The sequence below is a fragment of the Erinaceus europaeus genome, chromosome 12 (assembly GCF_950295315.1).
Source record: "Erinaceus europaeus chromosome 12, mEriEur2.1, whole genome shotgun sequence".
Classification (NCBI taxonomy): domain Eukaryota; kingdom Metazoa; phylum Chordata; class Mammalia; order Eulipotyphla; family Erinaceidae; genus Erinaceus; species Erinaceus europaeus.
The window spans coordinates 78,602,913-78,851,477 of record NC_080173.1 but is presented as its reverse complement, the minus strand read 5'-3'; the positions used below and the strand labels follow the sequence as shown (position 1 = coordinate 78,851,477).

Genomic DNA, 248,565 nt, shown 5'->3' with positions numbered 1-248,565 from the left:
TATATTTATTTATTTATTCCCTTTTGTTGCCATTGTTTTTTATTGTTGTAGTTATTGTTGTTGATGGCATCGTTGTTGGGTAAGTCAGAAATGGAGAGGAGGGGAAGACAGAGAGGGAGAGAAAGACAGACACCTGCAGACCTGCTTTACCACTTGTGAAATGACTCCCCTGCAGGTGGGGAGCTGGGGGCTCGAACTGGGATCCTTATGCCAGTCCTTGCGCTTTGTGCCACCTGTGCTTAACCCGCTGCGCTACCGCCCAACTCCCAGGTGTCTCTTTCTCTCCCCCTGTCTTCCCTCCTCTTGATTTCTCTGTACTATCCAACAATTACATCAATAACAATAATAATAATAACCACAACCATGATAAAACAAGGGCAGCAAAAGGGGAAAAAAAAATGGCCTCCAGGAGCAGTGGCTTCATAGTGCAGGCACCAAGCCCCAGCAATAACCCTGGAGACAAAAACATAAAAATATTAATTAAAAAGAAAATAAAAACTCCCATGAAGTATAGAGCAGATTACATCAAGAAGTTTGATTTTGGGGGTTGGGCGGTGGTGCAGCAGGTTGGGCTCATGTGGCGCAAAGCGCAGGGATTGGAGTGAGGATCCTGGTTCAAGCCCCTGGCTCCCCACCTGTAGGGGGGGTTGCTTCACAGGCAGTGAAGCGGGTCTGCAGGTGTCTTTATCTCTCCCTCTGTCTTCCACTCCTCTCCATTTCTCTCTGCCCTATCCAACAACAAGGATGATAAGCATAACAGTGATACAATACAACATGGGCAACAAGGGGGGGACGTTTGATATTTAGTGGGTCTCCATGCCTGTTTTTCCATTTTTGGTCAATAATGTGGACATTGCTGAGAGACTAATGACTCAAGAGTTTCGAACTAGCAGTGATATCATCATTCACTACCAGGCCCTTGTTCTGGGTTGATTATATCAGTCTCTGAAATTATTCATTGAGACCTTGACTTAAATAGCCACTGTTTATATATAACAATAATTTACCTCTCCTATCTTTTCTGGTGAAATAACTGATTAGAAAAAAGGCAAGATTTGATATCAGGTGATTTTTTTTTTTATACCCTTTACCTCTGCAGATACTTGCAGAGTATCTGTTCAGAAAAGAAACTTGAGTTAAAAAAATATATGGGCCAGGCAGTGGTCAAGCACACACATTACAGTGTGCAGGGATCCGGGTTCAAGCCCCTGGTCCCCACCTGCAGGGGGAAAGTTTCATGAATGGTGAAGCAGTGCTGCTGGTGTGTCTCTGTTTCCCCTTGCTTCTCCCTCCCCTCTTGATTTCTCTCTGTCTCTGTCCAATAATAAATAAGTTAAAAATCACTTCGGGCTGAGTGGTGGTGTGCCCAATTGAGCATACACATTGCCATGCACTAGACTCCGGTTCAGGCCTCTGCAGCAGGGAGGCCTCATGCATCATGAAGCAGTGCTGCAGATGTTTCTTCCTCATTTCCTCTTAATTTCTCCTTGTCCTATCAAATAAAATTAAAACATTCAGGGGCTGGGTGGTGGTGTGCCTGGATGAGTGCCTATGTTACAGTGCACGAGGACCCAGGTTTGAGCCTCTGGTCCCCCACCTGCATGGGAAAAGCTTCATAGGTGGTGATGCAGCGCTACAGGTGTCTGTCTCTCTCCCCATCATCCTCTTCCCTCTTGATTTCTGGCTGTCTAGCCAATAAATAAAGATAATTAAATAAGAAAGGAAAAACAGTAAAAAAAACATTTCAGGACAGGGGTAGACAGCATAATGCTTATGCAAAGAGACTCTCATGCCTGAGGCTCCAGAGTCCCAGGTTCAATCCCCTGCACCACCATAAGCCAGAGCTGAACAGTGCTGTGGTAAAAAAAAAAAAAAAAAAAAAATCATAAGATACTGTGTTCGAAATGTCATGATAGGTTTTTTTGCATAAAAAACCCCGAAAATATGGGGGTCGGGCAGTAGCGCAGCGGGTTAAGCGCACGTGGCACAAAGCACAATGATTGGCAAAAGGATCCTGGTTTGAGCCCCCAGCTCCCCACCTGCAGGGGAGTCACTTTCACAGGTGGTGAAGCAAGTCTGCAGGTGTCTTTCTCCCCCCATCTCTGTCTTCCCTTCCTCTCTCCATTTCTCTGTCCTATCCTACAACAATGACATCAGTAGCAATGATAATAACCACAACAATGATAAAAACAACCAGGGTAACAAAAGGAAAAAAATGGCCTCTAGGAGCAGTGGATTAGTGGTGCAGGCACCGAGCCCCAGCAATAACCCTGGAAACAAAAACAAAACAAAACAAACAACAAAAGAAAAACACGAAAATAATCAAGCCTTTTCTGACAACAAAAAAGTTCCTATAAGAAAGACTAGAGCACAACAAGTACCCCCCTAACACTTCCTCTCCACTATTCCAAGCTTTGGGTCCATGATTGCTCAACAATTTGTTTGGCTTTGTATGTTAACTCTTTTCAGTGACCAGGTTCCAGATGCCATCAGGATGCCGGCCAGGCTTCCCTGGACTGAAGACCCCACCAATGTGTCCTGGAGCTCCGCTTCCCCAGAGACCCACCCTACTAGGGAAAGAGAGAGGCAGACTGGGAGTATGGACCGACCAATCAACGTCCATGCTCAGCGGGGAAGCAATTACAGAAGCCAGACCTTCCACTTTCTGCAACCCACAATAACCCTGGAGAGGGATAGAGAATGGGAAAGCTATCAGGGGAGGGGAAGGGATATGGAGATTGGGTGGTGGGAATTGTGTGGAGTTGTACCCCTCCTACCCTATGGATTTGTTAATTTATCCTTTCTTAAATAAAAAATAAATTAAAAAAAAAAAGACTAGAGCAGGGAGTCGGGCGGTAGCGCAGCGGGTTAAGCGCAGGCGGTGCAAAGTACAAGGACCAGCGTAAGGATGCCGGTTCGAACCCCCGGCTCCCCACCTGCAGGGGAATCACTTCACAGGCGGTAAAGCAGGTCTGCAGGTCTCTCTCTCCCTCTCTGTCTTCCTCTCCTCTCTCCATTTCTCTCTGTCCTACCCAACAACAATGACATCAATAACAACAATAAACTACAACAATAAAACAAGCACAACAAAAGGGAATAAATAAAATTAAAAAAAAAAAAAAGACTAAAGCATACTCTGGTACACGCAGCTCTGAGGATCAAGTCAGGAGCTCAGGCATACAAGTCCCACATTTTATCAGGGGAGCTATTTCCTGAGCGCCAAGAAGCTGAGTTTTAAAATCTTTAGGTGCCCTCCCCCCTTTTTCCCACTAGCTTTCTGCTAGTTTTCCCTTTTTGTGTGTGATGAGCTAGGTAGCGTGGTCTCACTGCTCTGACTGCTTTCTCATTCAAATAGATAAAACACTGGGAGTGGGCTTCCTTTGATGCCATAGATCCCCTGTGGTTCCAGGGCTCAAAGCTGAGCCATGCATATGCAGGACAAGCACCCTACCCAATGAGCTATCTCTCCAGTCTTGCTAACCCTATTTCAAATACCACTGTCAGTCCAATGTAATAATTTGAATTATTATTTGACATTCCTCCTCCCTCCTGCATACAGTGAACAGTTTAAGAAAATACAGGTGCTCTTGGAGGGCTCCTGTCAGGGGAGAGAGGCTGCAAAATTGGGGTTCTTGGGCACATTGGGAGTCTTTCCGCTGCTCATTCAAGGAAGCCCATTGAATCGCTGTAGCCCAAGAGAAACCACGGCCCTTTTCCTTCCCTCATTTTGCTGTCTTAGCTCGTTAGTAGAACTTCCTTTCAAAACATTTCAAGGGAAACTCCAGAGGTGGTGAAACAGTGCTATGGTGTCTATCTAAAATGAAAAGAATGAAAAAGTTAGCCCATGGTGCTGGGCAGTGGCACACCTGGTTGAGCACACACAGGTTGCCATGCACAAGGATGGGTTCAAATCTCTGGCCCTCCTCTGGAGGTGGAGAGTTTTATAAGTAGTGGGCAGTGCTGCAGGTGCCTCTCTCCCTATCTCCCCCATTCCCTAAAATATAAGTAAATAAAATTCTTTTTTAAAATTTAGCTCAGGAGCTGTGGAATCATGCATGTGTGAAACCCTTACACCACAAAAGAAAAAATTTAATTCTCAAAGGACTAAACATGAGATTGCTTGGCATATTTGAGGAGAAGGACCTCTGCAGGGACAATTTTCGGGCTGCCCTCCCAGGCTGCCTGCTAGAACCGCTGCTCTGGTGCCCCACCCTGGTTTGGGTCTGCCCAGGTGCCCACATGTGTTTGATGCAAGAGGCCCACAAAGTTTTCTGGTGACCCTCCTTGTGCTTTGTACTATGTGCGCTTAACCCGGTGCGACACCTCCTGGCCCCTCTCTGTTTTTTTTAAATTCCCTTTTGTTGTTTTTTATTGTTGTAATTATTATTGGTGTCACTGTTGTTGGATAGGACAGAGAGAAATGGAGAGAGGAAGGGAAGACAGAGGGGGAGAGAAAGATAGACACCTGCAGACCTGCTTCACTGCCTGTGAAGCAACTCCCCTGCAGGTGGGGAGTTGCGGGCTCAAACTGGGATCCTTAAGCAGGTCCTTGTGCTTTGCGCCACGTGCACTTAACCTGCTGCGCTACCACCAACTCCCTCTATTTGTTTTAAAACACAAACAAAATGGCAAACGCTTTACCACTGTATGGTAAGAGCAAATTTCCCTTTTAAAATTGATTATAGAGGAAGCAAATGATAGTGGAGTTGTTTGCTAAGTGATATTAGAAAGTCACTGTCAAAAAAGGACAATTACTGCCTTGAATTCTCACTTCTTTGGAGGCCAATATTTTTTCTGTCAGCGTTTTCCCAGGAAATAGGAATAGAAAGTGGACAGCACATGATTTAACTGCTAGAATGCAAGTTGCTCTGGCCACCCGGCTGCCTTTGTTTTGAGCCGTGCTGAAATGTGAGTTCTACCACAAGGTGGCAGCAACACCTTAAAACCAATCCCAAGTCTTGGAGGGTGGGAATTTCTCTCCTTGTAAGTTGTTGAAGAATGGAGTCAAAAGACACCCTGCATGATACAAGACATTTTTCAGATTACTTGTGCTTAGAGCTGCTGAAGGTAGAGTCCTCCAGAGTGCCATTCATCCTGTTGGCAGAATCTCAAGTATAAGAGGACATTAGATCCAAAGGCAAGAAGGAAATGGTCAGAAGTAGGCAGTGGCTGCTGCAGAAAACACAACTTTTCCCTTTGAAGCCCCCAGAAAGCAGGGCTGGGAAAATGCTGACGTTCCTACAGCCACCTTGCCCACTGTTTAGAGCTTCGGGGCAGGGGGATCTGAAACTACTTCCCTTCCTCCATACCACCCACCACGTGGGACTGGACCCGTTTCACAGGAGGCCTTCTGCCGCTTGCCCCAAGCTAACAGCAACAGCAGATGCCATCACTATCCAAGATCAGCTTCTTTTAGTGGCACGTGGACATTCTGCTTCAAGGAAAATCCTGGGAGCAGAAGCTCACCGTAAGGTTTTTTGGCATGGCTGAGAACCCTGTGTTGCTAGGAGCATGCTGCTTGGCTCAGCCGTCTCTGTCTTTTGCAGGAACAAGACTGACCTTTCAAAAGAGATTTATTTTTTAAAAGAAGTATTCTTGGCTTTATATGTTAACTCTTTTTGTCAGCCACCAGGTTCCAGATGCTACCATGATGCCAACCTGACTTTCTTGGGCAGACAACCCCACGAATGTGTCCTGGAGCCCGGCTTCCCCAGAGCCCTGCCCCACTAGGGAAAGAGACAGGCTGGGAGTATGGATCAACCTGCCAACACCAACATGTTCAGCAGGGAAGTAATTATAGAAGCCAGACCTCCCACCTTTTGCATCCCATAATGACCCTGGGTCCATACTCCCATTAGGTTAAAGAATAGGAAGGATATCAAGGGAGGGGATGGGATATGGAGTTCTGGTGGTGGGAATCGTGTGGAGTTGTACCCCTCTTATCCTGTTTTTGTCAGTGTTTCCTTTTTATAAATAAAAATTTAAAAAGAGGTATTCATGGAGGGGACTTTGAGGTAGCTCACCCAGGAGAGCACACATTTTGCCATGCATGAGGGATCAGGGTCAAGCCTGGGCCCACATAATGGGGAAGCTTCGTGAACAGTGGAGTGATGCTGTGATGTCTTTCCTCTGTCTATCCCTCTGCTTTTCATCTGGGGAAGGAAAAAAAAGTCTGATGGCAGCAGTCGAATCATAGGCTCAAAGCTCTAACAGAAAAACAAGACATATAGACACCTTTAAACTCCAAATTCTTATTTCCTTAAGTACACTAAAAAAAGTAAAGTAAGCTACACTAAAAAAAAAAAAAGTAAAGTAAGCTACACTAAAAAAAGTAAAGTAAGCTAAAGGCCAAATTAATGAGTGAGCTGATATCTTGCCCTGAGTTAGGTTGGCTGTTACGTTGGAGTGGCTGAGATAGCAGTGACAGGCCAAGTCCTCACCAAAAACCTCAGGAAGGTGCCCAGAGGCCAAGTGTGACTGAAAGTCTGAACACACTGCTGATGATGTCAGTTTTATCCTTAACCATATCAATTTTGTAAGGAAAAGTGACTGTTTTTTTTTCCCAAATGAAACTTCCTTATAGTTGTAGAGGTTCACCACCAAAATTACTGCTTCTTCAGAATCTGAGAAAGGAACAAAGGCTGCTGGGAAGGAGAGCTGGCTGCAGCAGGATCTCATCTCCCAGCCTCCTATGCACCTCCAATGGGGAGAGGGGTGCATATATACTGCAAGCTTGAAGAATCTCTCCATTGTTGGAGTACTTCCATATTCTCTATGGGAAACCTTTGTTTTTCAGCCCGTGTAGATGATTTCCACACAGCCCTTGTGGAAACTGAGCACCAAGGAATCTGGGCCTGCAACCTCTGCCTCCTTTGGGCTGCATGCTAGCTGACAGGCCTAGGGGCAGAGGCTTTTTTGTGTTAGGTAATTTAGTGGAAATAAAACATTATCTCAGAACCAGTCTTACCCAAATCTAATGACACATTTTCTGACCTGGGAAGTATCCCAAACACCACAGAGTTAAGATACTTATGTACTGAAAAGAAGTATTTTTACTTCTCTCCATGCCATCAGATTTAAGGTATGCTAGATCATTCTGATGCCACGTTTTCCTCAGTAGGAGAAACTGAAGCCATCAAGCAGATCCAGTATAAAATGCTCCTCCATGCAAGTCTTGTTTCCAGTAAAATATTTCACTGCATGCACCTACACCACTAGCACCAACAACAGAGGCTAGTAAAAGATAGCCATTTCTCCCCAAAGACTTTTCCTCAGCAGCCTGTTTGGAAAAAAGCAGTGGATGCTCCTGTCTCTGATGCATGAGCAAAGAGGGATGTTACTTTGTCAACACAAGAACTCCAGGTCTTCTGTTCAGTCCTCTGCTCAAACATCACCTACACAGAAGCTGCAGGGGGCGCTGATGAACCTCCTCACAATCTGTGGAGCAGAGGTGGTGGTTCAGTCCTGTAACAGGGCCAGGAACCTGCCCAGGTGCAGGGGTGTGGGGGTCCCAGAAAACAGAGCACACAAGTCCAGTGGCCCAGACAGTGGCTTGGGCCCTCCTAGCGCTGTCAGCCCAGGGGTACAGCATATCTGCATGCAGACACATGAGCTTGCTTCCTAAACTGAAGGTCAACACCTTGTCAGGCCCAGTTGTTTCTCTGCTCCAGCCTGCTGTCTGTCATTGCAGAGTTCAATTTGCTTCCTTGGAACAAGGCAGCAGCAGGAGAGACAGCTTTCTAGTGTCTTTAATTAGGCAACAGGAAAAAACAAAGTCTGGCTGAGAATTACCACTTCAAGCTTAAATGATGCCAAAAAAAAAAAAAAAAAAAAGCAGCTCATGCTCTTTATACTCAGATAATCGAGAACTACTGATCACTTACGGGCATGTGGGTAAGTGGGGGAAGGCAGCCATTTCACTCTTAGCAAAAATCATAGGTTCTCAGTGACCCTTACATTTCTAGCTGTGTGTATAAATCGCAAACACGATGCCTGTTTTCCTAAGCAGGTCTTCATTATTAGGGACAGTTGGAAACACACACACACACACACACACACACACACACACACACCATCTTTGTTGTGGAAAATGGGTGGAATCAGATCTGGAAGTGATTGTGGTGAACACAAATCTGGAAGTCCAGGGTGGCATTTTTATAGCCACCATCCTTGTCTCAACCTGTAAGGCATGTTTTCCCTCGCTGCTGGCAGAAGCCCTTGAAAATGTCGCAGCTGGTGTTTTAACCTGCTTCCAATTAGTGACAAGAATTGCAAGGTATTTTGAAGCTGCTTAGTGGAAATTAAGAAGCCACCCACTTCGTCTGCATCAATAACCTTTAAGATCCTTTATGCTCATGAGCTGAGTTTTTCTCTGGCACTGGCCGAGTGATCCTCCCGTGTCTCCCAGCTCCTCACCGTTAGTCACCACTCTGTGAACATATCTCACTTTATTGTGCTTCACAGATTCTGCGTGTGTGGGGTGGTGGTGGTGATGGTGTTGTTGGGGTGTTTCTAAGCAATTTGAAGGCCTGGAGCAGCCCTGAATCAAGCAAGTCTCTTGATGCCATTTTCCCAACAGCACACACTCATTTCAAGCCTTTGAGTCACATTTAAGTAAGTTATGTGTATCTATGTTGTGTGTGTGAGCTTTTAAAAAAAAACATAATGCACATTAAATAGACTACAATGTAGTAAAAACATAACTTATTTGTACCAGGAAACAAAAAAATATATAAAAAGTGCATGTGATTAACTTTATTGTAAAATCCGTATTATTGCAATGGTCTGGAACCAAATTTGCAATATCTCTGAAAGATGCCTATATAAACTTAAAGCACCTTCTTAGTAAACCTTTCCCCCAGTGATCTTAACTAACCCACACACCCACTCTAAAAAAAAAAAAAAAAAAAAGAATAAGGGATTATGATGTCAAAGACCCAGTAGACAATAGTGGCAAGTAGTCTAGTTAGTTAGTCCTGTACAGACCACAAAAGAATCACAGATGACCAAACCTCTTTCAGATGCAGTGACTTCCAGTGACTTTTTACTGGAATTAGAGCCTGCTGACCCAGAGTTTAAGTAATTGCTTAGAGAAACCACCTTTCTTACAAGACATTACCATATAGGGCAGACAGACATTCTGTTCACATTTTGAGCAAGATCTCACCTTGTCCCTCTATGTGCCCCACCTCCTCCTTTGGGATACTGGCAGGGTTCCCAGAGAAGTTCTGGGATAGATAGAGCTGGGCTAAAGGGGCTCCAGCTACTGCCCCAGTCTCCACAGGGCTTCCTTGTCTTTCTCAGGCTTCAGAGCACTTGCTTGCCTATAGCAAGGATGTCTGTCATCTGAGAATCTACTTGCCAAACAGGGAGAGATCGGAAACCCTGCATGGGGTCTCTGCCCCTGGCCAGGGTCTCAAGAATTCCGAAACACAGCTGCTAACTGTTGCCAATGAGAACTAAGAGTATCTTTTATGTCCCACCCCAACCCCCTTATGCGGGGAAAAAAAAAAAAGATGTGTTATTAGGTATAGGAAAAGCCCAGTGGCTGATGCTGCCAGAGATGCCTGCTTTATTTTACTGGGTGGCTGTATTTCAGGCTGGTGATACCAAGTAAGTAATGGTCTACTTAACAACTAATTTTTGTACCTCTGAACTACAAATCTACAATCCTTGTATCAACAGCTAATTAGGGGGGCTAGGTTGTCCAAATTACTGGTCTTGGTTGTCAGAGTGCTCTAAGTGTAAGGTGTAAGGCCTGGGATTGTTCAAAACAAAACCTAACACCTGATGAACAGACTAAATTCCCTTGAATCCCTAGAATCTCCATTCCAAATCCTAAGAACACAGTTGTTCTTATTTCTCCTTTTTGTGGTCAGTTCAGGCTAAATGAGATGCTGGGTTACTGGGTCCAGCAAAGCAGTTCCAAGGCCTCTTCTTACTTGAAATGTCCTCTGCCCTCACTCCCACCCCAGGGCACAGCTCTTCCTGTAGATTCTTAGGGAAAAGTGAGACTTCTCGTCATTTTTCTCTTCTTTAGTTCTGCTTTTAAAAAGAGGAGGCAATGGCAAGAGTAGCCCAAAGGGGACTCAGACACCTCAGCAGAGCTCCAGTAGCCCAGGGGTCGGAGGTGTGTGTTGGCCAGTTAGTGACCCTCTAAGAACTCAGGGCTGGCTGCATATATCACCTCGGAAAGGTCTTCAGAGGGAAAAATTTATTAGCAAAATTCCAAGATAGTAAGGGGCTGTTTCTATGACAAGAAGGCAGAAACCTGGAGGTCAAGGTCGAAGAAGGGAGAGAGATATAAAGTAGGGTGGAGAAGCTCTTATGTAGGAGCTCAATAAAAGTAAGCACTTGCTATATGGTTCATTACCGTGCCTACTCTCTCATCAAAAAGCAACATCCAGTTCCTTTGAGACCTGGAGATCGTCTGCCCACACAGCAACTGATATGAGAGGCTGAGTGGCCTAGGAAAGGCTGTTGCCAGCAGCTCTATGATGAGGTTGTTGAGGCTGTGGCTCTTTGCCTGCTTCACTGGCTTGCATGTCACCGAGCACCCTTGGGTTCTGCGTGTGTGTGCCCACACAAGGGGCAGAGCCAGAGCACCAGCGGAGCATCCCCTTATACCCACTTGGCACAAGAAGCTGGCAAACCCTTCAATGAGAGCTAGTGACCGAGAGAGTCATGTAGCCCCAGTTCTGGCCCAGTAATGCCAGCCCAGTGAATCTCCAGTAGAGCCCCCAAATGCGATAGGTCCTTCTGTTGCCGAGAGGATGTGCACCCGAGAGTGTAGGCCGAGGAGTTAATGCAGAAAACAAGGCACCACAGAGAGGTTGGACACTTGGGTTGTGTGATTCCGGACACGCTGGAAAAGTCCAGGGGTGGAGGGAAGGAAGAAGAGGAAGAGGAGACTTAGTCTTAAATAATGTCTCAAGAGGCTGGGACCCCACTAGATGGGCTCTGGTTTGAGCTTTTCTGCTAGGAAGTCATTCACAAAGGCCTCCACAATGGCAGGAGTGATCTCCTCCACGTCCATCACGTACTTGGCCCGGGCTGACATGTCCAGGATGGTGAGCAGAGGGGCAGCCTCGGGCAGGTTAGTGTAATCACGCAGGGAGTCGGTCATGTCATCCTGGAAATCACCAGAAGGGAGAGAGAGCATGTTAGTCAGTCTGCCTGCCTTCCTTTCTTAATTTAAAAAAAAAATTTTTTTTTTTTTGCTTCCAGGGTTATTGTGGGCTCGCTGCCTGCACTACGAATCCACTGCTCCTGGAGGTCCTCTTTTTTTCATTGTTGTTGTTCTTTTTACATTTTTTTACTTGTGATTATGGTGGGTTACAAGATTGTAGAATTACAGGGTATAGTTCCACACCACACCTACCACCAAAATTCTGTGTTCCCACCCCCCAATCTCCCAAAGAGTAAACACTTTAATTCCCACAAGTCTTAGAAACCAACCTTTCTCTCTTTCCTTCTCTCCCCCCCAACCCCTCTCTCTTTCAGAGAACCAGAGTATCACTCTGGCACATTAAGATACTGGCTGTAAACCCTGACTGATATAGGGCAGAGGGTAGATAGCATAATGGTTATGCAAACAGACTCTCCTGCCTGAGGCTCCAAAGTCCCAAGTTCAATCCCCCGCCCACCATAAGCCAGAGCTGAACAGTGCTCTGGTAAAAAACAACAAAATAAAACAAAACAAACAAACAAACAAACAACCCTGATATAACTTGAGACCACATGCTTGAGAGTTCAATGCTTTATCTACTGTGACACCTCCTAGTTCCAACCTATTAGTTTTAGCTTTGAAAAATTAATTCTATTTGTTTTTTATTGCCACCAGGGTTATCAGTGGAGCTTAGTACCTGCATGACAAATCCATTGCTCCCAGCAGCCATATTTTTTCTCCCTCATTTTGTTTTTTAATTTGATAGGACAGAAACTGAGAAAGGAGGAGGAGACGATAGGAAGAAAGAGATACAACAGCAGCACATTTTTCCACTCATGAAACTTCCCCTTTACAGATGGGAACCAGGTCATTGTGCACTCAGCTGGGTGTGCCACTGCATGGCCCCCAACCTATTAGCATTTGAGAAAGAGTACAGAGAATTCCCTGGGCCCAGAGTTCCCAGGGGACATGCAGTGGGAACACTCCATCATCCTGAAGGGTAGTCTACCACCCGGAAAGATGGGTTTTTGGAAGAGCAAGCCTAAAAGCCCTGCCTTGGGGAAAGGAAGGCTGTGTCAAAAAGTTCTCTCTTGCTCTCTTTTGTTAATCCCGGGGATTGAATCCCTCAGGCTTGAGAGTCTAACACTTCAGCTACTGCACCAGCTTCCAGGCTGCTATCCTGGGTTTAAATGCTGGCATGTGGCAGTGGTGCACCTGGTTGACTGCACACAATACCACATTCAAGTCCACACTCCCCACTTGTAGGGGAGAGAAGCTTCACAAGTGGTGAAGCAGATCTGCAGGTGTCTTTCTTTCTCTTCTCTAATGCTTCTCCCCTCTCAACTTCTCTGTTATATCAAATAAAATCTTGGGTTGTCATGAAAAGTCAGGACATTTTTTTTTGCATGGAAAAACACAGGAAAATATGTTATAACTTTTTTGGAAACCCAATAGAAAGAATAAATAAAAAAAGAAAAAATAGCAGAAGCAGTGGGTTCTTAGTGCCAGGAGCAATGGAATCTTAGTGCCAGCACTCAGTCCCAGTGATAACCCTGGTGGCAATAGAATAAAATAAAATAGAGAGGGCCAGGTGGTGACACACCTCGTTGAGTGCACATGTTACAATGTGCAAGGACCCAGGTTCGAGCGAGCACCTGGTCCCCACCTGCAGGGGAAAGTTTTGCAAGTGGTGAAGCAGGGCTGCAGGTGTCTCTGTCTCTTTACCTCTCTATCATCCCCATCTCTCTCAATTTCTCTCTGTCTCTACCCAATAATAAATAAAGTAAAATAAAATAAAATGCTGAAGGGGGGCAGGAGGTGGCCTAGTCGGGTAAGCACACATATTACCATGCAGAAAGACCTGGGCTCAAGCCCCTCTTCTACACCTTGGGGGCTGGGGGAGGGTGTGTGGAACACTTTAGAAGTGATGAAACTTGTCTGCAGGTGACTTTCTCCCTCTCTCTGCCTCATCCCCTTTCAATTTCTCTCTGTCCTATCACAATAAAACAGAAAAGGGGGGTGAAGGGGGGAGAAGGAAAGGAAATATAGCTGCCCAGATCAGTAGATTTACAGTGCTAGTACCAAGCTGCAACGATAACCCTAGTGGCAAATATACATTTGAGATGCATGTGATTTACAGTCTGCCACTCTGAGACATGTAATCTCCGCTTCTCCAAAGCCACATCTCCAGGCAGATTACCAGTGACTTTCTCTTCCCCATGTTGCCTACTGTCGTCCTCCAGACAGCAAGCACTTCCCAGCAACACTGGGTGACTCAGCATCTGCCCTGTCATCCAGTGCAGGCCCTGCACATAAATTAATAGACAGTCATGATAGACAGATGGGAGACATTGGGACAAATATTGTCCATCTGATTTCCATTAGGAGGTCTGGGTCAAACCCAATGCCTCCCTCCCTTCCCTCTGAGCAAACTATAGGGAGTTCAGATTTTTTTTTTTTTCTTACCAGAGCACTGTGCAGCTGTGGCTTATGGTGGTGCTGAGGATTGGAGGTCAGCTTTAAGGTCTATTAGGGCTTCAGAAAGAATGCCTTCTGCCTGCCTGAAGGGGCTGGATCAAGACTGGGGTTACTACAGTCCCGGGTGGACTGTGAAAGGGTTGAAGACCTGGGTGCGGATGCGGAGAATGCCCGATGTGCCATCCCCATGCCAGTTGCTGTGCTTATCAGCGCAAGGACAGAGAATAGGGACAACAGGTCTGCCAAGGCCAGGAGCCCTTGGGGGGAATGCACTGGAAAGGAGCAGCCAGATGGGGCGCTGAGCCAGGGATTACACAGGTTCCTGCACCCAGCAGCCTGCTGTGGACAGTCTTCCTGGGAATCCCAGTGTGGCTCCAATTGGCAGCTTCACAGATAAGAGTGAGGACAGTGTGTCAGGTCCTACAGGCTTCATGACCCCTCTTCTCTCTGCCACCTACTAAATGGCATGGTTGTGGCAAGGCATGTTCAGCCAGGCCTCGTCCCTTGTAAGATAAATTTAACAATGACTTCATGGGGCTACCTGTGGTTTGCGAGGCAGCCAGCAAGAATTAGAGCCTCACTTTCCTCACCCTGAAGTGATCTTACTTCCTCCAGGCCAGTGGGATTGTGCAGATGAAGCACTTGGCTTAGTGCTGGGAATAGAGAAAACTTGCAAGTGCTCCTTTTCGGCACATTTCTAGAGCAGTTGCTGACGTCGTCCAGCCCTCAGCCCCACCCCCAGTGCAGCTCTTTCTGCGCTGGACCCATCTTTTCTCTCAGAGAAACAGGCCAGAGTTTAATACATTCAGAACGGCCTCCATGTGTGCTTTGTGTTGAGCAGCTCCCGGAGCTCCAAGGCCGGGTCCTGTGAACCTGCTTTGTTTCTTCCACCCCGGGGGCTGAGCAGGGTGACTGTGGTCGCCTGGGAGGGGCCCAGCAGGATTTAGTGGGGGGGCAGCTATTGTGAGGAGGTGATGAATAGGTGGTTCAGGGTGTCTGGCTACCACCACTGCCTCTCGTGGGGTCCAAACATGAACATGAGGCGCTGACCAAGTGGAGGAACAGAGCGCAAGTGCAGAGGGGCTTCAAGAAGCGAGCCTGTGGCTGACCAGCTGCGCCTGGGTGGGTGGGGTAGGCGGCGGTGCATGCGTGAAGCCTGGCTCCTGGGGCGGGCCTGAGGCAGAGCGTCTGCGCAGACCAAGGCCATTTTGCAGTCCCATATCGGCAAAATGGAGGTTCCTGTATCTTGGGAGAGGCAAATGCCAGCCAGAGGAAGCTCAACTGATGGGCCCAGCTTTTGCAACCTACTCAGGCCAGTCTAGCTGTAGACCTTTAGGGGACAGGCACCGGGTGAAAGAGACCGGGAGGCCAACAATTTCCAGCCTCTGAAGGCTCCCAGAAATGGCTTTCTGTGACTGTTCACACACCTTTTCATACCACGTTTGCCTGTAAGTCTCATCCTAGACTCTGGGGCCTCTTTCAGACATCCCCAAGGGCCCATCACTGTCACCCTAAAAGTTAGCCAGATGAGCCAACACCCCGGGGCACTCACCTCCCCAGCCACAAAGAACAGGAGCGGTGCCTCTTCCTCTTTGGCTTTGTACTTAGCAATGATCTTCTCGGCTATTGGCTGGATCAGCTGCTTGGCTGCCTCAGACTCCCCATCATCCTCAGAATCTAGGGGGTGTGGTGGGTGGGTGTAGAGGGAGGAGAGAAAAAAGCACAGACACATCAGACTGAGTGACACCCCCTGAGGGTCCAGGACCTGAAACCCCTTCTGAATAGTCCCTGAACAGAGAAAGAGCTCCCCTGGGGCCTGAAACCCCATCTGGGCAGTCTCAGAAGAGAGAAAGAGCTTCCCTTGGCAGAATGCAGGCCTCCCCTCCCCTGTGTTTGTGGGTGTGTGTGCTTTCTTGCTCCATGGTCATCAGGACAACTTGTGTGTCGCTAGCAAAACTGATGCCCTGATGGCCCTTTCTACAGATTCTTCACAAACGCACTCCTGGAAGCCGAGCTTCCCCTAAGCCAGGACCTGAGGTTTCTGGTAGAGTTTTTTCAGTCACAAAATGAGATGTCATCATCTCAGGTTTACAACCTCCTAACAGAGCAGAACTGGCAGTGGGCTGAGGAAGCAGCTTTGGTGGCTGCTTGGAGGTACCAGGCTGCAAGGAGACAGGGTCCCCTGCAGCCCCACTCCAGGGCCCATGGACTTGCTCCTGCTGAAACCTTCCCCAAGTGCAGTCTCCCTGAGTGGCAAAGCAGGGGAGGGGAGAGCTGGTGTCCACAGCAGGCTTTCACCCAGAAATGTTATGCCCATTAAGTGGCCAGTGCTGTGCAGATTTCGTGGAATCCTCATCTAAGTGTGTGCCCCTGTGATAGAGGGAGCTCTGGGGACCCTGTTTCTATGCCTGCCAGTGAGGTGTGCAGCTGTCCAGAGATTCAGAATCCTGCCCTGGGGGTAGGTATGTATACCCACAGCAGGTGAAAGCTCCAAAGGGCTGTGTCCCTAGAGCCATCTCCCCAGTGAGCCTCTATCTTCTAAGCAGAAGGCCAGCCTATGAGTCAGTCTGCTTAGGAATGCCCTTGAGTCTGCATATAAGGTTCCCCGAACTAGATTACCAGAGAACGGGGGCAGAATGCAGCATACCTCACCCTGCTCCCTCAGAGAAGCGGGTATGCTAGCATCACAGCCGTGATCCTCACATCCAAAATCAGCCTGAGCCTCAACCTGGAGCAGCAAGTCCCAAGACAGAGGCTTGAGTGACCCTTGGTCACCAGCGACCCCATTTGCAGCAGGAAGCAAGTCCACCTCCCAGAGCTACAGGGAGCCTAGAGATGTTCCCGTGCTCTCTTGCTTGGTGAAGCATCACCCACTGACTCTAGAGTGGGGAGTCCCCAAGGGACACTTGGTCACAGAGGTGCCCCCCAAGGGTAGGTCAGCTCCAACAGCACAGGGACAGTCACCATCACCCAGGTAACCAGTGCAAGCAGCCTTGTGAGCCTGGGCAGGAAGGGGCCCAATTCCCACAGCTGCCGTGGTGATGCTCTGTTCCCTTCCAACAAAGAGGCTGTTCATGGGGGCCCAGGGCATCTGCGGGCCTGACCTGTTCTTCCCAGCTGGCAGTTGGGAGCAGCTAAGAAGGAAAGCAAGGCAGCTCCCAGAACACCTCCCACGGGGGCAGGAAGGCCATGAATAAATCATTGGGGTCAAAAGCAAGGCTGCTGGGAGAGACAAAGGCTTGGGCTTGGCATTGTTTTCAACAGAAAGAAGCTGCAGAGAGACACCTCCACAAGAGAGGGAGTCCTGTTCTGCCCCCCACCCCATTTTATCTGTCTCCCCCTTCCACACACACCCCAAATTTCATACCTACAAAAAGGACGAGGCAGGGACCCTCGTTGAGCTGCACGGCATTGGAGTCTGAGAGCTCCAGCACGGGCTTGGGGTGCCAGGGGAACTCCTGGCAGTCCTCGTCATTCAGCACCTCCACCCGCCCCTGCCGGGTGATCACCTCGCCCTGCGGGTCCAGCACGATGAGGGTGGGGATGCCTGCAAGAAAAGGAGAGGCCTGACACAGGGTCCCTGGGGGTGGGCTGGGGTGGGGTGTGCAGGTCCCTGAAGTATTCACAGGTCCACACAGGCTCAGATGCTGGCTCTGAAGTCATGGAGTGCAATCCAGGTTCAGCTATGGAGGAGCCACTTAACTCGTGTGTCTGCTTCTCTGTGGAAGACTGATGAAGTCACTGCATCTCTGGGCCTCATACACCACCTCACAGCACAGTGACCATGGCACATTGAAATGTTCCTCACCAAGTAAGGACCAAGGAGGTCATGCATTTAAAGAGCTTAGCATGTCATATATATTATATGTATGTAATATAATATATATTTTTAATGTATTTATAACTGGATAGAGACAGAGAAATTGAGAGAGATGGGGGAGATAGACAAACACCTGCACAGCTCTATTTCTCCACTTGTGAAGCTTTCCCCCTGCAGGTGGGGACCAGGGGTTTGAACCTGGGCCCTTGCACACTGTAGTGTGTGCACTTAACCAGCTACATCACTACTTGGCCCTGGCATTTTTTTTTTCCCCACTAGGGTTATTGCTGAGGTTTCATGCCTGCATGATGAATCCACTGCTTCTGGTAGCTTTTTCTTTCCTTTCCTTGCCTTTTTTTTTAATACTTATTTTTTATTCCCTTTTGTTGCCCTTGTTGTTTTATTGTTGCAGTTATGATTGATGTCATTGTTGTTGGATAGGACAGAGAGATAGGGAGAGAGGAGGGGAAGACAGAAGGGAAAAGAAAGATAGACACCTGAAGACCTGCTTTACCACTTGTGAAGAGACTCCCCTACAGGTGGGGAGCCAGGGGCTCGAACTGGGATCCTTAGGCCGGTCCTTGCGCTTTGTGCCACCTCCACTTAACCTGCTCCTCTACCACCTGTAGGGGAGTCTCTTCACAAGTGGTAAAGCAGGTCTTCAGGTGTCTATTTTCTTTTGGATAGAGACAGAAAGAAACTGAGAAAGAAGAAGTAGATGGAGAAAGAGAGACAAGTGCAGTCTTGTTTCACTGCTCATGAACTTCCCTTGCATGTGGGGAACAGGGGATTGAGCCCTGTCCTTGTGTGTAACAATCTTAAATTTTTTATTGTCTTTATATAATTACTGGATAGAAACAGCCAGAAATTGAGAGGCAGGGGGAGATAAGAATAGAGATAGAGAGACACCTGCAACACTGCTTCGCCACTCACAAAACTTTTCCCCTGCAGGTGGGGACTGAGGGCTCGAACCCAGGTCCTTGCACATTGTTAACATGTGTGTTCAACCAGGCGCAGCACCACGCGGCCCCTGGCATCTTACACAGTTGTACATAGTGTCATCCTAACACAATCTCAAAGCAGGAGGATATGCTTTTCCCATCTGTAGGGAGTCTAAACCCACCAGTGTGAGGTGAAAACACACTGGCTACAGACACACAGGTCAACAGGAGGGCTGCACCATGGTGGCACAGGGACCATGAAGGGTGGGAAGGAGAAGCCTGGGGCAGGAGCTGGGAGCAGGCAGGACGGCAGCTGGCCACCATTTCTGGTCCTGTTGCCTGAGGAGGCTGCCACACTCACTTGGAGGGAACTTGCTGATGGCAGTGAGGGTGAGCATGTAGAATCCCGAGTTTGAGGGAAGAAAAGCAAAAGCAACGCTCCCATGAAACACAAACACACACTATAGTCACATCTGGGTTTTCCACTTTCCTGCTCTCTGCACTCCACCTCCCTCTGCTTCTGCTCCCGCCTGGGCTACCCCCCACAGCCACAGCCCACAGAGTCAGCCCTGCTCTTGAGGTACATTAGTCTCTGCGCTGGCAGTCCCCTCCCCTCTCCACCCCACCCCACCCCACCCCACACCCTAACCAGCTGCCTCTCCTCAGGAGCTGACCAGAGCTTTCATTTTATATGGGCCAGTGAAAGCCAAGGCAATTTAATATTTATAGGTTCCAAAGCATTCAGCCAGTAATTTGGTCCACTGACATTTTACTTCTTCATGGGGGGGATGAGGGGGGGAGATGCTGAGGGACCTGAACTAGTTGGCTCTGGTGTTTTGTAACCTGCCAAGGCAGCCAGCACAGCAGGCGTGCAGTGGTGGGCCTATCTTCAAAAGGAAAAATGAATCCATTATGTTCACACATATTAGAAGACGTGGCTTGGTGTGTTAGGGAACATGTCCAGAGAGGAACGGGCTCTAGACAGCCATTCCCACCGAATCACACACAGAGTGCAAGGCCTATGTTGCTGGGACTTTCTAACATACAATCAGAGAGGTTCAGGCCTCAGGAGACTTGGGGAATTGCCCACCTGCATCCTCATAGCTGCATGTTGGCCCCCAGATGCCTAGACCCACGTGTGTCCCAGTCCCCAAAAATTAAGGATTGGGTTGGGCTTTGGTTAGCAGCCTTAGTGGAGGCTGAGGTTAGGGCCACAAGAGGCCAGCTGTCTGCCTCCCCATGGCCATAATGCCTGACAAAAATCTTTAATCAGAGATCTGGCGAGTTTCTGAAATTGGGCAATTACAAGTGCCAGGCTAACCCAGGGCCCACCCACTGCTATGATTAGACACAGCAGCAGGCCTGTTTGGAGCCTACATGTGGGGTGCTGACTTGTGCTGTGGAGGACAAGTATGCACAGAGGACAGGCGAGGCAGGAAAAGCAACATCTGATGGCAGAGATGTCTACATCTGGGCTGAGTGTTTTAGCTACTCCAAGGGGCTACTCTGAGGGGCTTTTTTGGTGACCATGGCTACAGCCCTTGGAGGCCAGAATGGTAGGGCAAGGAAGGGTATGGAGGAGTCCTCAACTGACCATCAACAACAGCTCCCTTGGGCCTCAGGTCTCCCTAGCACCTTCCCCACATCTTGGGAAACTGAAGTTCTTGCTGCGTTAGAGGCTTTGTGCACTGCAGCCCCTTTGTACGAGCTCATGATAATGAGCTTTTTATGAGCAGGCTGCATAAACAGAAAGCAACTTGGTAACATAGCCACAGTCAGACTTTGATCCAGAAAAGCCCTTTTCTGCCATGTGGACAAGATGGGGCTGAAGGGAATCTAGTACACCAGGCCAGGGACCCTTTCCATGCCCAGTCCTGAGTCAACTTGACCCTAGAGTCCCAGGCAAGGGGTTTTCCTCCAGGGATGAACCCAGCAGTGCACCTGCTCTGTTTGTTAAAATCGTTATGAGATGGGAGTTGGGTGGTAGCGCAGCAGGTTAAGCGCACATGGTACAAAGTGCAAGGAGCGGCGTGAGGATCCCGGTTCGAGCCCCTGGCTCCCCACCTGCAGGGGAGTCGTTTCACAGGCAGTGAAGCAGGTCTGCAGGTGTCTATCTTTCTCTCCCCCCTCTGTATCTTCCCCTCCTCTCTCCATTTCTCTCTGTCCTATCCAGCAACAACAACAAGAATAACCACAACAATAAAACAACAAGGGCAACAAAAGGGAATAAATATTTAAAACAATCATTATAAGATATATGCCTGTCTGTCCTCCTTTTACTTGGCCAAGTTACATTCGGTCAGTACATAGCCAAGTTGAGTTCAGAACCCAGGTTGCTTGCTGTAAGGCACGTTGCCCTTTCTATCAGGATACCTGTTGGAGGGGGACTCCCAGAGCACCTAGGATGGGGACTCGGTACCAGGACAAGGTTAGACACCTGTCTCTGCAGCCCTCCACACCAGCCATTCCCTGTGTCTCTCTTCCCAAGGTGTTGGGGAAGGAGGCTGACACTACAGTCTTCCCTCTCCACTACCCCCACCCTGCCCTCCATCCATCATGCATTCCCTGCTTTCTCCCTTGAAGGAAGTTCCCTAAAGCAGAGACTTCTAAGGGAAAAATAGGGCAAAGGCTCTAATGGGAAACTTAAAGGGAATGAAAAATTTCTAATCGATGCCTTTCTACAAAATAACTTCCATACTGGCAAGGGGGCTGCTTTGAAGGGAATGGAATGAGCGGCTCACTTCAGCCCCACCTGGATTTTCAGTCCTTTTTGCCTCCAGGGTTATTGCTGGGGCTCAGTGCCTGCACCATGAATCCACTGCTCCTGGAGGCTATTATATATATATATATTATTTATAAAAAGGAAACACTGACAAAACCATAGGATAAGAGGGGTACAACTTCACACAATTCTTACCATCAGAACTCTGTATCCCATCCCCTCCCCTGATAGCTTTCCTATTCTTTAACCCTCTGGGAGTATGGACCCAAGGTCATTGTGGGATGCAGAAGGTAGAAGGTCTGGTTTCTGCAATTGCTTCCCCGCTGAGCATGGGCTGACAGGTCGATTCATACTCCCAGCCTGTCTCTCTCTTTCCCTAGTGGGGCAGGTTCTGGGGGAAGCTATTTTTTTCCTTTTTGTTGCCCCTTTTTTTTAAAATTGTTGTGGTTGTCACTATTGTTGTTGTTATTAATGTCGTTGTTGGATAGGACAGAGAAAAATAGAGGGGGGGAGACAGAGAGGGGGAGAGAAAGACAGACACCTGCAGACCTGCTTCACCACCTGTGAAGTGACACCCTTGCAGGTGGGGAGCCAGGGGTTCGAACTGGGATCCTTGTGCTGGTCCTTGTGCTTCACGCCATGTTCATTACCGCCTGACTCCCATGGTGAGAAGTCTAAGGAAAATCAGCCACAACTTTTCAGTCTCCTTTCCATGGCTGTCAGATGGGGACAGAAAAGAGGGTTTCCTTTCTTTTCTTTCCTTTCCATTTTTTTCTCTTTTATAGGTAGAGGCAGAGAGAAAGAAGAAAGAGACAGGGAGTCTGGTGGTAGCTCAGTGGGCTAAGCTCATGTGGTGCAAAACTCAAGGACCGGCATAAGGATCCCTGTTCTAGACCCGGCTCCCCACCTGCAGGGGAGTCACTTCACAGGCGGTGAAGCAGGTCTGCAGGTGTCTGTCTTTTTCTCTCCTCCTCTCTGTCTTCCCCTCCTCTCTATTTCTCTCTGTCTTATCTAACAATGACAACAATAATAACTACAACAGTAAAAAACAAGGGCAAAAAAAGGGGAAATAAATATAATAACAAAATTAAAAAAAAAAAAGAAGAAAGAGACCAGAGAACCAAAGCTTCCTTCAGTGTGGTGGGGGCTGGCTTAGATGTGGATAGCCGTGGCAAAGCAGCACACTACCCAAGTGAGCTACTCTGCCAGCCCAGACAGTGAAAGCTTCTTACCTGCTTATTATGAGGAGTAAGATGAAAAATACAGTTGTTTTCCCCCACAGAGTAGCTGATGCACAATAAGTACTCCACAAAGATGACTGCTATAAATAAGCCCACTACGTATCTATTTTAAAGCACTCCTTTGTTGATTATCTGGCTCATGTGAAGGCAGAGGTACAGAACCCAGGTGCCTTGCTTGAATGAGATAAAGAGAAACCTCCAAGCTGAAGAAATGGAGCACAGACAATGCCACCAGCACAGTGAGAGTTCTGTAGCAGGATGGTACCTGCCAAGTGAGGGGTTGGCATTTTTTGCACCATCTCCAGTTAAGACTTTTGGGTATAGAACATGTACTCAGTGGGGGTGGGGAAAGCAGGGCAGAAAGTGGCACATGGCACACCCAGTAGAGCGCACATATTACCATGCATAAAAATCCAGGTTCAAGTCTCCAGTCCCCAAATATGGAGAGGGGCAAGGAGAGAAAGCTCCATGAGTGGGGAAGCCGTGCTGCAAGTCTCTCTCTTTGTCTCTGCTTCCCTCCTTCCCTCTCAATTTCTCTTTGTCTCTATCAAAAAAAAAAAAAAAAAGAAGATTGTCACCAGGAGTGATAGATTTGCCATGCAGGCACTGAGCCCCAGTGAAAACCCCAAAAACCCTGGTGGCCAAACAAACATGGAGAAAGGGTCTCAGGCCCCAGGCCCCTGCCTTCAATATTGCACTAAACCACAAGCAACTTAAGAATTCCCTCACCATTTCCCTAAAAACAAAGAAAGAACAAGGCCTAAAAAGCCCATTTGAAAACATTTTCTTCTGGGGCCAGCTCATTTGTGAGTATTAAAAACAACCCTAAAGCTGTACACTGAGCCTGTCCCCTGGTTTAGCTTGTTTGCTTTTATACTGTTATGGCTATAGGGAGCTCTGAAGGAGGTGGCCATGGGGGGCACCTTGGGGAAGGGCGAGGAGGTAGAAAGAGCTTTCTTCTTTCTTTTTTAGCCTTTTAAAGATTTGTGTGTGTGTGTGTGTGTGTCAGAGAGAGGAAGAGGGAGAGGGAGAGAAACATCAGAACAACAACCTGGCTCATGTAATGCTGGGGATCAAACTTGGAATCTCAATTAAAAAAATCATTAATGGGGGTTGGGCAGTAGTACAGTGGGTTAAGTGCATATGGCGCGAAGCATAAGGACTGGCGTAAGGATCCCAGTTCGAGCCCCCAGCTCCCCACCTGCAGGGGAGTCACTTCACAGGCGGTGAAGCAGGTCTGCAGGTGTCGATCTTTCTCTCCCCCTCTGTCTTCCCCTCCTCTCTCCATTTTTTCTGTCCTAACAATGACGAATAACAACAATAACTACAACAATAAAAAAACAACAAGGGCAACAAAAAAGGGGGAGGGGAGTCTCCAGGAGTTCGGATTTGTGGTGTAGGAGAAAAATATATATATTAACACTAGAGACAGGAGAGAGAGAACCAGAGCATTACTCCAACACATTTTGATTCCAGGGAGCCAACCTAGGACCTCCTGTCTTTTAAGTCTAACTAGCTAGCCACTGTTCTGCCTTCTGGGCCACGTGTGTGTGTGTGTGTGTGTGTTAGTGTGTGTGTGTGTGTGTGTGTGTGTTTGTGTCTGGGACACTCGTGTGTGTATGTGTGTGTGTGTGTGTTTGTGTCTGGGCCACTCGTGTGTGTATGCGTGTGTGTGTGTGTCTGGGCCACTCGTGTGTGTGTGTGTGTGTGTGTGTGTGTGTGTGTTTGTGTCTGGGCCACTCGTGTGTGTGTGTGTGTGTGTGTGTGTGTGTGGTGTGTACGTATTTTTTTTTTTTTTTGCCTTCAGGGTTATTTCTGGGGCTTGGTGCCTGCACCACAAATCCACTGCTCCTGGAGGCTATTTTTTCCCTATTGTTGCCCTTGTTGTTTTATCATTGTTGTGGTTATTATTATTATTACTGTTATTGCTGTCATTGTTATTGGACAGGACAGAGAGAAATCGAGAGAGATGGGGAAGACAGGGGGGAGAGAAAGACAGACACCTGCAGACCACCTTCACTCCTCCTGAAGCGACTCCCTTCCAGGTGGGAAGCTGAGGGCTCGAACCAGGATCCTTACACTGGTCCTTGTGCTTCCTGCCATATGCACTTAACCTGCTGTGCTACCGCCCGACCCCCTTGTGTGAGTGTGTGTGTGTGTATGTTTTTAATTTTATTTATTTTATTTTTGAGACAGATGCAGAGAGATAGACACACACAGAGAAACACCAGAGCACTGCTCAGCTCTGGCTTATGGTGGTGCAGGGGATTGAACCTGGGACTTAGGAGCCTCAGGCATGAGAGTCTGTTTGCGTAACCATTATGCTGTCTCCTCTGCCATTCTTGTACATTTTTAAGACTAGTGCCCACCTCCAGGGCTGCAGAACTGGGGATTTTCTTTCTCTGCATCTAGATGGCAATATGATCTCAGGGCAATGGGAAAAATTATTCAGGCTGCTCTGAGCTGGGAAGAGAAATGGTAGAAAAACAGACCAGAGGACAGGAAGAGCAGGCGGGGGCACATCAGCAGGGAAAGATATTACAGCATGAGAAAACGGTCATGTGCACGATGGAGCAAGATGGAAAATGTCTGTGATGTAAAATAGAAAATGCATAATACGAAGTGCTATGTGTAGGATTACAGCTTTGTCTAAGCGCGCACTCATATGGACGGAGACCAAACAGACTCAGAAAACCGGCAACAGCTGTGCGACAGCAGTCAGACAGGAAAGAGGTCAGAATGGATATGTAGTTGAGCTTCTTTTTTTTTTTCCTCCAGTTTTTAAAAATTTACTTACTTATGAAAAGAGAAAGAGAACCAGAATGTCATTGTGGGGTATGTGGTGACAACTCAGTACCTCATCCTTGAAGGCCCAGTGCTTTAATCATTGTGCCACTTCCCAGATCATATATCTAAGCTATCCCTTTCTCCTCTCTCTCTCTTCTTCCTTACAGAGAGAGGTTGAGAGGGAATGGATATATATATATATATATATATAGAGAGAGAGAGAGAGAGAGAGGGAGAGAGAAAGGGCTGGGCAGTGGCACACTTGATTAAGTGCATGTTACTATCAGCAAGGAACCAGGTTTGAGCCTCTTCTCCCATCCACGACTGGTGAAGCAAGTACTGCAGGTGTCTGTCTTTCTCCCTCTCTATCTTCCCTCCCCTCTAGATTCTCTCTGTTCAATCAAAGAGAGAGGGGGTGGGAATCGCCACCAGGCGCAGTAGATTTGCCTTAAGGAAAAACAACAAGGGCAAAAAAAGGGAAAATAAAAAAAATAGATTTGCCTTAAGGCACAGAGCCCCAGTGGCAATTGAGAGAAACAGAGAGGGGGAGAGGGACAGGGACAGGGAAAAGAGCTGTGGGAGGGAAAGGAAGAAGGCAGCTTGTCTGGGTGATGAAGCTCAGAGAGACCCAAGGGAACTCCAAGGGATGGTTATGGGCCTACTTGAACTTGACCAGCAGGTCTGAAATCTGTTTGGCACTTGTCTGTGTCAGGCTACCGGCATGGATACATTTATGGCAACATTCTTGTAATACAGAAATGCCAGAAGTAACCAAGGCTCTAACAACAGCTGAACAGATAAATATACTGTTATCTGTCATATAATGAAATACTTTTCAGCACTGAAAAGAAATAAGCCAGATATGAGTATCACCGGGAAACTATCTTTTCTTTCTCTTTTAAAGAAAAAAGTCTGATCTCTGTTCTGTTATTATTTTTTTTTAATTATCTTTATTTGTTTACTGATAGAGACAGACAGAAATTGAGAAGGATGGGGCTTGAATCTTGGTCCTTATGCATTGTAACCTGTGCGTTCAACCAGGTGCACCTCTACCTGGCCCCTGGGGAACTGTCTTGAGAACATGATATTACATGAGAAAAGCCAGCTGTGGAATGGTCCTACGGCATGTCAGCATGAAAATGTGCATCTAAAAGCATGCCTCCACCACTATGTGTTATTTATGGATTTGTATACATGTAGTGCAAATATGAAAACAGATTATGAAGATAACACAGGAGATGAATAGCTGGCTCCCCTGGGGAAGAAGGAAGGAGAAGGCACTGCAGAGTAGTCAAGGGAACTCACTTTTGTCTGTATTAATGCTCCCATTTAAAAAAATATTTATTTTCCCTTGTTCTTTATTGTTATTATTGTTGTTATTGATGTCGTTGTTTTTAGATAGGACAGAGAGAAATGGAGAGAGGAGGGGAAGACAGAGAGGGGGAAAGAAAGACCGACACCTGCAGACCTGCTTCACCGCCTGTGAAGCGACTCCCCTGTAGGTGGGGAGCCGGGGGCTCGAACCAGGATTCTCATGCTGGTCCTTGCACTTCGCACCACAGGCACTTGCTACGCTACTGCCTGACTCCCATTGCTCCCATTAAAATTTTTTTTTATTTATTAAAATTTTAAAATATTTTATTTATTTATTAGTGAGAAAGATAGGAGGAGAGAGAGAAAGAACCAGCCATCACTCTGGTACATGTGCTGCCAGAGATTGAACTCAGGACCTCATACTTCAGAGTCCAATGCTTTATCCACTGTGCCACCTCCTGGACCACTTTATTAAATCAAAAAAATTTTTTTATTATCTTTATTTATTGATTGGATAGAGACAGTCAGAAATTGAGAGGAAAGGCAGGGATAGAGAGGATGAGAGACAGAGAGACACCTGCAGCACTGCTTCACCACTTGTGAAGCTTTCTCCCTACAGGTGGGGACTGGGAGCTCAAACCCAGGTCATTGCACATTGTAACATATATGCTCAACCAGGTGTGCCACCAACTGGCCCCTTAAATTTTTTACTATCTTTATTTATTTATTGGATAGAGACAGCCAGAAATCGAGAGGGAAGGGGGTAATAGAGAGGGAGAGATATACAGAGACACCTGCAACATTGCTTCACCACTTGCAAAAGCTTTTCCCCTGCAAGTGGGGACCAGGGGCTTGAACCTGGGTCCTTGTACATTATAACATGTGTGCTCAACCAGGTACACCATCACCCAGCCCCCCATTTGTTGTTTATCCCCCATTTCTCTCCAACCCCCTCTTTCCTGTGCCCTCATCCCCTCCCCCCCTTTTCCTTCTTTGTATACCAGAGCACTGCCCAGCTCTGGCTTATGTTGGTGTGGGGGATTGAACTGTAGAGCCTCAGGCACTGAAGTCTTTTTGTATAACCATTATGTTATGCCTCTTGCCACGACCCAATTCACCCCCCCCCCACCATTTTTCTAAAATGTTATATTCTTGGAGAGAATAAGAGAGAAGGGAAGACATCTAAACAGTGCTCCACCACCTGTGAAGTCCTACTGTGTCTCTCTTTGGTGCTCTCGTGTGGTGCCAGGCGTCAAACCCAGGGCCTTATGGATACAAGGAATGCACTTGCTCTGCTAAATTACCTCCTGGGCCCCTCATTTCTTTTTTTTTCCCTCCTCCAGGGTTTTTGCTGGGCTCGGTGCCTGCACCATGAATCCACTGCTCCTGGAGGCCATTTTCCCCCCTTTTTGTTGCCCTACTTGTTGCAGCCTCATTGTGGTTATTATTGCCATTGTTGATGTTGCTTTGTTGTTGGATAGGACAGAGAGAAATGGAGAGAGGAGGGGAAGACAGAGAGAGAGGGGAGAGAAAGATAGACACCTGCAGACCTGCTTCACCGCCCGTGAAGCAACTCCCCTGCAGGTGGGGAACTGGGATCCTTACGCCGGTCCCTGCGCTTTGCGCCACGTGCGCTTAACCCACTGCGCCACCGCCCAACTCCCGGTTTTTAATCACTGAAGCAAAAATGTTCACTCTAAGTAGTGGCCACATGAATGTTTATTAGATCATCCTCTTTGCACATTCCTTTCTCTCTTTTTCATGTTCTCAAAATAAGTCAAGGCAAACAAAACAGAACATTGAAGCTGCTAATAAGTCCCCTGTCTTTCTCCAAGGTCACATTCTGAGACCTGCCTCCCAACAGCACAAGCATTGGCAACTCATCTTTACTTACTGAAAAACACAATGTCCTATGGCCCAGGAGGTGGAGTCTCTGACCTGTGAGCATGAGGTTTCAGGTTCAGCCCTTGGCTTCACAAGTGTCAGAACGATGCTTTGGTTCTCTCTTTCTCATTAACAAGTAAATTTTAAAATGAAAAGTAAAAGCACAATGTTCAAATGTTTCTATACAAAGGAGGTTCTACCTCATACCTACTGTGTATTATTTCTTAAAATCAATTTCCATATATTTTCACTAGTTTTAAATTTATTTATTTATGTTCTATGAGTAAGAGAGAGAGACCAGAACATCACTCCACTCTAGCAGATGCAGTGCTAGGGACTGAACCTGGGGTCTGATGCATGCAGCTGTGTTAGCCTCTATTCTTTGAGCCACTCAATTTCATTTTTTTTAAGGGGCAGAAAAGAGGGGGAAAGGTAATGAAAATGAGAAGTGGAATGTGGGCAATGCAAGAGAAAGGAAAGAAGAGAAGAAAGAGCAGAAATTTCTTCCTTTCCTGTCTAGACCCAGCAAAATGGCTCCTGCAAACAAGGGCGCGAAAAGAAGGGCCTCTCTGCCATCAACGAGATTGTGACGCAGGAGTACGTCAGCAACATCCACAAGCTTCAAATGCTCCCCAGGCACTCAGAGAGATCCGGAAATTTGCCACGATGGAGATAGGCACTCCAGATGTGCGCACCAACACCAGGCTCAACAAAGCTGTCTGGGTCAAAGGAGTAAGGAGGGTCCCCTACCACATCCGGGTATGGTTGGTTGTCCAGAAAACGCAATGCGGATGAAGATTCACCAAGCAAACTGTATACAATGGTTACCTATGTACTTGTCACCACTTTCAAAAATCTACAGTCAATGTGGATAAGAACTAAAGAGGTGGGAGTCGGGCTGTAGTGCAGCGGGCTAAGCGCAGGTGGCGCAAAGCACAAAGACTGGCATAAGGATCCCGGTTCGAACCCCGGCTCCCCACCTGCAGGGGAGTCGCTTCACAGGCGGTGAAGCAGGTCTGCAGGTGTCTGTCTTTCTCTCCTCCTCTCTGTCTTCCCCTTCCTCTCTCCATTTCTCTCTGTCCTATCCAACAACGACAACAACAATAATAACTACAACAATAAAACAACAAGGGCAACAAAAGGGAATAAATAAATAAAATAAATATAAAAAAAAAATTAAAAAAAAAAAAAAAAGAACTAAAGAGGTGAAAGTTGTGAGCCAGGAGGTAGCACAGTAGGTAAAGCACTAGACCCTCAACTAACAGGTTCTGAGTTTGACCCTTGGCATTGCGTGTTGTAAATTTAACTTAAAAAGGGGGTTGGTGGTAGGGGCTGCTTGCCCAAGTAAAAGGATTCACAGCAAGAGCTGGGAACTGGTTTAAATAATACAAAGTTTATTAGGGTGAAACAGTTAAAAGGCAAAATAAGCACTTATCATCATGGGTTAAACATACGCTAGGTCTATAAAGTCTGAATATGGTTATCAAAGTTTAGTCCCATAAGATAGATAATTGTAAGCTCTGGTAAAGGTTGCTCATGGTTGTAGAGGAGTCTAAAAGTTTAGCGGCTAGCAGAGTCACACATGTTCAGTTCCCAGGATATTCGTCGAGATGCGGCATCATCTAAGTTCATTTCCCATGTCTACACTCGACCGGACCTGCCAATATACGCGGATATCTTCGCCCACCCTGTCCAACGCTTGACGTCTCGTCATCCAATCTGGTCTCCTACGCCTACACTGAACTTCTCTGTTCCAGACTCTTGGAAACAGAGTTGGCAGTCAGCCGAGGTAAAGAACAAACACCTCATCACAGACCCCTGCAAGCGTCAACCCAGCTTTGACCTAGCACGTTATGATCGGGCCCTCCTCAATCGCTATCAAACAGGCCATGGCCGGTGCGCCGCTATGCTCCATCGCTGGGGAGCCAGAGACGACCCGAACTGCCCCTGCGGCTCCAGACAGACTATGACCCATATAGTCAACGACTGCCACCTCTCCAGATTCAAAGGAGGTCTCGAAATTTGACATCAGGCTCAACCTGACGCTGTTGACTGGCTATGGAAGAAGGGCAAACGCTAGAAGAAGAAGAAGTTCCCAGGAGAAGCAGACATGGGGGATGGATGCCTGGAGCACCACCGCCAAGATGCTTCTGACCAGGAGAAGAAGCTGCAGGCAGAAAAAGACTCACGTGCTCAAAGTCCCTTGCTTTTATACAGTCCCTTCTCTGAAGCACCTCCCTAGGGTGAGGTCGTTTGCATGCTAATAGTCCCAAACTCCTGCTGGGGTCAGCACAATTGCGTATGCCAGAGTGATGCTCTGGTGTCCCCCTCCCCTCTCTCTCAAACAAACAAACCTATTTAAAAAAGAAAAAGCAGAAGGTTAAGGAAACAACAGAGAAACAGAAGACAAACAGTGGGAGAGTAAAGGCCCTCACACCGCTGCCTCCCTGCATTGGGCTACAGTACTGTTTGCTCTCTGGGCAGGGCTCATAACAACTCTAAGCTGTCTGCCCTTCCCTAGGGGGGGAGTGGGGGACAGGAAGAACAAAACCAGCGAGGGCCCCTTACCTGAGAAAGAAAGGGCCCAAGCCTTCCTGTAAAGAACATGCTGTTCACTGACAGACAGGATTAGTTAGGCAATTGCTAATGGGATTTGCCTCTTGCCAAGTGTGTCTAAACCCTTTCCTTAGAGAGGCATTTTTAAACAGCTTATAGGGCTGCAAATTCCCCAGTCTGCATAAAGCACTGGGTGGGGGGAGGGGGCCGTAGCACCCCAGGCAACCCAGCTACTTTCCTAAAACAAAGAAATGTATGCAGGTCAAATGCCAGGGTCGTGGTGAACACAGGTGACCCCATGAAAGGAACTTGCCTCTCCAGAATACCCAAGGGAGCCAGTGACCAGGTCACCAATGCAGCAAGACTTCTGGGGAGCCTCAAGATATCTGCTCTGCCCACCCCCAAACCCCCCACTGAAACCAACAGACAGCTTAGCAAACTGTCAGCATTTTATGCAAAGTCTCCTCTGGTAGGCTGGGTGGAGACCTGGACTCCAGTGTTACTCCAAGTCCTACTCCCAAGGTGCTCAGAGGATTCTGGGTTGTTTGTTTGTATTACCCATTTCCACCTGAAGCTGGCAGGTTAGCACAGGGACATTCACAAAGGGACTGTCTAATCAAGTGACTGACTCACTAGAAGGCAGAGAGACAGGTCAGGTGAAGGAGGATTACTGGTGCTGGGGAGAGAATGTATCTGACACTGCTCTGTGCAAGCACCCTCTCCATCTCTAAAATATTTTTTTAAATTTATTTTTGGATGGAGACAAAGAGAAATTGAGAGGAGAGAGAGAGAGACACCTGCAGCCCTGTTTCACCACTCATGAAGCTTACCTCCTGCAGGTGGGGTCCAGGGGCTTGAACCTTGGTCCATGCCCACTGTAATGTGAGCACTTAACCAGGTCTGCTACCACCTGGTCCCAAGCACTTCCTCTTAATGTTTTAGGAGGAGATGAAGTGGAATGAGAACCCAGGACACAGAGGGGAGAGTCAAACGGAGAATGAGCTCCCACCGTCAGTACTAGAGGATTTTCCAAAGGCTGCACAGCAGAACCCTCCACTGGTGATCTTTCTCTCTCTCTCTCTCTCTCTCTCTCTCTCTCGTGTGTGTGTGTGTGTGTGTGTGTGTACACAACAGGATATTATAATATAACAGGAACTAGGTTTTGGGTCTTCATCCTTGCAGTAAGTCTGTCTTTCTTTCTCTCTCTCTCTCTTTCTTTCTTTCTCTCCCTCCCTCCCTCCCTCCCTCCCTCCCTCCCTCCCTCCCTCCCTCCTTCCTTCCTTCCTTCCTTCCTTCCTTTCTTTCTTTCTTTCTTACCAGAGCACTGCTCAGCTCTGGCTTGTGGTGGTGCAGAGGATTGAACCTGGGACTTTGGAGCCTCAGGCATGAGAGTCTCTTTGCATAACCATTATGCTATCTACCCCCGCCCACCTGTCTTTCTTTTTTTTATTGTTGTAGTTATTGTTATTGATGTCATCGTTGTTGGATAGGACAGAGAGAAATGGAGAGAGAAGGGAAAGACAGAGAGGGAGAGAAAGACAGACACCTGCAGACCTGCTTCACAGCCTGTGAAAAGACTCTTTCGCAGGTAGGGAGCCGGGGGCTTGAACCAGGATCTTTACGCTGGTCCTTGCACTTCAAGCCATGTGCACGTAACCCGCCATGCTACTTCCCCGCCTGTCTTTCTATATATTGATGAGATGACTGCTGGCTGGGGGCCCCTCAAGAGCTTGGGGTAGGGGTGATGGCTGGTGGTCAAAAAGACATGATTAGAAGACTGGAGGGAGTCGGGCTGTAGCGCAGCGGGTTAAGCGCAGGTGGCGCAAAGCACAAGGACCGGCATAAGGATCCCGGTTCAAACCCCGGCTCCCCACCTGCAGGGGAGTCGCTTCACAGGCGGTGAAACAGGTCTGCAGGTGTCTATCTTTCTCTCCTCCTCTCTGTCTTCCCCTCCTCTCTCCATTTCTCTCTGTCCTATCCAACAACGACAACAACAATAATAACTACAACAATAAAACAACAAGGGCAACAAAAGGGAATAAATAAATAAAATAAATATTAAAAAAAAAAAGAAGACTGGAACATTCAGCCCCACTCCTACCCCTAGTCTCTGGGGGAGGAAGAGGAGCAGGAGGCTGAGTGAGTCAGATATGTGCATATAGGAGAGCTCCATAAAAGTCTTCAAACTGGGGTCCAGAGTGTTTCCAGTCTGGTGAACACATGAAGTTCTAGGAGAGTAGTGAGCCTGGGAGCCCTGTGCCCTTTCCTATCCGCCTTCCCTTGTGCAGCTGTTCCATCTGGCTTGTTGTGAGTTGCATTCTTTATAATTCAGTGGTCACAGGAAGCAAACAGTTTTCCTGAGTTCTGTGGGCCATTCTAGCAAACTACGAGCCCTGAGGAGGTGTGGGGGTGTGTGTGTTTGTGTTCATAAACTTGTGATTAATATCTGGAGTGGAATGGAGGGGGGAGGAATTCTGTAGGACTGAGCCTTTGTTCTTAGGGATGTGATACAAACTCCAAGTAGACAATGTCAGTGTTTCATTGACTTAAAGGACTCCCAAGTGGTGTCAGAGAACTGACTGGTGTAGAGAACAAAACCCACATACTAGGTGTCACAAGTGTGAATAGAAACAGCTCAGACGATAGAAACACACTCATGGAGTGGCTCTGCAGATTTTTAACCACAAAGTTGCACAAAGCTCAGACATGTTCAGAATTCAATTTAACATAAGTCCCAGAGTTTTGTGCTACTGTGAAAAAATAGATAATTCTTTTTTAAGTTCAAAGGTATCTAGAGCTAGGTTGGAAGTGTTTAAATATCACAGAGGCAAATAAAGGTGGGATTTAGTCACGGGATGATGTGCAGTCTGCCTGCTTCCAAGACAAGAGACAAGAATTCAGAAAAGACATGACCTACAGAGGCTCCAAAGGTGAGACTATTCAATCTGGAGGGGAGCTGGAAATATATACGTATTATATATTTACAGTTATTTTCTTTCTTTCTTTCTTTTTTCCTCCAGGGTTATTGCTGGGCTCGGTGCCTGCACCATGAATCCACTGCTCCTGGAGGCCATTTTCCCCCTTTTTGTTGCCCTAGTTGTTGCAGCCTCGTTGCGGTTATTATTGCCATTGTTGATGTTGCTTTGTTGTTGGATAGGACAGAGAGAAATGGAGAGAGGAGGGGAAGACAGAGAGAGAGGGGAGAGAAAGATAGACACCTGCAGACCTCCTTCACTGCCCGTGAAGCGACTCCCCTGCAGGTGGGGAGCCGGGTTCGAACCGGGATCCTTATGCCGGTCCCTGCGCTTTGTGCCACGTGCGCTTAACCCACTGCACCACCGCCCGACTCCCAACAGTTATTTTCTTAATAATTAGTGGGCATTTTTGAGACCAAGGAAGATATAGAAATGTGAATAGAATTCATGGTCTTACATGTTTCTGTAGGAGAGTAACAGGCCAGTTCTGTGACTCCTACATTAAAATTTGGAGCTGAATAACTCAAGTTTGATTTTTTTTGTTTTCCTCCTCCAGGGTTATTGCTGGGCTCGGTGCCTGCACCATGAATCCACCGCTCCTGGAGGCCATTTTTTTTCCCCTCTTTTGTTGCCCTTGTTGTAGCTTCGTTGTGGTTATTATTATTGCCCTTGTTGACGCAATTCGTTGTTGGATAGGACAGAGAGAAAGTGCGCTTAACCCACATGCGCCACCGCCCGACCCCCCTCAGTTTGATTTTTGATGCTTAAGTTGCAACTCTACTAGAAGTACTGCTGCATTTAAGAGTCCTTAAGATTCACTAAGTATTTATGGGAGTTGGGCAATGGTACACCATGCAAGGACTAGGGTTAGAGGCCCCACTCCCCACCTGCAGGAAGGAAGCTTCATGAGCTATGAAGCAGGTCTGTATAAGTGTCTTTCTCCCTCTCCCCACTTCAACTTCTCTGTTCTATCAAATAAAATAGAAAAGGAGGAAATAAATAAAAGAATCACTAAATACTTATGAGTTTAATTTACTAGAGATAATAATATTGTTTTTATTGAGGGTGTTAATGCTTTATGGTGCAATCATTGACATGTGCATACAATGCCATTATATAATAGGCCCCCTGGAGTTTCCTTCCTGTCCACCGTCTCTCTCCCCCCTCAGAGTCCTTTGCTTTGGTGCAATACACCATGTTCAGTCCATGTTTCATTTTTTAGAACTCAAAAGCACTCTGTCCATCAGATATGCAATTTTAAAATTTTTTTATCATATTTATTTATTGGGTAGAGAAGGCCAGAAATCAAGAGGGAAGGGGGCTATAGAGAGGGAGAGAGACAGACATAGACATCTGTAGTACTGCTTCACTACTTGCAGAGCTTTCCCCTGCAGGTGGGGGCTGGGGGGCTCGAACCCAGGTCCTTGAGCACTGTAATGTGTGTGCTTAACCAGGTGTGCCACCACCCAGCCCCTAGATAAGCAGTTTTTTAAAGGTTTACATTTATAAGCCAGTTGAAAATGCTGATGCTCATTTTTCCTCCTCAGCTGCCTGAAGACCTGCAGCTCTTATGAGTGACACAGCTAACTGCTAGGGCCAGGAAGTTCATGAGAAACCTACGGCTTCATCAGGAACAAATGGTCCCAGACTTCCTTCATCCTAGGAAAGCAACACTATGTAGGATGGAAATTTGGGGAAAATTAGCTAAAAGGCTACTCTACCTGTCATCTTGGTATTTAAACTGAGAACTCACTTTGGTAGTGGTGTAAAGCAATTAGTTCTGGCTTGCTTTACAATTCCTTGCATTATACAAAGGAAAATGAACTCCAATGGAGACCAGCAAGACACGGCCTGTATAAGAACAAAAACAGGCAAGCACACAGCAGAAGGAAAGCAGAGACAGGCTGAGAAAATACAGTGGGTGTGCGAAGGCCAGTGTTGGTACAGGCAAGAAGGAGTCTAGAAGCTGAAGTGACTCTAGTGAGAGCACAGATTTTTCATGAAGATTAGTATGTGGAGACAATGTTTAAGGGAGTTTAATTAAGTTTGTAAGCGGGTCCAACCATTAATCACTTATTCCTTACAAGAAGAGACTAAGATCCTAGGTATACAAACTGAATCACACGATTCAAAGATCAACATTCAAAGTATTAAGATTCAGGTTTTTCAAATTTTATTTTTATTATTATTTTATTTATTTATTGGCTAGAGACAGAGAGAAAGGGAAGATAAGAGAAAAAGAGAGGCACCTACAGTACTGCCTTACCTCTTGTGAAGCTTCCCCCCCCCGCTACCCCCCTGTACAAATAGGGACCAGAAGCTTGAACCTGGGTCCTAGTGCATCGTAGCATGTGTGTTCTGTCATGAGCACCACTGCCCAGCTCCCCACAGTGTGTATTTCAAAAAGTCAAATATGACTTTAAAATCAAGTCACAGAGCAATCTTTTTAAAAAAATATTTGTTTTTTCATTCCCTTTTGTTGCCCTTATTGTTTTATTGTTGTGGTTATTGATGTCATTGTTGTTGGATAGGACAGAGAGAAATGGAGAGAGGAGAGGAAGACAGAGAGGGGGAGAGAAAGAGAGGAAGACAGAGAGGGGGAGAGAAAGACAGACACCTGCAGACCTGCTTCACCGCCTGTGAAGCGACTCCCCTGCAGGTGGGGAGCTGGAGGCTCAAACTGGGATCCTTAAGCCAGTCCTGCGCTTTGCACCATGTGAGCTTAACCCGCTGCGCTACCGCCCGACTTCCAGAATGATCTGTTTTTATTGATAAAAGCCTCCCAAGAACCTCACAAGCATATGAGATTTTCTGCATGCAGATGGTGAGTGAAGTAGAGGAAGACCAGTTCTTCCCCAGCACAGGGGAGACAAAAATTCCCATGGGGTCCCCAGAACTGGCCAACTTCCATATAGGCTTCTCAGCTTCTGCCTCAAGATCCTCCAGATTAGGAAGCCTGGAGGCACCACAGATCCCTCCCTTTATCTGACCGTGATCTTTGGGCGAAGCACCAGAGACCCAGAGAGGGAAGTGACTCGTGTGGTACCACACAGATGCTGAGGGTCAGAGCTGAGACCAGAACTGCTAGAGCACTCTTTTCCTGGCCCCACCTGTTCTCAGGGGCAGAGGCTGGGGCGGCGAGGAAGCACAGATGGGTGGAGGCATGCTCTATGGCTGAGGCAGCACAGTCAAAGGCCCTGGCCTGGGCACTCCCACCACACCCTCAATCTCCTGGGTTGTCTCTATGAGCTGCTTGAGGGCAGGTGCCAGTTATCTCTGCCTCTCAGCAACTGGCTCAGATCCAGGTACAAGGCAGACACCCAAGACATGTTTCCTGAAGAAAAGCACAAATGAACAAGAAGAATGAACAAAAGAATAAACAGAAGATAAAAGAAAGCTAGGAGGAGACAAAATCCTGGCTGAAAATCTATACACACCACTCCCTGTCCTAAAGAAGCAACCAGTCCAGGAAAAAAGAAATGGACGTGACATATATGTGTGTGTGTGTAGATCACAAGAATAAGAGTTGACTCTGGCTAGGGAGATAGCACAGTAGTTTATGCAACAGACACCCATAATGAAGACTCAGAGGTTCCAGGTTCAATCCCTGGCATCACCATAAACCATGGCTGAGCAGTAACAGGAAAAGACAGATGACTCTGAGAGAAGATACTGTAGACAGATGACTCTGAGAGAAGATACTGTTGGAAGGGTGGGGAGGCTCGCTGTGGAGGGATGGAGAGAGGGACTTTGTGAGATGGCAGAGAGGGGGAGTGCTGGGAAGCTGTGCAGTGTCTAGAGTACACAGGGGGAAGTGAGAAATGAGGCTGCATATGAGACCAGGAGGTAGAGGCCTCAGAATACCAAGCCACTGCTGCTGAGGGCTTCTTTTTTTTTCTTCTTTTTTAAATGTTTTAAATATTTATTTATTCCCTTTTGTTGCCCTTGTTGTTTATTGTTGTAGTTATTGATGTCATCATTGTTGGATAGGACAGAGAGAAATGGAGCGAGGAGGGGGAAGACAGAGGGGGGAGAGAAAGACAGACACCTGCAGACCTGCTTCACTTGTGAAGCGACTCCCCTCCCCCCCAGGTGGGGAGCCAGGGGCTCGAACCAGGATCCTTATGCTAGTCCTTGCGCTTTGTGCCACATGCGCTTAACCCGCTGTGCTACCGCCCAACTCCCTACTGAGGGCTTCTATGCAGATATGACCACCACCAGGAGGTTCTCTGGGAGGTGCTCTTCCAAACACAACACTGACACAGAAAGGGTACCTGCACAGAGAAAGGAGGCATCCCAGGTCTCATGGAATCACTGGGCCAATGAAAGGGAAGCTTTTGAAGAGATTTTTAAGGGAAAGAATGGGATATAGCTCAGAGATGGAACATATACTATGTAAGGCCTTGGATTTGATTCCAGGCATGTGCACAAGTACACACGGGGGGGGGGGGGGAGGGGGAGGGGAGGGGAGGGGGGAGGAGAAGAGAAGAGAGGAGAGGAGAGAAGAGATAGAAGTGGATAGAAGATAAATCTAAGAACCAGGAAAGCAGGGGTAAACCAGGAGGAAAAGAGATAATGTGGCAGAAGAGGACAAAGAGGAAGAGACATTAGCAACTGCCCCAAGAGTCAGAGGACAAAAGCAAAGGAATCAGAAAGAGAATAGAGTATCTGGACTTTGAATATTTCTATTAGCTCCTGTGGTGGTCTCAGTTCTGGGCTATGAAATGTAACTACAGGACAACTGATAAATAAATGTGAATCTCAAACTTCACCTCTCTCTTAATTCCAGACCACTGAATCCACATCACTACTTGAGTGTCTGATGGGCATCTTTATACCTAGCATGGTCAAAATCAAGCCACTGTTAAACTGATCCTGTCCACCTCCACTGACAATGAGCAGCCTAATCTGGCCTTAGTCGCAGAATGTCCCAAACACCTTATTTAAACCTCATATATTCTTTAAGATCCTGCTCCATAGTCACCTCCTCCAGGAAGTCCTCCCTCTTCAAACCCAGGTCACACCTATAGCAAGGCACATGCCTGCCTCAGTGAGCTATTTCTCCAGCTCCTGATTTGTCTTTTTCGCTGCTCCCCCGCCCTCAAGTAGCAAAAAGAAGAGTGATAACTCCACTATGAACAGTATCTGTCTAGGGTGCTATCTCTACAAAAGGAATGATCTTAGCTCTCCAAGACTGGCTAAGTGTAAAGCAGCTGACTGGAGGAAGGTTAGGAAGGAGGTTTTAAAAATTTAAAAATAAAATTGCAGTTTACTTCACAATTAAGCATTCTTTTTTTTTTTAAAGAGAGATTTTATTTACTTTTTAATATTTATTCCCTTTTTGTTGCCCTTGTTTTATTGTTGTAGTTATTATTTTAAAAAATTTTCAAAATTATTTATTTATTTATTCCCTTTGTTGCCCTTGTTTTTATTGTTGTAGTTATTATTGTTGTTATTGATATCATTGTTGTTGGATAGGACAGAGAGAAATGGAGAGAGGAGGGGAAGACAGAGAGGGGAAGAGAAAGACAGACACCTGCAGACCTGCTTCACCGCCTGTGAAGCGACTCCCCCTGCCTGTGGGGAGCCGGGGGAATTAAGCATTATTTCTAAGAAAATACTGATTAGTGCTTCAGGTCCCAGTTTTCAACACTTTCAGGAAATACATTTTCTGGGAGTTGGGCTATAGCACAGCGGGTTAAGTGCACATGGTGCGAAACTCAACGACTGGTGTAAGGAAATACATTTTCTAACCTAGGAGGTAGTATCCATCAGCCCACATTATTAATGCTTCAGGAACCAGGGGAAGCACCTTATGGATATTCTCCCAGTAGTTCTGTGTGGGAGAACCATGCCATTATTTATTTATTTATTCCCTTTTGTTGCCCTTGTTGTTTTATTGTTGTAGTTATTGATGTCATCATTGTTGGATAGGACAAAGAGAAATGGAGAGAGGAGGGTAAGACAGAGAGGGGGAGAGAAAGATAGATACCTGCAGACCTGCTTCACCACTTGTGAAGTGACTCCCCTGCAGATGGGGAGCCGAGGACGTGAACTGGTATCCTTACTTAACGCTGGTCCTTGCGCTTCGTGCAACGTGCACTTAACCTGCTGTACTACCACCCGAATCCCCCATGCCATTCTTGTTGAGCAGATGAAGATACCCAGGCTCAAAGAGGCTGAGTGATGGAACCAAAGATCACTTTCTTTCATTATTATCTTTTATTTATAAAATGGATAAGAGGGGTAAAATCCCACACAATTCACACCACCAGAACTCTGTATCCCATCCTCTCCCCTGAAAGCTTTCCTATTCTTTATCCTTCTGGGAGTATGGACCTAGGATCATTATGGGATGCAGAAGTTTTGGCTTCTGTAATTGGTTTTCTGCTGAACATGGGTGTTGGCCAAAGATCACTTTCAGGCCTGTCTGACAGAGGTCAAGTCATTTGAGAGTGTGTCTTTTGTGGTCCAACCATGTATGAACCCACAAGGCCATGTTTTGAGACGTAGGAGTCTTATAGAAAAAAGTTTTTTGGTGGTGGTGGGGCTTTAGTAAGGCCTAGTTTACATACCAGAAAATACTTTATACATATGATCATTAAGATGGTGAAAAAGTTGATGACTGGATAGAGAAGTTATGAGACATGGACTCTATGGAATACTACTCTGCAATTTAAAAAGATGATATTCTGTCTTTTGAGACAAGATGGATGGAAGTAGAGGTGATTATGCTTAGTAAAGTAAGAAAAGAGGAGCAAGACAATTACTGGAAGGTTTCACTCACATGTGGAATCCAGAGAATTAAAACATATGAACTTGTAAATCAAAAGCAGAAGCAACCAAACTGTTTCTCAGACTTTGTGAGAACCATGATGGTTATTGTTGGGAGGGTGGGGGGCACAGAACTTGAATGTTGGTTGTGGTGCAGAACTATATACACTGTAATTTTTTAATCTTGTAAACCACTATTAATTGCTAATAAGTATTAAGTAAATAAAATTACAACAATAACAAAAGAAATCTACATCCATGGTACTAAAGATCCTCCTTTCTCTCTAAAAAGAAAGGCAAACACACTGTGAGCTCAGACATGCAGGTTTCCCAACAGCCCCCGGGGCTGCAAAGCCTACCTTGGATTCCATAGAGCCGGTTGAGGCGTGAGCGCCGGGCCTCATCAGTGTACGGAACAGCGAGCCAGGGCATCTCACTGAAGTACTGTTTGAATGAGTCCTCTGATCTGCAGAGATTATAAACACAAAAACAAGGTACAGTTATCTCTAGACACACCATCACTGTGTCCTTCCTACCTTCTGCCAAGCTGTGCTTCGAGCTCTGAATGTCAGGGCTTCTAATCTCTGTGATCCTCAGAGACCAGGCTAGCAATACAGGAAGAGGAAAACCTACCCATTCCAATTTACACAAAGAGCAAGTGCATCTACACATCAGGCAATGACAAGCCATCTGAATAGCCTTTCACTATAACTTATGTTCCCCTGTCATTTATTTGCTTGTTTGCCTGGCAGGATACTGAATCCAAGACATCTAACCTGTTTTAAGGTTTTAAGACGTGATTACAAACCTAGGCAGGTGTTAGAATGCAGAAATTTCAAGGTTCGGAGTTTAATCCCTGATGCCATATATGCCAGAGTGATGCTCGGGTTCTTTCCCTTTCTCTCTTTCTCTCTTTTTTTTGCCTCCAGGGTTATTGCTGGGGCTCAGTGCCAGCACTACAAATCCACTGCTCCTAGAGGCCATTTTTTCCATTTTGTTGGCTAGGACAGAGAGAAACTGAGAGGGGAGGGGAAGACAGAAAGGGAGACAGATACCTGCAGACTTGTTTCACCAGTTGTCAGGTGACTTTCCTTCAGGTGGGGAGCCAGGGGCTCGAACCAGGATCCTTGCACTTCATACCATGTGTACTTAACCCAATGTGAAGTGTGCCACCACCCAAACCCTGGTTCTTTCCCTTCATTCTCTCCTGTTAATAAATAAATCTTGGGCTGGGGTAGATAGCATAATAGTTACGCAAACAGAATCTCATGCCTGAGGCGCCGTGAAGTCCCAGGTTCAATCCCCTGCGCCACCAAAAGCCAGAGCTGAGCAGTGCTCTGGTTAAAAAATAAAAATTTAAAAAAAAATTAAAAAAACAAAAAACAAAACTTGAGCTCCACTTCCCCAGAGCCCTTCCCCACTAGGGAAAGAGAGAGACAGGCTGGGAGTATGGATCGACCTGTCAACGCCCATGTTCAGCGGGGAAGCAATTACAGAAGCCAGACCTTCAACCTTCTGCAACCCCCAATGACCTTGGGTCCATATTCCCAGAGGGTTAAAGAATAGGAAAGCTATCAGGGGAGGGGATGTGATACAGAGGTCTGGTGGTGGGAATTGTGAGAAGTTGTACCCCTCTTATCCTATGGTTTAGTCAATGTTTCCTTTTTATAAATAAAAAAATTTAAAAAAGAAAATTAAAAAAACTTGAAAAAATAAAAAACTCTTCTAAAATAAATAAATAGATAAATAAATAAATAAATAAATCTTATTTAGTTCAATTTATTTTTGTGCCAAGGTCTCATGCCTACACAGATCCATAGCTCCCTGTGGACTCTTTCTAATTTCAGATAGACAGAGACAGAGACAGAGAGACAGCATAGACTGCTTCAACATGCATGAAGGTTCCCTGGTGTCATGCATATTGTGCCAGGATAACTAGCACACTGTGTATACTCAACCAAGTGGTTTTATCCAGTCTTTCAAAATTTCTCTTTGATTTTTGCTTCTTAATAAAAATCTACTTATTGGGGCTGAGTGGTGGCACACCTGGTTGAGCATACATGTTGTAATGTGTGAGGACCAGGGTTTGAGCCTTTGGTCTCCACCTATGGGGGGGGAGCTTTGTGAGTGGTCAAGCAGTGCTGCAGGTTGTCTGTCTGTCTCCCTCTTTATCACTCCATTCCCTCTCGATTTTTGGCTGTCTCTATTCAATAAATAAATAAAGATAATAAACCTAAATAAATAAATAAATAAAATTTATTTATTTCATTAACCAGAGCATTGATAGGCTCTGGTTTTTGTTTGTTCCAGGGACTTCAGAATCTCAGGCAGGAAAGCTGTTTTGCATAACTATTATACTATCTCCCCAATAAACCAATCTTTAAAAATGTTAACAAATTTTCAGTCTCAGGAGTGGTACAGTAGATAGAGAGCCAGACTTGTATACATGAAGTCCCACGTTTGATGCCTGGATTTGCATATGTCAGAGTGATGCTCCGGTTCTCTCTCTATCTCTCATTATTAAATAAATCTTTGAAAAATATTTACAAAGTAAAAATACAATTATTTCATCTGGCATGCCTTCCAGCTTGCTCCCACCCACACACACTGAGACAGGTAGCTAGGGAACAGCAGGTGGCACCAAGAGCCAACAAGACCAAGACTGGATAGTGCAGACTTCAAGGAAATGACCATGCGCAAAACACCCCCAGAGTTCACACCTCAGAGCCCTTTCTGTGAACAACTCTCTAGAGAAGCAGATGTGTCTGGTAGCTTGTCTGAACTGGGAGTTCAGTTAATGGGAGGGCAAGAAGCAGGGAAAATTGAGAATAAGGGACCTGAAACACTCCAGGAAGAATGTCTGTCTTTCTTTTTTTCTTTTTAGAGACAGGGAAGCAGGGAGGGAAGGAGAGAGGGAGGAAGGGAGGGAGAAAGGGAGAGAGAGAGAGAGAGAGAGAACCACAGCACTGAAGCTTCCTTCAATGTGGCAGGGACTAGGCTTGAACCTGGGTCGTGTACATGGTAAGCAGCACACTACCCAAGTGAACTATTTTGCCAACCCCCACTTCTGCTTTTTGTGATAGCTCCCAATCAAAGCATGTGGCAAGAGCTAGAACAAACAAATGTGTAGTCTTACAAGACAGGTTCACACTCCATCAGCATCTGGATTTTCCCTTTCCATCCATCCTCCTCCGTGCTTCTTCACCAGTCTGAAAAACTGAATCAACCAGAGAACTACATCCTAGTCTCAGGTGCAGGTGTGAACTGGCTCACTGTTTATAGTAGAAACAGATGGGGTTATTTTGTTTCTGTTTATTTTTGTTGTTTATGCTCCCCTGTGGGCTCGTAATTGCGGAGTGTAGCCACCCTCTGCAAATAATTCCAGATAATGTCTTCCCTAATCTCTACATCCTCTATCACATTCTAGAATAAAGATATGAGAAGTATAAAGAAAAAGAGAGGCATGCTAAGCACATAGAGAAGATAGATGCACACCACCACTTTCCCCAGTCTACATTACCTGTCTGCACTAACAAAGATGATCTCAAATTTCTGGCCTGCCTCCTTGATCTTCCGGTAGGATTCCACCAGGACCCGGGTGAGGCTTCGGCACGGTGGGCACTGAAAGACAAAGTGCGAACCTACAGCACAGCAGTGCCCCTTCCACATTCCATTCCCACACATTTATCACCAGAGGCCAGGTAAGCAAAACCCGAAAGAATCAGAAATAGTGGTTGGGGAGATAGCTTAGCATCTATCCCTGGCATTACGCATGTTCAGAATGGTGATCTGGTCTCTCTTTTCACATTAAACAAACAAATCTTTTTTAAAAAGGCGTGGGTAGATAGCATAATGGTTATGCAAAGAGACTCTCCTGCCTGAGGCTCCAAAGCCCCAGGTTCAATCCCCCACACCACCGTAAGCCAGAGCTGAGCAGTGCTCTGGGGGGCAGAGGGGGAGAGGTAGAAGTGCAGATGCCTCTCATAAGGGTACGTGTCCAACATGGACTCTATCCCATGGCAGCAGTCAAAAAGACATTTTCAAGGGGCTGGGGTGGTGGTGCGAACACATCACAGTGCACAAGGACCCACCTGAAGGGGGAGGCTTCACAAGCAGTGAAGCAGTGCTAGGTTTCTCTCTGTCCCCTTTCTCCCCTCTACCTCCCCCTTCTCTCTCAGTTTCTCTCTTACCTGTCTAATAAAACAGAAAGGAGAGAAAAAAAAAAAAAAAAAGGAAAAAGTGGCCACTAGGAGCAGTGGGTTCATAGTGACAGCACCGAGCCCAAATGATAATTTTAGTGGCAATTAAAAAAAAAAAGTTGACTTTTAAAGATATTACATTAAAAATGGGTCTTTGCCATTACCTTTAAAAATATTTAGAAGGGGCAGGGGCTGGGTGGTAGGGCACCTGGCTGAGTGCACACATTACCATGCAGAAGGACCCAGGTTGGAGCCCCTGCTCCCCACTGCAGGGGGTTGCTTCAGGAGCAGTGAAGCAGGACTACAGGTGTCTTTCTCTTTATCTCCTGTTCCCCTCTCAATTTCTCTCTGTCCTATCAAGTAAAATATTAAGAAAAAAGTGGCCGCCATGGATTCATACCAGTACCAAGCCACAGTGACAATCCTGGTGGCAATAAAAATAAAAGATACGGGAGTCGGGCAGTAGCACAGTGGGTTAAGTGCACATGGTGCAAAGTGCAAGGACCAGTGTGAGGATCCTGGTTCGAGCTCCCAGCTCCCCTCCTGCAGGAGAGTCCCTTCACAAGCGGTGAAGCAGGTCTGCAGGTGTCTATCTTTCTCTCCCCATCTCTGTCTTCCCCTCCTCTCTCCATTTCTCTCTGTCCTATCCATCAACGACGACAACAAGAAGAACTACAACAATAAAACAACAAGGGCAACAAAAGGGAATAAATAAATAAATATTTAAAAAATAAAAGATACATATGTATTAAAATATATTTTTTAAAGAAGATGACACATCCGTACCATGTACCTTTCATACTAACCAGCATTTATTGTATGCCAGAAATACATGAGCACAGGAAGAAACCAGAATGCCAGGAAATTTTGCTGGATTAGTAACACCTCCAGAAGTCACCCACAGCTGATGCTGGTGGCAACCTCACTGTTTCTTTCCATCTGGATTGAAGAGGGAGGGAACACTTACCCAGTGTGCAGAGAAATAGACTCCCACATGCGACCCTTCCAGGCTGCTGCTCTCCAGGGACTGCTCATTGTTTCTGAGCAAGGGCCCTGCAATGACTTCTCTGAAGGGTTTAGGTCCCCATGGGAATTCCAGACCTAAAATGGGTGACAGATGGCAGGAATGTTCATTGTAGCCTCTGACCCTAAAGACCTCAGGGTTGCAAGGCACTGACACTTTTATCATCAAACAACTTCATCCTACCCAAAGGACCTGTAGATAAAACAGCACAAAAAGGATAACTCAGGGACAGGGTGGTAGAGCACTTGCTAGAACATCCACACTACAATGTACAAGGACCCAGGTTCAAACTCCTGGTTCCCTCCTACAGAGCGGAAGCTTTACAAGTGGTGAAGTAGTACTGCAAAAGTGTCTCTTTTTCTTTCTCCATTTCTAATCCCTTTCCCTCTCAATTTCTCTGTCTCTATACAAAACAAACAAACAAACAAATAAGCAAAACAAAAATATAGGGAGTCGGGCGGTAGCGTAGTGGGTTAAGCGCACGTGGCACAAAGTGCAAGGACCGGAGTAAGGATCCCGATTCGAACCCCCGGCTTCCCACCTGCAGGGGAGTCGCTTCATAGGCGGTGAAGCAGGTCTGCAGGTGTCTATCTTTCTCTCCCCCTCTCTGTCTTCCCCTCCTCTCTCCATTTCTCTCTGTCCTATCCAACAACGATGACATCAACAATGACAATAATAACTACGACAATAAAACAAGGGCAACAAAAGGGAATAAATAAATTAAAAAATATTAAATATATATATATATGTATGTTTTTTTAAAAAGCAGAACTCATCCATAGCAGAATACATCCAACCCTCACAGTGATGGTTCTATAACCAGGGTGATTACAGTGTTTGTGGCATTTGAAAAGCACAGAAGTCCTGGTCACAACCAAATCTTGGAAGCCAGGGACAAGGCTGAAGATGGATGTTTGAAAACAAAGCAAACTCGATGCTTTCAGTGATCATGATGAGGGGCTGGGTTGAGGAATCCTTGTCATGGTTTTAACTGTGAGTTTCTTCTGTTGCAATTCCAGAATCAGCAGGTCCACCCCCAGATATTCTGCCTTAGTCTGTCTGGGTTGGGGCCCAGGGAACTCAATAAGAATCTGTCTAGTGAGAAGTAAAATTTACTAAGTCCAGATGGTCTATGCTCTGACACTTAAGCCTCAGGCAGGAAGAGCAATGATATGTTCCCAGCTAAAGGGAATAGTATTTTCTCACAGGGTGGTCCAAGGACCACTGCCTCGAAATTGCCTAGGGTGGGTGGGTGGGGAGCTGGGGAAAGCACAGACTGGTTAAAAATTGCAGGTGGCCAAGCCCACCCTGAAATAAACAGACCTCCGAATCTCTAGAGGTGGGGTGGGAGGTCTGCGTTTAACAGTCTTCAGAGGGTGTGTGTGTGTGTGTGTGTGTGTGTGTGTGTGTGTGTGTGTGTTTTACACTTGAGAAGATAAAGAGTTGGTTCCACCATGCCCTCATTTTTTCTTGAGGGAAATTTTTTGAATCTAGTGAAATCTGTCCTGGAAAAATTTGGGATCAGTGTTGGTGCTTCTAACTGGAGCAACGGGTTGCATTGGATCGACCTTCTCGTGGTGCATCCCGTGAGTACCCATTCATTGGGGAAACTGACGATCCTTCCTAGCCGACTGAATCCACATGGATCCCAGTCACTTTCAAAGCCAGCAACAAGCAGCTCCTGACAGCTTTGCTGTTGACTGGCTACGGAAGAAGGGCAAACGCTAGAAGAAGAAGAAGACTGGAGCAACAGGTGAGGGAGGGAAGGTTTTTTTTTTTTTTTTCCCCCCATACCAGAGTACTTCTTAGTTCTGGCTTATAGTGATGGTGGGGACTGAACCTTGTACTTCAGGTATAAAAGTTGTTTTGCATAACCATTATGCTATCTCCCTAACCAGGGAAAAATCTTATGACCCTTTCATGATTCCAGAATAAGGGAGAAAGAAATGGACCTTGGTAGCCCAAGAGGTGGTACAGTGGACAAAATGTTGAGTTCTCAAGCATAAGGTCCTGAGTTCAAGTCCTTACATGGCATGTGGCAGAGAGATGCTCTGGTGTCCTCTCTGTCTCGAAAGAAAGAAAGAGAGAGAGAGAAAGAAAGAAGTGCACATGGAACGAAGCCCAAGGACCAGCGTAGGGCTCCCCACCTGTAGGGGAGTCACTTCACAAGTGGTGAAGCAGGTCTGCAGGTGTCTATCTTTCTCTCCCCCTCTCTGTCTTTCCCTACTCTCTTAATTTCTCGCTGTCCTATCCAACAACAACGACATCAATAACAACAACAAAAAACACAACAACAAGGGCAACAAAAAGGGGGGGGGAAGCCTCCAGAAGCAGTGGATTTATGGTGCAGGCACTGAGCCCAGCAATAACCCTAGAGGCAAAAAAAAAAAAAAAAAAGGAAGAAAGAAAAAGGGAGGGAGGGAAGGCAGGAGGGAGGCAGGGAGGGAGGGAGGGAGGAAGGAATGAAGGAAGGAATGAAGGAAGGAATGAAGGAAGGAAGGACAGTTGCTGAGCTGTGTGGTCTGGATGGAGGTGCCTAGCTAAGCCATGGCCAGCCACCTAGTCAGGCAGCAAAACAAAGTAAGTGAGGTTTGTAGGACTGGGGTCAGAAACCAGGTGTTGTCACTGCTATGGCCAGGAAAACAACACAGAGATTGAGACTTGGCTACATGAGATTTTAAAGGGAGTGGGGGAGAAGACTCTTTAGCCTGTCTCTAATCATGAAGGTTACAGCTGCTGAGAAACTACTATAAGAAGTCAGCATCTGAGCTTTAGTTTCTTCTCAGTGACCTTCTTTGCCAGAGATGCTGAACTTCCTTATTTCAGATCCCTTTGGTTCATGAGTTAAAGTCCTTCGGAGAGACATCCTGATCTCTTTAAAAATCTTAACTGTGGGGAGTCGGGCGGTAACGCAGTGGGTTAAGCACACGTGGCGTGGCGCAAAGCACAAGGGCCAGCCGCAGTTTGAGCCCCGGCTCCCCACCTGCAGGGGAGTCGCTTCACAAGTGGTGAAGCAGGTCTGCAGGTGTCTATCTTTCTCTCCCGCTCTCTGTCTTCCCCTCCTTTCTCCATTTCTCTCTGACCTATCCAACAACAATGACATCAAATAATAACTACAACAATAAAAAAAAAACAAGTACAACAAAAGGGAATAAATAAATAAGTATTTAAAAAAATCTTAACTGTGTTTTGGAGAGTACTGAAATTTCATCAAGACAACATTCTCTAGACAAATAAAATTCACTTATAAATATTTCATTTGTGTGTACTCTAGCGATGGGGTGGAGGCCACGGCGGGGAGGGGCAGTGGGAAGGGTGAGATGGATGAGCCAAGGACTCACCTTCGGGGTCATCTCGGATCACTAGCAGTCCATTCCTGCACACAACCTTCCCAGTGGTGGCGTCTAGGAATATTAGTGATGGAATGTTGGAGATTCGATATTTGTTCCAAAGTTTAAGCTGCAAGAAAAATAGAAGGTGGTTACATCCAAATCTGCTTAACTGCAGAGTTCTTTCAAGTCCCTCCAGCCCAAAGTTGAGAGGTTAAATGGGGTAGATGGAATGGAAAACACTAAAACAGAGATAAATTATTTACTGACATAAATCAGGGCAGGTTGGGCAAGAGTGATGAGAGCAGCTCCAATCCCAATGCTCTGGTGCTTTGTGATTGCAGGAGACTCCACATCAGAATCTTACTCAGGCTCTTGTAACACAGACTGAGAGGGGACCCTACTCTTGCTCAAGGAGAGCTTTTTCATCCCATACCTCTCCCAAGGGCACTTTCTTTCTCTAAAAAGCACAAAGATGAAGAAGGGTTAGACCACGCAGCTCAGCGACTGTCCTAGGACTCCTCCATCCCTCCCTTCTTTCCTTCCCACCCTTTCTATTTCTTTCTTTCCTTCCATCCTTTCTTTTCTCTTTCCTTCTCCTTCTTCTTCTCCTCCTCCTCCTCCTCCTCATTTGCCATTAATGATAGAGATAGAGACAGAGAAAATGCCAGAGCATCTCTCTGCCACGTGCTATGTGAGGAACTGAACTCAGGACCTTATGCTTGAGAGCTCTACATTTTATCCACTGCACCACCTCTTGGGCTACAAAGGTCTATTTCTTTCCTCTTTATTCTGGAATCATGAAAGGGTCATAAGATTTTTCCCTGGTTAGGGAGATAGCATAATGGTTATGCAAAACAACTTTTATAATTTTTATGCTTTTATGATTCAGTCAGGAAGGGAGATTTTTCATTGATATCTGCTCCCCTTACCAGCAGCTAAGGTCTCTATGGCTTTCCAGTCTCCAAGAAAGGACAAGGGTAGTGAATAGAAAGTCAAGCAGTTATAATCCACCCATTTCCTCATTCCCCTCTGGTTCCCACGCTTGGAATATCAGCAGTTGTTAGAGGCTAGTGCCATTCAATTTGCAAATATGGGGGGAGCAGTATCTTGAGCTAGCCCAACCTGCAGTTCTCAGTATCACTCATAACAATTCATGGGAGGCAAGTTCTCAAGGCTGACCCTGTACCCATGAGGGAACTAGGGTCTAAAGGGGGGAACGAGGCTGAGAAAAAGTGAATGTGACAGCCCAGGAGTAGGAGGCAATTATGTGCAGACTCCCTTTTCTGCCCCCTCCTGCTTTTGTGAGCACAGTTTAGGTGGGCAACTGGGTACTCTGGACCTTAACTGCCAAGCTCAGGAAGTGACATAATTACATGAAATGTTGAGCCACTAATGCAGCCATAAAGAAGAAAGACACGGGAATCGGGCAGTAGCGCAGCGGGTTAAGTGCAGGTGGCACAAAGTGCAAGGACCAGTGTAAGGATCCTGGTTCGAGCCCCCGGCTCCCCTCCTGCAGGGGAGTTACTTCACAGGTGGTGAAGCAGGTCTGCAGGTGTCTATCTTTCCCCCTTTCTGTCTTCCCCATCTCTCTCCATTTCTCTCTGTCCTATCTAACAATGATGCCATCAATAACAGCAATAATAACTACAACAATAAAACAACAAGGGCAACAAAAGGGAATAAATAAATATTAAAAAAAAAAAGACAGAAAGACACGGAGAAACCAAAGAGTAGTCCACTGGTGATTTAGCTGTAGGTCCCAGGGACCAGCTGGGAGGGCTGGCTACTTGGGCACTGGCCGAAGAGAGTACATGTGTACCAAACAGGAAAGGGCTGCAGAAGCCCAACTGCTTACAGCCAGGAGGAAGTTCTGTGTGGTTATGACTATTTTTGCTTTAATTCTGCCTTAAGTAGTGAGAGTTGGGCAGGATACCTGCCAAGAGATGTTCGGCTTTCTTTGTCAGGGGAGACCTGCATCTCTGCAGGAAGGATTGATTGGGAGACCCTACTTCAAACTGGGTGAGCTTTGTACTAGTGCTGCTGCATGTCTTGCCAGGTCTGTTTCCAACAGGCTCCCCAACTAGCCACAGGTCATCAGAATAAGAGTGAATCTGCACATACAGTATTAAACAACTGAAGAGAACTCTGATGCAGGATTCAGATTAAATACTTTTGGGAGAAGTTCAATAATACAACACAGCCATTTGCCAAAGGGGTTACCTACACAAATGTGCTGATAAAAGGATAAGAAGTAAGAAACTCCAAGATTAACCATCTTTAACTAAAAATAAATAAATTAATTAACATATACATATACATGGGCTGGGTGGCAGTGCAGCGGGTCAAGCATACATGGCATGAAGGGCAAGGACCAGAGCAAGAATCCCGATTCAAGCCCCCAGCTCCCCACCTGCAGGGAGGCTCACTTCACAAGTGGTGAATCAGGTCTGCAGGTTTCTTTCTCTCCCCCTCTGTCTTTGTCTCCTCTCTCGATTTCTTTCTGTCCTATCCAACAACAACAGTGGCAGCAATAACAATAACAGCAACACAGCAACAAAAATGGGAAAAATGGTCTCTGGGCACAGTGGATTCATAGTGCAGGCAATAATCCCCAGCAAACCCTGGAGGCAATATATATATATATTTCATTTATCTCATGAGACAGAATACATGTTGGGCAGGGGCGACTGCATAATGGGTATGCAAAATACTTGCATGCCTGAGGCTTTTAAGTCACAGGTTCAATTCCCCACACCACTGGAAGCCAGAGCTAAGCAGTGCTCTAGAGAAAGGAGGAGGCATGGGGATTGAATGAACCAGAAACCCCCAGACATACAAGTCCTGTGCTCTACCAGCTGTACTATTTCCCCGGTTTTTTAAAAAATATTTACTTATTTATTTATTTATTCATTCCCTTTTGTTGCCCTTGTTGTTTTTACTGCTCAACTCCCCTTTCCCCAGTTTTTTGTACAACTCTTCCTCTGTCGCATATACTGTTAAGAGGTCTCTACTATCACATCTTGTGATAGTACATGGCATCTTGTAACAAGATTCTCTTCCTGTGTAGCTAGACTCTTGCATAAAGTAAAATACTGTCTGTGAGCTGAAAATATGAGATGGAAGATAAATCATAATTATAATAGACCAGTTTGAATGTAAGCCCCAATATTATACTTGAAATACAGCATACAGCTGAGTCTTGGCTAGATGTTTTAGTACCTGGGAAACTAGTCCCTAAATACCTGGCCACCCAACCAGTGTCCCTGAGGCTGGCAGGGCTGGTTGGGACAGTCTGAGGACATTAGTGTAGTACTTTGGACTTCTGCCTCCCCCTCCCCCATCCAAGCAAACTAAGGAAGAAATTCCCTTTTCCTGGGTTCCTTGTATAGGTAGGACTGTAACTCCCTCCCCTACCCCAACTCAAATTACCACAGAGAGTGAGAGTTCTCTCAGGATCCTCTCTTTAGAGAGGTAAGAAACTGCAACCCTTAAAAACCTCATCTTCTCTCCCTCCTGAGAGATCCTTCCCTTTTTCTTTCCCACTGTGTCTCAGGAAGACAGGTCCTGGCTTGTGTTTTACCCACTGTTGTTGGAGCTTTTGTTTCCAAGTAAAGATCTGCTGATTTGGTGAGGGGGAAAGTATGCTTCTAGACTTAGTCCGACATTAAAAAGCTGGCCCTTTTGTAACACAGCATGGCCTAATTTTATATGCTAGGAGTCTCTTTAGGAATGCATGCCATTCATTAGCAATTTGTAGATTGCATGGACTATCTTAATTACAATGTAGTGTCAAGGTTACTCTGTTCTGAAACAGCACAGAAGGCATAGGAATAATCATTCCATTGTGCCAATTTTGATGACTGAGTCAGAAAGTGAATCTTACATTGGAAAAATCCTATAGTCACTTTAATGATGATGAATCTCTCTCTCTCTCTTTCCTGGGTCCTCAAGCATTGTAACATGTGCTTAACCAGGTGCACCACCACATGATCCCAATAAATAAAATCTTTAAAAAAATTTTTTTAGTTATCTTTCAATTTTTCTATTTTTATTAATTTTTTATTATCTTTATTTATTTATTGGATAGAGACAGTCAGAAATTGAGTGGAACGGAGAGACTGAGAGGGAAAGAGACGGAGAGACACCTGCAACCCTGCTTTACCACTTGCAAAGCTTTCCCCCTGCAGGTGGGGACTGGGGGCTTGAACCTGAGTCCTTGAGCATTGCAACACGTGCACTCCACCAGGTGCACCACCACCTGGCCCAAATAAAATCTTTATAAAAAAAAAAAAAGAAGTGATCACCAAGAGTTATTTACTTTTGTGTCTTTTCAAGTACATGTGACATCTCAAGCCCATTAAAGTTGTTTTTCTTTCTTTTTCTTTTTCTTTTTTTTCTTTTCTTTTTTTTTTTTTTGCTTCACAACCATTTTGGGTTACAGACACTGGAGGCTAGAAGCTACAGATTTTTTCTCCAGAGGAAAGTGCATATACAAAAAAAGTCTGTGGTGGTCCAGGAAGTGGCATAGTGGATAAAGCATTGGACTCTCAAGCATGAGGTCTTGAGTTTAATCCCCAGGAGCACATGTACCAGAGTCATGTCTGGTTCTTTCTTTCTTTCTCTCTCTCCTCCTATCTTTTAAAAAGTCTACGTGCAATTTCATAAAGTTCATGATAAGTCTATTGTTCCCTGCGGCCATTTTCCTTCCCCCCTCCCCCTGTCTTTTTATTTGCTAGAACAGGAATTGAGAGACAGGGAGACAGAGAAGATAAAAGAGACACCTGCAGACCTCCTTCTCTACTCATGAAAATTCTCTCTGCGGGTGGGGAGTGAGAATTTGAACCCAGGTCCTTGAATACGATAATGTGTGAACTCTGCCACAGATACCACTGCCTGGCCCTCCCAAATGATTATTTTTCCAAAAGACAGTACTGAAGGCAAAGGTAAAAAATAAAGTAAGGGCCTAGGAGATAGCACAGTGATTTGTGCAACAGACCTTCATACCTGAGGCCCCAGAGGTCCCAGATTCAATCCCTTGAATCAGCATAAGTCAGAATTGAGTAGTGCTCTGGTCTTGGTCTCATTCTCTCTCTAAAATAAAAATTACAATTTATATTTAAAAAAAAAAACTTTATTCTTCCTTTGGAGGAAACACAGTAGTGTGGAGGGTAAGTAGGCACCAGGGGCCTGGGTTTATAGCCAGGTCTAATATAATATCTCTGTAGACTTCAGCAGGTGACAGGGTACCAGGCCTCAGCAGGTCAGGCCACCTTACCTAGCATGGTAAGAGGCCCATCCCAGGATGAATAATGGACCTAAGATGCCATGATGCACACAGAGATGCTCTGAAAACTACAGAGCTACTCCAGGGGACACATCATTAATAGGTGAATCAGTTTATGCCTATTTCTCCCTTGTCTTGTCAGCAGCCCTTTCAAAAGTCATTCTCCTGTCAGCTTAATCCTAAAGTGAATCAATCCGCTGTATCGTCAATCCGCTGTACGTGAAGCTCCTCGGAAAATGAGGGTTTCCTGCTGTGGCCAGTTGTACTTTTGCCATAAGAGCATTCTGCAAAACATAGACACATTTTGGGGACCTAATGTGGCCTGACTGCCTCTGGTCCCTTTTTTTCTACCTTCTCCCCATCTGTGATTTCCAAATTTTAAAGGAACATCTGGAAAAAATTTTCACTGACAGGAATCCCTACTTTCTGGTTTAGATGACTGTAGCATGAAATACAGCACAGCCTGATACATGGTCTGGAAGAGGGAGAAGGACTGAGTCAAGCAGCGCCCAGCACAGCAGCCTCTGAACCAGGAGACTGGGTGGGTGGGGAGCAACTGAATATCTCCCAGTGGACACTGTGAAGGAAAAAGGTGAGTGGGGATTTAAACAAGCACTTGAACTGGGCTCACTGGTCGGGTACCTCTGCTGTTGGTAAAGACCAGATGACTTTAGCTGTCTCCAGTGCTCTTCCAGCAAAAAGTTCACCCAAGATTCACTTTGGTGATACCTTCAACTTGCTGAGCCACCTCCTTTCATAGCCACCCCAAGGTCAAGTGACTTCAGCTGACTATGTCCTTGCAAAACCTCAATGCCCAGACATGTTAAATGTTTGTTCACCAAGTGCAACCAAGATGAAATAGAACAGAAGAAAGAGGAGATGATGTTAGCTCAACTTGGCGAAATCAAAAAGGATGACAAAATGGGCTATTGAGTTACTTAAAAGTAACCATTCCTTGGCCTGGCGGCTGGTTCTGGTTAGTGATTCCAAGGCTGTGGTTGAAGCTATCATCCTAGGAATGCTGGCCAGAAACGCTTTCATAGTGACCCATGGAACAATGAAGCAAATATCAAGAGGGTCAGGACTGGGAACTGGCAGACTGTAAAAATGCAACCGCCAAAGCCCAGCTAATCTGAAACACTGGTGGGGTCAGTCAGCACCCACAGATGCCACAGGGAAATGCAACGTGGAGATTTCTGAGAAGTTCCAGCTCCTGAGGGTGACACAGAATCTGCCTCGCATTCTGAGGACTTGGTTTTGCACTTGACTGGGCTGAGTTTTTATTTCTCAACAGCTGCTACAAATCTGTGGGATTAAGCCAAAGCTAACACAGATGCAGGATTAACCAGGGAGCTGTTTGGCAAGGTCAGTCAGTGCGTTCTCAGGCAAACTTTACCCTGGTACCTTCCACCAAATACTAACCACAGCCAGCACACCATGCTTTCTGTGAGTAGCATGTGAAAACAGGTCCTAGAAAGTGTTCCCACCCTTCCTAACCCAAACACCACTAATGCACCCTATACATGAAGTCTGAGAGGAAAAGTTCTTGCCACACCTCCAGAGCCAGACTCTTCCACTCCAGCTACTGGCCAGTTGGTGATCTCAGGCAAGTTACCCAATTTTCTCTCCAGTTTCCTCATCTGTGAAGTGGGACTGTTGCGATTATATGAGTTAGCAAGTGTGCTCAGAACTGGGCATGGCATGAACTGGCTGCTGTTAACTGCTACAGTTATTATTGTTGCTATTATCACAGCACCATTCTAAAGCAGCTACTTGTCTCATGTTCCTGGAGTTAAGATCAAATCTTACTTCTGTGGCATGGTTTTTCCACTGTGTGATACAGCCTGCGACTGAATTCTTCATAGCCAGGTAAGGCTGTTGGTCAAGTACAGTATTTGGCACCTGTCATAGGTTCAGTAAATGGGTGAACAAATGGGAGGAGTGAATGAATGGAAAAGAGAATGGAAACACTGTCTGCAGGCCGGCTGACTGGATACCTAATTATGCAATCAAGTTCAACTGTGTAAAACTGTGTAAAAGGCTTCTTTACGGCTGAAATTCTTACGTGTCTTTGGCATTGTTGAGGGCTTTCCAAGTTCCAGAATGAAGAACCTAAGACAAGTGCCAGTAGAATTAGATCTCTTCTAACAGTACACCTTGACTATGTTTCCTATCGCTCCTTTTTCAGAACAGAAACATGGTGAACAGACCAGTCTAAGAGACCATGAGAAAGATGTGGGTGAATTGGCCAGGCTGGTGAGAACCATCACAAGCTTATGAGCAATCAAAGCTAGCAGATTTATGGTCAGGATGCTGGGTTAAGGGTTGATTTTCCCATCACTATAGATGGCTCAGAAAGAAGGCCTTTGCCCCAGAGGTTTCAAAATTGGCATGTCTATTCTGCTTCCTACAGACAAAGGCATCAGGCATAACATACACCATATGTTCTCCTCCTGTGTCCACCTCTGATACTCCATGTTGATGAGCTCAGGAGGGGAGGAAGAAGAGGGTGGAGAAGTGAAGGCAGTAGACTTTGATGCCTGAGGCTCTGAGGTTCCAGGTTCAATTACTGACTCTACCATAGACCAGAATTGAGCAGTGATCTGATAAAAATAAATAATTAAATAAATGAAAGACAGAATGGTAGAAGGAACATGAAAATTTTACTCTTCACTTCTCTAAAATCTCAGAATATTGAGTTTTCTAATCAATTTATAGCTACAATCAAAGTGCTACAGGAAAAATGAAGGGGTAAGTGTCATATTTGCCTTCACAAACTGTAAATTTTTGAAGTGGAAAATGGTTAATTAAAATGGTAAGTCTGAGGCTGGGTGGTGGTGCACCTGGTTGAGCACATGTGCTACAATGTGCAAGCACCTGGATTTGAGCCCCTGGTCCCCACCTGCAGGGGAAAAGCTTCACGAGTGGTGAAGCAGGGCTGCAGGTGTCTCTCTGTCTCTCTCCCTCTCTATCTCCCCCTTCTCTCTTGATTTCTGGCTGTCTCTATCCAATAAATAAAGAGAATTAAAAATTTTTTTAAAAGAATGTCTCAATTAAAAATGGTAAATATGTTACAAACCTATACCCACAATGTTTTAAATTTAGAATATATGTATTTTATTTATTTCACAAGAGACAGATAGATGGGGAGGGAGCCCAGATAGCACTCTGGCATATGTGGTACTGGGGACCTCATGCCTGCAATTCTCTCACTGTGCCACTTCCTAGGCTCCTCCATGACTTTTTTTTGTGTGTGTGGGGGAATCATCCCTGGGGTTTCACCACTCAGGACTGACTTTCTGATAGAGACAGAGAGGTAGGGAGGCACAGCAGAGAAACCACAGCACTGAAATCTCCTTCGATGTGGAGGAGACTGGGCTCAAATCTGAGTCTTGCACATTGTAAAGTGGCACGCTATCCAAGTGAGCTATTTTGCTGGCCCACTCCACAGTTGTTTCCCCACCCATGACTTTTACTAGTGGAGGAGCCAAGACTGCAATGTCTAGGCACCCCATGAGGCAGATCATGGTCACTGTCTAGGGAAGAGAGCTAGAAAAGTAACAAGGGAAGATTGGCTCCACCTGAGCTTAATGATTATGTCAGCAATGGTTCCTTGTGTGAAATCTAACACGCTCAAGTTTCAGAAGCCCTCCTAGTAACCACTTCCATTCCAGGTAGGAACTGCCAGAGAACCAACAGCTCATGACCGAGTGTGGATATTGTTGGCCAAATACTCAGTCAATACTTCTGTTTAGCACAGGGCTTTCTGGCACAGGAGAAATGGTTCTGGATGTGATTCTAGAGCCACAGAGCCTGGGTTCACATGTACTCTACTGACACCTGTGGAGTTGACTTTGGATAAGTTAGTTCACTTCTCAGAGTCTCAGTTTCTTCATAAAAAAATGAAGATAATAGGGAGGCGGGCGGTAGCGCAGCGGGTTAAGTGCACGTGGCGCAAAGCGCAAGGACCTGAGTAAGGATCCCGGTTCGAGTCCCCAGCTCCCCACCTGCAAGGGAGTCTCTTCACAGGCGGTGAATCAGATCTTCAGGTGTCTTTCTCTCCCCCCTCTCTGTCTTCCCCTCCTCTCTCCATTTCTCTCTGTCCTATCTAACAACGACGTCATCAATAATGACAACAATAACGACAACAACAATGAAAAACAAGGGCAACAAAAGGGAAAAATAAATAAATATAAAAAAATGAAGATAATAATACCTGCCTCCATGCTGTTGCTGTTAGAACGAAATTTATAAATATGTATACACACACACACACACACACCCCAATTAGGACACTGCCTGATACATAATAAGTGTTCAATAAATGTTAGAAGTGATACAGTGATGCCTAAAGAGCCCACTGCCATTCATTTCTCCTTGACCATGAATGAAGAATGGGATGACCCCCTTGGACGCCCACTTGACAGTCATGTCAGTGGCAGGTTCCCATCCTGGTAGAGAAGAGATGAGGGAAAGACTTCCTAAGCCTTGTATCAAATCAGGAGGCTTAATGATAAAGGACCAAGATGAAGAGACACACACACCCCTACATAGCACAAAACAGTAACTGTTAGTCTGGTGGTGTGTGTGTGTGTGTGTGTGTGTGTGTGTGTGTGTGTTTGGCTATGAAATTCTTAGGAGCTCACCTCATTTTGCTAGATACTCTTTTTAAAATAATTGTATTTATTGGTTATTGACAGAGAAATTAAGAGGGAAGGGGAAGATGCGGGGGCAGGGGGAGGGGAGAAGAGAGAGGTAGGAGGAGTGAGGGAGAGAGTGAGGGGGTGGAGGGAAGGAAGGAGAGAGAGAGAGAGAGAGAGAGAGAGAGAGAGACCGACCAAGACCTGCAAAACTGCTTCTCCATTCCTGAAGTTTTCTTCCCCCTTGCAGGTGTGGACCAGGTCTTAAACTGGGTCCTTGTGCATTGAAATGTGTACTCGAACTAGTGTGCCATCATCCCATCATCTACCCACCACCAGATACTCTTTTACAACAGAAATCATTTCACTGAGATTTATTTTTTTGGGGTGTGTGTGTCCTGATGTGCTACCTCTTTTATCTCCAAGCAATGTCTACTGCCATCAGTAGCCAGCCTGCCCCCCCACACCTCCCCAGTTGAGCAAGCTGTGCTTCCATCTTGTCCCTCCAAAGTGCCGTCAAAGACACTGCCAATCACCAGGATAAAGAACTGCGCTCTATGCTTCTGTTAGGCTGAATACAAAACATCCACTGCCACTTAATCCTTTCTTCTGAGGGGACAGCTGTGCCTGGCAGCCTCACTGTATTAGACAGGAATCAGTGCCTCTCGTGTAAGAGCACAGGCTCTGGGGGCAGATGGTTTTTGTTTCAATCCTGGCTCTGTCACCTCAGGCAAGTTACTTAGCCCCCTCAAGCCTCACGTGGCTCAATTGCAAAAGATTCCAAGTTCCCTACCTCCGAGGGTCACTGTGAGGATAGAGAATACATCTGACAAGCTTAACACACACACACACACACACACACACACACACACACACACACACACACACACACACACACAGAGAGACATGGGGAAATTTCCAATGTGTACACTTTGGTGTATTGCATCAAAGTAAACGACTCTGGGGTGGGTGGGAGAAAGGGCTCAGGTCCTGGAACATGATGGCAGAGGACCTGGGAAAAGTTATGCATGCACTCACTATTGTATTTACTGTTGACTGTAAAACATTAATTCCCCAATAAAGAAATTAAAAAAAAGCACTTAAATGCCGCATTTGCCTATGATAGTCAGAACCCCATGGTACCACCAGTCCTTGACATGGTTGTGACCCAGAATAATCCACACACACACATAAATAAATAAAGTGCTTTATGGGTTGAGCACGGGAAAGAGACAGTATCCCATATGCAACTAGGTCCAAGAGGTCAGTAAAAAGGAACAAAAACACATCCTGAGACCCAGAGGCAGCGGCCACCTCTTACTCTGCATCTCCTCTTCCATTCAGCAGCCACTCACTCACCAAGAGTTTGCCACTAAACCTCCTGTTAGAGCACTGCACCTCAAACCAAAATCAGTCAACCGCAACTTCAATGAGATAAAATGAAGTGCACCAATAAAGACAAAAATGTTATTTTAAAAATATTTTAATTTAGGGGCCAGGCGGTGGCGCACCTGGTTAAGCACATACTACAGTGCTCAAGGACCCAGGTTCAAGCCCCTGGTCCCCACCTGCAGGGGGCAAGCTTCATGAGTGGTGAAGCAGGGCTACAGGTATCTCTCTGTCTCTCTCCATCTCTACCTCCCCTTCCCCACAATTTCTCTCTGTCTCTATCTAATAAAAAATAAAGTTTTTAAAAAATTAATTTATTTATTACTGGATAGAGACAAGGAGAAACTGGGGGGGGGGGAGGAGATAGAGAGGGAGAGAGACAGAGACATCTGAAATCCTGCTTCACTTCTCATGAAGCTTTCCCCCTACAAGTGGGGAACAGGGGCTTGAACCTGGGTTCTTGCACACTGTAATGTGAGTGCTTAACCAGGTGCGCTACCACCTGGCCCCAAAATGTGATTTTTTTTTTTTGGTCATGGTAGAAGCCTCACTGCTCTGAGCTGACTTTTCTTTTTGAGGGGGGGTACAGACAACACTGCATCGAAGCTTCCCCCGCTGCCACAGTCCTACCATGTGGTGCACCAGGGGCTCAAAGCTGACCAAAGCTAAAGCACAGCAGATGCCCTCCCAGGTGAGCTACTTCTCCAGTCCCTGCCCATGTTTGTTTGTTTGTTTGTCTCTCTCACCTTTTCAAAAGTGCTGAGATGCAGATTACACCTTTTTTTTAAAACAATTAAACAGTACTTGATTTTTATTTTTTAAAGATTTTATTTATATTATTAATGAGAAAGATAGGAGGAGAGAGAGAAAGAGCCAGACATCACTCTGGTACATGTGCTGCCGGGGATTGAACTCAGGGCCTCATGCTTGAAAGTCTAATTCCTTAGCCACTGCGCCACCTCCCGGACCACTGCAGATTACATCTTAATTTTAATTTCTTCCACTGGAAGAAATTAATTTAATTAACTTAAATTAATTTAATTTCTTCCATTGGTGGCATTGGAGAGCCCTGCTCCCCAAATTATTTGGAAGCTGGTATTATTTGCAAAGACCAGTTAAAGATGTTCACTGACGATGCATATGACTTCCTGCCCCAAATGACTCAACAAGCCAGGAGATGAGCAGTTTGTTGGGAGTACAAAGCAACATATGGCTGCCAAGTTCTTTCTGGGCGACACCACAGACAGAGGGAAGGCTGCTCTGTTTCCCCATGCTGCAGCTCTCACAAGCTGACAGAGGGATTTCCTAAAGCCCCATCTGGTATAAAAAAAAAAAACTCTACTGGGCAAAGTGGTTTGGACGGTGAGGCAGTGGCTAGTAATAACAGACTAGGGTCAAAGGCTATAAAGAGAAAAGGCTAAAGAGATGGCTGGGAGTTTTCATCTGAGAGAGAACAGGGAGCCAGAATCAGTCTGGAATCTGGCTGGGAGAGACCACATCCCAGCTCCAAAGGCAAACCACTTCTGGGGAAGATTGGGTTTCTGAGGCTTGTGCCATCATGAATCCTTCCGCTGATATTAGCAGGCAAGCGTTCAAGTTGTCCTCATTCACTCTGAGCAGGGTTATTTTTACTTGAAGACTGAGGTCCTTGATTTGTCACTTGTTACTATACAAGTTCCACCCAGAAAGCTAAGTTCATACCAAAGAGCAATGCATTTCTGAGCTTGTACACACCAGATTTCTATAGGGCCCATAAGGTCAAAACCAAATAAAAAAGGAAGAACGGAAACCCAGGAATAAAGACTATGTGGTAGAATGGCAGTAGGTATAGATTTATTTTTATTTATTTATTTATTTATTTATTTATTTATTTATTTATTTTCCTCCAGGGTTATTGCTGGGCTCGGTGCCTGTACCATGAATCCACCGCTCCTGGAGGCCATTTTTCCCCCCTTTTTGTTGCCCTAGTTGTTGCAGCCTCGTTGCGGTTATTATTGCCATTGTTGACGTTGCTTTGTTGTTGTATAGAACAGAGAGTAATGGAGAGAGGAGGGGAAGACAGAGAGGGGGAGAGAAAGATAGACACCTGCAGACCTGCTTCACCACCCGTGAAGCGACTCCCCTGCAGGTGGGGAGCCAGGGGCTCGAACCGGGATCCTTACGCCGGTCCCTGTGCTTTGCGCCACGTGCGCTTAACCCACTGCGCCACCGCCCGACCACCAGTAGGTATAGATTTATGGATTCTGTGAAGGGAGTTGTCTGTCCCGGCAGCAAAACTTTCCCCTGTCCCTCCCTCTTAGCAGGAGGAGGGCAAATATCCTCAATGCATCCCACCACTGCATTCTTCTACGAAAGAAGATGTAAGGTGACATCTTAAGAGAGGAGAGAAAGGAAAGCTATCATAGTACTATTTCACTGTTTCCGGAGCTTCCCCATGGTGCAGTACATGGTGCTCCCATGTGGTGCTGGGGGCTCAAACCCAGGTCTCTGTGTATGGTCAAGCATGTGCTTTGCAGGGAGAGCAATCGCCTGGGCCCTTAGAAAGATGATGACTATGATTATGATTATTATTCAGACTGGTGCCTCACACACTGCAACTTCACCATTCCAGGCTTTTTTTAAAAAAGGCTTTTAAAAAAATGTATTCCCTTTTGTTGCTCGTCTTATTGTTGTAGTTATTATTGCTGTTGTTATTGATGTTGTTGTTGTTGGATAGGACAGAGAGAAATGGAGAGAGATGGGGAAGACAGAGAGGGGGAGAGAAAGATAGACACCTGCAGACCTGTTTCACTGCTTGTGAAGCGACTCCCCTGCAGGTGAGGAGGCGGGGGCTTGAACTGGGATCCTTATGCCGCTTCTTGTGCTTTGCGCCACCTGCGCTTAACCTGCTGCGCTACCGCCCGACTCCCCATTCCAGGCTTTTCTTCATTCAGAGACAATTCAAGGAGAGACAGAGACAGGCAGTGAAAACCACCATTCAAGGGCTTCTTCCTGTGCCACAGCACTTCCTGTGTGGTGCTGGGGCTTCTACCTGGGCTGTGTACAAGCTAAAGCATGAACCTGACCTGGTAAACTATCTCTCCAGCCAAAAGAAGGGAATTTTTTAAAATTATATTTATTTATTTACTGGATAGAGACAGCCAGAAATGGAGAGGGGGAGGTAGACAAGGAGAGAAATAGACAGACACCTGCAGCACTGCTTTACCAGTTGCAAAGCTCTCCCCCTGCAGACAGGGACCAGGGGCTTGAACCTGGGTTCTTGTGCATTGTAACATGTGCGCTCAACCAGGCCCATCACCATCAGGCCCCAGGAATTTCTTTTTTTAAATCATTTTATTGGGAGGGTTGATGGTTTACAGTATAGTTACTAACACATTGGGTTCAGTTTCTCATATCCTTGTGATAAATGTCTGCAAAACATGCCCCCCTTCCCCAAAGAAGGAAATTCTAAGATGTGAAGTGATCCACCTAGACAATAGTGAGAGGAACCCCCATCCCCTTCTAGAGACTTACTGTCATCATCCTTAGGAGACTCAAAATCCAAGCTCCTTCATCACTGGCTCCCACTCCTCTGCCTGACACACACACACACACACACACACACACACACACACACACACACACACACACACACACCTATATCTTGGGCTGCTTTTGCATCTTTAATGCTAAATATGTGATGGTACTCAAAAAATGACAATGGAGAGGTGCAGGCCAAGATAGAGTATGCTTACCAGTTGCTTATACTTGACTCTACAAATGCAGCATGACAAATAAGTAAGTCTGGTATTTGATTTTCACACATTCATCATGGTTCCTAAGCAGCTACTAAAGGAGTTGCTATCCAAAAAAGAAATCAGGCAAATAGTTTCAAAACCTTCTACAGCTTCCAGTAGATTGGGAATGTGACTGCGTAACACGGACTCACCCAAATGCTATAAATTACAAAGCAGCAGCAGCGTAAGCTTTTTCTATGTCCACTCTCGAAATGAAAATAGGAGCAGGAAGTGTGGTTTGTGAGAATTACAGAGGTCTTTGTCCTTTCAGCACTCTCCATACCTGTCTCATGGAGGAGCCATTAGCACTCAGGAGAGCACTCCCTTCAATTTCCTCTTTGATTGTTATTTCATGAGGGTTTTGGGGTATGTGTGTGTGTTTCCCCTTGGCTGCACAGAGAACTCTGCTTTCTTGGCAGAACTTTCCAAGTGCCCAGTTAAACCCCTTGTTACTACTTTCCTGCTCAGGAAGTCCCACTGAGCCCCAGCCAAATGACATGAGGAGGAAAGGAAACATTTACAATGAGAAATTCCCAGTCTGGGAAAAAAAGAAAAAAAAAAAAAAGATCAAAGAGGCTTGTTGTAAGAGAACATTCTGCATGAAGCCTGGCACATGAAGGTCCTCCACTAATAGGACTGGCATGGCCCATGATGGGAGTCACATTACCTCGTGGGGAACTTAAGACTCCACCACTCGGCTATAGATCAGCCAGGTCTGTGAAAGAATTGTATCCTATATTTAAGAAGCCGTGATCGCCATGCTCGAAGATGCCTTTATATAGAGATGGATGTGGCTTGCATTGTTCCCCACCGCCAGCTCTTGAAATGAAAGGGTTCCACAGCACAAAGAAATAAATAACAGCAGGGAGAGAGAAAGAGGGAGGTAAATTGTTTGGAAAGTAGAAGACAGGGGTGGACAAGATGAAATTCAAGACAGATGTGTGAGAGCCACAAACATATGTCCTTGAATTTATGCATCCAAGTGATTCATGTAGAATGGGGGGGGGGGGGAGAGCCACATACCCAATATAGAAATATGAGAGCAAATATAGAACAAAGTATTATATTCCCCTATTCTTACAAAGAAACATCAAGTCACATTTCTCTCTGTTAAATAAAGCTGTCATAAACCAGGGTGAGCACAGGCTCCAAGATGAAACTATTAATTAAGCAGAGGCTCTCTGTGGTCTCTGTCATTCTCAATGGGATGTCAACCACCAACAATGTATTTCTAATTACTGAGTGCAGATTTCTTATCTCCAAAAGGTACTGCAGCTGCTTACTTAATATCAGTAGGATTAGGGGGAAAAAAACAGCACTTGCCAGATTAATGCCAGATCATTAAGAAAAACTAAAGCAGGAAATTTAGATGGGCGTTTCTTCAGAAACACAAAAGTCCAAAGACATGGACCGGAAAGACATTTTTTACAATGCAGTATTAGTGTGTGTTGTTTTATTTCTAAACAGCAAACTCGAAGGGGCCGGTGCACAATTGATTCCAAATGCCTCATACTGAGAAAAAAACACAGGCAGCCTGCCTTACTGGTTAACTGCTCTCAGTATGAGACTTCAGATGGTAAGAAGAAAGAGGAACACAGCAAGAGGATTTCTGGTTGCTGGATGTGCTAGAGGAATGGGGTGAAGCAACACCCAAGGACAAAAATCAGGGGGTGGGAGAATGACTGAATTTTTGAGACGGTTCAAGTCACAGTTCAAGACACTGCTCAGCAGATAATTACGAAACATCAGTTGTGCACAATGTATGTGCCTGGTTATTTCATCATCACCAGGCATTTGTTGAGCATCGAAACCCTACTAAATATTTGTGCCACATGGTGTGGGAATACAGAGATAGAGGGTAGAGAGGGCTAGTGAAAGAGCTCAAGTTGGGTAGTGTGCTGCTTTGTCGTGTGCTCGACCTAGGCTTGAGCCTGGCCCTCAGAGCACTGAAGGAAGCTTCAGTGTTGTCATCTTTTACTATTTCTTCTCAGCTTTCTCTTTCTGAGAGAGAGGAGGGGAGTGGGCAGGAGTGGGGGGCAGGAGACACCTTTGCTTTCAGGGGAGAAAAAGAGCGTGATAGATACCTGAACCTGTTTGTGTTTTGAATGGTCCACCTGCGATGCTGTCTGGGGGCTATAACTTAGGAACACCAAGGACTGCAGCAGGTATGGACCTTTGTTCTGAGGCCAGTCACACTCCAGGGAATTTAGATACAGTTGAGGCAGAACTTCTCAACCTGTGTGCTGCAGATAAGTTAGAGGTAGGGTAACTGATCTTCTCAGCCCTCCCGGCAGCGCCCCGCCCCCCTTTAACCAGGGCGCATCTCCTGTTGGCAAGTTGTCTTGTCTCTTAACCTCAGAAGGCAGACAGTGAATCATTCTCTAAGTGTGGTAGGGATGAGAAAAGGGAGGAGACGTACTGACTGGACAATGGTGGAGGTGGGCAACCAAACTCACGTAGATGGAGGAAGAACCAACCTTGTTGGGCAGAGGACAAACAGAGGAAGACAGAACCGACAGAGAAGGGACTGTGAAGAGGCACTAGAGAAGCAGAGAACAGAAAGGCAAGAGAGACAGGGTTGAGAGAGACCTGTTTCTGAAATCCCATTCTGGCCCTGCTGTAACCCAGCTGAACTTTATTTCCTGCATCTGGATGCCCATGTAATTAACGACTGTTTTCCAAGAGCCTAACCCAATCTACTTATGCCAGCTTGAGTGAGTTTCTGTTTCTTGTAAACAACTCTAACTAAGACAGATGTGTGGATCTGTGTGCACTGAGGGCCTGTGTGCACCACAAGATCCTCACTGTGTAAAACACTAGAAGAAAGGCAAAATGATGACCTTAACCCTTTCTGATCCTTTTCTCATATATACTTTCACTGTCCCCACAGGGAGGGCTTCATCACAGCAAGGTCTGTGCTTTACCAGGGGAGAGCATGAATGCTGCAGCCCCCACTACCACAGATTATGCAGCCAAGTCTCCCACATTTGGGGAAGTTGTAGGGGTCAGCACACCCGGAGAGCAATGGATAAGCCTCGCCCTGGGAAAACCACCTCCGTGATCATGGTATCTCCCCTCTGTCTAACTATAAATTATATAAATTAAAATTATAAATTATATAAATGACATTTATAAAATTATAAATTAAATATTTTTCTATTAAAAATACTTGTACTATTGATATATAGATAAATAAAAATAGTTGTACTATTGATATATAGATAGGAATGAGGATAAGGTGACCTGCTTTAGACAACAGAGGAGAACAGCATCACGGCCTCTTTACCTTGAGACACTACTTCTTAAATGTGAGCCTAAAACACCATGTTTCAAATGTTTCAAATGTGCATAGATGTATGGAAAACCAGCCTGCTGCTTCTCTAATGTGGGTCTCCAAGGAAAGGAAGCCATGCGTGAATTGTCATAAATGTGCAGAGAAAGGCTCTGCCACTGCACTCCCTCTTTTGAGCTCAAGGAGAGGAGTGGCTGTCTTCCATGAAGACTCTGGATTCTCATGGCTCCAGGAAGAGTTATGCTGATATGAGTCAGGTGGGAACAAAGTTTTAGGTTTCTTTCTTCTTTTTTTTAAATTTTTATTTATTTATTCCCTTTAGTTGCCCTTATTTTATTGTTGTAGTTATTATTGTTGTCATTGTTGTTGGATAGGACAGAGAGAAATGGAGAGGGGAGGGGAAGACAGAGAAGGGGAGAGAAAGAGAGACACCTGCAAACCTGTTTCACCACTTGTGAAGCGACTCCCCTGCAGGTGGGGAGCCGGGGACTCGAACCGGGATCCTTAGGCCAGTCCTTGCACTTTGCACCACCTACATATAACCCACTGTGCTACCGCCCGACTCCCAGTTTTAGGTTTCTTCTACAGACAAGCTGAATGGTCGCTTTAAAGCAAAAACAACAAAGCATACCCTTTTTTTCTTTCCCTTTCTGTTTTTAAATTTAATATTTATAGAACAGAGAGAAATTGAGAAGGGCAGGAGAGATGGAGAAGGAGAAAGAGACACTGTAGCATGGCTTTATCACTTGTGAAGCTTTCCCCTTGCAGGTGGGAACTGGGGGCTTGAACCCAGGTCCTTGCACATGGCAACATGGGTGCTCAGCTGGGTGCACCACTGCCTGGTGCTCTCTTCCTTTTTTCCTTTCTCTCCCCCCCCCCCCGCCTCTCTCTAATTTCAGAGAGAGAGAGAGAGAGCAAAAACACTGAAGTTTCCCACAATACAGTAGGGTTGGGCTTCAACTTCCGTCACCCATTTAGCAAAGCAACACACTAAGTGAGTTACTTCAGCAGTCCCAAAGCATGCCATGTACATATATCCCAAGATATTCTAGGATGCCTGACACTCGGAAGCAGGCATGGGAAGTCAGTCACGCTCTGTAGACACGCTCAGGTCAAGTGCACTGACAAGTTCTTGCTGGCTGGTTCCAGGAGCCACCGGTGGTGCATGGACCTGGAATGGCTCATGTACTAACTAAACAGGCAAGAAGATGACAATTGGTCAAGTTTCTGAGGCTGCAAGTACATGGACTTTCTCTCCCAGAAAAGAAACATCCCAGTGAATCAGAAACTGAATATGCCACTAATCATGAGCTTAGGAAACTTAAACTACTTAAGTGTTCTGAACAGAAACCACACACAAATTCATTCTCCATAAGGCCCACGGCCTTTCTGGGACATGCTGACCATTTGAAAAAGCACAATAATCCTGTCAACCTTTACCAGAACCAAATTGTGAAATGTCAACAAGTTTCAAAACTAGGCTCCAGACCACCCATAGAATGCTCTATGTCCCTGGCCTGAGCTACTTGGTCAGGAACCAAGTCTAGCCTGCTCATCTGTTCTCTGCTACGCAGCAGTGAAAAAGCCAGAGTTCCCCAGGCTAAAATTCTTGCTTTGTTAGCCCAGGGTGACAGACTGGGCAAGCCCTGTGTGATCCTCTCAGAGTGGCTTCAGGCTGTGGGCAGGGCAAGATAGATGCCCACAGATGCCTAGCTCTGTGGTGTAATGGACAGTACACTGGACTTCTAGACAGATGCCCAGAGAGCAAGAGCTAGAGCAAGCAGGGACCTAAAGACCACATAGGACCATGTGGCTCAGGGCTGTGCAGTGACATACCCTGGTGAGCACCCACGTTACCATGTGTAAAGACCTGGGTTCAAGCCCCTGGTCTCCAACTGCAGGGGGAAGTTTCACCAGCTGTACAGCAGGGCTGCAAATATCTCTTTCTCTCCCTCTCTACCCCCTCTCTCATTTCAATTTTTTTTTTCTCTGTGTCCTATCAGTTAAAAAGAAAAGGAAAAAGGAATATAAAAAGAAAAAAAGACTACTGGGAGCAGTGGATTCACTGTGCAGGCACTGAGCCCTAGTGGCAAAATAAATAAATAAAAACAAACAAACAAATAAATGAAGCCATGTGGCTCACTGTGACCTCTTGCCACAGCGAAGAGCAGACTGAGAGCCAGAGTGGCAAATCTGGCTACACTATGCAAGTTACTTCACTTCTCTCAGAAAGTTATTTCCTCTGTAAATAGTGTGAAAGTGACCGCTTCTGCCTCACAGCGTCACTATGAGGCGCCAACAAGATAGAAAATCCAGATGGCTTCATCCAGTGCATGTATTTCCCAACCATGTCTCTTAGGCATTCACATCATTGAAAAATCGGTATCCTCCTTTCTTATTTACATATTTTGCTTCAAATGAACATTTAAAAAGTCATTTGAGTGGACATTTCACACCACTATTGTAGATGGAAAACCAGTGCAGCTTGCAGTAATCAAGACTATGTCAAAATAAAAACTACAGAACTCATTATGGAACGTGATCTACCTCCTGTTGCCTGCAGGAGGCTCTGAGGTCTGCTTTGTCTACCGCAAAGAGTAGCAAGTGGTTAAAGGTGGAACACATGTTCAGACCTTCTGGTATAACTGAAGACTGGAGATGGAGAATGGAAAAAGTATGATGTAGGTTAAGGAGTAACTCCAACTCCAGTCACCTCAAATTTCTTAGGTCTTGTGCCAGCGAAGGCAGTGGTGAGAGGAGACGAGAATCTGGTGGGACCAACAAGCTCTGTCTCAATTTTTCTGCCATATGGGGATATGGTGATTCATGACCATTCTGTCCCAGAAGCACCACCAGTGAGAACCCATCTGCACCCAGGCCAGTGATATCACCATCAGGAAGGTTAAAACAAACAAATAAAAGACTCTGGGGAGAGTAAGGGTAAGGGGCACTTTCAGGAACTGTGAATGATGGTGGAGAGGAACCTAGGCTGGGGGTGTGAGTGTTTGGCAGACATCTATCATGGTGAAATGAGAACTTTTACTCATGTCAACAACTGTACTTACTGTAAACCACTAACTCCCAATAACAAAAAATATGCCAGGTGAATATTTCTACCTAGCCAACCAGTGAAAAAAGCCTAAATGTCCATCATCTGATGTCTGGCTAAAGAAATTGTGGGATATAGGGGCCAGGCGGTGGTTCACCTGGTTAAACACACACATAATGGTACACAAGGACTAGGTTCAAGCCCCTGGTCCCCATCTGCAGGGAGATAGCTTCACAAGTGGTGAAGCAAGGTTGCAGGTGTCTGTTTCTCTTCCTGTCTCCCTCTCCCCTCTCAATTTCTGTCTGTCTCTATCCAATAATAAATAAATAAGTAATATTTTATACTGTTACTAATTTATAAAAAATATCAACAAGACCATAGGATAAGAGGGGTACAATTTATGCAGTGAGTACCACCTCGGTATGCTTCACTTCAGACTGTGTCCAGAGACATCAGACATGGAATGTCAACCCTTCAACCTCATTACTCGGGTGAGACCTTTCCTTTCATAGTATTCTCTAATTCCATTCCAGGAGGTTCATTTCCTAACAAAGTCCCAAAACCTAGATATAGACCAGGTCCTATAAGATAGATCATATGTTCACATGTATCCATAAATTAGGGCAAAATATATACCTGAAAGCAAAAGTACTCAATAGTCTACAGTGAGTCAGTATGAAGTTCATAATGAAATAGTGTCTACTTAGACTTAGATACCCTCCTCACCTATTTCCTATTATACTTCATTCACTCACTCCCAAGCTATCCTTATCAAAGCAAGGACTGCAAAAGCTGAATAAGGGCAAGAGACTGGCATACTTTAATGATGACTCTTTAGTCACTATCAGGCCACCCCATCAGCTAGGGCCCTAGTCGGGGAGTCCTGAGATTCCCAAACAGACATGATGGGCCTAGACCTTGAATAACCCCCTCTCTCCATTGTTACTGGTTATCTATATCAGGAACAACAAAACAGACCCCTTTGACCCCCTATAGGACCTTGCCCTCAACTTGGATCCTCTGAAGGGCGGCTGGACAACATACTCTATGCTACACCTGAGGAAGATGGGTCCTGATATTGAGGCAGCTTGGAATGTTCCCACTCATGACCACAGAATGTGAAGGTCGTATCTACAGGGATGCAGAGGTCACATAGGCTCCTGAGCTGAATATGGGCCCCAGATCAGATCAAATCAATGGGGTTTACAGACAACAATATTTATACACCTTTCCCATATTTGGGAGCTACTCTCTTCCCAGATCCAGCTTTCTGGTCCTTTTGCCAGCCATGACATCATCTCCCCAGACAATAACTAGGATCCACCTATATATCAGATTTCAGGCTCAGGAAGAAAAAAAAAACTAGTATAGCCATAGGCCCTTTGGAGTATAACTAAAATATGCCTAACAGCTATCTACAGAACGGAGACTCCCCCACCCCAACTCTTCATCTGCACTATTCCAGCCTTTAGGTTCATGATTAGTCAACAATTTGTTTGGCTTTATATGTTAACTCTCTTTTCAGCCACCAAGTTCCAGATGCTAGCATGATGCCGACCGGACTTCTCTGGACAGACAACCCTACCAATGTGTCCTGGAGCTCCGATTCCCCAGAACCCTGCCCCACTAGGGAAAGAGGGGGCGGGATGGGAGTATGGATCAACCTATCAATGCCCATGTTCAGCGGGGAAGCAATTATAGAAGCCAGACTTTCCACCTTCTGCATCCCACAATGACCTTGGGTTCATACTCCCAGAGGGTTAAAGAACAGGAAAGCTATCAAGGGAGAGGATGGGACATGGAGTTCTGGTGGTGGGAATTGTGTGGAGTTGTACCCTTCTTATCCTATGGTTTTGTCAGTGTTTCCTTTTTATAAATAAATAATAAAAAGAGGGGTACAATTTTACACAATTACCACCACCAGAGTTTTATATCTCATCCGCTCCTTTGGAAGCTTTCCTATTCTTTATCCTTCTGGGAGCATGGACCCAGGGTCATTATGAGGTGTAGAAGGTGGAAGGTCTGGCTTCTGTAGTTGCTTCTTCACTGAACATGGTCATTGGCAAGTCAATTCATACTCCCAGTCTGTCCCTATCTTTCCTAGTGTGGCAGGGCTCTAGAGAGGTGGGGGTCCAAGATACACTGGTAAGGTCCCCTGTCTGGGGAAGTCAGGTTGTCATCATGGTAATATCTACAACATGGTGGCAGAGTGCTGGAGCTGAAGGGTTGACATTTCACGCCTGGTGTCTCTGGACACAATCCAAAGTGAAATGTGTCAAGGTGATACTATTTGCATTGATTTGGTTGAGCTCAGCAGATGCAGTATCAAATGGTATGGATTGAGTGAAGCCTGCAGAAAGACAAGCCACGCCCCAGAGTCTCCAGGACTGGGAGAAATTCTGACTTTATAGAGAATGGGGGTGGTGTGATGTTCCTGCTATCTTGGTGTTTAAGAAGGCAACAGATAGTTATTATTATAACCAAGTTATTAGGGAATTTGGCTTACCTTGAAAATCCCATGGTTAGGATTTGCTGTATCATACAAGACCTTACCTCTCTGTCTCTATCCAATAATAAATAAATATATTTAAAAGAAAAAAAGAAATAATGGGATATATACTCCACTGACTACCACAAAATCAAAAAGATGATATTGTGTCTTTTGGGGACAAAATGGATGGAACTGGAGGTGATATGCTTAGTACAAAAAGAGATGAAAAACAACTACCAGATGGTTTTAGAACTGATGATTTGCAAAAAAAAAAAAAAAAAAAGCAGAAACAAATTGTTTCTAAGATCTGTGAGAATATAGTGGCTATCTTTGGGATTTGGGATAAAAGGATACAGAACTTTGGTGGTGGGTGTGGTGTGGAACTACCATGTGAGCTTTAACATTTTTTAGATTATCTTTTGCTATTTATTGGATAGACAGCCAGAAATCATGAGGGAAGGGGAAATCGAGAGGGAGAGAGACATAGAGACACCTGCAGCACTGCTTTACCACTCACAAAGTTTTCCCCCTGCAGGTGGGGTCCAGGGGGCTTGAATTCTCTGGTCCTTGAGTTTTGTAACATGTGCACTCAACCACTTGGGCCCTGCACCCTGTAATCTTAACAATCTTGTAACCCACTATTCATCACAAAACCAACCAACCAACCAACCAAACAAACAAACAAACAAAAAAACCCTCACCTTGACCAAGAAGCTGACAAGAGTTCCCTGGAGTTACATAGATGTCAGCCCTAACTGCATCACCCTTATGGAGAAGGTCTGTAGTTCTCTCTAGCAAATACTTCAAATGGGAAGGAAGTGTTTAATTCAGTATTTCCCTGGGAAGACCTGCGGTAGAGTCTCCTAGGGAGGTGCAGATGTCTGACATCTCCTCCCTTTGATGCACTGAAGCTTGGGGGGTTGGGGGGGTCACGAAACATGGAGATTTCAAGAAAGCTCTGGGAAATTCTTGTAGCCACTGAAGTTGACATTGCACGTTTCTCTGACACCTCACATTCATCTGTCCACACTGCTCTATTCTTCCTCACTTATTTCTTATTTATTTTATTATGATTTACTGCCACTAGGGTTATCACTGGGGCTTAGTGCTTACACACAAATCCACCACTCCTGGTGGCCATTTTTCTTTCTTTCTTTTCTTTTATTTTATAGAATGGTGAGAAATTGAGAGGGGAGAGAGAGACACACCTGCAGATGTGCTTCACTACTCACGAAGCTTCTCCCTGCCAGTAGAGAGTGGGGGATTTGAGCCCAAGACTTTATACATGGTAACATGTACATGCAATCTGGTGTGCCACCACCCACCATCCCGGTTGTTTCTTTTATTTATTTTTTACTTATTTTTGGATCCTTATCATTATTATTATTCACCAGAGCACTTCTCAGCTCTGGCTTATGGTGGTGTGGCATAATGAACGTGGGACCTGGAAGCCTCATGTCTTTGCATAATCATTACGCTATTTCTCCCACTACATTACTGGGTCAAGTACCACTTCTCTGCTCACCCTCAAGTTTGGCCAGGTGCCCCTTTCTAGGTTTAAGCCCTGATGCTCTTACTTTGCAGCCCTGACCACAATTTTCACCATGCATTTGTGTGATTTGTTGAGTGTCTTCTCCACTGACCCGTGAGGACAGGGCTGGTACTTGGCTCACCTGCTGAATTTCTAGCTTCCACTATGGAGTCTGGGACAGAGCAGCACACAAGAAAAAATTTTTTTGTTGGTTAAGTGAATGAACCTGGACTTGCCATGTCTAATTCTCATTCCCTGTCAGTCCTTTCTACTCTCATTAAGATCTCCAGGCCTGGAGTCCATTCTGTAGGGCCTACTGGGGAGGGGAATGCCTATTATAGAGATATTTGTCAGTTAAAGGGATTGTGATTGTTGCCTCTGTTTACCTGAGTGGAGCTTTAAAAGTTTAGAGTTATTCATAGCCTAACAGGCTGAAAGCCATACACCCCAACCTTTCTCTTTTTCCTTGGCCCTGGAGTTTCCTAGTTATCAGAGTCCCCCAAGGAACTCTAGGTCAGCCATGCCCAAAGGGAGTGATCACTTTTGACACAATCCAAAATACCTCTCTAAGGCTAGTAAAAACTTGACTCTTAACTCTAGGATAGATTTATCCTTTTAGTCCCACTCATGAATAAGTTTGTTGAAAATTTTTGTTTGAATTAGTATAATAATTGTCTGAAAATATGCCCCAGAAGGAAGCACGCCTTCCATTCTTCAGCAAGTACAGACATGGTCCCATCTGATCCACCACCAGTTCTGGCAGACACATACCCACAAATACTTAGCTCTGCCATGGGATATGTAGAATAAATTAAGTTTAGGGGACGAAATCATAAAACAAGCCTCTAAGTCTAAAGACACTGTGTACCTTGGCAGGCGGGATGCATGTGCTACAACAAATCCTGTCCAGCGTGCCAGAGAACTCAATCAAAGCCAGCAGAAAGTGATTCCTGTCATATGAGAAAGGCAATTCACCAGCAGTCCCTGAGGGAGAGATGAAGATAAGGGCTCCAATCTAGTCTTGCATCTGCCAAAATTCCTTCTCATGATGGCTAAAGAAATCCAAAGGCCTAAAATCCTGAACAAGAGGAGATGGACATTCTAAAGTCAAGGCATGTGTGAGCATAAAACAACTATTCAATCCTCCTAGGAAAGTGTTCTCATAGAGATCTTTAGCTGTGGGACTGTGAATGGACTTGGTCTGGTAGAAGAATCTTTCATCATCCTAGGGCATGCTCTAGGTTGGGAAGTACTCAGGTGTAAAGTATGGCTCCGCTTTCACAAAAACAAAAACAAACAAACAAACAAAAAACACTCCAATTTCTATGGCTGAACTTACCCTGCATTTGGATAGTTAAGTTTACCTGGACCAAAATAGGCCACAGTTAGTCTACAAGGCCCAACCACATGGTCCACAGGAAACTGAGACTTGTGAGACTACTCACTTTACAGCAAGGCAACAGAGAAAAGCAACTAGTTACAATAATAATAAATAATAATAATAAGGTTTCAATCAGTGTTTTACCCTGTTACACGTTTTAGCACTCTGTCAGAAATCCACCATAGGGAGTCAGGCAGTAGTGCAGCGGGTTAAGCGCACGTGGCACAAAGCGCAAGGACCAGCATAAGGATCCTGGTTCGAGCCCCGGGCTCCCCACCTGCAGGGGAGTTGCTTCACAAGTGGTGAAGCAGGTCTGCAGGTGTCTCTCTTTCTCTCCCCTCTCTGTCTTCCCCTCCCTCTCTCCATTTCTCTCTGTCCTAACCAACAATAACGACAACAATAATAACTACAACAATAAAACAGCAAGGGCAACAAAAGGGAATAAATAAATATTAGGAAAAAAAAAAAAAGAAATCCACCATAAACATCAGACCATCTGTGACTTTGCTAAGCCTTTGCTTCTCCCGATAGGCAGAGGTCATAGACTAAGCATATAGGAACTCAAGTCTACTTCTGAGGCTTGCTCAGATCCTACACTAATAGTTCAAGAGTCACAATGAGAAATGTTTTCCCTGAGGGAGCCATTTCAGGAGATTACAAACAGCTTTCTATTCGTACCTCTTTTCTTTGTAACTAGTTTAAGATCTGCTAAGTGATATCACGTCTGAGTGAACTAGGTACAAGCCTTTCTAGAACAACAACAAAAAGCAGGTCTTCATTTTACCATCTATGATGCAAGCTTATGATTTCTAACAGAAATCTGACTTTGATATAAGTAACTGAGGTCAGGAGGTCAAAAACACCAATTATTTTAAAGTGGTGATTTTTGGCACACGATTCCCAGTTTTTAGTTGATCTGTAAACTAAATAACTAACAATCCCATGTGGTACGCAGAGCATTCACCAAGAGTCAGTTTCAAAGCTAGGCAGTCTGTGAGAGAGTTTCCTACTTGGCCAGAGTGACTGAAAGATTTTACAGAGTTTAAACTCTTCAGTCTCTAACTATGCCATGATGAGTGGGACCTGGGAGGACTTAATCCCTCTCCCATCTATCTGTGTACTTGAGCAGATTATAATGAATTGATTTTATTTATTTTTTAATTGCCACCAGGGTTATCACTGGGGCTTGGTGCCTACATAATGAACCCACTACTACCTGGAAGCCATTTATTTCTCTCTCTCTCTCTCTCTCTCTCTCTCTCTGTGATAGGACAGAGAGAAACTGAGAGTAGAGAGGAAGATAAGAGGGAAGAGAGAAAGAGACATATGCAGTGCTGTTTCACAGTTTGTGAAGCTTCCCCTCTTCTGGGAGGAGCCAGGGGCTTGAACCTGGGACCTTATGCATGGTAACATATATGCTCAAGTAGGTGCACCACTGCATGGCCCTTTAAAATGAGTTTTAAGAGGAATTCTGGTCCTCCCACAGCAGCTTTCTTTGGTAAAGCCCTAGGTGAAAGTAAAATTACATCAAGCTTATTTTTACTGGGTTCCTTTCCTTTCATAAGAGAGTGCCAAGCTATCTCAGCATCACCTATGTTCCAGGTATACCCAGGAAACACGCTTTCTGCCACTTCAGGGCACAGAAAAAAAACTCATGAACAGAGGAATACTGAAGAGTACAATTACAAATATTCTAAAATGTAATAATGCATTAGAAGGGAGTTGAACTTCATACCAATTATTCCCAAGTTTTACTACATTTCTTCTTGATGGAATGTCACCAGAGGCTATCATTTGATTAGTCTTTTAGAAATTAAACATTTCGGGAGTCGGGCTGTAGTGCAGCGGGTTAAGCGCAGGTAGCGCAAAGCACAAGGACCGGCATAGGTATCCCGGTTCGAACCCCGACTCCCCACCTGCAGGGGAGTCGCTTCACAGGCGGTGAAGCAGGTCTGCAGGTGTCTGTCTTTCTCTCCTCCTCTCTGTCTTCCCCTCCTCTCTCCATTTCTCTCTGTCCTATCCAACAACGACAACAACAATAATAACTACAACAATAAAACAACAAGGACAACAAAAGGGAATAAATAAATAAAATAAATATTTAAATAAATAAAAAACTTTTAAAAAATAAATTAAACATTTCTAATGTTTAATACAGTGGCATAGTTTATCTTATAATAAGATACTCTTTTAAAAAATTTTAATATTTATTTATTTTCCCTTTTGTTGCCCTTGTTGTAGTTATTACTGTTGTTGTTATGGATGTTGTCGTTGTTGGATAGGACAGAGAGAAATGGAGAGAGGAGGAGAAGGCAAAGAGGGAGAGAGAAAGACAGACACCTGCAGACCTGCTTCACCACCTGTGAAGCGACTCCCCTGCAGGTGGGGAGCTGGGGGTTCAAACTGGGATCCTTACGTGGGTCCTTGCGCTTCGCACCACGTGTGCTTAACCTGCTGCGCTTACCTCCTGACTCCCAATAAGATACTCTTGAAGGCATCACTCAGCAGGTCATACAAGCTTCTTGTTATAAGAGTTCATCGAAGAAATGCTCGTGTCTTTTTAAGCAGTTAGCTTTATTTTATATTAAAGACGTTGGGAACTGTGGAACAGAAGTGGTTTCCATTTTCTCACTGGATGCTAGGGAGTTCACGCCAAATTTTATATTTCTGAATAACAGGTGAAGAAGTCACTATGATGTGCATTTTCAGGCTCACAACTAATTCTATTTTTTTTTTTCCTCCAGGGTTATCACTGGGGCTCGGTGCCTGTACTATTAATCCAATGTTCCTAGTGTTCCTCCCACCCCCCATTGTTGTTGTTTTGGGCAGGGCAGAGAGAAATTGAGAGAGGAGAGGAAGACAGAGAGAGGCAGAGAAAGATAGACACCTGCAGATCTGTTGCACCACTTGCAAAGCTACCCACTGCAGGAGGAGAGCTGGGGACTTGAACTGGGATTCTTGCACATGGCACCATGTATACTTAACCTGGTATGCTAGTGCCTGGACCCCTTGAAACTAATTCTATGTTATTTCCTTATCCTTCAGCTTTCTTATTTAATTTTATATACTCTCTATCATACTGCCTCTTAACTTTATTTTTTCCTGCCATATTTTATGCTTCCTTATAAGTCAACTTAAATGCTTGCTTTGAACATTAAAAATGATTTATTAGAATATGTTTGCATGTATTATGTTTCTGAAGGAAACTTCAGTGCCTTGATTTTTTTAAAGAGTAATTCTTTGGGTAGGCAATACAACTCGGTTGAATATTGGGCTGTTTTGCCACAGCCCAGGTTCAAGCCCAGTCCCCAGAGTCTTAGTGCTGTGGCACATATGTATGTATCTGAAAAAATTTAGCATAGAGCGGTGAAGGCCCAGAGATCACTCCCCCCCCCAATATGCATTTGATAATGACAGAAAGAGAATCTGAGCAGCACACTGACTCACATCATGCTGGGGACTGAGCTCAGGACCTCATACATCTAAGTCCATTGCTCCACCAGCTGCACTACCCCTTGGGTCACATCAGTGCCTTGATTTAAAGTAATTTTTGTAAAAATTATTAAAGTTATATATATACCTGCTGTGAAATCCCTAGCTTTGAAGGACATTTTAAAAAGTTGAGCATAAAAGTTATTTGTATCAGTGGCTACTGCCTTCCCAAACACTGTAAGACAGTCAAAACATGGCACTGAGCAATATTTCTCTAAGTGGAACTCCTCATCCATACCTTACAGAGGCCTCTCTGTCTCTCTCTTTTTCCAGGTGGCACAAGTATTCACCACTAAATATTACTGACTCAAACAGCAACCAAACATTACTTCTTTACACCTGTTCTTGTCCTTTGTAACAGTGGTATAAATCTAAATTATTATAAGTGAGAATGTTTGAAGAAAATATTGTGGTCAGGGGAAATAGCTCAGCTGGTAGAGCTCAGGGCTTACATACCTAAAGCTCCCAGTTCAGTTCTTGGCACAACATGTACCAGCTTCTCTCTCATGAAACTCTATCTCACATGAAATTAACTTTTAAAATCTTCAAGAAATTAAGTAAATGGTAGTACAAGGGGTATTCTGACATGACAAGGCCACAATGACTAGCGTACCTGAGATAAAGAGAATGTCAGTGAAAGACCCCACGTCTCCCTTTCTATCTTTTCCCAAGTCAGGAGTAGGCAGCAGCCAATACCCAGAGTTTATTTACTCTGCGCTGAGAACAATTACACGATCAGAATGAGCTTCATCTTCCAAGGGAGAACTGACAAAATGATTTAATATTGGGAGGATATGGTTCAGAGGCTATTCCACCTCCACTGTCTGGGACAATTTTGTTACAGAGAACATGCACCACTCAAGAAAAGGACTAAGTCATGCCAGGAAATACTTTCAGATCCAGTTTCCTGTCCAGTTATAGTTTTCAGATTAACTCTTCCCAGTCTGACCTCCAAACCACACTTAATGGGATCTAGTAGCTGTGATTATCCACGTACACCAAGAGCTCAAAGCTTTCATTTGGAGGTGGCATAGTCACCACCTAAACTACCGAAAAAGTTAAGACCAGAAATACTAAGAGTCCTGCTCGGGTCATTTGGAATTTAGGTGAATTTTTGGTATGAGTTTACTCCTAGTTTGAATTGCTTACAAAAACTTCTTAATGTCAAGTAAAGAACAACAAATGTGAAAAGTTAACTTCCCCTAGATGTTTATTCTAAAGAGAGAGCGAGAGTGAGAGCGAGAGAGAGAGAGAGAAAGTCCCCTGTAGCTCTTCTGCAGGAAGAGATTAAAACCAGTTAATATTGTATGAAAAGGAAAGAGAAACTTAGATTATTGAAGTACAAAACAACAGCTGCACTAAAAAAGCCAGCCAGAGAAGCAACTTATCTGCTTAATCAAAATCTGTTTCATGGATTCCAGATCTGCTGGGGGGAGGGCACACTAGAGTCAGTTCCTCTCTTGTCAAAAGCGATTAAATGGACCATCAAAACCAAACTCTGACATCTTCATTCCAGTGGAAAGGCCTGCACCTCAGCAACTCCCAGTCACCCATTAATTACCCTCCCACAGAGTGCTTTGCCTTTTGCACAGATTACTAAGCCATAGACAAGGCTAAGCAAATTAATAGGGTGAGAGGAGATAAGGAATTCTACATCTCACTGTTTCTACAAGCTTCTTTGGTCAAAACTGACTCAAAGGCCCAGCTTCTCAGACCATTCTCTGTGTGCATAAAACAGATGGGTATCGGTTACTTCTGCAATAAGAAGGCAGAAAAGATACATTAGAAACTACAGGTGGAGACTAGGGTATTTCAACCTGGGTCCTTGTGCATGGTGATAAGTGTGCTCTGCCGGGCGCACTGATGCCTGGCCCTGCCTGGCCCCTGTGGTCTTTTCCCCTTTCCTTTCCTTTCCTTTCCTTTCCTTTCCTTTCCTTTCCTTTCCTTTCCTTTCCTTTCCTTTCCTTTCCTTTCCTTTCCTTTCCTTTCCTTTCCTTCCCTTCCCTTCCCTTCCCTTCCCTTCCCTTCCCTTCCCTTCCCTTTCCTTTTCTCGTCTCTTCCCTTCCCTTCCCTTCCCTTCCCTTCCCTTCCCTTCCCTTCCCTTCCCTTCCCTTCCCTTCCCTTCCCTTCCCTTCCCTTCCCTTCCCTTCCCTTCTCTCCCCTCCCCTCCCCTCCTCTTTTCTCTTCTCTTTTCTTCTCTATTGCCTCCAGGGTTATCGCTGGGGCTTGGTGCCTGCACTATGAATCCACTGCTCCTGGAGGCCACTTTTCCCCATTTTGTTGCCTTTGTTGTAATTGTTACTGTTGTTATAGCTGTTGTTGCTGGATAGGACAGAGAGAAATGGAGAGAGATGGGGAAGACAGAGAGGGGGGAGAGAAAGATAGACACCTGCAGACCTGCTTCACTGCTTGTGAAGTGACCCCCTGCAGGTGGGGAGCTGGAGGCTTGAACTGGGATTCTTGTGTACATCCTTGCACTTTCTACTACTTGTGCTTAATGTACTCAACCCGCTATGCCACCACCCGGCCCCTTAATATGTTACAAGATTGTAAGATTACAATGTATAGTTCCACACTGAACCCACCATTAAAGTTCTGTACCTCTACCCTTCCACATCCCAAAAATAACCACCACAGTTCTCACAAGTCTTAGAAACAGTTTGCTTCTGTTCCTAAAGTGTTTTTCTTTATTTATTTTTATTATCTTTATTTATTTATTGGATAGAGACAGCGAGGGAAGGAGGTGACACAGAGGGAGAGAAACAGAGAGACACCTGCAGCCCTGCTTCCCCACTCACAAAGCTTCACCTCTGCAGGTGGGGGCCAGGGGCTTGAACCTGGGTCCTTGTGCATTGTAACATGTGCACTCAATCAGGTGTGCCACCACCCAGCCCCCTTAAAGTGTTTTTTAAAAAATTTTTATTTATAAAAAGGAAACACTGACAAAAACCATAGGATAAGAGGGGTACAACTCTACCTTTTAAGAGAGTCAACATTTCAAAGACTCAGCTTATGGTCTGTGCATTAAAAAGTTTGAGACATTCAATCAATTTTTCCCCTCATATTAATTAACTAGTGATTTATATGACTACAAGTTAATAGGAGTGTACATAAACACCTTCCCACCACCAAAAGACTGTCCCAGCTCATCCTCCCCCCCCAGTGAAGTCGAACATCCACCCTCACCCTCCACTCAGAGAATTTGGTGCCCTACTCCAAACTCAGTCAAATCCTGCTTTGAGTTTCCCTTTCTGTTTTTCTTTCTCAACTTCTGTTTATGAGTGGGATCATCCTATACTCATCTTTGTTTTTCTGACTTAACTCACTTAACATAATTCCTTCTAGCTCCATCCAAGATGGGTCAGAGAAGGTAGGTTCATTGTTTTTAATAGCTGCATAGTATTCCATTGTGTATATATACCACAGCTTTCTCAGCTATTCATCTGTTGTTGGGCACCTGGGTTGCTTCCAGGTTTTAGCTATTACAAATTGTGCTGCTATAAACATAGGTGTTAAAAGTGTTTTTTATAATGCGTGTTTAGGGGGCCTGGGAAGACAGCATAATGGTTATGCAGAAGATTTTCATGTCTGAGGCTCTGACCTCCTGGGTTCAATCCCCAGCACTACCATAAACAAGAGCTGAGCTGAGCCTTGGTCTTTATTTATTCCTTTTGTTGCCCTCGTTTTATTGTTGTAGTTATTATTGATGTCACCCTTGTTGTATAGGACAGAGAGAAATGGAAAGAGGAGGGAAAGACAGAGAGGGGGAGAGAAAGATAGACAACTAGACCTGCTTCACTGCTTGTGAACTGATGCCCCTGCAGGTGGGGAACCGGGGGCTCGAACCAGGACCCTTCCTCCAGTCCTTGCGCTTTGCGCCATGTGCGCTTAACCCACTGTGCTACCACCCAACTCCCGAGCTTTGGTCTCTTTATGTAACTTTGTTTTTGTATCTTTCTCTCTCTCACTAAAATAAAATAAACTTTTTTTTCTTTTTTTCTTTTTCTTTTCTTTCTTTTTTTTTTTTTTTTTTTTTACCAGAGCACTGCTCAGCTCTGGCTTATGGTGGTGTAGGGGATTGATTGAACCTGGGACTTTAGAGCCTCAGGCATGAGCGTCTCTTTGCATAACCATTATGCTATCTAGCCCTGCCCAAAATAAACTATTTTTTAAAAATAAATAAAATGAGTAGTAGGGTAACACAGGTCAGAGAAAACCCATGGAGAGACAATGGAGTCAAATAGTCTCAAGAGGAAGTCGGGCAATAACGCAGCGGGTTAAGTGCACGTGGCACGAAGCACAGGGATCAGCGTAATGATCCTGGTTCGAGCCCCTGGCTCCCAACTTGCAGGAGCCCTGGTCACTTTACAAATGGTGAAGCAGGTCTGCAGGTGTCTATCTTTCTCTCTCCCTCTCGGTCTTCCCCTCCTCTCTCAATTTTTCTCTGTCCTATCCAAAAACAATGACAACAACAACAACAATAATAATCACAACAACAATTAAAAAAAAACAACAACCAGGGGAACAAAAGGGAAAAAAATAGCCTCTAGGAGCAATGGATTCATGGTGCAAGCACCAAGCCCCAGCAATAACCCTGGAGGCAAAAAGAAAGTCTCAAGAATGGAGTTTGGGAGACCAGACCAAGCTGAGGGCTGATACATAGGAACAAGCCCTACCATAACATCATTCAAGGCCCCACTATACCCATCAAAACAAGATCCTGTAACTCCAGGGGTCTGCAATGATGACAGAATCCTCACCTAGGACTTTTCCTAACATTTTGACATATTCTGTATGTTCAGATGGTCTACCTATTCTTTGCTACTTAATTGACTGCTAGTACTTGTATTCAGACTTTTGGATTACCCAGGTTATCTTCCTCTTATTAATCACAATTTTTTTATTATTTTATTATTTTTTTTTAATTACCTAGAATGATGCCCAAGGTCCCATGTAGATGTAATTTTATGATGGATTGATGAGATGATGATCTATACAAAACCATGCAATCAGAACTTAGACTTTTCTGCAGTTGTGCTAAATATGGCATTTTACTAACATAATCATCATAACTTTTATTTTAATTGTTCTTTTATAATTTTAATTTATTTTATTTGATAGGACAGAGGAAAGGGGGATAGATAGGGAGTGGGAGAATCAGAGAGGCAGCTGTAGCACTGCTTCGTGAGTCATGAAGACTTCTCCCTGCAAGTTGGGACCAGGGGCTGAAACCTGGGTTCTCCTAGAAGATCAGACTTTAAGCAAACTTTGGCTCATTAGTGTCTTTTAGCCTTCAACTTTAACTCAACTTTTCCTTAAACAAAGGGAGAGAAAACTTCTGTAGGTGTGCAAGCTCTACCCTGAGTTTAATTTGAGAAACTGGAAAGAATTTCCTGAAAAACCCAAAGAACTTGCTGACCAAGCTGGCATCCATTTTCTTTCCCTTAAAATGTTCCCACTCGGACGTTCTGTCTCCAGCCTAAGGCTGGCACCAGAAAAACAGTGTTTGAATGTTAGCCTTGCCCTGACCCATGTTCAAATCATTTGTTTCACGAGACTATTTTGAGATAGCAAACTAGATTAGCTCACATGTAGCAGCTTAATCGTTGATTCAGTAAAATGTCTTTTCACGATGGATGCTGGGCTGAGATTGAGTGGCCTGAGGTTACCACAACTTTTCCTAAAAGAAGAGGTCTTTGGGAGTCGGGCTGTAGCACAGCAGGTTAAGCACAGGTTGCGCAAAGCACAAGGACCGGCATGAGGATCCCGGTTCGAGCCCTGACTCCCCACCTAAAGGGGAGTCGCTTCACAGGCAGTGAAGCAGGTCTGCAGGTGTCTATCTTTCTCTCCCCCTCTCTGTCTTCCCCTCCTCTCTCCATTTCTCTCTGTCCTATCCAACAACAAATGGCATTAGTAATAACAACAATAATAACTACAACAATAAAACAACAAGGGCAACAAAAGGGAATAAATAAATAAAATAAATATTTAAAATTATAAAATAAAATAAAATAAAAAAGAAGAGGTCTTTCTGAGGGTCAGGCAGTGGCCACCTGGTTAAGAGTACATAGTGTTACACAAAAAGACCCACATAAGGATCCCACTCCCCACCTGCAGAGGAGACACTTTGCAGGTAGTGAAAAGGTCTGCAGGTGTCTGTATTTCTCTTTCCCTCTCTGTCTTCCCCTCCCCTCTCAATTTCTCTCTGTCCTATCCAACAGCAGCAACAACAACAACAATAGCAGCAGCAACAACAATATGCCCTTGCCTTCTCCTTACTTCAGAGAGTGGGAGTTTGATGAAATCTCTCGAATGCAACCCTTCTTCCTCCAGTCAAGCAGTCCGTCTTTCTTAGTAGTTATGCCAAAGTCCTGAGGCAAAGGCCCAGATCATAGATCTAGGTAGTGCCCAGTCTGTTGATAACAACTGTATCTTTCAGGGGTCGGGCCGGTGGCGCAGTCTTTCTCCCTCTCTATCTTGCCCCCCCCCCCCACTTTTTCCCTGTCCTATCCAATAAAATGGAAAAAATGGTGGCTAGGGGCAGTGGACTGTTAGTGCAGGCCCTGAGCCCCAACAATAACCCTGGAGGGAGGGGGTAAAAGACAAGTTTGGAATATACTATTAGTAACAAAATAGAACAAAACACTTGGGAGTTGGGTGGTGGCAAATCAGGCTGAGGACACATATTATCATGCTCAAGGACCTAAGTTCAACCCCTCTGTCCCTATTTGCTGCATAGTCATGAATGGTGCTGCAGCTCTCTTCCCCTCCCTCTCTATTTCCACCTCCACTCTGTATCTCTGTCCTATCAAATGAAAGAAAGGGGGGAAAGGCTGCTAAGAGAAGTGGGTTTGATGTGCTGACACCAAGCCCCATTGATAAGCCTAGTGGTAAGAAATAATAATAATAATAGGGGTTGGGCAGTGGCACACTTGGTTGAGTGCACAGGTTACAATGCATAAGGACCCAGGTTTGAACCCCTGGTCCCTACCTGCAGGGGGAAGCTTCACAAGTGATAAAGCAGTGCTGCAGGTGTCTCTCTATCTCTCTTCTTCTCTATCCCCCTCCATTTCTGACGATCTCTACCCAATAAGTAAATAAATTTTTTTAAAAAAAGAAATAATAATAATAAAGCTTTTGGTTCAAAATGAAGCCTTGATTGCTTTCCATATAACTTTTTGCTCCAATCAGTCTTACCAACTGCCCACTCAGATGTATCAATTACCCCAGAGTTTCCCGAATTCACCCACTCCTTTGTCCTTTGCAAATGTTATTCTTTTCTATTGTAACCTCCCACATCCTATGTGTCTGATTCCTACTCCTCTAAGACTTGACAGCAGTCTCCAGGAGAACTCCTTGACTTGTCACCCTCAATCTCTTATCCAGCCAACAGACTTAAGTGTTCCCAGTGCCACCTCATCACATAGATCACAACTCCTCCCCTCTGGCATCAAGATTCCCTTGATCAAAAGCAGAAGCCATATTCCCTCTACCCTGGTTGCCCCAATACCAGATAGGCCCTGAGTCACGCTTACCATCCTGTTTGTGGAAGGAAGGAAGGAGTAAACAAAGCAATGTCCACCAAATACAAAGAGGAAGAGATGCTTTAAAAAAGGATTTAATGGGAGTTGGTGGTAGCGCAGCAGGTTAAGCGCATGTGGCACAAAGTGCAAGGACTGGCGTAAGGATCCTGGTTCAAACCCCCGGCTCCCCACCTGCAGGGAAGTCGGTGAAGCAGGTCTGCAAGTGTCTATCTTTCTCTCTCCCTCTCTGTCTCCCCCCCACCCTCCATTTCTCTCTGTCCTATCCAACAGCAACGGCATCAACAGCAACAATAACTACCACAACAAAACAACAAGGGCAACAAGAGGTAAAATAAATAATAATAAATTTTTTTTAAAAGGATTTAGTATTTAATGAGAAAGAAAAAGGAAAGACACAAAGAGAAACAGAGCATCATCCTTGCATATGCAGTGCCAGAGATCGAACTCAGGACTTCATGCTTACAAGTCCGTTGCTCCAGTTGCTGTATCACCTCCCAAATTGCTTGAGATGCTTTTCTTTTATTTCAGAAACCACTCCCCAAGTGCATACAGGAGCCCTCTTTGTTAGCTCTTTACAGGTCCAGGGCTGCAGGGCTGCTCCTATTATTCTAGAAATGTGGCAACAGCAGTACTGTGTGCTACCCGTAACACCACATGCCTGGATTTAGCCTGCTCTTCTCACAGATGTACCTCTAGACTCAGGTTTATATGTATATATTTACATATTTCCAGTTGACCCCAGGGCTCCTTTCCTGTGTTTTGTTAATTTCCCAACACAGATCTGTTTCTCTTTAAAGGGCAGGAAGTCATTACACACCCTGGGTCACATCAAAGAGGGCCTTGAGGAGGCCCTTGGAACAGACACTGATAGGTGTTCCTGTAGCTCCTCACATGGATCCGGAAACACTCCAGCTTCTTGTTCATTAGCTCATGCTTTCTGATCTGGAAGAAACACCAGCTCCCCAGGGGCTGGTGGACACACATCTGTTCTGATCCAACAAGGATGTCATACGTACATAGGTTACAAGGTGTGTGTGTGTGTGTGTGTGTGTGTGTGTGTGTGTGTGAATATCTGAAATAGTCCTGATCTGAAGAAAAGAAAAAAAAAAGATTTGGGGGCCAAGTGGTAGCACAGTGGATTAAGCACATATGGCATGAAGCAGCGCCAGGATTGGCTCAAGCATACAGGTTCAAGCCTCCAGCTCTCCACCTGCAGGGATGTTGCCTCACAAGCAGCAAAATAGGTCTGCAGGTGTCTTTCTTTTTCTCCCACTCTCTTGATTTTTCTCTGTCCTATTCAGCAATAACAAGGGAAACAAAACGGAAAAAATGGCCTTTAGCAGTGAATTCCTAGTGCAGGCTGAGCCCCAGCGATGACCCTGGAGGCAAAAAGAGAGAGAGAGAGAGAGAGAGAGAGACCTTAAGACATTTTGGTAAAAGTTTCCATCTCTGTTCATTTCCATGCCCTCTACACACTCAGTATTTTTTCTACAACACTTGAAATTAGTATTTTAGAAAGATGTTGTAAGAATAAGCTATTAGCTGGCTTTCCACCACAAATATTTTTAAAAGGCATGTTTATTAAAGGAGAGGTCAGAGCATCACTCCTACCATATATCATGTTAGAGATCAAACTCTAGTATTGAACCTATGATCTCAGTTATGTAAATCATGTACCCTAACTACTAAGCCATGACTCTGACCGCCCCACCACATATTAGATGTAGGAGAAGAATTTTGTTTGTGTGCCTTGGAAATTTCATAAGCAAGCTTTTATAGTCTTATTTTCAAAATCTGGTAAGTATGTGGAACTTCAATGGGACATCACAGAACAGGAGGGCTGCGTTGAAAGAGGAATCCAATCCCCTGTCCTTCCTTCTGAGCAAAAAGTGTAGAATTACTCATACTATCAGAGCTATCAGCTTTGATTTTCAGTATGGTAAACTTCACAGCTCTAATTCAGGAGCACTGCATACAAACACCATTAACCAAACGAGGGCACAACTCTTAGGTACTCCACAAAATGTTAAAGACCAGTGTGTCACAATCATCTCAGTAACAGAATAAACAACAAATAATCTGTTACGAGCATCACTTAAGAATTTTGTAGCAAGTTGTGGTATATATACACAATGAAATACTACTCAGCTATAAAAAATGGTGACTTCACCATTTTCAGCGGATCTTGGATGGACCTTGAAAAATTCATGTTAACTGAAATAAGTCAGAAACAGAAGGATGAATATGGGATGATCTCACTCTCAGGCAGAAGTTGAAAAACAAGATCAGAAGAGAAAACACAAGTAGAACCTGAACTGGAATTGGCGTATTACACCAAAGTAAGACTCTGGGGTAGGTGGAGGGGGGGAGAATACAGGACCAAGGAGGAGGACCTAGTGGGGGTTGTATTGTTATATGGAAAACTGGGAAATGTTATGCATGCACAAACTATTATATTTACTGTCAAATGTAAAACATTAAATCCTCAATAAAGAAATTAAAAAAAAAAAGAATTTTGTAGCACGAAGCAAAAGACTCTGGGAAAGGGAAAGAGGGGGTGGAATGGAGGAACCCCTGGGGTCTTGGTGCATGATGATGATGATGGAAAAAGACCTACGTTGGGGCTGAGAGTCTTCTGCAGACACCTATCATGGGGTGATGAGAAACCATACCCATGTGGCAGCAACTGTACTGTAAACCACTAACCCCCCAAGAAAATGATAAAAAAATTTAAAAAATAAAGAATTATGTAACCCATCTATTTTCAGATGTAAATCATAGCACATGCACTTGTTTTTATATACATATATATCACATGTGGTTCCTTGCATAGAAAAAGCAGTTGTACAGCAGCTTACTGGGAATTAAAAGTTTTACCTGTTTCTGGTCTATTTACACTGAATAACTGCTGGACTCCTAAGAATTATTCCCTTTTTGGGGTGGGGGTAGATAGCATAATGGTTATGCAAAGAGACTCTCATGCCTGAGGCTCCGAAGTCCCAGGTTCAATCCCCCACACCACCATAAACCAGAGCTGATCAGTGCTCTGTAAGAAAAGAAAAGAAAAGAAAAGAAAAAAAGAATTATCCCTTATGTGGTGTATTGCACCAAAGAAAAGGGCTAAGTGCACATGGCACAAAGTGCAAGGACTGGACTAAGGATCTCGGTTCCAGCCCCCGGCTCCCCACCTGCAGGGGAGTTGCTTCACAAGTGGTAAAGCAGGTCTGCAAGTGTCTATCTTTCTCTCCTCCTCTCTGTCTTCCCCATCTCTCTCAATTTCTCTCTGTCCTATCCAGCAACAACAACAGCAATGACAATAACAAGGCTAACAATAAGTGCAACAAAGTAGGAAAAATGGCCTCCAGGAGCAGTGAATTCGTCCCCAGCAATAACCCTGGAGGCAAAAAAAAAAATAAAGGACTTTGGGGTGGGGTGAAGTATTCAGGTTCTGGAATGAGATGGTGAACTCCTCCTAGATGAAGGGTTGGAGTGTAATGTAGAAAACAGAGAAATGTTACATATGTACCAATGACTGTAAACCATTAATCTCCTCAATAAAGAAAAATAGAATTACTCCCTAGCAGAAGGCATCTGTGGTACTATTTGTTTCATTTCTTAGAAAATGTAGGGGGGGTTGATAAAATTTGGATATGTCCACTGAACTATGCTATGCATGGAATTTCATACACCATGTATGCTACAAAAAATAAAGTCGGGGATGTGGTTCTAATATTGAAGAATAAAGTCCTGAAGTAATGCCAGCTGTAAAAGGAAGAGTCTGGGTTGTAATAGAGACTTCCAAAATCACACCCCAGTCTTACAGTCACCAGGACACTGCACCACAAAGGACCTGCGATACTGATGATTAATTTTCTGTTTCAACTTGACCACAGGGTGCCCAGATACATGACCTGTCATTATTCTGGGTATGTCTGGGAGGGTGTTTCTGAATAATTGAGAATTGGCAGACGGAGTCAAAAATTGCCCAGCCAGTGTGGACGGGCCTCTTCCAATCTACTGAAGGCCAAAGTCAAACAAAATTGTATAATACAGAATTCGCTCTGTTTTCCATCTTTAAGGTGGGAAATCAGCCTTCTCTCAACTTCAGACTCAAATAAGAAATGACACTATCAATTACTCTGGGTTTCCAACTTGTCATGCCAGAGTCTCGTTCGTTATCGGAATTAACCAGACAAATCGCTCCATCAACTAAGAATGGCCATGCACCACCACCCACGGAATCCAGAAAGAGCTATCAATCTGTCAATCCAACTTGTCAACTGCAAATCTTGGGACTTCTTTTTTTTTTTTTAATTTTTAAAACATTTTATTTATTTATTTATTTTCCCTTTTGTTGCCCTTGTTGTTTAACATTGTTGTGGTTATTGATGTCATTGTTGTTGGATAGGACAGAGAGAAATGGAGAGAGGAAGGGAAGACAGGGGGGGGAGAGAAAGATAGACACCTGCAGACCTGCTTCACCGCTTGTGAAGCGACTCCCCTGCAGGTGGGGAGCTGGGGACTGGAACCGGGATCCTTAAGCCAGTCCTTGTGCTTTGTACCACATGCACTTAACCCTCTGTGCCACTGCCCGACTCCCTCTCGGGACTTCTTAACCTCCATAATTCTATAAGCCATTTCCTTGTAAATCAGTCCCTCTTTCCTGTCCTTCTATCCCTCCCTCTCATATTCATTATATTTTTCTGTAGAATCCAGACTTAACACAAAACTCAAATCAAACACTCACTGATGCAGGCCAAAGAGAAAGTCTGCTTACTACCTTTGAAATCATACACTGGGGAACATCAAAATTTTTTACTAGAATCTTTAGCTTTTGCTTAACAAGCACCTCCTTAGCTCTTGTGTTAGAAGGTCTGGAGGAAATAAAGTTCTCAAAGCATTATTCATACTAATAATGATGCAATATCCAGTGAGTTTGTAGGAAATTATTTACCTTCATCAGAGGAAACAAAGTCTCCCACAGCTGACTGAGAAAAAATGTTTTAACCTTCATTTGAATTGCTTCCCTTGGGGAAAATCAGGGGAATTCACTTGTTACGTAGAACAACAAAAGAGGGAAGGGGAAAGTTCAAACTGTAAATTAGTGAGGACAAAAACTTTTCAGCTTCTTTTAATTCTCCAACACTCATTCCTAAAACAGAAATGTATTCTGTTCCTGCACAAGTTCTCTAGTGTCAAGCACACATGTTGTCACAGATAAAGGCAACCAGGCTTAACTACAGAGAAAATCTTGCATGAGAGAAACAGAATCTGCTCTAGATCAGTCTGCCCTAGAATAAATAAACTAGGACAAAATGACAAGAGCAAAGAATAACTCTGAAGAAACAGATCAGCAGTGTAATTAACAAATGAAACTTATGGGGCCAGGAAGTGGACACCTAGTTAAGCACACACACTGCAGTGCACAAGAACCCATGTTCAAGCCCCTGGTCCCCAACTGCAGGGGGAAAGCTTCATGAGTGCTAAAGCAGTGCTGCAGGTGTCTCTCTGTCTCTCTCTCTCTCCTCTCAATTTCTCTCTGGATCTATTCAACAATAAATAATAATAATAATGAAGCTTATTATTAAAAATAGCATTAGCTGTCATTGATCTAGGACTTACTTTTTGCCAAGCACCAGAAGTTTGGAATCATGCCTTGGGTTTGTCATTATTGCCATATGAATATTAGCTACTATATTATTCTTGCTGTTAGAGCAAATGAAAGGGAAAGGAGAAGTAACATCTGAACACCTTTTGAAGAATAAATAAATTTAGCCAGCAGGTCATGTGTAAGATGTGGTAAGGTACCTAAGACTGAGCTCAAATGTTTGTGGAGCTGCATGTTTTCCAGTAATGTGAAATGTAAAGACTTGGAGGCTGTTAAGGGAGGTGGGGAAGCAATGGGGCACACTGAGTCTGGAGCCACATGGGCTGACCTGTATAACTAACATCATTGAAATAAAATACTAAAAACAACAACAACAACAACAACAACAAAAGGGCCAGATCTAGAAAACCTGGGCTTCATGTAGTCTATGGGACATAGTGGGGGGGGGGGGGGCGTGGGTAGAGGTGGCAGAAGGAAGATACAAATGAAGAACCAACTGTGACGCAGGCAATGAAAGTCATGGACAAATATGGAGAGCCAACTGAGATGTGAAGGAATAATACTGGTTGTTGAAAAAGTCATGACAATTTTTTTCTCTTTTTTTAATAAATTTTTTCATCTTTATTTATTGGATAGAGACAGCCAGAAATCAAGAGGAAAGGGGGAGATAGAGAGGGAGAGAGACAGAGAGACACCTGCAGCCCCGCTTCACCACTTGTGAAGCTTTCTCCCTGCAGGTAGGGACTGGGGGCTTGAACCCGGGTCCTTGCGCACTGTAACATATGTGCTCAACCAAGTGCGCCACCACTTGGCCCTGACATGAAAAGGTCTCCCCTGATGCAGTAAAATCTCGGCTGCGTGAGGCCCACATTTGCAAAATGACAAAGAAACTGACCTAACTGGATTCAGAGAAGGGAGAAGATGAGCTGAGAGACAGCAAATGTTTGAAATCATTGGGGATATGAGTCAGTATGACACTGTTATCAGAGTTAGGATAACAAAGAGGGCAAAACAAGTTACAAGCACAAATATAGTTGAATAAGTGAACTGATGGAAGAATAGGTGATAAGAAAGGAAGGAGAACAGAATAAAGTGGAAGAAATAGTAAAGGTAGAGAAGCAATTGGTTTTGGACCTATGGAAGCTGGAGTCTGTACAGCAACCAGGCCGGGGCATTGGTTAATGAGAAGTCTGAGGCGTGGAACTAGAAAACCTCATGGGATAGATGCCACTGGCAGGTATCTTCTTCCTCATTTGGGGAAGTTACATCTTACATATAAAACAGTTAATAGAGAAGAGTTTTCTGCAGTTGTCCTTTTGGCTTCCAACAGATCAGCAACAAAAGAAAAAAGAACTTGACTAAATATGTGTGCTTCCAGCTGAAAATCTCTAGAAGCTTCTCTCACAGGTATGGAATTCACCACAATGCCCACTGTGGTAAAGCACTGTTTTGATCCAAGGAAAAATTGACAGAATAGATGACACTGAAACCAATTCATCTTTCAAGAAGCTTCTCTAGCCATATTTGGTTTAAGAATGGAAATTCCATTTTTTTCTATTCCAAGTTAATCTTGTGATGTACCAAATTCAAGGGTAAAGAAATCAGACACACACACACAACTGTCAATGAGTTCAAAGTAATTTTTTTTCAACAAATTATTTGTGGGGGGAATATTTCCTTCATTCAGGGCATATTTCATAATCCTAGCCTCTGAAAATAACACACAGCCTTGAGTGTGTGTATTTTCATGTAAAATAAAAGTTAAATGAAATAACCTTGGATTATTACTAGGATTGAGCTTTATAAAACTGTGATATGACTACCATCTCCCCAGACAATAACCTGGGTCCACCTGCATATTAGATGTCAAGCGCAGGCAAAATTTAGGAAAATCATGGGCCCTTTGGAATAGACCTACTAGCTTTTTCCAAAATGGAGACCCCAAATCTTCATCTGAAATATTTTTGGTTTTGGGTTTATGATTAGTCAACAATTTGTTCTGCTTTATATTCTAACTCTTTTTCAGCCACTAGGTTCCAGATGCACCATGATGCCAACCTGACTTCCCAGGGCAGACAATCCCATCAACGTGTCCTGAAGTCCCACCTCCCCAGACTCATGCCCCACTAGAGAAACAAGGAGACAGGCTGGGAGTATGGATCGACCTGTCAATGCCCACATTCAGTGGGGAAGCAATTACAGTAACGAGACCTTGCACCTTCTGCACCCCATAATGACCCTGGGTCCATATTCCCAGAGGGATAAAGAATAGGAAACCTATCAAGGGAGGGGATGGGATATGGAACTCTGGTGGTGGGAACTGTGTGCAATTGTACCCCTCTTATCCTATGGTCTTGTCAATACTTCCATTAGAATTTTTTTTAATATTTCCATTTTATAAATAATTTTTTAAAAAAAATTGTGATATAGCAAGTGGGGATAGATGGCATAATGGTTATATAAAAGACTTTCGGGAGTCGGGCAGTGGTGCAGCGGGTTAAACGCAGGTGGCGCAAAGCGCGGGGACCGGCGTAAGGATCCCGGTTCGAGCCCCCGGCTTCCCACCTGCAGGGGAGTCGCTTCACAGGCGGTGAAGCAGGTCTGCAGGTGTCTGTCTTTCTCTCCCCCTCTCTGTCTTCCCCTCTTCACTCCATTTCTCTCTGTCCTATCCAACAACAACAACATCAACAATAACTACAACAATAAAACAACAAGGGCAACAAAAGGGAATAAAGACTTTCATGCCTGAAGCTCCAAAGTCCCACGTTCAATCCCCTGCACTACCATAAAGAGTTGAGCAGTGTGTGTGTATGTATATGATTAAAATTAAGTAAGTAAAAATGTTTTTTAAAAAATACTGTGATATGGATCATATAAAAGGAGTCCTAATAACTCCTTCTTTGTTGCTTGGTTGAGTTTTTCTTAGTAAGCTGGTAAGTTACATTTTTCCTGGAGAGAAAAATCTTGGAAATGACCCATTTTCTCAATAGGAGAGCATTTCCTATAATTCACATGTAATAGAATTAAAAAAAAAATTGACATAGGTCAAGGAGAAAATTCAAAGTAAGAGCCTATCTGATTAAAACCAGACAATCAGACTCAAAATACAGAGGCCACACTATTTTCCCAGTGGCAATGAGCTGGCATACCCAAATACCTCTATAGTGAAAGGGAAAAGCAGAGAGAAAATCTTTTCTCTCATCTTCAAGGGAGTAGAGCTGGAGATTATTCGCCAAATTCCTCACACAAATTTAGGAGCAGAGTATCTTGCGCTCCCTCCCACCCCTACATGAATAGGTTGACTATGAAATGCAGACATTTCCATTTGGAAGTGAAGCACTTTGGATACTACGTCTGATTCTTCTTCTTCTAGCGTTTGCCCTTCTTCCGTAGCCAGTCAACAGCATCAGGTCAAGCCTGATGTAAAGTTTCGAGACCTCCTTTGAATCTGGAGAGGTGGCAGTCATTGACTATGTGGGTCATAGTCTGTCTGTAGCCGCAGGGGCAGTTCGGGTCGTCTCTGGCTCCCCAGCGATGGAACATAGCGGCGCACCGGCCATGGCCTGTTCGATAGCGATTGAGGAGGGCCCAATCATAACGTGCTAGGTCAAAGCCGGGTTGACGCTTGCAGGGGTCTGTGATGAGGTGTTGTGATGACATCCTTGCAGGGGTCTGTGAAGACATCCTCGAGGAAACACTCACGAAAGACATGTCTCTGATACCTGATTATTGTAAAAAATGGCGACTAATCCCTAGCACTGCAAAAACGGTATCATCTGTTTTCCATCTACACCATGCCTCGGCCTCGCGTGAGCTTAATGTGCAGCTTGGCGATACGAGAATCCGGCATGAAGCCCAGCCAGTCTATCTTGGCGTTACTCTCGATCGCACTCTGTCATTTCACAAACATCTCATAAAAACTGCAGCAAAGGTGGGCGCGAGGAATAACATCATTGCAAGACTGGCCAGCTCCTCATGGGGCGCGAGTGCTTCCACACTACGATCATCCTTTTTGGCATTATGCTATTCCACTGCAGAATACTGTGCCCCAGTATGGTTCCGTAGCCCCCATGTCCACTTGGTCGATTCCAAATTATATTCCTCCATGAGGATAATTTCTGGAACCATCCGTTCCACCCCGGTTCCATGGCTGCCAGTTCTTAGCAACATCGCCCCGCCAGATATTCGTCGGGATGCGGCATCATCTAAGTTCATTTCCCACGTCTACGCTTGACCGGACCTGCCAATATACGCGGATATCTTCGCCCACCCTGTTCAACACTTGACGTCTCGTCACCCAATCTGGTCCCCTACGCCTACACTGAACTTCTCTGTTCCAGTCTCTTGGAAACAGAGCTGGCAGTCAGCTGAGGTAAAGAACAAACACCTCATCACTACGTCTGATAAAAAGTTAGAGCTATCTGAAGAGAGGCCCTCCTCCTCAAACCCCACAATTTAGGTCCAGGTTCCCAGAGAATAATCATACCAGAGCTTGAGGGTTCAAATATGTGGATATTTCTCCCTCTTTCTGTTCTCTCTAGGCTCGGGGGTATTATCCCTGGCCTCTAGAGCTCAGAGTGCAGCCCTTAAACAAAAGGCGAGTGTTCTGAACAAAGAGCAATCAGATGGGGTCTGCAGGGTTATGGAAGGACTGCCCAGGAAAAGTGAGACTGCAAACTGGTCTGAAAAGTGAAACAGAATCTTACATATGAAAGGCAGAACAATGAAGCATGTGAAAAATAACAGAAGACTAAAGAAAAAGCTTAGGACAAAACCTCAGGGTGGTTAAAATATTTCTTTTTCCTGACATAAAAGCAACAACCTTAAATGAAGGTTTACCTGACCAAACCAACTTCATCTGATGATTAACAAGTAATTCTACTTATGTAAAGATCCCAGACTGCTAAAACTAAACCAAAATTTTTAAAGAAGCACACTTAGGCCAAAAATTCTAGAGAGAGAGGAAGCAAGAACTGTTATCTAAACTGGGGTGATGATTCCCACTCAAATAGCACTTACAAAAATACATAAACCTTTACAAGTATTTTAACTTATCTGCCCACCATTAATTACAGTCTAACACAATATAGATGCTAAGGAAGAAAAATTTATTTAGTACCAGTGTCAAACAAAGTAAGACCATGAGAGACAGACTATCGTACCAAGTAGAAATTGTGCCACCTCTCTCCTCTTCCATTTCTTTTTATTTATTTTATTTTATTTTTTTTATTCCTTACAGGGTTATTGCTGGGGCTTGGTGCCTGCACCACTAATTCACTGCTCCTGGAGGCCATTTTTCCCTTTTATTGCCCTTGTTGTTACTATTGTTATTGCTGTTGTTGGATAGGACAGAGAGAAATTGAGAGAGGAGGGAAGACAGAGAAGGGGAGAGAAAGACAGACACAGACCAGCTTCACCACTTATGAAGCAACGCCCTGCAGGTGGGGTCTTGAACCAGGATCCTTAGTTAGGCTAGTCATTGTGCTTTGCAACATGTGCACTAACTTTGCTGCGCTAAGGCCCCTATCTTTTAGCTCTTATCAGACTACAACAGACTCCTTACAAATACATCTTCTGAAGCATCTAGTGTATATTTTGTGTTATCCTGGCCTTTCAAACATATGATCTTATTTAAGCCTTATAATAACCATAAAAGTGAATCATTACCAACCTCGTGTCTATCTGTGCAAAAACTGAGATTCAAAGAGACTGAGTAAGATTTTAAGTAGCCAGGACTACTGAATGGTAAAGCTAGACTAGAGAGTAGCTCTAACATCAAAAACCTACATTCATCCCATTCACTGCACTGCCTCCTGAGGAGACAAAAATGGAAAGCCTTTCTACAACTTTGAGACAACGCTTTTTGAATCACTGTTAAATAATTGTATGACCACTTTTCATAGGATGGGAAACTATTCTTGCTGAGGCTTCTCAAAAAGTAACGACAGGGAAGAGGGCAGAGTAATCTCTGCATGGCCTTGGCCATTGGCAAAACAAAGGCCCCTCGTCTCTGTTCACCCCGAGTGCCACACCTCTACCTGCTCAAAACCATCTGTGTCTGAGAGTTACAGTGAAGAACTGGGATTAATGCTTAGACTCTCCAATGAAATCAAAGCATGATCGTAATACTTAGTCTGTAGTGGTGGTGAATTAAAATGTTAAAAAGCTTGCAGTCTGTGAGACGACAGAGGGCAAAATATAGAGCTTGCATGCATGAGGTCTTAAATTCAATCCTGAGCATCACATTTGCCAGAGTGATGCTCTTTTGTCCTCCTCCCCATAAATAAATCATTTAAATATATATACACATCTTCCCCAATCTCCTAGTACTAAAAACAGCAGAAGAGAATTTTCACATGAATATCACTTTAAGGGACAGGCTGTGTTGGAGGCAATTCTAGACTCAGAAGATGCAGGCTTAAAGTCTAGAACACACTTGTGGGAAGATCTACATAAGGCTGGACTATCAGTTGACTATCTGTAACTGAGGCTATGAGGGAACAATTAGTTTGCAGCCTCCCACGGGGTGATGTAAAACAGAGAACTGTGAGGGCCGGGTGGTAGTGCAGCGGGTTAAGTGCAGGTGGCGCAAAGCACATGGACTAGCTTAAGGATCCCAGTTCAAGCCCCCGGCTCCCCACCTGCAGGGGAGGGTCACTTCACAGCTGGTGAAGTAGGTGTGCAGGTGTCTGTCTCTCTCTCCCCACCCCGTCTTCCCCTCCTCTCTCCATTTCTCTCTGTCCTATCCAACAACAACAACATCAATAACAACAACAATAATAACCACAACAATGATAAACAACAAGGGCAATAAAAGGGAAATAAATAGCCTCCAGGAGCAGTGGGTTCATGGTGCAGGCACAGAGTCCCAGCAACAACCCTGGAGGCAAAACAAACAAACAAAAAAAAACAGAGAAATGTGCTGACAGACAGTAAGGACATGGGAAACAGAGTCAAAGAACCCAAGAGAATGTGCTGAAGTGAGCTAGACTCTGCTGACCAGGACTTGGAGAAAGGTGGCAGAGAGAGGAAGGGGTGAGAAAGATCTATAAGCAATTGATCCAGTCTCTTTCCCCTCCAACTGCATCTGAGGCATTAATTCATAGAAAACTTCTCACTTTCAAAGAAAAAAAAAAAAAGGGCTGGCTTTTGTTTGTTTTGTTTTATTTTTTTAAATCTGTCTTTCCCATCCCTTCTTTCTTCAACCAACACATGCAAGAACCATGGATGTCAGACCTGGAAGTTAAGAACTAGAAGAAAAGGAAAGTTGATTTGGATAAAGAAACATTCTCTCTTATGACATCTTAGTTTCTCAAACATAAAAACACCCTCTTCAGTACTGAAGACTCTTCTCTGCTTCCTCTCAGCTCCCCCAAGCAGAAGCTGCTTGCTGGCTGTTGTAAAAGTAGTCTTTGTTCTTGGAGTTCAACCAGCATGGGCCTCAAATTTCCATTACATCCACAGCTCTGAACCCTTCCCACATCACCTTCATGACCTCAGGCTAAAGAAAGAAAAAAAGCTGATCATAAACATACTGGGCCTGAAGCCTCCTCTCAAGACAGATTACTCATGGGGAGACCCTTTGGAATCCTCTCCAGAAAAAGCAGGGGCAACCACTGGCAGAACCAAAAATTCCCATAAAGATAAGCACCAAGGAAAGTTAGCTTAGTATAGCTGTCAGAGGCAACGGTCCCAGAGAGTTCAAAGTACAGAAAGAGGACAGCATGATGACAGAAACCTGGCCCATTTGCTTAGCTGGTGCGATGTGCACATCTAAAGAAAGACTCCAGGTACTGTGGCAGTGTGGGGTGTAGTCAGTCAGCAAAGAGCAGAGAAAATCAGGAGTCATAGAAGCAAGTTCTGTTGGCACTGTCTGGGACACAGTAATCCAGTGGATGCAGAAAGATTGAGTTGGGGACAGACAGAAAGGAATATCCCTCTATCTAATACCTGCCTTTCTATATAGAAAAAAGCAGCAACAGGGAGTCGGATGGTAACACAGCAGGTTAAGCGCACATGGCGCAAAGCACAAGGCCCGGCACAAGGACCCTGGTTCGAACCCCTGGCTCCCCACCTGCAGGGGAGTCGCTTCAGGCGGTGAAGCAGGTTTGCAGGTGTCTATCTATCTCTCCCCCTCTGTCTTCCCCTCCTCTATTTCTCTCTGTCCTATCTAACAAAGCTGACATCAATAACAACAATAATAACTACAACAATAAAACAACAAGGGCAACAAAGGGAAAATAAATAAATAAATATTTTTAAAAATTTACTTAAAAAAAAAAACAGTAACAGTTCTAGTACCTAGTTTGGTTGGCTAGACAGAGGGAAATGTAGTGTTCTGGGTATGGCACATAGACATTCAGAGACCATAAAGAGGTGGATGGTCCCCTGTAGGTTAATAAACTAGCTGGAGCTAATGTCTGATCCCAAGTTCCAGCTGCCTCTGGATGTCCAGATAAAATACATTTCTAGAGCATGAACAGTATTTAAGGAGTGAATCCCAATGAGCAATTTAGAACACAGAGGACCAGAGATCAAAAACACGGTTTCCGTATTCTCACACCTGACTTAGCATCTCCTACAAAGTCACTTGGTCACCAGAAGTTCCTGGTGGAGAGGGGGCTGACTTCACCATGATAACAAGTCATAACATGGGCTTGTCAGAGCTGCCCTGCTTCCTGCATTAGGGATTTCTATAGACACAATGAAAATAAAGTATTAAACGCTGTCTGTTATCATCATTGTTGTCAACTCTGGGGTTTCTCCTTGAATATATAGTTGAGGATGGAAAAAAAAAAGACAGGTGAATTAAGGAAAAAGAACCTTACTGAGTATATCCTCTAGCAAAAGCCATCAGTCAGGGTAAAAAGGGTTATCTAGGGATGGGGGGAAGATAACATAATGGTAATGCAAAGAGGCATCCACACCTGAGGCTCACCCCACCATACCACCATTAGTCAGAGCAGCGCTCTGGTAAAACAAACAAACAACTCTAAAAGGTAGTCCTGAGACAAGTCTACTGGGTGGGATCAACTGGTACAAGGAAGAGAGTTCCAAGAAAGGAGCCTTGCCAGGATGACAGGTCCCACAGAGACTAGACAAGGCCTAGATGATGACTTTATTAATAAAGACATAATCTCAGACATGGAGGGAGGTGTTAATGAGGGTTAATGACTCTAGTCTTCTGTTTCTCTTGCTGAGTTTTTCAGCCATGAACTTCCTTTTCTTTTTGTGCATTTCTCATTTTGCAGACCAACTCTGTGTCACCTGGGGACCTCCAGTTGAGGTTCCAACTACAGCTAAAAACTCTGGCAGAGAATCACATAAGAGATAGGAAGAGGCTGGCACCCAGTGCATCCCACCTTGAGGTAAAGGTTCTGTATTTGGGACCCATCATTGTTCTCATCTTGGTGCCTGACTGAGGTGCCAAATTTCTCAATCAAACCAGTACCCGGGGACCCACCTGTAAGGCAGACTCGATTTCTGTCAGAAACGATGCAACAGTATGTTCTTGCACAGAATTTCTTCAGCGTTATTCTTGGCTCTGCTAACATTACTTTGGCTTTAAAAAATCAATAAATAACATGAGCAGAAGGCCCCCTCACATCCAGACTGGACTAAAAGGCTTTGCCCTTACAAGTCCAAAGAATGTTTAGTCCAAGGAGATACAGTCTGCCAGATACCTGACACTTTCACATGATTTCTCCTTGGAGGGCCAGCAGGGCACAGGAGGCTTTGCTACATGAGAATCATCGTTGCTAAGCTACCAGAAGCCACTATGGTGAAGGCAAAGCCAGGGGCTGAGGGGAGGGGGATGGTGTGAGGGGGAAAGGAGAGGGAAAAAAAAGCCTCATTATTTAGTGACTCTAAGGTCATGAAAACAAACAACTGGATCCTCTAAGTTTCAGTTTGAGACAGTGAATCCAAGTCCCTTCCAGTGAAGCTAAATGATAGATGACATAAAGTAGGCACAGTGTCACAACTTTACTCCTCTGAATGCTTTCAAGCCTGATCTAAATCAAAAAGGGGGTGGGGTGGATGGTGGCACAGCTGGTAAAGCACACAAGTTACCATGTATGAGGACCCACCTGCAGGGGCTCAGGGGGTGGAAGTGGGGGAGGAAGCTTCACTGTCCATGGGGCAGGCTGTGGGTGTGTCACTTTCTTCCCCTATTTCTCTCTCTATCATAATAAATAAATTAGGGCTAAGGGGATAGCATAATGGTTATGCAAAGAGGCTCTCCTGCCTGAGGTCCCAGATTAAATCCCCTGCACCACCATAAGCCAGAGCTAAGTAGTGATCAAATTAAATTCAGTTAAAAAATATATCAAAAGGGAGTAGACATGAGTGGGAGTGGTCATGATATATAGCTCAACTAGTAGAGTGCAAGACTTGCATGCCTGAGGCTCCCAGTTTGATCACTGGTGCTGTGTGTACTAGACTGGTGCTCTAGCTTCTCCATGAGTCATGGGCAACTCTACCTCATATGAAATTACACACACACACACACACACACACACACACACACACACACACACATATTTATTTATTTATTTATTTATTTATTTATTTATTTTTAATTTCTTTATTGGGGAATTCATGTTTTACATTCAACAGTAAATACAATAATTTGTACATGCATTAACACTTCCCAGTTTTCCATACAACAACACAACCCCCACTAGGTCCTCTGTCATCCTTTTTGGACCTGTATTCTTCCCCCCCCAACCCAGAGTCTTTTACTTTGGTGCAATACACCAATTCCAGCTCAGGTTCTACTTGTGTTTGGTCTTCTGATCTTGTTTTTCAACTTCCGCCTGAGAGTGAGATCATCCCATATTCATCCTTCTGTTTCTGACTTATTTCATTTAACATGATTTTTTTCAAGCTCCATCCAAGATCGGCTGAAAACGGTGCAGTCACCATTTTTAGTAGCTGAATAGTATTCCATCGACACGCTCCTTTTTAAAAAGGAAGAAAGGCTTGGATCTCATTTTATTGCATATACTAACATTTTCCCTGAGAATCTGAGTACGACAAACTTTTATCCAGTCAGGGACTCAAGTACATACTTATTAGCCATGAGGGATGGATGGGGCATGAAGAGGATGTGAACAGGGGTGGGGTCTGATTCAGCAGGGGCAGTACAGGAAGCTGTCACTCATATGCTTCTGTAACCTAAGTCAATGAGAATATCTTCTTCTATATCACAAACTTGGAAATTTTCCAAATCCCAGGCATTTTCAGTCATGTACTCCTTCTCAAATCTTACAGCACTTCTGTTCCAAGTGAAGAGGCCAAGAAAAGGGTTGGTATTGTTTGTCAGAACTAGTCATAAGGTAAACAATACAAAAAAAAAAGTGTGTGCTAGCCAGTTAAACAGAAAAGCCGGCTCCCAGCAGCTATATGATCCAGTTTTTCCATTCACTTGATGTAAATCAACCTTCATTACTGAGATGGCCTTTTTGGCTTTGGAGGGGGTGGGGGTTGAGAGAAAAAGGCTTTCCATGTTTTTCTACAACAGTTCTCTGCCTCCTTTTTCCTAAGGAAAAGCAAAATTTTACTAAACCCAATTGCTATTCAGTGGAAAGGCAGTATAATAGGAAAGAACTGGATGTCAGAGAAGCCTGGGTTTAAATTCTTGTTCTAGTTCAATCCACAAGTCATGAAGTCCAAAGCAAGTAAACTAAACCTCTCCAAACCTCAGTTCCTTCATTTATAAACCAGAAATGACTTTAATTGTGACACAGGCTGCTGAGGCCCCTCGAGAAGATAATCCATGCTCAGAAGGTACCAGGCATACAGCATGTGCTCGGTAAGCATTCCTTTCTCTTCGACTCAGGTTCATTCTGTACCTAAAGGATGAGGTACAGGCACCAGCATGGGTGCAGAAAAGAACAGAAGACTAGGCTTAAACAATTTATAGCACGGGGCTGGCGAAATAGCTCATTTAGGTAGCACAGCCTCCACCACATTGAAGGAAACTTTAGTGCCATGGTCTCTTTGACTCTCCCTCTCTGCCTGTCTTAAACAAACACACAAAAACAAAAAGAGGAAAGGAAAAACTTATAGTGCAAAAAAAAAAAAAAAAAAAAAGGAGGGTGCTGGCCAGGGTAAGTGGATAATACACATAAAAGTTCAAATAGGACTGGGGAAAGTTCAGCATAATTTAAATGGGGGAGAGGACAACAAAAAACTAGGATCTCTAAAATCTTCAGACAATAGCTAATTATCAATCATAATGAAAAAGTACAGCTGGAATATCAGAGGACTTTCTAGTTAGAATGGAATTTACACAAACATTGATTGATCCAATCATTGATTGATTCCAGACTCATTTTTTTTTTAAGAACTAGGAAGTTTGAAGTTTAGATTTCTAGGTCTTAGAGCATAAAGAGAAAGCACCATAGTCCTATGGTTAAAGGGTTAATTTTGGCCAGAAAGCAGGTTCAAATCTCAGTCTTAACATCTTTGGCTTCTTAAAAGAATTAAATGAGAATGCAAAGCACTAAGAACAGTCCTTTGCACCTGTTAAACACTTATTAAGTGATTGAGTTCCTATTGCTAGAACACACTGAAAAGGTCTGAGCCCTGACAAGTGGGGTGATTTTACCATCAGGTAAACAACACAGGGAAGGAAGGTAGAAATCAATTAGAAGAGTGGATGGGCTTGGGGTGGGGGGCTGTAAATGCAAAATGAGGGTGAAGGGCTGGTCAAATAGCTCTCACTTTGCCATGTGTACAACCCAGTTTTGAGACCCGTGCCCACCACACTGAAGGAAACTTCGGTGCTGTGCTGTTGCCCTCCCTCTCCCTCTGTCTCTCTTGAAAGAAAGAAAGAAAGAAAGAAAGAAAGAAAGAAAGAAAGAAAGAAAGAAAGAAAGAGAGAGAGAGAGAAAGAAAGAAAGAAAAGGAGAAGGAGAAGGAGAAGGGAAAAAGGAAAAAAGAGGGGTGAGCTTAGAGTTTCATGTTGAAAAGCCATTAATGCTTTAGGGCCCATGGAGTTCCTAACCCATGAATACTACTTGCACTTCACAGGGAGGACCAAAACCAAAATTCTTTGTCCCTGCCCACTCCAGACTTGCCAAACACAGCACACGCCCCATGCTCTCTAGCACCAGGCTAATGAAAAACACCTGAGACCCATGTTCCAAACTTAAGAAGACATCAAATTCAAAACAACAAAAGTCGACACCTCAAACGTAAAGGATCTTAATTAAACAGTGTCAAAAATGCAAATGTGAACTCAGAGTCTGGATCTCCTTATAATGAAATAAGCTTGATTAAGAACAAATCCCTTTTAAGAAGAGGAAATAACCCAGCAACTCTCATGTACATCAAATGCTGTTCTCAATTAGCCCTTTTCCTCTGAACTTCACAAAGTACCAGCAGGTGGGAGATAATTAAAGTTTTAATAAAACTTGTTTTACACACCTCACTTGGAACATTTTTGTTCTGTAAAGCTTTTCCTTCTCCAGTCCAAAGATGCTCCCTCAAAGGGAGTGTTTTGTTTTTCCCCCTGAAAGATCTTTCTTTCTTTCTTTCTTTCTTTCTTTCTTTCTTTCTTTCTTTCTTTTTCTGGTTACAGTTGGGGTTTTATAACTTCTGACAGATGAGAGAGGAGGAGGTAATTTATGGAAAGGGATATTTCTTTTTATCCATATTAACTTTCTGTAAGGGAGTGAGTTTGGTTTGGATATTCCCCTCCCATGCCTCTCAAGGGAATAAAGTCCTTGCTCCCATTAGACAAGATTTATGGAGCAGCCGTGAGAGGACTGTGGGTCTGATGTGCACTGCACCACTCAGCCGCATGAATGTGGGCTTGTCAGTTGCAGAAACCGCTGGCTTGTACAAAGCTTGTATTCTTCCTGTTAAGTCTTTTGTTCGGGGGCCAGGAGATGGCTCACCCAATAGATCCCAAGCTTTACCATGTTTGAGAACCTGGGTTCAAGCCCCAGCACCACAGGGAGACACTGTGCATGGCACAGGAGGAAGCTCCATGAATCATGGAGCGGTGCTGTGGTGCCTTCTCTCTGAATTTGAGAGTGAGAAGGGGAAGGGGAAATGCAGCAGGAGTACTGGAACTGCGCAGATGCAAGGACTCAATAACTAGCAGGCAAAAACTATTTAGTTAATTAAAACCTCCTGCCTTTAAAGGCTGCCATCTTGATGGCAGGGGTGGTGCAGTGAGTAAAGCAGTGAACTTAGTGCATGAGGGCCCGAGTTTGATTTCTGGCATTGCACACGCCAGAGTGATGCTCTGGTTCTTTCTCTCTCTACTTCATGTAAATAAGTATATCAACTGTCATCTTGTAGTTTGTTGTAATAAAAATTAAAGGGACTTGACTATAGTGCAGCTGTACATAGGCTTAAACAATCAATGATTTATCATGGCAGCAAGATAAGCAATTATTGGCAGGGGTAAGAATAAGCTGGGCCCCTAAGTCCATGAGTTAATTACCATTAGTTCAGCCCCACGAGATAAGCAATTATCAGCAGGGGTACAGGTTACTCATTATGGCTGTTGAGGAGAGTCTTAAGAGTCTACCAGCTAGCTGAGCTACATGTGTTCAGTTCCTAGGAGAGACAGCCATGGTGGACACCTTGAGCACGCAGGAAAGCTGGGAGCCTAGAGTGAGCAGTCTGGAATCAAGAGCAGGCAGTGTGCTGCAACAGAGAGAGCCTCTTCCACCTGGCATGTGCTTAAGTTCTATCCTAAAGTTAGCTCCTATGCAAATTACGCCCATTTGCCAGCTATATGCTAGTTACATCACACCCCCCACTTCTTAGTATAAACATGGACAAGATGCTCAGAGTCTGTAGGAGTATAAGAAAATAAACAAGTCTTCTGTGTTTTAAGGGTTTCCTCTGCAAGCCCTGACTTTGCCCCCCAAATAGGTGGTGATGGTACTGATAGGTATCAGATGAAGGTCCTTTTGGCCCCGGCTTCTTCTCTTGCTCACACACCGCCTCATGTAAATAAGTAAATCAAATGTCATCTTACAATTATTTACCACCCTAACTCAAAAACCTTGACCTCCATACCAGCCGGTGCAAGTACTATAAAATGATATTTCTTGGGCAGCTTTTAATTGATTAGGTATTTAAGAGTATGACTGGCTGCCCATAGCACAAAAGCCAGTGGTTGCACAATGCAGATATAAACTCATGAAGACACTCCAAGTTGATAAAGGAGGATGCTAACTGTCTTCTTCTGGAGAAAAGGAAACTGATACAGTGAGAAAACAAACCCCATTGCTTAGGCAAGGGACCTGAACCTCAACCTGGGCTCTTAGATCTATTGATAGAAGGATTGGAGACTGCATGTTACTTGAGAGTAACCTATGCTAACCCTATTGTGCACAAACCAATAATTACAAATTTTTGGCATTTTAATTGGACTCAGACCTCAGGATTTTATTTTAAGAGGGTGAGAGTTAAAGGAATGTGTACAGGGATTACAGTTGGAATGCTGCCTGCAAGTTACAGTTCCTTTTCTCTCCAAGACTTTCCAAATCTTCCCAGAGCCTCCTTTCTGCCACTAAACAGCTGGGCTCCACCACCCAAACACCAGGTTCCTTTCCAGCACCAGAGCCTGTCAATTCCTTGTGCCCCATACACACACACACACACACACACACACACACACACACACAGCCACAACAGGGCAAGTGCCTGTGCAGTGGGGTTTCAGTCTCAGCACTCTTCACAATGTGCTGGGGAAGGAAGGGGTATGAGTGTTGCCTTGTGCACTGGAAATGTTTGGGCAGCATCCCTGGCCTCAGCCAGCAACACTCTCCTCACTGTGATGAAAATGTCTCCAGAGGTTTTCAGGAGAAACTCTGTGATGGTAGATGTATGCCACCATGCATTTGTCAAACCACAAACAGTACAAACAGCCAGGATGCAAACTAGGTGACCAGGGACTGTGGTTAATAATAAGAAATCAATATTGGTTCATCAGTTGTCACAGACATAACATACCAACACAAGATGTTAATAATAGGGTGAGAGTGCTATACTTTCTGAATCTTCTTAATTAAATTTAAAAAGTCTCCAGGTATTGCTGCAGGTGTCTATCAGGCAAAATTGTTCTGGATGAGAATTATTGCCACAGAGGCCACTGGTGTCCCCGGCAGTGAGATGCCCTCCTGCTCTCCCAAGTCAATCAGCTTGGTATTCTTCAGAGTCCAGTTTTAGATGCAGGATGAAAAGGTGAATTTTCTGAGTATAGACAGATCGCTGAGATTCCTCTAGGAGACCTTATTAGGGGAGAAGGCGGGAAACCTTGTCTCTTAGGAAATCTAGTTAGAGGCCAAACAGAGGGAACCAGTCCTCCTAGCCTGGTCTCAAAAAAGCTAGTTCCTCTGCCAGTACTTTCAATCTCGGGTGGGAATGGCTGGCCTCCCTGTTTTTCACTTTGTCAAGAATGATCTCCACTACTCAGCAGCCCTGGATAAAGAATGAAAAGCATTCATCTTTTGGGAGCCCCAAAGTATTTATTTGACAACCCCCTCCACCAATCCAGAGGTCCTCTTAGTAACAGTGTCTGCAGCTCTGCTGAGTTTCCATTTGTCTGTGGGCTCAGGCAGGATTGTGGGGGTGGGGTGAGGAGAGTCGTGCATCTACTATCTCCTTCTTTGCACACGAGCTATTCTGACATACTTCCACCAGAATGCATAACTGCCCTGCCAGCTGACAGCACAAAGTTTAAATCCATGAGGCCGACAGGAGCCCACTTCCCCCCTTGTAGAGATTCACTGGAACCATCCGTTCCACCCTGGTTCCATGGCTGCCAGTTCTTAGCAACATTGCCCCACCAGATATTCGTCAGGATGCGGCATCATCTAAGTTCATTTCCCACGTCTACGCTCGACCGGACCTGCCAATATACGTGGATATCTTCGCCCACCTTGTCCAACGCTTGACGTCTCGTCACCCAATCTGGTCCCCTATGCCTACACTGAACTTCTCTGTTCCAGTCTCTTGGAAACAGAGTTGGCAGTCAGCTGAGGTCAAGAACAAACACCTCATCACAGACCCCTGCAAGCGTCAACCCGGCTTTGACCTAGCACATTATGATTGGGCCCTCCTCAATCGCTATTGAACAGGTCATGGCCGGTGCGCCGCTATGTTCCACCGCTGGGGAGCCAGAGACAACCCGAACTGCCCCTGCGGCTCCAGACAGACTATGACCCACATAGTCAACGACTGCCACCTCTCCAGATTCAAAGGAGGTCTCGAAACTTGACATCAGGCTCAACCTGACGCTGTTGACTGGCTACGGAAGAAGGGCAAACGCTAGAAGAAGAAGAAAAGAGATTCACTTGTATCCTGGCTCTCCCTTTGACTGGTGGCTTGATGTCCTTTCACATCTTTCTTTTAGAGTTCATGTTCTCTATGTTAGAGAGGAAGAAAAAAGGCTCCCCCAATGAAGCCATAATGATGGTAATATGTACATCAGGAGAAAGAAACACTGGAGGGGGGAGTGCTCACATGAGAAAGCTAAGCTAGGCACAGACACCAAACAGAACAAGCTACACACTGTTCTGGTGCTGCTGCCACGATACTTCCCAACTCACAAGATCTCATCTTTTTATTTTTTAATTTTTATTTGTTTATTTTCCCTTTTGTTGCCCTTAATTTTTATTGTTGTAGTAGTTATTATTATTATTTAAGATTTTATTTATTTACTTATTATTGGGATAGAGAGAGAGAGAGAGAAAGAGAAAGAGAAAGAGAAAGAGAAAGAGGACACACCTAACATCACTTTGGTACATGTGCTGCCGGGAACTGAACCTGGGACCTCATGCCTAAGACTTTATCCACTGCGTCACCTCCCAGACCACCCTCCTGATAGTTTTACTATTTTTTAAAATTTATTATCTTTATTTATTTGTTGGATAGAGATAGTCAGAAATGGAGAGGGGAGAGAGAGATAGAGAGACATCTGCAGTCCTGCTTCACCACACATGAAGCTTTCCCTCTGCAGGTGGGGACCGGGGGACTCGAACCAGGGTCCTTGGGCACTGTAACATGTGCACTCAACCAGGTGTGCTACCACCCGGCCCCAATAGTTTTATCAGACTAGTTTTCAAGGGAAGTTTAGCTCTTTGATCTTTTATTTATTTATTTATTTATTCCCTTTTGTTGTCCTTGTTGTTTTATTGTTGTAGTTATTATTGATGTCGTTGTTGTTGGATAGGACAGAGAGAAAGGGAGAAAGGAGGGGAAGACAGAGAAGGGGAGAAAAAGACACCTGCAGACCTGCTTCACCGCCTGTGAAATGACTCCTCTGCAGGTGGGGAGATGGGGGCTCCAACCGGGATCCTTATGCTGGTCCTTGTGCTTTGCGTCACCTGAGCTTTACCCGCTGCGCTATTGCCCAACTCCCTGTAGTTACTGTTGTTGTTATTAATGTCGTTGTTGGATAGGACAGAGAAAAATGGAGAGAGTAGGGGAAGACAGAGAGGGGGAGAGAAAGATAGACACCTGCAGACCTGCTTCATTGCCTGTGAAGTGACTCCCCTGCAGGTGGGGAGTCGGGGGCTTGAATCGGAATCCTTATGCCAGTCCTTGCGCTTACAAGACCTCATCTTTTCCAACCTTAGTAATTCTTCTTTACACTGTTCATTTCTCCCAACATTGAACCTTTTAGACAAATGGGTCTGATGGCTTATTCCCAATAATACTTCACCTGGTGCCTGGCATGGAATTTATACTTACTAAATGATTTTTAGTTATTAATTTGTATTTCAACTTTACTTTCAACTAAATCCAAACATTTATTAAGTTATCCAGCACCCCCCCCCCCTTTTCTCATCTTTTCAACCTCAGTAGAGGGAAGTTTCTCTGGAACTAACACTTATTTATTTATTTATTTATTTTTTCCTCCAGGGTTATTGCTGGGCTCGGTGCCTGCACCATGAATCCACCGCTCCTGAAGGCCATTTTTCCCCCTTTTTGTTGCCCTAGTTGTTGCAGCCTCGTTGTGGTTATTATTGCCATTGTTGACGTTGCTTTGTTGTTGGATAGGACAGAGAGAAACGGAGAGAGGAAGGGAAGACAGAGAGAGAGGGGAGAGAAAGATAGACACCTGCAGACCTGCTTCACCGCCCGTGAAGCGACTCCCTGCAGGTGGGGAGCCGGGGGCTCGAACCGGGATCCTTACGCCGGTCCCTGCGCTTTGCGCCACGTGCGCTTAACCCACTGCGCCACCGCCCGACTCCCTCTAACACTTATTTTTATAGAAAGAAGTCTTCCTACTCACAAGATCTCTTCATCCAGTTGAAAACTGCCTTAAACCCTCTACCAACAAACACATCAACCTCTCCAGATCTCTGACCTAATGAAAAGGACTGAGCAGTCCTGGCTACAGAAACTGACCAAGGAATGTGTCTACTCCACAACTCACCCTCTTGGTTGCTTTATATCACAGAGAATATTCATATTTCCCCTCCCTCCTTCTCTCTCTCTCTCTCTCTCCAAACAGGTCCCTTCTTATGCTTCACTGTTTAAATTATGCTTCTCATAGGAAAAAAAATCCCTACAGCAGATAAACACAGGATCTGTAATGGAAACTCCAGCACGCCCAACAATAGTGCCACTGTCACATACGCGTGAGCTTTCATGAGAGCAAGGGATTGGCAACCCAGGGCTGCCATGCCCAGGAAAATTATTTCCTGTGGGAGAAAGAAAACAACCTTCAGCTCCTGGCAGGTCCGGGACAAGCCCAAGCCAGGTTCATTGGAGAATGTGAATGTTCCATCTCTGGGGAAGGGTGGGAGAGAGAAGGAAGCGATGTTTCCAGCCCCAAACGCCCTAGTTGGGAAAAGGCAGTGTGGAAAGAATTGACGCTGCAGCACTGAGGTCTGCCACTTTCGAGCAAAGCGGAAACAAAGCCACTAAGAGCTGCCCAGCGCTGTTTAAGGGACAGTCAATTAGCAAGGTGGATCGTGTGGTAGAGAGAATAAAAGGAAACTCGATTTCTTTCTGAAAGCACCTTCTAGGGTGGATGCATTTTTATACCATCAATCACATGTGAGAGCAATCACTTAAATTTAATAGAAGGAAGAAAATGCTGGGCTGCCTCACTGACAGCCCCTGCACAGCCTGCTTTTACTGAAAGGCAATGTAGAAATCACAGATAGCATAACCTCCTGACTTCATAATGTTCAGTACCATGGCGATTAGCACAGGCATCCTCATTTGTTAATACAATATACTCTTCAATTCACAGATTGGATTCCTAGCTTGAGATTAAGGCAGCCTGGAGGTGGTGCAGTGGATAAAGTATTGGACTCACAAGTGGGAGGCCCTGAGTTTGACCCTGGTGCTACGTAAGCAGAGTGATGCTCTGGCTATCTCACATTCATAAATAAATAGGATTTAAATAGATATTTTAAAAAATATTTTGTTTATTTATTTTCATTTTTGTTGCCCTTGTTTTTATCATTGTTGTGGTTATTATTATTATGGATGTCATTGTTGCCGGAGAGGACAGAGAGAAATGGAGAAATGAGGAGAACAGAGAGGAGGAGAGAAAGACAGACACCTGCAGACTTGCTTCCCCACTGCTTGTTAAGTGACCCCCCTGCAGATGGGGAGCTGGGGGCTTGAACCCAGATCCTTATGCCAGTCTTCAAGTTTTGCACCATATGCACTTATGCCGCTGCATGATAGCCCGACCCCCTTAGATAGACATTTTAAAAAAATAGAAGTAATTTTTTAAAAATTTCTTTTTTATATTTATTTATTTATTTTCCCTTTTGTTGCCCTTGTTTTATTGTTGTAGTTATTGATGTTGTTGTTGTTAGATAGGACAGAGAGAAATGGAGAGAGGAAGAGAAGATAGAGAGGGGGAGAGAAAGACAGACACCTGCAGACCTGCTTCACCACCTGTGAAGCGACTCCCCTGCAGTTGGGGAGCCGGGGGCTCGAACTGGGATCCTCACACCGTTTCTTGCGCTTTGCACCATGTGCGCTTAACCCTCTGCACTACCGCCCGACTCCCTGTAAATTTTAAATTAGTACAAATATTTCACTGGGTAGGGGTGAGTACCACACAGGCACTGAGCGAAATTCTGGTGCTATAGTCTCTGTCTCCTTGTCTGTCTTTTTTCTCTCTTTATCTATGTGAATGAAAATAGTCAGCCTGGAGTGGGGAAATCACGCATATGTGAGGATCCAGTGACACACACACACACACAATGTGTCAATTTTTAAGAGAGGCAGGGTGGGGAGAGTTCAGCTATGGCATCTGGTGGTGCCAGGAATCGAATGTGGGGTCACTTGGGCCTCAGACATGTAGTCCTGTGCTATCTCCCCAGCTCTCAAGTTTTCTTAGACTAAGTCCTTGGAATTCATTTCCTTGGGAGGAGGTGGAAGGGAGTGTCTACTGCATAGTAGGATGTTATGCAGCATTTAAAGTCATGGCACAAGGGGCCCGGTGGTGGTGCACCTGGTTGAGCGCACATGTTACAATGTGCAAGGACCTGGGTTCAAGCTCCTAGACCCCACCTGCAGGGGGAAAGCTTCACGAGTGGTAAAGCAGGGCTACAGGCGTCTCTCTGTCTATCTCCCTCTCTATCCCCCCATTCCTCTCAATTTCTGGCTCCTTCTATCCAATAAATAGATAATAAAAAAATTAATAAATAAATAAAGTTATGGCATATATCCCACTGAGGCAAAAGTGCCTTTGGCAGAGAACCACTGTCCTAGTCCTGTGTATTGTGCTCTTTGCAGAATAAATTTCCCATACCCTTTTGGCTGTCTGGGATATATTGGTTCTATTATTTATTGCCTAATTCCTACATTGCTGTCAGGAATAAATTCAATAGTCACCTCCTCTGGAAACCTATTCTGATCTTTCCAAACCTCTCTCCATAAAAAGGGTGAGCTGCGCTCCTTCTCACTTGCCCCGTGCATGCCTTTCTGAGAGTACATGTTACACAATCAGCAGGTCTCCTTACTTCATTTAACAAATTATTCACCCACTCATTAATTCCATAGATAGTAAGGTGCTGGGTGAAAATAAATAGCCATGAGCAGCCTGGGAGGTAGAGCAATGGGTAAAGCACCGGACTATCAAGTATGAGTTCCCAGATTCAATCCTTGGCATGGCACATGCTGGAGTGATGCTGTGGTTCGTTCTTCTCTATCATTAATAAAGTTGTATTAAGTTGGTGTATTGCACCAAAGTAAAAGACTCTGGGGTGGGTGAGGAGAGAGTACAGGTCCTGGAAAAGGATGACAGAGGACCCAGAGGGGGTTGTATTGTTATGTGGAAAACTGAGAAATGTTATGCTATGTTACAAGCTATTGTATTTACTGGTAACTGTAAAACATTAATCCCTACAATAAATTAAAAAGTTAAAAAATAAATAACAAGTTTGCATTAAAAAAAAAAAAAAAACTAAGACTCTCGGTTTGAGCCCTTGGCTCCCCACCTGCAGAAGAGTCACTTCACAGGCAGTGAAACAGGTCTGCAGGTGTCTATCTTTCCCTCCTCTCTCCATTTCTCTCTGTCCTAACAATGACAACAACAACAATAAAACAACAAGAGCAACAAAGGGGAATAAATATTTAAAAAAATTAAATTTATACAAAAACAGAAACAACCACATGAAGAGCCAGGTGGCAGTGGCTCAGTGGGTAAGTGCACATATTACCAAATGCAAGGATCTGGGTTTGAACTCCCACTCCCCACCTGCAGGGTGTCCACTTCATGAGTGGTCTGCAGTTACCTATCTTTCTCTCTCTCTCTCTCTTTTAAATATTCTTTAATCTTTATTTATTTATTGGATAAAAATAGCCAGCAATCCAAAGGGAAAGAGGTGATATAGGAAGAGAGACAGAGACCCCTGCAACACTGCTTCACCACTTGTGAAGCTTTCCCCCTGCAGGTGGGGACCAGGGGCTTGAACCTGGAACCTTGAGCATTATTACATGTGCGCTCAACCAGGTGTGCCACCACCCAGCCCCCACTATCTTTCTCTCCCTCTCTATCTCCCCATCTCTGCTCAATTTCTCTCTGTCCTATCGAATAGAAATTAGAAAGAAAAAAAAAATGGCCACCAGGAGTGGTAGATTCACAGCGCTGGCATTAAGCCCCAGCAATAACCTCGTGGGAAATAAAAATTTAAAAAATACAGAAATCATATTTGGGTTCCTGCTCGCTTATATTCTTGTATGCTAATAAGGGAGGGCAGACAATAAGCAATAAGAAGGAAGCAGCAGATAAGAGCCATAAAGAAAATACAACTGGCCCCTTGCTCCAAGGAGACTTCTCTTCCTGAGGACAAAGACTGGCTTATTTATTACTGAATCTACTGGAATAGCACTTTCTCCTTTCTCTAGACAGCTGTCATTTTCTGCTGTGTGTCATGAAGACTTAGGCTCAAAGGTTCTCCAGGGAACAGTAAGCTTCTTGAAGGGAGAATCCTGCCTAATTCATAAACTTTACAGAGAAAACTGGAAGGTTTCTGTTAAAATTATTTTCCTCGTGCTATAATTTTGTAACACTGAACTTTTATTAGAGACATAGCCAAGAGGTTTATGCGGAGAGGCAAGCAATTTATGGGAGAGGAAACTACAGCTCAGAACAGCGATGTGCAATTTGTGGCTTGCAGTCACAAAGCAACAAACTGGAGACTGGGGCAGTGGCTCAGCAGCAGAGCACTGGCCTTGCATGAGCCTGGTCCTCAACACTGCATGAGAGCAACAAAGACAAAATAGGGAGAACTTTATGGATGGTGGAGTAGTGCTCTGCTCTTCCTCATAAAATAGAATAAAACCCAAATTATGAAGCCTGTAAATCAGACCAGATGTTTGGCTCTAAACCCCAAGTTCCTCCCCTACCACATGTAGAAATAGATAAGCACAAATCAGGTATAAACAGCAGGAAAAAGGTCTCTTTCTTCACAGAAGACTGTTGGAAAACCATGGCTAGTATTTAGGTTCCTCCCTGATGGGAAGGGAGAGGTGGTGAGTTTATTTACAGGCCAAAGGGATCCACCAGCTCAAAAGGAAGACAAATGAGTAATATTGATTTTGCACTTTCTTACCATTGGGCCTGAGCTTAAACTTTAGCACTTTCTTAGCAAATCCAAAAATCACTTAAAAGTAAATGCCTACAAAGATTAGGACCAAATTTTTTTGCCTTTTTTCTTTTCAGGCAAAGAAAGGTTTGTAATATATAAAAGTTTAGGACTTTTCTGCACAGATGGTTCAAATGACCCAATCTGTTCAGATGGAAATATCTAAGGCAGAATGGTTCTGAGGATAAGTTTTATTTCATTTATCATTATTTTACTTATTCTAATTTTTTAATTTTTTAAAAGATGAATTTATTTCCCCTTTTGTTGCCCTTGTTTTGTTGTTGTATTTGATGTCATTGTTGTTGGCTAGGACAGAGAGAAATGGAGAGATGAGGGGAAGACAGAGACGGGGAGAGGAAGATAGACACTTGCACCCCTGCTTCACCGCCTATGAAGCGACCCCCCTGCAGGTGGGGAGCCAGGGGCTCAAACTGGGATCCTTAGGCCTGTCCTTGGCGCTTTGCGTCGCATATGCTTAACCCACTGTGCTACCACCTGACTCACAATTTCTCCTTAATAGTAATGAAAAAACAAGGGCAACAAAAGGGAAAATAAATATATTTTTTTGAAAAAGGAGGAATTTATGGCTAGAAGTCATAACATCTGAATTAAATGGGCTAATAGAACCCAGCACACAAGTGGACATTTATGCCACGTTAGCTCCTTTCCTTTCTGTAGTTGATGCTGGGAGGGAACTGGGGCCTGGACATAGGAAGTTCAGTCTCCACTCCCAGCTCTACCTGGACTCAATGTGATTCAAGTTCTTCAAGTGTCCTTACCTCCACTTCCTTACTGGTACCTGCCTCAGATAGCCAGAGAACTCATAAATATTTCATTTGTGGAAACCAACACAATGCCTGGAAAATTGCAGGCACCCAGTAAGTTAGCTAAACATGAATCAACTGGACTCTTCCCCACTCCTACTCCCAGCATCTGCAGTCTGAAAGGGAAACATTCCTATTTGGTAGGACATGGGAGGTCTGAGAATGATCAGAATTATTTCCCATATAAATGACTGGTAAGAGCATTCCCAGATCCAAGAAATAATCCACAAAGCTACCAAATAAGAACATCTGATGTGTACATAACAGGGAGACCTGTAGGCACCCAGTGAAAGCTCAGCTCTAACTTGTCTTAACATGGCCTGGTGCAGCTTCACCTGCCAGTGGGCCTGACCAGGCTCTGCTTGCACCAGTTGCCAGTTCCAGTCCTTCATGGGCATCTCCCCAAAAGGTCCTTGGGGTGTTGCCACAGTCGAGTGAAGATGGAACCTGAAACCAATAGAAAGTACTACTACTGTCTCTCAGCAATTTTATTATTTTTCCCAGGTGAACAAAAATCAGATATCTATAATCCATCCTTAACATGAATCAACATTAGCTCCATCATCCTTAGAAACTATAAAGGTCAGGAAGCCGGGCGGTGGTGCAGCGGGTTAAGCACACATGGTAGAAAGCGCAAGGACCGGCATAAGGATTCTGGTTTGAGCCCCCAGCTCCCCACCTGTAGGGGAGTCGCTTCACAGGCGGTGAAGCAGGTCTACAGGTGTCTGTCTTTCTCTTTCCCTCTCTGTCTTCCCAACAATGACGACGATAAACAAGGCCAACAAAAGGGAAAGGAAAAAAAAAAAAAAGAAACTATAAAGGTCTCTCTCACACATATACAAGTATATACATACATATATAATTTAACTTCCAGAATCAAACTTTGATACCCACAACAACAGAAGGCATCAGAATCATCAGAATGCCTTTTTAATATATAGTTAATTTATTGGATAGTGTCAGACAGAGAGAAATCAAGAAGGAAAGGGGAGATAGAGAGGGAAAGAGAGCGCTACCTGTAGCACTGTTTCACCACTTGTGAAGCTTCCCCTCCCCTGCAGGTGGGGACCCTAAACTTGAACCCATGTCCTTGCACATTATAACATGTGCACTCTACCAAATTCATCACTGCTTGGCCCCTAGAATGCTTTTGAACCCCTATCATGGTGAAGGTCCTAAGCACACCTACCTAGATAAAGGCAAGCACAGACTAATCAGGGAGAGAACAATGACAAAAAAGCCATCAACAAGAAAAGATGGCACCTCCACTGGACTGTCTGACTCTGCCCTGTCTCCTGTCCCCAAAGGTGAGAAGAGAAGGCTATTTAAAGTCTGGCTGTTAGGCAATCACCCTTAGGCATTTCTCCAAAGACCACTCAAACACTAATTCAAAGGGACATATGGACTCCTATGTTCACAGCTGCATTATTCACAGCAGCCAGAATGGAAGCAGCCTAACTGTCCATCAGCAAACAATTGGCTAAAGAAATTATGGGATACACACTCTATGGAATACTATTTTTCAATCAAAAAAGATGATATTGTGTCCTGTGGTACAAAATGGATGGAACTGGAGACGATGATGCTTACCAAAATAAGTGAAGAGATTAAAGACAACTACTAGATGGTTTCACTCATATCTCGAATCTAGAGAACTGATACAAATGAACTTGCAAAAACAAAACAAACAAAAAACCCAGAAGCAAGCAAACTGTTTCTAAGACTTGTGAGAACTATGATGGTTATCTTTTGGAGGTGGGAGGCTGGGGACACAGAACTTTGGGGGTGGGTGTGTATGATGTGGTGTGGTGTTGTAATCTTACAATCTTATAACATACTATCAGTAACAAATTTAAAAAAAAGAAAAACAAATGGACAAAAAAAAAAGCAAACTGTTTCTAAGAATTTTGATGGTGGAACTATACCCTACAATATCCTACAATCTTGTAGCTCACTACTAATTATAAAGAAAAAACAAAATTAATAAAATAATAATAAAGTCAGCTGTCAGACTAGTGAGATAGCTCACTGGATAAGGCATGTGCCTTGCCACTCGAATGGCTCAGGCTTGAGCCCTAGTACCACATGGAAGGTGTGGCACTGAAGGAAGCCCTGGTGCTGCCTCCCTCATCTTTATTTGAATGAAAATGCAGCCAGCCAGGAGTGTTGAAATCAGGCTTGTGTGAGGTCCTAAATAAATACAGTCAGCTGTCACTCAGTGTCAATGCCATAGGTTTCCCAGGAGTTGCTTTCCTTTCCCCAAGCCTATCTACAGAAGAGAAGTGAGAGAGGGAGTGAATTCCAACCATAGATGAGTGGCTGAGCAAGCTGTGATCTATATACACAACGGAATACTACTCAGCTACTAAAAATGATGATTTCACCATTTTCAGCCCATCTTGGATGGAGCTTGAAGAAATCATGTTAAGTGAAGCAAGTCAGAAACAGAAGGATGAATTTGGGTTGATCTCATTCATAGCTAGAGGTTGAACAACAAGATCAGAAGAAAAAACACTAAGCAGAACCTGGACTGGAGTTGGTGTATTACACCAAAGTAAGACTTTACGGTGGGTGGAGGAGGAAGTACAAGTTGTGGGAAAGGATGACAGAGGACCTAGTGGGGGTTTTATTGTTATGTGGAAAACTTAGAAATGTTATGCATGTAAAAACTATTGTATTTACTGTCAACTGTAAAGCATTAATTCCCCCAATAAATAAAAAAATCTATTGTATTTACTGTTGACTATAAAATGTTAATCCCCCAATAAAGAATAAAATAACTATTATATTTACTATCAAATATAAAACATTAATCTTCCCAATAAAGGAAAAAGAGAGAGAGAGGAGTGAAGGAAAAAGAAGCAGTGACAGCACCACTAAATGATCACAGTGACAGCAAGAAACACAGCTAAGGGTTATTAGGTATGTAAGTCTTCTGTTCAGCTACAAGCTCTATGTGTACCAGCTCATCTATGTTAGTTACCCATAACAACTCTCTGAAATATTACTGTCCCCAGCTTCCAGACAGGATACTAAGGTTTAGAGTGACTAAGGAAACTGTCGAAGTCAGCCCATGAGTAGTCAGTCCCTTGGCAGGATTTGAACCCCCATCAAGGGGGTCTGGCATCTGCCTTAAAATATCAGAATAGTTTACTCCTGGAGTTATTATTCAGAAACAGCCCACCCCCCTGCCCCCCTTTACTGGGCTTCTAATAAAATTGAAAGTTACTTCATTTGTAGGGGCCAAGTCACTAGTCTATGGACAAGGAGGAGTTAAGACAACATTTGTAGACCTAGAGCTAAGTCTTGCTCAGTTTTTGTGGGCTGAAGTCAGACTTAGCTTAACTTGAATACATTTTTTTATTTTTATTTTGGAGGTGATTCATGGAGGATTCCTGCCAAGAATTTTAATAATTAGGCTGAATTAGACCAAACTCTGCCTACACATGCCTAACAACATCTGCTGACTTAACAGTGATCCTGGAAGCCTGGAAAAGCCTGAAGAAGGGCTGAAGGAGCAAGTCATGTGTGGGGACGGTATGCAGGGCTTGGGTGGAGAAAGACACCTGAGGGCTGCCCCAGACATGGTCCTTCCACCCTGTCCACAACTGATTCTGCTTTTGTAATAACCCACAGGCACCAGGGACAAGAGGAGGGGACACGTGGAGTCAGAAAAACCTCATAAAAGAGAAACCTATCCACACAGTCTCCTTTCAGCTGTGTGCTGAGGGCTATAAAGTGCGGTTCTCTAATATGGTCATTTTCAGCCTTTTTCTCTGTTCTGACTCAATACATTCCAGTCAGTCACAGGGACTCACCCACAACTCAATATTTCTTTAAGGGGAGGGAGAAGTGGGGATGAGTCCAAATTCTTACTTCGCATCCTTAAGAAAAAAAAAGAAAGAAAAAAGAAAGAAAGAGAGAAAGAGAGAGAAAAAAAGAAAGAAAGAAAGAAAGAAAGAAAGAAAGAAAGAAAGAAAGAAAGAGAAGGAAGGAAGGAAGAAGGAAGGAAATATACTCTTTAAGGGTGGGGAGCTGCACTATTTGGCAAAGCCCCCTGGAGAATTTGTTTCCCGTCTTCCTCTTTCCTCGTCATATATGTGCACGTACCTAAGCACACACAAGTGCTCACACTCCAACTCATGCTGTCACACTCAGCACTAGACTCTAGCATGGTCCCCACACTTGTGCTGAGCAAATGAACCATGTACAAGCTTACTAGTCTTCAAACAAGAAAGGGAAGTTTAGGTCAATCTGTCTGCCTTCCCTCAAATCAGATGAGGGCCCTGTACCCTGCCAGAATATAGTTAAATAAAAAAGTATTTCATTTGTACAGGGTACACAGGATGCTACTACAGACCCTGAGAAAAGTGGTTCTAGTCATTGTGATCTGATAGAAATATAATGTGAGGGGACCAGGCGGTTGTGCACTTGGTTAAACGTTCACATTACAGCATGAAAGGACCCGGGTTCAAAGCCCTGGTCCCCACGTGCAGGCAGAAAGCTTCATGAGTGGTGAAGCAAGGCTGCAGGTGTCTCTCTGTCTCTCTCCCTTTCTATCTCCTTCTCCCCCTATCAATTTCTCTCTGTCCCTATCTAATAATATAGATATATATTTCAAAAAAGAAAAAGAAATGCATTGTGTCACATAGATGATTTAAAACTTCCTGCTGGGGCCAGGTGGTGGTGCACCTGGTTGAGTGTACATGCTGCACTGCACAAGAACCCAGGTTAGAGCCCCCAGTCCCCACCAGCAGGGGGAAAGTCTTGTGAGTGGTGAAGCAGTGTTGCAGGTATCTTTCTGTCCCTCTCCCTCTCTATTACCCCCTTCCCTTTTGATTTCTGGCTATCTATATCTAATTAATAAAACAAAGATAATAAAATAATAAAAAAAACCTTCCTACTAACCACATCAAAGTATTAAGTGAGGTAAGATTCATAAGAATATATTTTAACAAGGGAGTCGGGTTAAGCACACGTGGTGCAAAATGTAAGGACCTGCGTTAAGGATCCCAGTTTGAATTCCTGGCTTCCTTCCTGCAGTGGAGTCCCTTCACAGGCGGTAAAGCAGTGTCTGCAAGTGTCTGTCTATCTTTCTCTCTCCCTCTCTGTCTTCCCCTCCTCTCTCCATTTCTCTCAGTCCTATCCAACAACGACGGCAACAATAATAACTACAACAATAAAAAAAATAAGGGCAACAAAAAGGAATAAATAAATATTTTTTAAAAAGAATATATATATATATATATATATTTTTTTTTCCTCCAGGGTTATTGCTGGGCTCGGTGCCTGCACCATGAATCCACCGCTCCTGGAGGCCATTCCCCCCCCCCTTTTTGTTGCTCTTGTTGTAGCCTCCTTGTGGTTATTATCATTGCCATTGTTGATGCTGTTCGTTGTTGGATAGGACAGAGAGAAATGGAGAGAGGAGGGGAAGATAGAGAGGGGGAGAGAAAGATAGATATCTGCAGACCTGCTTCACCGCCTGTGAAGTGTGCAGGTGGGAAGTGGGGGGCTCAAACGGGATCCTTATGCCGGTCCCTGTGCTTTGCGCCACATGCGCTTAACCCACTGCGCCACCGCCCGACCCCTCAAAAGAACATATTTTAACTCATATCAAAAATACTGCCACTTTGACCTCTAATCAATATAGACAAGCCTTAATAGTTTATATTCTTTTATTTTTTTTTTCCTTCACTCTTAACATAGAGATCCATGTGTGGAGTTTTTACAAGACTGATTGATTTACTTAGATTAGAACACTGCTCTGGAAAATGAGTGGCTGGGATGGAACCTGAAGCGTCAATACATACAAGTCACACTGTGATCTGCCAGTGTGTATGTTAAGCCCACACAGCACATCTCAGTTAGAGATGCCTCATTTCAGGTGCTCAATAATAGCCATTCAAGGGTGGTGACTACCGCACGGACCACACGGAGTTAGGAATTAGTACAGTGTTAACTGAAGATCCAGCAACCTGGTTCACTTTCCAGTTGTGCATTCCTAAACTTCTCACTAAATAACACATACTATGATTTCAAGATATATATTAAAGGAAAACACTTTTTTTTTCCTCCTCCAGGGTTATTGCTGGGCTCGGTGCCTGCACCATGAATCCACCACTCCTGGAGGCCATTTTCCCCCCTTTTGTAGCTTCGTTGTGGTTATTATTATTACCCTTGTTGACGCAATTCGTTGTTGGATAGGACAGAGAGAAATGGAGAGAGGAGGGGAAGACAGAGAAGGGGAGAGAAAGATAGACACCTGCAGACCTGCTTCACCGCCTGTGAAGCGACTCCCCTGCAGGTGGGGAGCCGGGGGCTCAAACCGGGATCCTTACGCCGGTCCCTGCGCTTTGCGCCACATGCGCTTAACCCACTGCGCCACCGCCCGACCTCCTTCTAATTCTTTTAAGAGTTTTTACATTGGAGGTCCCAGGTTAAATACTTAGTACCACCAGAAGCCAGAACTGAACAGTAGTCTGGTTTAAAAAAAAAAAAAAAAAAGTTTTACAATAGCTATGATTCAGTCATTACTAGACATCCCTTCCTCACCACAATCTGTAATGAAGACAAAAACACAAGTCTTGTGTAATGATCAAGTGAACATATGTGGAGTGGTCATTAAATGAAGAGTAACTTATAAAAAGAGAAACCAGGGAAAACTTTTGTCTTCAAGGATGAATTTATTATAGGCAAAGAACAAATTTTTATTTCTAAGTCATTTAAAACACTTAGACTTAGGTTCTTTCCAGAGAGACAGAGAATGGTAACCTGGTGAAGATCATGGAGACCATAAGTGACAGTATTCTCACTTCACAGCTATCTCACAAATGCATCAGGTTTCTCAAGTCTGCTATGTTTTGTATCTGAGACCAGTCTTTCCCAAGCATCTATATGAAGTTTCCAAGCATTTCATCAAGAGAAGGGAGGGTGGGTCCAGCAGGAGCTTGCTTGCTTGCTTCCTTCCTTCTTTCCTTTTTTTGATAGGACAGAGAGAAATTGAGAGAGGAAGAGAAGATAGGGAGAGGGAGAGAGAAAGACAGACACCAGCAGATCTGCTTCACCGATTGTGAAGCGACTCCCCTGCAGATGGGGACCCACGGGCTGGAACCGGGATCCTTGTGCAGGTCCTTGTGCTTCATACTATGTGCCCTTAACCCGCTGCACCACCTTGCCCCCACTCCCAGCAGGTGCTTTCCACAACCAAAACAATTTCAGGAAATTCTGGATACACATAAAGTTTACCAGATAATTTTTGCTTGTTTGTTTTGCTTTCTTCCTTTTTTTTCTTTTCCACTGATCAGAGGTTCCCACATATTAGTATTCTGGGGGGAGAGAGAAGGACTTAGATATGGAGTAGACATTTTTTTTTCCAGACATATCTGGACTGTTGTAAAACTAACATAAACATAGATGCAGAAGTTCCCACATTCATAACTGGCCACAGAATATACTAGGTGGCAGGGGACAGGAGAAGAAGGAGGAGAAGGAGAAGAATGTGAATTATCTCCTGAAACCGGCTGTATACTTTGTTGTTTTCATACTTGAGTAGCACATCACAATTGATCTGCAAGACTGCTAGACTGCTAAAACAGACTCCCAGGGTTGGGTGGTAACGGGCGTAAAGTGCAAGGACTGGTATAAGGATCCAGGTTCCAGCCCCTGGAAGGAGGGGTAACTTCACGAGTGGTGAAGCAGGTCTGCAGGTGTCTGTCTTTCTCTCCCCCCGTCTCCCCTCCTCCCTTGATTTCTCTCTGTCCTATCCAACAACAAAAGCAGTGACAACAACAATAATAATGACGGTAACGAGGGCAACAAAATGGGAAAAAATTGTCTCCAGGAGCAGTGGATTTGTAGTGCAGGCACCGAGCCCCAGCGATAACCCTGGAGGAAAATAATAATAATAAAATGAATTTAAAAAAACAAAGGGGCAGGTGGTAGTGCAGTGGGTTAAACCTACATGGCATAAAGCACAAGGACTGGTGTAAGAATCCCGGTTAGAGCCCCTAGCTCCCCACTTGCAGGGGGGTCGCTTCACAAGTGGTGGAGCAGGTCTGTAGATGTCTTTCTCTCCCCCCTCTATATTCCCCTCCTCTCTCAATTTCTCTCTGTCCTATCTAACAACAATAGCTATAACAACAATAACAATAAAAAGAATTACAAGTGCAACAAAAATGAGAAAAAAGGGCCTCCAGGAGCAGAGGATTTGTGGTGTAGGCATCAAGCCCAGCAATAACCCAGGAGGCAGGAAAAAAAAAAAAAAGACTTAGGACTATCTTGTTTATTTACTTGTGATTTATCAGTTTCCCCTTCCTGGCTCTCCCTCATCAAAGGTATCCTGTATATATATTTTTTGCCTCCAGGGTTATTGCAGGACTGAGTGCCTGCACTACAAATCCACTGCTCCTGGTGGCCATCTTTTTTCCCATTGTTAGTGTTGCTGTATAGGACAAAGAGAAATGGAGAGAGGAGGGCAAGACAGAGAAGGAGAGAGAAAGAGAGACACCTGCAGACCTGCTTCACTGCCTATGACACGACCCCCATGCAGGTGGGGATCCGGGGGCTCGAACCAGGATCCTTGTTCTGGTTCTTGCGCTTTGCACCATGTGTGCTTAACCCGCTACACCACCACCCGACCCCCAGATATCCTGTCTTATAACTAAAAAGGAGGCATCAACATGCCGAAACAAAATAGAGTAATAACTTTCATGATCTTAACTGCATGTTCCAGAATTTACTCAAATTAAAAATCTAGAGACTGGGCGGTGGTGCACCTCAATAAGCACACACATTACCAAGTGCAAGAACTTGGGTTCACGCAGGTCTGCTTCCTTCCCCTCTATCTTCCTGTCCTTTCTCAATTTCTCTCTGTCTAGTAAAAATTAGAAAGGGGGGGGGAGGCCGCCAGGAGCAGTGGGTTTGTAGTAGTGGCACAGAGCACCAGCAATAACCCTGGTGGTAATGAAAGGAAGAAAGGAAGGGAGGGAGGGGAGAAGGACCATTATTAAAGAGGCTTACCCAGCTGTACCATCAGGCAAGGCTGGGTCAGATTTAAACACCATCTGGAGCACCATGGTCACACAGAGGTAGCACCATGGCGTTAGAGTTGTGGTGTCTTCTTTCCTCAGTCCTCCAACAAAATATGAGAAGGGAGGAGGTGTCCTGGAGGTCACTCAGATATTTCCTGGTCTATATCTTCTTTTGAAAAAACTGGAAACCCAGACTAGCATTATTACTACTACTGTTATTTCTACTGTAGATAAAGGGAGGGGGGATGGAGAGGGAGAGAGAAAGAGAGACCGAGAAAGAGACACAGAGGGAGTGCAGTGGGTTAAGCGCAGGTGGCGCAGAGCACAAGGACCAGCGGAAGGATCCTGGTTCGAGGCCCCTGCGGAGGAGTCGCTTCATAGGTGGTGAAGCGGCTCTGCAGGTGTCTCTCTTTCTCTCCCCGTCTTCCCCTCCTCCATTTCTCTCTGTCCTAACAACGACAACAACAATAATAACTACAACAACGAAAAACAACAAGGGCAAGAAAAGGGAAAATTAATAAATATATATAAAAGAAAGAGACACTGAGAGAAAGTAATCACAGCACTGAAGCTTCCTTCAATGAGGTGGGGGCCGGGCTTGAGCCTGAGTCATAGCTATGACAAAGTGGCACTATGCAAGTGAACTATTTCACCAGCCTATCAAAACTAGCACTGTTAATAAATACACTCTCTTCCCTGGACAGACGACCCCACACGTGTCCTGAAACTCCAATTCCCCAGAACCCTGCCCCACTAGGGAAAGAGAGAGGCAGGCTGGGGGTATGGATTGACCTGTCAACACCCATGTTCAGCGGGGAAGCAATTATCTTCCACCTTCTGCATCTCACAATGACCTTGGTTCCATACTCCCAGAGGGTCAAAGAATAGGAAAGCTATCAGGGGAGGGTACGGAGTTCTGGTGGTGGGAATTGCGTGGAGTTGTACCCCTCTTATCCTATGGTTTTGTCAGTTTTTCCTTTTTATAAATAATTAAAAATAAATAAATAAAGTTATAAAAAATAAATACAACCTCTTGCTAAGTAACCTAGTCTATTAGTAAGAAAAAGAACACATGTCAATATTTTCTTTTTTTTTATTAATTAATGTTTTACATTCAACAGTAAATACAATAGTTTGTACATGCATAACATTCCCCAGTTTCCCATATAACAATACAACCCCCACTAGGTCCTCTGTCATCCTTCTTGGACCTGTATTCTCCTCACCCATCCACCCCCACCCCAGAGTCTTTTACTTTGGTGCGATACACCAATTCCATGTCAATATTTGCTTTGAAGTTACAGATTACTTTTTAAATGTTTAGTTTTATTTCTTGGTTTTATGCCATCTCACAAGAAATGGCAAAATAGAAAATTTCAAATGCTCATAAATCCTAACATTACATGATTAGCTGCTCTGAAACATCACAATTTTCTATTTTTTGACAATGAGCAGATTTGTAGCTTTTGTCTCTATTTGTCAGTGACACCAAATGGAGTTATTGGTGGCCTTTAGAACAGTTTCAATGTAACATTCTGACAGGCCTACACTGATTAGCAAAACCTGACATTTATTTATTTATTTATTTATTTATTTATTTATTTATTTATTTTTGCCTCCAGGGTTATTGCTAGAGCTCCTGAAGGCTATTTTTCCCCTTTTGTCACTCTTGTTGTTTTATCATTGTTGTGGTTATTATTGTTGTTGTTATTGATGTCATTGTTGTTGGATAGGACAGAGAGAAATGAAGAGAGGAAGGGAAGACAAAGAGGGGGAGAGAAAGATAGACACCTGCAGACTTACTTCACTGCTTATATAGTGACTCCCCTGCAGGTGGGAGGCCAAGGGCTCAAACCAAGATCCTTATGTCAGACCTTGCACTTGGCACCATATGCGCTTAACCCGCTGCGCTACTGCCCGACCCCATATTTCTTTATTTTTTGCCTCCAGTTGCTGGGGCTGGGTGCTGGCACTACGAATCCACCACTTCTTCTGGTGGCCTTTATTTATTTATTTTATTATTACTTTTTATTTGATAGGACAGAGAGAAATTGAGAGGGGATGGGAAAAAAGAGAAGGGAGATAAAGATTGACACCTGCCGACCTGTTTCACTACTTGTGAAGTGACCCACTCTGCAGGTAGGCTTGAACCGCAGTCCTTGAGGTTGCACTATGTGCACTTAACCCAGTGCATCACCTCCCAGCACCTGATTTTTTTATTTCTACAAGAGTTTCACCAGGGATGAAAAACAGAGGTTTCATTAACTTGTGTTCCAAAGTAGACAAATCTTAAAGAACTACTGTGAGTGATGCTTATAAAGCAGAGTAGTGGAAATGACACATGATAGGTAACATCTTAAGAAATGTTAGCAAGCAAGGTCTCTGTTAATATTTATTTTATTCCTTATAAATGTTATAAAAGAATTATTGTGAAATGTTCCGAGCATAAAGGTAATTTATTTGGCAGGGGGAAAAATTAAAAAGTCATTTCATATATTCACAGTGAAGACTTCATGAAGACCTAAAAAGAAATTATTCTTCTATTAAAAGTTTTATCCAGTTCTGGGTTGAAGTCACATGTTGTACCTTCTAAATCAAACAATCTATGAGTTAAATTCTAATCTTTATAACTGGCATAGCATATTTTCCAAATGCTGTGGGAGTTGTTTTAAGCTCCCAATGCATAATGCTGTTTATTATTATTATTACTATTATTATTATTATCATCATCATCATCAGTTCCAGTTCCAAGTTAGAGTTCAATTGCAACAAACACACAGAATTGATGGCTTTAAAAAAAAAAAACACCACTTTCTATAAACAGCATTATTGATTCAATGAATTAATGCCAGAAAATGTGGTCAGTATTGTTTCCAGATTTCTTAAGTAATTGTACTTCTTGTAGGGCTGACCCAATCCAGTTTGTACTTAGTAACTTAACGTCCAGACATTTGTAGACTCACAAATGAAAATGTAGAGGATACAGGGCCACCTTACTTGGCAGCACAATAAGTAATATGGTCACAGTTTATAGACTTCCCCACACTGGTCCTCTCAATACAAAACATGCAGCATGAAAAATTCCTTTCCTTTTCCATGATAAAACCACCTTCTGGGAGAATTTCCCTTTTTTTTTTTTTTTTGAGAAAGATTAAGAACTAAAACAAAAAAAATTACTTATTACAGCTCTTTTTTTTTATAAGTTAAAAAAAGTTCACTTTGCTGATTAACTTCATTCTATTTTCTCAAAGGACTCCAAGTTCCCACAATACATATGTATTCAATTTCATTGCTCTGCACTTGATATATTGCTTAGTAACTATTCAAAGCTTTTTTTTTTTTGGGGGGGGGTGAGCATTATGTTTCTGTCTCCCAAACTGAACTCTAAGCTTTTTAATGATAAAAACCACACCCTGACTACACCTTGTTTTTTCCCCTTTATTATTATCACTGTATTAAACCTATAAATTATTTATGATTAAATGACATCTTTATAGTAACTCATATTTCTAGTTAGAGATAGTATGCTTCTCCATCAATATAAGCTGACCAGACTTCCTTGGACAGGCGACCCCACCAATATGTCCTGGAGCTCTGCTTCCCCAGATCCCTGCCCCACTAGGGAAAGAGAGAGGCAGACTGGGAGTATGGATCGACCAGTCAACACCCATGTTCAGCAGGGAAGCAATTACAGAAGCCAGACCTTCCACATTCTGCAACCCACAATGACCTTGGGTCCATACTCCCAGAGGGATAAAGAATGGGAAAGCTATCAGGGGAGGGGATAGGATATAGAGATCTGGTGGTGGGAATTGTGTGGAGTTGTACCCCTTCTATCCTACGGTTTTGTTAATGTCTCCTTTTTAAAATAAATAATATAATAATTACATTAAAAAAAAGTAGGGGTTGGGCGGTAGCGCAGTAGGTTAAGTGTACGTGGTGCAAAGGCCAAGGACTGGAGTAAGGATCCCGGTTCAAGCCCTGGTTCTCCACCTGCAAGGGAGTTGCTTCACAGGCGATGAAGGTCTGCAGGTGTCTCTCTTTCTCTCCCCCTCTGTCTTCCCTTCCTCTCTCCATTTCTCTCTGTCCTATCCAACAATGATGACATCAACAACAACAATAACTACAACAACAATTTAAAAAGGGCAAAAAAGAGGAAAATAAATAATAATAGCAAAAAAAAACAAAAACCTCACATTTCCCTAAAATCAACCTCAACTTTAGCAGTACCTCCCCCAACAGTGACTTACACAGCCTTCAGAATAGACTTCCTAGCTTTTTCCAAAATGGGAGACCCCAAATCTCATCTGCTATATTCTTGTCTTTAGATTCCTGATTATTAAATAATTTGTTCTGCTTTATATCTTAATGCTTTTTCAGCCACCAAGTTGTAGATGCTACCATGATGTCAACCTGACTTCCCAGGGTAGACAACCTCACCAATGTACCCTGGAACCCCACCTCCCCAGAGCCCTGCTTCACTAGAAAAAGATAGGGACAGGCTGGGAGTATGGATCCACCTGCTAACACCCATGTCCAGCAGAAAAGCAATTACAGAAGTCAGACTTTCTACCTTCTGCACCCCACAATGATGTTGGGTCCATACTCCTAGAGGGATAAGGAATAGGGAAGCTTCCAGGGAGTCGGGCAGCTGCGGTGCAAAGCGCAAGGACTGGCGTAAGGATCCCGGTTCGAGCCCCTGGCTCCCCACCTGCAGAGGAGTCGATTCACAGGCGGTGAAGCAGGTCTGCAGGTGTCTGTCTTTCTCTCCCCATCTCAGTCTTCCCCTCCTCTCTCCATTTCTCTCTATCCAACAACAACGACATCAGTAACAACAACAACAAAAAAATAATAACTACAACAACGAAACAATAAGGGCAACAAAAGAGACTAAATAAATAAATACAACAACAACAACAAAAAAACAGGGAAGCTTCCAATGGAGGGGGTGGGGTATAGAACTCTGGTGGTGGGAATTGTGTGGCATTGTACACCTCTTGTACTATGGTCTTGTCGATCATTATTAAATCAATAATAAAAAGATGTTTGTGCATATATTTATTTATTAGCACCTATGCTGATTTCACCTCTATGCTGATTTCACCTCTATTCATTGTACACCTCTTGTACTATGGTCTTGTCGATCATTATTAAATCAATAATAAAAAGATGTTTGTGCATATATTTATTTATTAGCACCTATGCTGATTTCACCTCTATTGGGATGGATATATATACTTTTTTTTTTTTCATTGCCAGCAGGGTGAGGCTCACAGTCAGTATCCACTTCTCCTAGTGGTCAATTTTTCCTTCCCCTCCCCTTACTTTCTATTTTATTTGACAGGACAGAGAGAAATTGAGAGGTGGGGGGAGAGAGAGAGAGAGAGGCAGAAAGAAAGATAAGACACTTGCAGACCTGCTTCAGTGCTCATGAAGCTTCTGTCCTGCAGGGGAGGAGCAGGGGCTCAATCCTGGCTCCTTGCACATGATAACATGTGTGCACCATGTGCACCACTGCTCAGTCCCCTTATAATCAGCATTCTCATCATCATATTATTATTTTTACCATTAGAGTTTATCACTGGAGCCAGGTGCCTACACAACTTCACCATTTCCAGCAGCCACTATGTGTATGTACACACACACATTTTTTGATAAGAGAATGAGAGACAGAGAGAGGGATAAATACCTGAAACACTTTTTATTGTTGTTATTAATGTTGTCGTTGTTAGATAGGACCGAGAGAAATGGAGAGAGGAGGGGAAGACAGAGAGGGGGAGAGAAAGAGAGACACCTGTAGACCTGCTTCACTGCCTGTGAAGCAACTCCCTTGCAGATGGAGAGCCCGGGGCTCGAACCGCAATCCTTATGCCGGTCCTTGTGCTTGATGCCACGTGCGCTTAACCCGCTGCGCTACCACTTGACTTCCTATTTTTCCTTTTAATTTGGGGTGGGGTAGGAGTTACATTATAACACCACTGCGTCATTCAGGAAGATCCCCCTGGTGTGGTGCATTGTGTTCCCATGTTGTGCCAGGGGCTCAAACCCAAGTTCTCAGATATGGTAAAGTGTGTACTCACTCTACCAGGTGAAGTATCTCTGGGACCTGCATATGCTTATTCAAATAATAAAAATGTCATATATTGCCTTGTTCTGAAAATGTTGGGTCATCTATCAGTTCACTGACTCTCAGCTGACAAAGCAAATTCTCAGCTGGCAAAGGGGACAGATCCATTTTCATAAGTCAGGTAATAGAAGGTTAATTTGGAACTGAAAGACAATAAACTGATACTGAGCACAGACGTGGCAGATACAAACTACAAGCCTTTTTAAAATTGGTGTCACGAATCATTATGTAACTTGTCTTCCATTGTGTGGATGTAACATAATTTACTCACCAGGCTTTTTAGCCCACAGGGACTTACACTATCACATTTTAATTGCAAATACTGATACAATGGAAACCTATATGGACATATTTGTATATGCTTGTAATCCTGTTGGCTAAAGTACCTAAAATCTGACTTGGTGTGTCAAAGATTAATTCTGAGTGACACTGCCAAAGAAACACCAGTTTACAGTCTCTAACCACAGGTGAGCCCCTGCTTTCCACACCCTTGCCAACCACGCATGTTTCCACCAGTTCAGTAGTGACACAGCACATTTCAGCTGTACTTCTTCCATTCTAAGTAGAAGCAGGGATCTGTTCATGTTCCTGAATAAGTCTGAATTTCTGTTTATTTCTCAAGATTATCTATTTACTGAGAGAGGGAGAAAAGAAGGAGCAGAGAGAGGGAGGTCAGAGCATCACATCAGCATATGCAGTGTTGGGGCTTGAATCTGGTGCCTCACACATCCAAGTCATTGCTCTAATCACTGAGACACCTCTTCTTTCTCTGTTTAAATTCTCCCTTTCTCCTTCCCTTCTCCCTCCCTCTTAACCATCACCAGAGCTTCATTGTTCCAGGTTGACATTTTCAGATAGCAAGAAACAGAGATGAGGAGGTTGAGAGAGACACCATAGCACTGAAGCTTCCCCCAGTGTATTGGGGGTTAGGGGTTTGAACCTGGGTCCCATGTATGGCAAAGTAAGCACCCTCCCAGGTCAGCTACCTCAATGATCCAAAGACAGAATTTTTTAAAAAGTCTTATTTTATTATTTCATATGCAATATAAAAAATAGATGGACTGGAGGTGATTGTGTTTAGTAAAATAAACAGATGAAAGACAACTACTAGATGGTTTCACTCATTTGTGGAATCTAGAGATCTGATTTACATGAACTTGTCCACCCCTCCAAAAAAAAAAAAAAAAAAAAGAATCAGGGAGTGGGCAGTAGCACAGCGGGTTAAGTGCATGTGGCGCAAAGCCCAAGGACCAGCGTAAGGATCCTGGTTCAAGCCCCAGGCTCCCCACCTGCAGGGGAGTCATTTCAGAGGTGGTGAAGCAGGTCTGCAAGTATCTATCTTTCTCTCCCCCTCTCTGCCTTCCCCTCCTCTCTCCATTTCTGTCCTATCTAACAATGACAACATCAACAACAACAATAATAACTACAACAACAATAAAAAGACAACAAGGGCAACAAAAGGGAAATTAAAAAAAAAATCCAAACAAAACAGAAGCAAGCATACTGAAAGACTTGTGAGAACTATGGTGGTTATCTTTGGGAGGCTGGAGGGTAGGGATATGGAACTGTGGTGGTGTGTGTGGTGTGTAAGCATACACTGTAATCTTATAGCAAACTTTTAATAATAAATAAAAACTACTTTAAAAGAGTTTCATTTGAGAAAGGGGGAGAGAGAAAAAGAGAAACCAGAGCAGCACTCCAGTACATGCAGCTCCAGAAGCTTGCAGCATGCAAATTTGGTGCCTTACCAGTTATGCCATTTCCCCAGCCAGTATTCTTTACTCAAATTGGTTTTAAGAGATTTTTACCATTAGGATAAATATGGTCTTTTTCTCTGTCATTGTGTTGGAAATAACTTTTCCCCAATCTATGGTTTGTCTTTCAATATTTTCTTTCTTTCTTTCTTTCTTTCTTTCTTTCTTTCTTTCTTTCTTTCTTTCTTTCTTTCTTTCTTTCTTTCTTTTTGCCTCCAGGGTTATCACTGGGGTTCAGTGCCTGCACTACGAATCCACTACTCCTGGAGGCCATTTTTTTTCTTTTGTTGCCCTTGTTGTTATTGTTATTGCTATTGTTGTTATAGGGGTATAGGACAGGACAGAGAGAAATCAAGAGAGGAGGGAAAGACAGAGGTGGGGGGAGAGAAAGATAACTGCAGACCTGCTTCACCGCCATTAAGCAACCCTCCTGCAGGTGGGGAGCAGGGGGCTTGAATAGGGATCCTTGTGAGGGTCCTTGAACTTTGCTGCATGTGCACTTAACCTGTTGTGCTACTGCCAAGCCCCCATATATGATTTTTTATATTCCATCCACATAAATATTAAGTATCAGCAATATCTCTTTCATATTCAATAACAAAAATTTAGCTTAATTTTTTAAACAAAAACACAGATTACCTTCATTCAAGAGAGGTGAAGTCAACAAAAAGATTAACAATCTAAAAAAAAAAATCCTTCCTCTAAATTTGTGAGAATGTAAAAGAGATATAGCTATAACTTAACAAGAGCCAGAACTCAAATACAACAATTCACTGTGAGGGCATTTGGAGACCCCTGGAATGGCACATTTTCCCCTTGAATTTGAAAAGGTCTGTATGCTCAAGAGTTTCTTGGAGTTGAGCAACCCCTTTCTGCCAGTGTAAGAGGCCTTCACTTAGCTGTTTCAAAACAGATGTGATTACAGATAAAGATGCTGTCAGCAGAGATTCTAACACAACCAGCAGAGAAAGGAGAGCCAGTCAATTTCCCAGAGAGACTATGATCCAAAACAAGACCAAAAGACAAATGCTAATGAGGCAGGCTCTCCCACCACCAAGTCCCCAGGCAAAGAAAGGATGACAGATGTTCTCAAATAACTGTTTCTCTCCTGGTACCTTTCCCTTGTCCTTTTCCAGGACAAGAACAGAGGAAAATGAAGCAGAAGAGAACATAAAAAGATTTCCCTCCTCACCCCCAGTGACATAAAGTTACTTGTGCTGAGGCAAGGACATTAATAATTAAAATGATGTGCCCTCCCAAATTCAGGGAAGAGTTTAACTGCATTCTATTTGTTCTTGGTATTTGAACATTATGGTGCCAAATCAATGTCTGTGCAAGTAGAATAGCTTCAACACACATACATAGGCCAGGGAAATAGCATGATGATTATGCTAAAGACTCTCATGCCTGAGGTTCTGAGGTCCCAGGTTCAATCACTAGCACCACCATAAACCATAGCTGATCTGTGCTCTGGTATCTCTCTGTCTCTCTCTCTTTGCCTCTCTTTCTCCCTCCCACCTCTCTCTGTTTCTTTCATTAAAAATATTTTTTAAAAACAAAAAAAGAAAGTCCTTTCACAGAGGAATGCATGGAGTACTAAGGAAAAATATACGGAGCACTTCTTATCAGACTGAAAGGGAGAAAACGTACATGCAGGATGAGGAGGGACTATTGCAATGAAAAGTTTGTAAATAAAAAGGAGAGAGATGAAAGAAGAGGGCAATTAAGAATTCATTAAGGTCAGGGAGTCGGGAGGTAGCACAGAGGGTTAAGTGCAGGTGGCGCCAAGCGCAAGGACCAGTGTAAGGATACCGGTTTGAGCCCCCGGCTCCCCACCTGCAGAGGAATCGCTTCATAGGTGGTAAAGCAGGTCTGCAGGTGTCTGTCTTTCTCTCCCCCTTCTGTCTTCCCTTCCTCTCTCCATTTCTCTCTTTCCTATCCAACAACAATGACATCAATAACTATAACAACAATAATAAAACAACAGGGGCAGCAAAAGGGCATAAATAAATAAATATAAAAAATATAAAAAAAAAAGAATTCATTAAGGTCATGCTTGCACTGGTAGCACAAAAGAGGAGGAACAGGAGGTGGAGAAGGAGGAGGAGGAGGAGGAGAAGAAGAAGAAGAAATGGCCAAGGATTGTATTGTTATATGGAAAACTGAGAAATGTTATGCATATACAAACTATTGTATTTACTGACGAATGTAAAACATTAATTCCCCAATAAAGAAATTTAAAAAAAACAATAATAAAAAAATGGCCAAGGAAATAGCTCACTTGCATATTGTGCTGCTTTGTCATGTGTGCAACCCAGGTGCAAGCCCAGTCAAATTTTAGAGCTGGGGGCTGGCTGGTAGTGCATCAGATTAAGCGCATGTGGCATGAAGGGCAAGGAAGGCTAATGATCCCAGTTCGAGAACCCAGGTCCCTACCTGCAGGGGAGTCGATTCACAAGTGGTAAAGCAGGTCTGCAGGTGTCTTTCTCTCCTCCTGTCTGTCTTCCCTTCCTCTCTCGATTTCTCTCTGCCCCATCCAACAACAACAATAGCAATAACAATAACAGCGACAACACGGGCAACAAAATGGGAAAAATGGCCTCCAAGAGCAGTGGATTCATAGTGCAGGCCCTGAGCCCCAGCGATAACCCTGGAGGGAAAAAAAAAAAAAAGAAAAAGAAAGAAAACTTAATAAAATTAAATGTTTTTTTAAAAAGTTCTAGTGCTGTGTGTGGGGTGTCTCTTTCTCTGCCTCTATTATAAAAGAAGTCATTAAGAGAAGAGGGAGATTATTTTGCAAAAGAGAAAATGAACAAAGGAAAGCTTGAAAACAGTTTTATGCTGGTAGAGTTTCTAATGTTTTTAACTGAGTTCAAAAGGTTTCTTATTGGTAGAGTAAGCAAAAAACTCATAGGACACGTAACTCAGGAAGTGGTACAGTGGGTAAAGTGTTAGGGGTACTATGTTCAATTCCTGGCATTCCATGTGCCAGAGTAATGCTCTGCTCTGATTCTCTCTTTCTCTCTTATAAAAAAATGAATAAACAAGTCTTTTAAAAAGAATCTCAGAAGAGACAAGAATATATACAATTCAACAAATATTTATTAAACGCTACCTTGTGCCAGCACTGAACTTGATGAATAACAAAGATTTGCTCTCAACCCTTCAGGACTTCATAGTTCATGGAGTTGTTATCTAAACATCGATTTAATAGAGAGAGTTGTTATATTATGGGATGTATAAGGTACTGTTATGTGCATGGGAAGTGTATCTAAGACACATTTGGAAAGTCAGGGGGCTGTGGAGACAGCATGATGATTATGCAAACAACCTTCATGCCTGAGGCTCCACAGTCCCAGGTTCAATCCCTAGCACCACCATAAGCCAGAGCTGAGCAGTGCTTTAGTTAGAAGGGGAAAAAAAAAAAGAAAGTCAGGACTTCCTGAGGAAACTGATAACAAACTCATGGAATCAAGAGAACAGATGAAACAAAGATGACAGGATGAGTAAAAACATTGTGTGTGTGTGTGTGTGTGTGTGTCTGTGTCTGTGTCTGTGTCTGTGTCTGTGTGTGTGTGAGTAAGTGCATTATAATTATGATCAGGACCTGCAGAGTATAGAAACAGAGTACAGATGGTCACTAGGAATTATCTCTAAGAGATATAAGAGAAATGTAACTAGTACATGATGTAACACCATTTTTGATGCTGGAAACACTGCATGGCTGTGGTCTCCCCAAAGCAAAGGAGACAGGTTCTTGGAGTCCAGAAAGTGCTCCACTAGCATGGGCACCCACATAGAGGGGGCAGAGCTGGAACTTCCCGGGCCTCCCCCTAGTAGGTCTTTTCCCTTTGTTTTGATCTCCAAGCAATCATTCTGTGTTTTCATTTCTATGTCCAGTTTTAAACACTTAGAAAAGGCACTCCTCTAAAGGCAAAGATTGAAAGAAAAATACCAAAGCTCTTAAGGGCGCCTGTCTAGCTGCCAAAGCATTGTTTTCAGTCAAATGTCAAATGAAAAGGGAGAAATGCAATGATGATTTTATTTGAATTGCTTCCAAGGAAAAGCAACCTCCAGCAAAACACTGAGTCCACTTTGCTGGAAATTCTGGCAGGCCGACAACAGAAATGGAAGCAGAAAATTGCATCTTCCAGAAAACATGGTATCAAGTAGGAAAAACCACAAAGAGTAATGTGCTTTCAGGTCTCCAATCTCAGGATTCTTTTTTTCTTTTCTTTCCTACTTCTTCCTCCTAAAAATGAAATTATTTTAAAGACAGTTTATCCTTTCAAGGAACTTCTGTAAATAGTGAAAGATCAGGGACCATGCAGAGGTGCACCTGGATGAGCACACACATCACTATGTGCAAGGAATCATGCTCAGGTTCAAACCCCGCTCCACACCAGCATGGGGTAAGCTTCACTAGTGGTAAATAGTACTATAGGTCTCTCTCACCCTATCCCCCCCTCCTCTGAATTTCTCTATGTCCTATTTAATAAAAAAAGAAGAAGAAATAGTGAAAGCTAAAATTCCTTGTTTTAAGTAAAGTCACTATATTAAACTATAGATTTACTGAACTTAAAAAGTAGGAAGTGGAAATATGCTTCAAAACTTAAACATTAAAGAGATTTTTCCCATAGCGGTAGCACAGTAGGTTAAACACACATGGTGCAAAGCACAAGGACCAGTGTAAGGATCCTGGTTAGAGCCCCTGCTCCCACCTATGGGGGGGGGGGGGAAGGGGGTCACTTCACAAGCAGTGGTGCAAGTCTGCAAGTGTCTATCTTTCTATCTCCCCTCTGTCTTCCCCTCCTCTCTTAACTTCTCTCTGTCCTATCCAACAACAATGACAGCAATAACAACAATAATAATAACAATGATGATAAACAACAAAGACAACAAAAGGAAAAAAAATGGCCTTTAGGAGCAGTGGTTTTGTAGTGAAGACTATGAGCCCCAGCGATAGCCCTGGGGGAAAGAGAGAGAGAGAGAGAGAGAGAGGAGAGAGATTTTCCCATACAGCTAAATGATGGTCACTCCTGGTGGAATATGAAACTATACTCTGTCGTCAAAGTTCAGGGCGCCAGTATGCCGGGCTAGCTTCGCGGCGGGAGACAGATGACCAGGGACACATGGCTGAGCAGAGAAACAATATTTCTTTATTCACCAGCGAAAGGTTCAAAAAACTAATCTAATCTAATCACAACTCAAATTTGGACTGCCTCTCTCTCCTTGGCAAGCAGTGTCCGGAACCAAGGAAGTATGTAGGATAGGGGGCAGGGAGAAGCAAGAAGCACGAAAAGGCAAGGACTAAACCAAAATCTCTCTGAGGTAGGAGGAGTGAGACCAAACCAATGTAACAGAATGACCATGTAAATAGACCACAACGTCAAGCAATGTAACAGAAGGGATCCCAGAAGCAGAACTAGAAGCATACCAACAATTCCCCCTTTTCTTTTTAACTAATTGACCATAGTATCAGGAGTGTGGGGTGAACAGAAACCTATATTGTACAGGCATTTTCAAAAAAAAAAAAAACTGGCACAAACTTGGAGGAACAAGTAAGTGATCTACGAGAACCAGTGTGATGCCAAGGGAAGGCCTGAGGGGGGCGTTTCTTTCCTCTGTGGGCTTCTCTTATCAAGCTAAAGGACATTTCTTGCCTCTGTGGGCTTCTCTTGCCTCGATGGGTATTTCCTACCTCTGTGGGCATTACCTAGCAAGGGGGGAGTATGGCCTATAGAGTCCCAAGGCAGCTGGCTGCAGTCAGTCTTTGAGAAACCCAGCAGCGTAAAGGGAAGCTGCTATAGTTTTGTGCAAAGTGTCCAAGAGGTGTACCAGTGAGTCCAATAGAAGTGCCAGTCCAAAGCAGATGGAAGAATGCCACGGAAGAATGCCAGGGGGTGGAACGTTGCATGAGGAAGGTCAGCTGCTGGAATTCTGCTTTTCTGTAGAGAACTTGACAGCTGCAATTTACTTACTTGTGAAAAATAATAATAAAACTTGTAACAAGTTAGAAGTTTACTATAATTGATAACTCGATTATTATAATTGGTTTAAGTATCTATACATTTGGAAGGTCTTTCTCATTTTATTTTAAGGCTCTTTAACCAATTTAAGCACAATAAAATGTGGTAAGGCAAAGAACCATTGTTAGAGCCTCAGGCATGAGAATCATTAGCATAACCATTGTGCAATCTGTCTTACACCTGGGCTGGTTCTACCTCTAAATGAGAAGGTATTTGAGAGCTTTACATATCAATAACGTCTTATTTAACCTTTTGTTACACCGTATAAGATGGAGACACACCCTAGGTGTGCGCAGGTTTTTTAGACCAAGTTAGTTAAAATATATTGATTTTTAACTAATTTTTACCTCAGACTTTAAATGTAAGTTAATTTTACCTTTATGAGAATTATGTTGAAAACCTTTTTCATTTAACTTTGCCTGGTAAGAATGTAGCCTTAAAGTTACATTTCTAACCTTAAAGTTAATGTTTACCAAACTTCAAACACACACATAAACATGGTCCTCAATACACAAGGAGAAAAAATTTTGTTATGAAGACATGTCATTTTAAACACGAATTTAGATCTATACTGTCTTAGTTGTTCGGGGGGTGTGTTATCCAGAGGTGGCCTCTTGGGCAGCTTCACTTCCAGGAATTGCAGGGTGTCATCACTGCACGTATGTCTGCGTATTTTAGTTCTTCTGCTGTCAGGGCCAAGCTGGGGATCTCGGCCAGGGGGCCCAGTCCCAACAGGGAGCCCGTGGTCTCTGGGTGGTCCGGGATCTGCCCAGACTTCATAGCAGGAGGGTGGGCGCTGGCCGTGCAGAAGGCACGGGCTGAGGTGCCCTGGGGCGGGGGTCAGGATGGGCTGCAGCTCTGCCTGCCATGCCCGCCACCCTGCTTCCAGCAGCCAAGCAGCATGGAGGGAGCCGGCGCCCAATGCCCTGTGGCGGCGGGCAGGCGGTGGGCGGAAACCAGAGTGTGGCCCAGAGCAAAATGTTCCAGAGACAGAGAAACTGTCTCATGAAGAAAGGGCAGAGGCCTTTGGAAACCTCTTCATAAGTAGAAAAGCAGCCCATAGTGGATCCGTAGCCAAACCTTCACTTATCTGGGGGATACGCAGGTTAAGTCCCACATTGGTTGGGCGCCATATGTCAGTCAGAGTTCAGGGAGCCAGTATGCTGGGCTTCACGGCATGAGACAGACAACCAGGGACACATGGCTGAGTGGAGAAGCAGTATTTCTTTATTCACGAGCGAACAATTCAAAAAACTAATCTAATCTAATCACCACACAATTCTGTCCTGCCTCTCTTCTTAGGTGGCAGCGTCAGGAACCCAGGAAGTACGTAGGATAGGGGGCTGGGAGAAGCAAGAAGTGCAAAAAGGCAAGGACTAAACCAAAATCTCCCTGAGGCAGGGGGGAGTGAGACCAAACCAATGTAACAGAATGACCATGTAAATAGACCACAACATCAAGCAATGTAACAGAAGGGATCCCAGAAGCAGAACTAGAAGCATACCAACAATACTCCAGCTATCAACAGATTATCTATGGTAAATATTCAAGGTAGCAAAAATTCTGAGTGCTTAGGGGTTCCAGGAATCCCTGTAGCCCAAAAGCGAAAGCAATGGCCCAAGGAAAAAAGATGGAGTAGTGATCTTGGAGTTGTGAAACTACTGCAATGTACCAAGAGTGTCTTAAGATTATGCTCATAAATTACAGCAGCCAACAGGGATCTAGGTCAGTCACCTTCTTAATAGAAATAGCCTCCCTCCCCATTCCCCCCTCCCCATTATTCTCCCCACCTCCAATTTTATTGAGGTAAAGCTGAGAAAAGCTGTTTATATACACAATGGAATACTACTCAGCTATCAAAAATGGTGATTTCACTTCCTTTTTGGATGAAGCTTGAAGGAAGCATGTTAAGTGAGATAAGAGAAGTATGAATATGGGGTGATCTCACTCATTTACAAAAGTTGAAAAAGACTACCATGATGCCAATTGCCTTCCCTGGACAGACAGCCTCACCAGTGTGTCCTAGAACCACACCTCCCCAGAGCCCTACCCCACTAGGGAAAGACAGAAACAGGCTGGGGTATGGATTGACTTGCCAACACCCATGTCCAGTGGAGAAGCAATTACAGAAGTAAGACCTTCCACCTTCTGTACCCCATAGAGATCTCTGGTTCACACCTACAGAGGGATAAAGAATAGGGAAGCTTCCAATGGAGGGGATGGGATATGGCACACTAGTGGTGGGAGCTGTGTAAATTGTGCCTCTCTTATCCCACAATCTTGTCTATCAGTATCAAATCACTAATAATAGTAATAATAATAATAATAATAATGAGAAGCTGAAAAATAAGAAAACACAAAGCAGAATTTAGACTGAGTTTGGTCTATTGCACCAAAGTAAAACTCTGGGATGTGGGGGAGGGTTCAGATCCTGGAACCTGATGGCAGAGAAGGATCTAGAGGGGGTTGAATTGTTATGTGGAAAACTAAGAAATGTTACACATGCACAAACTACTGTATATTACTGTTGACTTAAAATCATTAATCCCGGAATAAATAAAAAATGAATTATATATATATATATATATATATATATATATATATATATATATATATATGACTGGGTGGTAGCACACCAGGTTAAGCGCACACGGTGTCAAGCACAAGGACCAGTGTAAGGATCCTGGTTCGAGACCCTGGCTCCCCACTTGTAGGGGAATCAATTCACAAGCAGTGAAGCAGGTCTGCAGGTGTCTTTCTCTCCCTCTCTCTTCTTCCTCTCCTCTCTCCATTTCTCTCTGTCCTATGCAATAATAGCCATACAACAACAAGGGCAACAAAATGGGAAAAATGGTCTCCAGGAGCAGTGGATTCATAGTGCACAGGACTGAACCTGGAAATATATATATATATATATATATATATATATATATATATATATTTAATTGTAACAGTATAATTAAACACATACACCATGCAGTACATTAGATTTTCCCTCCGAAATTTTCTATCCAGGCTAAAGGCAGATATTTTCAGCAGGTCTTTCTTTATCTTCCTTCATTCACTGATCACATTTATTAGACACTTGCTATGTGGCCTGTTACACAGGTTGAAGCTGAAAGTGAAATCAACTTCACCTCTAAGGAGACTGCTTATTCCCATGTGAACAAAGGGGTTAAAAAAAGGGTTCTATGTCTGACTCTTAGACTCATGAACAGAAAAAGCCAGTCACAGATGTTACTGTGTCATCTGTGGCAACTATCCCAGATCCTCTTGTTCCTCTCAACCTGCTCCTACTCTCTTTTTTACACTGCCATCTCTTTCTGGATCCTTGTCTTCTTGCCTAGTTTTTATTGTTTCATCTACTGTTTGAACTTAGTAGCACAGGTATCTCTGGGTGCCTTGGCTTGGCATTCAGTCCTCCCTCAGACTTGGCTCAGACACACTTCAAACTGCAGCCCAGGCAGACCAGATGTGACCTTTTCCAGGTAAATCCTGCTTTCAGTTCTGCAAGAGGCACAGAGCACATCACGAGAATAACAGGAAGGAACAGTCAGCAGAGAAGCAAAAGCTAAACTGAATCTCAGAGGATGAGCAGAATAGAAAAGGGTGGAAAAAGCATTCCAAAGGAGAGAGCATATTAGTGAGGAAAAATAATAAATTGTGTAGTCAGCTCTGTGGACGGGAACCCCTAATGGAATAATAATAAAATGTTTACTGAGTTCCTACTTTATGAAAGGCATATGGTCCTAGCACCGACCAGGGTCTGGTACTCAAAAGAAACTCATTAAATATTTATAGAATATTAATGTTACATTTTAAAAGTTAAGTTGTATGTCTAAATCAGAAAGCAGTCAATAACATCACCCCACCAGAACTACCCAAACCAAAAACACTCCAGAAGATTCACTATCACTTATCCCAAGACAAAGAGCTCTTCTTCTCTTCTGTATTCAAAGTTTGACAAATGACATTGCCCTGGGCTCCATCTTTTGTGCCAGAAACAGAGCCACAGAATCTGGGCCCAAAAGGATCTGGTCTTGATTAAGATACTTTCCTTTCCGTTTGTAACATTCAGTTTAGATGAGGAAATGAAGACAAATGCAAAAGGCTAACTGGGGCGGTGGAGAGTAGATGTGCCTCAGCGGGTAGAATGAGTACATGTTACTATTTGTGAGGAACCTGGTTCAAGTCCCCAGACCCCACCTGCACAGAGGAAGTTTTCACAAGAAGTGGGGCTATACTGAAGTGTTTCTCCTTCTCTGTCTCTTCCTCTCTCTCATTTTCTGAAAGAAAAAAAGGGGGGCCACCAGGAACAGTGGATGCCAGTGATAACAGTGGTGGGAGGAAAAGTTAACTGAAGGAATATCAGTGAGTTTCATCACCTTTTCTTTTCTCTGATGAATGGAACTCAGAGATTTCATATTTCCCATCTTCATTTAGCTACAGAGTCACTAATTTACTTCCTTTCCCTACTAATTATCTCCTCTCTCTCTCTCCTCTCTCTCTCTCTCTCTCTCTTTCTCTCACAGTTTCTTTTTCCTTTAGGGGTGGAGTGCTGGTGCTAGAAATTCATCTGACACAGAGGCTCACGCATACACAGCATGTGCTTTATAACTGAGCTATATGCCCAGTCCTTGATCTTCGTTTCATGATGTAGAAAGAGTTTGGTTGCATCAGATGGGGCCCTAGTCAGGGAGTCCTGAGATTCTCAAACAGACATGATGGGTCTAGACCTCAAATAAATCCCTCTCTCCATTGTTATCAGTCATTCCTATCAGGAACAACATAATAGACCCCTTTGTGGGCCCCCATAGGACCTTGCCCTCAACGTGGATCAACAACGGTAGAGAATGTTCCATCCTCTGAAGGGAGGCTGGACAACAACATACTCTGCTACACCTGAGGAAGATGGGTCCTGAAGTTAGGGCAGCTTGGAACGATCCTACTCATGACCACAGAATGTGAGGGTCATATCTACAGGGATACAGAGGTCACATAGGCTCCTAAGCTGAATATGGGCCCCAGATCAGATCAAATCAATGGGGTTTATAGTCAACAATATTTATACACCTTTCCCATATTTGGGAGCTACTCTCTTCCCAGATCCAGCTTCCTGGTCCTTTTTCCAGCGATGACATCATCTCCCCAGACAATAAGTAGGATCCACCTATATGCCAGATTTCAGATTCGGGAAAAAAAAAAAAAAAAAACCACTAGTATAGCCACAGGCCCTTTGGAATACAACTAAAATATGCCTAGGAGCTATCTACAAAATGGAGACCACCACCCCCAACTCTTTATCTGCACTATTCCAGCCTTTAGGTTCATGATTAGTCAACAACTTGCTTGGCCTTATACATTAACTCTTTTTTCAGCCACCAGGTTCCAAATGCTAGCATGATGCCGAACAGACTTCCCTGGACAGACAACCCCACCACTGTGTCTGGAACTCCGCTTCCCCTGAGCCCCACCCCACTAGGGAAAGAGAGAGGCAGGCTGGGAGTATGGATCAGCCTGTCAAGGCCCATGTTCAGCGGGGAATCAATTACAGAAGCCAGACCTTCCACCTTCTGCATCCCACAATGACCTTGGGTCCATACTCCCAGAGGGTTAAAGAATAGGAAAGCTATCAGGGGATGGGATGGGATAGGGAGTTCTGGTGGTAGGAACTGTATACGCTTCTTATCCTATGGTTTTGTCAGTGTTTACTTTTTTTTTTTAATTTTTTTTATATTTTCCCTTTTGCTGCCCTTGTTGTTTATCATTGTTGTTGTTGTTATTGCTGTCATTGTTGTTGGGTAGGACAGAGAGAAATAGAGAGAGGAGGGGAAGACAGACACCTGCAGACCTGCTTCACCGCCTGTGAAGCGACTCCCCTGCAGGTGGGGAGCCGGGGGCTCGAACCTGGATCCTTACACCAGTCCCTGCGCTTTGTGCCACCTGTGCTTAACCCGCTGCGCTACGCCTGACTCCCCAGTGTTTCCTTTTTATAAATAAAATATAAAAAATAAAAAAGGGCTTGAATTTAAAGGTTCAAATAACAAAATAGCTAAATAAAGTTTTCACAGCATTCCTTATTAAAAAATACTCTTGGGGGAGTCGGGCGGTAGTGCAGCGGGTTAAGTGCAGGTGGTGCTAAGCACAAGGACGGGCGTAAGGATCCCGGTTCGAGCCTCCAGCTCCCCACCTGCAGGGGAGTCGCTTCATAGGCGGTGAAGCAGGTCTGCAGGTGTCTACCTTTCTCTCCCCCTCTCTGTCTTCCCCCCTCCTCTCTCCATTTCTCTCTGTCCTATCCAACAAAGACAACAATAATAACTACAACAATAAAAACAAGGGCAACAAAAAAAGCAATAAATAAATAAAATAAAATATTTTTTAAAAATGCTCTTGGGATGATTACCCCAATTAAATGGCATGCATTGCAGGGCTCTCAATGTGGTGATAATTCCTTAATTCTAAAATGCTACTAACTATATTATTAATAATATTATTATTATTAGTAGTAGTAGTAGTAGTATTGTTATTATTACCACCCTCCAGGGTCTTGTCTCTGTACCATTCCTTTGCTCCTGAAGGATGTATGTATGCATGCATGCATGTATGTATGTATGTATGTATGCATGCATGTATGTATTTATTATTGAATACAGGCAGAGAGAAACTGAGGGAAGAAGACAGAGAGGTAGAGAGATAGCGAGACACCTGTAGCCCTGCTTCACCACTTGTGAAGCTTACCTCCTGCAGGTGAAGATAGGGGCTTGAACCTGGGTCCTTGAGCACTGTATTGTGAGTGCTTAACCAGGTGTGCTGACGCCTGCCCCCTGAAGAATTCTTTTTCCTGTTTCTTTTCCAATTTCAGGCGGGAAGAGGAAGCAAAGGAAAAGGGGGTGGGGGGAAGAGAATGACCATAGTACCATGTGCGCGCGCGCGCGCGCGCACACGCACACACACACACACACACACACACACACACATATTCTAGACGCTTCCCCTGTGCATGGTGCTCCTATGTGTTGCTGGGGACTTGATCAGGTCCTCACACATATTTTGACAATTATGAAATAACTCCATAATCTCAGCATGACTGGAAGTTAAATTAATGCAGTCAGTTTTATGAAGACAAATTTTATGAAGTCAAATTCCTTTCTACACATCCACGCTATACACCTATTCTGAGAAAGTATCTAAGTTCCCCCCAGGCCTCACTGACATTCCTGTATTCATCTCATTTAGTCTTCAGATGTGAGGAAGAATGGCATCAATCAACATTTAGCAAGAACCACATAGCACTGGAGGCAAGCGAAAATTAGGGAAAGAATGCTGGAAAAGAATTTAGAAAATTCATCTCGATGCAAAGCAGTCCTGGTAGAAAACACCTGGGAATAGCCTCCATTCAGTCTTGGCAGGCTACACTGATCTCCAAGGTCTTATGCCAGCTAGACCTCCCTCTGCTCACACCATCTCCTTGTTTTAATTCTGGTGAGCATCCACCCTGTTCCATAACTTTTTCCTTCTGAGGACCTTCACCAGTTCACTGCAGCATGACAACATCCTGAATCTCTTAACACCCCCAGGTCCTCAAATTGCAAATTTAGAAATCCTGTTCCTAAGCCTTTCATCTTTCCCAGCCAGCTACCTCTTTGGCCTTGGGGGAATCTGACAATGTCTTGTAATTATTTGGATTAATTCTAATGAATTCTAGTGATTCATTCTAATGAGTCAACATTCCCACATGGATATCCTCTCAGCCAAGAGCATCTGGGGACAGCCAGGCCCCAGTGGGACCTGACTTTAGCCCTCTGTGCCTGCACAACCCCATGGCCTGGTGCATGTCTAGTCTGCCCAAACTTGGCATGGCCTCTTACCCAGTTCCTACATCATCTCCAGTCCCAGCACCCCACTCTCTCCCCTACTCCATCCAGGTCTTCCGTTTTGCCCAGGCTCCCTATCCTCATCCATATTTCCTTACTGTCTAACCTCTAACTCAGGGCCAGGTTCATCAATTATTTTCTTCTTAGCAGTAACCTATTATATTCCAGCTAGCTCTTGATTTACACTATGCTAATCCATTTTTCAGTTCCTCGCCTTCCAAGGCATCTGGAAGATTCCACAACTCACAAGTGCTTTCTGAGATTCTCTTTCAGCTGCTCTGCTGACACCCATCGCCATAGTGCCCAGGGTCTAGCAGGTCTACCACCGCCATAGCCAATCAAGGCTCAACAATCTTTCATCTCCTCCATGAAAACAGAGGGCATCCAGTCAGCACCTTCACAATTCCCCCTCTTGGTTCCTTCATCTCCTGCTCCCCCATCTCAGAAGCTGGCACTCCACTTGTCATAACTAGCTCTTCTACCCATTCTTTTACTCGATTATCCCAAATATGCTCAGTGAGTGGCTGAAGAGATGGTTCAAGCAGGTATAGTGCAGGACTTACCTGCATTTTCCCCCTAGGTTCCATCACCAGCACCATATATGCCAGAGTGGTGCTCTGCCCTCTGATCCATGAAGTAAACACTTATAACACTTTACCAAAGAGCCCACTGAAGAGCTACTTAGACTTTGTGACTAAGTTTTCTTATCTGTAAAACAGAGAAGACTCTCCCTATCACCCCTCCCCTCTTGATTTCTCTCTATCCAATGAATATACGGAGGCCTGAAGGTGGTGCACGGGGTTAAACGCATGTTACCATGCATTAGGACCAGGGTTCAAGCCCCCACTTCCCACCTGCAGGGAGGAAGCTTCAAGAGCACTGCAACAAGTAGTATTGCAGGTGTCTCTCTTTCTCTCTCTCTCTCTCCCTCCCGTTCCCCCTCTTTATTTCTCTCTGTCCTATCGAATAAAGAAAAAAAAAGGGGATGAAGATGAGGGCTGCCAGGAGCAGTGTATTCATCATGCAGGCACAGAGCTCCAGTGGTGATCCTGGAGAGGAAAATAATTATATATATATACATACCCAGGTGGTGGTGCACCCAATTGAGCTCACATGCTACAATGTGCATGGATCTAGGTTCAAGCCCAGTTTCCACTTGCAGGGGGAAAGCTTCACAAGTAGAGAAGCAGTGCGGCAGATTTTTTTTTCTGTTTTCCTCTGTACCCCCCTCCCCTCTTGATTATTCTCTGTATCTGTCCAATAAATAAAATGTAAAATACAGAGTAGAGCATCTACCTCACAGATTAGTAGTGAAGGCTGAACAGGACAGCAAACATAAAGCACTTAGCACAATCATTGGTACATGCATGGGAATGTTTTCCTTACTGTTCCTACTTGGCCACCCCATCTCTCAATTGCTGTTTATCTAGCAACTACTTTGTTTTTCTTGGTCAGCCTCAGACTTCTTGACTCACCCCCTCTCTCCCTCACCCCTGCCCATCTTTGGCTCCTGCAGGTGGCCTTCTATCCCCGCTGCTGCACAGAATGTACATTCAGCAAGGCCATTCATGCCTTCTAATGGCATTTCTGCCTTTAGAAGTTTCCAGGCCATTCTGCCATCTAAAGCCACTGCCTTCTATCTCTTTCTGGAGATGCTTCTTTTGCCTCTCCTGGCTCTTCTGCTTCTATTGTTTCCCCTTTCCCATCTCCTACAGCTGCCCTTCTGCTGGCCCTGAAGGTTAGGGCTGATGATTTCATTCTAGCTTTCCAGAGATGAGATCAACTTGCAAAATGCTTAATAGTGAAAGTTTTCTCACTTATCCGGTCTTTCTTCTGACTTTTATCTGCCTGATCTTTGAATAAACTGGTTATCCCAAGAGAACCTCAGACTCAGCATACCCAAACTGAGGTGACTCTCCTTTCCCCAAAACTACTTCTAACATTGTATTTTTTTCAACATGGGATGATGGTATTATCAATCCTGATTGCTGTTTCAAACCTCTGATAGTGTGCTGGGCAAAGGGTATAATTCTAGTAGACCTGTTTTAGTGGGTGTCTGTGATCAAACTAGTAAAACAAAATAGGTTAACTCTGTATTTGCAGACAAAGATTATAAGTGTAAGAACCATTAGTCAGAATGTGACAGGAATTTCAATAGTAAGAAATGGGATAGGGCCCCAAAATACAGATATCAGGTATAGTCCAAAAGTCAAAACTGAACTACACCAAGCTCAGGGTATTAGGGAGGGGACTCAAATTTGGGTCTAAGAATAAGTAAGACAGACGTGAGAAAGGTACACAGAATGCACCCTTATAAGAATGCACCCTTATAGTGCTTATAAGATGCTGTAGGACTTCCAGCCAACCTGAGTGTCTCTTTTTCTTCTTCTCTTCCTCCTCCAGCTCCCCCTCCTCTTCTTTTTAAATATTTTTTGTTTTTAGTTATCTTTATTGAACAGAGACAGCCAGAAATTTAGAAGGATTGGGGAGATAGAGAAACAGACAGACAGCTGCAGCTCTGCTTTTCCCTGCAGGTGGAGACCGGGGGCTCGAACCTGGTCCTCACCCACTGTAATGTGCTCTCAACCAGGTATGCCACCACCTGGCCTCCCCCTACTCCCCCCCCCTCTTTAATAGAGGCAGAGAAACAGTAAAAGAGGCCAAAGCTTCCATCAATGTTGTAGGAGTCAAATTTGAACCAGAATTGACATGTGACAAAGCAGCACACTATTCATCCAAGTGAGATATTTCACCAGCCCACTTTTTTTAAAAAAGATTTTATTTATTAATAAGAAAGATAGGAAGAAAGAGAGAAAGAACCAGACATCACTCTGGTACATGTGCTGCCAGGGATTGAACTTAAGACTTCATGCTTGAGAGTCCAATGTTTTATCTACTGCACAATCTCCTGTACCACCCTGCCCCCAATTCTCCTCACCTTTCACTTTTACTCTACTATTCACTTAATTCCACATCTCCTTTAGATTCATCTTTTCTAGCTTCTTTGCTGTCACTATCCCACTAGCTCAGGATTCTGTTCCTCATCTTACAGACCACAACCACCTAAAAACTATCCCCAGTCTCTCATTTTCTCTCCATCATAATTATGAATTGTGATCATACCATATCTGTTTTAAAATTTTCAATAGTTCCTGATTGCTTTCAGGAATGAGTACAAGCTCTTTTGTTTTCATATTCTAGCCCCAGCTTGCTTTTCCAGCCTCCATTTCTTGCTAATACAGCCATGACAAATGGCTAGTACTCTTTGCTCCTCAGAAAATGCCAAACTTCAAACTCCACCCCCAGCCACACATAGAGTATTTCTTCTATCTGGAACACTCCTACTACAGCCAACTGCCTTCATGTCCCTTTAGCATCCACTTGCAAACATCTCAGTAGTCAGGCTTCCTCCTCACACAGAATGCAGTGCTTTTATTCACCCATTAACTTATTTTATATTTGTTTACACTCTGTCTTCCATAGTACAAAATGGGCACCTTGGGGTCAGGGCCCTTGTCATATTCATCCCCAGGGAGTGTTATTACAGTGTCTGGCACAGAAGAACAATGAAAACAGCCAGTTTGTAGTGCTAAATCTTTTACATGCACCATTTCATTCAATTCTCACAAGTACTAGGTAGGCACTAATTATCCCGCCCCATTTAGAGTAAGGTTTGCCAGCCGCTCAATAATTATTCCTGAATGACAAATGAACTACACTGTGAGCAGTTACAGCTATTCAGCCTTAAAGATACCCTCAAATGAGGCCAGAAGTTCTTGGTCATTCCCACATACAATACAAACTTTGAAATAACACTTTGAAATAACCTTTAAAAAGATTCTCAGGTGTTTGTAGGGAGTGTTATTTAATTCACCCCTAGCCTTTGCTGCCCCTATCCCAAAAATCAATATCTCTGTTTCATTTGTGATGGCAATGCTAGCTATTCTTTCATAAATTTCACAAAATTAAGACAGAGAATTCTGGTCACAAATTTATTCAAAATTCCAACAAGTTTGTTTGGATGAGAAGGATACTCTCTAAGGAAAATATAATAGAACAAGACTAACTGAATAAGTAAACATCTTAAATGCAGCAGTAGTCACAGGGCATCTACACATTCTTATCAAAGAACCACCTGCAACACTAATCAGCTTTAAGAAAAGATGAAACGGGAGTTGGGCGGTAACGTAATGGGTTAAGTGCAGGTGGCGCAAAGCGCAAGGACTGGTGTAAGGTGTAAGGATCCCGGGTTCCAGGCCTCGGCTCCCCACCTGCAGGGGAGTCGCTTCACAAGCAGTGAAGCAGGTCTGCAGGTGTCTATCTTTCTCTCCCCCTCTGTCTTCCCCTCCTCTCTCCATTTCTGTGTCCTATCCAACAACAACAATAACAACTATAATAATTACAACAATAAAAAAGGGCAACAAAAAGGAATAAATAAATATTGAAAAAAGAAAAGATGAAATGAGGGTCTGGTGAGATAGCTCAACTGAGAAGGCACCTGCTTTCTTTTTTTTTTTTTTTCCTTCAGGGTTATTGCTGGGCTCGGTGCCTGCACCATGAATCCACCGCTCCTGGAGGCCATTTTTCCCCCTTTTTGTTGCCCTAGTTGTTGCAGCCTCGTTGCAGTTATTGCCATTGTTGACGTTGCTTTGTTATTGAATAGGACAGAGAGAAATGGAGAGAGTAGGGGAAGACAGAGAGAGAGGGGAGAGAAAGATAGACAGACACCTGCAGACCTGCTTCACCGCCCGTGAAGCGACTCCCCTGCAGGTGGGGGGGGGGGGGGCCTCGAACCGGGATCCTTAGCCGGTCCCTGCGCTTTGCGCCACGTGCACTTAACCCACTGCGCCACTGCCCGACTCCCAGCACCTGCTTTCTTAATGAAACTCTGTGCCCATTAAATACTTATGTGCCATTCTCCACTCTTACCAGCCCCTGGCAAACACCAAATCTCATTTGATTTTAAAATGCCAGCATTCAAAGATCAAGTTTCATTCACACTTTTAAGTGTAAATTACCATCATCTGCTAAACTTGCATCACTACAGGAGACTGTCATGGAAAGTGGGCAGGAATTAAGAGCTTTATAGAGCTGGGAGACAGGCCTAGGTGGCAATTTTGGACAGTTTTGGACAATCAGTGGGTGGAAGGTGGGGGTGTGATAGTGGGAGACATTCCAAGACAGAGAGACGGGGAGGCACAGTAACTGCTGGCTTTGTAGTTTCACTTCATGGGAGAAGCCAAGTGTATTCAGGTGCAAGGACCAGAAACCTCAGTTGTTTTTCAGTTCAATGGCAACTGCCTCTGGCTAAGTGGTACACATACAGAGAAAGAGAGAGAGAGAGAGGAGAAGAGGGAGGGGGAGAGAGGGAGAGAAAAGGAGAGAGGGGGAGAGGGAGAGAGAGGGAGAGAGAGAGAGAGAGAGGGAGGGAGAGAGAGGGAGAGAGAGGGAGGGAGAGAGGGGGAGAGAGAGGGAGAGAGAGAGAGAGACCTAAACAGCAAGGAATCAGGCCTCCCAGAAACTAAATGCAGGAATTTCCGTCACAATAGTCTTCACAGCTGGCCCTGTAGCACCTGTCTGAACACATCCAACCTCAGGGTACAACAGAGCCCAGACATTCCCGAGAACATCCCGGCAGCTCCATAAATCCCAACCCTATAAATACAGAAGAGCTATAGAGGCTTCTGGTTTTTCCTGCTTTTTTTTTTTTTAAAAAAAATCTCATCTCCTTCCAAAACTCATCTGCTATATTCTTGCCTTTAGGTTCCTAACTATTAAACAATTTATTCTGTTTTATATCTTAATGTTTTTTCAGCCACCAAGTTGCAGATGCTACCATGGTGCAAACCTGACTTCCCCGGACATAGCACCTCACCAATGTACCCTGGACCTCTGTCTCCCCAGAGCCCTGTCCCACTAGGGAAAGATAGGGACAGGCTGGGAGTATGGATTGACCTGCCAATGCCCATGTTCAGCAGAGAAGCAACTACAGCAGCCAGACCTTCTGCACCCCATAATGACCCTGGGTCCATGCTCCCAGAGAAATAAAGAATTGGAAAACTTTCAGGGGAGGGGATGGGATGCAGAACTCTGGTGGCAGGAATTGTACCCCCTCTTATCCTGTGGTCTTGTCGATATTTTTTATTTTATAAGTAAATCAGTTTTAAAAAATCTAATCTCCCCTGCAAATTGGCGCGCACACACACACACACCCGCTTTAAACCTTCTCCATAACTCTTACCTCATGGTGGTGGTGGGGGGGAGGGTTGTCCTGGCTAAAGCCGCTGCTAGAACTTTTATGAATTTTTTTTATCTCCCTATGAAGAACATATTCTTGGTACAGCAAAAATCACCATTCTCATGTTTAGTTTATTCAAAACTTTTTTTTTTTTTGGCAAACACTTAGACTTTCTGCAAACCTCTTTGTATTTTCTCTTCTACCATCATTAATGCTATAAGTGATTGTCTTTTTAAAGGAACCATTTTTTCACAAAGTTTCGATTAGTTAAGATTCACAATCATACTGCACTTTAAATCTGTGTTTTGCAAGACTACAAAACATCACTAGTCAAGAATCTTTGGTATGGCTTACCAATCAAAGACGGAGGGAAGGAAGGGAGGGAGGGAGAAAGAGGGAGGAAAAAGAAGGGAAGAAAGACAAAAATGTTAAGTCTACACTCTAACCTCTAAGGTCTATGTATTTTTCCCTCTCCCCCCTTTTCTTTTTATTTGATAGAACAGAGAGAACTTGAGAACAGGAGGGGGAAACAGAGACAGAGACACCTGAGGTACTTGCTTTATCACTAATGAAGCTTCCCTCCTGCAGGTGGGAAGCAAGGGCTTGAATCCAGATCCTTACACATGGTAACCTGTGAGTTTAAGCAGGTGTGCTACCACAGGGCCCCTCCTTTTTCTCTTGTAATTAACAGTAGCATCCCACATATTCTTGAGATATACAGAACATGCCTAGAAGCAGCCTTGCCCACCCTTTCACCACCTGTCCTTCCCCAAGTAAGTCAGTATATCTTCATTCTATATCCCAGAATCTCACAAGCTGGAGGTGCTTATGTTATAGTCAACTTCTGTGAGAAGCTGGGCTGGTATAATTATTTTTCCCTCCAGGGTTATTGCTGGGGTTCAGTACCTGCACTATGAATCCACTGCTCCTGGAGGCCATTTTTCCCATTTTGTTGCTCTTGTTGTTGTTGTTACTGTTATTGTTGCCACTGCTGTTGTTGAATAGGGCAGAAAGAAATTGAGAGAGGAGGGGAAGACAGAGAGGCGGAGAGAAAGATAGATACCTGCAGCCATGCTTCACTGTTTGTGAAGCGACGCCCCTGCAGGTGGAGAGCCAGCGGCTGGAACAGGGATCCTTATGCAGGTCTTTGCACTTTGTGCCATGTGCACCATATGCACTTAACCAGCTGCGCTACCGCTCATCCCCGGGCTGGTGTAATTTAAAAAGAGAGGAAAGGAGAGTCAGGTGGTAGCACAGCAGGTTAAGTGCACGTGGGGAAAAGCACAAGGACTGGCGTAAGGATCCCAGTTCCAGGCCCAGGCTTCACTTCACAAGTGGTGAAGCAGGTCTTTAGGTGTCTATCTTTCTTTCTTTCCCCCTCTGTCTTCCCCTCATCTCTCCATTTTTTTTCTGTCCTATCCAACAACAACGACATCAATAACAACAACAATAAAACAACAAGGGCAACAAAAGGGAGTAAGTAAATAAATATTATTAAAAAATAAAGAGAGGAAAGGATAAGGATCATATAGAAAAGCCACAGATTGTAAGCCTGAGGCAGAGCCTAGACAAAAACCTAAACTTATTTATTTCACAGATGTGCAGTCAGGAACTAATGAGAATACAAATGAAGGTGTTCTGCATAGAGTTCTTACTTATGAGCACAGAGTACAGCATATGGAGATCATAGCAGCTTAGCCCTGTTTCTTTAACCAGTGACAGCAATTAGCTAATTATTTCACTTCTAAAGCACGAGGAACAGTGTGGGCAAATATGGTAGACCTGGCATCTCTGACTTTCTAAAGGAAAGTATTTGATGAGATACCCATGGAGTCCTTGTGGACAAGATAGAGAAGAGTTCTGGGCTAGAGAAGGAAAACTGGTAAGTGGGGGAACCAAACTGTCCCCAAGAAGAGATTACTGAACCTAGAAGAAAAACCTAGTGTGTGTGTGGGGGGGTTTCCAGAGGGAATTTCTCACTGAATTCCAAAGTACTCCTTTCTCACCACAATGGACTCAACATCCTTAATTCCCTTTTAAAAAAGGCGTTAAGGAGTATCATTCACTTAAACAGATATCACAAAACTAGGAGAAGACAAAAGTAATTTAAACATGATAATCAGCTGTGTAAATGTATTTTTCAGAGCAATTTTATGAATTGCTGGCAATTTATACTTATTTCCTATGCTGTATAGCAGAGGCCTCCAATTTGTAAACAGCTTATATGCGCTTTGTTTGGCTTTCCTAATGTTAAGAAAAAATATCTTGTGATTTATTTATGAGGGAGAGGGAGAGGGAGAGGGAGAGGGAGAGGGAGAGGGAGAGGGAGAGGGAGAGGGAGAGGGAGAGGGAGAGGGAGAGGGAGAGGGAGAGGGAGAGGGACTGACCAGAGCACTGCTCAGCTCTGGCACATGAAGGTTCTGGGAATTGAACCTCAAGTCTCAAGCATGCAAGTCCAGTGGATTATTTCCCTGGCCTAAGGTACAATTTAAAACTGTCTAAAAGCATGCAAAAAATAACTGGCTACACATAAAAATCCAGATTTTATGCTTATAAAAGCAGAAAGACATCAGCCCTGCAGGGCAGCATCAGCTGGAGGTGAGTGTAGCTGGAAGGGCCAATTTCCCCCTTGGCTGAGCCCTCACACTCCATTTTGGGTGCCAACAGAGCTCGATTCATTCCACTTCACCTGCCTGGCCTAACACTGGCATCTGAATTGGTGACTTCCTGCAGTAAGATGGGGGCTCATGTTATTAAGTGCGTCCCATTAACTGTACATTTGATTTGATTGTGCTTTAAATTCCAGTTCCATCTTTTCTCACTTTCAGCTGTCACAGGTTTTTCTGCTGCAGGACCCATTATCTGAACTATCTTCTAGTGATAACCTCTCTACACAGAACATCCCCCATTTTCTAGTGTGTCTACCTATCCTTTGGTTTATTTAATCTTCTCAATGTTCCAGGAAATCTGGTTTTACTGTTGGTATTATAAGAGAACTCAAAGCTCTAACAAGGAGGGAACAAAGCCAAGATTTCAACTCAAGGTTTGCATTAAATTTTAATCAGCCATTCCCACCATACCATATCACGTACACCCATCAGCCCCTGCAGACAGCCCCGATTCCAGGTGGACAACTGGAGGAGACTTAAGTCCAGATTGCAAAGCTTCTGGGCTATTCAGGAAAAGAGGGAAGCATTTGGAATCTTTGCTTTACTTCCGTTTTTAATCTTCGAAAAAGGAAAACTGTATAGTAGTGTGTAATCCAAAGACAGCTGATTCTCATTTGCACTTAACCTATGCTGAACTCACATAGTAAATTTTAAAGCTCTGCTCTTGAAAATTACATTTTGTACTTTAAGATCTCCTTGGTAACACTTGTAACTGGTATCTGAGCTACAAAAATAAAGTTTGGAACCAATCAAGGGCTGGAGTAAGAATAAAATCTAATTGGAAATACAACTCAGGAAAGTTCCAGAATGACAGCTATGTAGCCAAGTCAGAAAAACCTTTCCCAAATGGAGGACAGCAAAGCCCCAGGGAAGGGAGACAGCTGAGTTAATATCTGACTGAATCAAGGCTTTGGACTGAGGATGCAGAGAGCATGACCAAGCAATACGGAAGAGGGAAAGGCAATTAAAAGATTCAGAGAAAACAAAAGCAAAGGGGTGGGGGTAGCACAGTAGGTTAAGCACACATGGCTCAAAGTACAAGGACTGACATAAGGATCCCACTTCAACCCCCCGGCTCCCCATCTGCAGGAGGGTCGCTTCACAAGCGGTGAAGCAGGTCTGCAGGTGTCTTATCTTTCTCTCTCTCTCTCTGTCTTTCCCTCCTCTCGATTTTTCTCTCTATACTATACAACAACAACAGCTATTAACAACAATAACAATAAAAACAACAAGTGCAACAACAAGGGCAACAAAAGTGGGGAAAATGGCCTCCAGGAGTAGAGGATTCGTGGTGCAAGCACCAAGCCCCAGCAATAACCCTGGAAGGAAAAAAAAAAAAAAAAAGCGGGCGGGATCATACCACTGGAATTTTCCTTAAACAGTATTTACAGATTTTTCAACTGTACACACAGCATGAATTTCAACCTACAGAGTATGAGTCAGTTACACAGAAAAATGTAAATATCACCAACTTTGATAAAGAGAAAGGTACAGGTGGTCTGGGAGATGTTGTAGTGGGGTATATAGCATTAAACTCTCTAGAATGAGGTCCTGAGTTCAATCCCAGCAGCACATGTGCCAGAATGATGTCTGGTTCTTTCTCTCTCTCCTCCTTTTTCATTAATAAATTAAAAAAATAAAAGCGAAAGGTATAGAAAACAGGAGGGGAGGAGGAAAGAGAACTATAGAGCAGAGTAGAAAGATATCTGCATTCTCAAATCATTAAAAATGTCTTCATGAGATGACAAAGACTGAAGACTTAAGCCTGCTATTTAAAGTAACCGGGTAATCAAGAAAGTCATAAATGGTGATATAATCATGTCAAGACAACAGAGAATGCAAGGTAAAGTTGGTTTAGGTGAGCTAAATACTAAAAAAGCCTAGCAGAAAATCAACAAACACATAATGTTGAAAATGAGTTAAAAGAAATAGCAAGAACAGGAAGCCAGGCGGTGGCGCAGCGGGTTAAGCGCATGTGGCACAAAGCGCAGGGACCGGCATAAGGATCCCAATTGGAGCCCCCGACTCTCCACCTGCAGGGGAGTCGAGTCGCTTCACAGGCGGTGAAGCAGGTCTGCAGGTGTCTATCTTTCTCTCCCCCTCTCTGTCTTCCCCTCCTCCCTCCATTTCTCTCTGTCCTATCCAACAACGATGACATCAATAACAACAACAATAATAACTACAACAGTAAAACAAGGGCAACAAAAGGGAAAAAATAGTCTCCAGGAGCAGTGGATTCATAGTGTAGGCACTGAGCCCCAGCAATAATCCTGGAGGCAAAAGAGAAAGAAGGAAAGGAAGGAAGGAAGGAAGGAAGGAAGGAAGGAAGGAAGGAAGGAAGGAAGGGAGGGAGGGAGGAAGGGAGAAAGAAAGGGCAAGAACATATTATTCAGAGATATGGGTATAATTGCAAGGATTAAAAAAGAAAAAAAAAGCCACAAACTTAAACTTAAAGCCACAAACTTTGGAGAGTTGGAATAAAAAGAAAAAGATCATTTTATTTTTTTAATTTTTTATATTTATTTTCTCTTTTGTTGCCCTTGTTGTTTTTTATTGTTGTTGTAGTTATTATTGTTTGTTGTTACTGATGTCATCGTTGTTAGATAGGACAGAGAGAAATGGAAAGAAGAAGGGAAGACAGAGAGGGGCAGAGAAAGATAGACATTTACCGACCTGCTTCACTGCCTGTGAAGTGATTCTCCTGCAGGTGGGGATCCAGGGGCTGGAACCAGGATCCTTACCATGGTCCTTGCGCTTTGCACCACGTGTGCTTAACCTGCTGCGTACTGCCCGACTCCCTTCATTTTATTATAAGTTTATATATTTGGTTTATTTTTAGATGTAAGTATGTATTATTTTATTTTTAGAAAAGGTATGCTGTGCTAGAGAGCAAACCCAGGATTTCCTTGGCCCAATTTATTTGTCTCTCAGAAAGGGGGATGGAGGGGATTGACGGACAGAGCACTCCTTCAGCATCCAGGAGGCTCCCATTATTTTGTCTTCCTTGCTCTTTCATGCAGCACATGAAACTGAACCCAAGATCTCACACATGCAAGGCACTTTCTCTGCCACTGAGCTACCTCTCTAGCCCCTAAAATCGTTTAAATCTATGTGGAAAGGTATCTATCTTTCTCTCCCCTTCTCTGTCTTCCCCTCCTCTCTCGATTATTCTGTGTCCTATCCAGCAACAACAACAAAGGGCAACAAAATGGAAAAAATGGCCTCCAGGAGCAGTGGGTTCATAGTGGCACTGCCAGCACCGGGCCCCAGCGATGATAACCCTGGAGGTCAAAAAAAGAAAAGTCAGTTTCCTTACCAGGCCTTATCGGTTTCTTTAGCCAGTACTGTCCAATGTGTTCTGAGGAGTTTTTTGTTTTGTTTTCAAGATTTACTTATATTATTATTTTTCTTTCTAATGGGAGAGAGAGAAATACAGAAAGGGGAGGGGGGCACAAGAGCACTGCTCAGCTCTGGCTTAAGGTGGTGAAGGAGATGGAACCTGGGGCCTCTGGTGTCTCAGGTGTTAAAGCCTTTCTGTATAACCATTATGTTGTCTCCTCAGCTGTAGAGTGGTTCTTAAACTGTGATCTTTGGACCAGCATTGGCAGCATCAGCAGTGTCACCTGAAAACTTGTTCAAGGGGGCTTAAGCGCACATCACACAAAGCACAAGGACTGATGTAAGGATCCTGGTTCAAACCCCCGGCTCCCCACCTGCAGGAGGGTCGCTCCACGAGCAGTGAAGCAGGTCTGCAAGTATCTATCTGTCTCTTCCCCTTTCTGTCTTCCCTTCCTCTCTCCATTTCTCTCTATCCTATCCAACAACAAAAACAACAGCTATAACAATAACAATAAAAACAACAAGTGCAATAACAAGGGCAACAAAGATGGGAAAAATGCCCTCCGGGAGCAGAGGATTCATACAAGCCCCAGCAATAATGCTGGAGGCAAAAAAAAAACCAACTTGTTTTGAACACAAAGACTGGGACACCACCCTACACCTACCTAATCAGAAACTCTAATGGAGTATGGGGACTTGTAGCTTAGCAAACCCCCCAGGTGATTCTGATGCAGACTCAGGTCTTGAGTGAACCAAAACTGGAAGCATTTGTTGGTGCCATTGTGAACTTCTCAGCTACAGCTAAAGTGTCAACTGGTAGGCTGAGGTCACCTCAGGTGAAGGTTTGAGCTCCTTCTAAAAGAATATGTATTTTAAAGGGACTTCTACAGGGTTGGTTCAATTCCTTGAACCACCAATGGCCAGAGCTGAGCATGAATAAATGAGTGAGTGAGTGAGTGAATGAATACCTGGAGCTAAAAATAGTTTCTCCAGGTGTCCCCTGACTTTTGCCTTGCCTCTTCAGGAGAGATTAAACAGCAAGGATCCAGCATAGGAAGAGGGTTCTGAGATATGCTCCACGGGCAGCGAGTGGGCTGAGTGACCCCTTGGCCTGAGCAGCTGAGTGGGCTGGGAGTGTCTTGTGGCTGGTCGTACGTCATCTGCTATTCTAAGGCTGCAAGAGGCACTTCACTTCTGGCTTCTGACATTCTGGACAGAAGTCTCAGATATCCTTTGACTCTTTCTGACTTAAAAATAGACTAGAGTGGGAGTGGGATTGGGGAGCGCCATAATTAACACCCTTATATACACTCTGGTGGTGGGCTCTGGGGTATATCCTTTAGCAGCTTCCCATTTCTGCTTCTGCTAGGAGGGAGCATTAATCCAGAAAAGCAGCATCCTGTTGGCTCACAGCTCCAGGAAGGTAGAGATAGTTGCAGGAAGAGATAGTTGCTTAACAGATATGCAAAAGACTTTCATACCTGAGGTTCTTTGGTCCCAGGTTCAATCCCCAAAACCACCATAGGCCAGAGCTGAGCAGTGCTTTGGTCTCTCTGTATATCTTTCATTAAAATAAATTTTTGGGGGGGATGGGTGGTGGCATACCCAGTTGAGTGAACACATTACCAAGCACAAGGACCCAAGTGTGAGCCCCTGCTCCCCACCTGCCCTGCAAGGAGGACGCTTCATGAGCAGTGAAGCAGGACTGCAGGTATCTCTCTCTCCATGTACCCTCTCAATTTCTCTTTCCTAACAAATTTTAAAAAAATAAGAAGAAGAAAGGAAGAGAAGAGAAGAGAGAAGAAAAGGAAAGAAAAGAAAGAAAAAGAAAAAATAGCCACCAGAAGTGGTGGATTAGTAGAGCAGGCACGGAGCCCCAGTGATGACTCTGGTGGTATAAGTACATAAGTATTTAAAAATAATAATGTTTCATGACTTCTACCATTTCCCTCACCAAATACAGCAACCAGACAAAGCCTGAAATCCTTAACATGCAATTTACAAAAGTAGTAATCAGGCAAAGTGGTGGTGCACCTAGCTGAATGCACCTGTTACAATGCGCAAGGACTAGGGTTCAAGCTCCCAGTCCCCACTTGCAGGGGGAAAGCATCCTGAGTGATGAAGCAGTGCTACAGGTGTCCCTCTATCTCTCCCTATCTCCCCTTTCCTCTTGATTTCTGTCTCTATCCAATCAATAAAGATAATTTAAATTTTTTTAAGTATTAATCAGGGAAACTGAAATTTACCAAATCCAGTTCAACACACCAGAATATTCTTTTTTAAAAATATTTATTTATATCGTTTTTGTTAACCTTGTTGTTTTTATTGTTGTTGTAGTTATTGTTGTTGATGTCATCATTGTTGGATAGGACAAAGAAAAATAGAGAGAGGAGGGGAAGACAGAGAGGAAGCGAGAAAGACACCTATAGACCTGTTTTTCTGCCTGTGAAGCGACTCCCCTGCAGGTGGGGAGCTGGGGCTCTAACCGGGAGCTCTAAGCCGGTCCTTGTGCTTTGTGCCACGTGCGCTTAACTCACTGTACTACCGCCCGACTTCCTCAACAGAATATTCTATTGATATGATCAGCAAAATCCCCAAGAATGTCAGTAACCTTAGGCTGTCATCATATTTTACTTTTCAGAATAATGGATTTAAGTTTGTCAATGAAATAGGACACATTTTTATTTCTCCTAGTCTTACTAGCACTTAGGTCCACAGGCTGGTGGGCCTGAATATCCCTAATGAGGAAGATTATCATTGAAAATTCCAGAAACAATTTAGAAATTAATTATCAGAGACCCACCTGAACATAATCAAAATTGACTAAATTTTCAGCCTTGCTGCCTTCCTTCATTCAAAGTGCTTATGATATGTTTGGAAAACAAAATGGAAAACACAAATCGAGACAGGCAGCAGCATAGCAGGTTAAGCGCAAGTGGTGCAAAGTGCAAGGATCAGCGTAAGGACCCTGGTTCGAGCCCCCCGGCTCCCCACCTACAGGAGGGTGGCTTCACAAGTGGTGAAACAGGTCTGTATGTGTCTTTCTCTCCCCCTCTGACTTCCCTTCCTCTCTCCATTTCTCTCTGTCCTGTCCAACAACAACATCAATAATAACTACAACAATAAAACAACAAGGGCTACAAAAGGGAGTAAATAAATATTAAAAAAAAAGAGAACACAAATCAACATAAGTGTCAATGTACTGGAGAAAATAACAACAGAGGTTGCAAAATGAGACTATCCAAGAGAGTTCTGAACAGGCAGAGAGCAGAGTGTAGAGAGGAAGACATTCAGTCAGAAGAAACAGCAGAGACGGGGAATGGGGTCAGTCTGTTGCACAGAGCCTCTGAGGAGGTGGGCTGGCCTCAGGGGATGCTTTCTGCAGAGAAGAGAAAACTCTCATGCCTGAGACTCTGAAGTCCCAGGTTCAATCCCCTGCACCACCATAAACCAGAGCTGAGCAGTGCTCTGGTAAAATAAAATAAAATAAAATAAAATAAAATAAGGAGTCAGGTGGTAGCGCAGCGGGTTAAGCGCATGTGGCACAAAGCTCAGAGACCGGCATAAGGATCCCGGTTCCAGCCCCCGGCTCCCCACCTGCAGGGGAGTCGCTTCACAAGTGGTGAAGCAGGTCTGCAGGTGTCTGTCTTTCTCTCCCCGTCTTTCCCTCCTCTCTCCATTTCTCTCTGTCCTAGCTAACAACGATGACATCAATAACAACAACAATAATGATAAACAACAAGGGCAACAAAAGGGAAAATAAATAAATGAACATTTAAAAATAAATAAATAAATAAAATAACAGTGGAATTAGTATGATTAATATATGGGGTGGCAGGTAGCATAACTGATAATAGCTATATTTAATAAGTACTTACTACGTGTGATGAGACATTGTTTTAATTTTTACATTTACATGTAATTCATTCAATATACATAAAAACTTATTATGAGATAATATTAGCAGTCCCATTTTATAGATATAGAAACTGAGGCACGGAGAGATAACTTTTTCTTTTATGAATAATATTTATTTATTTATTTATTGGATAGAGTCAGAAATCAAGAGGGAAGGGACAGATAGAGAGGGAGAGAGACAGAGAAACACCTGCAGCCCTGCTTCACCACATGCAAAGCTTCCCCCTGCAGGTGGGGACCAGGGGGCTCAAACCAGGGTTTAGTTCTCTCTTCCATGCTGGGTGCTATTCCGCTTGCCTGAATCTTCTTTCAGTTTTCTTTTTAAAAATTTTATTATCTTTATTTATTTACTGGATAGGGGCAACCAGAAATTGAGAGGGAAGGGGGTGATAGAGACGGAGAGAGATAGAGGGACACCTGTAGCACTGCTTCACCACTCGTGAAGCTTTCCCCCTGCAGGTGTGACCAGGGGCTTGAACCTGGGTCCTTGCACATTGTAACATATGCACTCAACCTGGTGTGTCACCACCCGGTCCCTTTTCAGTTTTCTCTTCTCTTCTCTCCTCTCCTCTCCTCTCCTCTCTGCTCCTCCTCTTCTCTCCTCTCCTCTCCTCTCCTCTCCTCTCCTCTCCTCTCCTCTCCTCTCCTCTCCTCTCCTCTCCTCTCCTCTCCCCTCCTCCCCTCTTTTTTTTTTTTACCAGAGCACTGATCAGTTCTGGCTTATGGTGGTATGGGGGAATTGAACCTGGGACTTTGAGGCTTCAGGCATGAGCCTCTCTTTGCATAACCATTATGCAATCTACCCCTGCCCCCAATGTTATGTTTATGTACTATTTCAAGTCAACTGATTTTTACTTGTTTTTCTTATCAGTAGAAAGTCTAAACCTCCCTCCACTGCTTCTGAATCCACACAATCACCTGATTTTCACATGAAATTTTAGAGCTGGAGATAATTTAGTGTTTATCTAGTCCAACTAACTCCCCTTTTAAAGATGAGGAAATGAAGACTCAAAAAGACTGTTTGCCAGTAATCAATTAAAAAAAAATTACTTCAAGCAATTTGAATTACCTGAGTTTACAAAGGAAATTTTTTGGCTGTTTTTAATATTTATTTATTTACTTATTTTCCCTTTTGTTGCCCTTGTTTTTTTATTGTTGTAGTTATTATTGTTGTTATTGACGTCATCGTTGTTGGATAGGACAGATAGAAATGGAGAGAGGAGGGGAAGACAGAGAAGAAGGGGACAGAAAGACAGACACCTGCAGACCTGCTTCACTGTCTGTGAAGTGACTCCCCTGCAGGTGTGGGGGGGTCCCCTCGAACTGGGATCTTTCCGCTGGTCCTTGCGCTTCGTATCACCTGCTCTTAACCAGCTGCCCTACCGCCTGAACACCCACAAAGGAAATTGGTGGACCAGTTGGGCCTTCTTCCCTTGCCCTGACTAGTTTCAGTCTTCATGGCTACTTATATTAATCCCTTTCCACTAACTTTAATATTTGAAGCTTGTATCACTTAAAGAGTCCTAAAAATTCACCTCAAAACTCCAAAAAGCAAATCAGTGTCTCAATGCCACTGGGACCAAGGCAACAATATAATTAATCACACAAAAAGCAAAATGGGCGTGGGGGTGCGGTGGTGGCATGCCTAGTAGAGCACACATGTTACCATGCACAAGGACCTGGGTTCAAATCCCTAGTTCCCACTTGTGGTATAACAATGCTATCTCTCACCCTCAATCAAATAAAGAAGGGGCCAGGCAGCAGCACACCTGGTTAAGTGGTCTCCTTACAGTGCGCAAGGACCCAAGTTCAAGTCCCTGGACCCCAACTGCAAGGGGAGAGCTTCACAAGTGGTGAAGCAGGGCTGCAGGTGTCTGTCTCTCTCTCTCTCTATCTCCTCCTTTCTCAATCTATCTCTATCTCTATACAATAATAAATAAAATATATATATATATTTAAATTTATTTTCCTTTTTTTGTTGCCCTTGTCTTTTTGTTGTTGTTGTAGTTATTATTATTGTTGTTATAGATGTCATCTTTGTTGGATAGGACAGAGAGAAATGGAGAGAGGAGGGAAAGAGAGAGGGGGAGGAGAGAAAGATAGACACCTGCAGACCTGCTTCACCGCCTGTGAAGCGACTCCCCTGCAGGTGGGGAGCCGGGGGGCTCGAACCGGGATCCTTATTCAGGTCCTTGCGCTTTGCGCCACGTGCGCTTAACCCGCTATGCCACCGCCCGACTCCCGAAAATATATATTTTTAAAAGGCCACCAAGAGTGGCAGAATCTCATGTCAGCACCAAGCCCCAGTGATGACCCACCCCCTAGTTGGGGGGGGGGCAAAGAAGTCGCTAAGCTACTGCTTCTTGCCTCCCCCCCGCCAGAGCACTGCTCAACTCTGGATTATGGATGGCACAGGGGGACTGAACTTGGGAGTTGGGAGTCTCAGACATAAGAGTCTCTTTGCATAATCATTATGCTATCTGCCCCCCTTTCTTTTTCTTAAGGTTTATTTATCATTAATGAGAAAGCGTGAACCAGAGCATTACTCTGGCACATGTGATACCAGAGACCAAGCTCAGGACCTCATGCCGGAGAGTCCATGCTTTATTTACTGCACCACCTTCCAGGTCACTCAAAATAAATAAATTTATTAAATAGATTAAATTAAAGTTTTTCTACCTGCATACCAGGAGTTGCAATGAACTGAATGCTTGTGCCTCCTCCAGCCCCCTCATCCATCCATATACTGATGCCCTAATCTCAATATGACAGTATTTGGATGTTGGACATTAAAAGAAGCCAATTAGGTCAGAAGGATGGAGCCCTCATGAGTAGGATTAGTGCCCTTTTGGACAAAGGGTATAAACTTCCAGTTATAAGATTAACAAATTTGGAGGTCTAATGTACAACCTAGTGATTACAGATACAGCATTAAGGGCCTATATTTTTCTGAGAGAAAGAGAGCTTAAATGTTCTCACGCTCCAAAAAGAAGTGGGAACTAGGTGATGATATGAAGGTGAAATTGATACCCTGATGATAAACATTTTGTAACACATAAATATGTCAAATCAAAAGTGATGTACCTCAAACTTAAGAGAGTGTTATATGGCAATTATATCTTGGGAAGAGGGGTGGGGGGGATTAAAGTCCAGAGAACAAGCCAGGCGGCCTCTGCTGTGGGAGGAGAGAATGAAGTGGCACTCAGAAGAGTGTCCTCAGCTGTATCTGACCTTGCTGATAGCTCAATCTCACACTTCCAGCTTCCAGGACAGGTAAGACACATTTAGTTTATAAGGAAAAAATTATTTGTTTTTGTTTAAGATAGAAATAGTTTTGCTTGTTATATAGGAAACTGGGGAATGTTATGCATGTACAAACTATTGTACTAACTGTTGAATGTAAAAGATTAATTCCCCAATAAAAAAATTTTAAAAAAGAAATAGTTTTGCTAATATCACTTTATACTTCAGGTTGGTTTACCAGAAGCCAGCTTCTGAACCATTCTAACTAGTGAGTATCATAAGATAAGAGGTGAAACTTGGCCAAAGAAGAAAATCTGATTAATAAAAAGGTAAACAGAAGAGAAACCATTCTTGGAAGCTGAGGGATCTGAAATCAGATCAGGGTGTGGCCTGAGGAAAGTTCAAAAAGCTCTTCTGAGCAAGGAAGAATAAGGACTAACCTAGCCAAAAGAGGGGGGAAAGCAAAGCCCATAGAGAAGAGGAAAAAGGAAAAAGGAGGGGGCACATTGTGAGAAGGCACAGGGAACTTTAAGGATAAAGATGGGGGGAGGTAACAAGTGGTTTTCTTTTTTCTTTTTTTTTTAAATTTTTTAAAATATTTATTTATTCTCTTTTGTTTCTCTTGTTTTTTATTATTGTAGTTATTGTTGTTGTTATTGATGTCATCATTGTTGGATAGGACAGAAAGAAATGGAGAGAGGAGAGGAAGACAGAGGGGGAGAGAAAGACAGACACCTGCAGACCTGCTTCACCACTTGTGAAGCGACTTCCCTGCAGGTGGGGAGCCAGCCGGGGGCTCGAACTGGGATCCTTATGCCAGTCCCTGTGCTTTGTGCCACATGCGCTTAAACCACTGCGCCACCGCCCGACTCCCTCTTTTTTTCCTTTTTTGTCTCCAGGGTTATATCTGGGGCTCAGTGGCAGCACTATGAATCCACTGCTCGTGGCGGCCATTTTTTTTTCCATTTTATTGGCTAGGACAGAGAGAAGTTGAGTGAGGATGGGGAAAACAGAGGGGGAGAAATAGATAGACACCTGCAGACCTGCCTCACCACCTTTGAAGCAACCCCCCTACAGGTGGGGAGCTGGGGGCTCGAACCGGGATCCTGGTGCGGTTCCTTATGCTTCGTACTATGTGCGTTTAACCCAGTGCGCCACTGCCTAGCCCCCAGAAGTGATTTTCTAATATTAGATTCAGCACATGCTCATTTCCCAAAATGCAGCTGGAACGAGGGCCCCTGTGCTTCCCATGAGCCAAGGCAGCATTCTGCTTCTGGACCTTTTTTTTTTTTTTTTTTTTTTTTTTTTTTTGGTATCAGGACTGCACATGAATGCCAAAGCAAATCTCATCCATCCCAATTCTTCATTACAACACAGAATTATTCACAGAGCTTATCTTGCAATGTTCTTTCATCTTTGCCTCCCACTAACTTAAAACAATGTGTTTAAAAAAAAACAAACATTCAAGATCTCTACAGTAAATTCATATCCCTATTATTCACAAAGCACTTACTAGAAAGCCATTTATCCTGAATGCTATGTGGTCAGTTTTAGAAATGTGCCTTCGTTTAAGCTGCACTTAATAAAATAAATAAATAAAACCCTTGGTGAATACCGGAACACTATCGATTTGGACTAAATTCGCAGATTCCATTGCAAACAGCCAAGCTCTTGAAGTCTCAAGCACAAACTTCCCCTTTACTGATTGAAAAACAAACAGATGAGGGAAGACATGTGTGCGTGCCTTGCTAGACAACTGAACTAATGACACTCAAACTTCAATTTCTTTTGATTATCAACGTGATAAATGCAGACTCTGGGGAATTTAGGAAGCATGAGAAGAAAGTCCATGGATCACTTCTGAAAAGGTTCCTGAATAGATGGGTGAGGGTCAATCGAGTGCCAAGTCTGGTCAAATTCCAGCCCAAGTAAGAGCATGCCTGTAACCGTGCCCAAGCTGACTTTTCTAGTTGGACACAGTATTCAATTGCTGCCACTCATTGTTGCAACATTTTGCTGTGCTCTTTAAAGACAGCTGTCCCAATTGTTAAATGTCTGGGGGTTCAGTGGCAAGAAGGCACCAGCTCTCCTAAGCTATGTGGTCTATGTGATAGTCAAAAATCCCCTTCACTTGAACAACACTGAGAAGGAGGGAGGCCCTCCCTACCATGGGGTGACTGTATCACCAACAGGGTAAAGCAAAGCAGAGGCTACTTAGTGTGGGAGACAACCAGATATGAGGTCTGGAAAAGAACCATTCTTGGAAGCTGGGGCATCTGAAATTAGGTCAGGGTGTGGCCTGAGGAAAGTTCAAAAAACTGATCAAGGGAGAATAAGGACTAACCTAGCAAAAGGAAAGTGATTGGGTTTAGGGGCCACCTGGTAAGGCTTGTGAAAAAGGACAAAATGACAACTGGAGGATTTATGGAGGGCTGCAGTCAATGAGCTTTCTGACTGAGCTATGTGCTCATTCATTCAATACATATTTAGTGAGCACAACTGTGTCCAGGACTCTGGACTGTGCAACACACACAGAAGGAGCTTGCCCTGATAGAGGTCTGGGAAGACATGCTATTGAGGTAGGGATTAACTGTCATACTCCTCAGAACACAAAACCTTTCTTTTATTTATTTTTTTTTTTAAATTTTTGGACAGAGACAGAGAAATTAAGGGGAGAGGGAGAGGGAGAGGGGAAGAGAGAGACTTGCAGTACTGCTTCATTCATGAAGCTTTCCCCTTGCAAGTGGGGAGCAGGGGACCTGAACCTGGGTCCTTGTGCACTATAATGTGTGTGCTCAAAAAGGTACGCCACCACCTAGGCCCTAGCAAAACCTTTCAAACCATGCCACTTGCACAAGGGTCTGCCTAACATCCTTCAGATACACCCAGAACAAAACCTGCAGCCTTCCTTATACCAATTACCTTCCAAAAAATGACAGAGTTCTCTTGCCATCACTAACCTGCCTATGGATTAAAGACACACCGTTAGGCCTTTACACAGTGTAAACAGTCCGGCTAAAGCTGTCTTCTCTTCTTATACCACAGAAGTTCTCCTGGATAAAGCCTTTTGGCTTTGCCTTACCTTTTCTCTCCCTAATATTAGTGTGGCAAGCTGCCCGTCTACATGAGGGACAGCAGCTGTGCTTGCCCTGGTGTGAGTCCACACAGCAGGTGCAGCCCTTCCATGCTGCTCAAGCACCACACAGGCCAGGGGCAGCTCTCATCCCACTTTGTCAGGCCCCTTCATGCATGCACACGCTGTGCAGCTCAGCCCCACAACCCTTCCTTCTACACCTTCCAGCCCCCAAAGTGACGGAGATGGAACACTGCTGAGAAGGGAATGGAGCAGGCTGAAAAGCACCAGGATGGAGAGAAGCAGGGAGAGAATGGGGTACAGGGCTGCCTCCTTCAGGGATGCCAAGTTGTGGTCACACAAATAGTGGGGAAAGAAGAAAAGTAAGAGTGGGCTGGGTCAGGGAGCTGGGCAATAGTACACCAGCTTGAGTACATGCATTACAGTGTGCAAGGACCCAGGTTCAAGACCCCAGTCCCCCCCTGAAGAGGGAAAGCTTCACAAGTGGTGAAAAAGTACTGTGGGTCTATCTATCTCCTTCTCCATCATCTCCCCCTTCCCTCTTAACTGCTCTCTGTCTCGATCCACAAAAACATAAAATTTGTGGGTTTGAAAAAGGAGGGGGCCTGGCAGTGTCACATTTGGTTGAGTGCACAGTGTACATTTTATAATATGCAAGGACCCAGGTTCAAGCCCCAGGCCTCCCACTTGCAGAGGAGGAGCTTCACAAGCAGTGAAGCAGTATTGCAGCCCCTCTCTCTTCTCTCTCTCTCCTTCCCTTCCTCCTTCTTCCCTCCTGATTTCTCCATCTCTATCCAATAAATAAATAAATAAATACTTTTTTTAAAGAATGGGGTGATCTGGGAGGTGGCACAGTGGACACAGTGTTGGACTCTCAAGCATGAGGTCCTGAGTTCAGTCCCCGGCAACACATGTACCAGAGTGATGTCTGGTTCTTTCTCTCCTCCTATCCCTCTCATTAATAAATTAAACAATTAAAACTTTAAAAAGAATGGGGTGGGGATAGCTTATTGGTTATGCAAAAAGACTTTCATGCCTGAGGTGCCAATCCTATTGTTTTGTTTTGTTTTTTTGTTTTTATTTATTATTGGATAGAAATAGAGAGAAACTGAGAGGAGTGGGGGAGATAGAGAGGGAGAGGAAGACAGAGAGACACCTGCAGCCCTGCTTCACCACTTGTGAAGCTTTCCCTCTACAGGCGGGGACCAGGGGCTTGAACCTGGAACCTTATGCACTGTAATGTGTGCACTTAACCAGGTGCGCCACCGCCTGGACCCCTTGAGGTGCCAGTCCTTAGCACCACCATAAGCCAGAGCTGAGCAGTGCTCTAGAAAAAAGAAAATGCTATGAACACCTGATTTAACAGCCATATAGAGCATCAGTCAGGGTTGAGAACTATTGACTGAGCCCATTTCAGAACATCTGACTTTATAACAGAATTTCCCCCTCACTTGAAGGTATGTATGAACTACTTCATAATGGCATTGCCATTAAAATCAAATTTATACATATAAACCCACCTTTCCTGGAAAAGTTAAAACAATATAAAACTGGGTGTGTTCCAGAAAATGCAAAGCATGTGTTCACCATCACAGTTATATGGCCACTGATATATATATATATATATATATATAACAGAAACTAATTCTTTCCCTCTGGTAAATGTAAGCCAGTATTTAGCATTGTTACAAGATCCAAAGAGCTAACATTTATAAGCACTTCCAATAGTGTTAAGTTCCTCATGAGAGCCACAAAGACAAAAACATGTAGAAGGTCCTGGATGGCAGAGTAGTGTTTGCACACTGCTTTCTCTCTCTCCTACCCATTCACTCTCTACCTATGTCTCTCTTTCTTATTCTTTAATGAAAAATTATGGAAAAAAAGGGGGGCTGGGTGGTGGTGCACTTAGTTAAGTGCACATAGTATTAAATGCAAAGACTTGCACAAGGACCAGGGTTCAAGCCCCCAGCTCCCCACCTGCAGGGGGGATGCTTCACGAGCAGTGAAGCAGTTCTGCAAGTATCTTTCTCTCTCCATCTCTCTCTCTCCTCCTTTCTCAATTTCTCTCCATCCTATCCAAAAAATTGGGGGGGGGGGATGGACACCAGGAACAGTGAATTCATAGTGCAGGCACTAAACCCCAGCAATAATCCTGGAGGCAAAAAAAAAAGGAAAGAATGAACGAACCTATATGCAGTCAGGAAAGTGCAGTGGTAGAGTTCAAGACTTATATGTGCTCCAAGTCCAATCTCTGACATCACCTACACCCAAGTGATCTTTGGTTCTGTCTCTTTCACATACACACATCAATCAGTCTTTAAAAAGATAAATCAAATTTAAATTTTTATGTCTGTATTTTAATAGAAAAGAAAGTGAGGGAAATGGCTGAAAAGGGAAACCCAGGTCAGCTGCACAGAGGGAAATGGCTTGAGGAACAGAGCTTTTTTTTTTTTTTTCTTTCTTGCTGGTCCCTGTTCAGGCACCAGATGCCAGGCTAGCTTCACGGGCAGGAGAGAGATGATCAGGGACTCATGGCTGAGCTGGGAACGCAGTTCAGTCTTTATTGATGAGCAGGGATGCAGTGCAATCAATCTAATAATCTCTCTTCATTAGAAAATCCTGTCCTGGGAGTCGCGCGGTAGCACAGCGGGTTAAGCGCAGGTGGCGCCAAACTCAAGGACTGGCAAAAGGATCCAGGTTTGAGCCCCCGGCTCCCCACCTGCAGGGGAGTCGCTTCACAGGCGGTGAAGCAGGTCTGCAGGTGTCTGTCTTCCCCTCCTCTCTCCATTTCTCTCTGTCCTATCCAACAATGACATCGATAATAACTACAACAATAAAACAACAAGGGCAACAAAAGGGGAATAAATAAATAAATTAAATTAAAAAAAAAAAAAGAAAGAAAGAAAATCCTGTCCTTTATATCTCCTGAGGCGGAAGTGTGAGATCGGAAGAAGAAATACGTGGGATGGGGGTGGGGAGAAGGAAAAAGCACGCATATCTAACCAGTGGGGATTAAACCAATGCCCTGTAGGCAGGGTGGGTCTCAGGTAAAGCAGTGATTATGTAAATAGACCACAGTGTTAAGCAATGCAACAGAAGGGGTCTTAGAAGCAGACCAACACTTTCTAATTATTTTTAGGATAGAGACAGCCAAAAATTGAGAGGAAGGGGGAGGTAGAGAGGGAGAGAAACAGAGAGACACCTGCAGCCCTGCTCCACCGCTTGAGAAGCTTTCTTCCTGCAGGTGGGGATTAAGGGCTTGAACCTGGATCCTTGAGCATTATAACATGCACTCAATCAGGTGCGCCACCACCCAGCCCTGGTTTTTTTCTTTTTTAAAAGAACTTGGAAAACAATGAAAACCACTAGACCAGAGACTGGGGCCAGCAGCCTCCTCTGGCAGAGCAAAAACTCATTACCATACAAGGGTTCATGCCCTGGGCCGCCACAGGAAGCACCTGTAGGGGTGGGCAAGCTTTGTATGTAGTAGAGTGGTGCAGTGTTGTCTCTGTCTTTCTGTAACTCTCTACCTCTCTCTCTCTCTCTCCCTCTATCTAGAGGGAGGAAATGGCTGCCAGGAGCAGCAGTAGAAGTGTGCAGGCACTAAACCTCAGCAATAACCTTGGTGGCAAAAGAGAAAGAAAGAAAGCAAGAATGAGTGTGGGCAGAGGAGAGGGGGAGGGAGGGAGTGAGGCTGGGAGGGATGGAGGAAGGGAAAAAAAGAGGAGTGGGGGAAGAAAACCACTAAGTAGGTCAACAAAAGAGCTCCTCGGTAGTGTGCTGCTTTCCCATGTGCATGACCCAGGTTTGAGTTTGGCCCCCACCAGGTTGAAGGAAGCTTCAGTGCTGTGGTCTCCTCTTTCTTTCTCTAACTTAACAATGGAATGGAGGGGGTTGGGCGCTAGTGCAGCAGGTTAAGCACAGGTGGCGCAAAGCTTAAGGACTGGTGCAAGGATGCCGGTTCAAGTCCCTGGCTCCACACCTGCAGGGGAGTGGCTTCATAAGCGGTGTAGTGGGTCTACAGGTGTCTATCTTTCTCTCCCTCTCTCTGTCTTTCCCTCCTCCCTCCATTTCTCTACACCCTATCCAACAATAATAACAATAATAACCACAACAATGGATTCATAGTGCAGGCACCGAGCCCCAGCAATAACCCAGGAGGCAAAAAACAAACAAACAAAAAAACTGGAATGGAACGGAATGGAATGGAATGGAACGGAACGGAACGGAATGGAATAAGAAACCATTAAGTTTTTAAGGGAAATTTTGGGGTGGGAAAGCACAAAAAGGAAAGAAAAAGTGAAATATCCTCACATAGCAGACAATTCCACTCTTCTCTGCTCAGATTCCAGGAAGGTATCCTGGAGACAGACATCAAAAGAATTAGAGCTGGCAGCCCAGAACAGGTCCTACTGTCAGAGGCAGGCTAGGAGCCACAGAAAAGAAGCACATTCACAGGGCATTATTATTGTTGTTGTTGTTACTACTAATATTATTAAAAGATCTCAGAAATATATTTCAGTTTAATTTCACTTAAGGACTCTGTAGGGACTGGCTTTGAAGTCAAGTAGCCAGAGCAGCACTCGGCAGCAGGCTAGCAGGAGTAGAAACATACAACACCCACACGTAGGTCAGCTCCAAATTTTGTCATACCAATCAGAGCAGCTCTCTGTCTCTCTTCCTCTATCTAAAGGGATGCAGGGAGTCACTGGTAAAAGGCGAAAAGATTTGTGTGATCTGAAGAAGGACTACTGGGTGTGGAGACACCAAGGGATCTGATCCACGCTGGCTTCTAGGTTCATTTCCTCACGATATAATAACTCAGAAAATGTATCCTTGACAGAAGGACATGAATGGAGGAAAAGTAGTCTCTGCTAGGTGTAGGTAGTGCAGCTGAGATCAGATCTGAGGGAGCTACCTGGGCCTGAGTCTGATTGCCCTCCTGATACGAGAGACCCTGAGGGCCAGGCGGTGGTACACAGTTAAACCCACATAGTACAAGGACCCAGGTTGGAGTCTTTGACTCCCCAACTTCAAGGTAGGGATGCTTCAAAAGCGGCGAAGCAGGTCTGCAGGTGTCTTTTTCTTTTCCCTCTCTACCTCCTCCTCTCAATTTCTCTCTGTCCTATCAAATAAAATGGGCGGGGGTGGGGGGCACAAGGAGCAGTGGACTCATAGTACTGGCACCAAACCCCAGCAATAACCCTAGGGGGGAAATTTTTTTTTTTTTTTTAAAGTGAGAGACCTTGATGGAACCCCATCAATGACCCCTTACTTATAGGCACAAGCCTTGTTGGACACAAGTGGCCAAAACAAAAGGAAGAATAAGCATTTCACTGGGGCTGCTTTACTCATCTAGAAAACAGTTATTTAAAAAGCATGAGAGGTTCAAAGACAGAGGTCTGGCAGGACAGCTTGCCACGATGTGACAAACAGGTTGGCTGGCCACAGTGAAAGCTTAGAGCCTGTGTTCAGACCAAGCCAAAGAACCAGAGCAAGCATAAAGCTGACCCCATCCTAGCAGCTTCAGTCGACACAGAAGAGAGAGAACAGAGTTTCCTGCCAGAACTACCCCCTGCATCCAGTGTCTTCCCCACTTCCACCAGGATACCGAAGAACTAAACAGTGACATAAATTTATACTAACAAACTCAAGATCTGAAAGAAGATTCTGTCAGCAGCAATGCCGACAGAAGGGAACCAAGGAGAAGTTACATGTTCTGTCTGCAGGCAAATACAGAACCTGACAAAACGTTTTTCATGCAAAGGCAAACAAATAACACAAACTATGACATTTCAAGAAATATGCTACAACACAGCAGGAAAATGTTGTATTTAGCATATAAAGAGCAGATAACTAGAACCAGAAGAAAAATTTGGGGAAATTGCATGTTTTAGGCCAAAACATTAAAAAAAGAAATGAATAATGTGAGGAAGTCTTGTTTGATGACTAAAAATGCTGCTTTTAAAAAAAAAATCTCCATTTAAAGACTATAAAAACCAGTAGCACCAACACTGTATATGATTGAGAAGAACAACAAAAAGAAAACAAGGAAAGTCAAAGAAAATTAAAATAATGGAAAAAAGTAAAGAAGGAAGAAATGAAGAGGAGATAATAATTAAAGATAGAATAGACTTTTGGGGGCCAGGCAGTAGGGCAAGGACTGGTATAAGGATCCCAGTTTGAGACCCTGGCTCCCCACCTGCACTTGTGTCCCCACAAGCGGTGAAATAGGTCTACAGGTATCTTTCTCTCCCCCTCTGTCTTCCCCTCCTCTCTCAATTTCTCTCTGTCCTATCCAACAGGATAAAACAGGATAAAAACAGTAGCAATGGCAACAATAATAATAACAACAAGGGCAACGTGGGAAAAATGCCCTCCAGGAGCAGTGGATTTGTAGTGTAGGCACTGAGCCCCAGAAATAACCCTGGAGGCAAAAAAAAAAAAATAGACTCTTAACCCAAAAATTTTAAAGACTTTGTCTTATTAAAACAACCAAAGATGTAGACAAAGATACACTAACAGCACTGATAAGTATAACACATTTTAAAGCTAACCTAAATTCCTATGGGGGGAATTGTAAACAAAATTGTGGTACATGGATATAGTATAACACTATAGAGTTAGAGATAATCTTTTTTTTTTTTTTTCCTCCAGGGTTATTGCTGGGCTCGGTGCCTGCACCATGAATCCACCGCTCCTGGAGGCCATTTTTCCCCCTTTTTGTTGCCCTAGTTGTTGCAGCCTAGTTGCTGTTATTATTGCCATTGTTGACGTTGCTTTGTTGTTGGATAGGACAGAGAAATGGAGAGAGGAGGGGAAGACAAAGAGAGAGGGGAGAGAAAGATAGATACCTGCAAACCTGCTTCACCGCCTGTGAAGCGACTCCCCTGCAGGTGGGGAGCCGGGGGCTCGAACCGGGATCCTTATGTTAGAGATAATCTTATAGAATAATATGTTATCTGGGGGCCAGGTGGTGGCACAGCAGATAGAATGCACAAGGACCTGGGTAGAAGTCCTTGGTCCCCATCTTCAGGGAGAAAACTTCATGAGCAGTGGGTCAGTATTACAGGTCTCTCCTCTCTCTCTCTCCTGCTCTTCACTTCCAATATCTCTGTCTCTATAAAAAAAAAAGGGGGAAAAGCAAGAGAGAGGGAGGAAGGGAGGGAGGAGAGGGTTGAAGAAAGAAGGGAAGGGCTGCCAGGAGCAGTGGATTCACCATGCAGGCACTAAGTCCCAATGAAAACACTGGTGGAAGAGAGAGAGAAAAATAGAGAAAGTTATTTTTAAAGATTTCTATATTGATTTGGGGAGCAAGGGGGTGAGTGATTTGGGGAGCAAGGGGGGAACCAGAGCATCATTCTGGTATTTACTATGCTAGGGACGGAACTCAGAATCCCATGCCTGTAAGTCAGGCACTACCCACTGCGTTACCTCTAAGGCTACAAGAAGAAAATATTCTTACTGGGGCCCTAGTCGGGGATTCCTGAGATTCCCAAACAGACATGATGGGTCTAGACCTCAAATAAATCCCTCTCTCCATTGTTATTGGTCATCTCTATCAGGAACAACAAAATAGTCCCCTTTGTGGGCTCCCATAGGACCTTGCCTTCAACTTGGATCAACAACGGTAGAGAATGTTCCATCCTCTGAAGGGAGGCTGGACAACATACTCTATACTACACCTGAGGAAGATGGGACCTGAAATTGAGGCAGCTTGGAACGTTCCTACTCATGACCACAGAATGTGAGCTCAAATCTACAGGGATGCAGAGGTCACATAGGCTCCTAAGCTGAATATGGGCCCCAGATCACATCAAATCGATGGGGTTTACAGTCAACAATATTTATACACCTTTCCCATATTTGGGAGCTACTCTCTTCCCAGATCCAGCTTTCTGGTCCTTTTACCAGCCATGACATCATCTTCCCAGATAATAACTTGGATCCACCTGCATATCAGATGTCAGGCTCAGGAAAAAAGAAAAAAAAAAACAACAACTAGTATAGTCATAGGCCCTTTGAAATATAACTAAAATAGGCCTACTATCTACAAAATGGAGACCCCCCCAACTCTTCATCTGCACTATTCCACCCTTTAGGTTCATGATTAGTCAACAATTTGTTTGACTTTATATGTTAACTCTTTTTTCAGCCACCAGGTTCCAGATGCTAACATGATGCTAAACAGACTTCTCTGGGCAGACAACCCCACCAATGTGAACTGGAGCTCCACTTCCCCAGACCCCCTGTACCCCACTAGAGAAAGAGAGACAGGCTGGAAGTATAGATCAACCTGTCAAGACCCATGTTCAGCAGGGAAGCAATTACAGAAGCCAGACCTTCTACCTTCTGCACCCCACAATGATTATGGGTCCATACTCCCAGAGGGTTAAAGATCAGGAAAGCTATCAGGGGAGGGGATGGATACAGACTTCTAGTGGTGGGAATTGTGTGGAGTTGTACCCCTCTTATCCTATGGTTTTTGTCAGTGTTTCCTTTTCATAAATAAATTAAAAAAAAAAAAAAAAGAATACAGTCTTTTTTTTTTTTTTTCCTCCTCCAGGGTTATTGCTGGGCTCGGTGCCTGCACCATGAATCCACCGCTCCTGGAGGCCATTTTTCCCCCCTTTTGTTGCCCTTGTTGTAGCTTCGTTGTGGTCATTATTATTGCCCTTGTTGACACAATTCGTTGTTGGATAGGACAGAGAGAAATGGAGAGAGGAGGGGAAGACAGAGAAGGGGAGAGAAAGATAGACACCTGCAGACCTGCTTCACCGCCTGTGAAGCGACTCCCCTGCAGGTGGGGAGCCGGGGGCTCGAACCGGGATCCTTACGCCGGTCCCTGCTCTTTGCGCCACGTGCGCTTAACCCACTGCGCCACCGCCCGACCCCCAAGAATACAGTCTTACATGGATGTACTCATACACAGAAAATGATAAGCTAGGGGCCACATGGTAGCGCACCAGGTTAGGCACACACAGTACGAAGTACAAGGACTAGCATGGATTCCAGTTCCAGACCCACCTGCAGAGGGGTCAATTTGCAAGCAGTGAAGCAGGTCTGCAGATGTCTGTCCCCCTCTGTCTTCCCCTCCTCTCCCAATTTCTCTCTGTCCTATCCAACAACAATAAAAATGGGGGGGGGGGGGGAATGCTGCAGAACAGTGGATTCACAGTGCAGGCACCAAGCCCCAACAAGTTTCTTTACCACTAAGGACTGGTATCTTATAGTCTGTCGTATTTTAACACAGTTTAGTGGGCTTCCGAGAACCCTTCCCTAATGCAGCCTTTGTATGAAAGAAAGCATGGACTCCACTGACCACAATTAAGAAAAACAACTGACTTCTGCCCAAGTCTTTCTGGACTTTTCGATGTGTTTGGTTTCTAGAAGAGAGACGGGATCCCCATTACTGTTGTTAAAATTTGGAGGCTCCAGCTGGCCGGGCTAGCTTCACGGGCAGGTAACAGAGACGACCAGAGACATACGGCTGGGCAGGGAAGCTGTATTTCTTTATTCAGGAACAACGATTAATAAACTAAACCAAACTAATCACCAAACAGAACTCTGCTGCCTCTTTCCCCTCGGCAGCGCCAAGCACTCTCGAACTCTGGAACTCTGAAACCCTGGAACTCTGGCCCTCTCTCGGGGTTCCCAGGGGCGGGGCCAAGCGGGCGCGAAACTAACTAGACTGATCCAATTCTCTTGGCCGGGGAGATCTAGAACAACCCAATGTAAAGCATACAACACATTACAGCCAAAAAGTCACAGCATATATTTGTTTTGTGGGATTTGCTACGGGGTAAGTAGAAGCTAGACCCCATCTACCCTTCCCTGTGCCAACACACTTCCCATTTTTAAATAACTTGTCAATTTCCAAAGGTAAATGTTAGGGTTTGCTTCTTCTTGGGTGCCATAATTCTCCTGACTAAAATATTTGGGAATCTTAAATCTCTCAAGTGAAGTACTTCAAGTCCTGCATGAAGTTACTCTGTGGAAAACTGACTAAACACTCTGTATTTACGACCCCAGTTCAAAGACCTCCAGAAGGGCACTGGCAGGAAAAAGGAGGCTCCAAGGAGACCTACCAATCAGAGGGTCCAGAGATCAGGATGGGAATGTAGAAAGGATTTCCTGGCAGGGTCCCAGCACTCACTCCCAGGAGGTCTGTTCTCTACAGCTTTAAACACATCTTCCAGTCTTTAGACACTGAAAACAACTGCCACTTGGTCATTAAATCATATGTCTTTCTTCAGAAGAACATTACCCAATAATATTTTAATGAATTCCCTCCAAAGAATCATAGTTGCCAGTCCTATTTTATGTACCAGACAATTATAGAAGGGAAATCAGATGGGGGTCGGACGGTGGCGCAGTGGGTTAAGTGCATATGGTGCAAAGCACAAGGACCGGCAGAAGGATCCAGGTTCGAGCCCCCGGCTCGCCACCTGCAGGGGAGTCGCTTCACAGGCGGTGAAGCAGGTCTGCAGGTGTCTATCTTTCTCTCCCCTTCTCTGGCTTCCCCTCCTCTCTCCATTTCTCTCTGTCCTATCCAACAACAAACAGCGTCAACAACGGCAATAATAATAACCACAACGAGGCTACAACAAGGGCAACAAAAGGGGGGAAAAATGGCCTCCAGGAGCGGTGGATTCATGATGCAGGCACCGAACCCAGCAATAACCCTGGAGGAAAAAAAAAAAAAAAGAAGGGAAATAAGAGATTTATAAAATCACAAATGGCCTTAAAATTTAGCTCAATGACTATTAACAGATAAACAAATGAGCAAAATGTGGTATTCAAATACAATGAATTGTTAACCTTAAAAAGGAAGGGCATTCCACTGGTAGTGTGTGGATCTTGTATGCCGAAGGCTTCTAGTTCAATCCCCAGTGCTGCATGTACGATCTTGTATGCCGAAGGCTTCCAGTTCAATCCCCAGTGCTGCATGTACTGGGGAGTCCTAGTCTGGCTTCTTTCTCCTATGAAACTTTTCTCTCATATAAAGTAAATAAAATAAATGTAATGGCTGGGAAGGTGGCTCAGTGGTAGAACAGTGGATTTGCATATATAAGTCCCAAGTCCCACCCCTCACCACATATGGCTCTTTCTCTAAAAGAAATCACTTTTTTTTTCTTTTGTTTAGTTGAAGCCAGAGTACTGCTCGACTTTGGCTTATGGTGGTGCTAGGGACTGAACCTGGGCCTCAGGCATATAAGGCTTTTTTGCACAACCATTGCACTGTCTTCAAAGCCTATAAATGACCTTTTTTTTTTTTTAAGAAAAAAAAAAAACTGAGATGGGCGGTGGTGCAGTGGGATAATAAGCTCACATGGCACAAAGCGCAAGGACAGGCATGAGGATCCCGGTTCGAGCACCCGGCTCCCCACCTGCAGGGGGGTCACTTCATAGGCAATGAGGCAGGTCTGCAGGTCTTTCTCTCCCCCCTCTGTCTTCCTCTCCTTTCTCCATTTCTCTATGTCCTGTCCAACAACAACAACAACAGCTATAACAACAATTAACAACCACAACAAGGACAACAAAATGGGGAAAATAGCTTCCAAGAGCAGTGAATTCGTAGTGCAGGCACCAAGCCCCAGTGATAACCCTAGAGGCAAAAAAATAAAATAAAATAAAAAAAGAAAACAAAAACATGAATGTATCTTGAAGACATAATACTCAGTTAAAATAATAATAATAATGTAAAACATACAAAGACAAATATTGCAGGGTTTCCCTTAGATGAGGTTCCTAGTACAGACAAACCCATAGAGGCAAAGGAAGATGGCAATAACCAGGGCTGGAGGAAGGGAGAGTAGTTACTGGTTATTTAACTTACCGACACTTCTTTTTTTTTTTTAATATTTATTTATTCCCTTTTGTTGCCCTTGTTTTATTGTTGTAGTTATTATTGTTGTCATTGTTGTTGGATAGGACAGAGAGAAATGGAGAGAGGAGGGGAAGACAGAGAGGGGGAGAGAAAGACAGACACCTGCAGACCTGCTTCACCAATTGTGAAGCAACTCCTCTGCAGGTGGGGAGCCAGGGCTCGAACCAGGATCCTTATGCCGGTCCTTGCGCTTTGCACCACCTGCACTTAACCTGCTGTGCTACAGCCCGACTCCCCCCGAAACTTCTATAAAGAGAACTTGGGCAGCTAGGGAAACAGCTCTACTAGTAGAGCACAGGGCTTGCGTGACCGAGGTTCCTGTGTGTGAGAGTAGTGCTCTGACTCGTCTCTACCTCTCCCTCTGTCTCATGTGAAACTATCTCCCACACACCTATGTAATAAATAAAATAAATCTTTAAGAGAGTGGGAGACTGGAATCCAAGAAACTCTGTTCGAGTTCCATCCATATTAGCCCCAAACAGTGCAAATATATATATAGTCTTTATAGATTAAAAAGAAAACTTTTCCCATATAAGGACTGTCTCCAGAAGTCTGCCTACCCCTAGTTGCAAAAACCTTGCTTAGAATTCATGGGAATGTGGCACTTTCTCTCAGCTGCTAACTTTGCTTCAGCCAGTGGTTTTGCTCTGACCAACAGGAGGGTTCTTTCAGTTCTGCAGGTGCAAAGGGTCAAGAGTGTGGAGAGTCGTTTTTTGTTTTCAATAGCTCACAGTGATCAGAGGTGTTTTTTGTTTTATTTTGTTTTGTTTCTATGTTATTGTGTAGAGACAGAGAAACAGGGTAAGAGAAGATTGAGGGTGAGATAAAGAGAGACACCTGAAACACAGCTTTACCACTTGTGAAACTTTTCCTCTACAGGTGTGTGTTTGGGGGCTTATCTTAACCAGATGCACCACTGTTGGGCCCCAATCAGAGTTTTTTTTTTCTTTCCATTTCTAAAAAATGATGTAGTTCTAGAAAATCCTTCAGGAAGCACACTAATTGGTGGGGCTGTAGGAAAGGAACCTCCTCCCTCATTTTCATCTTAAAACACTAGTCTTTGTTTTGGAATGCCTAGTAACTTCATATTTCCCTTTTCTAGAAAACAAACACATTGAAAAGTCCAGAAAGGCCTGGGCAGAGGTCACTGTTTCTCTTAATTGTGGCCAGTGGGGTCAGAATTCTCTTTCAGACAAAGGCCGCACTGGGGAAAATTTAAAAACCAACAATAACAAACCACCTACCCACTGCAAAACATGCTAAGAAGAGAAAATTGGGTGCAAAATGGAAAGGGATTTTTCTAAAGTGAGATCAGATGTCCAAAGGGCTCACCAGAGAACTCTAGGAACGGTTGTCTTAGCAATTGACAACATAGTGGTGAAGCCCGAGAGAATGGCCAGCATTTCTCTTTAGCATGTTCCTGAAAGCACCACAAGGGGTATGAGAGGATGTTTTCTCAAGCCTCAGGTCCTGTCCCTGGGACAAGTTCTGCCCTCTGTCACCACCCTGGTCTGACCCTTCTCATTAGCTTCTCAGGCTAGTCTTTTCCCCCTTTTGTTTCTCTAGCAAAATCATACCAAATAATTTTCTTTCATGCCTCAGTCAACAGCTCATGGCTCTGTCAAAACTCATGTCTCCTTGAATCATTCTGCATTTGGCATAAGCTGTCAGGCCTCTCCTCCAGCAACATCCTCCATCCAGACTTTAATTTTTTTTTTTTTTACTCCCAAGAAGCACCTCCATCTTCACCTTCTCAGAACATGGACTTAAGTCCTTGGCCTGACTTTCACAGCTCTTGTGATGGAAGGAGAATGGATTTTGGAATCAGATCTGGACTTGAGTTCCTTTTCTCATTTGTTAACTTGCTGGCTTGGAAAAAAATCACTTTGCTTCTCTAAACCTCACTCACAAAGCAGGGATTAATTTCGGTTCACATTATAGCAGGGCTGCTCCTTCAAGATAAAGGACACTGACCATTTTGCCCCAGCCCCACCACTCCCCATCTCCCCACTCACTTACAGCAAAGGTTTATTATACAAGATAGATTCTGAGAAGAAAGGTGAACTACTTTTTACTTCTTTTTTTTTTTTTTGCCTCCAGGGTTATCGCTAGGGCTCAGTGCCGCACTAAGAATCCACTGCTCCTGGTAGCCTTTTTTTTTTTTTTCCATTTTATTGGATAGGATAGAGAGAAATTGAGAGGGGAGGGGTAGATAGAGAGGGAGAGGGAAAGACAGACACCTGCAGACCTGCTACGTCACTTGTGAAGCATCCCCCACTCCAGGTGTGGTGGGAGAGACACTCAAACCCTGATCTTTGCGTGGGTCCTTGAGCTTCATACTATGTGTACTTAAGCAAGTGTACCACTGCCCTCCACTTTTTACACCTTAATATTCACCAGAGGTTAGAAAATTGGGGTGTGCAGTAGTCTGTCTCCCTTCCCACAACTCTTCAGGGCTGCATTCCAAGACCTCCAATCAATGCCTGAAACCGCAGATATTATTGAACCCTATATATGCTTTTTCCTATCCATGCATAACACCTAATGATAAAAATGTAGCTTGGGCACCTGCTTTGCCACTCGTGCAGCCCAAATATGAGCCTAGTTTTGGAGCACAGGAGGGAGCTTCAGTGCTGTGGTCTCTCCCCCCCCACCACCACCAGGGTTTATCACTGGGGCTTGGCGCTTGCATGACAAAATTTATTTTCTTTCTTTCTTTTTATTTTTCTTCCTTATACCTGATAGGACAGAGAGAAATTGAGAGGGAAAGGAGAAATGGAGAGGGAGAGACAAAGAGAGAGGCCTGCAATCCTATTCACCACTTGTGAAGTTCCCCCTCCTGTAGGTGAGAAGCTAGGGCTTGAACATGGTCACTGTGCACAGTAACATGAGCACTCACTGCGGGAGGCACCACCTGGCTTCTCTTTTTCTATCTGAAAGGTTAGCCCAGACTAGTCAAATCCCCACACTCTTCATGTGAGGTGCAGCAGATACTGAGCATGCTGTCCCCCAGCGTGCCCTACAATGGAGCCTTGGGGACCAGATAAGGGCTGTCCAGAACACAGAGCTAAAAGTTAGACACTGACAGGACAGTGGATGCTAAGGGCATGTCTGTGATTGTTTTCATTCCTATCGGCCCATTACGATGCAGGGAGGGGTCCTTGGATGGTGGCTGCAAGGCACAGAGCCTCCAAACACTTCTCCCATCACCACAGTCTAGGGCAGTCTCCTCCCATTTTTTTTTTTTAACACTGATTACTTCTTGGGTTTTGTCTGTTTCCCTTCTTTCTCTAGAAACTTGTCGATTCTAACCTTTCACAGAAATGGCAATCTTTCAGAAATGATCAGCTGATCATTCAGGAGCTTTGGATGAGATCAGCAACCATAGGCTGGAAATGTCCCTGGGGTGCTGAGACCTTGACTGTTTTCACCCTGCAGACAGCTCAAAGGCTCTTTCTTTGACACTCTCCCCCCTGGGCCGAGGGAGACAGAGAGAGAGTAGCTGGGACAGGATAGATTATATATGCATGTGTATAGGGGCAGATGAGCTAACCAACCAAAAAGAAGACAAGGAGTTGATGGATTTTACAGGCTTGCAGATTCAGAAGTCCTTCTTCTAAGAACTGGAGAGTTTCCTGAACTCTTCTTTTCCCAAGAGTCTGTGTTTAGTATTCTCCTTGGGGGTCAGGAAGGCAGTGCAGTAGTAATAGTACTGACATGCAAGAGGCCCCAGGGTTGAACCCTGGTACCACCAACACCCAGAGCTGAGCAGTGCTCTGGTGCATACATGCGTACATACACACATACATGCCCTGGCTTGCCCTATTCCTAGTAATACCTGGGCTTAGTATTCTGGCCAAAAGAGAGAAGACAGGGGTTGGGAAGACAGCTCAGTGTTAGAGCACAGGACTTGCATGAGGTCCCAGCAGTGCCAAGTTCAACAACCAGTACTGCCATATGCCAGACATGAATGGGGCTCTGGTCTCTCCCAGAAAAATAAATGAAAAGAAGGAGAAGGAGGAAAAGACAATGATGAAAAGGAACACACTCGCTTCCCAATGTATCCAAAATTAGAAATGGTGAGGTTCAGGTAGGAAGGTTTTGGGGGCGAGGCCAGTTGACCAGGTGATTTTGCTACTTGCTAGCTCTGTGGGCACAGGTCTTAATAATTATCTCTAGGCCTGTCCCCTTGTTTGTAAAGTGGGGGTAATGATGCTTGATTCACAGAGTTTTGGTGAAAATTCAAGAAGACAGCATATGTAAAGCATCTTCTTAAGTAAGTCTTTATTTGTCACCAGGGTTGTTGCAGGGCTCTGTGCCTGCAAGATTCTATTGCTTCTAGCAGACTCTTATTTTAAGAGACAGAAAAAAAAAAAAGCGAGGGAGAGAAGGAAACAGAAAAAGAATCACTGTGAAGCTTCCTCTGTGCGGGAGCTCCCACTTGGTGGCTAGGGGCTTGAACCCAGGCCCTTGTGCATGGTTCAGTGTGTGTTCTACCAGGTGAGTTACCTCCTGGCTCCTTAAATAACAGCTTGGTCAGTTACTGGGCAGTTTAGCATGGCTCCATAGGCATGTTCTAGAGTCAGATGACCAGAGAATTAAATACAAAACATCTAAGTGGGTAAAGTGAAAACCCAATAAACAAAAGCTGTGACTCTTCTTCTCGGTATATTCGCTTATTCTCAGTATCCCCCCGCCTTGGTCTCATTCTGCATCACAGAACTCTGAGGACAGCAGTGACCTAACTTTAGTAATCACCAGGACCTTATCTGAGATGGACCAGAGCTACATGACTACTGGGACTTGACAAGAAAAGAAAGGAAACATCCTACAGCTTAATCTGGACTCTGCATGTGTGTATGATTAGTAAAAGATTACACTGGCTCATTTTCCCAGACATTAGAGGCAGAGAGAATGTAGCACCCATCCATCTAATTCAATTCATATATCTACTTCTTTGGCTTGAAAGGGGCCACAAACTGAGGGTTTCCACCCCTAAGGAGCCCCAGGAATCAGTCTGAGCTGCAGCCTGTGAGCAGCAGCTAGAGCGGCTGCAGGCAAACATTAACCCTTCCACACCATTTGGTCAGCAGCTTCTGGGAGGTCAAACAGCCAGAAGTAGTTTGCCCCAAGTTTGGGTCCTAGTTGGAGACAAAACAATTAGAAGGCTGAAATGAGCCTGATGCTTGAGGAAAAAAAAATAAATAATAACAGAAGGTGGAAAAGATTGTTTAGAAAGAAAAGAAGCCCTTTAACTCAGAAGGCAGCTCTATCCACCTTACAGATTCCATGCCCTCAGAACACACATCCATTCATCACAGCAGGGTGTCTTTTAACTAGCAAAAGAGCAAAAGGAGGAATTCAGATCAACATCCTGGACTGTAGCAATAAAGCTACAGAGAATTCACCCCTCTCCCCAAAGGCAGGAAGGAATCAAGGAAAAATTTCAAAATCTTTTTATACAATTAAAGAAAGGGACCCAATGGGGGAAGGGAGTGAGGACAGAGATCAAGAAGTTTAAGGCTTGCTATGTTAAGCTCAAAATAAAGCACGATAAGAAAGGATGAGAAAGCTTGCTTTTATTTAAAGATCTTATCTAAGGCAAAAACACATTATCTAGTGTTGGGGCGGGGAGGAGGTGAAATGAACAAACTGTCAAATCATCATCAGTCTGTCTCCTCATCCAGTTCCCCAAAACAAAGCCAGAGTCTGTCATGTGTTTCCAAAATTTTACAGTTTTGAATTATGACTTTCAGATAGTTCAGATTCCGCTAAAACAAATTTGAGATGTCAGGAAGACTGTCCAGTAGCCCGGGAGGTAGCACAGCAAGCACAGTGCTAGACTTGCATGCATGAGGTCCTGAGTTGGAGCCCTGGAATTGCATATGCCAGACTGATAGTCTGGTTCTCTCTTCTCTCTCATATTAACACAAAAATAAATCCTGAGCCAGTAAAATAGCTCACTTGGGTAATATGTTGCTTTGCCATGCATGCAACCCAGGTTCAAGCCTGGCCCCCACTACATTAAATGAAGCTTCAGTGCTGCAGTCTCTTTCACTCTCTGTCTCTCTCCTCTCTCTCTCTCTCTCTCTCTCTCTCTGACTCTCTTCTTCTCTTAAGGAGAATAGAAATGCATGTCATTATATACACACACAGCAGTGTGTGTGTGTGTGTGTGTGTGTGTGTGTGTGTGTGTGTGTGTGTGTGTGTTTAAAGTAGATCTCCCCTTCCCCCCAAAAAAAAGGTTTGTTTGTATATATTTTAGGATTTAAGAGTTTATCATTCACATCATTAGAACTTTCTAACAATCACAAGATTGAAATATTCTATAGCAATTAAGAGCTAGATTGCAGGTTGGGGAGTGAGCTCAGCCCATTAGAACACCAACTTGCATTACTGAGTCCCCCTACAGCCACAACTTCAATCCCAAGCCACCTTATGCCTGAACTAAGTAGAGATCTTGCACTTGCTTGTGCTCTATCTCTGTCTCTATCTCCCTCCCTCCTCTCCTACATCATAAACAAATAAAGAAACCTAGACTGGGAGTCAGGCGGCAGTGGGTTAAGCACACGTGGCACGAAGCGCAAGGACCCCGGTTCCAGGCCCCAGTTCCCTACCCGCAGGGGAGTTGCCACACACAAATGGCGAAGCAGGTCTGCAGGTGTCTGTCTTTCTCTCCCGCTCTCAGTCTTCCCCTTCTATCTCCATTTCCCCTTCTATCTCCATTTCTCTCTGTCCTAACAGTGATGACATCAATAACAGCAACAATAATAGCTACAACAACCATTAAAAAATAAGGGCAACAAAAGGGAAAATTAAGAAAAGAAAAAGAAATCTAGACTATAACTTTTACTGTCTGTCCTCTGTTGAAATGCCCAGATTCCCTCCCGCTCTCTTTTTTGCAGATTTTTAAATCTGGGCCTTTTTCAATAAATTCATTTCAAGAATGAGAGCCAGGGGTGTCTGTCAGCTGTGGGGAAGTAAACCTCCTGCTACACATGCTCTCACAGAGCTGGCAACCCCATTTCCATGTATGGAAGTGAAGAAAGGCAGTAAAACCTCAGGCATGAGTCTGGGCAGGGCGGGGGTGGGGGAGGCATTCCTCACAGTAAAGCAAGTCCTGGCCCAAAGGGATGGACCACAGGAGCCCTCCCATCCTGCCCTTGGCCCTGGGATCCTATGGATTCCTAAGTGGGATGGACAAAAGGGCAGAAATGATGGGAAACAGGCAAACCATGGGCATAGCACAGGTAACAGCCAAAAGGCACCCACCAAGCAGAAGTTCACCCACTCAGAAAATGTGGGTAGAAGCATCCCTGAAAATCAGTGCCACTGGGCTCACGCACACAATGACCTCAGCACAATGGAATGCAGGATTCGCTTCCATTTGCTATTCATCACCACTGCATCCGCAAGGCCAGCACTGAAATAAAAGGGGAGGGGAAGAGGGAGCGAGAGTGTCCTAAAAGACTTACGACTGGGGGTGATGGGGCAGTTCCCTGCTTCTTGCAGGAGTAAAGTCTAATAAGAGTTGCAAAAAAGACTGGAGTCAAACTGTGGGGACTAGAATTCTGCAGGTGCAACTTAAACTCCATGACTCTGGGCAAGCTACTTAGTGGCTCTGAGTTTCATATCTTCATCTGTAAGAGGGGGATAGTAACAGTAGGTGTGTGATGGGACTGTTTTGTTGAAGCCTATAGTGTGCCTTGCAAAAAAGCCAATACTTCATATCATGAAGTACTGTCACCAGTGATAATAAAGCACAGAAATTGTTTAAGGAAGATTCCATATACCCTTCCCTAAATCAAGAAATCCAAGGGATACTTTTCAAACTATTCCCCCCCCTTTTTTTTTTTTTTTTTGCAGAGCTGGGGCCTCCCAAATGCATATTCAGGGCCACCTTTTCAAAAAGAGAGAAAGCAGAGAAAGAGAGACACCAAGATCACAGCACTAGAGCTTCCTCTGGAGCTAGGGTTTGAACCAGGGCTGTGTGCACAGCAAGGTATGTGCCTTACTCAGTAAGCTGGTTGATTCTTATATTTCATCTCTTATTTATTTGTTTTTTTGTTTGTTTGTTTTACTGCCAAGATTTCACTAGGATTTTGTGCCTGCACAATGCCAATTCCATAGCTCCAGTAGGCTTCCTTCCCTCCGTCCTCCAGCTAGAAGGCAAGAGACAGAGGACAGAAACCACAACACTGCCTTACCTCTCCTGAAGCGGCCCCTTTGCGCAGTGCTCCCACCTAGTGACCAAGGGCTGCAAGCTAGACCTTTGCACATGACAAAGTGTGTGCTCTACCAGGTAGACTATCTCCTGGCCCCCTCTTTTATTTCATCCCTACACCAACATTCACCCTCTCTCTGAAGTATCATCCCTTGGTGCCTCTACCATGTTCTTCCCACCCAGGTCCCTGCTGGTGCTCATCAGGCTTCCTTCCTCTCTCTCCACACCCCACCTGGGACTCTCAGTCCCTCTCATGGCTCTAATTACTGGTAACTCACATACTTCTCTCAAGTATACACCTACCTTTCTGCAGAACCAGAGTTAAAACAACTGGAGAGCTAAACATCTAATTTTACTTTCTCTAACTTAGCACAACACCCACTTCTACTTTCCATCTCTCAGTTGGGGACATACTTTGACACCTTCCCCGTGCCTCAACCTCTGTCTTAACCTGCTCAGGCTGCTAAAATGAAATACCATCGTGGGCAGCCGAAACAGCATTTTAGGTCTCCGTTGTTGTTGGTTCCGGAGATTGGAAAGTTCAATATCAAGATGCTGGCTGAGTCAGCATCTGGTGAGAACTTTCTGATTTGCTGTTGGCTACCTTCTTGCTTTTGTCCACACCCTGGGAGGTGGTGGGGTGGTGGAAGGGAGGGGAGGCAAGGTGCAGGCTCTGATCTTCTCCTTTTAATTCCAGGACAGGGACAGCCCCATTTTCATAGCCTCATCTAAATCATTGCCTGAAGTGTTCTCTAAAGTTAAGCAGTCTGAGAATATAAAGGTGGTGCTGCGTGTTTCACTTCATACTTTGGAAAAATGGGTACAGCCAATCATTCATTATTATTCCTCATTGTTTTTATAAATTCACCTATTTGCTACAAACTGTAATCCACAAATCAATCAAGTAACATCTTAGTCATTTGCAGATATGAACAGCGACCCAAAAAAAAAAAAAATCTATGTCACCCGCCACATATTCCCAGACAGAACTGAAAAAGGCTACCATCCTCTCTCTTGTCGGGGCAGCCCACCCTCTACACAAGTGTCCTAACTGAGGTATGTGTACAGTGACACAGCGTTTACATTTTTGTGCTTTTGTCAGTAGCTTCACTGTTTAAAATACTGGGTTGTCAGAAAAGTCATGACACATTTTTGCATAGAAAAAAAACCATAAAAATACGTCATGACTTTTCCAACGGCCCAAATAGTTCCCCATAGTCTAGAGCTAAAGTGCTCTCCAGTGTTACCCATGGCATACAGCACAAGAAGCTGTGTGCATTACGGAGAAAATATGTGTGTTGGGAGCTGGGCAGTAGCACAGCAGGTTGGGCACTATGTGTGTTGGGAGCTGGGCAGTAGCACAGCAGGTTGGGCACACATGGCAAAGCACAGGGGCCGGCATAAGGATCCTGATTCGAGCCCCCAGATCCCCACTTGCAGGGAAGCCGCTTCACAGGTGGTGAAGCAAGTCTGCAGGTGTCTATCTTTCTCCCCTCCTCTCTGTCTTCCCCTCCTCTCTTGATTTCTCTCTGTCCTATCCAACAACAATGACAACAATAATAACTACAACAATAAAACAGCAAGAGCAACAAAAGGGAAAATAAATAAATATAACAAAATTTTAAAAATAAGAAGAAAAAATTAATTTAAAAAAACTGTAAATCACAGTTGTGAAGAGACCTGTGCTGGGCTCCAGAAAGTGGCTTAAGGCATGTCTAGAGGATCCATGACTAAGAACTAGCTATAGAAATGGCCCCCACTCCTAAATTCTGATCATCTAATCTCTCCCCCTTGGTGAAATAGTCAGTGTGACCCAGCAGCTCTTGTTCCCAGCTCTGAAGACCCAGGCTGAGTATGTGTGCAGGGCTGCCCTGTGCTGACTGCCCTTTTCTCCCCTCTGCCTCCTCTCTTCCTGTTCAGGTTGGAATGACCTCCTCCAAGCACAGGGCAAATTCCCATGACCCCAGGCCCCAGGGCCAGCTGCCAAGGGCTCAGGTCACAGCTATCCCTTAACACGGGAAGGGCACTAACTGCCTAGACAGGCCCCAGGAAAGTGAACCTCCCCTCCCTGGCCCCCACTGGCCCAACAGGAAAAAATACAGTGGCGGCCAAGTCATCTGAATGGAATTTCTCTTTAACACCTAGGAGCCTCATCATCCTGGACTCACAAATCCAACCACCTGGCTCTTTCTAAATCCCTTTCTTTACGTTTCACATATTTCAGCCCTGGTAATCCCAGTCTTGAGTGCTCTGTGCTGTTGTTCAGCAAGGTAATGTGTTTGTTTTTTCAGCACTGAGTGGTAGCCACTTGAGGTTTTCCATGAGGGGGCCTGATGGGCACCCTGGGCCTGACCCCCTGGGTCTTGCACAGCAATGTGGAAAATGGACCTGCTGTTAAGAACTGCCTCCCAGCTGCACAGGAACTATCCTGCTTTCTAGACACCAAGGTACTTAAAATCTTTTTCATGCACGAGAACCATCCTGCTTTCTAGACACCAAGGTACTTAAAATCTTTTTCAAGATGTTTCCCTCTCTCTCTCTCTCTCTTGCTGGGGCTTGGTGCCAGCACTACAAATCAATCCACTGACCCTGTGGCCATTTTTATTGGATAGGACAGAGAGAAGTTGAGAGGGGAGAAGAAGATAGGAGGGAGACAGAGAGACACTTGGAGGTGGGAAACCAGGGGCTCAAAGCAGGTTCCTTGTGCGGGTCCTTGTGCTTCATACTATGTGAGCTTAACCCAGTGTACCACTGCCTGGCCCCTTTCTCTCTCTCTTTTTAAAAATAATTTGTTATATATATATATATATATATATATATATATATACATATATATATATAAAGAGAGAGAGAGAAAAATTGAATGGGGAGGGGGAGATAGAGTGCAAAAAAAGAGAGAGACACCTGCAGCACTGCACCACTGCTTGTGAAGCTTCCCCCCTACAGGTGGGGACTGAAGGCTTGAACCCAGATCCTCCTTCATGGTAAAGTGTGCTCTCAACTGCATGCACCACTGCCAGGTCCCCTTCTCTTTCTTTTCTATGAACATTACCCTCTTTTCAGGGGTTACCAGGACAAATGCCAATGGATACCACTGATGAAAACAGTAAGGGGACCCAGACTCTAGAGGTTGGTCAGCCATGGTGAAGCCTTATCTTTGTACCTGGAGGCTGCTACATAATCTCCAACACACTCTCTAACTTAATATTCACTGGCTGTGTTGCCCAATGTCATGTAATAAGAACATTTGTTTAATTATGACTGTAGTACAAATATAGAGAAGAATACATGCCTTTGTTTAACTCTGAGACTCACCTTTATGCTTCGAATGCCATTCCTCATCTACCTGAATCCTGCCAACTCTTCAAATGTCAGTTCAAACCATTCTTTCACTCAACAAACATGTGTGCCAAACATTTATGAATAAGATATGCCAAAGACACAAAAGCCCTTACCCTCAGAATGTTCTGGCAGAGCAGAACAGAACAGAACAATAGTCTCCACCTCCTGATTAGCTGCTATTGTTGTCTTGCATTCTGCTGAGGGCTTTTCCTATTCTTCTTCTAGTGTTTGCCCTTCTTCCGTAGCCAGTCAACAGCGTCAGGTTGAAAGCTGTCAGGAGCTGCTTGTTGCTGGCTTTGAAAGTGACTGGAATCCATGTGGATTCAGTCGGCTAGGAAGGATTGTCAGTTTCCCCAATGAATGGGTACTCACAGGATGCTTTGCCTATTATTTGTCATCTCAATCTCCACAGTAACTCTACAAGGTTAGATGCGACTGTCAGACTCGCTTGACAAAAAAATGAGGCTCAGTAAGATTAACTTGTCTGTGATCTCAAATCTAGAGAGTAAAAGAGATGGATCTGAATTAGGTCTAGGTTCTCCATGAGAAAGGCCACTATCTTATCACATCACAGGACTCTCTCATTTCCTAAGGGTTTTTTTTTGTTGTTGTTGTTGGCGACCCTATCCCTATCTCTCTGTCAAAGTCAACTCACTAGACATCATCTCAGAAAAGTTTTAATCACACACACACATACACACACACACACACACACACACCATCACATACCAGACTAAGCGAGGAGTTCTTGTAATTTATTTCTCTATATGATTGAACCAATATAAAGCAATGAAAAGTACAGACTTACTTTTGGAAACACAAGCACACACTAAGTGAGAAATCCAGTTGGGGAGCTTCTTAGCCCCTCTGATGGATGGCTCCCCCATTCCAACACTATCCTGTAGTGGAAATTTTTCTACATGACTCTGCTTTCCTTTATTTAACTAGTAGATACCAGTATCAGAATGTCTTCTTTATCATCTAAGAAAGCATAAAGAAATTGTATCTCCACCTGACCCAGAGGGAGATTAATTTTTTTGGTTTAAGGATGGCCTCTTTGTTACAAAAAGCATTTGTTCCTTACGACAGGGCCCATCTGGAATCTGGGCCTTTTTGCTCATTCTGGGCCTTAAATCCTGATCGAGGCCACAATCACCTGGCACACAGACCACTGCTGTCAGTGTTCCAAGTCTTCATACACAAAATCACACCTCCGAGTCTGCATCACCTAAAATGTATTTTCCTGACCATCTGACAAAGGAACTTCTGTTTTCCTTATAAAATAAAAAAAAATTTTTTTAAATGCCCCCACTGAGAGTGTGAACCCTCATCTGTTTTCAAAGATGCATCCTCTCTCTTCATCCCATACTTGACTTCTCTTTAGCTGGATCAAATGAGCTTTCTCCTTCTCAACTTTCCCCTTCATTCCCACAGGGTTATTTATATCTGGAATATCTGTCTTTCTTAATCCACTCAACTACCTCCCCACTCATTTTAAAAGGTCACTTTCAAGTTATTCTTTCCGAGCTTTCTTGAAGTAGGCAACTATAAGCTGAGTCTTTTCCACCATTTGTACCTTTGCTAAGACATGATGCTATACACTTGTCTTCAGAAATGCCAGTAAACTAATAAGGAGATCAAGAGGGGGTAAGGGGGTGGGGAACTTGAGCTAAAACTAATGGTTCAGAAACTAGAAGCATGCTCTCTCAGGAAGAGCCCCATTATCTTCCTGACGTCTGTTTATGTTTTCATTACCAAAGTGATTACATTGAGAACATAATGTAACGATAAGCAATTTGCAGTATTTACTTCAATCTTTCCTCTATACATCTGTTGAAACACTGCTGTAATCATGGTATCTGAACAACCTTAGATTTTTGTGAATTTTTTTCCCCACCAGGTTTATTGCTGGGGTTGCATGCCAACACAATTCCTCTACTCTCAGCAGGCCCTTCCCTTCTATCTCCTTCCCTTCCCTTCCCTTCCCTTCCCTTCCCTTCCCTTCCCTTCCCTTCCCTTCCCTTCCCTTCCCTTCCCTTCCCTTTCCTTCCTTTCCCTTCCCTTCCCTCTAGCATAGAGAGACAGAGAGGGAGAGAGAGATAGAGAGAGGAAAGTCACCACAGCACCACTCTCTCATGAAGCTCCCTTTACATGGTGTTCCCATGTGGAGGCTGGAAGCTGGAGACAAGGTACAAAGGCAGTGTAATCTCTACCAGGCTAGCTAACTCTAGGCCCCAAGAATCTTGTTTTTTTGAATACAATATCTGAAGTATAACTCCATTTTTAATAGGTCCTTGTCAAGGCAGAAATGAAACAAAGTTGTGTTTTTATTTACTGAGAGAGAGGAAGAGAGACAACTAGAACTAAAGAATCATCCTGATCTATGCGACACTGGGGACTGAAGTCAGGACTCCATGCTCTTAAATCTTAATTATGTTCATTAGGACTATGTGATGACTTCGAATCTCTACTCACCAAAAATTAAAAAAAAAAAAAAAGTTACATACACCCGTCAGGGTTGCCAAGAATCTGACCAAGAGTTATTTAGAAGGTTGGGGGACAGGTGGGGTTATAATGGTTATGCAAAGAGACTCTCAAGTTTGAAGCTCCAAAGTCCCAGGTTCAATTTCCCACATCACCATAAGCCAGAGCTGAGCAGTGCTCTGGTCAAAAAAAAAAAAAAGAAGGCTGGGGAGGGAGATGGATTTATATGATCTCAGGGTCACATGTAGACACATGTGCATGTATACATACAAAATACAAGGAACTTGGGCTGGGGAGACAGCATAATGGTTATGCAAATGAATTTCATGCCTGAGGCACCAAAGTCCCAGGTTCAATCCCCAGCACCACCATAAGCAAGAACTGAGCAGTGCCCTGTTTTTGTTTTTTTGTTTTGTTTTGTTTTTTTAATTACAAGAAACTCATAATGATGGCTACTTCAGGGAAGGGAAACTTTTTTGGTCAGTGCTGTGAGACTTTTCCTGCACAACTTTCACTTTGTTGAAAAATGTCTCTTTACACATGATGGCCTTTGAAGAAATAAAAGTTAATTTCAAAAAGTTAAGTCTATTTGAATTTTTAAAAATAGTTTACCTTTATTTTATATTGTTTACTTATTTTTAATCAGAGCATTGATTAAAAGCTCAGGCTTAGGGATCAAGTAGTAGCACAGCGGGTTATGTGCAGGTGCTGCAAAGTGGAAGGACCGGCATAAGGAATCCGGTTCGAGCCCCCGGCTCCCCACCTGCAGGGGGGTTGCTTCAAAAACAGTGAAGCAGGTCTGCTTCACTGTCTTCCACTCCTCTCTCTCTGTCTTCCACTCCTCTCTCAATTTCTCTTTGTCCTATCCAACAATGACAGCAATAACAATAGTAATAACCACAACAATTATTAGAAAAAAAAAGGGGGGGGGGAGTCGGGTGGTAGCACAGTGAGTTAAGTGCAGGTGGTGCAAAGTGCAAGGACCGGAGTAAAGACCCCATTTTAAGCCCCCGGCTCCCCACCTGCAGGCAGTGAAGCAGGTCTGCAGGTATCTATCTTTCTCTCCCCTCTCTGTCTTCCCCTCTTCTCTCCATTTCTCTCTGTCCTATCTAACAATAATAACTACAACAATAAAATAACAAGGGCAACAAAGGGGATTAAATAAATAAATAAATGGGGCAGCAAAAGGAGAAAAAATAGCCTCCAGGAGCAATGGATTCATAGTGTAGACATCGAGCCCCAGCAATAACCCTGGAGGCAAAAAACAAAAAACAAACTGGCTTATGGTGGTGCTGGGGACTGAACTTGGAATCTCAGGCTCATGAAAGCCATTTTGCATAACATTTATGCTATCCCCACAACCAGTCTATTTGAATTGTTTTAAAAATACTCAAACATACATATTTATATACATAGTGTATAACTGTTCTTTTTCTGTACGAATATACAGGGCACTTACAAGAGTGGTTATCTTTGGAGAGAGGATTCTTTTTAGAACAAAGAAGTGAAATGTTAGCTTTCTCTTACAAATTGGAAAAAAAAAGATAACTAAGTGGAGAAGCAGTGTTTAAGCATATACTGAGAAGAAGAAATATAAACGGCTTTTAAATTTCCTTTTTATCTACTTGGTGGGGGGGTAGTGGGGAAGGGGGGAGAGATGGAACAGAATCATCACAGCTCGACTTCACCATTACTGGAACTCTTGGTTCCCTCCATGATGCTCCCATGTGGTACTGGGGCTCAAACCCAGGGCTCCATGCACAGCAAGATAGATGGCCTCTCCCAGTCTCTCTACGTGTAGCTTTTCTTTTTTTAATTAGTGACTAACAATAAGATATTAGTAGTTCCACAGCACTCCCACCACCAAAGTGTGCCCCCACCCCCACCTTAGTTCTTCCAAGGTCTTAGAGATGGGCTGGTTACTTTCTTTTTTTTTAGCAAGTTTACCTTTTTTAATGTAAACAACAGAAAAGCCACAATCTCTCTAAGTGAAATGTTTTGTTCCTGGGATTCAGATTCACCTTCTCTGTGGTCACATCAGCTTGATGGACAGATTCAGGTGATCTCAGGAAAAGAGCCAAAAGCAGAGCCTCCAAAAGTTCCAAACCACAGACTGGTCCACAAATGAATACTTTGCACAAATCCAAATGAAAGAGATATGTTCAAGTGGTACTAAGTAGTATTTTGCTCTTAAGAGCACTTGTAAGAACTTAAAACAATGCATCTGAGGCTGAAGCCAGAGACCTTCAGCAATTTTAGGAGTCATTTACCCATGAAAGTGTTTTAAGGCATTAAATTTCAATTTATCCTCATACCTAATATTTTAAAAGGGCAGAATTTTTAGGTGCCAAACTGAATGAACCCTTTAACAAATTCAATGTGTGATCTTAAAAGAGCAAATACACTTGAATTTTGAAAAAGCCATTTTGAAATAAGATTTAAAATCTCTCAACAATGTAGTAATTAGACATAAAAAGTCAAATATTGGGGGCTGGGCGGTAGCGCACCGGGATAAGCACACATAGTGCGAAGTGCAAGGATCCTGGTTTTCGAGCCCCCGGCTCCCCATCTGCGGGAAGTCACTTCACAAGCTGTGAAGCAGGTCTGTATGTGTCTATTTCTCTCTCCCTCTCTCTGTCTTCCCCACCTCTATCAATTTCTCTCTGTCCTATTCAACAACAATAACAGCAACAACAATGAAAAAAAGATGGCCTCCAGGAGCAGTTAATTCGTAGTGCAAACACTGAAGCCCCAGCAATAACCCTGGAGGCAAAAAAGGTCAATATTATTATTATTATTATTACTAGCAGGGAGGTTGTACAGTGAGAGGATAAAGCACTGGGACTCTCAAGCATGAGGTCCCAAGTTTAAACACTGGTATCAACATGTGTTGGAGTGATGTTCTGGCTCTCTCTCTCTCTCTCTCTCTCTCTCTTTTTCCCTCTCTTCATTCTCTCATAAATAAAATATTTTAAAATTATTTTTGGTGGAGAAGGAGTTTCATGCATACACAGTTTCATCATTCCCAGAACCAACATTTAGATTGTTTTGATTTCAGATAGACACAGATAAAAGGAAAGACACTAGGAGAGTCGGGTTAAGCGCACGTGGCGTGAAATGCAAGATCCCAGTTCTTAACCCCGCTCCCTACCTGTAGGGGAGTTGCTTCACAGGCGGTGAAGCAGGTCTGCAGGTGTCTATCTTTCTCTCCCCCTCTCTGTCTTCCCCTCCTCTCTCCATTTCTCTCTGTCCTATCTAACAACGATGAAATCAATAACAACAATAAAAAACAACAAGGGCAACAAAAGGGAAAATAAACAAATAAAATAAAATAATGAAAAAAAAAAAAAAAAGGAGAGACACTAAAGCACAGGAGTTTCCTCTGGTGCTATGGCATTCCCATGTGGTGCTAAGGTCCAAAAACTAAGTGTATGGTAAGTCAGGCACACTACCCAGTGAGCCGTCTTCGTGCTCCAAATGCCAAATATTAGAAAAATAAAACTATAGCCTGTGAAGTGGCTCAGTACTGAATAAAGTACTGGACTCTCAAGTATTAGGTCCTGAGTTCAACTGAATAATAATACAGTCCAGCAGATTTGGAATGGGCTATATTTGAGGTTGTTAAGATAATTAGCAGACTGCCATCAGACTGGATAATTAGCCTGGAGTGGGTCTCCAGTGGTGTGCCCTGGGACTCTACCACAGTCCCCCTTTCCTGATACTCAGTCCATCTGGACTCTGCGTCCTTAGTCAACATCTTTATCAACTGCCTGGATATAGGTCTAGAAGGGATCATAGAAGTCAACACTCAGGCCAGGTGGTGGCGCACCTAGCTAAGCATACATATTACCATACAAAAGGACCCGGGTTCAAGCCCCTGCTCCCAATTTGCAGGGAGGAAGCTTCACAAGTAGTGAAACAAGTCCTATAGGTGTCTCTCTGTCTCTCTCCCTATCTCTCTCTCCCCTCTCAATTTCTTTCTTTTTGTCCAATCAAATAAGGGGGGGGGAAGGAGAGGGAAATGGCTGCCAGGAGTGGTATATTTATCATTCAGACACTATGCCCCAGTGATAACACTGGGGCTAAAAATAAATAGAGTTGGGTGGTAGCGCAGTGGGTTAAGCACGTGGCCCGAGGCACAAGGACTGGCTTAAGGATCCCGGTTCGAACCCCCGGCTCCCCACCTGCAGGGCAGCCGCTTCACAGGTGGTGAAGCAGGTCTGCAGGTGTCTATCTTTCTCTCCCCCTCTCTGTCTTCCCCTCCTCTACCCATTTTTCTCTGTCCTATATAACATTGGCATCAATAACAACAACAATAATAACTACAACAACAATAAAAAAACAAGGGCAACAAAAGGGAAAATAAATAAATTAAAGAAGTCAATGCTCTCATGATGTTTGTGGATGACTATACCAGCCAGCATGCAAAAAGATTTTAACAGGCTATGGCGGGGGGGGAATCAAATCTATATAAACTGATTATTTTTAATGTTTTATTTATTTATTTATTTACTTATAGAGAGAAAAAATGAGAGGGGAGAGGAAGAGAGAAAGGGAATGAGAAAGAGAGACACCTGCAGCACTGCTTCACCATTTGTGAGACTTCCCATCTGCAGGTAAGGACTGGGGGCTTGAACACAGATCCTTGGGCATAGTTACATGAATGTTCTACCAGGTATACCACCACTGGGCCCCTATAAACCGATTCTTAAAGATGATAGAAGATTTAGAACTCCACTCTCATTTGTTCAAGTAGAGGACTGCTAAGAAAAAAACTGGGAGTGCTCTGGTCTCTCTATTGCTCTATGTGTATCTTTCTCTCAGTATTGCTCTCATTAAAAATAAATAAATGACCACTGGGAGTCGGGCAGTATTGCAGCGGGTTAAGTGCAGGTGGCGCAAAGCGCAAGGACCGGCATAAGGATCCTGGTTCAATCCCAAAGCTCCCCACCTGCAGGGGAGTTGCTTCACAGGCGGTGAAGCAGGTCTGCAGGTGTCTATCTTTCTCTCCTCCTCTCTGTCTTCCCCTCCTCTCTCCATTCCTCTCTGTCCTATCCGACTACAAGGACATCAATAACAACAATAATAACTACAACAATAAAACAAGGGCAATAAAAGGGAAAATAAATAAATATTTAAAAATTTAAATAAATTAATTAATTAATTAAATGTTTAAAAAGAAAAAAGAAAGAAAGAAAAGACTTTGGATGTGATTGTCAGAAAGGCTACTATAATTTCTAGAACAAAGGTATGGTAGACAGGCTTTCTTTCCCCTTTGTGCTCAGGGCAAGACTGCACAGGAGCTAATGTTCAGATCTACAGATTACTCTCTGAGAGAGGCCCCAAACTTAGAGAGTATTCAAATGCAAATGGCCATGGTGAGGAATCTTGAACATACATCATATGAAAAAATGGATAAGAATCAAAAGACCAAGGACATCTTTCATTTAGAAGAGAGAATAGCCTGCAAAGAGCCAGCCCACACCCAGGCAGAGGATGGCTGGTGTCACCAGAAATGCTCTAACAGAGGTCTGGTGACTATTTGCTGGGCATCCATCAAGTGGTTAATAGTAGACAAGGCTAGTGGGTACCTACAACTCTCGGCACAGCATGCTTGCCCCTTTCTAAGACACCCCTGCTTCCCTTGGTGGGTCCCAGGTCCTCACGCTCAGTCCATCCGGCCTCTGCACCCTTCCTGGAGGCTACACAGTTGTGGATGTGACTCGGGCTTCACCACTCAGTATTACATGCCTTGCTTGTAATGGGAGGGTAATCACACTGGCTTCTGTCCTCTGAGTTCTGAGAGGACAAGAAGCCAAGTCCAGAGCTTCTGATGGTCCTTACATCACTAGTAGGTACAGCCAGTTACAAGTCAGGACACAAAGAGACCAGCAGAATGGAGAAAGGGAGAAGAACCGCCCGCCCTGAGACACAGCGTCTGAACCGCTGATACCCGCCAGGTGCTGTCGTGACACCTGGATGGGGCTGCAGGAAGCTAGCTCCCTTTTGAACCCAGAAATCAATAATCTCTAGACCTAGACAAAGGGGGAAATGTGTATAAAGTTGGAAAAGTGGTAAAGAGGTAGACCCAGAAACCAAGAAAGTTAAAATTGATGGGAACAAATAAATGGTGAAGGGAGCCCACAGGTTAAAAAAAAAAACAAAAAAAACATTTTAGAGATATAGCTACCAAATATAATAACAGGAATTATTCAAACACATTAACTTGTTTAAAAAAATGAACAAGTTGGGGGTCGGGCGGTGGCGCAGTGGGTTAAGCGCATGTGGCGCAAAGCGCAGGGACCGGCGTAAGGATCCCGGTTTGAGCCCCCGGCTCCCCACCTGCAGGGGAGTTGCTTCACAGGCGGTGAAGCAGGTCTGCAGGTGTCTATCTTTCTCTCCCCTTCTCTGTCTTCCCCTCCTCTCTCCATTTCTCTCTGTCCTATCCAACAACGAATTGCGTCAACAAGGGCAATAATAATAACCACAACGAAGCTACAACAAGGGCAACAAAAGAGGGGGAAAAAATGGCCTCCAGGAGCAGTGGATTTATGGTGCAGGCACCGAGCCCAGCAATAACCCTGGAGGAGGAAAAAAAAAAAAAAATGAACAAGCAGCCCAAGAGGTGGCACAGTAGTTAAGACATGCGCTTGCAAGTATGAGCTCCCTAGTTCAACCCCCAGCACCACATATGGCAGAATGACATTCTGGCATCCTTTCTCTTTCCCCTTCCCTCTCTTTCATTAGTAGATAAACAATTTTGCCCCTGTCATGCTCTGGACCAACTTTTTCAAGCAGAAAAGAGAATCAGAGGCAGAGAGAGAAAAAATATGGCAGAGGCAGGGGCAGATAGCATAATGGTTATGCAAAGTGACTCTCATGCCTAAGGCTCCGAAGTCCCAGGTACAATCCCCCCAACCCCTTAGCATCTCCATAAGCCAGAGAGAGAGAGAGAGAGAGAGAGAGAAGGAAAGGAAGGAAGGAGGAAAGAAAGAAAGATACCACAGCACTGAAGCTTCCTTCAGTGCACTGGAGGTTGGGCTTGAACGTGGGTCAAGCACATATGGCAAAGCAGCGCACTATGCAGGTGAGCTATTTTGCTAGTTCTGTGGTTACGAGTGAGTTCAGCCATGAGGTGTTCATTGTATCAGGCTAAAGGGAATTTACAAATTTACTGTACTATTTTCCCTTCCTATGTAATGTTTCAAGTTGATAAAACATTGTTTTAACGGAAAAGAATCAGAGCAACAATACAGCTCTCCTAGAAGGGCATCTGTTTCTCCAGGCCCAAGTTTGAACCCAACCCTCACGGCACTAGTACAAACTTCAGCGCTATGATGTCTTCCCTCTATCTCTTTTGTCACTGTCTCTATCTAAAAAAGATTGCCTAAAGTGATGAATCAACAAAAAAACAAGCAAATGGAAGAATATATAAGGAGAAATAAACAGTCTCTTTCCATTCCTTTCCCAGCACAAAATTAAAATAGAATCCATTCGGGAGTCGGGTGGTAGCGCAGGATTAAGCGCACGTGACACAAAACACAAGGACTGGTGTAAGGATCCTGGTTCGAGCCCCCGGCTCCCCACCTGCAGGGGAGTCACTTCACAGCTGGTGAAGCAGGTCTTCAGGTGTCTATCTTTCTCTCCCCCTCTCTGTCTTCCCCTCCTCTCTCCATTTCTCTCAGTCCTATACAACAACAATGACATCAATAACAACAATAATAACTACAACAATAAAAAAACAAGGGCAACAAAAGGGAATAAATAAATAAATAATAGAATCTATTCAATAATACTAGCATACAATCAGAAAAAAAAAAATCAGGATTTAAACCCATATTCAAAAATGAGTAAGTCAACAAATCAATAGCTGATAAGTAGTGACTGCTGTCCTAGCAAAAAACTGCAAAGAAATCAGACTATGTGATAGGAATCTAGATGCAAAGAATCAGGTATGGAGGCTGATGTGGGCAGAAGTTGCAAAGAAAAAGAGCTGCGTGTAGCCCAGGAGGCGGCACAGTGGATAAAGTATAGGATTCTCAAGCATGAGGCCCAGAGTTCAATCCTCATCATCACATATGTCAGTGATGCTCTGGTTCCCTCTGAATAATTTTTTTTAAGACTGGTAATTCCTTTCTCCTGTAATCTGTTAACTATGAAATAAGAAAGAGATACTCAAGTGCATGGGAAGAAATGTTTAAATAGCACCAACTATATACCAATCACTCTTCTAAATAATTTTCCTTAATCTTAAGGGGCTTAGATAGCTCACCCAATAGAGCACATACTTTTTTTTTTAAGATTTTATTTATGGCAGTTGGGTGGTAGCGCAGCAGGTTAAGAACAGTTGGCACAAAGCACAAGGATCGACGAAGTCCCCGGCTCCCCACTTGCAGGGGAGTCACTTCACAGACAGTGAAGCAGGTCTGCAGGTGTCTAACTTTCTCACCCCCTCTCTGTCTTCCCCGCCTCTCTCCATTTCTCTCTGTCCTATCCAACAATGACGACATCAATAACAACAATAATAACTACAACAATAAAAACAACAAGGACAACAAAAGGGAAAATAAATAAATATTTTTTAAAGATTTTATTTATTTATTAATGAGAAAGATAGGAAGAGAGAAAGGACCAGACATCACTGATACATATGCTGCAGGGGATCAAACTCTGGACCTCATGCTTGAGAATCCAATACTTTTTTTTTCTTTTTTAATATTTATTTTTCCCTTTTGTTGCCCTTGTTTTATTATTATAGTTATTATTGTTGTTGTTATTGATGTTGCTGTTGTTGGATAGGACAGAAAGAAATGGAGAGAGGCGGGGAAGACAGAGGAGGAAATAAAGACACCTGCAGACCTGTTTTTCTGCCTGTGAAGCGACTCCCCTGCAGGTGGGGAGCCGGGGGCTCGAACCAGGATCCTTATGCCGGTCCTTGCACTTTGCGCCATGTGCGGAAGGAAGGAAGGAAGAAAGGAAGGAAGGAAGGAAGGAAGGAAGGAAAGATTAGAGTCTGTTGATTGTAATGGAATTATGCAGGCCAGAGAACCCTTAAGAACAATCCTATAAACCAGGTGCTATTCTCCTTATTTTGTAATGATCAGGAATTTGAGACAGACAAAGTAACTTGAAGCAAAGTCATACTGCTAGAAAGTGAAAGGAACCAGCTTCAAATCCATGAATCCCAGGTCCAAAGTTTACACTCTGATCTACTGTGCAATGGATTTAAAATACTTAAAGCGATGGAGTAGTTTTGAAGGTCGGTGGGTATAGATGTTTTTCTACATTGCGAATAAGCACATGCCCATAGCTGAAGAAAATGGGGCCCTCATACCCACACTCAACTGCCATTCAGAGCTCAGAGGGTGACACTGTGATTTTTCACTATTGCACGCTGTTCTGTCCAATCTTTATATTTCACATCAAACCCCGCAAAATAAGTAACAGATGAGGCAGCTGTGCTGTGAGCCACCACCATCAAAAGAAAACTGTCCCGGGAGTCGGGCTGTAGTGCAGCGGGTTAAGCACTGGTGGCGCAAAGCACAAGGACCGGCATAAGGATCCCGGTTCGAACCCCGGCTCCCCACCTGCAGGGGAGTCACTTCACAGGCGGTGAAACAGGTCTGCAGGTGTCTATCTTTCTCTCCCCCTCTCTGTCTTCCCCTCCTCTCTCCATTTCTCTCTGTCCTATCCAACAATGACAACAACAATAATAACTACAACAATAAAAAAAAAAAAACAAGGGCAACAAAAGGGAATAAATAAATAAAATAAATATTTTTAAAAAAAACTGTCTCGACCTGATCACTGTTAAAGTGGGGTGGGGGTGGGGGTGGGGTGGGGAGCAACACCTTCTGATTTTAAACAGACTAAATCCATTCAGATTTTTATTCCAGGGGTACTGACCCCAAAAGACAAAATTTTTTAAATACTATAAAACGGATTCATCTGGATACATTTCTCCTAAGAAAACAAAGAAGGAAACCCTCTCCCCAGAACAGCAAAACTCACCACACCCTGTTTTATGATTATTCAACAAGGAGCTAAGATGAAAGCACTTGTGACTATAGAAATGTTACTTGAGGGAGTCAGCCGGTAGCACAGCGGGTTAAGCGCATGCGGCACAAAACGCAAGGACCCGGGTAAGGATTCCAGCTCAAGCCCTCGGCTCACCACCTGCAGAGGAGTCGGCTCACCACCTGCAGAGGAGTCTCTTCACAGGCGGTGAAGCAGGTATACAGGTATCTATCTTTCTCTCCTCCTCTCTGTCTTCCCCTCCTCTCTCCATTTCTCTCTGTCCTATCCAACAACGATGACATCAATAACATCAACAATAATAACTACAACAATAAAATAACAAGGACAACAAAAGGGAATTGAAAAAAGAAAAGAAATGTTACTTGGAGTTATTTACCTATGGTTAGCAGTTACATAGAAATAATCCAGGGGGTAGGGCGGTAGCGCAGCAGGTTAAGCACACATGGCGCAAATACAAGGACCAGTGTAAGGATCCCGGTTCCAGCCCCCGGATTCCCACCTACAGGGGAGTCGCTTCACAAGCAGTGAAGCAGGTCTGCAGGTGTGTTTTTCTTCCCCTCTTTGTCTCCCCTCCTCTCTCCATTTCTTTCTGTCCTACCCAACAACGACAGCAAATTACAACAACAATAATAACCACAACAATGATAAAACAACAAGGGCAACAAAAGGGAAAAAATAGCTTCCAGGAGCAGTGGATTTATGGGACACTGAGGCCCAGCAATAACCCTGGAGGCAAAGAGAGAGTGATAACAGAGTGATAAGAGAGTGATAAGGGAAGGGAAGGGGAGGGGAGGGGAGGGAGAAAGAAAGAGAGAGAGGGAGTCGGGCTTTAGCACAGGGGGTTAAGCGCAGGTGGCGCAAAGCACAAGAACCGGCATAAGGATCCCAGTTCGAATCCCGGCTCCCCACCTGCAGGGGAGTCGCTTCACAGGCAGTGAAGCAGGTCTGCAGGTGTCTATCTTTCTCTCCCCCTCTCTGTCTTCCCCTCCTCTCTCCATTTCTCTCTGTCCTATCCAACAACGACAACAACAATAATAACTACAACAATAAAACAACAAGGGCAACAAAAGGGAATAAATAAATAAAATAAATATTAAAAAAAAAGAAAGAGAAAGGAAGAAAGAAAGAAAGAAAGAAAGAAAGAAAGAAAGAAAGAAAGAAAGAATCCATTAGGGCACAGAGGAAAGGTGTGACTAAAAGGAATGCTGTACTTTAAGTCGTTTTCCTTCTTAACGATGTCCTGAAATACAGTTGATGCAATAATACTTTGTCTATCTGGTCCGAGAGTTACGACCAGCCAGCACCATGAATTTATGTTTGCTTTTAATCACAGATGCCACAGAACAAAAGTTTCCATTACAGGGTTTCGCTCCAGAATAACAGCACTCAAGCAACTTTCAATTACGATACTTCTTACTTGTCATAAAGCAGAAAGCGCATGTTTGAGATTTCACTGGAAGTTGGAACAGCAGTTTCTGAAAACCTCATAAAAGGAAGGACTGATTTAGTCCTAGGATCTCGGCAGGATACCTGAAGTTCAATTTTGTCTGTGAACAAAGCATTAAAGTAGCCTGCAGGCTTTGCATAGGATGAAGGGGAGTTGGGCAACACTTCACTGGCTGCTCTAAAAAAAGACAAATCATTAAAGGGGCCTTAGAAACCATCACCACAAAAAGGCAGCAATGAAAAAGAAGCTCTGGCTTTCTCTCCAGTCTGCAGGGAACAGCAAATGTTTTAAGCAGTTAAACTACCTCCATCTTATTTCAGAGTCTTCTATGCATATCTGGAGTGATTCAGACCGAAAACCATTTGTTAAAGAGAGAACAACTATCAGCTCCCTCCTCTTTCATGGAGAATATTTGATGTGAACGTTTTTTAAGATACAATTTCACAAACAGAAAGAGCTGAGTTGAATTGAAGGGAGTTCAGCTGAGTCCTTTCATGCAATACTGTGTCCCTGATCTAATGATCGGTTCTCTTTGCTTCAATTCTCCAGCAGGAACACACTTTGAAAAGTCAAAATGCTTAATATCTACTGATTACTAGCTGCCAGAAGACATAATGTGCATGCATCTTTATTTCCTGGGAAAAAAGATGCTTAAGAAACACATACTGTGAGTAGAAAAGCATGGGTTGATAGGTGGGCAGACAGATATTTCAGCTGAACAGGAAGGAGCCTTAGCAGGTAGAGCATGTATTTTGTGGGCCTGAGGCCCCAGGTTCAATTCCTAGAACTGTGTATGTCAGAGCAGAGTGATGCTCTGGTCTCTCTTGCTCTTTCCCTCATCAAATGAATAAATAATTGGTGTATTGCACAAAAGTAAAAGACTCTGGGATGGTCTGGAAGGTGGTACAGTGGATAAAGCATTGGACTCTGAATCATGAGGTCCTGAGTTCAATCCCTGGCAGTACATGTACCAAAGTAATGTCTGATTCTTTCATCTCTTCCTAACTTTCTGATTAATAAAAATAAGATCTTAAAAAAACAAAAAGACTATGGAGACCAGGTGGGGGGTGTTCAGGTCCAGGAACATGATGGTAGAGAAGAATGTAGGTGGAGGGGTGGTTAGATGGTTATGTGGAAAACTGAGAAATGTTACACATGTACAAACTACTGTATTTTACTATTAACTATAAACCATCAATCTCCCCAATAAAGGAAAAATAATTTTTAATGAATAGATAGTTATTTTTTTTTTTTTTTTAGTAACAAAAAAAGGAGAGTCGAGAATTTTCCTATTTTGGAACAGAGACTTACAGGGCAATGGAGTTACCCACCCATTTGTTTATTTAAATACTCTTTAAAACATTCGTTAAGAAATAAAGGCACCCACATACTGTGTGTATATACAATTATACAATTCAATTAAGGCTCAGCCCTAACACTAAATATTGAAATCAAGCTAAGTAATAGTGAAAGTACACACTCCAGCTCATATGATGTAGAAATAATCACATCTTCGGGAGTCGGGCAGTAGCGCAACGGGTTAAGTGCATATGGCGCAAAGCTCAAGGACCGGCATAAGGATCCCGGTTCAAGCCCCCACTTTCCACCTGCAGGGGAGTCGCTTCACAGGTGATGAAGCAGGTCTGCAGGTGTCTGTCTTTCTCTCCCCCTCTGCTTTCCCTTCCTCTCTCCATTTCTCTGTCCTATCCAACAATGACGACATCAACAGTAATAACTACAATAACAATAAAAACAACAAGAGCAACAAAAAGGAAATAAATAAATAAATATTTTTTAAAAAGAAATAATCACATCTTCAAACACCACTCTAAATGGCACAGGTCTGCTTTCTATGGTCAGATCCAACTCTGAGCAGCTAAACACTAGTCATCTTCCCTCCCCTTTGGCTGGTTTTAGTCCTCAAGGAGCTTGTGGTATAATGAAAAATCACAAAAGGCTAACTGCTAGGACATCTGTGTACAGGTTCTGTGGAAGCTCACAGAAGCATCCCAACTAGAAAGTGTGTACGGGAAGAGACAATACATTGTTGTTGTTGCTTTTTTTTTTTTTTTTAAAGTAAGGAATCCAGGACTGAGCTTAGAAGTTCTAAAGTCATTTAGGTGGGAGAGGAAAAAGACAGAAAGAGAACACTGCACTGGTGGGAGATGAAACTAGAGAATACTTAAAGACCACGCCCTAGTGCTGAGACTCGACACCAAGGCAACAGAGAAGCACTGAAGAATTCTTCAGCAGGAGAATGTCACTGTCCCAATGGTATTTTTGCACTTGTTTGTCCATTCAGCAGTCTAGAGCAGGGTTGTTCAAGGCAGGTCTACAGTATTCGCCTAGGAGCTATTTGTTACTGCTCCACAACAAGGCAAGTGCAGAATTAAGCAAGAACTAGAAACATTTATAGAGTTGAGTGCACGTGTTACAATGTGCAAGGACCCAAGTGCCAGCCCCTGGTCTCTACCTACAGGGAAAAGCTTTGTGAGTAGGGTAGCAATGCTGCAGTTGTCTCTGTCTCTCTCCCTATCTTCCCCTTCCCTCTCAATTTCTGGCTGTCTCTATCTAGTAAATGAAGATAATAAAAATCATTAAAATAAAAATAAAGATAAATTTTTTTAAAAGAAACATTTATAGTAACTCAATATTACAACATCCAAGCTTGTGAGCAATGAGCTCACTTGTTGAAAGGACAGTGATCAGTCTGTGCATTGTCACCTTAGTGGAGTGGAGTGGAGTGGAGTGGAGTGTGTGATTTACAAGCCACCATGCCATAGGGACACAGGTATGACTGTTTGAAATTAATGAAACTGATCTGTGACTACAGAGAATTTGAGAAATTTTGCTCTGGATAACCAGTAGCCAGGATTGGAAGCAAGGATCCCAGGGAAAAGGCTGCTGATACAAAGTGGTCTAGATGAAACTTGGATTCAGGCAATGATGGCAGGGATAGAGATGAGTGAAGAGTCAGACTCCCTAGCTATTAAGTGATCAAGTCAATAAGATCTGCACCTTCTGAATGTGAGGCGTAGAAGAGAATCAAGAAAGACTCCTGAGACACAAGAACTCTTGTGTATGTTTAAAATAATAGCAAAATCTAAGACAGCCATGTACAATAACTTCATGAATGGATTAGCAAGGTGATTTTAAATTCATAGCTATTTCCTTTAAGTGCCTATGAATAACTACTATGATAAATTAATGAAAGACAGAAAAACTAAGCACCCTAGTGGTTAACACTAAGTACCACTGGAAATTCAAAATGTGAAAAAGGAAAATAAAGCCTGTGTCAAGCCTATGTTTTCCCCCTGAAACAAAATCATGTGATCAGGAGCCCAGTCTAGTTCAGAACAGGGCTGGACGGTCCCAGGTTCAATCCCCAACAACACCATAAACCAGATCTGAACAATACTCTGGCCTCTCTGTGCATCTTTCTCTCTGCATCGCTCATTAAAAGAAATAAAACAGGGAGTCAGGCGGTAGCTCAGCAGGTTAAGCGCAGATGGCACAAAGTGTAAGGGCTAGTGCGAGGATCCCAGTTCAGGCCCCCAGCTCCCCACCTGCAGGGAAGTCACTTCACAAGTGGTGAAGCAGGTCTGCAGGTGTCTCTCTTTCTCTCCCCCTCTGTCTTCCCCTCCTCTCTCCATTTCTCTCTGTCCTATCTAACAACAACGACATCAATAACAACAATAATAACTACAACAATAAAACTAGGGCAACAAAAGGGAATAAATAAATAAATATTTAAAAAACATTATTAAGGGAATAAATAAATAAATATTAAATAAATAATCAGATAAGAAAGGAGAAAAAGGGGCTATTTAGAGTTCCAGAGCCCCAAATTCTATTAGAAAAAGGACCCCCTCCAAGCTAAGAAGTGTATTCATCATCCCACCACCACCACCTGCTTGCTGTATGACACAAAGCTTGCTTTTTCAGATGTGTACAGCTATTAAAGCATGGCCACCCAGGAAAAGGAATAGTGATAAAGAGAGGGTAAGGAAAACACAAACGCAGAATAAATGAAATCAGTGGCCCTAATCTTAAAAATCACTGCTTTGGCCTGCTCTGGTTCACATCCCACCCTCTTATCAGAAGACAAATCAAACAGTAAGACCTGTAGTCAGCCAGTCAGATTTGAGCCCTTAGCTGGGAGACAAGTCTCAAACCTTCAACGGCTCCAAGTCTGAGTAAACCTATCTGTCCTCCAGCATTTCAGATCTGGGAAGGGAGACAGTTAGGGGAGAGGGGATGTTCCTGCTTCAAATATTGCACACCATCCATTTCCCATGTTAAAGTATCTCAGCCCTGCACTGCCCTGCTTTACGCAGCCAAGATCAAGGGAAGACATCCAATTACTCTGACAAACCACAAAATGACCCACAAGTAAATAGCTGATCTCCCTCGGGAAAGGTACCTCATTGTCTTAACATTGACATCCTTTATTAAGCACGTTTTTGCCTTTAGGTTATCACTGGTGGGTGGATGCCTGCTCTACAAAGTCCACTGCTCCTGGTGGCCAGCTCCCCCCCCCCCTGCATTGTTTTTGTTGCTGTTATTGCTGTTGAATAGGACAGAGAGAAATTGAGAGAGGAGGGGAAGACAGAAAGGGGGAGAGAACTGCAGACCTGCTTCACTGCTTGCGAAGCGACTCCTCTACAGGTGGGGAGCTGGGGACTCAACTGGGATCCTTGGCGCTGGTCCTTGCACTTACACTATGTGCGCCTAATCCAGTATGCTACAACCCAGGCCCCCAAGCAGAGGTTTCAATGATCTGTGGTCTCCATTTTCAAATCTAAATATTAAGATCAGTAAACCTCAGTGCCATTCTAGAACTTTAAGGAATCGTTATTTTGCTATTCTCACTTGCTTTTGTTGTTTCTTTCTTCCAAGTCTTTCTCCCTAATTATAATTTCTTAGACAGTAATTCTTTCACTATATTCCCTTGCATGCTTGTAAAAAAAATTGACTAGAAAGTGAGAAAGAGCCATAAAAATAGCTCACTGGGTAGGGTGCCTGTATTGTTATAGGTGTGACCCAGATTCAAGCGCTGACACCCCATAGGAGTTTCATGGCAATGGAAGAAACCTTAGTGCTGTGGTGTGTCTCTCCCTCCCCTGACTCTCTATCTGAATGAAGAAAGTGGCCCAGAGCAATGAAATAGCAAATGCACAAGGCTTGGGACACACACAGACACACACAGACACACACACACACACACATCCCCAATAACAGTTTTGCAATTCTGTAACATGAGAAATTTAAAAGACTCTAAGTGTGGGGCCAGGTGGTGGCACATCAGGTTAACTGCACACAATATCATGTGCAAAGACTGAGTTCAAGCCCCTGTTCCCCATCTTCAGCGGGGGGCGGGGGAGCTTCATGAACAGAGAAGCAATGCTATAGGTGTCTCTTTCTCTTTTCCTCTCTATCTCCCAATTCCCTCTCAATTTCTGTCCCTATCAGTCACTCACCCCTAAAAAGGGGAGGAAAGATGACCATGTGGAGCTGTGGATTTGTAGTGCTGGTACAAGCAATCATCTCTGGGGGGAAAGAAAAAGAAAAAAGACACAAACTTCAAGTTGTGAAACAAATGACTAAATATTATGACAATATGGGACTGGGTACTGGTGCACCTGGTTAAGCACACATATTACAGTGCACAAGGACCCAGGTTCGAGCCCCCAGTCTCCACTTGCAGGGGGAAAGCTTTGCGAATGGTGAGGCTGGTCTGCAAGGCGCCTCTCTGTCTTTCTCCCTCTCTATTTCCCCCTTCCCTCTCAATTTCTGGCTGTCTCTATTCAATCAGTAAATAAAGATCATAATTAAAAAATCTTTAAAAAATATATTATGACAGGGAGTCGAGCGGTAGCACAGCAAGTTAAGCGCACGTGGCACAAAGAGCAAGGACCGGCATAAGGATCCTGGTTCGAACCCTGGCTCCCCACCTGCAGGGGAGTCGCTTCACAGGTGGTGAAGAAGGTCTTCAGGTGTTTGTCTTTCTCTCCCCCTCTGTCTTCTCCTCCTCTTTCCATTTCTCTCTGTCCTATCCAACAACGATGACATCAAGAACAATAATAATAACTACAACAATAAAACAACAAGGGCAACAAAAGGGAAAATAAACATTAAAAAAATTAAATATATATTATAACAATATTAGAGCATCAACTTGCATGCCTTAGGCCCCAGAGGCTGCAGATTTAATCCCCATTCCCAGTACCACCTATGCCAAAGCTGAGCAGTACTCTGCTCTTTTCTCTCTCCCTTTCTCTTCTTTTGTTCTCTCTCAATAAATAGATAAATATGTTTTTAAAAATAGCATTTAGTACTGCCACATATGTGTATACTATCTCATGTGGCAGGGAGTCGGGCGGTAGCGCAGCAGGTTAAGCACACATGGCGCTATCTCCTGTAGCCTTTACAAGAGTTCTACACAGCAGCTGTTATAATCATCTCCATTTTAAAAAAATTTTTATAGTAGCAATAGTTTCTTTTTTATTTTAATATACTTGATCATCTCCATTTTATAGATGATCTTGTGTGGTAGGTACAAAGGTGTTACTGTAACTTAAAAAAGGTCATACAGCTAGTAAATGGCAGAGCCAAGATCTGATCTCAGGCAGATGGACAGATCTATATTTTAAGCCACTATACTAGGCATTTTCATTATTCAGAGAAGAAAAAGGAGACTAAAGAGCACACTGTAATTAAGGGCATGAGGGAAAAGCCTCTTATGAAAATATACTTTAATTAGACTATCACATTTTATTAGACAAATCCTGGAAAGAGTCAATAGAAGGAACGTGTCCTGGCTGGTCTGAGAAGGCAGAAAACAATAATTTTTAAACTTTTGAAGGTTTTTTTGTTTGTTTTGTCATTTAAAAAAAATTATTATCTTTATTTATTCTGGACAGTCAGAAATTGAGAAGGACGGGGTGATAGAGAGGGAAAGAAACAAAGAGACACTTGCAACACTGCTTCACCACTTGCAAATCTTTCCCCCTGCAGGTGGGAACCAGAGGCTTGAACCCAGACACTTGCACATGTGTATTCAACCAGGTGCACCACCACCCAGCCCCCTTTTGCCATTTTTTACCACCTCAAAGACAAGCAACTATAGCAGCAGAGAGACTTCTGACTCTCAAGCATGAGGTCCTGAATTCGCTCCCTGGCATCCCATGTGCCAGTAATACTCTGGTTCTCTCTCTCCTCTCCTCCTCTCTCCCATAAATAAATCTTTTCTTTCTTTTTCCCCCTAAAAAAAGTAAGCAACTGGGGGCAGGTGTTGGTGCACCTGGTTGAACGCACATGTTACAGTGTGCAAGGACCCAGGTTCAAACCCACAGCCCCCACCTGCAAGAGGGAAAGCTTCAGGAATGGTGAAGCAAGGCTGCAAATTTCTCTCTCCTTCTCTATCCCCCCTTCCTCCCAATTTCTGGCAGTTTCTATCCAATAAAAAAAGATAATTAAAAAAAAATTTTTTTTAAAGTAAGCAACTAAGAAGAGAACACAGAATGATCTGTCAGTGTCAAAGAAGTCATATTCTTTGTGTCTAGAATATCTAGAGTTGGGGGGAGAAGAGCTGAGGAAGGTGCTCTAAGGACTGGGGAGCAAATATTGTCTGGTCCAAAGACCCAAAAGAACCTGAAGCAAGCAACCCATGGAGTCATAGAGGCTGGACCTGTCTTCCCTGTCTGGGGCAAAGAGATCAAGGATGCTGAACCAGAGCCTTCTGATTCTACCATACTTTTACCCTGACTTTCTTTTCTCCTTTCTGCCCAGCAGCAAATTCCTGAACCAGGCCAGAGCCCAGCAAACCTGTGTAGAGCAAAGCCAGCACTCCTGCATTTTCTGCAGTGAGCACACCCACGCTGTCCAAATGTTTTCTATCAGGCATCCGGCCCAGCAAAGCAAAGTCTCGTGGCTTTCCAACCAAAAACCACTGCTCTCCTCTATGACAGCAAAGCATCCTATAGATCAAACCTCCTCCTTGTGACAACTAAATAACTTATACAAAAGAAGCAGATCAAATCCCCAAAGTTGAAATCTTCACTTTCTAATTACTTATCAATGAAGCTTAAAAAATGTCCAGTAGAAAACAAGCCTATCTATTAAAACAAGTCTAACTGCCCTAGCTTCAGCATTATCTCTCCTGACAAAACTGCTTTTATGCATGCCCTCCAAGTTCTATTACCGGGGGTCGGGCGGTAGCGCAGCGGGTTAAGCGGATGTGGCGCAAAGCGCAAGGACCCTCCTAGGTATCCTGGTTGGAGCTCCCAGCTCCCCACCTGTGGGGGGGGGGGTCTCTTGACAGATGGTGAAGCAGGTCTGCAGGTGTCTATCTTTCTCTCCTCTTCTCCGTTCTTCCCCTCCTCTCTGTCTTCCCCTCCTCTCTTTTTATTTATTTATTGTCCCTTCTGTTGCCCGTGTTATATTGTTGTAGTTGTTATTGATGCCGTCGTTCCCCTCCTCTCTTGACTTCTCTCTGTCCTATCCAACAACAATGGCATCAATAATAGCGATAATAATAACTACAACAACAATAAAACAACCAGGGCAACAAAGGGGTAAAAATGGCCTCCAGGAGCAGTGGATTCGTGGTACAGGCACCGAGCCCCAGCAATAACCTTGGAGGCAAAAAAAAAAAAGTCCTATTATCATATAATTATAATTCCTCTATACAGCAGTGTGTGTGCGTGTATACGAGCACGCACTTGCATGCACTAGGAAGCAAAAAACAAAAAGGGGGGGTCGAGCGGTGGCGCAGTGGGTTAAGCGCATGTGGCGCAAAGCGCAGGAACCGCCGTAAGGATCCCGGTTCGAGCCCCCGGCTCCCCACCTGCAGGGGAGTCGCTTCACAGGCCGTGAAGCAGGTCTGCAGGTGTCTATCTTTCTCTCCCCTTCTCTGTCTTCCCCTCCTCTCTCCATTTCTCTCTGTCCTATCCAACAACGAATTGCGTCAACAAGGGCAATAATAATAACCACAACGAAGCTACAACAAGGGCAACAAAAGGGGGGAAAAAAATGGCCTCCAGGAGCGGTGGATTCATGGTGCAGGCACCGAGCCCAGCAATAACCCTGGAGGAGGGAAAAAAAAAAAAAAAAAGTTCCAGTTACATTGGCACCTACTAGTAAAGCAAGCAGAAGCAAGACAACTTTCCATAAAGGATTTTTCTTAACATGCTGAATCCTTTTATTTGGCATTTTCTCAAAGCTCCAATAAAGGTAAGAGGGGAACCAGGCAAAATGTAGGCTTAACATATATAGTCAACCCCAGACTTTCATTACTACATAAAGGGGAAATTAATAAAAGAAGAAAGAAAGAAAGAAAAAGAGAAATCCCACACGGAACTTTCTTTCCCAGCCCTAATTTTTTCAATTTTCCTTAGAGAAATGCCAGCCAATAACTAATTAGAACCATATTCTTTGTTATCCTACTGGAAAGAAGTATACAGAACAAATGTTAATGAGAACTTTAATCTGGAACTTTGGTTTCCCTTCACCATAAGACAAAATCCTCTTCTTTAAGGCTATTTGTATATGTGGAAGAAAAAAAAAAAAAAACATGGACAGAGTTCATCGACAAGAGTTAAGTGTCCACTCATGTAGCATTCTGAACTGGGAATGCCCTGGGCTTTTTGCTCACAGACTTCTAAGCACCCCAATTTCAAACAAGAGGGACAGTTACAGATAAAGAATTTGTTCTACAACTTTTTGGTTTCAAGGAGGAAATGATTCCTTTCAAAGTAAGTAGTAATTTTCAAGAGAGCATTTTCCATATGAAACACAGCAGGGGTTTTGTTTATTTGTTTGTTTTATCAGGTACATCACCACAATTAATGTTTCTAGAACAGGATTTTGAACTCCCTGTTCAAAAACATCCAGAGTAGAAACTATTTCTTCAAAAATTGGACTTGCTTCAGAGACTCTTAACAAAATATCAAAAAAAAAAAAAGGTAATACAGAAAGAAAGGCAGAGATAGCAAATGAACGAGACCACAGCACCAAAACTTCAAAGCATTGGGGGCCCACGTTTGAACTAGGGCTTGTGCAACACTTGTGAACAGTTTTGTTTGTAGACCAAGTCTACTTTCTCTCTCTCTCTCTTTCTCTCTCTCTCTCTCTCTCTTTTTATTTCCTTATTGGGGAATTAATGTTTTACATTCAACAGTAAATACAATAGTTTGTACATGCATAACATTCCCCAGTTTTCCATAAAACAGTACAACCCCCTCTAGGTCATCTTTCTTGGACCTGTATTCTCCCCCACCCACCCACCCCAGAGTCTTTTACTTTGGTGCAATACACCAATTCCAGTTCAATTTCTACTTGTGTTTGCTCTTCTGATCTTGTTTTTCAACTTCTGCCTAAGAGTGAGATCATCCCATATTCATCCTTCTGTTTCTGACTTATTTCACTTAACATGAATTTTTCAAGGTCTATACAAAATCAGCTGAAAACGGTCAAGTCACCACTTTTTATAGCTGTATTTATAGTAGTATTCCATTGTGTATATATACCACAACTTGCTCAGCCACTCATCTGTTGTTGGACACCTGGGTTGCTTCCAGGTTTTGACTATGACAAATTGTGCTGCTAAGAACATATGTGTACACAGATCTTTTTGGATAAATGTGTTGTTTCTTAGGATATATCCCCAGGAGAGGAATTGCAGGATCACAGGGTAGGTCCATTTCTAGCCTTCTGAGAGTTCTCCAGGCTGGTGAACAGTATTTTCAAATGAGGATCTGATCTGTGTCACCCAGACTCTCATCCCAGTGGGATTAGCAATGTCTAATCCAGGTCACCTTTTTTGTGCAAAGGGACTAGTGAGAGCAGAGAATCAGGTATACCCCATGTCATATCAAATATACTTTTTTCCAAGAAAAAAAAATATTAAGCGTGTAGATAACATCCTAACTTGCTCCATTTATCTACTATCCAGCAAATTTATTTCCCCCACAAAACAGGACAAACAGCCTTAGGTCTGGAACGTTTTACCATCTTTATATGTTTCCTAAAAGCAAAGAATCATTCACACTGCCCAGTACAAGCATTTATCCTGCAGATTTTGGTCTACCATAGACATTTGTCATAACAATGAAAATATATCTTTGGCAATTTATTCCTGAACAGCATTCTTCCCCCAAAGGATTATAAAGACAGCCACCAAGGAAAACAAAGGATTCCCACATTTTAAAGCAAGGAAGGCAGCCTGACCATTCAGAGCCATGCACTGTCAAGCATACAAACCCAACAAGGGCCAAAATCACCTAGAAGCTGGTTCAAATGCAAAGTTTAGCCTCTGATTGATGAGCCCCTGTTTAAATGTACATACTGTATTTGTTGAACTGTACATCACTTTGTAAATCCGAATCTGCATCTTACACAGCTTGGCAAGGTGGATGATTTACTTGAGACATTTCGGGTTAAAACACAAGCCTTTTTACTCCTACTACATCTAAATCAGGCTTCTCAACACGATTCTGAACAAATGAAAGAAACATATGGCATTCTGCCACCAGCCTCCCTAAAGGAACCTGAAGGTCCCTGGAACAGCCCTTCTCCCATCCACTCCATAAGCTCAGATTCTCCCCCAGAAAAGGAAGGAGCTGGATCCATAGCCTTGCATCAGACACACTAATGACACAGAAGTGCTCCAAAACTTTTTGCTTTGATTCATGGCAAATTTTTCTGAATTTGTTTTATTCAGACAAGTATCTTCTCCCAACAGATACATTAAAGAAAAACCCAAACTCATTTTTGGGGGGAGGGAATAAGAAGTTGACCGTGAAACATAAATATCCCTTTCAAAAGCCTTGGCTCTGGCCAGCCTGTACTCAAAATAATCCGTTTAGCATTGGCTTCAAAGTTTCCCAGGGCAGCAGTGCCCCCGTCCCCCCCCCCCCCCCCAGCAACCCGGATCTGCAGGACAGGGCTGTCCCTGTGCTAGAGAGGCTTCTGGGGAGGAAAGCAGGACAAGACAATGAAAAGCTCCCTGCTGGCCACTAATTCAACCGGGAGGAGGGGGAAGCGGAAGGAGGTAGAAAGATAAGGGAGCCCACACTCGCCCAAAGCCACGATCAGCGTCTGGCTCCCCGCGGCGCGGGGCGACGTGACCTCGGCCTCCAGGGCTGCGGCCACGCGGGGAGGGGGCTCGCGGTAAAGCTGATTTCTCCCGGAGAAGAAATGAAACTCCTGGTGTGGGCATGCTGGGTGGGGGACTAGCGCCCTCCCCCACTAACTGCAGGTATCCGCGGGGACTCTAGTGACCCAAGGAAGGAAGCGGCCCCTTTCCGCGCTTCTGCAGGGGAGTGGGGAGGGGGGCACCCCAGAGCGCAGCCACCACCACCCCCCCTCAAAAAAAAAAAAAAGAGGCTCCTCACATGTAGGGAGGAAGGGGTCTCGACTCCTCTGGACTCGAGTCGAGGTTCGGGGGGTACCGGGAGGTGTCAAACTTCCCACAGCGGGGCGCGGCCTGGCACCAGCACTGGGGAGTTGCTGCAGGAGCCGCAACCCGAGGGGGTGCTGGGACAGAGGCGGAGGACTCCGAGGGGCACACAGGAGGGAGCAGCGTGCAGTGACGGCGGAGGAGGGCGGGGGGCAGCCGGGCGGGTCGACTCCCGGGAATGCGCGGGCTGCTCACCCAGGCCGGGGGCGCCGCCGAGGCCCGCGCCCACGCTCACCTTTCTGTGCTTCTCCTTGTAGGGCAGCGCCAGCCACGGCATGTCCCGCACGAAGTCCTGCCACTGCCGCTGGTCCTGGTCCGAGGACACGAAGACGATCTCCAGGCAGCGCCGTGGCTCGGCTTCCGCGGCCGCCCCGGCCCCCGGCCCGGCCCCGGCCCCCGGCCCCGCCGCCGCCGCGTCCCCCCTCAGGCGACTGTAGAAGGCGGCCAGGCTGGCGCTGAGCTGCGCGCAGGGGGCGCTCAGGCTGCAGCCGAAGTACAGCCCGAGCAGCGAGATGCCGCGGGTGCTCAGCGAGTGCACGTCCACCTCCTCGCCGCCGCCGGTCACCAGCTTCTCGCCGAGCAGCTCTTCCAGGAAGCCCGACATCCTGGCCCACCGGAGCCCCGGCACCAGGGGGGGTGGCCGGGCAGGCGGAGGCGACCCTGCTCGCTCTGTCCGCGCTGCTGGCGGCGGCGGCGGCGGCGGCTACGGCGGCAGCGGCGGGCCCTGGTGAGAGGAGAGCCCCGCCCACAGGGCCCGGCCTGACCACGCCCCCTGGTTGACCACGCCCCCGTCGCCACGCCTCCCGGCTCCCCCGGAGAGCAGGCTCCCACCGCGCGGACAAAGTGCTGTGGCACTGCCCTGACCCGCAGGCTAACCTGTAATGCTCGGTTCTGACCGGAATGCCTGGTAACGAAGTGAAGAAAGGAGAAGGGCCTTCAGAAATGGCCTTTCCGAGGCTGAAGTCCGCACGGAGCCGGCTTAGCTCTCCCCTCCCTCCGTTTTCTCTCTCCTGGTCTCCAAAGATTCTCACACGCCCCCCTTCCCAGTTCTTTCCCCGCCTCTCTTCCTACACAAACCCTTAGCTATTTAAGTACCCGTTGACCTCTCATGCTGTGTTTAAGACTTGAAGATCTTCACCCCAAAAATGACCACTTTATCAGGCTAGGTTTTGCTGGACACTTTATTATTATTATTGATAGTTTTATGTGTGGGTGAGGGAGATAGTATAATGGTTAGGCAAACAAATTCTAATGCCTGAGGCTCTAAGATCCAGGGTTCAATCCCCCCCACACCACCATAAGCCAGAGCTGAGCCATGCTCTGGTAAAATAAATAAATAAATAAATTTGTTTTTGAGAAAATCTTGGTTTACAAGACTGTTTCAGAAGCACAATTTCCCACCTCTTCAAAATGTGTTAACTGCAGAACTTTGGGGGGAGGGTATGGTGACACACACTGACCATGTATGGGTGTGAAATTATACCCCTGAAATCTTTTGATTTTTGTAAAACTCTGTTAAATCACTAATAAAAAGAGGGAAGGAAAGAAGAGGGAGGGAATAACACATACTGCAAAGCGCAAAGACCCAAGCAAGGATTCATGTTCGAGCCCTCCCACCTCCCCACCTACAAGGGGGTCACTTCACAAACGGAGAAGCAGGTCTGCAGGTGTCTGTCTTCTTTCCCTCTCTATCTACCCCTCCCCCTCTCAATTTTTCTCTGACCTATTCAATAAACTGGAAAAAATGGCCACCAGAAGCAGTGGACTCAATTCACAGTACAGGCACCAAGCCCCAGTGATAACCTTGCAGGCAGAAAACAAACAAACATGTACTACCACACCTCTTCCCTTGTAGCCTGCTCCCCCCACCCTTGAAAACTTTAGCTCTGCAATCCCAGACTAGAGGCTTGTCTGCAATGAACTTTGCTTGTCCCCTTGCCTTGTATCTTGATTTATTCCACAAGAGAAAGAGCACTCATTATTTTCAATTAACCCTTTCTTCCTTCTTATAGCACTGCTTTGCTGGAACTGAGTTCCTTTGGCTGTTAACACGACTTTGCTCTGTATATTTGGAGCTCTCTACTGTAATAGAACAGGAGGATGCCACTTCTTATATTGGCTGTGCTGCTCCTAATCTGGTGCTAGTGACATGTGAAGGAATCCATACGAACATGTGGGTTGATTGAACTCCTCACTATGAGAATCTTGTCCACATGACAAACAACCATTCCCCACCAGCAAGTGACCCTTTGCCACTTCCAATATATGACCCAGTATACATCAGATGAATCAGTTCCATAGCTTATATGTTGATAGTTGGGGGGAAAAAAAAGATCTAGGCATTTTTATTTGTGTGTGTGTCAGCTAGAAAGATGCTATCAATGCTTAAAGGATTAAATAGACAGTCTGTGACATGTTTTCCACACATCCACACACGAAAATAGAATATATACCAAACAAACCCATAGTAGGAGACCCTCCAGTGCCTGTGAACTTCTCACCTGAAAACGGGCCACTGGCCACTAGATGTAATTTCTTGGGTGTCTACTGACACCTAGTGGAAAAAGTGTAAAAGAAAATGATATACCAGCACCCCATATGAAAAAGAGAAGCTGGTAGCCAAGTAGAACATTTTAAATTTATATTATGACAGCATTACACACACAAACCAGCATTCATTTTATTATTTTTAAATATTTTATTTATGCATTTATTTATTTATGAGAAAGATAGGGGAGAGAGATAGAGAGAGAGAAAGAACCAGATATCACTCTGGTACATGTGCAGCCAGGGGATTGAACTCGGGACCCCCATGCTTGAGAGTCCAATGCTTTATCCACTGCAACACCACCTGGACCACCCCCATCACTCATTTTACAAGAGTTTGTTTAAATCTCAGAATGTAATTGAATTGCAAGCTTTTGCACAAACATAAATATGTATATGCAACAGTCTCGATTTTTCTAGGTTAAACAGGGATCATAGTGACCTAGGAGGTGACACAGTGAATAAAGAATTGAATTCTCAAGTATGAGGGCCTGAGTTCAATCCATGGCATTCTACATGCCACAGTAATACTGAATCTCCTCCCCCTCCTCCTCCTCCTCCTCCTCCTCCTCCTCCTCCTCCTCCTCCTCCTCCTTCCTGACTTCCCCCTCTTCCTCCTCCTTCTCTCTCACACAAATAAATATTGTTAGGGCAGGGGTGGCATTGTACCGATTTTCAACTTGCTGAAATTGTCACCAATAGGTGGAAGTCAAAAGTATAATGACAATATTTAAGATTAGATCCACTTTCTTAATATCCACATAATATTGTTCATTTCACATGTGGACCCTTGGACTGAAGGACTGGCTGCCCATAGGCAGACAAGCACCTTATCACAAAGGCAAATTCCAAGTTAATTTTTGGAGTATCATACCAACACTTGGTGCCACTACAAAAAGAGTGTTACTGTAAAACACAAGGAAAGTATCACATTTTTTAGCTAAAAGACAGTTTAAAATTATTAGTACAATGCACATTAGGTTAATGGGTATTTTTTTTACAGAATAATTTTATTTATTTGCTCATATGAGAGAGAGGAGACAGAATCTGAGCATCACTCTAGCACACACATCACCGACAACTGAACTCAGGACCTTGTGATTTAATTCCAGAGCTCTAGCCACTGTGGCACCACCTAGTATACATGGGTGTCTTTAAACTTTAATTAAATATCGGGGTCGGGTGGTAGCACAGCAAGTTAAGCGCATGTGGCACAAAGTGCAAGGACCTGCGTAATGATCTGGGTTGGAGCCCCTGGCTTCCCACCTGCAGGGGAGTCGCTTCACAAGCAGTGAAGCAAGTCTGCAGGTGTCTATCTTTCTCTCCCCGTTTCTGTCTTCCCCTCCTCTCTCCATTTCTCTTTGTCCTATCCAACAATGACGACATCAATAGCAACAATAATAATCACTACACCCGAACTGCCCCTGCGGCTCCAGACAGACTATGACCCACATAGTCAACGACTGCCACCTCTCCAGATTCAAAGGAGGTCTCGAAACTTTACATCAGGCTCAACCTGACGCTGTTGACTGGCTACGGAAGAAGGGCAAACGCTAGAAGAACTACAACAACAATAAAAATTGATTAAATAGCTTCTGTTTCTTAAATATTTGTTTGTTTATTTATTTATTTATTTATTAATGAGGAAGATAAGAGGAGAGAAAGAACCAGACATCACTCTGGTACATGTGCGGCCAAGGATTGAACTCAGAACCTTATGCTTGACAGTCCAATGCTTTATCCATTGCACCACCTCACGGATCACGATTAGATGTGTTCTTTTTTTAATTTTATTATTTATTTATTATACAGTTTTGTTGCCATTGTTGTTTTATTGTTTTAGTTATTATTGTTGTTGTTACTGATATTGTTGGATAGGGCAGAGAGAAATGGAGAGAGGAGGGGAAGACAGAGGGGGAGAGAAAGACACCTGAAGACCTGCCTCACCGTTTGTGAAGCGACTCCCCAGCAGGTGGAGAGCTGGGGGTTCAAACCAGTTTCCTTATGCCGGTCCTTGGGCTTTGCGCCAGGTGCACTTAACCCGCTGCGCTACCGCCCGACTCCCTAGATGTGTTCTTATTTTATGCAAATCACATTGAAAATACCATTAAGAATCATGAAGAGGGAAACGGAAGGTAGCGCAAAGAGTTAAACGCACATGACCTGAAGTGCAAGGATCCGGGTTGGAGCTCCCTCTGCCCCACCTGCGCGCGGGGGGGGGGGGGGGGGGGGGGGGGGGGGGGGGGGAATCGCTTCACAAGCGGTGAAGCAGGTCTGCAGGTGTCTATCTTTCTCTCCCCCTCTCTGTCTTCCTGTCCTCTCTCCGTTTCTCTCTGTCTTATCCAGCAACAATAACAGCAATGACAACAATAACAATAAATACAACAAGGGCAACAAAATGGGGGAAAGATGGCCTCCAGGAGCAGTGGATTCATGGTGCAGGCACTGAGCCCCAGATGACCCTGGACACACACACACACACACACACACACACACATACATCATGAAGATACAGGGGACAAGTGCAATTTTATACTGTGACATTTTCAAATAAACACTGCAGAGATGTAACAGGACTATGTTCACTCATATCCCACAGAAGCCAAACGACAAGGTGGAGTTAGGTACAGAGGGAATTTTAGAGATCCCAAGTTGGGGGGGATGAAGTCATTAATAAAATACTTAACTTTGGTATACAAAGTGCAAGTCTGATATAAAGAGGCAGTTTGTTCATCATTTCACTTTTATTATTTTACAAGAAAGCACTTTCCACTGGAGTGTGTCCAAACCAGCATCTGGCACCTTGGGAAGTGAGAGTTTGAACATACTGCACATGAAATATAAATAAATGTAGAGAATTGTTGGTACAGCAGGCCTTGGTTTGAAGCCAAATATTGCAGCTGCTTTCTAAAGGGGTGTAGAAAGAGGGGATTTGCAATGGAAATGATTCCAAAATCATAATTCTAGTGGGCGTTTGTTACAAGAAGACGCCCAAAGAGACTCATTTGACTTCTTGTAAAGAAAAACCAACATCCCTTTGGTTTGCGGAAAGCACTCTGCTTATGTAGTTCAAAAGACCCACTTAAAGAGAATGTACCTACTGATATTTAGCTAGTTACATTATGTGAATTGACTGACTTCTGAAATTTATTATTCTTTTAAAGTATGCATTGAAGAGACACAGACAGAACCTGCCTAACAATGTACATAGTGTACATATTAAAGACTCTTGCTTCGGGGAAACTGTATTCAATTGTATTCTAAAAGTACTGGGGTCAGGTGGTGGTGCACCTGGTTGAATGTACACATTACAGTGCACAAGGACGAGGGTTCAAGTCCCTGATCCCCATCTGCAGGGGGGCAGAAGCTTCACAAGTGGTAAGTCTCTCATCTCTCTTTCTCTCTCGTGCCTCTCGATTTCTCTCAGTCTCTCCAAAAAAAAAGTACAGGGGCCAGGTGCTGGTGTACCTGGTTAAGTGCACACATTTTGGTGTACAAGGACCCAGGTTCAAGTCCCTGGTCCCCACCTGCAGCGGGAAGGCTTCAAAAGTGGTGAATCAGGGATGCAGCTCTGTCTCTCTCCCTCACTATCTCCCATCCTCTCTCAATTTCTCTGGCTCTATCCAATAATAGATAAATAAATAAATAAATAAATATATTTCTTTAAAAAAGTACCTGATGTCATATAAAACATGCAGAGGGGTAGCGCACCAGACTAGGGTGGGGGTGGGGTGGCTGTCGTTTCACAAAAGGTGAAGCAGGTCTTCAGGTGTCTATCTTTCCCTCTCCCTCTCTCTTCCCCTCCTCTCTCAATTTTTCTCTGTCCTATCCAACAATAGCAACAATGGAAAAAAGATGACCACCAGAAGCAGTTGGTTTTGTAGTGCAGGCACTGAGTCCTAGTGATAACACTGGAGGCAATAAAATAAAATAAAATAAAAACTTGAAGAGAAAAATTATATATATATATATATATAATTTATTGCACTTGGGAGTCGGGCGGTGGCGCAGTGGGTTAAGCGCAGGTGGTGCAAGGCTCAGGGACCGGCTTAGGGATCCCAGTTCGAGCACCCGGCTCCCCACCTGCAGGGGAGTCGCTTCACGGGCGGTGAAGCAGGTCTGCAGGTGTCTATCTTTCTCTCCCCCTCTCTGTCTTCCCCTCCTCTCTCCATTTCTCTCTGTCCTATCCAACAACAAAGCAACGTCAACAATGGCAATAATAACCGCAACGAGGCTGCAACAACTAGGGCAACAAAAAGGGGGAAAAATGGCCTCCAGGAGCGGTGGATTCATGGTGCAGGCACCGAGCCCAGCAATAACCCTGGAGGAAAAAAAAAAATTTATTGCACTCGTGGGAGTAAACACTTTTGCTGTGCTTGAGAACCTGGGTTTGAGCCCCTGGAACAACATGCAAGTGCCACACCGTGACACTCAAGAACCTCTGTGAACAGTGGAGGGGGCTGTGTGCTGTGGTATCTTTTATATCTGTCTCTCACTCCCTCTTTGTCTCTTTCTGACTTAAATTGAAAGGGGAAAATTCCACTAGGAACAGTAGGATTGTACAGTCATACAACTCTGCAGAAAAAAAAAATCAGAAATGTCATACCTTATTTTTCAGGTATAGTGGTATATATGCACAAATTTGTATGTGCAACTATCTACTGGCACATTGCTGACATTAAAAGAAGACTAAGGGGAGTCCGGCGGTAGCGCAGTGGGTTAAGTGCATATGGCACAAAGCGCAGGGACTGGTGTAAGGATCCCGGTTCGAGTCCCCAGCTCCCCACCTGCAGGGAAGTCGATTCACAAGTGGTGAAGCAGGTCTTCAGGTGTCTATCTTTCTCTCCCCGTCTCTGTCTTCCCCTCTTCTCTCCATTTCTCTCTGTCCTATCCAACAACAACGACAACAATAAAAATAAATAAGGGCAACAAAAGGGAATAAATAAATAAATAAAAAGAAGACTAAGAAACTGTAGTATCCCTAATTGTGTATTAATAAAGGTGATTAGTTTATTTCATTCATCGTTTGGAATACAGAAGAGGCCCTCAGTCATGACTGCACTTCCCATGATTTCAGTTAGCCACAATCCCCTGAGTTTCAAAATTATCATGTACAATAAGATATTCTGAGAAAGAAAAAAATACAGTTCACAATGAATAGCTCAGGTGGCATGAGAACTTGGTGGTCCATAGGTATCAGATTCTACTATCCCAGTTACAGGCCAAGAGTCTGTTTCTCAAAAGCAGAGTAGTCACTGCAAAATATGGCAGGTTTTGCTCCATAGTCCTTTGGTCCTTATAAGAACACCTCAGATTCTAAATGTTGTTATCTGCCTGTGATTTAGAGCACCACTATAGAATTAATGGATCATATGGTCCCTTTCCCTTTCTTTCTCTCTCCCTCTCCCTCTCCCTCTCCCTCTCCCTCTCCCTCTCCCTCTCCCTCTCCCTCTCCCTCTCCCTCTCCCTCTCCCTCTCCCTCCCCTCCCCTCCCCCTCCCCCTCCCCCTCTCCCTCTCCCTCTCCCTCCCCTCCCCTCCCCCTCCCCCTCTCCCTCTCTCCTCTTCTCTTCCTACCAAGTTATTGCTGGGGCTTGGTATGGGCACTACTACAAATCCACTGCTCCTGGCAGCCATTTTTCCCTTTTTTTTTTTTTTTTAATTGGATAGGACAGAGGGAAATTGAGAGAAGAGAGGGAGGTAGAGAAAGAGAGGGAAAGACAGACACCTACAGACCTGCTACACAGCTTGTGAAACATCTCCCTTGCGGGTGGGGAGTCGGGGGCTCGAACCCAGATTCTTACACCTGTCCTTGTGCTTTGTACTATGTGTACTTAACCCAGTGTGCCACCACCCGACGACCCCTGATCATACGGTCTCAGTAACAAAAGCCTTCTCTTTTTCTTGACTCTATTCAAAATTAGCAGCTATTTTAGTCACTTGGAAAATGGGCCAGAGTAACACAATCTGCTTTTCTCTAGATGCTGTTAATAGTCTCTCTTTTAAATGGGGAAAGGAAAGTCTCTTCAACAAATGGTGTTGGAAAAATTGGATTGAAATAAGCAGAAGAATGAAACTGAGCCACTATATTTCCAAACACAAAAGTAAATTCCAAGTAGATCGAGGACTTGGATGTTAGACCAGAAACTATCAAATACTTAGAAGAAAACACTGGCAGAACTCTTTTCCATCTAAGTTTTAAAGGCATCCTCAATGATATGAATCCAATTACAAAGAAGGCTGAAATAAAACTAAACCAATGGGACTATACCAAATTAAAAAGCTTCTGTACAGTAAAAGAAACCACCACCCAGACAAAGAGACCCCTCACAGAATGGGAGAAGATCTTTATATGCCATACATCAGACAAGAGGCTAATAACCAAAATATATAAAGAGCTCACCAAACTCTGCAACAAGAAAACAAATGACTACATCCAAAAATGGGGAGAGGATATGATCAGAATATTCACCACTAAAGAGATCCAAAAGGACAACAAACATATGAAAAAAATGTTCTAAGTCACTGATCGGCAGGTAAATGCAAATAAAGACAACAATGAGATACCACTTTACTCCTGTGAGAATGTCACAAATCAGAAAAAGCAGCAAATGTTGGAGAGGTTGTGGGGACAAAGGAACCCTCCTGCACTGCTGGTGGGAATGCAAATTGGTCCAAACCCTGTGGAGAGCAGTCTGCAGAAGTCTGAGAAGGCTAGAAGTGGATCTACCCTATGACCCTGCAATTTCTCTCCTAAGGAACCAAACACACCCATCCAAAATGATTTGTGTATACCTATGTTCATAGCAGCACTTTTTTTTTTTTTTTTTCTTTTACCAGAGCACTGCTCAGCTCTGGCTTATGGTGGTGCAGGGGATTGAACCTGGGACTTCGGAGCCTCAGGCATAAAAGTCTCTTTGCATAACCATTATGATATCTACACCCACCCTAGCAGCACAATTTGTAATAACCAAAACCTGGAAGCAACCCAGGTGTCCAACAACAGGTGAGTGGCTGAGAAAGTTGTGGTATATATACACAACAGAATACGCAGGTATTAAAAATGGTATTTCACTTTCTTCACCTCATGTTGGATAGAGCTTGAAGAAATCATGTGATAAGTGAGATAAATCAGAAAGTGATAAGTGAGATAAGTCAGAAAGAGAAAGATGATCTCACTCACGGACAAAAATTGAAAAATACTACCATGACACCAACCTTACTTCCCTAGGCAGACCACCAATGTGTCCTGGAACCTCACCTTCCCAGAGCCCTACCCCACTAGGGAGAGACAGAAACAGGCTGGGGGTATGGATCCACCTGTCAATGCCCATGTCTAGCAGAGAAGCAATTGCAGAAGTAAGACCTTCTACCTTCTGCACCCCATAGAGATCTCTGGTTCATACCCACAGAGGTATAAAGAATAGGGAAGCTTCCAATGGAGGGGATGGGATATGGCACATTAGTGGTGGGAGCTGTATGGAATTGTACCCCTCTTATCTCACAATCTTGTTGATCATTATTAAATCACTAATAAAAATCTCTCTTTATCTTTTCTATTTTGATTGTTGTGTCTTCATGAGTTAATTTGAAAAAATGAACTTGGTAAAAAAAAAATTGGGGGGATGGTGAAATAGCTCATTTGGATACTGTAACCTAAGTTTGAGCCCAGCTCCCCCCACATTGAAGGAGGCTTTGGTATTCTAGTCTCTCTCTCTCTCTCTCTCCCTCTTGTACCCCCTCTCACCCTCTCTGCCTTCCTGTCTCTAGCTAAAAATTCTTTTCTTTTTTTGTTAATATTTATTTATTCCCTTTTGTTGCCCTTGTTGCTTTTATTGTTGTTGTTACTGATGTCATTGTTGGATAGGAGAGAAATGTAGAGAGGAGGGGAAGACAGAGAGGGGAAGAGAAAGACACCTGCAGACCTGCTTCACCACTTGTGAAGCAACTCCTATGCAGGTGGGGAGCCAGTGGCTCAAACCAGGATTCTTATGAGGTCCTTGAGCTTTGTGCCACATGCAATTAACCCACTAGTTACCACCTGACTTCCTTCTTCTTCTTCTTTTTTTATTTTTATTTTTATGTTTATTTTATTATTATTTTTTAAAATTTTTTATTTAAGAAAGGATTAATGAACAAAAACATAAGGTAGGAGGGGTACAACTCCACACAATTCCCACCACCCAATCTCCATAACCCACCCCCTCCCATGATAGCTTTCCCATTCTCTAGCCCTCTGGGAGCATGGACCCAGGGTCGTTTAGGGTTGCAGAAGGTAGAAGGTCTGGCTTCTGTAATTGCTTCCCCGCTGAACATGGGCGTTGACTGGTCGGTCCATACTCCCAGTCTGCCTCTCTCTTTCCCTAGTAAGGTGTGTCTCTGGGGAAGCAGAGCTCCAGGACATATTGGTGGGGTCTTCAATCCAGGGAAGCCTGGCCAGCATCCTGGTGGTATCTGGAACCTGGTGATTGAAAAGAGAGTTAACATACGAAGCCAAACAATTTGTTGAGCAATCATGGACCCAAAGCTTGGAATAGTGGAGAGGAAGTGTTAGGGAGGTACTCACTGCAAACTCTAATGTACTTCTGCTTTCCGGTATATATTTTGCAGTAGTTTATGGATACGTGTGAACATAAGCTCTCTCTCTCACAGAAACTGGTGTATATCTAGGTTATGGGACTTTGTTAGAAAGTGAACTACCTGAGATGAAATTAGAGTGTACTATAAAAGGAAAGATCTCACCCGAGTAATGAAGCCGAAGGGTTGTCATTCCACAGGTGAAGTCTCTGGACACAGTCTGAGGTGAAGCACGTTGAGGTGGCAATCGTTGCGTTGGTTAGGTTGTGATCGGCGGATGCAATATTATTTGGTTTGGATTGGGAGATGCATACAGGAAAGTGGGCCCTGTCCAAGGGTTCCAGGACTGGGGGAAGTAGGGGCTCTATAGTGGAGATGTGAGGTTCCTGCTGTCTTAGGGTTCAAAAAGACAATGGATAGTTAATGTTATCATCACATTATTTGGTAATTGGGTTAACTTTGAAAAGTCCTTTTGTTAGGGTTTGCTGTACAGTACCCAGTATCTTGTATATAGCTGTGCTATTGGATGTTCTTCTTCTTTTTTTTTAACTAAACCCCTGCTCAGTTCTGGCTTAAGGGATGGTGTGGGGCTTGAACCTGGGACTTTGGAACCTCAGATATGAAAGTTTTTCTATGTTTGAAATATTATATTTTCATTGTATGATAATATATTTTAAAAATAATTTTTATTAATTTATTATTGGATAGAGACAGACAGAAATTGAGAGGGGAGGGGGTGATAGAGAGGGAGAGAGACAGGGAGACATCGACAGTTCCGCTTCACAACTCATGAAGCCTTCCCCCTGCAGATGGGGACCAGGGGCTTGAACCTGGGTCCTTGTGCACTGCAGTGTGTGCGCCTAACCAGGTACACTACCGCCTGACCCCATGATAATACATTTTAAAACTGAGTGGAATGGATAGTTTCCTAGAAAACTACAATTTTCAACATAGTGAAATGAGATACCTGAATTGACCTAAACCCTATCCAAAGAACAAAATGATTGTAACCAAAATTAAATTTACGTAAACTTTTTATAAGACAGGGAAGACTGGCATTTGCAGAGATATTAAGCAGATCTTTTTTTTTAACTGTCATTTAAAAATGTATTTCCAGATTATAGTCTTAATCAAATTTATTAAAATTTGACAGAGTTATTTATAAACAATTTTTTGTTTTGTTTTTCCCTTTTGTTGCCCTTGCTCTTTTTTTCTGTTGTTGTTGTAGTTATTATTGTTGTTATTATTGATGTCGTCGTTGTTGGATAGGACAGAGAGAAATGGAGAGAGGAGGGGAAAACAGAAAGTAGAAAAAGACACCTGCAGATCTGCTTCACTGCCCCTGCAGGTGCGGAACCAGGGGCTCAAACCTGGATCATTAAGCTAGTCCTTGTGCTTCAGAGCCATGTGCGCTTAACCCGCTGAGCTACCGCCGGACCCCCTATAAATATTTTTTTAAATGACAGACAAGGGTTGGGCTGTAGCGCAGCGGGTTAAGCGCACATGACGCCAAACTCGAGGACAGGTGTAAGAATGCCGGTTCGAGCTCCTGCTCTACACGCAGGTCTGCAGGTGTCCATCTTTCTCTCCCCACTCTGTCTTCCCCATCTCTCTCCATTTCTATCTGTCCTCTCCAGCAACAATATCAGTAACAACAACAATAATAACAATAACCACATCAATGGTTAAAAAAAAAACAAGGGCAACAAAAAATTAAATAAATAAATAAAATGACAGATAAGTCTTCTGGGCAAGGGGGCTGTGCGGTAACACAGCAGGTTAAGTTCATATGGCACAAAGCGCAAGGACCAGCGTAAGGATATGGGTTGGAGCCCGTGGCTCCCCTACCTGAAGGGCAGTGAAGCAGGTCTGCAAATGTCTTTCTCTCCCCCTCTGTCTTTCCCTCCTCTCTCCAATTCTCTCTGTCCTATCCAACAATGACAACAGCAATAACAATAATAACAACAAAGGCAACAAAAATGGAAAAAAATGGCCTCCAGGAGCACTGGATTTGTAGTGCAGGCACTGAGCCACAGCGATAATCCTGGATGCAAAAACCAACCAACCAAACAAAAAACATTAAATAAATAAATAAAACATTATCCATATTTATATTTGCTGATACTTTTCAGATCAAATCCCAGAATCACACCAATGCTCTTTCAGATACAGCCAAAGTACCATTTATTAACTGGGCCCATCAGAGTGCCAGACTGTGTGTCAAATTGAGGACAGCTGTTGGCAAGCAGAGCCACGACAACAGCCTAAAAGACAGTAAGCAAATACGGACTGTTGGAGGTGGGCGGGGCAACAAAAATCTCCAAACCATTTGGCTGTTCGAAGACATCTGCTCCGGAACATTCAGACTATCCATCAGAAACAGGCTACATTCTAAGGACCTGTCCCTGAAAATATAAGCATTACAAGATTTTTTTTTTGAGGGGGTGGCGGGGAGGGAACCAGTAAAATAACCTATTTGGATAGTGTGCTGTTTTGTTACATGCATGACACAGGTTTGAGGCCAGCCCTCATCGAATTGAAGAAAGCTTTGATACCATGGTCTCTTTCCCCACCTGCAGGGGAGTCGTTTCACACTTGGTGAAGCAGGTCTGCAGGTGTCTTTCTCTCCCCCCTCTGTCTTCCCCTCCTCTCTCCATTTCTCTCTGTCCTATCCCACAACAATGACATCAATAACAACAATAATAACCACAATTAAAAACAACAAGGGCAACAAAAGGGAATAAATATTTTTTTAAAATCTTAATTTTTTTTTTTTTTGCCACCAGGGTTATTGCTGGGGTTCAGTGCTGGCACCACGAATCCACTGCTCCTGGAGGCCATTTTTTCCTTTTTGTTGTCCCCTTTCTTTTTTATCGTTGTGGTTATTATTGTTGTTGTTATTGATGTCATTGTTGTAGGATAGCACAGAGAAAAATAGAGAGAGGAGGGGAAGACAGAGGGGGGAGAGAAAGATAGACACTTTCAGACCTGCTTCACCACGGTTAAGCAATCTCCCCCCTGAAGGTGGGGAGCTGGGGGCTTGAACCAGGATCCCTATGCTAGTCCTTGTGTTTTGTGCTATGTGCGCTCAACCTGCTAAGCTACCGTCAGACCCCCCCCCCCACTTTTTTTTAAGATTTGTTTATTAAGGTGATAGAGAGAGAACCAGACCTTTGGCATATGTGCTGCCAATGGCTGAACTCAGGACCTCATGCTTGAGAATCTAATACTTTATACACTGCACCACTTACTTCCCTGATCACAGAAATATTACATATATATTTTAAATATTTATTTATTTATTCCCTTTTGTTGCCCTTGTTGCTTTTATTGTTGTAGTTATTATTGTTGTCATGGATGTTGTCGTTGTTGGATAGGACAGAGAGTAATCGAGAGGGGAGGGGAAGACAGAGAGGGGGAGAGAAAGACAGACACCTGCAGACCTGCTTCACCGCCTGTGAAGCGACTCCCCTGCAGGTGGGGAGGTGGTGGCTCGAACCGGGATCCTTGAGCCGGTCCTTGAGCTTTGCCCCACTAGAGCTTAACCTGCTGCGCTACCGCCCAACTCTCAGAAATATTATATTTTTATCTCACCATAAGTCAAAGTAAAAAATAATTTTAAAATAATTATGACAAATATTTCTAACATTTTACACTTAAGGGGAGGGCACAAGTGGAAGCAAGGACACTTGAGGAAACCACATGAAAAGTGTCCTGGAGCAGTGGCATCACTCTGTCTCTATACCCCACACCCTACTCTGGTCCCTCTCTGTCTCCATCAAAAATTAAAAAGGAAAAAAAAAAAAGTTCCACAAGGAGCACTGGAATTGTGTGTGAAACCTTAGCACACAAACATACCAACATGAAAGAAAACAAATTATTAAATTATTAAGAATCACACTGAAAAAAAAAAAGAATCACACTGGCCACACTTGACCCTTGATTTCAAGAAGTGGGTTGCCTTAACTTCCCTTTTAAAAATCAAAAGAGGGGGGAGTCTGGGGGGGGGGTAGCGAGCGCAGCGGGTTAAGGGCACGTGGCACAAAGCACAAGGACTGGTGTAAGGATCCTGGTTAGAGCCCTGGCTCCCCACCTGCAGGGAGGTTGCTTCACAAGTGGTGAAGCAGGTCTGCAGATGTCTATCTTTCTCTCCCCCTCTCTGTCTTCCCCTCCTCTCTCCATTTCTCTCTGTCCTGTCCAACAACAACAACAACAATAATAGCTACAATAAAAACAAGGGCAACAAAAGGGAATAAATAAATAAATATTTTTTAAAAAGTTAAAAGAGGGAGCCAGGTGGTGGCACACCCATTTAAAGGTATATAGTATATAGCTCAAGGACCCATGCAAGGATCTAGGTTCGAGCCCTCAGCTCTCTACCTGCACGGGAGATGCGATCTGCAGATGTCTGTCTTTCTCTATCTCTATCTATCTCCTCCCCCAATTTCCCTCTGCACTAAAAAAAAAAAAAAAAAAAATAGTCACCAAGAGCAGTTGTTTTGTAGTGCCAGCACTGAGCCCAGAGATAACCCTGGAGGCAATATATATGGAGGAGATAGCATAATGGTTATTCAAATAGACTCTCCTGCCTAAGGCTTTGATATCATAGATTCTAAGTATTATTATGCACACTAAATATTATCAAATATACAGCCCAGGAGGTGGCACAATGCCTGGGCTCTCAGGCACGAGGTTCTGAATTTGATCCTCAGAGTTGTATGTGCCAGAGTGATGCTCTGGCTCTCTCTTCATCTCTCTCATTAATTAATAAATATATACATATATTTTGCCTCCAGGGTTATTGCTGGGGCTTGATGCCTGCACTTCAAATCTACTTCTCCTGTTGGCCATTTTTCTTTTTCTTTCTTTTTTTGGATAGGACAGAGAGAAACTGAGAGCGGAGGGGCAGAGAAAAGAAAAGTAGACACCTGCTGATCTGCTTCACTGCTTGTGAAGCAACCCCCCTGCAAGTGGAGAGCTGGGGGTTCAAACAGTGATCCTTGCACAGGTCCTATATGCGCCCAGCCCCCAAGAAATAGTTTTAAAGATTCAAATGTTGTACAAAAACAAAACAAACAAATAAAAAATTGCCTGTTTTTGATTCCTTGTTTTCTGTAATTTTAATGGGTGTTTTCTTTCTTTCTTTTTGTTTCCAGGCTTATCGCTGGGGCTTGGTGCCGGCACTACCAATCCACTGTTCCTTACAGCCATTTTTCTGTTTTAGTGGATAGGGTAGAGAGATATAGAGAGAAGGGGGAGATAGGGAGAGAGACACTTGCAGACCTGCTTCCATACTTGAAGCGACCCCACTGCAGGTGGGTAGCTCCACGTGGGGCCCCTGCCCTTAGTACTATGTGGGCTTAACCAAGTGTGCCCCTTCCCGCCCCCCTCAATGAGTCTTTTCTTTAGAAAGGAAAGGACAAGGTCATGTGAGTCAATGTTCCTGGAACACCAGCAATTTACCAAACCTAGCCCTTCACAGATGGAGGAAGGACTGTCATGTGACTGTCACTTGACCTAGAGTCTTGGCTTGCAAGGAAGGGTCTCTCCTAGATCACTGCCATACTGCAATGTCCTTCATATTTTTAAAACTTTTTATTTTTTAATTTTTTTGTGTTATCTTTATTTGTTGGATAGAGACAGACAGTCAAGAAGGAAAGTGATGATAGAGAGGGAGAGAGACAGAGAGGTACCTGCAACACCGCTTCACCACTTGCCAAGTTTTCCCCCTGCAGGTGGGGACCAGGGTTTGAACCCAGGTTCTTGCACATTGTAACGTGTGCACTCAACCAGGTAAGCCACCACCTGGTCCCTAAACTTATTTATTTGATAGGACAGAGAGAAACTGAGAGGGAAGGGGGTGGATAAAGAGGTAAAGGATAGAGACAGAGGCAACTACAGCATTGCTTGTAAAGCTTTCCTAATGCAGGTAGGGAGGGATTGGGGCTTCGAACCCAAGCCCTTGTGCATGGTAACATGTACACTTAACCAAGTGCACCACTGTCCCCCCCCCCCCATTGTCCCTCATATGTGGCCAAGGCAGGTACCCAGATGGAGCATCATTTTCCATTTAAAAGTTTTGGTTCAAAGGTTCTTTTAGAAAACTAAACGTCCAATGGAAGCATAGTGAGAAGGACAAAGAGGAACCAGAGCACTGCTCAGCTCTGTTTTACCGTGGTGCTGGGGATTGAACCTAGGACCTTTGTTTGGGGCCTCAGGGGTGAAAGTCAACTGATGCATATCTCTCCGGCCCTCCTAAACAAAACACTTAGTCCAAATGTTTGTAGCCAGTTTTTGCGTTTGTTTACAAAGGGCCTTCCCTCATTACCTGCCTCCGGGCACTTGTCGCAGTGTTTGCTCAAGTAATTAAGGCTAGACGTGCAATGACGAGATACGTGCGCCCCCTGCCGGCTCCAGGGTGTGCTGCGGCCTCGTGGAGCTGCTACCGCTCCTCACCCGCCCATCAGAATCCAGAGACCAAAATGCATGTGCCCGCGCAAGGCTTCTTGGGAAATGTCCTGCGTATTCCCCTAAGAACTACAAGTCCCGATAGGCACCGCGCTGCAGCTCCGCAGGCCTGCTTGCCCTCTGGTAAATCTGAATGCTATTTGTCGTTAAAAATGCCGCGCATTGCTCGTTCAGTATTTCCTGGAGGCTTCCGGAGAACTAGATAACTCTTCCACCGAGTCTGCAGGAACTGACTCTACTTCTACATGTAATCTCGGACTTCACTCTGTGCGGCGAATCTGCCGTTGCGACACCGGGGCCAGGTGTCCCAAGACAGAGATTTGTGGAATCTGCTGCGGGGAGGAGGAGGCCGGGGTTCCTTGGGTCGTACTGTCATGGCGGCCACGGCCCCCAGTGCTGGGGGCTCCGCTTCGCAGGCGGCGGGCTCCACGGAGGCCCCGCTGCAGTACAGCCTTCTTCTGCAACACCTGGTGGGTGACAAGCGTCAGCCTCGCCTCCTGGAACCTGGGAGTCTGGGCGGCATCCCGAGTCCAGTCAAGAGTGAGGAGCAGAAGATGATCGAGAGAGTGATGGAAAGCTGCGCCTTCAAGGCGGCGCTGGCCTGCGTGGGAGGTGAGACGGGGACGGGGCCCTTGGGAGACTTGAGGCTGCTGGGTCCTGGGCGGCGAGAACACGCGCCTGGCAAGCGAGGGGCCGGGGGCTTTGACCTTGACCGCACTTCACCTCTTCGAACTCCGACCCCGCTTCTTTAGTTTGAGGTGAGTTCTTGCCTCTGGACATGGGACTAGGGAATCGGTACTGTGGCTGGGGGCCTGGAGGTTATAAAAATGAATGGCTTCGGGAGTAGCAGCGGGTTAAGCGCACGTGGTGCAAAGCGCAGGGACCAGCTCAGGAATCCCGGTTCGAGCCCCGGCTCCCCACCTGCAGGGGAGTCGCTTCACAGGCAGTGAAGCAGGTCTGCAGGTGTCTTTCTCCCCCCCCCCCTTCCTCCTCTCTCCATTTCTCTCTGTCCTATCTAACAACATCAATAACAACAATAAAAAAGGGTAACAAAAAGAAAAATAAATAATAAAATATAAAAAAATAATAATAAAGAATGACTTCATTCATTCGTTCTTTCAACAGAGCCACTGCCCCGTGCCTGGCGCGGAGTGTGTGTGTGTGGGGGGTGGGGTGGGGATATGCTGACAGAAGGAGGGAGGAGGCCTGTCTCACTGTGGAAGCTGACAGTTGCGATGTAGATTGAGAGGAATGTTGAGAAGGAGCCCGGGACAAGCGCGGCGGACAGAGGGGACAGCGGGTGCAGAGGGCTCTAAGTTAGGAGCTGTCTAGAGATTTGAAACACAGACTCTTGTGGCCAGTGTGACTAGTGTCGGTGGTGAGAAGGAAGTCTGGATTTGTTATTTTATAGCCTTCGGGGAGTATTCGAGCATGTACAGCATCACACTTAGATGAAGGGTGGAAAGAATGTTCACACTTAACAGATAAATTTAAACCTCATTGAGCATGATGGACATTTAAGAGACAAATATATTGAGAGTGCAGATGTGAAGTATAATAGGAGGAAGAAACATGATGATGATGATGATGATGATGATGACTTGGTTGGGAAAGGCCACAGAATGATGTGAGACCTAGTTGTATCTTGAAGAATTGGGAGAATGGATGTAGATGTGAGGAAGAGATATGTCATTTGGGGGATGGGTGTGAAGTGGGGGCTACGGTTTTTTAAGGCTATGTAGGCATCAGAGGAACACACTTTTTTTTTTTTCTCTCTCCTTGAGTAAATAACAGTACTGAACAGGATGAATCAGAACGGAGTTTGATGAAGGAAAGACAAGTCTATGGACAGAGAGATCAGATAGGAAACTTGTACTGAAGCTCCATGAGGCATGCATTATGTCTTCGTTATTGTGTCTGACTTTAATAAATGTTTTACAGATTTGTTGAAATAGTAAGTGAGCCTTTGTGGTGGGGGTGGTAAAGGCTCTGGACCGGGACAATAATTGCAAACATAAATAGAGTTGTATGGGGAAAGCAAAGAAACAGTCAGGGGTGCCCCTGAGTTTCGGAGCTGGAGTGACTGGAGAGACAGAGCCATGAGAAAATCTGAATGGCGCAGCCTGAGGGGTGGTAGATAAAGTCTGGAATGGCAAGCATGAAGTCCTGAGTTTGATCCCTGGCATTGCGTATTCCAGAGTGCTTCTCTGGTTCACTCTCTTATCCTAGTTTCTCTTTTTCATAAATAATAAATCCTTTAAAACATCTAAATAAAAGGTGCCATGATTTCATCCAACATTTTTACAAAAGACTGACTTTTTTAGTGATCAGTTTGTTTTGTATAGAGAGAAATTAAAAGGTAAGGGAGAGAGAGGGAGAAAGACACCTGCAGTATTGCTTCACACTTATAAAGCTTCCGCCCTTGAACTCACTCAGGTCCTTCCTTGAGGTGGGCCCCTTCTTTTTTTTTTTTATTGCCACCAGGGTTATCGCTGGGGTTTGGTGCCGACACTATAAATCTGCCACTCTCAGTGGCTATTTTTTCCACTTCCCCCCCTCCCGTTTCTTGTTTTTATTTGACAGGACAGAGAGAAATTGAGGGGAAGAAAGAAAGATAGGCACCTGAAGACCTGCTTCACTGCTTATGAAGTGTCCCCCCTGAAGGTGGGGAATAGAGGCTTGAACCTGGGTCCTTGTGCATGGTAGTATATGTGCTTAATGGGGTGTACCACCACCACCACACACACACAAACATTTCTTTATGCTGTGTCAGAGCTAGAGTCCGGGATCTCACATGTGTGCATTATTACTGAGCCACCCAGAGCCTCACATTCAAGGCAGGTGCTCTACAGCTGAGCTCTCTCCTTGGCCCCCTGAACATATGGCCTTGCAGTCATGAGTAAACAACTGATGGAGGTGTCCAGCAAGCTTTGGAGGCTTAAATGTATCTATAAGTCTGGAGTTTGCAATTTTGTAGTTTTGTGACCTCAGGGATATTAAGTTGCAAGAATCTCAGTTTCTTCAGTTATAGGAAGGAGAGGACAGTAGCCTCTATCTCACAGGATCATTATGAAGAGTAAATGAGACTGTAACTAGAATAACTGGCACACAGCGCTTACAAAATGATAATCATGTCGCTATTGTCGGACTGACTTGCAAAGTTGATAGCCGAATTTAAGGGTGACTGGTTAGATATGAGTGAATGCAGAAAGACACTGCTGGGTTGTAGAAACTGAATCTTGAGGAATGTTAGAAATGAAAGCAGGGGCTGATAGAGGAGACAGCACCAAAAGTAGTATAGGAAGCTTATGGTCAGGCATGGAAGGGCTCAGGTTTAATCCCTATCACAACCATCAGTGAGCTCAGCGGTGCTCTGGTGAAAAAATAAAATGGGTAGGGTGGGGGTGTAGATAGCATACTGGTTATGCAAAGAGACTCATGCCTGAGGCTCTGAAGTTCCAGGTTCAATCCCCTACACCACTATACACCAGAGCAGAGTAGTGCTCTGGTAAAAAAAATAATAATAATAAAATAAACAAAATAAATTGGTGAAAGGAGGAGAAAATCCAATAAGAGACAGAAGAAACTGTCAGCAGTGTATATTCTAGATTGTGAGATGCAGTGAGGAATTTGAGTGGCATGGAGAGGTGTCTTCTTCATTGGTTTGTTACCCCAAAAGGAGTTATTTGAGTATGACACATTACAGTAATCCTGAAAACATACCAAATAAAAATTTTTTTTTAAAGAATTTATGTATTTATTCATGAGAAAGATAGGGAGAAAGAACCAAACAGCACTCTGGTACATGTGCTGTCAGGGATTGAACTCGGGACCTTGTAGATGAGAATCCAATGCTTTATACACTGCACCACCTCCTGGACCACCCAAATAAATCTTTATTTCTGTGTTTGTTTTTAGGGTTTGTCTTGGGAGGTGCATTTGGGGTATTCACCGCTGGCATTGATACCAATGTGGGTTTTGATCCCAAGGATCCTTACCGAACACCAACAGCGAAAGAAGTTCTTAAAGACATGGGACAGAGAGGAATGTCCTACGCCAAAAATTTTGCCATTGTGGGCGCCATGTTTTCTTGCACTGAGTGTTTGGTGGAAACCGTAAGTGTTTGCCTTCTGAGAAAGCCTTGCCTGCTGCCATCTTGTGCCATCTAGAGAAAAATGTTCTTGATGTTACTAGCAAGCAGATCAGAAACTTCCAATCTTTGCTAGATCGAATTTCCACTAAACTTCTAATGTAAACTTTTTGTGTTTATGACTTGGGCTGATATTATATTTTCTTTCTTTTGTAGGCTAGAAATCAGCTATTGATTCCATTTATTTATGATTTTTGTAGTTCTGGGGAAGGAACCGAGGGTCTTATGCATATGACATGGAGAGCTGCCTCCCAGGGCCCTCCCCCAAACTCCACCCCCTTTTTTTTGCCATTGGGCATATGGCTTCAGCTTGGCCCCTACAGAACTTCACCATCCCTAGCAGTCTCTCTCTCTCTCTCTCTCTCTCTCTTTTTTCCTAATAGAGACAGAATGAGGGAGAGAAAGAGGGAAAGACACCTGTAGCGCTGCTTTATTTTTTATTTATCTTATTTATTTATTGGATAGGGAGAGAGAGGAATTGAGAGGGATGGGAAAGATAGCAAGGAAGAGACACCTGCATCACTGCTTCACCACTTGTGAACCTTTTCCCCTGCAAATGGGGACTGGAGGCTTGGCCCTTAGTCCTTGCACATTGTAACATGTGTGCTCAACCAGGTGGGCCACCACTCAGGCCCTACTTAGTTATTTTAAAGAGGGAGCGTGCAAAAGAGACCACAGCACCAAAGCTTTGTTCAGTATGGTGGGGGCTGGGCTTGAGCCTGGGTTACACACATGGCAAAGCAGCATGCTGTCCAAGTGAGCTATTTCACTGGCCCTGCTTACATTCTTTGTTTCAGCAGGCGAGAGGAGAGGGAGAGTCACAGAAAAGAGAGGGAGAGACAACACAGGAACTTACTACCATCAAGTTCCCTTTGGTGTTGTCCCCAGCATTCCCATATGGGTTTGAGGGTTTGAACCAGGGTCTCATGCATGCAAAGGTGCAAACTTGGGGGCTGGGTGCTGGTAGCGCAATGACTGGGGCATAGGATCCCGGTTCGAGCCCCTGGCTCCCCACCTGCAAGGGGGTCACCTCACAAGTGGTGAAGCAGGTCTGCAGGTGTCTATCTTCCCCTCCTCTCTCGATTTCTTTCTGTCCTATCCAACAATGACAACAGCAATAATAATAATAATAATAATAATGATAAACAACAAGGGCAACAAACAAAAGGGAAAAAAAATGGCCTCCAGGAGCAGTGGATTCATAGTGCAGGCACCAAGCCCCAGCAATAACGCTGGAGACAAAAAAAAATAAAATAAAAAAGGAAAGGAAAGGAAAGGTCCACACTCTACAGGGTGAGATGTCTCCTGGCCCTTGAGTTTATCATTATTTTTAATTTAATTTTCTTTAAAAATTATTTATCTTCATGGCCCAGGAGGTGGTGCAGTGGATAAGGCATGGACTCTTGAGCATGAGGTCCTGAGTTCAGTCCCTGGCAACACATGTACCAAAGTGATGTCTGGTTCTCTCTCTCCTATCATTTCTCATGAATCAATAAATAAAAATTTTAAAAAAATTATTTATCTTCATGAGAGAAAGAGAGCAGAGTACCACTCTACTCTGTGCAGTACTGGGAGCACCCAGGGTCTCATACTTTAAGGCAAGTGCTCTGCCTGCTGAACCACCTCCCTGCTCACTGCTCTTGATTTGAAACAAAAGACTTATTGAAGGATCCCAGCAGAGATTTCAGCTGCTACTCAGGTGCTGCACTTGGTCCCAGTGCTCTGGTATCCCCCGCAGGAAGCATCTATGAGCACAGTCAAATTTTAGGAACGATCATTTTAAATGAGAGTAAGATTAGGTTTCCTTTGGAGGGGGACTAAGTTAGCCAGCTAGAAGGCCCATGTATTTTCCCCTTAACTGGATTGTCTGGCATGGGTCTTTGGCTCTGAGCTGCATTTCTCCACCCACAGTACCGGGGAAAATCAGACTGGAAGAACAGTGTCATTGGTGGCTGCATCACTGGAGGAGCTATTGGTTTTCGAGGTTAGTAAACAAATCGCAGTTGCTTTTCTTTGTGGCTGTGGGCAATGTGCTGAAGTTCACATTTCTAAACATGAGTGCTAGGGACCAACCCATGGCACCGATATTCTTTATTTTTTGGGTAGAGACAGAGAAAAATTGAGGGGGGAGGGGGAGATGGGAAGAGGGTGGGGAGAGAGACTTGCTGCACTGTTTCACCACTTGTGATGCTTCCCCACTGTGGGTGAGGGTCGGGGGCTTGAACCTGAATCTTTGAGCAAACATGGAGACTCAACCAGGTGTGCCGCCACATGGCCCCTCTGGTCAGGATTTCTTACCATTGGCATTATTGACATTCTAAACTAAATAACTCCGTGCTGGAGGGAGAAGGGGGATGGATGTCTCTTATACATCAGGATATTTTGCAGCATCCCTGACCTCTACCCACTAGATAGCAGTAGCACCCCTTAGTTGTGACCGCAGCATAGTGTGCGTGTGGGTCTGGAGGTGGGGTAATAGGGAGAGGAGGGGCAAAACTGACCCCACCTGAGAATTACAGGAAGATGTAGATCAATTGTAGAATAAAGAACTGTGGGCTAAACATATTTTCTGGGAAGATGTGGTCAGAGTTGAGAATGGAGCTAGCTAGCTGGATTAAGGCAGAGAGCAGCTCCCAGACTACATGGTTAACTGTTTCCCACATCCCATGCTTTTCTTGTGGTTACCTTCAGCCCTTCACTACTGTGGGCTGACTTTTTTAGACAGAGTAAGAGAGGCAGAGAAGGAAAGAGACTGCAGCACCAGAGCTTCCTTCAAGGTGGTAGGGGCTGGGCTTGACCCTGGGTTGTGCACATGGCAAAACTCCACACTATCCAGGTGAGCTGTTTTGCCGGCTTGGCCCCATGCATTTCAAGTAGACATTTCTTTCTTTCTTTTTCTTTTTTTTCCCCTCTCTCTTTCTACGAAGGCCTTGCACATGCATGACTCCACCACTCCTGAACTTTTTTTTTTACATTTAAAAAAAATTTTAGCAAAAAAAGTGGCAGAAATAGCACTGCTTCACCATCGGTGGAGCTTTGGCTGGTGTTGTGTTCCTATGTGGTTGCTAGGCCTTGAACCCAGGGTCACTTGCATGGCAAGGCATGTGTGCTTGGGTGGGCTACTCTCTGGCCCCCCAGGAATTTTTTCTTAAGATTATATAGTTGTTAATTTTACTTTTCTGTGTAAGTTGTTGTGGTTATCTCTCCCCTCCCCCCTGGATCTTTAGCTGTAAACTGTAAACATGGCATTTCTCCCCACTGGCATGCCTATCAAGAGTGTGGTGTGGGGGTTCAGTGGCTGGATTTTCCATTGCTGGGCCATGCTGCATCTACCTTGCCTTCACTTACCCAAAGCAGTGTTCCATTTTCTCATTTTCTGGGGCAGGATGATCCATTATCATTGAAACAGCCAGTTGTGATGTACACAGTAGCTTTTCCTTTGGTCTTCCCATTGCTTGGCTTTATCAGGGCTTCCTCAAGGACTGTTTTGGTTGCCTTCCCAGGAATCTGTTCCATAAACACATCAGTGACAGGCCGTATACTTTCCCTTGATTTCAAGAACTAGTTCTCTTAACCAGCTTTCTTGCCTATTAGGACTAGTTAATCTCTATGAGACTAGAAGTAGTGATTCTTTGGCATGAGAAAAGCTGATGTGCAGTTAGGTAAAGCACAGTGGATTAGACTGCATATTCATCTTCACTGAAGTCTTACTCATCTCTGATAGGCTGAATGACTTAGAGTACATCTGTGTGTCAGTGGGTATACAGCCTAGTCCAGCATCTGTCACCTCAGGTAACATTATTTCGCTTTGTTTTACAGCTGGTTTAAAGGCAGGGGTCATTGGCTGTGGAGGTTTTGCTGCTTTTTCTGCTGCAATTGACTACTACCTACGATGAAACTAATAGCCTCCTGGGAAGGATGCCACCAGCCTAGGATCTGTGTGTTTTGTGGAGAGCACTTTCTGCAGTACACCAGGACACTTCTTCAGAGACTAAAGATGTTTTCCCTCATGTGCTTGGTGTCATGAGGGAGCTGCCTGGCTGCCTTTTCCCTCCAGCCTCTGGGCACCCACACTCTCTGTTGCCCCTGGACTTCATTCAGCCAGGCTGTATGGAGTATGGGGCCCTGCCAGCCTGTCTCCTTTGTGCAATCAGGAGACAATGTTTTGATGGACTTGTAGGAATTAAACTCCACAAATGTTTAAATCTTGACCACAGCTGAATGGTTGGTTCATTGGTGGTGTGGGAACAGAAATGACTTTACATACACACAGGAAGCTGTTCTACGTTGAAACTTATTTCCTTCCCTCAAGTTGAAGCTCCTTGGAGCAGGGCACTAATTTATGCCATCCAACCGATGGAGTCATTTTGTTTAGCGCGCGCACACACACACACACTGTAGTTTGAAAAGTGTAAATTCTACAGAATGGTGCCACGTGACTCAAAGATGGAACATCAAAAGACCAAGAGAAAGCTCTTGAGAAGTCAGAGAATGTTAGAATCTGAGGGCTTATAGAGCACCGTGTTATGTTAACAACAACCAAGACTTTCCTCACCTCCACCTGCAAGAAGCCTAGCCTAGACATGATTAGGATGCACTGAAATTCCATGCCAAGGCCTTGTCTGTAAAGCTCTCCTGTACACTGAATGGTAGGCATTGCCTGAAGTCTGAATTACCAACTTCTACCAGGCCATACGCACCATTCCCACCACCAGAGTTCTGTGTCCCTATTCTCTCCATTGGAAGCTACAGTGGTTTTCTCAAGGTTGCAGATATGGGTTGACTATTATTTCTCTGTCTACATTTGTAAATGTTTGCCCTTCCCCCCCCCCATGCCCCTGCCTTTTTGTCCATTGTTTATTTTTAAAGATTTTATTTATTAATGAGAAAGATAGGGGAGAGAAAGAACCAGTTATCACTCTGATACATATGCTGTTGGGAATTGAATTCAGGACCTCATGCTTAAGAGTCCAATGCTTTATCTTTTGGGACTATGTGATAGTTTGGTAGAGCATAGGGGAGCTCTCCCATCCTTGGATGGAGGTCTAGATAGGCACCCCACTGGTAAGTCTCTCTCGTCATAGAGGTGAGCCAAGAGGGAAAAAGTCTCCCAGACCAAGCTTGCCTTGTTAGTCTCTCAAGCCCACAGAAACCCCAATACTTCTCCCCATTAACTGCAGGCCACATGGAACTCTTCTCCACATTCCAACATGCCAGAGGCTGTTCACCTTGGAGACCTGCTGCTGCAGGCCACATGGCCGCCTACCTTAAGATTCACTTACTCAAAGTTCACAGAGGAGAACACACCTTATCACACACTCCTAGCAGTGCCCTTTGATGTCCTCAATTTGCATCAAACCTTGCTTATCTTCTATTTTGCCTTAACTGGTTCAACCCCTCTCCTCCCCTCAAACGCCTTTGGGTAATTAAATGCCTGCATCAGGAGACTAATTATCTTGACCTTTATGTATCTGCATCAATTCTTGTCATACCAGCCCCCTACCATAGGGGCAAGCCGACCTTTAAGAAACCTGTAATTTCTGACATATTTCAATAATAATTCCCTTTGTTTGGTTTTCTATTTAACTCATGTCCACCTGCTAATGAACAAGTTCTGAGCACACTGCAGTCTCCCTGGTGTCTTTACTCTAGAAAGAACGGGTCCGTTACCTTTCCCCTGGAGATCACCCCGCCAGAGACCCCGACATTATCCACTGTGCCACCTCCCAGACCACCCATCTCTTCCTGAGTCACACCTACACCCATTACTACTTGTGAATGTCCTTTCTTTTTTCCTCTTCCCGGGTGGAGTTCAGAGTCCTCTGGTCATCTTCCCCTCATTTTTCCCCTGCTGGGAGTATGGACCAAATTTCTTTTTGGGGAGCAGAAGGTGGGAGTGCTGGCTTCTGTAATTATTTCTTCACTGGACATAGGCATTGGCAGGTTGATCCATACCCCAGCCCGTTTCTGTCTTTCCCTAGTGGGATAGGGCTCTGGAGAGGTGAGGTTC

General features: G+C 44.2%; 2 protein-coding genes, 1 long non-coding RNA gene and 1 other non-coding gene across 4 annotated transcripts; 2 read left to right on the top strand and 2 right to left on the bottom strand.

Annotated features, from left to right (window-relative positions):
• Window positions 1-8,739: 8,739 nt before the first annotated feature.
• On the bottom strand, window positions 8,740-221,516 carry NXN (nucleoredoxin). The gene is made up of 8 exons (XM_007520419.3): window positions 221,051-221,516; window positions 49,224-49,341; window positions 45,826-45,959; window positions 44,180-44,280; window positions 41,019-41,125; window positions 17,013-17,192; window positions 15,198-15,322; window positions 8,740-11,131 (listed from the first exon to the last, which is right to left on the bottom strand). The coding sequence occupies exons 1-8, from the start codon at window positions 221,417-221,419 to the stop codon at window positions 10,949-10,951; spliced, it is 1,317 nt and encodes a 438-aa protein (XP_007520481.2). The 5' UTR covers window positions 221,420-221,516; the 3' UTR covers window positions 8,740-10,948.
• Window positions 67,228-67,392, bottom strand: LOC132542148 (U1 spliceosomal RNA). The gene has a single exon (XR_009553275.1). It is a non-coding gene; the product is annotated as a U1 spliceosomal RNA (small nuclear RNA).
• Window positions 193,009-216,466, top strand: LOC132542024 (uncharacterized). Its single transcript, XR_009553156.1, has 2 exons — window positions 193,009-193,491; window positions 216,150-216,466. It is a non-coding gene; the product is annotated as an uncharacterized LOC132542024 (long non-coding RNA).
• Window positions 221,517-238,588: 17,072 nt separating the features above from the next.
• Window positions 238,589-246,760, top strand: TIMM22 (translocase of inner mitochondrial membrane 22). The gene is made up of 4 exons (XM_007520421.3): window positions 238,589-239,017; window positions 242,324-242,520; window positions 244,467-244,539; window positions 246,375-246,760. The coding sequence occupies exons 1-4, from the start codon at window positions 238,780-238,782 to the stop codon at window positions 246,449-246,451; spliced, it is 585 nt and encodes a 194-aa protein (XP_007520483.1). The 5' UTR covers window positions 238,589-238,779; the 3' UTR covers window positions 246,452-246,760.
• The last annotated feature ends 1,805 nt before the right edge of the window (window positions 246,761-248,565 follow it).

Coding starts and splice junctions, on each gene's coding strand:
- NXN (XM_007520419.3), bottom strand. CDS start 221,419: ATGTCGGGCTTCCTGGAAGAGCTGCTCGGCGAGAAGCTGGTGACCGGC. Junction 49,342..221,050: donor ACAAGGAGAAGCACAGAAAG/GTGAGCGTGGGC, acceptor TTTTTCTTGCAG/CTTAAACTTTGGAACAAATA. Junction 41,126..44,179: donor ATCTTTGTTAGTGCAGACAG/GTAATGTAGACT, acceptor TAATCTCTGCAG/ATCAGAGGACTCATTCAAAC.
- TIMM22 (XM_007520421.3), top strand. CDS start 238,780: ATGGCGGCCACGGCCCCCAGTGCTGGGGGCTCCGCTTCGCAGGCGGCG. Junction 239,018..242,323: donor GGCGCTGGCCTGCGTGGGAG/GTGAGACGGGGA, acceptor GTTTGTTTTTAG/GGTTTGTCTTGGGAGGTGCA. Junction 242,521..244,466: donor CTGAGTGTTTGGTGGAAACC/GTAAGTGTTTGC, acceptor CTCCACCCACAG/TACCGGGGAAAATCAGACTG.